This window comes from Rana temporaria, chromosome 1 (genome assembly GCF_905171775.1).
Source record: "Rana temporaria chromosome 1, aRanTem1.1, whole genome shotgun sequence".
NCBI lineage: Eukaryota > Metazoa > Chordata > Amphibia > Anura > Ranidae > Rana > Rana temporaria.
Window position 1 is genome coordinate 179,093,041 of NC_053489.1, and position 288,358 is coordinate 179,381,398.

The window sequence follows — 288,358 nt, forward strand, 5'->3', positions numbered from 1 at the left end:
ACCTCTAACAGCACCATTGTAAGCTGTCAGGTTCATGGCAGTTGGCTCTAATCCTTTAGGGATTAATGGAGTGGATAAAAAACCACCACCCTGGATTGAGCCTTGCTCAGGCCCTTATATGAGATTATTCTAGGGACTTCTATAAGGTCCTCAGAGGCCGATTTTCCCTGCAGAAGTCCCCCCAGATCCACTAGGGTGAATGGGGCGTCCTATTCTGCTCGGCTCCCCCTTATCCTCCCTGTCTTCCTTAGTTTCCTTTACTGGACTAGAGGGAATGACTGTGAAAGCGGGGGGAAGGGCACTAGATCCCATTCAGACAAGGCCTTTCTGGGAGGATGTGTCCTCTCTAGGGATAAGCTCCTCTATGTCAGACCTTAAGTTACTGGCTGCCTGGTGGCTTCACGGAAAGTTTTTTAAAATATTCTTAGCAAAGAATTGCCCTGTAGCGGCAGGAGATTGTTTATTTGGGTCTCCTGGGCTCCGCTGGGGAGATTAAAGACAAGAGATATACACTTTACTCTGTCCTCCCCTAGGACTGCAGGTTTGTACTGGGGAGGGGAAAGGGTGTTGAGAAGTAAACTCCAGCCTGTTCTGGCTGGCTCCGGGATCTCAGACCCCTGCAAGCCAGGAGCTCTCACTCCCTTTCCTCCTCCCTTTCCAAGGGGGATTAGTACTCACCACACCCCGACCTGGATCTGCCTGCAGTCACATTTGCCTTCCTCTCCTCCTGTTCCATGAGGAGGTTGGCTGGGTCCTTGGCTTGCCGGTACCTGTGTTAGGGTTTATCCGCCGCCGACCCCCACCGCTCCACGCTGCTCTCCACGCCGAAGCGTCACTTCCGGGTTGCCCTGTAAGGAAACGCCCACGCTCCGGTGGCGCGGTTCCCGTTTCTCTCAGAGAGAGGCTTGGAGCGCAATGCTCCTTAGTGGCAACCCCCCCAGGAAGGAGAGAGCAGTATCGTGGCGGCTTTTTTGCAGAGGGACGATGGCTTTTTCACCACAGCTCAGAGCGCCCATGCATATCTTTGTGGCGACCTGTGAGCGACCGAAGCCAACAGGTTAGTTCAGCTCTCCCCGGCCTCCCTGAACCTGCCTCAACAGGGGTACCCTTCGACCTCACCGTCTCCAGGTAATATAAAACAATAAACGTGCCGCTGTGTTCGGGAGAAACACAATCAAAATACTGAGGAGCAAGGGGGTGGGTGGGAACTTATAACAAACTTGTCAATTGATTGTGTTTCCTGTGGGAGGAGCCCTTATCTCTCTGGTGTGCCGTCCTGGAAGGCGTAGGAGAAACATTATTTGTAAAATAATAATGCCATTTAATATAGTTATATATATTTATTGTATTTTGATCAATTTACTATGCAAAATAAAAAGGAATCAGACTTTAACTAGATATAAGTCACACAAAAGAAATGGTCATTTAAACTTGTACTGACATATATTTTAGAACAAATGCTTTGGAGATTCTACAGACCTGAAACACTTTTCAAGCAACAGCCCTTGTAGTAATGCAAGTTTACCTTTTATTATTCATTTGTTTGACAGCTAAAGTGTATAAGTGACAGGATGGATTAATTAGATGAGTGTACTGGGCAGTTATACCACTGCCAAAACCTAGCTAAAATATATTTTATATAAATATAAATTCATTAGGTGCACACATATTTCTTCCTACAGTTTGCAGAACATCTATAAGATGAGGCGATCTTCTCCTGCTTCTTGAATCACTCGCTCAGTTAACACTTGATTTTGCAGTTTCAGAAAACCAGTTTTCTTACATTCCATCAGCTTCTCAAAATCTTTCCACATCTTCACTTGTTTCATGTTTGGTCCGTGACTTTCTCTAACTGACTTTTGCTGCTCTCTTAATTTCTGCGATAAAAAAAAAAAAGATATTGACTTGTGCTTTTATTTTCTGATCATGAAAAGATGGGTAATTAAAAGAAACCATTTCTTTAAAGCTGAACTCCAGGCAAAAACATTTAATGTTGCGATTTCCTTTAAAAATAAGTACATTTAAATTTATAAACAACTAGCATAAATACCTGCGGTTGTAAACCTTCCTTCAAAAATAAAAAACATGCCTATACTTACCTGCTCTGTGCAACGGTTTTGCACAGAGTAGCCCTGATCCTCTTTTTCTGGGGTCCTGTCGCCCCCCCTCCCCCCCCGGCAAACTGCTTTCCCTCTTTACCTGGGGGCACCCGTGCAGGCTCACTCCTAAATCCTGCTGCTGTGTCCATTGACTAGGCCCCGCCCCCCACAGCACAGGATTTGATTGACAGCAGTGGGAGCCAATGGCTTCCGCTGTTATCAATCTGTCCAAAGTGGAGAGAGACAGCGGCTAGAGCTGCTGCGCTCATGCACATCGCTGTATTGGAACAGGCTCAGGTAAGAAAGGGGGTGGGGTCTAGGGGGCAGCTGCAGCAGAGAAGGCTTTTCACCTGAAGGCATAGAGTGCATTCAGTTGAAAAACCTTAAGGCTTTAGAACCACTTTAATCTGTTGTGGTATCGGCTACCTGTCAGCCTTTGAACAGCAACATAGAGACTGGGAGAAGGAGGGGCAGCACTAGGAGCTAATCAGGTTGTGTCGCATGCACATCTGCAGACAGGGACAATGATGGTGATTGGATGAACCCCAGATAATATCTTTATGAAAAAATGCATAGAGAGAAGTGGAAGAAGAGGGACAGGAAGAAGTGAAGTCATCATGCACACCAGAGTCTGCTATTGACTGTGTAACATTGGGGTCGCTTTACTAAAACTGCGGAGTGCAAAATCTGGTGCAGCTGTGCATAGAAGCCAATCAGCTCCTACCTTCAGATTGTTAAATTAAGCTTTGACAAAAAAAAAAAAATGGAAGCTGAACTGATTTCTATGCAGAGCTGCACCACGTTTTGCACTGTCCAGTTTTAGTAAATTAACACCATTATGTAGGAGCACTTTTATCAAATGCTTTTAACATCAATACATGTGAATGTTCTTTTTTTTATAACTGGTTTTGACTACCTGAGTACATTCAATGTAGGTGATACACCCTTCAACAAAATTTCTAGGTTATCTCCTACATTCCACCTCTGCCATCATTTTTATTGGCAATTACTGACTGGCACATCCAATCTGGACTGCCACAACGAGAGTCCTCTTCCAATTATTAGTTTTGAGTGTGTGAAGCGAGGCAAGAATGCTAGGCACTGGATTTTATTTTTTCAAACTTTAATTTTTTAACATGTTACTATGAACTTTTTGACTTGACCTAAAAATATATAGACAATGTTTTGTAGCCTGCTATTATGTACATGGAGGCTGATGGAAATACAAGACTGCACTATTCTTGATACACCAATTTGGGGGATTTTTACAGGTGTAGCAGCTTAATTTTAATTATTCATTTATTAGGTTTGTATTTGTGTACTTCTAGCATATCATTTTTGAACAATAACATAAATGTATATACATACAAGCAGCTATGGCACATGTAGATGATACCCTACTGTACATCAAAAACTTCTTTGTCGGGTAAGTGAATTACAGCCATGGTACTGGAAAATGTCTAATCTCTTGAAATCCAAAATATGCACACTTGTTTATTGACCATACAGCACTGATGTGTATATCGAAAACCTAATGCAAAACATGTTGCACATTAAAAAAAACTTAATAGAAGCACCTACCTTATCTCACTGGTTTGTTTTATGGGATGGTTTGCGAACCAACCCATTACTAACTTCTGCATTCACCCCATTGGCACATATATTTGAAAATCCTGCCTTTTCCTCCCAGGTATGGACGTAGGGGCATTTAAATGGTGGACAGACAAGGGCTTATATTGTATAAGCCACTTCTTCACTCATAGAGGCCCCTTCACCCTTTCCCATTGTTCCTCGGTCCCTCCTAAAAATGCCTGTTTCACAAAAATTCTTCTCTTTTTAATTTCTCACTTTCTATGTTCGATTTGGCCGGCATGAGAACACCCTACACTGACCACATACAAACAATGGGGCACTTGAGGGGGCATCTCTATGATGTATGAATCGCTCCTAACCCCACCTCAGAAACAGCTATAAATGCTGGCCTGGGAGAGGGATCTCAATTGTGATGATGACCTGGATTCCTGGTCGGCCAGGCTTCAGGTCGCCTATAAGGGAAAAATAAATGTATCTCTTGTAGAGGCTGGACTTAAGGTGCTCACCAAATGGTACTTGGACCTGACTCACCTGGCCAGGATGTATGCTACGGCAACATCGGAATGTTTCAGGGGCTGTTTATTGCGGGGTTCGATGTTGCATATATGGTGGGAGTGCTCTAAAATTAGGGTATTCTAGAATAGGGTTTTCTCGATGCAACGCAAGGTGACAGGGCTCTCTATTGATCAACAATCAAGCTTGGCCCTGCTTAATGTTTTACCGAATGAGTGGCCACGTCCGTTGAAACATCCGATTTATTTTATACTGCTGGCAGCTAAGATCACTATTGCGGGAGCATGGAAGACACCCCTAGTATTTTACAGTCGATTTAAATAAAAAATATCATGGATTATGATACATGAAAAAAAAAGCTTGTATCATCAATGACCGAAGTGCTTTGTTTGAACGAACATGGGAACCCTGGGCATCATATATTCATGTACCTTTGTTGTGACCATAGGTACTGTGCAGACACCAAGCTCCTCTCCCCCTAATATTTCTAAATCTCTGTCCTAGTTCATCTCCTGTCCCAAAGCTCATAAAATAAACAACTTCTTATTTCCCCCTCCCCTCTCCTTTTCTCCTTCTTTTGTCTCTATCCTTTTCTCTTTCCCCTTTTTCTTTACAACGCTGAGAAATTCTCTCTCAATGTTCAGTTATGAGATTTACGGTTGTATTATAGTAGGTGACAGATGGCATTAACTGTGATTTAAGACGAATAAGAGAAATCACCTTCTTGGTTCTGTTATTCGCTACACATGTCAGATTATCTAAAGAGTCAGTGAGTTCTGCTACTATGACTTGATATCACCACTTCGTTGGTTCTATTTTTATTGGTCTTAGCACTTGCCTGACTAAACTACAGTCCTGAAACTCTCAACAGTGTAAACTAGGACAAAATGTATAACGTTAAACAATTCCACCTGAAGTTTGGTGGCGTTATCCTGCCCCCATCATAGCTTGCTCAAATATGGGGTAGCGGGGGATACGGAGTGACACCTTTTACTTTAGGCTTAGCATTACATAGTGTTAACTTTGTTCTTTCCTGATTGTTACATGATTATAGCATAAGAGTTCATCCACGTGAATTTCTTTATAACGTCCAAATATATGACAGATGCCGTCCATCTTATTTGTTCATTACGATAAAAGTCAATAAAAATATTGAAACAAAAAAAAAAAATGCATTTCTTTCACACTTATTTATCTACTTATAAAATATAGGCCTATGTATTTTGAAAACAAATTAAAGACCTCATATCTGCTAAAAAAAAAAATCATTTGAAAATCGGTTAAACAGATACTGAGTAAACTAGCACAGCAAAAAAGAAAACTCATATCTAAAGTGATAATTCTCCTACTCTACAAGACTCTGGTCCGGCCTCACCTGGAATATGCTGTCCAGTTCTGGGCACCGGTCCTCAGGAAGGATGTACTGGAAATGGAGCGAGTACAGAGAAGGGCAACAAAGCTAATAAAGGGACTGGAGGATATTAGTTATGAAGAAAGATTGCGAGCACTGAACTTATTCTCTCTGGGGAAGAGACGCTTGAGAGAGGATAAGATTTAAATTGACAAATACCGTACTCGTTACCCCACAATAGGGATACTTTCCATGGAAGGGAGTTTAATAAGACACATGGCCGCTCATTAATATTAGAAGAAAAGAGGTTTAACCTTAAACTGCATAGAGGGTTCTTTACAATTAGAGTGGCAAGGATGTGGAATTCCCTTCCACAGACAGTGGTTTCAGCAGGGAGCATCGGTAGTTTCACAAAAACTATTAGATAAGCACCTGAACAACCACAACATACAGGGATATGCAATGTAATACTGACATATAATCACACACATAGGTTGGACTTGATGGACTTGCGTCTTTTCAACCTCACCTACTATGTAACTCCCCTTGTTAGTTTGTACCTATAGGCAAGCATATAATTAGGCTGTATTGTAATATGTATTGTAAATATCTCCTATACTTGCACCGTCTAGGAGATATTTACTGTATACTGCACTGATTATGTCATCGGGGGATGCGCTCTGAAGAAAACGGCCACCCGTGCCGTTTCTTCAGGGCCCTGTGCCGTGACCGGCGGCTCCCGTGTGCATCAGCGGAAGTGATGTCATTGCGGCTCCGGTCAATCACATCACTGGAGGCCGCAAACCCAGAAGAAACACCGGGGAAGATATCAGCCGAGCTTCGTTCTAAGGTGAGTACTTCATATTGAGCTCATTATGCCTTTGTCTTACAGGTTTGTTTTTTGGGGGGTTTACAACCTCTTTAAGACTGCAGGAACGTGACATTCTCTAAAGCCTTGTACACAATGAGATAATTGGACGAATGATCATCAGCATTTTTTTGCATGCTAGTCTCATATCGAAAATCAAGAGGTTACTAAAGTTAAGAAAATTCTCATACAACAGAATAAAATTTTGGAAGTGATGTAATGTGTTGTATTGTATTTTTGGACGAAAACGGTTTTGATTAAATGAAAATCATACAATCTGGTATCGTACAGAAAAAAAAAATTGTGTTTGTCCTTTAGAATGATTTCGGATGAACTGTCGTGATTGGCTCTTGAAAGCTGTGAACCAACAAGCAGATTATCGTATAAATCGCTTTTTCGGACGATTTTCTGATGTGTGTACTAGGCTTAAGGGCCCACACACATCATGGTTTTGCAGCAATGTGTGTGAAGTGCATTCACTCTAAATGCCACCAAATGCACTTTCTAATGGATTTGCATTGCATCGCAGTACAATGCATGCAACATACTAACATGCACTGTAGTGCAGGATGCTGTCAAAAAGTAGTGTGTGCACGATTTCTAGTCCCTGCCACACACACGACGGTCAGAATAATGTGTTGGGGTACCACTGAGAATGAATGGCACAGCATCGCAACAGCGCACGTGACACATCAGTGTGTTGTGATAAAGTGCAGTAACGCATGCATTATGTCAAAAGCATGGTGTGAATGGCCTTAATAGGATTACAGTTCATTCCAAAAAACAGGTGTAACGTATAATTGGGATGATGAAAAAGGTGGTGTGTGTGCACAACATCTCCATGGAGAGTGACTTTCCATTATTTATATGAAATGCAATCGAGTAAGCTCACATTACAGTTGATGAATCATTGTAGGAACCTCTGCTGACGTCACTCCCCCGTGCCTCTTCTCAAAAGCGTGCAGAGTGCCTGTTTCTCACAGTCTGCACACAAGAGCCAGGGATGTTTCATACAACAATAATATGACTTTGCAAATAGAAAAAAAAAAGATGGTTTAACCAACAGAGGGCATGGGAAACAGTCATTATCTTATGAGTACAGCAAGTACTGCTTTCCTGGAGCAATAAAAAGTTAGGATACAGACCCAGCTGCTATAATTAGAGATACAAAAAAAATAAAAAAATATAGTCTCGCACATTATTTTAAATAACTGGTCTAAGGAAAACACATGCACTTAATGAGCTGTAAACACTTATTTACCAATAGACTTTATTTGATATATATGGTTGCATTTTTTTATGTTTAGTCATGAAACATTGTCACAGATTAGTGCAATGACATGCTATAAATATTTAAAGCGGAACTAAAAACTTTAAGGCTTTTTATAGCAGAAGAGACATGCTATGTCTTTTCTGCAATAAAAAAAATTTACCTGCCTATTTGCAATGTACATTTTCAGCAAGCCACAGTGCTGGAATAAATGAACTCCCACATGCATGTGTGGGAGTTATGACATTCTGGCCAGGCTAATCAATACGGCCAAATATCTTGTACCTGGAAAAAGACCAGGTAAAAATGTTAGCACCAGCGAGGTAAATATCTGGCAGAATAAAGGGAAAAGCTATGGTACTATGTTAAAATACAGAGGAGTTTAGGGTTAGGATGGAAAGTTGGAGTAGAGGTCACTTTAAAAAGCACTGTAGATGTGTACAGCTACTTAGGGAAGGTCTTGAACAACCTGGGCCACATGTGAGAACAAATAAGCAGACAAGGGCACCAGCATCCAAGTGTAGAAAGTGAAAGGAATGCAGATAAGGAAGAGATAAAAATGCACAGGATGGAGAGTGTTAAGCAGCATGTGTTCCAATACGAGTGGAGTCCACTGCGGAGCCATGTGGTGTTGCAGACATTGGCAGAGATGCAGAGCTGTGTCGGGAAGCGGACATCACAGCCTAACTCATCCGATCCCAGCCAATGAAAGTAGAGCCCAGCGTGGCCAGGGGAGACATACTGGAATGCCTGCATTGCACTGCCACCTGTTTACAATCCAAGGTGGACAACAGCGACCACATGTTGGCAGCTTCCTGGCGCAGGTCTGCATCCCTCCAGCACCATTCCCTGCCAATCTCTGCAACACATATTAACCCTCTCCATCCTGTGAGTGCCTTCCTATCACCCTCTACACTTAGATGATGGCACCCTTGTCTACTTGTTTGTTTTTAAATGAATATCTGCCTGTGAAATTGAGTAAAAAATACAATGTTATTAAATTTCTAACAAGTAAAATGATGCAATATTCAGTCCTTGAACGAAGACACAATGCTGTAATAAAGAAATATATACAGAAGTTAATTTAATTTAAAGTATTGTAGTGAAGTGCACACTTACTCACCATGCTCAAGTGCAGGAACCAGTTCTTTACCACACATTTGCTACACCTCACTGGGTTCGGGACATGCAAAGGGAAAATAAGTTCCTCAGCTCCCCACCCTCATCAGCTCCGAGAGGCCACACCTGATAAGGTTGAGGAAGCTGAGCAAGTGGTCTTTAGCCAGAAGATAGGCCCTCTACTGTCAGTGTGCGGGAAGCCTGGTAGGGGCCTAATAGCACACAACTTCTACTGAAGAGACAACTACTGTGAAGAGCCCCTTCCCAATTACTACCAAAGCACTCCAGTTCTAGTCAGATGTTTCCCTGAGTCCTTAGGCTTTGGCTCCTTCCAGTTGTTCACTTGTGTTACCAGAGCTACCTTGGATTTTACTAAGAGGGACTGTGTTTATAAGGATAAGTAGCTGTTTGTCACCCGTACTTTTATACTGAAGTAGTGATTGTGAGGTTTTTATAGAGTCTTAGAGACTATGCTATGAAATCTATTCACGCAGCTTTCATAATCTCTTTTATAATATTGTGCAGTGTATGAATGCCCTTTGCTATTCTGAACCTGTTTTGCATTATTGCTTCTAACTTTGCACATGTTTAGTAAACATCTCTTTACAATTACTCCCTAATTAACCATTCAGAAGATTTTCTTTTCTGTTAAAGTATATCTAAAGGCACTGTTTGGCAGTCTAAACAGGTCTCAAATCCAGTTGCTATGTGATCAAGAGCTTTGCGAGTTAAAAAAAATAATTATTTTACCACTCCTGAGTCAGCCAAACCCTTAATTTTGTCTCACATGCTTTACACACCTAGACACTGAGCTTACAGTGGGAGGGTTTCATCAGCACAGTCAGTTCTGCAGTGTGCAGGACTAGTTGGCCAGCTACTAACTGACAATCAACAAAGATAATGCCAATAGCCACATGTACCTATTAAACGGTGGCATAAACAGGCACAGCCTATGTGAGGGACAACCAGGGCTGTCTTTAATATTGATTGGACCCTGGGCCAAAAAAAAAAATCACTCTTTCGCTCTACACCTGCTCTGCGACAATAGCAGCCAGACTCAAAATCAGTTTACTGTATCAGATCAGACTGCGGTTGGTTGCCAGAGGTTACAGCATATCATCACCACTTACTGACAGGTTGCTAGAGATTACAGCACACATTATGGCTCACTGATTAGTTGCTAGAGGTTTTTTTTTTTTTTTTTTTTTTTTTTTTTTTTTTCACTTTAATGTTTTATTTTATTGATGAAGAAATAAATTAATACAATGTACAACATGAAGCTCTCAGTACATTCCATGTCAAAAAGTCAACGACAAATAAATAGTGAAGATACAATACAAACTTCAATTTTCATTTTAGATTAATCTAGCACCATAAAGGGGGAGCAATTAAAATATAAATCGATGTCCCCGTAGGAGATCCCCTACTCAACTATATGTAGGCTGGGCTAAAGAGGGGCGGGGAACCCAATCAACGCTTTCCGTACAGAGTCTCATCCGACACCCCGTAAAGGGAGCAAACTGTGTCGGATAAATGGGTAGCATAACTAAGTATTGGTAAGAGACTTCTGTGACCCCAGATAACCTAGGACCCCGCCCAAAATGTGGAAAAGAGCGCTAGACAGCCCATCCCTTCCCAAGGGACCTGTGAAGAAAAAGACCTCCCACTCCCCACCATACTCTCCCCCTCTCCCAGGGCGCTCCCATGAAAGTATTGCCTATTAACAGACTAGTATGATAACTAAATCAAAGATCTCGAGGAGGAGAATGTACCAAGGTTAGCATAAAAGAAGGAGGGAAAGAGAAAGAGAGGAAAAAAGAAAGATAGAGCAAATGAGAAAGAATGATTGCCAGTAGGCTAGTTAAGTGCCCGAAGGGGACGGCGCATGACCCGGCGATAGAGATACGCCAACATGTCTGGCCCAAGGCTCCCATGTGGCCTCAAAATTATCGCTTGTATTAGAGATGCTTGTTGATTGGTTTCTAGAGATTACTGTACAGTAATACTACTCACTAATTGGTTGCTAGATGTTACAGCACATCATCTCCTCACTGCCTGCACACCATGGACTGTGAAGGTGAGCAGACCCATCAATAGACAGAAAATTCTTAGGGTTTCTAGGACTCCTGGGATCAGTGGCAGTGCTGGGGGGAGGGTGTGATCAATGGCAATGCTGATTTTTTTGTTTTTTACTGACTACCAATATAAAGAGGAGTTTCAAAACTGGCCACCAAGGTAATAGGGGTTTACACTCACCACGAATGTAATAGAAGCATTCACAATAACCACCAATGTAAGGAGGGATTTACACTGACCACTAATGTAATGTAAGGGGAACATTCACACTGGCCACTAGTGGTTTGGGACTTTCTTCCGCATTTGTAGCGCATAGAGCAGCCCATTGAAATTAATGGGCTGCCCGACACGCTACCTACATCTGTATCCACCCTGTCAGTGCACCTTTGTATCCTAAACCCGTGCTAGCCTCTGCATCCCAAACCTCCCCCATCCTTTCTACTCCAACCATCCACCCCTTTAACTCTACCTGCCTCCTCTGCTTATGTTTACACCCACCTTCCTTACCTCTACATATCCCCTCCTTGCTCACCTGTGCACCCCAAACTATAATTCCTTCTCTGCCTGCCTCTGCCCACCCCCCCAGCCCCACCAATTTGCTTTCCTGTGCAGAACAGGCTGATGTTATGCTTTATGACCACAGTTGCAGGCAGTACTTTCAAGCATGCCCCTTTACCTCACTAGTGGGCAGCATTCAGTATAGGTGATGATGATATGACCTCAGAGGGGCATGATATACATATGAATGCCACCTTTATTTACATATCAATGCAGCCGGCTGCCATTTTTTACATATGAATTTATTTACATGTAAACACAGGGTCTGCAGGTGAGTCATCTGTACACAATAGGGCACAGCTGGGCAGCATTAGGAGCAGCACTTCACACTGAGATATCAGGACACGGGACTGAAACTTCAAGGGACAAGGGAATTTAAACTAGGATAGTTGGCAAGTATGAGGCAGCTGCTTTGGGCCCAACAACAATGACAGGGGTCCAGAACAGCTGCCCCTTTTGCCCTGCCTTAACCACTTGTCCACCGGGCCTATTTTGGCACTTCTCTCCTTCACGTAAAAAATTAAAAAAAATTTGCTAGAAAATTAATCAGAACCCCCAAACATTATATATTTTATTTTAGCAGACACCCTAGGGAATAAAATGGCGGTCATTGCAACTTTTTTTCTCGCACTGTATTTGCGCAATAATTTTTCAAAAGCCTTTTTTGGGGAAAAAAAACAGTTTCATGAATTAAAAAATAACAAAACAGTAAAGTTAGCCCAATTTTGTATAATGTGAAAGATGATGTTACGCCGAGTAATTAGATACCTAACATGTCACGCTTTAAAATTGCGCACACTCATGGAATGGCGCCAAACTTCGGTACTTAAAAATCTCCATAGGTGACACTTTAACATTTTTTTCAGGTTACTATTTTCGAGAGGAAGTCTAGTGCTAGAATTGTTGCACACGCTCTAACGCACGCGACGATACCTCACATGTGGGGTTTGAATGGCGTTTACATATGTGGGCGGGACTTGCATGCGTGTTCTCTTCTGCGCGCGAGATAACGGGGACAGGGGCGTTTTGAAAAAAAAATATTTTTTAATTTTATTTTTTATTTTACTTAATTTTTTTTATTTTTACACTTTTTTTTACATCTTTTTTTTTTTTATCACTTTTATTCCTATTACAAGGAATGTAAATATCCCTTGTAATAGGAATCAGTGTGACAGGTCCTCTTTATGGAGAGATGTAGGGTCAATAAGACCCCACATCTCTCCTTCAGGCTTACAAACATGAAATCTGTGAAAAAAAAAATCACTGATCACATGCCGACAGCCGACTTTGTTTACTTCAGGGTACCGGCATGACGTCATAATGTCACGCCCGGGCCTCCGACAGACAGAGATGACTGGTGACCATCTGGTCACCAGTCATCTCTATGCTTTCCAGGCAGCGCCAAACGATTCGCTCTCCGGGCCCCTGATGGCACGGAAGAGCCCGGAGAAGCACTGGATGGCGGCGGGAGGGGGGGGGGACAAATATAGTTAAAGGGTTCAAAGCCATGGCTGTTTCTAACAGTGGACATGACATGCACATTACTAGAGATACTTGGCCATCTTAAATGATATATTCTGCATGCATAAATCAGCTTCTTAATTACAATTCATGTGTGAATATTTCATTTTAATTCATTCCTGACCATTACACCAGACAAAATCAGAAAATAGACTGCAAATAGAAACATGGACATCTAAGTATGCAGTGCAGACATCTGGTTAATGGAAATTCTTTGAGTAAAATAACTTCATCAAATAGTGAAAGTTTAAATGAACAGATGAATTTGGGGCAGGGTTGAGACCACAGCATTTTATAAAGTTTTGATCATTGTCTTAGTGAAGGCTGTCAGGACAACATAAGACAGTGGCTTTGAGTGGATATCAAAAAGGAGTATCTTGGTGCACAAAATCCACCCACAACTACATTTTTTGCCTTGGGTGCTGTGACATTCATTGACTCTGGATAGTTATGTGTATAACAAAATCTGTCTGGAACTGCAGTATTTGGGTATGAGCACCTTTACCCAGAGATAATAATAGCAGCTGAGAAGTAAAGAAAAAAAAAAAAAATCGAGGTTAGGGTACAACAAATACATAAACTAGCCCAACGCGGCATTAGAACTATTTTACAAGCATCTGCAATTTTCTAAAATAATATGCAAAATCCTTTTACTTCTCGGGTGCTTTGAAAATAAGCTTTTTTTTAAGACAGTCATGTATGTCTCATTATGAATTCACTGTGCTCTAACAATAGGGGAATCTCACAACATAAATGAGGTCAATTAAAATTGCGCTTATATCACGAGTTGCAATTACCAGCAGCTACTAATCATGGAAGCCGAGTTCTTTCCTCATCAACATATTCAGCGGATGGAAACATGCACATGTGATTTTTGAGAGAAGATGACCGTCACAACCACAGACCCCAAATATACAATATAGCCTGTGTTTTAATTCAACATGGGATGCCACGTGAAAGCATATCAGAATGTAAAGGCTTTGTGTTTCAGAGACAGGCAGTTTACTATGTTTGACACACTTTACCTTATAGCTACAGTATGTATGACAATATTGGTGACTTTCATTCTATTTGGGAGGTTTAAAAAATGATAAAAACAAATGTAAAACAAAAGAATGCATTAGCATTTCTCTTGAAGTCCTTCTTTTAATAAACATGAAAAAGGCTGGAAAAAAGGTATATTCTTTAAAACGACCTTAGTTAGCAAAAAAATTTAAAAAATCAAGCAGAGTTCCTCCTGACTAGTAGAACAAAAATGATACATATAATTGTGGAATAAAGCAGCCACAATTTTCCTTTAAAATGGCGTCTGTGGCTGTATAAATAGTGCTGTCAATCAGCAAGCATCTGCTTAAATAATCCCTGAAAAAAACAAGTAGGAACAGGAAATGCAAGCAGTTTATGGCTTTACTGTATAAGGCAATGTTTGATAGCTATTTCAGTCATCTGCAGTAATTATTGAAAACATTGAACGTCGAGAAGGAGAGTCTGCATTGTCTGGAATGAGACACTGAACCCAGCAAAAATGATATAAAAGATGGGCCCTTTAATAAAAAAATAATAACTGAAAACTATAAGCTGTCTTGCCCAGCCTTTCACCCTACAACATCTCCTAAAAGACCAACTCCTATTCATCCGAATTTTTTATACAAGTAGTAATGTAAACATCCTGTATTCCTTGCTGTGCACTGGTCATACTACAGGCTATTTCAGTCAGAATTCCTTTTACTCAGAATGCATTTTCTGTGACCGTTCCTGTCCCTTTGAAGAAACAGATCCCAGGAATAAATCAAATTCAACGGAGATGAAATATTCTCACTATTCAGTAAGCTGGGGGTTCAGCATCATTAATCAGAATTAAACAAACACAGTGATTACTGTCAAGTCCTGAATTCATTTTGTGTTGGTGGTTAGAGCAGAGATCAACAATTCTAAAAGAAACACATGCATGAATTCTTACCTTTCCCAGATTTTCCTGCTCTTGGATGTTCTTTGAATATTGGTCTCTAAAGATTATAGAAAAAAAAAAAAAAAGAGAGAGAGAGAAGTTATTTACTGTGTTTTTTTTAAGCTTTGATCCAAATGTAAATTAATTCTATTGACACAATTAAAATGCTAAATTGTGCTACTATAACTACAGTCTAGGACGGTTGATTAAAGCCAAAAAAGTGAGTGAAACCAAATATGTAGGCAGTAAGAATTCTGAAACAACCACATTACACTACAATAAAAAAATATAGTAGATAGGAAATATTTTTCTTTTGCTTGTCTTCTGACCAGCCTCTTCATCACAGAGGTTGGTCATTTAGTTGTGGTAGTCTTGGCTGTCTTTTCAGAAAATATGTATACAAAAAAACAAAGGCGTATAAAAGAGGAAAAAAAAGGTAACTTTGTATAATATGAAACCCTTCTTGTTGTTTTGGACATCAAAGTCCTTCTGTTCAAATTCTGTTTCAAGATTGTCCATTCCATTTTGTACATCACTTTAGTGCTGATGTGGTACTTCTTTTTACTCCCACAAAGTACTCAGCACAATGTAGTTAGCTGTCTCTCTCTTTGTATGTCAGGGTCGGGAAAAGGACGAAACATTTTGGTTTACTATAACTACAACTTTAAGCTCCTCTATAGATCTAGAGTTCCGTGTGCATGCATGAGAGGGACGTCATCGTGACCTGGCCATTTAAGCAGCGAAACCAGAAGGAAGACTGGGAGCTGACAGCCCAGTGCCAGGGGGCTTAATTTGCCAAGCATGTCATAATGTGCTAATATACTGTGCATACTAGCACAGTATAGCTAACACTTCCTGGGGGGGCAATTATTTGGAGTTTAAAGTGGTTCTACAGGCTGAAGATTTTTTACCTTCTATGCATGAAGGTAAAAAACCTTCAGTGTGCAGCAGCCCTCCTAATACTTACCCAAGCTTCCTCTCGATCCAGCTATGTGCACAAGAGTATCAGTTCTCCGGATACTCTCCCTCCCTATTGGCAGCAGCGATAGCCATTGGCTGTCAATCACAGCCAGTGATCCAATGAGGAGAGAGAGGGAGCAGAGCCAAGCTGAAGCTAGCTGCTTGCTCTGGGGGCACTCGACAAGAGGGAGGGACCAGGAGCCCCAGCGGGGGACCCTAGAAGGGGATCGGGCTGATCCATGCACAGAGCAGTTTAGTATGACATTGAAAACAATTTGTTTAGCCTTTAATATCACTGTAATTCTGGTTTAAATGCTTATTAACTGTTGCACTAGTACCTGATAAATTTCCAATTTTTGAGTATAGGTGTTCTTTGAGGATGGAAACATAGAAGGGATAGATACAGCAAACATAATATGTGGTTATAATGTAGGTAATTTTTTCAGGTTTAAAGTAAAAACAGTGATTCAAATCTAGGTTCGAATTGTTGAAGATTTACAATGAATTCATGAAAGACAGCCAACTTTAACTGCAATCTTCATGTGGGCAAACTTCTCTGTAGAATGTTGTCATGGCAACCTTCCTGTCATTTTCCTTACTGAGCAGCAGTTCACTTAAGTCCACTATGAAATTCACTGAAATGACCATACTGTTGTACATAATTATTTCAATGTGTTAATGTTCTAAAATCTCTAGATGTTTGGACAATGACTTTTTAAGTAGAAAAATATAACAATGTATTCTCCACATAGGTCACATAGCAACACAAGTGGCTAATTACGCACTAAATAATCCCAAAATGCAAACATAAACACACATAATTATTGCATGTACAAAAATAAAACAACAAAAAATAGGAAATAAATGTGCAACACACAAAATGAAATAGTTATGTTTAATCAACCTTTCAAACGTGACACGGGGCATGCGTACACCCTTTTTCTTTAATCAGGTATGAAGTCAATGCTGATTGAGATCTCTGTGTGCACAGTACAGGAAAGGTGTGGCTTGCAATTTTCCCAAAGACACACTCATTGTTGTAACTTACAATTTTTCATGCATGTCAGTATTCCACTGCTTTAAAAAATCAAAACCTAACATAGTGAAACTATTTTACTTGACAAATTTGAAACATTAGTCATCATTTTCCACATGTGCCAATGCTGCAGTGTCAAAAAGTCCTGTTTCTTTCATCACAATGTTGCTCGGAGACCAAACATTGTCCCATCACAACATACTTCAGCGCATGAACTGGCATCCCTACCACCCGTTACCTGTTAAACCACATATCAGGTCCCAAGAAACGTCTTTAAAGAGGTTGGGATATCTTTTGTTATTAAAAAAAAAAAAAACTTTCCAGTAATCTAATTAAAACTGGAAAACAGGTAGTCAGAGTATGGAATGGAGCCCCAATTGCCAAAGAGATAGAAAGTGGGGTTGACATATCTAGAATACTTTTTCATTCTAATTGGACAGCCATATAATGAAATACTGTAAGTACTGTCTACAGTTCTAAAAATTGCCATAAAGATGTTTCCCAGAGCAAAAAGATTCCAGCTGTCATATTTCTAGTGGGAATAAAACAAATCCAAAAGTGACTGGATGCACTTTAGCAACAGACTGTATACCTTTAATCTAGCTTTTGGAAGGGAAATCTCTTATCTATCTTCTCAACTAGTAGTGGCAGTGGAAATGTACGAGACAAGGATATCCAGGAACAGTCCAAGCAGGTTTGCCCTGCATTTTATTTCACAAGACGGCAAAAAAAAAAAAAAAAAGGTTCACTGGAGTGTGGGCTTTACAGTAAGTCCATAGCATAGAACAAACAAAAACAAACTTCTGCTCATCTAAGCGACTAACTAAACTCAGGTCAGTTCCTGAATATTAGGGTGTCCCTCAAACCATACAGGTGGCTTTTTTTGTGTTTTATTGATAGTCAGCCTTTTCACCCAGCAGCAGGCTCTCAATGTACAGGGGGGGAGACCTAAGCATTAGTCAGTTTAAGAGAGAAGTATGGGCTTAAAACATATATTTTATATATATATATACTGTATATATATATATATATATATATATATATATATATATATATATATATATATATATATATACACACACACACACACACACACACACAGTATCTCACAAAGGTGAGTACATCCCTCACATTTTTGTAAATATTTTATTATATCTTTTCATGTGACAACACTGAAAAAATGACACTTTGCTACAATGTAAAGTAGTGAGTGTACAGCTTGTATTACAGTGTACTAGTGCTGGAAAATAATGGTGTCCACACAAAATATTGACACTTTGGGCCCAATTTGGACATTTTCACTTAGGGGTGTACTCACTTTCGTTGCCAGTGGTTTGTACAATTAATGTGTTGAGTTATTTTGAGGGGACAGCAAATTTACACTGTTATACAAGCGGTACACACACTACTTTACATTGTAGCAAAGTGTAATTTCTTCAGTGTTGTCAAATGAAAAGATATATATATTGTGAGGGGTTAGCTCGGTAACGGGGTGTGTGACCCCTTGGTTGGGTTCACCACACACTGAACTTATACAGACTGGCAGTCGAAGACGGTTGAAAACAAAGTTTCTGGTTTATTTTTCCATCTTGCTGGAAAACAATTGCAAGCATCCAAACAGCATGAACAAAATCAAAACATAAAATAAACTCTAGCCACTCTGGGTGTCTACCTTCCACACAGGAACCTATCTATGAAGTCTACCACAGCATACTGCTGGGTAGACAGTGCTGGTCATACAGCACAACACAATAGTCTTTGGACTTTTTATCACACAGAAAATTTAATGGTCTCCTCACCTCTCTCCTGTTCACACAGCCTTAGGAGTGACGCAGCCAATTAGTGGTAATCCTTGGGGCTACTTTATAGAGGCCTTTAATTGCCTCACTCTGAACAGCTGGAGTCTTCCAACGGCCCTTAGCCTTCCTGGCCACATTTGTAGCCGACGCCGGATAACCATCTGTGTATCGTCTAAACAAGGCAGAAATGTATGTTCCGTCTGTGACAACACCCACAGATTTACCTGACTTCCTGTCATCACAATATATATATATATATCTCATGGCATGCAGGAATTTTCTCCTGGTTTGGCCATTCTGAAAATAAATTATGCCATGCATTTTGTATCCCCTTCAAGCCCTGCTGATCTATATCCAACCTCTTTTACTAAGGCACTGAACAGACAATATTTGCAATTCCTCTGGGCCAACAAACCGCCAGACCCCCCCTACAGGATTTCAACAGGGGCCCAACATAAGCCTCATCTTTTCATTTGCCCCATCTGTCAAGGAATTCTTCCAATACCCTTTAAAGGGGTTGTAAAGGTAAAAGTTTTTTCACCTTAATGCATTCTATGCATTAAGGTGAAAAAACATCTGTGGATTAGCGGCCCCCCAATTACTTACCTGACCCCTCGAAAGTCCCGCGCCGTTTAACGCGCAGGTTTCTTGGCAGGCTTATCAGGTAATTCATTGGTTGATTGAAAGCAGCGCAGCCATTGGCACGCGCTGCTGTCAATTACATCCAATGACGCGGTGCGCCGGGGGGTGGGGCAGAGTGATACAGAGTGATACAGTGAGTGGCTATAGCCGCCAGCTGTATCACTGGAGCGTGCCTGCAAGAACTCACCATTATGCAAGCTCGCTCGCATTAAGGTGGTGAATTCTTGCGGGGAGGAGCCGAGACAGCCGTTAAGACCAGGTTCGGGGCCACTCTGTGCAAAACGAGCTGCACAGTGGAGGTAAGTTTGTTTGTTTTTGTTTTTTTATCTTTAGTGTTCCTTTAACAAGATGGAGAGTGGTAATTCACAGTATCTAGGATAAGTATCTAATTTGGATATTTCATTTAGTTTTCTGAAGTCACTGCGGAACCTTAGGCTGCCAACCAGCTTAGGGGTGACCAATATAAAACTTGACCACTTAATGTCAGATTCCTCTAACGCAAAGGCTAGCATTTTCTGTACCTCTTCAGAAATTACTTTTTTATCAGCTTTACTTGTTAAGATTTTAATTTAACTTTTATGCAAGACTCATTTATAATATCATGGTAAAGAATACTAGCTTGGTAAGGCTATTCTGAAAAACCTCTCAAGTTTTTCACAATAAATCTTTCACTTTCTGAATTTGAATGTGCAAACAGGGTCTTTGACACCCTAAACTCTGGTATATCTTTAGCTGGTGATACTGTATGGCTACTTTCTGTTGAAGAAGACTTCAGATCCTTCCAGAGTTTGATTAGGTTAACAAGGTATATTTGGAGGTATTTTCTCTTTGATCTCATAGGGTTCCTGATACTTTGACAGAAATGTACTCTCTACAATGTGCAGCAAGACTCTTTTTGGTTAAAGGTTCTGGTTTTAGCAAAGTAGTTGTACACTCTGGCCGGCACCTATTGGGCTTGCTGTATATGTTCCCAAACTATGGGCATGAGTGCTGCTATCCTATCCTACATCTGAGCAATCTGCTGTCCTATCCTACACTCCACAAACATTCTTGTGAAGTATAGCCTCTTCCTCACATATTTCACGGACCATATACAGGGGTACAAAAGTTAGAAAGGGGACAACCCTGCGGCCCTTCCCCTCAGTTTTCCCTTACTTAAAAAATGATTTATTAAAGCAGTTAAGAATGTTCACACAATCAGTTGTGTGAATATTCACTTTGATTATCCAAATTAAATAAGTAAAGAAGCATTTGTCTTTTAAACAGTGGCAGGCCGTGCATTGTGGGAGCACAGGTGCCGCCCCCCCCCCCTATTCATGTGCCCGGCCCCTTTCAGGGCGCCTCACACATGACATACTATGGGGGGGGGATAGGCGGCGTGTATGTATTTTGAAGAACGTGATTAGAGCCAAAGGTTCTAATAGGCTTCAAAATAGGGTGGGCTCAGGGCGCAGAGCACTAAGTGAGACCTGTCTCCCGATTGGCCAAAGCATAAGGCGATTCTATTGAATGCCTAGCACTTTGGCTGAAGAGGAGACACGGCGGAGGAAGCCTGAGGAGCCGAGCGGACACTGGTCCCGCTGCCACTGCAGAAGAGGAGGAGGAGGAGAGCCCCGTCACTCCAGGAGAGGAGCAGAGCCCCGCCACACAAGCAATAAGTGTTGCCGTACCGGCTGCGAGGGAAGGGGGGAGGGGATCTGGTGAAGTCACAGCTGGGGGATGCGCATGGCTGCATTTGCTAGCACAGTGGCTGCATTTGATGCGCACAGTGAGACTGCAATTGATTTTTTTTGTTTGTTTTTTTAAGTATTTTTAAGTTTGCGCACACCCAAAGATTTTGAACACCAGCCGCCACTGCTTTGAAAGAATTAGATAACTGAAGTGAATGTTCACACAATTTATCTTTAGCAACAATCTACATGGATCTTTGGTTACCTTTGACATGAGAGGTTCTTTAATCCTTCAAAATAGGAGTACCTGTACAGGACAACAGGTGGATCAATTATTTTGCTATAGAGGACATATTTCTAAAAGGGACTGGCATTGGACAATGATTGGCATAGTCAAGGACGACCAATATGTGAAAGTTCCCCTCTGTCCAATTTCGGCAGTGGCCTGGCCAAATTCATACAACCCTTGCAAAATAGACCTCAACTATAGACAAGAATATTAGCAGACTTTGAAAAAAATGTGGTTGGGTTGCAATACTCTGAAACTCAGGGCAAGATTTGTAATAGTTCTCAATTGCATTGCAAATACCAGTCCAGAAAAAACACTGCACAATCCACTTTTGTTTTTCAATCTCTAAATGACTACACAATACCTCAGAATGGGGAAAATCCAACAGCATCCTTGCTTATGTTCCTTCTTTACATGATACAGCAAGTCATGGCACACAGCAAGAAGGCAAAAAATCTGGTTCTTAGGGTACCCTTGCTTATTACTTTACATTATTTCATGCATTTGTCAAATTGGGATCCCACAACTGTGTGCTCCCAAAATCTTCTCTGGCCACCGATATTTCTGTTATTTCTGGCACTAAAGGAAAGTTTCATCTGACTCCCCAACCATGACTAACAGAGGAAAGTGGTCAGGTACTTCTGATGTATAATTATAAACCACCCATTCAAGTTCAAAACAGCAACATTAGGAAACACAAGGGGAACACAAAGACACTGAATTTCAAAAGAGCCAACTTCCCAAAACTACGAACCTTGCTAGAAGATATAAATTGGGATAACATCTTAAAAACAAAGAACACGGAGGAGAGATGGGTTTGCTTTAAGAGCATATTAAATAATGGCATTAGCCAGTGCATCCCAATGGGAAATAAATGTAAAAGAGCGAACAAAAGTCCTGGATGGCTTAACTCTAATGTAAAAATGCATATAAAAGCAAAGTAGAAGGCCTTCAAAAAATACAAGGCTGAGGGATCATCATCAGCATTCAGACATTACAAAAAATGAAACAAGATATGTAAGGGTGCAAATAGAGTGGCTAAGATAAAACACGAAAGATACATAGCAGAGAAGAGCAAAAAAAATCCCAAGAAATTCTTTAAATATATAAACAGTAATACAGGGAGGACAGACCATATTGGCACAATAAAGAATGAGAAGGGACATGGTAAAGGTATTGAATTTATTCTTCTCCTCATTCACAATGGAATCGGGGGGCTTCACTAACCAAAACTGCAGTGTTTGTTCTCGTGACACATCCCAGGAAGCACCATCATGGCTAACAGAGGACAAAATTAGAAATAGACTTGGGAAACCTAACATTAATAAATCTCCAAAACTAGATGGTTTGAACCAGACAGGAGATTGGGACCAGCTGATTGGAGAAAAGCCAATGTAGCACCAATATTTTAAAAAGGGCCCTGGGAATTACAGACCAGTTAGCATAACATCAATAGTATGCAAGCTCTTGGAGGGGATGATAAGGGACTAAATACAAGATTTTAGTAATGGAAACGGTATCATTAGCAGTAATCAGCATGGATTCATGAAGAATTGATCTTGCCAAACCAATCTATTAACATTCTATGAGGAGGTGAGCTACCATCTAGATAAAGGAAGGCCCGTAAATGTGGTGTATCTGGATTTTGAAAAAGCATTTGACACAGTTCCCCATAAACGTTTACTGTACAAAGTAAAGTCCGTTGGCATGGACCATAGGGTGAGTACATGGATTGAAAACTAGCTATAAGGGCAAGTTCAGAGGGTGGTGATAAATGGGGAATACTCGGAATGGTCAGGGGTGGGAAGTGGGGTCCCCCAGGGTTCTGTGCTGGGACAAATCCTGTTTAATTTGTTCATAAACGACCTAGAGGATGGGGTAAAACAGCTCAATCTCTGTATTTGTGAACGACACTAAGCTAAGCAGGGCAATAACTTCTCCGCAGGATTTGGAAACCTCTCAAGAAGATTTGAACAAATTAATAGGGGGGGGGGGGGGCGAGCAATTGCATGGCAAATTAGGTTTAATGTAGACAAATTTAAAAAAATGCATTTGGGTGGCAAAAATATGAATGCAATCTACTCACTAGGGGTTGAACCTCTGGGGGAATCTAGAATGGAAAAGGACTTGGGGGGTCCTAGTAGATTATAGGCTCAGCAATGGCATGCAATGCCAAGCTGCTGCTAACAAAGCAAACAGAATATTGGCATGCATTAAAAAGGGGAATAACTTCAGGGATAAAGCGATAATTCTCCCACTCTACAAGACTTTGGTCCGGCCTCACCTAGAGTATGCCGTCCAGTTCTGGGCACCAGTCCTTAGGAAGGATGTACTGGAAATGGAGTACAAAGAAGGGCAACAAAGCTAATAAAGTGTCTGGAGGATATTAGTTATGAGGAAAGGTTGCAAGCACTGAACTAAAACTAAATTTACAAATACCATACTGGTGACCCCACAATAGGGCTAAAACTTTTTCGCTGAAGAGAGTTTAATAACATACGTGGCCACTCACTAAAATGAGAAGAAAAAAGAGGTTTAACCTTAACCACTTCCCGCCCGGTTTATAGGGGATTTACGTCCGGGAAGTGGTTTTGAAATCCTGACTGGACGTCCATGGACGTCCTGCAGGATTTCATGCCGGGCGCGCAGCGCGGCAAACGGTGATGCGGGGTGTCAGTCTGACACCCTGCATCTCCGATCTCGGTAAAGAGCCTCCGGCGGAGGCTCTTTACCACGTGATCAACCTTGTCCAATCACGGCTGATCACAGACGCGAGTAGAGGAGAGCCGATCGGCGGCTCTCCTGACAGGGGGGGTTCGTGCTGATTGTTTATCAGCGCAGCCCCTCCTCGGATCGCCATACTGGACCACCAGGGAAGCCCACCCTGGATCACCAGGGAAGGGCAAACAATAAAAAATAAAAGTCTGGGGGAAAAAAAGAAAAAAGCATTAAAAAATAAAAAAGATGCCAATCAGTGCCCACAAATGGGCACTGACTGGCAACATGGGTAAATCAGTGCTGCCCCACCCCACAGTGTCCATCAGTGCCACTGCACAGTGCCCATCCATGCCGAGTGCCCACCTATCAGTGCCCATCTGTGCCACCCATAAGTATCCATCAGTGCCACCCATAAGTGCCGCCCATGAGTGCCCATCTGTGCCGCCTATGAGTGCCCAGTGCCGCCCATGAGTGCCCAGTGCCGCCCATGAGTGCCCATCAGTGCTGCCTATGTGTGCCCATCAGTGCCGCCTATGTGTGCCCATCAGTGCCGCATACCAGCGCCACCAATCAGTGCCACCTCATCTGTGCCTGTCAGTACTACCTCATCGATGTCCATCAGTGCCATCTCATCGGTGCCCATCAGTGCCGCCATATCAGTGCCCGTAATTGAAAGAGAAAACTTACTTATTTACAAAAAAATTAACAGAAAAAAAAAAAACATTTTTTTTTCAAAATTTTCAGTCTTTTTTAGTTGTTGCGCAAAAAAAAAAAAAAATCGCAGAGGTGATCAAATACCACCAAAAGAAAGCTCTATTTGTGGGGAAAAAAGGACGCCAATTTTGTTTGGGTACAGTGTAGCATGACCGCGCAATTGCCATTCAAAGTGCGACAGTGCTGAAAGCTGAAAATCGGCTTGGGCGGGAAGGTGCGTAAGTGCCTGGTATGGAAGTGGTTAAACTGCGTAGAGGGTTCTTTACTGTGAAAGCGGTAAGGATGTGGAATTCAGCGGGGGCATCGACAGTTTCAAAAAACTATTAGATAAGCACCTGAATGACCACAACATACAGGGATATACAATGTAATACTGACATATAATCGCACACATAGGTTGGACTTGATGGACTTGTGTCTTTTTTTCAACCTCACCTACTATGTAACATTAACTAATTTCAGACACATTTTCGGAAATGATTACAGGGTTCTCAACCCCCGGGGCTCCAAAATGGGAAAAATCACAGCCCAGTATAAAACACATTTGCCACTGTCAAGTCAACATCACAAAATAGACAAAACATCTGCTCGCTCAAGCTACAAACTAAATTCAGATTAGTTTCTCACTAACAGGTTGTCCTCTTTTTGGTGTTCAATCAGCAGTAAACCTTTCCACCCAGCAGTAGGCTCACACAGCAGACAGAAGAGGAGAACTGAGCATTAATCAGCTAACACATGGAAAAAACTCTGTACTACTGAGACTAAATTCATGAGGTCTGGCTACCAGGTAAGATGTGGACCTAAGCAATGGAAGCTCTATCCCAACCAAAGCCTTTGCACTCTAGAACCCAGAACAGAAACTTAAGATTGAAGAAAACAAAATGTTGTTCTCTCCATATCAATCACAAACCTCTGGAGTCCCTTAGCATGTGTAGGTGACACATAGACACCACCCACAATCCAGTCAGTGCCCCACTACATTATAGTAGAGATGTGACCCCGTGTAATGGTGTATTTTGGCAGGTTACACCTGATTTTGATAGGCTTGCTTATTGCACACCTGTGGGTTGGCTTCATAATCCTCCCAGGAAGAGAGCTCAGGGCTCAAACTTGGAGACAGCTCCGCCCGGCAGACAGGAAGTCTAGCCTAGGAGGTCGGTAGGGTCCCAGTAGGAGATAGCTCCAGGAGAAAGACAGGAGGTCCTGGAGTCTAAGGCTGCAGATGGCAGCCTGTGTGTGCACGTCTGTAGCAGGCAGATGTGGCCCTAGACCAAACAGCGCAAAGCTGACAGTAAGTAAGCCAGGAGGCTGGAAAACTGCATGCACCACTTGAACCTAATCACCCCAATATCTTAATAGTATATATATATATATATATATATATATATATATATATACACAGGGCTCAAAATTTCAAGTCCTGAGCTACTAGCCAGGCCTCAAGAGTTACTCGCCACCAGTTGCCCCACCTAATTCATACACTGCCCTGCGCCTAATTGCACCCGTAAACACGCCCTTGTAGATTATCTCGTGGAATGACAATGTTTTATGCAGAATCAAGTTACAAAATTAAATATTACCAACAACAACTTTAACAAAATGGGACAGGGCACTGGGGGCAGACCAGAGGGACAGGGCACTGGGGGCAGACCAGAGGGACGGGGCACTAGAACTGGGTCTCTTCCCCATTCTCTTGCTGTCTCCTCTGCAACTCCCATCCATCCTCTCTCTCTCCCATTCATCTCATCATCAGGAGCCTGTGTGTGTGGCTCCACGCTTGCATGTCCCCACTTCCCCCTTTTATTCAGGCTGGCAGAGAGGAGAGGAGCTGCAGCACAGTGGGAGGGAGTACAATCCAGCGCTGAGATCCACACAACTGCACAGCCATTGACACCATAGCACAGCGCACACTGACAGCGCACAGCACACATGGAGACCTGTCTGTTCACAGTGCTCAGGCTAAACTGTTGGACACTTACATAGAGCACAAGGAGAAGAAAACTGTACAAACTGGAAGACTGTCGCTCTCATGTCAGGGCAACTTTCAGTGAGTGCTGCACCGAAGTGGTAATTTTTGCAATCCTCCACCTCACTCATTACTTTCTGCTCTCCAGCTACATTGGTCAGGGGCCCAGGGGAGGGGGGCAGGCTCAGAGAGGTCATACTGTTGGGTCCCATGGCTTAATGAGAATTGTAAGGAGAGCACCTGTGTACTGCTCTGCCTGTGCGTGGCTCAACAGACTACTTTTCCAGAGCATGCACCTTTCCTCTTCGGCCGCCAATCTCATCGGGACTCTAAGTGTAGGCACAGATTGGAGGGAGATTGGTCATGCAGCCCTGTCATCACTCGCCCCCAGCTTAAATCCACTCGCCAAATGCTAGTAGGCGAGTGGAAATTTTGAGGGCTGTGTGTGTGTATATATATATATATATATATATATATATATATATATATATATATATATATATATATAGTAAAGTTGGGGGTTGTTAGCTCTTGTGGTAGATGCATTTTTTCAGTGATTTAAGCCAGTCAGGAACTATATTTAAGGGCATGGTAGCCCATTTTTATTAAAAGGAAACAAAATAAAAGTCCAAACAAAGGTTTCCCATGCAGGGGGTTCTTCTCCATCAAATACACAGAACAGAAAATGCTAGCCCACCTGGCTCTCTGTAGCAGTATCTGTAGCCGTACTTCTGCACTTTATCCTGGTCACCCAGACCAGCGGACGTCTCAAAGTCGACAGCTTCCCTTTAGCGTCTACAGCTCTGCCTCTTGCAGTCACCAACATTCTGGCTGCCTCTTGCAATCACCAACATTCTGGCTATCTCCTACAGCCTCTCTGACTTCTGGAGACCTCCTGTCTCTTAGTGTGGAGCTGTCTCCAACTGGGAGCCATGAGGTCTTCCCACACTCTCATTATAAGGGCTGTGCTCACCTGAGCACACAGCCTGCTGATCATCCACAAAATCTGGATACAGGGTTGGAGATCCCGTTCCACCCCAGACACTGTGGAACCTCCAAACTACAGAGTCCCATATCAAAATACCAAAACCTGGAGAAAGCTGCAAAAGCAGTCTTCTCCAGTCCACATCTACGCTCTGTAGTCTTGCACCTCGCAAATGTGCATACCCTGTGTCCAGCAAACTGTCCATTTTACCTTGACAGTAGCTCCTACTGCCACAATATATATAAATATATATATATATATATATATACACATACACACACACACACACACACACACACACAATAACAAATGCAAAACATGTAGTTGGTTAGTAACAATATTATAAGGCTAGGTGCTTAAAGCTGTTCTGCAGATGAAAATATTAACAGTATTTTAACTGTTATTAGCAGGGCTGTTAAGCTGCCTGCCAATTTTATACCAGTGGTTGAGGTTGTTTACAGTACTCAGGATAGTTTTATGTAAATATTAATTTTAGTTTTTCTTCTGACTGGCTGCCTAGTTAACACATTTAATATCAGTTCAAGGTCCATTCTACTATACAGAATAAATCATTAGAATTAATAAATACACAGCCAACATTTTATCCCTGCTTTTCCTAATTTTTAATAATGAGATTGGGGACAGGGATATAGGCATCTGTAAAGTTGTTCTCACAATGTTTTTTTCATTACTCATGATGCAACAGCAGAGGTTGTATTATTGGTGTGTAAAAAAACAATAGTAAAGGTTATTTAACCACTTAAGCCCCGGACCATATTGCTGCCTAAAGACCCAAGGGGTTTTTACAGTTCGGGACTGTGTCGCTTTAACAGACAATTGCGCGGTCATGCGACGTGGCTCCCAAACAAAATTGGCGTCCTTTTTTCCCCACAAATAGAGCTTTCTTTTGGTGGTATTTGATCACCTCTGCGGTTTTTATTTTTTGCGCTATAAACAAAAATAGAGCGACAATTTTGAAAAAAATGCAATATTTTTTACTTTTTGCTGTAATAAATATCCCCCAAAAACATATATAAAAAATTTTTTTTTCCTCAGTTTAGGCCGATACGTATTCTTCTACCTATTTTTAGTAAAAAAAATCGCAATAAGCGTTTATCGATTGGTTTGCGCAAAATTTATAGCGTTTACAAAATAGGGGATAGTTTTATTGCATTTTTATTAATTTTTTTTTTTTTACTACTAATGGCGGCGATCAGCGATTTTTTTCGTGACTGCGACATTATGGCGGACACTTCGGACAATTTTGACACATTTTTGGGACCATTGTCATTTTCACAGCAAAAAATGCATTTAAATTGCATTCTTTATTGTGAAAATGACAGTTGCAGTTTGGGAGTTAACCACAGGGGGCGCTGTAGGAGTTAGGGTGCACCTAGTATGTGTTTACAACTGTTGGGGGGTGTGGCTGTAGGAATGACGTCATCGATCGTGTCTTCCCTATAAAGGGAATGACGCGATCGATGCGCCGACACAGTGAAGCACGGGGAAGCCGTGTTTACACACGGCTCTCCTCGTTCTTCAGCTCCGGGGAGCGATCGCGACGGAGCGGCTATAAACAAATAGCCGCGCCGTGGTCCCGGATCGCTCCCCGAGCGAACCCGACCGCCGCATGTAGCGGGGGGGGTCCCGATCGGACCCCCCACCCGCTAATAGGCGAGGACGTACCTATACGCCCATGTGCCTGTACGTGCCATATTGTGGACGTATATGTACATGCGGTGGTCGGGAAGTGGTTAAAGCACTCTGCTTGGGTGACTGGCACATCATCTGCAATAGGCGTTTCCTTTTTTGATGAGATACTTTCTAACACTGAACTGAATATAGCGACCAGCTGGGCTTGTTTAACATCCCCCCAGCTGTGCTCTCTTTCAACTACAATAAGGGCTCTTTCACACAGGCGGACCGTTTAGGTCCGCCTGCCAGTTTTTTAGGCGGACCTGAATGGGCGCTCCGTGCTCCTCTATGGAGCCACGGATGTCAGCGGTGACATGCCCGCTGACATCCGACCCACTCCGATCCGCCAAAGTGTGACGGAGGAAAACCCTATTTTCCATCCGCCGATCGGATGACAACGGGCTCTACGGTCCGTCGTCATCCGATCCCCATAGGGGAGAGTGGCGTTCTGACAGGTCGGTCCCTGCACAGTGTGCAGAGACAGACCTGTCATCTGCCGGCTCAGCGGGGATCGACGGAGCAATCCCTGCTGAGCAAAGCAGAGCCCGAAAACGGTCTGCCCGTGTGAAAGAGCCCTTAATCTTTAGCTCTTCCAGTCTAGGGCAGCGCAGAGAGATAGAGGGCCCAGAATGGACTCTGATTGTTGTCCCAGCTAGGACTGGACTCATAGCTGACAGTGGGGCAAAGAGAACATCTGACTGGCTGAGTGAGCCAGGAGAACTATAATTGGCTACCAACCACTGGTTAAGCCCAGCTCACTGTGCCTGCTGTGTCCAAGTTGGGGTGAATGTGTCAGAGATTTTCCGATGCTGCATATTAATAACTGTGGGCTGCTGAACATTCTAGAGTTTGTGAGAGACTTCCAAATGCTTTGAGCAGGGATCAGTGGGGACAGCCTTGAAATGCTGCTAGCTTTAGAGGGAACCACTGGTCAGAGGGGTAGGACCTTTAACTTGTCATTGTGGGACTGTAAGGGACCAAGGAATGAATCTGTGGTTGGAGGCCTTTGGCCATTTTGTCTGCATGTTTGCTGGGTCTTTGGAAGTAAAATACTCTCAGAGGGGAGGGGCGATCACTCCATCAGAGTATGAACAACAGAAGGACTGACTTACCATTTCACTGGCCAGTTCTACTGGCATGGCTAGTGGAACAGAAGTAGAGTGGCTTGCTTGTAGTCAGAGCTTATGCTCATAGATAAGCTATCTTAATGTCAAGTGTGTTGTTGTACTATAAACTGTTTGACATTGCTTTCGTTAGCCTCATCCCTTTTTCAGGGTTTGTACTGCCTTAAACGCGGCATGTAAATGCAGCAAAATGGACGTTTCAAACGTTGGTTACTATCTGTCAAGTTAAATCATTCAGAGGAGGTTGTAAAAGTATTTAGTGTACATGAAGCCTAAAACTGTTCAGGTGTGTCAGTGTCATTCCAGTCCAAGTGGGGGTCAGCCATCACTGGTGCAAGGCAAATGGGACCCAAATGCAACATGAATAACACTGAACGTATGCAGGTAGTTATGACACTGACATTTAAAAATCATTCTGGAAAAGAGAAGTTTACTAAAACCACTGTAGTGCATATAGTTCTCTTGGATGTGTTTTTTTTTTCCACAACATAAATGACGTTTCAATTAAAAGATAAATGGCACAATTTAGCTGCAAACAGAAAAACGAGGGGGGGTGCCAGGCAGAGTATAGTGTAGTGGTAAGATTTATTGATAATTATAAAATTAAAACAAGTGTTAGTAGCACTCACAAAGAGTTGAAAAAGCATGACTTTGTGATGTCGGCTGGAGGGAACGATGGAGGTGGATGTCCGGATCCTAGATCCTCATTTAATGGCACCATTTGTCTAAGCAATACACACTTACCATGGCAGATTTAGGAAAGCTGAACCAAAGATAAGTAGAGCTAGATTAACCTATTAGAATATTTTTTTCTGCTCGATACTGGTGTAGAGAGGGCTGTCATGACGCGGCGTACGTGAGGTCCGCACGCTGAGGGAGGAGCAGCCCACGCCACGGACCTAGCCAGCTGACGGGAGATGGAGGACGCCGGAGGATCCAAGGGTGTCCCAGCGGTGGTGGCTACGAAGCAGGGTGTGAGACTGCTGAGCCGCTAGACCGCTGACGGTACACCCCATGCGTGTCTTTCTCCTGTCTTCCTCCTGCTGTCCAGTCGAGGCCCCCCCTCGCTCTCTCTTACCCCCGCTCACCAGCTGATTGGGAAGCCATAGCGAGGAAGCGCCGCTCAGTGCGGACGTGTTTGAGGGTGCCCTGTCCCTCGCCCCCCCCGCGGATGCCGACACCCCCCCTCTGTTCTCAGGAAGCACGGCCTCAGTCAGGTAATATTCATGCCTTATTAGCTCCAGCTGCGGGGAAGGCGTATATCCAGAACGATCAACAAGGTAAACAACATGGGACCGGTAAGAACTTTTTCTGTTGTATAAATCATCGCTTACTGTATAGTGCTCCTCCTAAATACTTTGGAATTGAAATACACCACAGATCGGGTATTTGAAATGGGATTGTGATACACTGATACAATGATGACGGGTTAATATTGAGAAGGGAGCAACTGATGGATGGAATACATCGCGGGATTTGTTTATGACCCCCTATCTTTGTACTGTGCCTACCCCTGTGGATCGCAACGCTCCCCCCGGTCACCCCGGTCCCTGAACAGCACTCAGCAATCGGCCTACTGCTGTGAATATTGCTTTGAGACTGGATTTCGGGCTTATGGTAAGAGGGTAAGCATCCCAACCCCGCAACTAGCACAGCGATACCTCGCAAGTACAAATTAAATAGGAAAATAAACATATCAGAATATCAGAGAATACCAGAGTATTACTTCCAATAAACTGGCACAGATGACAAGCCCCCAAGCAAAGGCATAAAATTGATTCTACCTTTTTATGCTCTCTGGCAGTGTTGGTCTTTCGCGGCCTGGGGGTTATTGTCCAGTGCGCGCGGAGGGCGCTGGTCTGGGGAGGCTTGGCCTACCGTGGGGAATTTCGGACTTTAATAGAGATACTACACCTACCCTTAACCTACCCTTGACCATCGCATGCGGTTTGTCTGGGCATGTACTTTTGGGCAAGTTCATTGTAACACGATAGCTGTATTTGGGGTGACTAGAGAGCCCGGCAATAGAACGCAGCAAGGGAGGTCAATTTGTGATTTGGTGGCGGTGCCCCTGCAGAGAAACTAGCGGAGGGTAATCGCACACAAAACACCCACCATTTTATATGATACATCACAATCACTGGAGGCTCATAAATTATACCCCAGTATACTTAATACGGTGGGTTACGGTCGGACATTAAAAACCAAAAGGGGTAATACCCGCCGTCCAAACTGGGGAAACGTATCAGAGTAACAAAAAAATACAATATGAATAAGTCAACAAGGGGAAACGCCCCGAAAATTCCCAAAGACAACCCTCCTACTTCCACCATTAGACACTACATGACCCCGGACGGGAGCTCCAAAAGCCCAGCATTGGGAAAAAAAGTAGAAAAAACGGGTGGAATTAAAAAGGGCGTGGGGGGGGGGATCCCTCCAATAGTAGATACGTCAACTGAGGGTGAACAGGAAGTCAGCCAAATCGAGGACCCCCGTACAGACACCCATATCCCCACAAAGGTAGAATTGGAGGGGATGTTAAAGAGACTGGAAAATGTAATACGAGAAGAAATTAGCGCATTAAGAACGGACATAACTTATATGTTGGAGCGAGTGGAGAAAGCTGAGGCAAAAATTGAACAACAGGACTCAGAATTAAATGAATTAAAAAATCAATACCATACACTGAAACAAAATCAGAGGCAACTACAATACCGAATCGAAATAGAAGGAAAAATTTAAGAATACGATCTATCAAGGAGGAGAAAGGTGAAGATCTGAGAAAAATTCTCAACAATCTGTTCCTCCCCCTGCTGGAAAACGGTGCGGAGGAACCCCTAAAAATTGAACGGGTCCACCGCATAGGAAGAATTAGAGAGGGGGGAGGGAAATGGCCTAGGGATATTATAGTAAGGTTCAGATATTTTGAAGACAAAGCTGAGGTATGGTCAAAACTGAGAAGGAAGCCACCCCTGAGCCATGATGGAGCGGAGATCCAGATTTTTACTGATCTAGCCTGGGAAACTTTAGCCAGAAGAAGACACCTGAAACCCCTTCTTGAACAGATGCGCCAGTTTAATATTAACTATCAATGGGGGTTCCCGGCATGTCTGATTGGCTACAAAGATGGGGTATCAGCAAAATTAACATTCCCAGAGGACTTGCCATCTTTCTGCCGCAAATTTGATATGCCCGCTCTGGAATTACCCGGTTGGGTGGAATAGCCTCGGATTGCTCTGGCTTTCCTCCCTCTATTTCGTCCTCTGTTTTGTTTTTTCTTTTTGTTTCTTATTCTTTTCTCCATTTTTCTTTTTCTCCTTCCAGTTCTCATCAGGGGTGGGTAGGAGAGGTGGGATCTGTGGGAAGTGGGGGAGGTTAGAGGGGGGGGGACTAGAGAGGAGGGTTAGGAGAGCAGGTCCGCAACCCCACCCAGATAAGAACAACCCCTAGGGATTATTCCTAGGGGGTAAATGGGAGGGTTGGGCGCTGGGAGGCCTCACCTCATTCCTGAAGAACCGACGGGTAGTGGGGTGTGAAAACCCCTACGGTTCAGAGGCAATGTTTAGGCCTGGGCAGGGGGGAGGGGAGATGGGAGGGGAGGGGAGATGGGAGGGTGGGGGAGGGGAGATGGGAGGGTTGGGGAGGGGAGGTTTGGAAGGAGAGAGGGCACTCTCCCCTTTCAAAAAGGGGTTGGGACAGGGAACGTGGCTCCCAGTAGATCTCTTAGAAAGTTTAGGGAAAGGACTCAGTGGTAGGAAATGACAGAAATAAATTTTTTATCTTACAATGTGAAGGGATTGAACTCGCCTACTAAAAGATTGAAGGTGCTAGCAGAGATTGAACTATACAGAGCGGATGTAGTCTTTCTCCAGGAATCTCACCTGTCGATAAATTCAAACGTAAAGTTATACTCACCTAGGTATCCTTCCTGGTTCTATGGGGATTCCATCTCTAAGCGTTCTAGGGGCGTAGCAATTGGTTTCGCAAAAGAGACTGCGTTTACTCTGGAGGCGAGGCTGACAGACCCGGAAGGGAGATTTTTATTCTTAAAAGGAAGATTTGGTGACACCGCCTACACTTTAGCAAACATCTATACCCCGAATGTACATCCAACCCATTATTTAAGTAGAATCTTGGGCAAATTGAAAAATTTTGCAGAGGGGTACACAATCATGATGGGGGATGTTAATTTTGCCATGAACCCGAAAGAAGATAGTACGTCCCGGGGGAAGGAGACAACGAACGTGCAGTTACAAAAAATTAAGCACAAGATCCATGACAGTCAATTAGTGGATGCTTGGAGGATATTCCATCCAAATACAAAGGATTACACGTTCTTTTCTCCTCCCCACGGAACGTATACCAGAATAGACTACATTTTGGTAGATCACAGGCTGCTTGACATGATTACTGAGACGGACATTGGAATTATGACTGTCTCAGACCATGCGCCAGTGACCATGAAAATTAAACTCTCCATACAAAAGAGCCAACGGTCAGTGTGGCACCTAAATGATAGTCTGATTCGCGATGAAGAAGGGGCAAGTAGGGTGGAGGCGGAATTAAAACAATTTTTCCTTTTTAATGATACTGATGGGATTTCAAGTGCAACTCTTTGGGAGACACACAAAGCATACATTAGAGGGATACTAATCGCTGAGGGTGCCAGGGTAAAAAAAGAGAGAAAACGCAAATCTGACACCCTGATCAAAGAGATAGTGATATTAGAACGTAAACACAAGGAACAGGGGCAAAAAGAGAATTACCATAATCTAATTGTGAAAAGAGATGTGCTCAAGGAGATTATGGAACAAGAAGCAAGGAACAAACTAAACTGCATTGCCAGAGAGAGGTATCTATGGGGTAACAAACCCAGTAAGCATTTAGCCAAAATGGCCCAAAAAAAGAAAACCAGAAACTACATTGAAAAAATTAAAAGGAAAGATGGGAAATTGGTACATACAACTAGAGAAATTGCAGATACCTTTAAAAACTACTATGAGGAATTATATACAATAAAACAGTCAGGGTGGCAGGCAGGTGAAAAAGAGGCTAAAACTCACGATTTTCTGGAGAAAGCAGGTCTTCCTAGATTGGAGAGGGCAGAAAGTTTAAATATGGACCTTCCAATAACTGAAGAAGAAATTAAAATTGCTCTGAAAAACACGACGAGCGGGAAAAGTCCCGGTCCGGACGGATTTTCGGTCCTATACTATAAGAGATTCAGCAACATCTTAATACCGAAGATGTGTAAATATTTCAATGGTCTAGGGTCCGAATTCGAAGCCAGTAGGGAAGCAATAGCGGCCACGGTGGCGATAATTCTGAAGGAGGGGAAAGATAGCTTGCTCTGTTCGGGATATAGACCAATCTCGTTGCTCAATGCAGACACCAAGCTTTTTGCCAAAATCCTTGCAGAACGCCTGAAAGGGGTGATGCACTTCTTGGTGCACCCCGATCAGGTAGGTTTTATCCCCAACAGAGAGGGCAAAGATAACAGCATAAGAGCGATTCTCCTGCTCCAGAACATAAGGCAGAATGCGCCCCCAGGTCTATTCCTATCAGTGGATGCCAAAAAAGCATTCGATAGGGTAGACTGGGGGCTTATGATGGAGATTCTTACAGCTATGGGAATAGGGAATAGGATGACCCGCTGGATTAACACACTATATTATCATCCCTCTGCTAAAATTAAAATAAACGGCACGCTATCAGATTCCTTCGAGATGAAAAATGGGACAAGACAGGGCTGCCCTTTGTCCCCCCTTTTGTTTATCCTGTCCTTGGAGCCTCTTCTGGCCACCATTCGAAACGACCCAGAAATCAACGGCGTTAGAATAAAAGAGGAGGAACATAAGCTCTCGGCATTCGCCGACGATATTTTATTTTATTTAACCAATCCGGTTAAATCCATCCCCAAGCTCTCTAAGATATTACAACAATATGGCGCTATCTCCAACTTTAAAGTCAATGCTACAAAATCTGAAATCTTAAACATAAACCTAAGTAAAAGCGAAGAAGCTCGAGTCAAAGAAATTTGTATTTATCCATGGAAAAAAGAATTAAAATACCTTGGTATTAAACTTGCCAACACAGTACAGAAGATATATAAAATAAATTATGTGCCACTATTAAATGAGATTAAAAATGAATTAAAAAGAACGGAAAATAAACTTATATCATGGATCGGACGCATTAATATGCTGAAGATGGTTGTAGTTCCAAAAATACTATATAAATTTCTATTAATTCCAATTGCCCTGCCTCAGCAATTTTTGAGAATTCTCAATTCCCTCTTACTAAACTATGTATGGAAAAAGAAAAAGCACAGAATATCTCTATCTATCCTAAAACAGGGTAAGCTTCAGGGAGGGCTGGCACTGCCGGATATTAAAAGTTATCATAAGGCGGCGGTTCTGTCTCGTGCGGTGGAATGGGCGCGTGATAGGAAAGAAAAAAGATGGGTGCAAATTGAAAACGCACAAGCTAACACACAGCTGAGCAACTCTATCTCGATTCCTGCACAATACAGAGCACTGGATCACAAAGCATATGACATAACATGGGACACTTTACGAATGTGGGATCGGACCCAGACACTAATCGAAAGGGAATTCAATTCTCCACTAATGAATTTGAAAGAAAACGCTTACTTTGCACCTGGGGAAAAAAAAATAGGAGGGAACTGGATTAGGAAGGACACGGTTCACATAGGGGATATTATAAAAGACGGGGAGATAATGACCTATGAAGATCTTAAATCTAGAACAGATTTTTGGGATCTTGATAGGTGGCATTACTCCCAGCTGTCTCACTTTACACGGAGCCTCCCCCGCCCTCTGCGGACGGTGGCGGAGCTGACACAACTGGAGAAGATATGTAAATCTAAGATTTCTAAGGGCACGATCACGAAATTATACGGGATACTGGTCAAGATAGGGTCACGGGGGGAAGCACCGTTTCTGGAAAAATGGGAAAGGGAGCTAAAAATCACGAGAGGGACTAACACTTTTCAGAGGACTATGCAATTAATACATTCCTCAGCAATAGACATACAAACTGCCGAGGCAAACTATAAGTGCATTTCGGGGTGGTATATCACACCCGATAAAGCTAACAAAATTAATGCCGACCAGCCCGCTGAGTGCTGGCGTGGATGCCCTGATAGAGGAACTATGGCCCATCTATGGTGGACATGCCCTAAAATACAAATTTTCTGGGACACGATTTTAAAGCAAATAAAGGAGATCACAGGCAAGGAGATAAAGAAAGACCCTTGGGTAGTGCTCTTTCATGGGAGTCAAGAGGGTATAAAAAAATACAAGCAATCCCTTATTCCTCATCTGCTGAACGCAGCCAAGAGACTGATCCCAAAAAGGTGGCACGAAACGGAAAGTCCACATTTGTGGAATTGGGTTGACGCAGTGGAGGAAACCTATAGGTTAGAAGAGCTAAAGGACAGCCTCTTGGAGACAAATAGTGACATTAAGGTCAAATGGGAAAAGTGGAAGGAATACAAAAAAACATGGAGCTATGTAGAGAGATTAAGAGGTCCCTAATTTATATATTCCGGATAACATAGTACATATATGCTGCCCCGAAACGAAGTTCGATTTCCCGACTGCCATTTTCAAAATTCTACTTACTTTGGTGAAATTTTTTTTTTGTTTAGGATATATCCTTTCCTTGGATAAGCATTAGACTCCTGGGAGCCACGGGGCGGGGGGGGGGGGGGGGGGGGGGGGGGGCCGGGGGGAATGTATTACGGGAAAGTATGTCTCAGCCATCCCTGTTGGGTGGGAGAATATAAAGGTGTGCGGACAAGTTTTTAGTACCCTAGCGGGAAGGCGACACATACAAACTTTTTCCATATGTATACATAAAAAAAAAAAAAAAAATAATATATATATATATATATATATATATATATATATATATATATATATATAAATCCATCATTTGCAGCAGTTAAAAAGCCAGTGATAACTCTCGATCTCTTCTGGCCTTATAAAAAAAAAAAAAAAAAACACCACATATGATGCAAACTGCAAACAGAGACGTAAGAAGCATCAAATCATGAGCTGGTCTCTAGAATTTGGCAAAAGCTGAGGTGGTAAAAAAAAAAAAAAAAAAAAGAATATTTTTTTCTGCGATTGTGAATGCTGAGCTTAATTTTTTGTTTAAGTGTAGTATACAGTTTTATGAATTGTAGAATCATGTGCATGCTAGAATAGGAAAATCTGAAATCCATTGGTGACTGGCATGATGCTGAATTTAATGTCAAGGAAAGCAGTGTTTCAGCATAATGTAAGACTACATAATCACTACAGAGTAAGTAATTTTAATGTATTTATTGTATTAAAATTTTTCCAAGAACTGAATACCTTTAGATTTGTCTTTTGCTTGTAGTCAAACATTGCATGTTTTTTATTTAGGTAAGTTAATGTTGAATTGTGTGTCTGGAAATTAAATATATCGGTTTCATTCTGCCTCTTAACATTTGAGATAAATCAGTTCTTGAAAAAAAATAGGCACCTGCTTATTTCATCACAGCTTCAATAGATGTTTGTACTCATGTGTGTTTGTTTTATGCGTTTACTAAACATGTATTTGTAGAAAAACAGGTAATGGCAGTTTGAGCAATTCATGTGTGATGCTTGCCACATTCCCACCTATGTTTAAACCATGTCTGACCATTGCCATAGTTATTGCAAGCTTGGACCAGTACTTAAAGTGATTTATAACCCACTCTGCTAACTTTCTATTATCTGAAATTCCTCCCCTGGCGTCAGGAGGAGAGGAGAGGAGAGGAGAGGAGGAGAGAGTCGGCAGGTCATGTGATTACCGATCTGAAAACAGGTAAAGACGGCATTTTTTTTTAAAAAATCGCAGAGACAGGATCATCAGGCATAAGGAGACAAAGAGGATTATACATAGATTTGAAATGTTATGTCAGCAGCAGGAGCGGAGGGGGCAGGCACTTGACACAGAGCAGACAGGCAGGGACGGGGGAGAGAACACAAAGGAGGACAGAGGAGAGCTGAAGCTGACGGAGGCACATAACCTGACCAGTGTCAGGGCTTAGTAGCCATGATAAACTGTGGTCAGTTGACAAAGGAGGGGGGGAGTAGAAACTGGCAGGATCCGCCAGGTATTTCAGGTGTCACAGGGGGCCAAATTACCAATTTTTCGGTTAACAAACACTTTAATTACTGCATGCATTTATTTATTATGCAGTATTTAACGATCTTTTCTGGTGTTTCCATTAAATACCACATGCAAGCGATAGTGAATTGACATTTTCATTATCGCATGCGTTAAGTGGTCACGTGAGTGGATCCCTCCCTCCCCTAAAATGGGTGTCCAAGTTAACTTACCTTGGAGTCCAGATTACTGCACACATTAAAGATTATAGGACTCTAAATCGGACACCGCTGATCCCATTTTTAAAGCAAAGAATCCAAGTCTGGAAAAATCTTCCCCTGTCTGTGAAAATTAACCTCATCAAAATGAGTTATCCTTTTATTTTTTAAGACACATGCCAGTGTGGATCCCTAAATCTTATTTTAATAAATTAGAAGGTCTGGTTAGTACTTTCCTTTAGTCCCCTTTGTGTAAAGCGTGATACACACTATATAATTTTCTGAATTTTTTTTCCTTTAGGATTTACCAAAACCATATAATAGGAGGTCAAACCTAAACACTTTCAATTTGTGTGCAATCAAGTAGGCCCTAGCAATCCAACAACAAAAGTTGTATAGTGTGTATCCAGCTTAAGTCTCAAGGTGCTGCAGAAACCCTGGGGCCAAGGGGGGCTGGCTTTGCCAGATTGGCACAAGTATTATACAAGATTTAAAATGTTAGGGAGGAGCCGGGCGACGTCACTCCCGGTCATGGCCGAGACGGAAGACTTTGTGTTTGACAAGTTTTTTCATGTATGCTGCTGGCTTTGCCATTTTTAGATGTTATTTTGTCTATTTTAACCACTTAAAGACCGCCTCCTGCACATATGCGTCGGCAGAATGGCACGGCTGGGCACATGTACGTACAGGTACGTCCTGTGCTAGTACCCAGAGTCCCGCGACCGGTCCCCGGAGCTGAAAAACGGGGACAGCTATGTGTAAACACAGCTTTCCGGTTCTTCACTGTGGCGGCATCATCGATCGTGTGATCCCTTTTATAGGGGGACACAATCGATGTCACACCTACAGCCACACCCCCCTACAGTTGTAAACACACTTCAAGTCACACATAACCCCATCAGCACCCCCTGTGGTTAATTCTCAAACTGCAATTGTCATTTTCACAATAAACAATGCATTTTAAATGGTCTCAAAAATGTGTCAAAATTGTCCGAAGTGTCCGCTATAATGTCGCAGTCACAAAACAAAAAAAAAACGCTTATCCCGCTGGGGTATTTCCATTGAAGAGGAAGACAGCACAGTTTACCAGGATCCAACATCTTGATGCATGACTAGACCCATTGGGGTCTATTCCTGAGGTGAGAGGCTAGAACACACTAGGTGAGGATTGTTGAAGGTTATCAACAGGCTATCAACACATCCTTTTTTCCCTCCCTCCCCCCTCCTGTTTTTGCATCTTTTTTTTGCACAGTTGAAAAGACTTTCAATCAGTGTGATATGTGATGCACATTATTTCTATTGTCATTGGACAATTTTTTATGATATACGATTTCACTTTTGCACATTGACACAGCATCAGTTTATTGCATTTTCAGTTTATCTGTATATTTGGGGATTAGTGAATTCCATGATCCCCTTTTATAGAGACACACATATATCTCCAGAGGTTGTGAAAATACATTTACAGAGGTCTGGCAGGCGTGGATGGACTCATCCTTCACTGTGGTGTAAGGGATGGATGAGAATAGAAACTCCCAGAGGTGTGACTTTTCTGGCTATGCAGCGTGGTAAGGGTGGGTAAATGACAATAGATGCTACACAAATACGTTGGCCCGTATATCAGTTTGTGTATATGCATTTAAATAATAAAATAACATAATTCAAGGCTACTTACATATTTGCAGATGTAATAATTAGGTGTATGACAAACTACATTTATTTAAAAGAAAAGTATGGCCAAAGCTTTTTTGGTCATACTTCTCTTCTGGCTCAAAGGAGTACACTTACTTGCTTTCTTTTCTGTGACCCAGAATCAGCCAACAGTGGGCTAAAGCCCGCGGTCAGATGACGTCAAAGAGCCACTCCAGGTTCTATAAGGATCCCAGCAAATTGTCGGGATACACCAAGATGCCTGATTGACAGCTGGCTCAGCCTCCCAGCTCTTGATTGAGTGCCAGACCAAGCTGCTCCCACCTCTTCTTAAGCTGGAGTTCCAGTAAGCACTGGAGGGGGCACAGCAGAGAGCAGCGACTGACCGTCTCCCTTTCTCTACTCCGGGAAGACTGAAAATGGAGTGATTTCTTAATTTTTGGTAATCCAAAGCTTCTCCTAAAGGACATAACATGCACTTATTCCTGCTCAGTCTCCTAACCTACAGTAACCCATCCATCAATGTCCAAGTTGCATAATTACCTTAATCCTAAAATTTATAGTCCAGGTTGATAGCTGTGTATGTGCAGTCTATCCCCAAATATTTTTATGAGGCCATTGCCTGGGGTTTGAGGTGCCTTAAGAGACAGTCTAAAAATTCTGAACAAAAGATTACAGTGCACACATACAAAAATTACTTTTAAATTCTGCAAGGCTATTTAAAGCACCCAAACATATTAAGCAAATAAGCAAAAATATTTGGTCACACCACATGGCCATACAGTGCTTAAGCCCACTGTGTCAAAGTACCCCATTATCAGTGGGTCCTGCACTATTCATAGAATGAAAGATCCTGCTTCCCAACCATGGGAAAAATACATTCCTCTTTATGGGAGAACTAAAAGGACTCCTCCTATCTCCCAAGTCTTTGTTTGTCTGTTATATGGGTCCTGACCAGATCACTTGGGCTAGAGCACCTCATCCCCTCATCATTACTATTACCTCTAATTAGTGTCCACCTGAGTTATAGGAGGAGTTCTTTTCGTTCTCCCATAAAGAGGAGTGCGTTTTTCCCATGGTTGAGAAGCAGGATTTTTCATTCTATGAATAGTGTGCGCTTGTATAGTCTTATAGCAGCACCATCTTTAATGGAATGCATTTTTTAGGGTGTGGCCCCCCCCAAGTCTTTGTTCGTCTAAAAATACTGCCGTGGGGCGTGGCCTAGCGCATGGAGGAGTAGGACGTGTGTGCAGAGAGCTCCCGCACACTCTGCCTAACGAATGGCTAGAATCACCGCACGGACACACCAGACAGGTCGGTGATGGGTCGCAAGGGAGGGGGAGACAGTCACCACCACACCGACTCGAGCAGGGACGGGGAAATCGACCGCTTCTTCCCCAAGTTGCTCCCGGGACAGCGCGGCACCCCTTCCTCCAAGATGGCGGCGGCCCGCTCGGCGGGGACACACAAGGCCCCGATGGGAACCCCGTCCCAGCGCTCTTCCTCTGCCATGAGGACCAGACAAAGGGCAGTCTCTCCCCCGGAATCGGATGCAGGCTCGGTCCACTCTGGCAGCCGCTCACCTGACTCCCGCCGCTCCTACGTTAGCTGGGACTTAGAGGCCTACATCAAGGCCTTGCCCACCAGGCATGATTTTGAGGCCTGCGTTCAGCGAATGGAACGCTCATACAAACAGGAGATCTCAGAGCTGCGCAGGGATGTCACAACCAGGCTGGAGGAGGTGGAACGCAGCGTGGAGGAAAATGTTTCCACTTTACAAGCCCATGATGCCATACTGAATGACCACACTATACAAATCCAAAAACTCATGCTATCCCAGGACGAACAGGAGAATAGGGCCAGACGAAATAATATTCGTGTCCGCGGCCTACCTGAAGCGGTGGAAACGAAAGACCTGGCCTCGGTGGTCATTGCCATCTTTAATGGTCTCCTCCAGAAAGACAAAGAGGAGGCAATAGAACTGGATCGGGTCCACAGAGCCCTGGGTCCCAGAAACCCCAACGCGAACTACCCCAGAGATGTGATATGCAGGGTCCATTTTTACGCCGTCAAGGACGCTATAATGCAAGCAGCACGCACCCAGGACCCCATCCTTTTTGAGGAGACCCGCATACAACTGTTGCCTGATGTCTCCAAGCTCACGCTAGATCTCCGCCGGGCCCTGAAGCCCCTCACGGGGGCACTCCAGGCCAAACAGATCAAATACCACTGGGGCTTCCCTTTCCAGCTGTCGGCCTCACATGATGGTAAATCCGCAGTATTTCGCACCCTGGGTGACCTCCCAAAATTTCTGGGGACTTTCGAACTCCCGATGACATCTCTACCCGACTGGCCATTACAGGCGGCTACCCCTGGATTCCAACCCTCCGCCGGTTGGAAGAAGCAGAGCAAGAAACCTAAACCCAAACGCTCCAGATCGGAGGCCTCTGCGACCACCTCAGCGGGCTGATGGGACCAGGCCTGACCACTACCAAATTGCCCTTTCTTTTTTCTCTTGTTTATGGGACTGGGCCCGTGGACGTTCTCCCATGTTGGGAGATTCGGGTATGAGGGGACGCTATGCTGTGAACTATTAATGGGGAGGGTGCATTGGGGAGGTCTGGACACCCTGTGTTCCAGGGATCTGGGATTCCCCGTACATTTCAATTCTATTATTTCTACATGTGCACTTTTTTTTTTTTTTTTTTTTTCCCTGGTTGCCGCCTGGGGCTCCCCTCATCAAGGTGGCCATTTTCTTTTTTTTCTTTTTGTTCAGCACCCACAGGTGGTGCGTAGATCCAACATACACCCACCCACCCGACGGGCGTCCCTTCCAGGCCTCCCCATTCTGCACATTTTTCTTTGGGTTTGTTCTCCCTATGATGGTTGACCAAGTTATTCAACTGTTTTATTTTCTCTTTTTTGTTTAAATCGCCGACTGTTATGTTCTGGTGTGTCCACCCGTCGTGGCTGGGACGCTGTGGGATGCTGACCTATGTAGTGCTCGGTGGTGGACTACTTCCCCGCTTTGCACGAACAAATGTATGACTTCATAGTCCCATGGGGTCCCACCACGACATGTAATGACTGTTTATTTTGCCGTTATTTTCTTGATGTGTATTGTATTGGTGTGTTGTGCGCGGGGCTCTCCCCGTGAACTACCCACGACCCCTAACCTAGGCCTTTCAGCTGCCTTTACGGCGATGGCTGAACCGTTGCTTGCAACGCTATTAGTGTGGCCAGTTTGGCCCGTCTTTTCTTCTGCTCTCTTTCTCTCTCCTCTTTCCCCTGTCCCCCCCTTCCCACAACCCTCTCTCTCCCACCCCCCTCCTCCGGAAGCGGTGTGCTCCCCACTGGTAGGTACTTGTCCCCTTGTGCTGCGCTACCCTAATGGCTAATTCTGATTGCTTGACGGTTTCGTCCCTGAACTGTAGGGGGTTTAATACACCTGAAAAGAGGAGACAGATTGTATTTCATTTCCATAAGCTCCGTACCCAAATCCTCCTCCTTCAGGAGACCCATTTTAGGTCTGATTCTATTCCACAGCTTTCCCATAAACATTACCCTATATGGTACCATAGTACTAACCCATCAGCAAAATCGAGGGGGGTCTCTATTGCATTCCATGCCTCCTTTACACCAAATGTTGTGGACTCCTATGTGGACCCAGCCGGGAGATTTATTTTTCTCAAAATGTCTTATAAGAATGTGATTTACACAGTTGCTAACGTTTATTCTCCTAATCAGGACCAACTGCAGTTCTTCTCCTCCATGACCTCCCGTCTCAGAAGGTTCGGCACGACTAACATGATCCTGGGCGGTGACTTCAACGTTGCCCTGCTGCCTCGTTTGGACTCGTCGACCGGTAAGTCCTCACACTCCTTAGCTAGTCTGACCAAGCTACGCTCTATCTTTACAGATCTCTCCCTTGTTGATGTATGGAGGGTCTTGCATCCCACAGATAGGGACTACACATACTACTCCCCTGCACACTCCTCCTATAGCAGACTGGACTATATCCTCATTTCCCAATCCCTACTGGACCTCTCCCCTAGTGCGTCTATAGGTCTCACTCTTTGGTCAGATCATGCACCTGTGCATGTCGCACTAGGTAAGACCCCCACGCGAAAACCTAGATCCTCCTGGCGGCTTAACGACAACCTACTTTCGGACCTGGCGTGCACTGAGGACATTATCCAGACCATCTCGCATTTTGTTTCTGACCATGCCCGGGACGATACGAACCAACTGACGAAATGGGAGGCCCTTAAATGTGTCCTCCGGGGCAAGTTCATACAACACGGGTCTAGGCTAAAAAAAGCTAGGTCGGCGGACATTACCCGTCTCCTCACTACTATCACGTCCCTCGAGGACTCACACAAGCGCTCCCCGGATCCGACCATGTTGGTTGATCTGGCTAACGCCAGGCGAGATCTGTTGCAGATTTTTGCTGAACGCTCTTTGGTGGCCAGGGATAAGGGGCGCTTTACGCATTACTCCCAGGCAAACAAATGTGGACGGCTGCTAGCGAACACCCTGCAACCACGCCTAAGCAGAAAACACATCCCCCTGATTGTTTCTCCTGACAAAGGCAAACTGCAGACTAACACAGCTATTGCCGAAGAATTTCGACAGTTCTACGCAGCCCTTTATGACCTTCCCTCTTCAACGCCCATGCCCTCTGCGCACCCCCCTGACGCCCCGAGCGACTTGCTCACATATATTACAGAAACGGCCCTCCCGACGGTCCCCGACTCTTCCGCTGAGGAACTGGAATCCCCTATTTTGGTGGAGGACTTCCTTTCAGCAATTAAAAAGCTCAAAAACGGTAAAAGCCCTGGCCCCGATGGGTTCACCCCACGTTTCTACAAAACGTTTGCACCTCAACTGGCCCCCCTCATGACGAAAGCCTTCAACGCCATAGATGATGGCGCTTCCCCTTCTCCTGCCCTCCTTCTGGCCCAAATAGCAGTCCTGCCCAAACCCGGTAAAGACCCATCCTCTTGCGCAAATTACAGGCCCATATCCCTCCTAAACGTAGACCTGAAACTTTTCGCTAAACTATTGGCCGACCGAATATCTCCGTTGCTCCCAGATATCATCCATGGAGACCAAGTGGGGTTTGTCCCTGGCCGCGAGGCCAGGGACAACACCACCAAAACGATACACCTCATAGCTTATGCCCAAAACCATAAAATCCCTGCGTGTCTCCTTTCCTGTGATGCCGAGAAGGCATTCGATCGGGTCAGTTGGCAGTTCTTGTATTCCACCCTGGCTCAAATAGGCCTAGGCCCTAAGATGCTGGCCCGCATCAAATCCTTGTACTCCTCCCCCACTGCCACCGTCTTGGTCAATGGAATACAATCCAATACGCTATCCATCAAAAACGGCACCAGGCAAGGTTGCCCCCTTTCCCCCCTTCTCTTTGCCCTCGTGATTGAGCACTTAGCTCAGGCAATTAGAGCAAACCCGAAAATCCAAGGGATCCAAACGCCCTCTTCCCACTGTAAGCTCTCTCTATATGCAGATGATTTACTCCTGTATGTCACCCAACCCCACACCAGCATCCCCTCAATTTTGGCTGAAATTGAAAGGTTTGGCGCGCTGAGTAACTACAAATTGAACCTGTCCAAAACAGAGGCTCTGAACCTCTCCCTCCCGCCTTCCACTTTAGCCACCCTCAAGCCCAATTTCTCCTTCCATTGGAAGGAGAAATCAATTTCTTATCTCGGGACGGCAGTCCCGCACCAATTATCAGACATCTTTGCCCTAAACTACAGCCCGCTCCTCGCCAAACTTCGACACCTCATGGAGGCCCGTATGGATCTGCCGGTGTCGTGGTTTGGACGTATGAGTACGCTTAAGATGGATATATTGCCCAAACTTCTGTATCTGTTCCAGGCCCTTCCAATAGCCCTCCCTTCAACTTTTTTTCGTACGGTACGATCCATGGCCATTCAGTTTGCATGGAGACGTAGCCGACCTAGGCTGAAACATAAACTCCTGTGCTGCCCAATGTTGAACGGGGGAGCAGGTCTCCCAGATTTTGAACTCTATCACGCTTCGGCGGTACTCTCCCGGATTCTTGAGTGGTTCCCTCACCCGCTGGGTAAGGTGGCAGTGCGTGTGGAACAGGATATGTCCTCGTCGGACCTGAGAGCCCTTCTTTGGGGCCATGCCTCGTCCCACCGAGCCTTGGCGGGGATATCCCCCCTAACTAGGGATGCCCTGGCTTTATGGTACCGCAGGAGGGAAACATATGCCCTTTCTACGGACCCTAGCCCATTGACCCCTATTTTTGATAATCCAGACCTACCGGAGGGTGGAGGCCTCCACTCCCTGGCTGGCCACCGCAGGCAAGACTGGCCCACGGCACGAAGCTTCGTTAACCCTGCCACAGGTTCCCTTGTGTCGACCCCGACGTCAGCTTCCCCGAGAACGACTTGGCTCACCCAACTACACCTGACGGCCTATTGCAAGACACTTCACAGGTCGAGACAAGCCCACAGACCACTGACAGAATTTGAACAACTTTGCTCCTTTTCCTCCCCACAGAGACATACCCTCTCTTTGATCTACAAATTGGTGCTAGGTCACACACACAGTGCCCCCCCTTCATTCACGTTGGCTTGGTCGGAGGAGCTGGGGAGAGTCATTAGTGAGGCAGAGTGGCGTAAGGCCTTCTTTTTCACGCATAAGTCATCCATATCGAGTTATGCGCAGGAAAAAAATTACAAAGTACTTTCACGATGGTACCGGGTCCCGACCACCCTCAGGATCATGTTTCCCTCGACCCCGGACTCGTGCTGGAGATGCACTGCAGCCAAAGGTACGTACAGCCACATTTGGTGGGAATGCGATAAGATACGCCCGTTTTGGGCCCAAATTTTCTCAATCTACTCGGACCTTTATGGAAAACCGCTTGCTCCCTCCCCGTTCATAGCCCTTCTCTCCATTCTACCGGGTACCATCAAGTTCCAGAAAAATTCCCTCCTGAGGTTTTGTTTGAGCGCTGGGAGACAGCTGATTTCCAGGCACTGGAGGTCGTCGTCCTCCCCCTCCATCATAGAATGGATAAACGAAATGAACGGTATCATGCTTATGGAGGAAATGCAGGCTAGGTCTCTGGATAGATATGCTAAATTTTCCTTTACTTGGAGTGTCTGGAGACAATACTCCACCTCGAATAAACTCAAAGACAGGGTCGCCCCTGTAGGGTCCACCTGAGGACCAAGGGCTAGCTATGGAAACAACACGGGGGGCTCCCTTCCAACTTAGGTAATAGGCTTTACACTCTTCCCTGGACATCTACCAGGAGAGTCGGTCAGGGACATATTGTCGTACTCCTGCTGGAGGCCGAGCACATCGCTTCCCACACCCCTTCCCCATCTCCCCTTCCTTTTCTTTTTACTTCTTTCCTTTCTTTTGTTTCTTTTTCTGGCTGACTCTTCAGCTATCTCATGGTGACACCTTAGCACAATCCTACTGATGCACACGGTCATTTACTTGTACTCTAGCATTCTCGCATTGTTCGAGTTTTGTATCAGTGTATTTGGCAGTTTTGGCCACTTCACTACATTGGTCGATTTGAACCCTCCCACCCCCCTGGGCCTGGACGCAGATGGATCCCATGGGGGCGCCCAGGACGGAGGGGGGCCTTACATAGACTGGGGCCACACCCTTTAAGTAGTGAGATTTGCGATGCATGTATTCTACTGCAATGACTGCCTGTTTTGTTTCATGCCTTATGTAATAAGGATTAAATATGTTGCACGTTTTATGTTTTCGGACCTGGGCCACCCTGTGTCGGGCCCTCGACCGCACCATGTTCTGTTTCTTTTATACTATCTAAAAACCTCAATAAATCTTTATTGAACCTTAAAAATACTGCCGTGATTAACTGTGCAGGCATGGCCAGTAGTAGGGAGATTTCAGGGCTGTCAACATTACAGCATGCCATGGCTCTAACATCAAGTTAAGCATGCATTCGGGGGGATAAATAAAATAAAGAAAGCCTGAAAAAGAAAACAAATGCAGCCACCACATCTAATAACTGGTAAGTTGCAATACATTTTTGCTTTTGGGTTTAATACCACTTTAATTGTAGGTCAAGGATGCGGGGTAGGAGGATCACAGAAAGTGTACTTATTTTTCAAAAAATATTAAGGCCGGATTCACACTAGTGCGTTGCGTTTTTGAGCTCCGTTGTTTTTGCAAAGTTCTCTATCAGCTGTTCAGCGGATCCACTGCGTTTTAGCTGCAGATTAGCTGCGAATTTGGAGACCTGGGAGAGGGGAGGGGGAAAGTGTATTGAGGAGAATGAGAGAAATCCTGATGAGAAATGAACACATGTGCGAATCAGATGCGTGCCCATAGAAGATAATGGGCCTGAATTTGCACCTGAGCCACACCGCAATGCCTAAAAAACGCACACGTTTTTTCAGCAGTGCGAATGCATCGCACATACGTGAACCAGCTTCATTGAAATCAATGTATTTTATAATGTTATGCGAATTGGATGCGGATTTAAGCCACAACCAATTCGCATAGGTGTGAACCCGGCCTCAAAGAATATGAAATACACAGTAATCTCAATGTTTAAAACCTGGAACAAAAAACATAGTGCTGGCCAATACTTCAAATCATCCAAATTTATCTATGACTAAGCGCTGATAGCCCAGTGCGAAACGTGCTGTTTCCATTTTTTACAATTAAAAGCAACTTTTTAAGAAATTTCGTGGAAGTGCGGCTGTCCAGTCTTTTCTCTGGTCTTCATCCAAATTTAGACTTCTTGATAATATCATTACAATGGCAAATGGCAAATGGAATTGTACAGGTTGCTAATGGCAATTTTTTCACTTTTTGTACTTCTTACACTTGAGTTACACAGTATTTTGGTACAGAGATCAAGGCTTCCAGCCATTGCCCCATTCATGTTTCCCATATGAATTCTTAGTTTCATTTACAACTGTGAATCATGCCATATACTGTCCGTTATATCTACAACCCCTTCACATCTTTAGCCACTCTATACAGTAAAACTAGGAAGATCCATGTTGTATAATATGACTGTGGAACAAGTAGTTGGGACAATCTGTTGTGGTATTATTTAGATTTCTTGTATTACTATTTATAATTCTGACCACGGAAAGAATGCCTCATAGATTCAAAAATGTTCTAAATTTAGATACCAAAATACACAGTTCACAGTCTGTCAGTGCTCACATGATGGATGCATTTTTATAATGGAAAATTTGAAGTCACATTAGAAATGAGATCAATTTTAATCTTGATAACTATATGAAATTGTCTTTTATGTGGTCTTAAGTGAACCCTTAACATAAATAAAGGGAACGCAAATCGGGATGAACATTTTTTAGAAAATGAGACGCAAAATAAAAAATAAATACTTCTATAGATGCGCTCCATAGTTTAAATATCCAGTGCACTCACAACTGAACTTCTTTGAATTTTTGTAGACGCTAAAACCACCTGATGATTTCAGACATCTCCCAGGGACTCTAATGGTGTATTTCTCTGTGCTTGGTTTCCTAGAACTGCATCCCTGCTGTGGACATTATGAGGGGTTTCCACATTTTTTATTTATTATAACATAAAGGAGAATGCAGCAGGAGCAGTTGGAACACACAAAGATTGAGGTGAACCCCAATCACTCAGGTGGACAGAAACAGAAGAATAATTGTGATAGGGAGATCTTCTTGGTGGAGACATCTCAAAGGTCTGGGGCTAACTTAACCCATCAGGCTCCACAGATAAATATCACTTTTGGATGAACTGTCCCTTTAACATAATCAATTTAACTCGAAAAACGACCAAGTAAAGCTTGTTAAAAATATATGGGAATTTATTAGGCTTGATGTACAGTATATGAACCCTATCCACCAGTACTTGTTCAGAAGAGGTTAATCCTACGTATTGTTACAATATTCTTTTGTGCAGACAGATATAAAGGGTAGGGTGGGTTCTATGTTTCAGTAGGACCTTCTCATGACTTGTCCCCTCAGTCTATGTTCATCTGTATCACGATATAGATTCCACAGACCCTGTTAAACCCCTTAGTTATCTTTCTGCTTGAACCAATTAGGCCATGATGTGCATATGATTACTGTATATCATTTGAGAGCACTTATTATTTAGAAATGACAGTTCAGCTTTTTGTAAAATATATTATTTTAATTAAAGAGTTCAACTTTTTCTACATACTCATATGCTGAACCACTATTCTCATGCTAATGAGGTCTTAAGCCCTGTACACACTATAGGTTAACCAGATGACAACGGTTTGAAGGACCGTTGTCTTAGGTTAACCGATGAAGCTGACTGATGGTACGTCACGCCTACACACCACAGGTTAAAATAACCGATCGTGTCAGAACGTGGTGACGTAAAACACAACGACGTGCTGAAAAAAACTAAGTTCAATGCTTCCAAGCATGCGTCGACTTGATTCTGAGCATGCGCAGGTTTTTAACCGATAGTCGTGCCTACCAACGATGGGTTTTGACCTATCGGTTAGCAATGCATAGGTTAATTTTAAAGCAAGTTGGCTTTTTTTTTAACCTATGGGGCCCACACACGATCGGTTTTGACCGATGAAAACGGTCCTTCAGACCGTTGTTCTCTGGTTAACCTATCGTGTGTACAAGGCCTAAAAGACCTAAAAGGAATGTTCTTGGATTAGTGTTCGCATTGAGAATAGTCTATGTGCTGGTATATTTACATAAAGTGAAATGAGTATCGTGTGCAATATATCATACAGTGCGCATAAAGTCATAAAACCTGTTTTATGACTTATAGGCACTTTATGATATATTGCACACGATGCTCATTGTATTGTTATTATTTTAGCGCTACACTATGTTTCACATTTTGCTCCAATTTTGTCCATGTTGGCTGCTTTTTACATTTTACATTATTCTGGTAAGCGCAGTAATCTCACCCACATTTTCATATTTACATAAGGGACTTCCAATGCAGAAAAATGCTATTATACAGAGAAAAATATATTACAGCTAAAAAAATATATAAAAGAATCCTACTGTAAATGATGGCTCCTTTATTTCTAACTTAGGAATTTATATTTGAACCTGTTTAGGGTTTTTCCGCTATAGAATAAATCCCATTAATTAATGTACAAAGGGACCTGATCACAGTAAAGATTTACACTATTAAACCAGAAGATTCAATTTAAACATGTTAGGGAAAACAGTATCTAATGCACATTAAGTGCATAACCATGTATACGATGCCCAATCCATTTATGTATCTAAAACCAAAATATGAAGAGGGTTGATTAAACAAACCTGAGAGCTTTCTTCCTTTCCTGAGCATCTGGAGAGACATAGGCCTTCATCTCATCGGCTGCCCGTTGTATCTGTACTTCAGCAATCTAATAAATAATACAGGGTAACTACATGTGTCCATAATCACAGAAAATCATTTTAACAAGCAGCCACTTTCTAACCTTTATTATCAAGTTTATGTAATGATATTGACTCTCTCCTTGACTGCATTCCTCCTGAAGACCTCGGACTTCCTATGATAGAATAGCGAGGGTTAGAAAAACAAAATACAGTACAATGGTCCACAGAAGTAAACCACTACTTCATGAATAAAGTTCAGTTGGTGACATGCTAATGCCAACCAGGATCTGCGCTAAAGTCCTTCATTTTAATCTGAGTGATTGCTGGGAAATTTAGCAGGCCTTTCCTGAATTTAGCCTTCTGATACAAAGTTCTGTGAAAACCTACTCTCCGTACGCCAGGCAATATTTAGTATGCAGGGTAGCTTTAGGCTAGGTTCACACATGTCCAGTGCAAATTGTATGTCCGTTCTTTCTCGCTGTGAATAGAAAAAACATTCATTCAGGGGTTCAGGTGAATTTTTGATGCAGTTCTGATGCAAATTTTCAAGACTTTAGGACCAGATTTTTGTCAAAACTGTTTTTAGTGCTGGCCAATACATATTAGATAAAGGGTGTCGACTCCTGTTGTAGGAGAGCAATCCGCGCCTAAACCGGACCCAAAATAACAAAGGACCCTTTTTAGAAGTGGAACGGGGGCGCCCTGGACACGTGAGAACCAGCCTAATTAAAAGACGGTCTAAATTCACATGTTATGCAAATCGAATGTGGTTAAAAATTGCATCAAATTCACATATATGTGACTCAAGCCTAAAGTTTTATAACACACAGTAGATGCAAACTAGTAAGTTATTTTTATTTAAAATCATACAAGTACAATGGATACAGATGATTTTCCCTTATGCCTTGACCTTGCATACATGATAATACAGTACCTGAACATTTTTTTTTTCAACTTCTGAATTTTAGAAACGAAAACAATTCACAGGTGGGAGCTAGAGTCTTTAGATATAAGAAAGAAACTAATATGATGTGTGCATTAATCAATTCTATCCAATAACTTTTTTTTAGGGTGACTATACTGCCACCATCTGTTCTTTTATTGGCTTCACTGGGTTAGTGTGCAACCAAGCTTTTTCTGCTTTATTTTTTAGGCCCCTTTCACACGGGCGCCTCCATTATATGGATTCCGCTTGCTCAGTTGGGGGTAGCTTTGCTGATACCCGCTGAGCAGGCAGATAACAGGTCTGTCTCTGCTCACTGTGCACAGTGGAGACGGACCCAGTTCCACTCTCCTCTATGGGGAAATCAGGTGAAAACAGACCACCTGTCCGTTTTCATTCGCTCATATCCAATCCAATCTGCCAGACGGATGGAAAATAGGACCACCATCTATCTGGATCTTGCAGACAGGATCGGATCAGGTAGTGGTGGGTGTCAGCGGACATGTCACCGCTGACATCCACCGCTCCATATGGGAGACTGGAGGGTCCCATCAGGTCTGCCTGAAAAACTGACCAGATCAGACAGCTTGTGTGAAAGGGGCCTTAACCTATTAAATAAAGATATATATTATCTAAAAATATATTTTAGTTTTGGGTAGAAAACTAAGTTCAGTCATCTAATGTGTTACAATATCTCTGAAGTACTCAATGCGGTAAGCTTGCATCTAGGTCAGATTGTGATGTTGCACAGTCACAATTGATTTCTCCATTATTCTACATTCTGAACAAAGCCAGGCACTAATATTTTCATTAGTAATGGCCCTTTGTGGACAAGCAGAGCTGGGATCTCTGGTGGAAAGATGTTGACAGTGGAGTTCTCAGGATAAATTAAAAACTAGCGAGAGATTCAATTCACAACCAATCCACTCAAAGCTAGATTTTTCTCAGCTTTAAAAAAAGCCAGGGACTATAAAGAATGTTATGATCCACACAATCAGCCGTTAAATATTTCACCAATGGGATACTCAAATCACATCTTTATGCACAATTTAAAAGGGCTGCACATGCTTTCAGGGCAAAGAGGGACCCTGTTTATTGTAATTAGTTAAAGAAAATGTTACCTGCTCTAGCTTGGAGCAGTTACTTTCCAGGCCAGCCGCACAGCTGTCGTATTGTGCTTTCTTTTCATCATGCTCTTGGGTCAGCTCCTAATGTGAAAAGGGCAAAGATTCATGTCAGCAAGTAGTGCGATACATCAGCACATGGCACAGAGAGTTCCTGTCAGTCAGCGGCTTGAGCTTGTCATCTTGGCACACAGAGTGTCGCATACTTAAACTTAGCAGATGTGTATCATTCCACTTTCACACATGGCTGGAGAAGGGGGGGGGGGGGGGGACATGGGTTCTGTCTGATGCCTCAGACTGACATATGGCTAAAAACCCACAGTACAGTATAATAAACCATTGCACCAGTTTTCTGCAAAACAGTGATTATTGCTGAGAAGTCCAATATGTTGAGTTCCAAATGAATAGCATCGCTCTATCTGCCAAACACACAAGCTGTGATTACACTTTTTATAGATGTGTCACCTAATTGCAAGATTTTAATTGCGATTAATGACTATTTATTATAGAGTACTTATTCATCAACCCAAAATGGAGGCAGCGGAGGCACTTGGAGTACTGACACAGGATAATCCCTGTATACATCTGCACAATTCTGATTATTGGGGTTTATCTGTGGTACGGAGGTAGAATTTTTTTTTTCGTTTTACCTTAACAATCCGGTCTCTTCTTTTATTTTCTAAATTGGTCCAGATAGCAACAGCTTAAACCTGATTATTGTGGGCAGAGTAGACTTGCGTTTCCTCAAGTAACTTAAAGCGGTAGTAAACCCAAAAATTTAATATAATGCAGCTTACCATTCGTTTTCATTTTAGGATTTTTTCGCCTGGTGATCTGACCAGCACCACACCTCCTGTATTGGAGTGCTTCTAACTTTGGACAGCAACATTGTTAATCTGGGGGGCAGCGAGTGTTGGATGTACTATCAGATTTAGATAGACTAACAAATTGAGGCCAAACTCCAGCTTACACTTTATAAGCAGTTACAGAAACATTTTTTTGTTTACTTTTAGGATAAAGGTTTTACACAAATAAATAAAAGCCAATCATTGTAAGCATCCCTGGTCAGTGGTAAATGGTTTGTCTCATCCCTCTAACTTTAAAATCTGCAAGGGAGCTTGTTAACTTACTGGGCGGATCACCAGGTAAAAAAGGAGAGAAAGCCTTAAAAAAAAAAAAAAAGAAGAAGAAAGAAAGAAATAATGCAGCCACCACTTCTAAGAATTGGTAAGCTGCAATACAATAAATTTGCTTTTGGGTTGAATACCTCTTTAAGGGCTTGTTCACACCATACCTGCATGGAAACTGATGGGAAAACAGCGCAGATTTCATTTGCAGGGACATGAGTTTACATCAGTTTACATGCACGTTAACATCAATTTTCATGCACATCAGTTATGTGCCCTATTCACACCAATGTTGAAGTCACAATTTTTTTTTTCCTGTGCAGAAAACTGCATACACATTGCATATTCCTTCACAGAAAAAATCTGCACGTTGTGGTGTAAACAGGGCAAATAGAGAAACATTGATTTTTTTTTGTGCGCTTGCAGAACGCACGCAGAAAAACTTACCATGGTGTGAACGAGGCCGGTAGAAAAGTGTAATATTCTAATCTTAAACTCCTGGTGTCCCATGATAATTTTCAAAACAGCAGAGAGGCCTCTGACAACGGAAATGAGTATGAACCTTAAAGTGGACCTGAATTTTTAAAAGCAAAGATCGCAACAGTTTCAGGTACATCCAGGCACTTCGGGGAAGGGGGGGGGGGGAATTAATCTCTCACTGCATGGGTTAACTTCTCATTTTTGTCTAGGGGACTGCAGAGCAGAGATATACTTACCTAATCCGCCAATCCTCCTGGCGCAAGATCAGTTTCCGCCACTTCTGTCCCCCTGCAAGCTAGCAGTCTTGTGAATAGACTGTTGCTGACATCATCACACCCATAGGCCTGCTCTGGACGTGAGGATGGTAGGAATAGTCCTAGATGTGGGAGAGTGGTTTTCCAGGGGATCAAAGGATCGGGAAAGTATAGCCAATCTTTAAACCAAGCAGTGCGGGCATAACCCCACGGCATGGGAGAGACATTTTTTTTCATGGAGCTCTGCTTTAAAGGGAAACTATAATGGATTTAAGTCAGTTCTTATTTGGTTGTTTTGTTTCAGGTTTATACGGTTTTTAAACTGTTATTTTATATATGTTTTATATATGTTTTTACGAAATATTTAATACACAACAAAAGATTCTCAGAGTACTATGGCTTAACTAAAAATATTTGGCAGATACTGCTTGCTTTGCAGCTCCTTAATTTATGTTCTGACAACTCATTGACTTCTGAGTAAATCAATAAAGCCAACAAAACAGAGCTCCACCTGTTCGCTGAAAAGCAGAACTTAATATATTTATTTGAAAAAAGGGAAAGAGGAAAAATGTATTTTTTTACAGTGCAATGAATACTCGTGTAGTGATGACAAAGAGATCGTATGGATCCACAAATATAAAAATATACATTTTATTTAAGGTATAAACCAATTAAAAACTGATCCTCATAAATTTGTACATGAACTGGCATATAACAAAGATAATCAATACATGGTGGTCACAGTTTAGCAGGTTATAAACAAGCCAAGATGGAAAAAAATCGCATGATCCCGACATGTTTCGCTAACAAAGCTTCTTCAGGGGTATGCAATGGCAGTCCATGCTAAATATTTACAACTGTACAAATGAAAAAAACATACAATTATTATTGCATATCTATAATTAGAGAATACAATAAAACTAGAAAATTTATACAATAAGTGGTCAAATGTACTACTAAAGCACGCCAGGAAAATCATGCTTACCCAGCTGCTCATTAAGTCCACCAACAACTAATGCCTTGGATCAGAACATGAAACCCCGGTACAGGGAAGAGTGTCCCGAGAGAACCACAGAGGACACTACACTATTTTTCCATCTCTTACCCAGTCAGTCCCTTGTAGTGTCCTCTGTGGTTATCTTGGGACACTCTTCCCAGTACCGGGGGATTCATGTTCTGATCCAAGGCATTAGTTGTTAGTCGACGGTGGACTTAATGAGCAGCTGGGTAAGCATGATTTTCCTGGCTGGCTTTAGTAGTACCTATAGACCACTTACTGTATCAATTTTCTACTTTTATTGTATTCTCGAATTATAGCAATGCAATAATATTGGTATGGTTTTTTTATTTGTACAGTTGTAAATATTAGCATGGACTGCCATTGCATACCCCTGAAGAAGCTTTGTTAGCGAAACATGTCGGGATCATGCAAATTTTTCCATCTTGGCTTGATTATAACCTGCTAAACTGTGACCACCATTTATTCATTATCTTTGTTATATGCTAGTTCATGTACAAATTTATGACGATCAGTTTTTAATTGGTTTATACCTTAAATAAAATTAATATTTTTATATATTTGTGGATCCATACGATCTCTTTCTCATCACTACACAAGTATTCATTGCACCGTAAAAAAAAATCCCTTTTTCCTCTTTCCCTTTTTTCAAATATCTTTGTATGGGATGTAGTGCCTAAATGTTTGGGTGTTTCACCTCTGATTGGACTAAATAAGTAAATATATTTATGTGTTATCCATAAAAAAAAAAAACATTGAAAAATTAGATAATTCACAGTTTCTAAAAAAAAAAAAAACAGCTTAAATTAAACACATTCAATTCATTTAGGAATCCCTTTAAGCTGCCACCACTTTAAATGCAAAAAATCCTATACAGTTCATGTAAAACTGTAGCAAAAATGTAATTCATATCAGAAAGGCACTGCATTAAGAATGCCTTTCAATAATTATGTAAAAATGCCATTCATTCATGCTTTTTTACATATTTATTTAAATATTTTATTAACTACAATAATTTATAATAATGAGAAGACATTAGTTATGTTTAAATCTATTAAGTAACTTACAAATGTGTATTTTCAAAATGTATATAAACCATTCTGCCTTCACTTAGATAGAGCTAGATATGCCCCAAAGTAACTAATAGAACTGGTGTTCTTTTAAAAACTAAACAGATGCCAAAAACTGCATTGTAAGTGCTGACAAATTTGTGTTGCAACTGTGTCTAGTTTACATAAAGGTAGATAATGTTTTCTTAAAAAAAGAAATACAGGGTAGGTCCCTCCAGCTGTATTTGTAAGGGAAAAAAGCATTGCTTTATACACCTGCCATACTGCTTTAGATTTCAAATAATCAATATTTTTTTTTCGTTTACATCTAACTGTTCTGGCTACCGCTATTGCCCACAGGTTTTGTGTAAGGCCATTATAATGAAACTTTATTATCTGGCAATATTTATATGCAATATTTAACCACTTCCAATTCTGGCAGTTCGCTCCTACATGTAAAAATTCTAGAAAATTACTCAAAACCCCCAAACACTATATATGTTTTTTTTTTAGCAGAGACCCTAGGGAATAAAATGGTGGTCATTGCAACTTTATATGTCACACGATATTTGAGCAGCGATTTTTCAAAAGTTTCATGAATTAAAAATAAAATAAAAAACAGTAAGGTTAGTCCAATTCTTTTGTATAATGTGAAAGATGATTTTAAACCAAGTAAATAGACACCTAACATGTCACGCTTTAAAATTGTGCAAACTCATGGAATGGCGCCAAACTTTGGTACTTAAAAATCTCCAAAGGATACGCTTTAAATATTTTTACAGGTTACCAGTAACCTATTAGATTTACAGAGGAGGTCTTGGGCTAGAATTGTTGCTCTTGCTCCATCACATGCGGCGATACCTCACGTATGATTTGAATGCCGTATACATATGTGGGCGTGACTTACGTATGCGTTTGCTTCTGTGCGTGAGCATGCAGGAACAGGGGGTGCTTTAAACAAAAAAAAGTATTCTTTATTTTACTTTATTTTTTACACGTTGTCTTTAAAAAAAAAAAAAACTTTGATTAGTTTTATTCCTATTACAAGGAATGTACACATCACTTGATCACTTGTAATAGGAATAGTGCGTGCCAGGCTCTTTTTATGGAGAGATGTGGGGTCTAAAAAGACCCCACATCTCTCCTTCAGGCAGGAAAGGCTGAGATAAAAAAAGATGAACTGTCTCGGCCTTTCCAGCCACATCCCCCACATTTCCGTGGGCCCGGGGGTGACATCATAATGTCGCACCTGGGCCTCCGAGGGTGATAGAGATGACTGGGCACCATCTGGTCACCAGAAATCTCTATGCTCAACTTCCGGTTGCGACCGATTCGTTCTCCGATTCGCCAAAATGCATGGGCGAGCCGATAGAGGCACTGGAGGACGGCAGGAGGGGGGGGGGGACATCTTCTCAAACTGCCTGTAAGAATGATCAAGCGGCTGAACTGCTGCTATGATTGTTCTTACGGGGCACAGAATTGGCAGCGGAAAAAGATGGAGGGCTAGATTCACATAGATCAGCGGATCTTTAGATCCACGAGATCTATGTGATTTAAAGCGGTGGTTCACCCTAATAAAACATTTTTTTTTTATAGCATTAAATTAGGCATAGTAGCACGAGCTACAGTATGCCTCCTGTATTGATTTTTTTAGCCCGGTACTCACTGTGCAATGCTATATAGAAGATTCCGACTCCCCGCGGGGAATGGGCATTTCTATCAAGAGGGAGGATGATTGACGGCCGGCTATGGCACGTCACGCTTCTCCGTAAATAGCCGAAATAGGACTTGGCGCTTCACGGCGCCTGCGCATAGTCTGTGCGCAGGCGCCGTATAGCGCCGTGAAGAGCCGAGACCTGTTCCGGCTATCTTCGGGGAGCGTGACGTGCCATAGCCGGCCGTCAATCATCCTCCCTCTTGTTAGGAACGCCCATTCCCCGCGGGGAGTCGGAATCTTCTATACAGGATTGCACAGTGAATACCGGGCTAAAAAAATCAATACAGGCATACTGTAGCTCGCGCTACTATGCCTAATTTAATGCTAAAATGTTGTTAGTGTGGGTGAACCACCGCTTTAAGATCCACTGCCGCAAGTTTGAGAGGCAAGTGGGTAATTCACAAAACACTTACCTCCAAACTTGCGGCGACGGATCGTAAATTCCCCCGGCGGAATTCAAATTCCGCGGCTAGGGGGAGTGTACTATTTAAATCAGGCGCGTCCCCGCGCCAATTTAAATGCGCATGCGCTGTCCGCGATTTTTCCCGGCGTGCATTGCTCCCACTGACGTCGCTAGGACGTCAGTGGTTTCGGCGTGAGCGTAACTTGCGACGAGCCGGTTTGAGAATCAGCGTACGCAAACGACGTAAAAAAAATAAATTTGACGCGGGAACGACGGCTATACTCAACATTGGCTGCGCCTCATAGAAGCATAAATCAGCGAGAACGCCCCCCGCGGCCATTTTTAAATTGCAGTTAAAATCCGACGGTGTAACACAGTTACACCTGTCGGATCTTAGGCATATCTATGCGTAACTGATTCTATGAATCAGGCGCATAGATACGACCGGCCTAAGTCAGAGATACAACGGCGTATCAGGAGATACACCGTTGTATCTCTCTGTGAATCTGGCCCGATATCTGGATGATGCCTGTAGCTGCAGGCATCATTCAGATATCCCCACTCAAAGTCCATGATGTCATATGACGTACCTTGGGCGGGAAGTGGTTAAATTCCTTTTTAATTTTGCATGTCTACACTATCGGGATTGGGACAAACCATACAATGGGGGAAATAATTATGTGTTCCCCTGCAGATTTTGTACGTTTGCCCACTTACAAAGAAAGGGTCTTTATCATGGTTTATTTTTAATGATAGAGACAGAATATCAACCAAAAATCCAGAAAAAAAAACACACCATACAATTGTTATAAATTAAGTTGCAGTTCAGTGAGTAAAATAAGCATTTGATCCCCAAGCAAAACATGACTTCGTACTTGGAGAAACCCTTGCTGACAAGCACAGGGGTAAGACGTTTCTTGTAGTTGGTGACCAGGTTTGCACACATCTCAAAAGGCATTTTGGTCCACTCTTCTTTACAGATCTTCACTAAATCCTGAAGGTTTCTTGGCTGTCTCTTGGCAACTCGAATTTTCAGTTCCCTCCAAAAATGTCTATAGAATTAATGTCTGAAGACTGACAAGGCCACTCCATGACCTTAAACTGCTTCTTCTTGAGCCACTCCTTTGTTGCCTTGGTGGTATATTTAGGGTTATTGTCATGCAAGAAGACCCATCCACAACCCATCTTTAGTGTTCTGGCTGAGGGAAGCATAATGTTTCCACCTCCTTGCTTGATTTTAGGGATTGTGGGCCAGATTCACGTAGAAGTGCGTCGGCGTAACGTATCGTAGATACATTACACCGCCACAAGTTTTCAGCGCAAGTGCCTGATTCACCAAGCACTTGTGTAAGCCCGCGTAATTCAAAGGGGCGTGTGCTATTTAAATTAGGCGCGCTCCCGCGCCGGACCTACTGCGCATGCTCCCTTTTGAATTTCCCATTTTTTCAACGGCGACGTGCGTAGCGTACTTCCGTATTCCCGGACGTCTTACGCAAGAAGGAAAATTTTTTACATTTCGACGCGGGAACGACGGCCATACATTATACAGCACATACGTGTGCTGTGTAAAGTTAGGGCACCTAAAACGACGACTAACTTTGCGACGGGAAACTAGACTAGTAGCGATGTAGCGAACGCGAAAAACCGTTGTGGATCGCAGTAACTACTAATTTGCATACCCGACGCTGGTTTACGACGCAAACTCCCCCAGCGGCGGCCGCGGTATTGCATCCAACAATTACACCTGTCGGATCTTAGGGCTATCTATGCGTAACTGATTCTATGAATCAGTCGCATAGATACTCTGAGAGATACGATGGAGTATCTGAGATACTCCGTCGTATCTCGGCTGTGAATATGGCCCTGTGTTCTTAGGGACATAGTCAGCATTTTCCTTTCTTCAAACACGGCGAGCTAAATAATGCCAAAGAGCACAATTTTGGTCTTAACAGACAGCACTTTCACCCAATCCTTCCCTGAATCATTTACATGTTCATTGGCATGACCATATATGTGCCTTCTTGAGGAAAAGGACTCGCTGTGTTTGGAGGAAGAAAAATGCTGACTATGACCCTAAGAACACCATCCCTACAGTCAAACACAGAGGTGGAAACATTATGGTTTGGTGCTGTTTCTCTGCTAAAGATACAGACTGACTTTTCTGCATTGCAGGGTCAATAGATGGAGCCATGTATTGTAAAATGTTGGATGAGAACCTTCTTCCCTCAGCCAGAACACTGAAGATGGGTCATGGATGGGTTTTTCACATGACAATGACCCAAAACATACTGTCAAAGCAACACAGGAGTGGCTCAAGAAGAAGCACATTAAGGTCATGGAGTGACCTAGCCAGACTTTAATCCTATAGAAAATTTATGGAGGGAGCTGAAACTTTGAGTGACATCCAAGAAACCTTAATGACAGAGAAGATCTGTGAAAAAAGAGTGGACCAAAATCCCTCCTGAGATGTGTGCAAACCTTGTCACCAACTACAAGAAACGTCTTACTTCTGTGCTTGCCAACAAGGGTTTCTCCACCAAGTACTACTGTAAGTCATGTTTCCTTGGGGATCAAATACTTATTTTACTCACTGAACTGCAACTCAATTTAAAACATTTGTTTTATGTGGGGTTTTTTTCTTGATTTTTGGTTGATATTCTGTCTCCATCATTTAAAATACACATATGATAAAAATTATAGACCCTTAATTTCTGTGTAATCTGCAGGGGGATAAAAAAAAATATTTTCCCACTGTACAACACTGCTGGAGGTGTGCATAACAGTCAGCTTTTAATCATGTGGATTAACCCTTTGACAGCCAAGAAATTGTCCCATACCTCAGGGCTGTGAGTTTTGTTGTAGAAGTGGTTTGGGTGACTTCTACAGGCCTCCAATTTCCAAAAAAAAAAAAAATAAGATTATATTGTGATTGTGTGCACAGTTTCATGTGCATTTTTAATCCACTGAGGCTTGTTAAGAGATATTTAGGGTGATGAATTTCTTGCCAGTGCTAACATCTTCTCCTGGTCTTTTTCCAACTGGCATCTTTGGCCATCTTAAGTGAAAAAATTGCAAATTAATTTTTTTAAAGCAAAGTTCCACTTTGGTGGTACAATAAAAGAATTTCAATTGTACTGGAAATTAATGTACCATGTCATCAAAACATGTCTATACTTTTCTACAGAAAATAGGAAAAAGTCCAGAAACTCTTCAGGTCACTTGAGCAGGATTATTAAAACTCAAGGAAACAAGTGTTTACACTTCCCACTTAGACTCAAGCTATTTTATTTTATGTAGCAGGTTTTTAAAATGATACCTTAATGGTAAGTAAGCATTGTCAACAGGTATTTATACACTTTATACAAGTCATTATTTAGATTTGTGAGGTTCTATGTGTAAAAATAATAATAGTATTAACAATAATAATATGATCGGTTGTAATAGTTAGGCATATGAAAAACCATTGGTGGTAAAAATAAAAAAATAAAAAAAAATTGTGAATATTTGATAGTATACCATGCAGACAAAAAAAAAAAAAAAACACATTCATATCACAACAGTAACAGAAACCTATTCAAATCATTAAAGTTATGCAAACACTAGAAATACTGACATTCCATTTTAAATTATTTACATTTAATACAAAAAAATGGTACTTTGAGTGCATTTCAGCATTGTTGCTGCTGTAGGCAAATTTTTTGGACCAGTTCCGATTAATGTAGATCCCTGCGTCTCTGTTGAACCCCTTGAATCCTGGGCCAGGATGTACACATGGCCTTGACTTCCCTCCAAGTTGAAATTAAGCATGCCCCTTCCTGCAACCAAGCTGTGCTACTGTCACTCAACTGTCAAATACCAGTGAAAACTAAGTTTAGTATCAGAAGGGGCAGGGTTTAAGATTTAAAAGGATAGACGAAGATCTTCTGTGTACAGCTTGGCCTAAAGATCACAGATATATAAGAAATACATACACTGTGAATACTCTGCATGTGCTTGTGCTTCCAATACAAATTAGAAAACACCATGCAGGGGTTGTGAGACTGGTTCTCTGTCCCCAGAACATCTAGTCTCCCTTTATTACCATTTGCATCAGAATTAACAAAACATAACGAAGCAAGCAAGTGGCTTTGGGCCAGAACAGAGTCCATTGATTCTCCCCAACTTAGGTTCTGTGCTCATTTAACAGAGAAAAAGGGGCCCACTGCAGAGTAGGTGAAAGGCCCCCGTGATTAGTGGGTAGGGCCCTGGGGAACCCTTTATGGCTTCTTGCAACTGGGCCCTGAAGGTTCTAGTTATGTCTCTGGGTGGTAGCATAACCTGACTGTAATAGAATCCTTGTGACTTCTTGCCTCATTTCTGCTTTCTTAGGACCCCCCATGGTGGCAGAATGCCAGGGCCTGGTCGCAAGCGAGACCCTGGTAGTTCCGCCACTGCCCCACCGCCCCTATAAAAACCCACATCCTATAACTGGGGATGTAGCTGTGTTCAGAATTAAGCAATTACATTCAAACTCATGTTAAATAGAAGTCAATACACACCTCCCATCATTTAAAGTGCCTCTGATAAACCCCAAATAAAATTCAGCTCTTCTAGTTGGTCTTTCCTGAAATTTTCTTAGTCGCATCCTATGGCAAATGCCATGGTTGGTCCGCAGAGAGCTTCCAAAGCATCAGAGGGATCTCATTGTTAAAGGTATCAGTCAGGAGAAGGGTACAAAAGAATTCCCAAGGCATTAGATAAACCATGGAACACAGTGAAGAGAGTCATCAAGTGGAGAAAATATGGCACAACAGTGACATTACAAAGAACTGGACGTTCCTTTCAAAATTTATGAAAAGATGAGAAAAAAATGGTCAGGGAGGCTGCCAAAAGGCCCCCAAGTACTGGCTGTGTGGTACATGTGACAACAATCTCTTGTATTCTTTATATGTCTGGGCTATGGGGTAAAGTGGCAAGACGGAAGCTTTTTCTTACGAAGAAAAACATCCAAGCCTAGCTAAATTTTGCAAAAAAAAATAAAACATATCTGAAGTCTCCCAAAAGCATGTGGGAAAATGTGTTCTAGTCTGATGAAACCAAGCTTGACCTTTTTGCCATAATTCCAAAAGATATGTTTGGTGCAAAAACAACATTGCACATCAAAGGAACACCATACCCACAATGAAGAATTGTGGTGGCAGCATCATGCTTTGGGGGTGTTTTCCTTCAGCTAGAACAAGGGCCTTAGCCCAGATAGAGGGAATTATGAACAGTTCCAAATACCAGTCAATATTGAACATGAAGAGAAACTTCATCTTTCAGCATGACAACGACCCAAAGCATACTGTACATCTAAGTCAACAAAGCAATGGCTTTACCAGAAGAAAATTAACGTTTTGGAATGGCTCAGCCAGACCCCAGGCCTGAATCCAATTAAAAATCTGTCGGGTGATCTGAAGAGGGCTGTGCACAGGAGATCCCCCCGCAATCTGACAGATTTGGAGTGTTTTTGTAAAGAAGAGTGGGCAAATATTGCCAAGTCAAAATGTGCCAAGCTGATAGACTCCTACCTAAAAAGACTGAGTGCTGGAATAAAACCAAAATGTGCTTCAACAAAGTATTAGTTTAAGTATGTGCACATTTACACACCCATATTATTTTATTTTTTCATTTTTATCCCCCCCCCCCTTAAAAGATTTCAGTTTGTTGTTCAACTGAATTGTACAGTTTATAGGTCACAATAAAAAGGGGGGAAAAGTTCTAAAATGATTTATTTTTGTCTCATATTTTTACATTTCAGAAAACTGACATTTTAACAGGGGTGTGCAGAGTTTTTATATCCATTAAATAATAAAAGGTCAGCGCCTATGACATTTAACTTGTAAGCAAAGTGCATCTAGTATTGTAGACTCAATGTAAATACTAGGATTTAGCAAAATATGAAAGTGGCATGCTGATGTAAGAACTGCCTAGGATAATGTCCACTCTATACAGAAAAAGATGGATATACTGCTTTCCAGCTTGTAATAGATCCTCAATGTAATAGTTAGTTGCTGGACCCAATCCACCAGATGCTACTATTACAGCCCCAAGCCTGTGTAGACAGATGGTGAACTGCGTGCACAAGGTATGCAGCTGGATGGATTGTTCGGCTACATTCCCTTACTGCTCTGTGCAGGGGACTCACCTGGTTTTCACCCCAACCTGTCGATGTAGAAGCCAGTTCCCATGCACTCCTGCTGCATCTTCAACCCTTTTCCCGGGGCTGTCAGTGTTGGATATGAGCTTGCTGTATGCACATATAGCAAAGGAAGGGCTCAGCCACCCTGCTAAGTAGAGACCTGTGCCTAAAGCGGCTCCCAGTATCTTTCTCCTATGTCGGGGTTGTGCAGCTGGACAGTCCAAGTGCACAGAGGTAAGAAGATGCTGTTCAAGGGCCATGTAGGAGGGAGGTCTTATGACCTGAATGTCTTGTCATCTTGGGACCCCCCCCCCCACAGTGGCGGAACACCAGGGACCAGTCGCAAGTGCAACTTTTGAAATTCAGCTTCCATCTAGCCACCCCTCTAGCCGGAATCCTCAGTTTTGTGAGCAAGCAGTACATAGGGCCAATTATTTCGAAGGGCAAGGGACCGGTGTCCCTAAATGGACTTGATGAAAAAGATTTTATATTTCATTAGGTGAACCAGGAATTGAGGAATTCTATTACAGTCAAAACACCCCAAAACAGTCCCAACTGAGGGGTGGTCACCATCCATTAGACTTATTACATTTTATAGAGCTATTGCATTTCAGAGCGATCTTGAGGAACCAACTCTTGAAACAAGCTAGATGGGGAGAAAACCTCTGCAACAGGCATATGGACAGACACCTGACTGGCAATAGGAGGAAGAAAACAAATAATTTTCCTCAAGAATCTGCAGATCATCTGTAAATGAAAGACCCAAGTACTGGTGGTCAGGTCTCATAATATATAATATTCCATCTTCCACATGGGGTACTTGTAGCAGGATCCTAGCTTGATCCACTTCCTGACAGATATTGAGCCATCGAACAATGGATACTTCTTGCCAAACAGAAAAGGAAAAATAAAACAGGGCTAAATTCTCATGCCTCAGCTAAGGATATCCAGAAGACAAAGAATTGTAAGTAAGAGTAAAATGTCCTGTAGCACTCCGAAAATATCCAACAGAGTTCTAGTCAGCACACAAATTTACAGAAAAAATCCTCTAAAAAGCGTCGGGAAGTGCCTGTTCTGGGGAAGTAAATAGAAGCCCAGAGTGTGTAGTGTAAAACTACCATATAATTAGGCACCTCCCGGGTGATTCGAAGGCACTGCCCCATGCCCTTGCAGATACAGAGAAGCAATATCCAGGATCCAAAGTGATCATCTGGATGTCTTTCCTTGAATCTAGACACCCTGAGATTGTTATGATAGAAAGGTCACTACCAGATACACTACATACTTTAAATTACACATTTCTGCGCAGTAAAAAAAAAAAAGTCCAACAGAAGAAGGGACCTATTTAATGAGGGTCCAATTCAAATCCCTTGGCCCTGGGTGAAACAAATGTACCAGTGGAAGACCCAGGAGAGGCCAACTCTGCATGAGGCCCATAGGAATAGGGTCCAGCAGAAGGACTTTGATTGTGAGAGTCCACCAGCTAATATACTGTACACTTCTTTTAAGCTAAAATATATATATATATATATATACATAAACATATATAAATGAGAGATAGAAAATACATAAAACATTAGCTGCCAGTACACAAAATAATGAAAACAAACAATATACAAAAAGGTAAATAATACATAAATTTCCTTTGTGATGTGCAGCCCTATCCCCCATTCACAAATCACATACAAATAAAACACTAAGCACATCAACCAATAATTTAAAATCCATAAAAAATATCAATATACAAAAATATCCATATTGTATATACATATAATGTGCAACACTTTGTGCAATGATAAATAATTTACAATCCACAATAAATATCTGTATATAAAAAGATATCTATGCTGTGTGTATATTGTACAATTACTCAAAATCCCATGATGATTAACACATGTAAAGTCCTCTCCGTTAAGAATGTCAACTCTGCCATTGTCAGTTAAGTGGAACTAAACTCATGAATTTTAATGGTTTGCCGAAAACTGTTACATTCAAGGCATGCCATAAATAATAATTGCCACATTTGCTTCTGCTCTGAAGCAAACCGTCAAGCCATCAAATGGCTGGTATCATAACTGATCACATGTGCAGCACCATGGCAAATGCAGGTCAACAGAGGCCAAGACAGTAACTTCCTTGATCATAAAGGATAGACGGGTTTAGTTCTGCTTTAAGAATGTAGACTCCGTTTACCTGGAGTATATAGCCCACCAAAAAATAGGAGTTTTTGTACTCACTTTAAAATCCTTTTCTCTGTCGTCCATGGATGGACACAGCCTTCTCAAGTCTTGACAAGTGGGTTATGTTCCTGTTCACAGGAGAGGACTAGGCAGAAACATGTTAGATATTTAAATACATGTTACTTTAACAGAGTTGAACAGCCCCGCCCAGGGGGCAGTCCCTCCGGACATAATCCACCTCCCTGCAGAATGCAGCCTCAGTTCGTAACAAGCAGTACAAACCTAAAAAGGAGGGGTGGGGGCTGTGTCCACCCATGAACGACAGAGAAAAGGATTTTACAGTGAGTACAAAAAATCCTATTTTCTCTTATCGTCCATGGACGGACACAGCCTTCTCAAGTCTTGACAAATGGGAAGTCCCCAAGCAGTGTCAAAAAAATGAGGGGTGGGAACAATATCAGTAAAAAACACACAACTTCACCCCAAACAAGCAGAGCTCCTCAACGGAGGAGGTGCAACTTTAAACAGCCGCCTGCAAAACCTTGCGGCTGAAGGAAGCATCTGAAGATGCACTCACATCAACCTTGTAAAATTTGGAAAAGGTGTGAACAGACGACCAAGTCGCCGCTTTGCACACCTGTGAGACAGACGCTTGATGTCGGAAAGCCCAGGAAGCACCAATTGCCCTGGTCGAATGTGCCGTGACCGGAAAGGGGGGCGCTCGCCCCTTAAGAGCATAGGCCTGTATGACGGTCTGCCTGATCCACGAGAAATGGTGGCCAACGAGACCGCCAGGCCCTTTTGTGGACCGGATACCGACACAAAAAGTGAGTCAGACCTCCGAAACGGAGCCGTAGCAGACAGGTACACTCGCAAAGCGCGTACCACATCCAACGCATGCAGCACAACCTCCTTAGGATGCGCTGGCCGAGGACACAAGGATGGAAGTACAATGTCCTCGTTGAGGTAAAAATGACAAAACCACCTTCGGAGGAAAGGAAGGTTGCGGGCACAACACCGCCTTATCCTTATGGAGGACCAAGTATGGCGACTTGCAGAACAAGGCCGCCAACTCAGAAACCCATCTGACATAAGTAATGGCCACCAAAAAGGCCACCTTCTGAGATAGTGTCAAGAGAGGAATCTCTCCGATGTCTTCAAATGAAGGTTTCTGACGAACCGGGAGCACCAGATTCAAATCCCAAGGGGGAAGAGGTGGTTTAAGAGGGGGAAGAATATGACGAACCCCCTGCACAAAGGTACCCACCAGAGAATGGGCCGCCAAAGGCCGCTGAAAGAACACAGCCAAGGCTGAAATCTGTCCCTTGATGGTGCTTAAGGCAAGTTTTTGATCAACTCTACGCTGTAAAAACAGCAGGATCCTGGACATCAAATACGTCCATGGACGCCACCCCATCTCTTCGCACATAGAGAGGGAGGCCTTCCAGGTGCGATGGTAGATCTTCCTGGAAGAAGACTTCCGTGCCCCAACATAGTTGAAATGACCGAGTCGGAAAGACCTTGGTCCCTTAGTACCTGGCTTTCAATAGCCATGCCATTAAAGCCAGTGACTGTAAAGCAGGATGAAGTATGGGACCTTGAGACAGAAGGTCCTCCCGCATTGGCAGCTGCCAGGGCACATCCACCACCAGGCACACGAGATTTGCGTACCACTGACGCCAAGGCCAATCTGGAGCGATTAGAATCATCGGGATCCCCTCTGAGAAACCGAGGAAGTAAATTCAACGGGGGATAGGCATAAAGTAGCCGATACTGACCCCACAGGGCTACCAACGCACCTGATGCGTCTGTCCAGGGATCTCTGGACCAGGCCACGAACCTCGACACCTTGAGGTTGAGACAAGAGGCCAGGAGATCCACATCCGGTGTGCCCCACCTCCTGCAAAGGAATTTAAACACCTCCAGATGCAATGACCATTCTCCCTGGTCCAGCATCTGGCGGATGCCAACACTCGCACTGCAGACTGAAGAGTCTGTCATTTCTCCAGAGGTAGAAAGACCCTCGCTTCCGAGAAGTCCAGAATCAACCCCAGATACTCCAAGCGCTGAGTCGGAACCAAGACCGACTTTTGAATGTTTAACACCCACCCGAATTCTCAGAGGGTCTGGCTGGCTATAAACGCATCCTCAAATTCTGAGCCAGAAACTGCTCTCAGAAGAAGATCCAAAAGGAAGGGCCACAAACCGATAGTGGTCCTCCCCGATCGCAAAGCGCAGAAACCTCTGGTGACTTGCGCAAATTGGGACATGCAAGTATCCGTCCTTGATGTCCAAGGATGCCAGAAAGTCCCTGGGATGCAGCGCAGCTACCACCGAACAAATGGATTCCATGCGGAACTTCCTTACCTTCACAAAGGCATTTAGGGCTTTGAGGTCCAAAATTGGACAGACCCCGTCCTTCTTCGGGATCACAAACAGATTCGAATAAAATCCCTGAAACCTCTCGTCCTGCGGGACAGGTAAAATTATCGCGCAACTTAGCAAGTCTTGCACTGCCCTAACAGGGCAGCCCGACGAGCCGGAAGAAGAGGGAGACTTGACAGAAAGAATCTGTTCGGGCGATAGGAAAAACTATTTTGTACCCCGAAGAGACCACCTCACAGACCCATTGGTCGGAGAGCAGGGAGGTCCACCGAGCTGTGAACCTGCAAAGCCGTCCCCCCACCCATGAGTCGTGCGGGGGCAAGACTTCATGCAGTGGCGGGTTTGGAGGCCGGCTTGTTCGGCTTACGCATATCAGGGAAGTTTCTGTCCCCCCAGCAGAGCTCTTGTCGGTCTGGGAGGGTTTACCATGTGGTATGTCTGACGAAAATACCACTTCTGCGTGGGAAAAGAAGGACCCGGGTTACAGCGGGGCTCCTTCCCCTTAGTGGACTGAGGGAGAAGAGCGCTCTTACCCCCAGTGACATCTTTGATAATGTCGTCCAGTGAGGAACCAAAAAGCCTCCCACCTTTGAAGGGTAAATCCGCCAGGGCTTTTTTAGAAGCTTGGTCAGCAGACCAGCATTTCAACCAAAGGAGGCGGTGCAAAACCACCGCCGAAACTGAAGCCCTGGATATCAAGGGTGCTGCATCCAGTGAAGCATCACAGATATTTACAAAGCCCTGGACCAGCTGGTCCGCCAGCCTAATAACCTCGGGAGGGAGTTGGTGCTCCTCCACAGTCTGGTGCAATATCATTGCCCATTCAGTGAGTGTCTGAGGCACCAGGGTAGTGGCCACAATAGGCCGCAAGGCAGACCCCAGCATGGTAAACATGGAGCGGGTCAGAGCCTAAGACCTCCTATCAGTCTGGTCCTTAAAGGCAGGGGTCCCTTCTATAGGGAGAGTGGTCTTTTTATTTAACCGGGCAAACGGAGGGTCCACTACCGCAGCAGAAGCCCACTTTTTTAAGAGGCTCTCCTCAAAAGTGGTACCGAACCGCCAGGCCTTCTGCGGCTTTTTCCATTCCGTATCAATGAATTTGTCAAAGAAGGGTACATAAGGAAAAACCTTCACAGAGCGGTCTGAATTGTGTGACCCAAAAAATACCGAGCCCTCAGCTGAAGCCTCAGCAGCACTATCCAGCTTAAGGGAGTCCCTTACAGCATTGATAAGTGCACTGACAAGTGCCCTGTCATGTACTGAGCCAAGTGAGGGGTCTTCCTCACAAGGAAGGTCCTGGTCCACATCTTCAGACAAAAACAGAACAGAAGCAGGGACCTGGTCCTGGTCTGAGTCAGAGCATTCCCCAGGGGATAGCGAGGGGAGGGGGCGCTTTTTACCCCCCCTTATGCCCGCACATCGATTCTACCCTGGCAAATGTTTCCAGGACTGCCAACAAAGTGTCCATGGGAACCGCAGGTGCAGGAGCACCAGCTGCCACCTCTGGCATGTTTGGGGAAGAAGAACCTGATACTGACTCCATTACAGACAGCTCACAGGGCCCTATTTAGACTTGAATAAACAACCCACCCTTCTGCTACGCTGACCATGGGGGTTACCCAGGGGACTCACCACCACAGGAGGAGACTGTACAGCGCCACCGCCCGCCCTCAGTACACAGTGTGTGTGAGAGGAAGAAAAACCGTGAGGTGTAGCTGTGAGGTAAAGCTGAGGAGACCTGTGCTGCGCGCCGTAGGAACCAGCACCACAGGCCAAAATCTCTTCCAAAATGGCCGCCGGACGCCTCAGATAGAGCAGGACATGGCCACAGTAAAATGGCTGACCGCAATAGTAAGCTGCGTCATAGCGCGGCCACAACAAAATGGCCGCCAATGGGAGATTACAATAGAAACTGAAAAACCACCTGAAAATGGCTCCTGCGCCGCCAAAACGGTGGGCGAAACGCCGCAACTAAGAAGAGAAAGCCCATTAGGGCTTAAACAGCTGCAAAAAGCTCTCTTTTGGAGCCGAGCTATGTGAACCTTGTGGAACAGGAGATCCATTGGTAGAGGGGTAAGTGTCATGGCTAGTAAAAAACAAAAAAAGGCTTAACAGTACCAAAAAATATGAATCTCATCTTTAAGGAGGGTTGTGAGCTCAAGAGGAAAACCACTCTTGAAATTCTTGCTATAAAACGTAGCAAAGGAGTGGGGGGAACCTAAACAAGATGGATGTATCCTTAGGAAAAGGATGATCCGAAAACTGAGTGCCTAAAAGTGAGGATGACTCGAGTGCCTAAATGCTGGGGGGTACATTGCACTGGAAACCAGCTGAATGAAAAAAAAAAAACTACTTAAACAAGTGGGGGCTCACCTTTATACAGAAGGCTAAGGAGTTAAAGGACCTATGACTTTGAGCCCTATAACTTGAGTGGGAGGTAGTCTCAGACTACCTATGATCTACTACTAACATAATAGATTAAGGAAAAAGGGGTCATTCCTTCCCTTCCACTGACCAATTGTATTGAGGCACTCTGACCATCAGTGACATTGCCAATACAAGTATCAAGAGCAAGTCCCAGGAGGGGACATCCCTTGTAGGCAAACTTAGTTTGGATGTTCCTTGGATGCATCATTAGCATTCTAGTCACTTAGCCAAAGTGCCATATGTGAATAGACATTAGCAGCAGAGTGCTTCTTCTAGGTTAAAGGGCAACTCCCCTTTCATGGAGAAAAAAAGACATGCAGACCCAGCAATTTTCCTCATTAGAGACCTGCAGGTGCAGCAGCTGGTTAAAAGTTATGAAACCACTCCCATTAGGGTCACTTGCCACATGGACACAGAAAAACACACAGGTATTTCTTCAGATTAACAAAAGGTAGGAATCTGCAACAACGTTTGTTAAAATCCTTGTAATGTACATAGATCACCCAGAGGAGAATATTTTTTTCTCAAGAAAAGTGAAATTACTCTTTAACCAGTTCCCTACCGAGCCATAGTAATATGACGTCGGCAGGAACCGTCTCTCCCTCAGGGTGGACGTCATATGACGTCCTGTGCATCGCAGCCGCTAGGGGGCACACGCGCATGTGGAATCGCTTGCGACCCGGTGCGCGTGCCCGGTCACATTTACACAGTAATCAGTGCAGTTTTATAGCACTAATCGCTGTATAAATGTGAATGGTCCCAAAAACATGTCAAAAGTGTCCGATATGTCCGCCGCAATGTCACGGTCACAATAAAAAAATCGCAGATTTACATTACTAGTAAAAAAAAAAAATAATAAACAAAAATGCCATAAATCTATGCCCTATTTTGTAGACACTATAATTTTTGCGCAAACCAATCAATATACGCTTATTGCGATTTTTTTTTACAAAAATATGTAGAAGAATACGTATCGGTCTAAACTGAGGAAAAAAATTGTTATTTTTTTTTTAATTGATATTTATTAAATCAAAAAATATGGTGTTTTTTCAAAATTGTTGCTTTTTTTTTGTTTATGGCGCAAAAAATAAAAACAGCAGAGATGATCAAATACCACCAAACTAAAGCTCTATTTGTGGGGGGGGGGGGGGGGGGGGGAACAAAGATTTCATTTGGGTACAGTGTTGCATTTGTCAAAGTGCAACAGCGCTGAACACGAAAAATTGGTCTGGGTAGGAAGGGGTAAAAATGCCCTGTATGGAAGTAGTTAAATGGTGGGACAAAAGTGCTTAGAGAATGCAACATTCTACCATGCCAATAGTATTAAAAATGTATGTTACCCAGCATGTCATGTTTATTTTATGTGTCTGTGTATTTGTATTAAAAAGTATCCTGTTCTCTTTGCATTGCTTCCATTGTGTGAAATACATGATGATCCCGTCTCTCTGCTTCCTTATTTCAATCCACAAAAATACATTTTTTGTGTATATATATATATATATATATATATATATATATATATATATATATATATATATATATATATATATATAAAATCACACACGCGCACACACACAAAAAGGCATTGCCTTGCATTTCTATTTTAATTGAGTGGGCTGTTTTACAAGGTACAGTAGGAGTTCACATATACTTTAGGATGACATTGAAGGGAATTTTAAAATTGTGCCATCCCATGCTTCAGTCTAAGCAGCCTTATTCATTGCACTAGTCTTCAGAGGCTGTGCCATGACACTGGACCCTGAAAGTGATCTACGGCTGGCCAACACAGTACACACAGGTTTGGGAATGAAAAGCCCAGTGCTTAAATGTCACATGTCTTCAGTTCAGCAGGGTCCAGGTACAGCCTCCAAAGCTGTTGTTCAGGATACGCCAATCTTGATAGCTGGATGTAGACACTAGCTCAAGCAGTGTTTGAAATTTTATATATATATGAGGCTTTCTCAGGCAGAGCCCAACATCCCAGGACACTAGCAAAAACAGAGGCATGCTGAGTAGAGAAGGGGTTAAATGTAGACCTGTTTTCGACTTCCTGTGGGTGGCAGTGTAACCTGATTGTATTAGAACTCCTGGTCCCCCAATGATAAAGAAAAAAAAAAAACCCACAGATGACAGAATGGGGATGGATGATTATGTGAGTATGAGGAAACTGCAGAGATGTATATGCCACTGTGATAAGCACAGTTATGCTGGGTACACAAGATCGGAAATTCCGACAAGAAAAAAGTTTGATGTGAGCTTTTGGTCGTAAATTCTGTCCCTGTGTAGGCTCCATCTGACTTTTTCTGTTGAAACCCCCGACAGATAAAATTTGAGAGCTGGATTTCCGACAAAAAAAAATTATGGTCAGAAATTCAGATCGTCTGTATGCAATTCCGACACGCAAAAAAAACATGCATACTCGGAATCAATTTGACGCATTGCTCGGAATCATTGAACTTAATTTTTCTTGGCTCGTTATAGTGTTGTACGTCACTGCGTTCTTGACAGTCGGAATTTCGTGTGACCGTGTGTATGCAACACAAGTTTGAGCCAACATTCCGTCGAAAAAAAAAAAGTTTCTTGTCAGAATTTCCAATCGTGTGTACGCGCCATTAGAGTGTGCATGGAAGGGCTTCCACTGCTGTTCATTAAAAAAGAAAATAATAATCACTTCCGCTGTAGCCCCTGTTTTTGCCTACTACAAGTGTGGTTTAATCCTCTTGTTTGTTTCTTGATTTGTAAAATAAACATATGTAGCAGGGACTTTCATGGGCAAAAAATTGTGTTAATGTGAAAATGGTACATTTAAAAAATTACATCTTCTTTAAAAAAAAAAAAAAAAAATCTTGCATTTTTATACGATATATTAGTCCCTTGGCTCATATGTAATTTATAGATGACAGAATTCATATGAAAAGACTCAACAGGTTTCAAACACCTGTCTTCTTCAGGATTACATGTGGACATATATATATATATATATATATATATATATATATATATATATATATATATATATATATATATATATATATATATGTTGTTCCCATTATAGCCAAATGTACTATATATATATGTAGATTACAAGCACACAGTCAGGGCTCATATAGTTTAATCAAGTGACCCACTTCTCCTTCATCCACAACAAAAGGTCCACAAGGTCACATGTTTTTTATCCATATTTAATAAAGAAATGCACTGTTTTTAACTGTACCATTTTCTCATTATCATGTAGTCCCTGCTACATATGCATTTAATCTATGGATATTAGGATGTTGGCACATTACCATAGAATTCTCTTCTGCTACATACAATTTGTTTCTTGATTTGATCACTGGGTTTTAGAACTCATTTAATGGTACTACTGGCTTTACATAATTAACACAGTACTTCATATTTGCATGACATGACATGCATTTCCACAAGATAAAGGAGTTTCACAATAAAGACATAACCAAACAGATACTTTACAAACCTGACACTGCTGACGTAAAGGCCTTAGTTCTTTTATAACAGGGGCCAATGCCGACTTTTTATCCGCTATCATGGTATTCAACTTCTTTACCTAAAATAGTAAAAAAAACACACACACGTGTTAAAAAAAATATTCATATTAATTTGGTTTCCCTAGCCTGTGAAGATCAGCAATCTCAGTTAAAATGCATGTCCAGACTTTCTTGAACAGAAATGGGAAGTGTTAGAACACTGTTGGGTTTTTACTGCTATCAAAAGGTTCCACTAGAAAGATTTACCCTAACTTTTTAGACAAGAAGTGAGAGAAACTCTTTAAGAGCATCATAGACAAAAATTAAAATGCTTTTCTATAGTAGAATTTCCAAAGGCTTTCATTTCTTATGCAGGCCATAGACACATCGAAAACTGAACAAAATTCTAGTTGATCACCAGATCGCTAGTTTTTCACACCATTAGTGTGCCAGCTGCAACACACAATTTTCATGATGCAATCGAACGTGCCTGATCCAACATGCTGTTTTTTTTTTTTCTTTAGAAAACCGAAACAAATGATGGCACAATCGTATGTGCCATTTCCATTTTTCGATTGCCAGAACATTCAGTTTTTGACTTGTCTATGGCTGGCCTTAGGCCAGAATGCCTGTTAGATTTTTTTGCCTTTGTTCCTGTTACAGATTTTCATTAATGTTCTGTCTGGTGAAACCATTACCAGCAAGACAGAAAGTGAGGGTAAATCTCTAACCCTGGATAGCAGTAAAAACACATCAGGAGTCAAAAATTTCCAAAACTAGAAATACATATTTTTGCTTGAAAATCATGTTACCACAAAAACATTATATGAGTTGTCGTCATCCCCTCCTATGTACTATGCAAGCACACAGAACATGGATACAGAGCAGACTGGCTCTCTACTGCCTACTAAACTGAGCAACTGTGCTGCAATGCACAGGATTGACAACAGGTTTTATACATATGAATAGGAGATTTGTCTCTTCTAAAACATGGGAACAGGATTCTGTGGATGGCTCAGAACCACAGATTAAGTAAGCATGGAAATAGGAATTTTGGGCCAAATCCTCAAAAGAGATACGACAGAATAACTGCTGTTACTCCGTCGTATCCCTGGTCCTAACTATGGAACTGATCCACAGAATCAGTTTTCCATAGTTAGGGAGAAGATCCGGCATGTGTAATTGAATTACACTGCCGGATCTTAGGATGCAGTACCGCATCCGCCGCTGGGGGCATTTCGTGTCGAAATGCCGCCTCGGGTATGCAAATTAGCACTTACGGAGATCCACGAAGCTTTTCTGCTTTGTTTTTTCTCCGTAAGTATTAAGTTGCATACGCAAAATTAGGGCTGCTTTTACATGGTGTAAAGTTAGTACACCATGTAAAAGCAGACCCTTCTGTCTAGCGACGCGTTTTTTTTTTCGAAATTGAATTTTTTTTCGCGCCGTATTTTTTTTTTTCCCGACGCAACTTTATTGACCCGTCGCAATCCACAAAGCCCGGCGTAACGTAATTTCGCGCTATGCACGTCGGGAAAATGACGTCACGAGCATGCGCAGTACGGCCGGCGCGGGAGCGCGCCTCATTTAAATGGGAATCGCCCCCATGAAATGAGGAACGCCTTGCGCCGGCGGAATTTAAGCTACACGGCCAGAAATTTCTAGGTAAGTGCTTTGTGGATCGGGCACTTAGGTAGAAATTTGAAGGCAGTGTAACTTAAATTAGAATTTCGCCGTTACACCGGGTCTTTGTGGATTTGGCCCTTTGGACTTAAGTGAACATTCTTTATCTTGGAGTACAGTACAGGACACAGAACTTGTATTTATGGACCATGGGTTATGTGCAGGCAACCTTTGGGTGATTGAACACTGGCAACAAATCTAGAGCTGTCCCTAGAGTGCCCTCTCCTGAAGGCCCCAGTTTTAAGCAATGAATAATGAGCAATGTAGACACAGAAGAGAGGGGCTTGTGTCCTGTACAGTAGAACTAATCGGCAAAACTTTTATTTTTTTTCATTTTGAAAAGAACAAGGGAGGATTATAATCAGATTTGTTTAGCCATATGTGTCCCTTTGCAGAGATTTCCCTTTACTTTCTGTCCCATAGCCAAAAAAGAAAGTGAGTGAAAATTCCTGCAAATTAAGGGATATTCCTTGGGGACCCACCCCCAGGTCAGCAGAACTAGTGTCCCCATTGGAAATTTCCCCTCAATTACTTTACTGGGGACAATGTAAATTTTGAGATTTCCTTAATGGAAACAGCCATACAAACTGACATGAGTTCTCATCCACCTCCACTGCATCCAAAACAAAAACTTCCAAAACCCACTTCCTAATGGTCGATGTTATAGATTCCACTGGTCCCAAACCTGGCACTCAAGTAGGTGGCTATTGTACTTCCAACTTCATAATTTTTTAACTCATTAAAAACAAGAGGTGACTTTCCATTACTGTTTTTGAATTTCTATGTACACAACCTGGCCCCCTATTTCCTATCTGAGATTTTTCCCCCGACAAACCTTCCTACTTTGTGAAATGGGAAAGGAAGCTAGGAGTCATTTTTACTGAGGAAGAAGTTCGTAAATCCTGTATGTGGACCCATAAAGCCTCTGTTTTGAATAAAATACAGGAACAAATTTTAAAAAGTCATCATGAGATGGTATAGCTGTCCTTGGATATTACACAAAATATTCCCAAATACATCAGACCAATGTCGGTGATGCCTATCTCATGTAGGCACTATGCAACATATTTGAGCGCTGGCCAGTGCATTACCTCAAACATCATTCAATAAATGGTGATTGAGGTGGTGCACTGGGCTGGTGCACCCTTCTTGTTGGTTTTTGTTTAGAATTAAAGGTGTTTGACAGTTGAGTGAGAGGGGTTCCATGTTACTTATGAATTAAGATGCTCCACAGGGACACAGTAATTGAGCAGAAAACTAACACAGATACTTACAGGCACCATATGATGCCCACACTTCATCAATATTGTAACCTTAGAAAAATGTATAATGGTCCCAACAAATTCTTAAAAAAAACATAAAAAATGTTGCCTTTAGTTATACTTTAACCACTTCCTTCCCCGCCCATAGTCAAATGACGTCATCACACCACTCGTGGTGAGGGCACGGGTGTTCCAGCCATACCACAAACCATCACCATCCATCCATAATCTCCCCTCCGCCCGAGCCTTTTTCGGGAAGCCGCGGCAGATCACTGTGCATAGTTCGCACGGCCTGCAAACTGTTCTAACATTGCTATATTGAGACTATACCAAATGGATACAACTCATGCCTTTTGAAGTGAAGATCTTGACCTTGTTACACTGAACAGCTTGTTTGCACGCTACAACACTGAGGTAACTGTGTCTCATGTGCATGGACTGCTTTAAAGGGGAATAAGGACATGAAACAGGATGTCAAATGGTGAGCTGTATTAACCCCCACATGAAGGAAGAGGATGTCTATTCAGATTTAAACCCATTTGTTTCCTTAGTATTGTCATCCCCATATCTGTCAGCCTGTGACTACGGATCCTCTGTATCAATTAATTACTCAGTGTATCCATTTAGATTATACTAGCAATGAATTCCATCTTACTGCCCTTTTTCCGTGTGGGAAGTCTGCCATATTAAAAACAACATAAGTGCACTTTATCTTATCGAAAAGAAACTATGAACTCTCAACACAGATATTATACATATATTTTCTGGCGATTTTTGAATTTAAACTTTTTTGACAATCATATATCCAGTTCATGAGACGGTCTTGAGTAGAGTTCATTGAATAGGATGGATGATAACACCTATCATCCATCCTATTCAAAATTAAGACTATGGTCTTAATGGGACACAGGTGGCCACCACAACCAATCATACACACCGTATGATTGGTTGTGGTGGCCACCTGTGTCCCATTAAGACCATAGTCTTAATTTTCATTTAATGTGTTGGAGGTGGGTGTATATCTTTCTACTTTTTCTATATTTTGTTTCCCTTGATCGCCCCCTAGTTTTAACTTCTTCCCTACCAGTGACAGGTATACAGTAATCAGTGCATTTTTATAGCACTGGTCGCTGTATAAAAGTGAATGGTCCCAAAATAAAGTCAAAAGTGTTCAATATGTCCGCCGCAATGTCACCATCACGATAAAAATTGCAGATCGCCGCCATTACTATTAAAAAAAACAATCAATATACGCTTATTGCTATTTTATTACAAAAATATGTAGAATACATAGCGACATAAACTGAGGAAAATGTAAAAAATAAAAAAATAAAAATAGGATATTATAGCAAAATTTAAAAAAATGTGTGTTTTTTTCAATCTCGTCACTCTTCTTTTGTTTATAGCGCAAGAAATAAAAACCGCAGAGGTGATCAAATACCACCAAAATTAAGCTCTATTTGTGGGGAAAAAAATCATTTGGGTACAGTGTTGCATGACCACGCAATTGTCATTCAAAGTGTGACAGCGCTGAAAACTGAAAATTGGCCTGGGTAGGAAGAGGGTGAAAATGCCCTGTATTGAAGTGGTTAATTTACAGGTAAGCCAAAATTCCTATTATCTTAAAATCATACAGTGCAGGGCACAGGACTTGTATTTATAGACCATGGAATATACCCAAGCAATAATATGAGGGGTTGGTAAGAACATAAAAAACAGAACTGCCAACAGTCCCACAAGAAAACACTTGTTAAAGAACTCAAACACAACAACAGATAGCAACTTGAAGCACCTTGGGGCCAAAGCTTGTATCTTCCAGGTCCTGAACATCTACCAGGCAGAATTTGAACAATGTGACCAATTGGAGACTTGCAAATCTTGGTAGCAGATGTTTGATGCTGAAAAGCCAAAAGTGACACAAACAACCCTGGTGGAATGAGTTCTGATAGAGAAAGGAGGAACTTTGTCCCAAATCATGTAAATCCTGGAGATAAGTTGCCCGATTCACCTGGCAATGGTAGATCAGGAAGCAGGATGCCCTCTACGAGGGCCCACAGGCAGGACTGAGAGGGACTTAGTCTTGTGAACAGGGGCTGTGGCTACCAGGTAGACCCTGACAGCCCAGGCAATGCAGGGCTACATCCAGGCAATGTAGGGCCATTTCCTTGGATGTTTAGGAAAGGAAAAGGAAAGAAAGAATAATGTCTTCATTGAAGTGGAAAGAAGAGATCACTTTAAAAATGAAGGAAGATTTTGGTCTCAAAAACACCTTATCCTTGTGAAAAACAAGAAAGTACTCTTTACAAAAAAGAGCTGCCAGTGATAGAGGTCTTTTCGCTCTCCCCAAGAATCAACCTCAAATCCAAGACTTAAAAATTCCTTTCGTCACAAGCCCTGTACTTCCAACTTCACCAATCCTACCCAGAAGCCCTCCTCACTGCTCAGAGCCGGTGGATGTCTGTAGGCATTTGCACCAGTGTGGATCCAAGATGTCCAGGACCCAGTCTGCATTTCAAATAGGTACAAAATAAGAATTTCTATCTCTGCCCCAACATTGTTTTTTGCCTTCTAATCTGCCAGTTCCAGACCATAAGAAGGCCGCTTTTAATGACTGCCTTGCACCAACTTCAGGCACAAGGAGTGGTTGTACTAATTTCTTTAGAAGAAGAATGTCAAGGTTTCTATTCAAACCTTGTCATCCAAAAATCAAATAAAGCCATCTGCTTATGATTTGTTAAACGGATTTCTTTGTGGACAAAATTCTGGATGGAATCAACAAGATCTGTAATTGCACCTCTCAGGCAAGAGAAATTTCAGTCTTCAGTAGACATCCAAGGTGCCTATCTACACATTCCCATCCTCCCCTCTTTTTGCTGTGGGAGACCAACACGTCCAATTTGTATCATTACCATTTGGGCTCTTCTCTGCACCCTGAGTGGTCACAATAGTGCTTGTGTCAGGGCCAAAGCGATGTACTTCCTCCTTTAACACACCAGCGTAGTAGATTGGCTTCCCGGCGGCTAACTGGGCACTTTAGGCGTGTGCGCATACGCATGTGACCTCTCGGGGCCAATCACCAGGGTGACCGCCCTATTAAAACCAGCTCCTGTCAGTAGACAGGTTGCTGGTTTATCATCAGCTACTTCCTGAACCTGTGTCTCTGGAAACCATTTCCTGTTGGAATTCCGTTCGACTCACCTCTCACCTGGAACCTGACCTCGGATTGCTTCACCACTCTATTGAACTCTTCTGACCCCGACCTCGGCTTGTGACCTGGACTCTGTTGTTGTTTCTCCTGCCCTTGAACCTCTTGGCTTGTGACCCGGATCTGCTGTCTTCTCTGCTCCCCGAACCTTGGCTTGCACCCCGGACTTTCCAGTTTGTTTCTTGGACTCTTTCAGTACCGGTTATCCGGCTTCAGTATCGTTTGTTCCTGTTTCCGTCTGCAGTCACCCAGAAGCACCTGTCATCTACAACCGTCACCGGTCAACGCTTCTCCACTGGCACCGGTACCGCCTCGTGCTTCCGCCACCTGTTCCAAAACTCAGTGGGCGGGCGCGCTTGGTCGTAAAGGTAAACCACCCTCGGCAGTTTGGTCTCGGTGAGTACTTGATTCCTGATAGCTTGTCTTACTTATAGCTCCTCTGCAGACCCAGGGCATTCATGTCACAGGTTACTTGGATGACCACTTGCTGAAGGACTCCTTAACCACAACCTTGTCTGACATTGTCGGGTGGACAATTCTGTAGCTTCAAACTTTTGGCTGGATGAGCAACATTCCAAAGTCTGCTTGCCAGCCCTGACACTGTTTGAAATATCTGTGCATAATCTTAGAAAAATCCCAAGCCAGAATATTCCTTCCTCAAGTTGCTTTCGTAAGGTCCCACACACTGCTTCTGCATAAGGGTTTTGGGCTTGACCCCTTCAATCCAACATCCTTTACAATGTGCAAAAATCATATCCATTCCCTGAATTCTCCAATACCTTCTGTGCAGCAAAAAAAAGCTCTCCCTGACCAAGTGAATTTCCAATCCTAACCTGGAAATATGAAAGTTAACTTGTTCTTTCACACGTCCTGGAAGGTGGAGACAACCGATGCCAGCATTACAGGCTGAGTTGGAGTTTACAACTCCCTGACTGTCATGTGAATATGGTCCCCACAGCAGTCAAAGCGTCCTATCAACATTCTGAAACTAAAAGCTATCACAATATTTCTACAGAACTGGATTGTCAGGGTTCGGTCAGTCAGGGTGAAATCATACAATGCCACAACAATGGGATGTCTAAACCATCAGGGGGCACCAGACTTCAAGCTGCACTAAAAGAAACAAGTCTGATACTCTACTAGGGAGAAACTTACATTCCAGCACTCTCAGCCTTCCACATCCCCGAGGTGGACAATTGACAGGTGAACTTGCCTAGACCCAGGGGAGTGGTCTCTGCACCCAGAGGTCTTTCAAAATCATTGTGAAAGGAAGGCATGTCAACATAAAAGCAATAAAGATGAGGGTAACAGCTGCAACTGTTCTAAGAGAGCAAGGTCATCAAAAACAGGTTCATTGTCTCCATTCATTTGTCCTGTACATTTGGCAATAGTCTGGCAAATGGACATCGCATCAATTGCTGGCTGCAGGGCTGGACATGAAAGGGCAAATAAGGCCTTTAAGAAGGCTTCCAGGTGCCTATCAACAGAATCCTTTAAAAGAAGGAATATCCTCAAAAGGAACTGTAAGGCATTTATTGAGAACTGAAATAGCAGGATCCACTACCAAAGCAGCCCATTTCTTGTTAAAATCATTCTTCATAGAATAAAATACAACAAAAAGCGTAGGAGTGGGTATTCACTCCTCCTAAGCTGTTTTCAGATTTTTTTCAGGATTATGTCAGTCCTCAAAGTGCACAATCAATCTGTGTGTATGGGAGAAATCTTTTGTTACTTACCAGCCTCTTAGCACTATAGGGGTTTGCATAGTTGTGGAGAGTCCGGTACTGCAAGGAAAAAAGTAATGGGCACCACCTCAATCGATGTGTTCACAGTAGAGAGTATCTGGCGAGAAGCCATAGCTTGTGGTTTATAAAATGCAGGGAAAGGAAAAATCCTCTGTGGTCTCTGCTATCCTCCAGTAAAAAAGGCTAGACTCTGATTCCTGAACAGGGTCAGGGGGAATAGAGCATGTGTAGTGTTTCAGGCCTTTGGAAAACAAAGGTTCTAGAAGTGCCAAAAGTTTTCCAAAGAATTCAAACATAGTGGCAAAGAAGTCTGCATTTGTCCAACAGTACGCACGATGCATGCCTGGGAGAGAGCTCGAGTCAGAGGAGGGGAGCTGTGTATTAATAGGTCATTCCTCTGAAACAAAGAAACAGCTATCACCCTGAGTGGTCTTTTGAGGTTTCATAGGCCGTCTCCATAACGCACACTATTAGGCCCTTTTGTCCCAGCTCCCCTGCACTTGTCAAAGTTGGAGGACCCCCAGTGGGGTACTCACAGAATAAAGGTCAGACTGGATGGGGTTTTGCAGGTCTGGATACAGTAGTTGCTATCTTCAAGGTGCTGACTGTGTTCCTGTGGCTGTGTCTCTGTAAACGATGGCAGCAGGAGTGCAGTGCTGTGTGCATTTTCAGCAGAAAAGATGAGTGGGAACGCATCATTTGTGAGGTGTGATGCAGTTACCTCATACTCCCAACACTAATGCCCTGTACACACGATTGGTTCATTTGATGAAAACGGTCCGATCGACCAATCATGAGTGGGCCCCATCGGTGAAAAAAAAATAGAACCTGTTATAAAATTTTCTGATGGTTAAAAAAACGTCAGAAAAATAAACGATCGTCTGTGGGGAAATCCACCGGTCAAAAATCCACGCATGCTCAGAATCAAGTCGACGCATGCTCGGAAGCATTGAACTTAATTTTTCTCTTCTCTGAACAGGGGCACCTTCGCCTGTGTAGACAAAAATCCTTGCACCATCCCTGAACAGGGTCTCATGGAGTTGGCCAGGTGAGTGCGGCGTAAGCAGAGCCCTAGCAAATTCTTTTGCTAATGTCCAATCACCTGAAAGCAGCCCACATTCTATGAATAAAAGTCCTGTGTCATGCACTATACAATGAAGATAATCTATTCTGGCAACAGGTTTAGAAGCAATGATAAAAAGGCAGTAAAAATTAAATAAGACCAATTAAAGTCAGCAGGAACCAATCTGCATAGACCATTATCAGCAGAAAGATGTGAGTAGTCTTGTCTTTTCAGAAATTCCTATTACCACTGTACTCTAAATTGTTCGTGCCTTGAGATCATCAATTCAGACAGAGGAGAGGATTACAGAAGTGCCTAGTCCAAATAAGCAAACCTACTAGTCTCTGACATCTACCCATAGTTTAGAGCAGAAAAAAAGACTTTCATACATATAGGTCAAACAGACATACAGTATGTTAGAAAGATCCCCGCTTAAGGACATTCAGCAAAAAAAGAAAACATTTTTGACTTCGCCTTACAGGCCTCTCGTTAACGACAAGCTAAATGAGAAATGTATTATTATCCCATATTTATAAAGCATATTTATAAAGCACCAAAAAATGATACAGCACTGTGTATTAAATAGCAAATGGTTAAAATTACAGACTCCAGACAAAAGGAGAACAGGACCCTGCCTGTATGAGCTTACAATGTAAGTAGCTAGAAATTAATAACAAAAAAAAAAGCAAGAGAGATGGCAATGGAAGCAGGTAATTTGAGTTAGGTGCACAGTAATAATAGATTGGGGTAGAGAAGAATTTTTATTTTTTAAGAGATGGATTTTAGGGACTGTTTAAGCAGTACAGTAATGTCAAAATTCTGGTGGGGGGTTTTTTTTTGGGCCACATACAGCCCTCTTGCTCCTGCTTTGCAGTCCTTAATTAATTGAAAGCTTGCCCAGTTGTTTTTTTACGTCCCAAACGCTACACTTACATTTGTGATTAGCAGTTACAAAAATGATAATATGTAAATGCAGTGCTCTAAATAATAAAATACATTTCATATATCTTAAATAAACATTGAATCAAAGTGAATATTTACAATCGATAATGTACAAAACTGAAGTGACGTGGTATTATACTGCATACATGGTGCCAAAAAAAATAGTCCTTTATAGCATAAACAAATAGTAAAGTTTATATGAAAACAAAGATAATCGACTGTGTGGGAACCTCCACCTTGGTGTTCTTGCCTCCACCAAACATACAGGGCTAGATTCATAAAGCCCGCCGTAAGTTTGTGCGGGCGTAGCGTATCTGAGATACGCTACGCCGCCGTAACTTAGTGAGGCTGGGGCTGGATTCACAAAGAACCTGCGCCCTAAGTTACGGTGGCGTAGCGTAAATCTCTCGGCGTAAGTGCGCCAAATTCAAATTGAGAATAGGTGGGCGTGTTTTATGTAAATAAAACATGACCCCACGTAAATGACGTCTCTAACGAACGACGCATGCGCCGTCTGTGAACGTATCCCTAATCCTAATCACGTCGCAAATAGTCAATGCTTCCCACGTGAACGTAATTTACGCAAAGCCCTATTCGCGAACGACTTACGCAAACAGCGTAACATTTTCAAAATTCGATGCGGGAACGACGTCCATACTTAACATTGGCTATGCCTCATATAGCAGGAGTAACGTTACGCCGGAAAAAGCCTTACGCAAACAACGTAAAAAAATATGCCGGGCGCACGTACGTTTCTGAATCGGCGTATCCAGCTCATTTACATATTCTACGCTGAAATCGACGGATGCACCACCTAGCGGCCAGCGTAAATATGCAACTAAGATACGACGGCGTAAGAGACTTACGCCAGTCGGATCTTAGCCTAATTTCAGCGTATCTTGCTTTCTGAATACAGAAAGAAGATACGCCGGCGCAGCTTTGAATTTACGCAGCATATCAATAGATACGCCAGCGTAAATTCTTGCTGAATCTAGCACACAGAGTGCAAACTCACCAGAACCAACTGCTTTCTTGCATATAGAGCAGCAAAACTTGTTCATTATTCTCTGTTTCTTCTTCACAAGGGGTGCATGCAGCATTCACTGGATATGAATGTTCCTCCAATATTGTACATGGACATCAAAGGGAGAACTCACTTGCATCCATCCGAGCAGTGAATCACCAATGCCAGAGAGAAAAATGCTTTATAGTGTAGTATTTATTTTGAACAAAAGATTAAAAGTATAAAATAAAATGTTAAAAATTAACATAGTAATTTACAAATTAATCACTTCAGCCCCAAAAGAATTGGCTGCTCAATGACCAGGCCATTTTTTGCGATTCGACACTGCGTCGCTTTAACTGACAATTGTGCAATGTTGCACCCAGACAAAATTTACATCCTTTTTTTTCCCCACAAATAGAGCTTTATTTTGGTGGTCATCTCAGCGATTTAAATTTTTTGCGGTATTAAACAAAAAATAAAGCGTCAATTTTGAAAAGAAAAAACACATTTTGTACTTTTTTTCTATAAAAAATATCCCAAATTTTTTCTTAGTTTAGGTCGATATTTATTCTTCTACATATTTTTGGTAATGAAAATCGCAATAAGCGTATATTGATTGCTTTGCACAAAAGTTATAGCCTCTACAAAATAAGGGATAGATTTATACAATTTTTATTATTATTTTTTTTTACTAGTAATGGCGGCAATCTACGATTTTTATTGTGACTGCGACATTATGGCGGATACATCGGACACTTTTGACACATTTTTGGGACCATTGTCATTTATACAGCGATCAGTGCTAAAAAAATGCACTGACTACTGTAAAAATGTCACTGGCAGGGAAGGGGTTAACATTAGGCGTTAATTGTGTTCCCTCTCTGTGTTTCTAACTGTAGGGAGATGGGACTGACCTAGAGGAAATTACAGATTGTGGTTCCTAGCTATTAGGAACTTCCGATCTGCTTTTCCTCACAGAACTGGGATTTGTGTGTTTACACACACGCGTCCCTGTTCTGCCTCTAGTGCCCACAATCGCTTGCGGCCGGCAGTCATCGCAAGCGCTGGTTATGAGCATCGGACCCCCTGCGCCTGCTAGCCCACTTAAAGCGACCGACTTACAGCTACAACCTGCCACAGTATAACTGTGCAGCTGGTCCGTAAGCGGTTAAAGTGCTATGACAAATACTGCTGGGTCACACCGCTTACATCTGGTGGACCTCAAGCGTATCACAGTTATAACATTCACATACAGTATGTACGTTCAGAATAAAAGCTGGTAGTAGATAACTTACACGCTGTGTCATCACCCTGAAAAGAGAATGGTGGCTGGACCTCAGGCATGCAAGATAAAGCTCCCCTTGTAAAGAAGGAACAGAGAGTAATGAACGAGTTTTGCGGCTCTATATGTTAGACAGAAATTGATTCTGGTGAGTTCGCACTCTGTATGTTTTGTGGAGGCAAGAACATTAAGGTGGAGGTTCCCACACATTCGATTATCTTTGTTTTAAAATTAACTTTACTATTTGTTTATGCTTTCAGTTAAAGGACTATTATTTTTTTGGCACCATGTATAATACCATGCAGTGTAATACCATATCACTTAAATTTTTTCTACATTATTGATTGTCATATACATAGAGTTGACAGGCATGACCCCACACCCCTGATTACATCTCCTCCAAAATGTGGGTGCTGGATGTGCGCCCCCTTGGCTACAGGGTTATATGACCACCTCAGCTCCTGAGATGGACCACCTTTCTGGCCCTGGTCCTACATACACCACACATCATCGCTACCTGTAGCATATATCCTATAGCATCCTCTCCTGAAGAAGTGTTTTACACAGAAAAATGTTGTGTAGCTATGTGCCTCAGGATTTATATCTAGATATAAAATGTATTTTAAACCTATTGAACCCTAAATTATGCTGCCAAATTGATACATGAATCAACAATGTTATTCATTATTGCTATGTGCCGATTATGTATATATTTATGAATATGATGTTATTATCAATATGCATAGGTACAAATATGATATTATTTATCTATTGACTTTTCCACATGGGTTGTATTATTGCTATGCTGTTACAATTTTACTCAATTATTAAAACGTGATCTCACATATTTACCTATACGAGTCAACTACCTAATTTAAAGTCCCAACTTTCCTTTCTTTTGTCCATTATTGATTGTCAATACTCACTTTAATTCAATGTTTATTTGGGATGTATGAAATTATTTAGAGCGCTGCATTTACCTATACAGTACTTATTGTTTTGTATTTGTATATCTATACACATGTTGCACGCTGCCACACATTGACCAACCTAGCCCTGACGCACAATCTATTCACAGTTTAAAAATTATGTATGGAAAAAAAAAAAAAAAAATATGTATGGGCTTTTCTCGGGTACAGCATAAATTGCATTTTTTTTACTATAATCTTAATTTACCAAAGTGCTATAATCTTTTTTTTCAGAAATAAAGTGGTTTGGATCCTAATAGGTATTATCAGCCCCTTCAGTGTTGCCAACTGTCCATATTTTTATGGACACTTTTTTCCCCTGTCCGTAAATGTCCGTGGTTGTGAGAATGTGCCAGTAAAAATATCCGAGATCGGTTTGGCTTGGAACTGCATCCAGGCAATACAAAGTTCACAGGGGAGTCGGGGACAGACAGAGTGACAGACAGCCCAGCTGACAGTGACATAAGGTGATGGTGGCAGAGGGGGATCCGATGGAGGCAGGGGGTGATGTTGGCACCGCAGAGGGGGACGATAGAGGCAGGGGGTTAATGGAGGTAGGGGGTAATGGTGGCTGCGGTGGCACCGTAGAGGGGGATGGAGGCAGGGGGAGATTGGAGGCAGGGGGTGATTGGAGGCACCGCAGAGGGGGATGGAGGCAGGGGTGATTGGAGACAGGGGGCCTGGAGGAGATTGGAGGCAGGGGGAGATTGTGGCACCGCAGATGGGGGTGAATGCAGGGGGTGTTGGTGTCAGAGAGGGATGGAGGCAGGGGGTGATGTGACTAAATAATTTGCCCTTATTATATCGAAAATAACAAAAATATGTTTTTTTACCTTAATATCTACCTTAAATCACATTGCTATTTGCCTAGCGTACTTGTTTGTAGCCTAAATACTGAAAGTTGCACCTAAAAATGTAATTTAGTAACTTTTGTGAAATGCCAGTAAAAAGGTGCTTGCGCCAGTAAATTTCGGGTGTCGTGCCAGTAAATTTCAATCTGGTAGGTTGGCAACACTGAGCCCCTTGATGTTTTATTCCACTCCAGTTTAATCCACTGTTTAATTTGAGTCTGACAGGCCTTGTGTAAAGTTTTAAATGTGGCAGCCAATCTAATAGGGCTAGGTAGAGAATTCCAGAAAATGGAGGCTGCTCTATACAAATCCTGTAGGTGTTCATAGGAAGAGGTTATGAATCAAGAGAACACTACTAGATAAGCTGAGAAATTGGTTTGGAGAGAATTTGTGTATGAGGTCAGTAATATTAGTGGATGAGTGGTGAAGTGATTGAAGGCAGCGGACATGGAGGTGTTATGAATGTGGGAGGTGATAAAGGGAGAGTCAAAAGTGGCCCTAAGACAGTAAATGTGTGAGGTAGGTAGGGTGGCAGTGCCATTTACTGTAATAAACAAGTGATCTGGAAAGCAGAGCAGGGAAGATGATTGGCTTACCTCTTTATTTGTATCTTTAATGAACATATTGCTCAAAATTTAAATGCACTAGTTATCAGAGGCAAATGGAGTCCAATATCCATGAGTATCGTTAATTCTGTCCGATTTACGTTTTTTGGGTCATTGGTGGAAGCTTTCTTTTATTGACACTATCTGGCACATTTACAATAATTATTTGTGCTAAATTCAGAAACTGTTTGGTTTAGCTGCAAATCCATGGTAAAAGTTAACAAAATTTGTCTTAGTCCATTTGATTCCAGGTATTGAAACTACATTTTTATACCTTATTTTCCATATGGCGTGCATGCTGGGTCAAATTATCATTAGGCACGAGTAGAGTGTTTAGCTCTGAACGCCTCATCTCATAATGTCTCAGGCACTGTAGGAGGCCACAGACCAGGGGAGTATACTCAGTGCTCAGAAGGAAACTGCTATCTATGGTTAGGACACAGAGGCATGTGGGGTTGCTTCATAGTCACAGCTCAGTTGCTGCTAGGCAATAAATACAATTCTAAATCTTCGATCAAGAGGAACACAGTTCAGGCATATAAACACTCCACTTAAGTTCTGCCGCTGTGTACTGTAACTAAAATATTTAGAATAAAATTACCATTTCAGACATGTCATCCAGAGTTCGTCCTTTCATTTCATCTACTTCATTTTTCAAAACAGACAATCTCTCCAACTCTTCCTGGGTGTCAGTGTACCCAGATATCCCTCTTTTTTGCTCTATGGCTTGCTGGAAAAAAATGATAAATATAATGGAAGAATTTTCTACACAACTCATATAAAATTATGTAAAATGTACTAACAGAAAGGAGTAATAGTGCTTGTACAATGTACAGTACTTAAAGCGGATGTGCCACTAAAAAAAAAAAAAAATATTAAAAGCCAGCAGCTACAAATACTGCAGCTGCTGACTTTTAATATTAGGACACTTACCTGTCCTGGAGTCCAGCGCCGTCCGCAGCAGAGGACGAGCGATCGCTCGTCATTCTGCTGCTCCCCCCGCCATCCTCGGTAAGGTAACCAGGAAGTGAAGCGCTCAGGCTTCACTACCCGGTTCCCTACGGCGCATGTACGAGTTGCGCTACGCCGCTGATTGGCTCCCGCTGTGCTCTGGGAGCCGAGTGTTCCCAGAGCACAACGGGGGGGAGGACGAGAGGTGACGTTCTGCCCGCAGAAAACCCAAAACCGTGTGGCCGGAAGTGGGTGCAAATTTAGACAGGTATCTGCACCCCCCTCCCCCCTGAAAGATGTCAAATGTGACACCGGAGGGGGGGAGGGTTCCGATCAGCACGAGTTCCACTTTAGGGTGGAGCTCCGCTTTAAAGTGGTTGTAAAGGTTTTTTTCTCTTCTTAAAAAAAAAATAAAAAATGTCATACTCACCAGCTCTGCACAATGATTTTGCACAGAGCAGCCCCAACCCTCCTTTTCTGGGGTCCCCTGCCAGCAAGTTGCTTGCTATGGGGGCACTCGTGTGGGCTCGATCTCGAGCAGTACTGTGTGCATCTACTGACACACACAGCACAGCTCAGCTCCACCCCCCACTCTCTGCTCATAGGATTTGATTGACAGAAACAGGAGCCAATGGCTCCTGCTGCTGCTGAGCCTCCTGTGAGAAGAGGGGAGAAAAGAGCAGTGCTTCTGCAGACAGGCACAGCACTGAATCAGGCTCAGGTAAATGTTTAGCGAGGGCTAGGGGTAGCTGACATTAAATGGTTTTTACTGTAATGCTTAAAATGCATTACATTAAGTTAAAAAAAATGTTATCTTTAAAACCACTTTATGTTTGCAGTGGCTTCCAATGACAAGTACTGTATATTTGTACAATCTCTACAAACTCCAAATTTTTAAATCACTAGCAAAAGGTACATAACTGCAACACACCTGTAATCTGCATTATGTAGGAGAATATAGAATACTGAAATCAATTATGCAATATTATTTACCACCAGTTGTATATTTTTGGTTACTTAAATTCTTAGGCCCATTTCACATGATAGGCCTGCTCGGATCCACCTGTCCATTTTTCAGGTGGATCCGAGCAGGCCACCCATTGACTTGTATGGGCAAGCGGATGTCAGCGGAGATGTGTCCGCTGACACCTGCCTGCCATCCGATCCGATAAGATCCGCTTAAAACAGACGGGTGCCGATACATTTGCCATCCGTCAAGTGGATCGGATGGGATCGGATGACGCTCAAAAAACAACATATTTACATATATACAAAATAAATAAAATAAATATAAATACATAAAGTAACAAACAAAAATCAGCTTACTTCTATCATTAACAGAAAACTGCTTTTTTGCCAGAAAACAGAACTAAATATTAGTATTTTGCCGGATTCACACTTGTGCGGTGCAAATTTCAGCTCTATTATCTCTGCAGAGAGATAAGACAACTGTTTAGCAGATCAGCTATGTTTTAGATGCGAATTTGGAGACCTGGGTGAGGGGAGGGGGAGGGGGGGAAGTGCATTGAGCTGAATGAGAGAAATCCTGAAGAGAAATGAACACATGTGCGAATTAGATGCGTACCCATAGAAGATAATGGGCCTGAATTCGCACCTAAGCCGCACCGCAATGCCTAGAAAACGCACACGTTTTTTCGGCAATGCGCAGTGCAAATGCATCGCACATATGTGAACCAGCCTCATTGAAATCAATGTATTTTATAATGTTATGCGAATTGGATGCGGTTTAAGCCGCAACCAATTTGCATAGGTGTGAACCCGGCCTCAATCTCATTATAATGCTCCTCGACAAACTCCCTACTTCCACATAAATACACCCTCAGGCTAATGCCCCGTACACACGATTGGAAATTCCGACAGCAAAAGTCCGATGTGAGCTTTTGAACGGAAATTCCGACCGTGTGTATGCTCCATCGGACTTTTGCTGTTGGAATTTCCGCCAACAAAAGATTGAGAGCTGGTTCTCAAATTTTCCGACCGTCTGTAGCAATTTCCGACGCGCAAAATTCCGACGAGTGCTCGGAAACAATTAGATGCATGCTCGGAAGCATTGAACTTAATTTTCTCGGCTCGTCATAGTGTTGTACGCCACGCGTTCTTGACGGTCGAAAGTTTAGAGAACTTTTGTGTGACCATGTGTATGCTAGCCAAGCTTCAGCAGAATTCCGTTGGAAAAACCATCCAAGGTTTTTCCGACGAAAAATCTGATCGTGTGTATGCGGCATTAGAAACTATTAAATACATTAAATGATTTTCAAAAATCTCATCAAAATCTAGGGGAAAAAAGGACAGAAAAAAAATCTGCACACCCAGAAACTGACAGACAGAAGCAACAGGGACTTGACATGCCTTTGTCCAGGCCTCCCACCGCCACCACCTGTCCTTCTCAAGAACCCAAATCTTTCCAACTTCACCCAGAATGTTGCGCACCACCACATCGATAGGAAAGGGACACCAAAGCAAGAAATGGTCCATCATTTCCTCCACCCCACCACATTCCACTCTTGGACAACCATGATTCTCCATAGTGCTTTAGGTTACCCTCAACATAGAGTCTGCTATGGAACGAATGCAAGACCATATCACAAAACTTTAAAACAGAAGTATGGGCTTAAAAAAAATGTATATTCACCTAGATGGATACAGCTTCGATACGGTTTCAAGGACCGCTAATCACTCGTTTCTCAGCCTTCAGTGATGAGAATGCCTGTGACTGTCAGTCACCGACTCTCTGCTCTGCCCCGAGTGCTTAATGGAGTGCTGAGCTGTGGAGGAGGTGGGAGCAGCTGGCTCAGGGTCTCAGCAGTTCACTGAGAGGCTGAGCCAGCTGCCAGTCCAGACCAAATGTTAGGGATCTTTTCAGAGCCTGGCTCTGTGAGGTCGGCCAACAGTGGGCTTTAGCTCCCTCATAATAGGGCCTGGGCAATCCCACAAGACCAGTGGCTCACTAAAAGGCAGATTCAACAATCCTCCTCTCCATGGCCTTCCTTGGAAGAGAAATTCCACTGCCATCACTCGCCACTGTCAAAAGATTTTCAGGCATGGAGCAATGTAAGCCAGGAGATTACCATGTCTGGCCCTCAGGCTTTTCACTGGCCCACCATTCTCCCAGCTTCACAGAAAAGGTCTAAACCACTCAGGCAGCTCCTCTGCCAGCATATTATCAAAATTATGTTTCAAAAACATCACAGAAAAGATTACCATACCTAGGCCACCCATCTGCCTAAAAGGGTAGGTTACACACCTCTTAACGAGGTTCACTCAGTTCCTCCATGACAGTTGGAAGAAACAGCTGCAGATCCTCATATAGAGAGACACTGGCAAAACACAGACAAATTGGTCCTGAATTTTACAAGCCCTGCCTGACAGCACTGCAAGTATGGAGACCTGACCTGACATAAATGAGGAGGGTGCAGATCAGCTGTGACTAATGATGGACAAAAAGTTAGAGGGGTTTTTAAACTAGGCGACAGGGGGAGGGCACAGAGGTAGAGAAAGTCAGCATGGAACATATTCCAGAGGGTAGTATTGGGGGCATTAGTGGTAGGTTGACTAAAGCACATAAAACCAAGGGAAGTATATGAACAAGTCGTAGTTGCAATCTCGAAACACCCAATAAGAGGATAGTATGCGACCAGTCTAAATTACGTGGCAAGTTCACCAATGCCAGGAGTCTGGTGGACAAGTTGGGTAAACTAGAGATACTGTTGTACAACAGCTCTCATGATTGGCTGGCAATCATTTAAGGGTATACCCTTTATTGCAGGGATAGAGAGGGTAAAAAAGGGGGAGGGGTATGCCTATATATCAAGAATAATGTACAAGTGAATGTGAGAGATGACATCACTAAGGGAGCTAGGGAAGAGGTGGAATCCCTATGGGTAGAGCTGCAAAAGGATGAAGCTAAGGGGAAAATGATACTGGGAGTATGCTATAGGCCTCCTAACCTGAGGGAGGAGGGGGAGACGGATCTCCTATCACAAGTTGGATTAGCAGCAAGGATGGGAAGTGTTATAATGGGGGATTTTAATTATCTGGACATAGAATGGGCAGAGGGAACCACGCATTAATCTAAGGCTCGTCAGTTCCTAAATGTCTTGCAGGACAATTTCTTGTTTCAGATTGTAGACGCACCAACTAAAAATAAAGTGTTACTAGATCTACCAATTACCAACAATACAGACCTGATCACGGATGTGGAAATACGGAGCAATTTAGCAAACAGCGATCACGGGTCAACTGGCTTCAGTATGAATCACACAAATAGGAAACATAAGTGGAATACAAAGACACTGAATTTCAAAAGAGCCCACTTCCCTAAGCTATGAACCTTGCTAGAAGGCATGAATTGGGATAAAATCTTGGGAACAAAGAACACGAAGGAGAGATGGGTTTGCTTTAAGAGTATATTAAATAAGGTCATTAGCCAATGCATCCCATTGGGTAATAAATTTAAAAGAGCGAACAAAAGTCCCGGATGGCTTAAAGTGGAGGTTCACCCTAAAAACAAGTATATACCATTTAATCCAGCATACTGCTGACATGTACCAGTTTCCGAAAGAAGCCGGGAACTGGTGACGCGCATTATGCGCAGGGAGTGAAGCTTTTGTCATACGTCAATCACTAGTCTCTGAATAGGAACGCCCACTCCCGCGGGATTCACTACCCGGAAGCCGGGGGCGGGGAAATACCTATACTACGGTATGTAAACCGAAAAAAAAAAAACAGCATACTGTACATGTCGGCAGTATGCTGGATTGAATGGTATATACTTGTTTTTAGGGTGAACCTCGGCTTTAACTCCAATGTAAAAATGCATATAACGGCAAAGGAGAAGGCATTCAAAAAATACAAGGTTGAGGGATCATCATCAGCATTCAGTCTTTATAAAGAATGCAACAAGAAATGTAAGGGTGCAATTAGGGCGGCTAAGATAGAACACGAAACACACACAAGCAAAAAAACACACACAAGCAAAAAAAATCCCAAGAAATTCTTCAAGTATGTAAACAGTAAAAAAGGGAAGACAGACCATATTGGCCCCATAAAGAATGAGGAAGGACATCTGGTTACAAAGGATGGGGAGATGGTGAAGATATTTAGCTGGATTCAGGTAGGGGCGTATCTTTGCAGCGGCGTAGCGTATTTACGCTACGCCGCCTTAAGTTAGATAGGCAAGTACTGTATTCACAAAATACTTGCCTCCTAACTTACGGCGGCGTAGCGTAAATGGGGCCGGCGTAAGCGCGCCTAATTCAAATTAGGCTGAGGGGGCGTGTTTTATGTTAATGGGGGTGACCTGAAGTGATTGAAGTTTTTTACGAACGCGCATGCGCCGTCCGTGTACATATCCCAGTGTGCATTGCCGCAAGGACGTATTGGTTTCGACGTGGACGTAAATTATGTCCAGCCCTATTCACGGACGACTTACGCAAACGACGTAAAATTTTCAAATTTCGACGCGGGAACGACGGCCATACTTAACATTGACTAGTCCAACTATTTGATGGAATAACTTTACGCCTGAAAATGCCTTACGTAAACGGCGTATCTTTACTGCGACAGGCGGACGTATGTTTGTGAATTGGCGTATCTATGCATTTACATATTTTACGCCAAACTCAACGGAAGCGCCACCTAGCGGCCAGCTTAAATATTGCACCCTAAGATACGACGGCGCAAGCCGTCATATCTTAGATAGGTTTAAGTGTATCTCAGTTTGAGAATACACTTAAACTTAGGACGGTGCAGATTCCGAGTTAGGTCGGCGTATCTACTGATACGCCGGCCTAACTCTTTCTGAATCCACCTAATTGAATTTTTTCTTCTCCTCAGTCTTCACAAGGGAATCGGGGGGCTTTAGTAACCAAAACTGCAGTGTTTATCCTTATGACACATCACAGGAAGCACCTCCATGGTTAACAGAGGACAGAATTAAAATTAGACTTGGGAAACTTAACATTAATAAATCACCAGAACCAGATGGCTTGCATCCGAGGGTACTTAGGGAACTCAGTTGAGTAATTGCCAGACCATAGTTCCTATTTTTTACTGACAGTCTACTGACTGGAATGGTACCAGCTGATTGGAGAAAAGCCAATGTAGCACCAATTTTTAAAAAGGGTACAAAATACATCCCTAGTAATTACAGACAAGTGAGCCTAACATTATTAGTATGCAAGCTCTTGGAGGGGAGGATAAGGGACTATATACAAGATTTTAGTAATGAGAAAGGTATCATTAGCAGTAATCAGCATGGATTCATGAAGAATAAATGACCCGTAGGTTGGGGTAAACAGTATAATCTCTGTATTTGCGGACGATACTAAGCTAAGCAGGGCAATATCTTCTCCGCAGGATGTGGAAACCTTGCAAAAAGATCTGAACAAATGAATGGGGTGGGCAACTACATGGCAAATTAGGTTTAATGTAAAAAACTTTAAAATAATGCATTTGGGTGGCAAAAATATGAATGCAAGCTATATTCTTGGGGAAGAATCTCTGGGGGAATCTAGGATGGAAAAGGACCTGGGCATCATAGTAGATGATAGGCTCAACAATGGCATGCAATTCCAAGCTGCTGCTAACAAAGCAAACAGAGTATTGGCATGCATTAAAATGGAGATCAACTCCAGAGATAAAACAATCCTCAGGAAGGATGTACTGGAAATGGAGCGAGTACAAAGAAGGGCAACAAAGCTAATAAAGGGTCTGGATATTAGTTATGAGGAAAGGTTGCAAGCACTGAACTTATTCTCTCTGGAGAAGTGGCGCTTAAGAGGGGATATGATTTCAATTTACAAATACCGTTCTTGTGACCCCACAATAGGGATAAAACTTTCTTGTGGAAAAAAAAATTAGAAGAAAAGAGGTTTAACCTTAAACTACGTAGAGAGTTTTTAACTGTAAGAGCGGCAAGGATGTGGGATTCCCTTCCACAGGCGGTGGTCTCAGCAGGGAGCATCGATAGTTTCAAAAAACTATTAGATACAATGTAATACTGATGTATAATTACACACATAGGTTGGACTTGATGAACTTGTGTCTTTTTTCAACCTCACCTACTATGCAACTATGCAACTATGACCTCAGCATGAGGAATTCTCTTTCACTCTCCTGGTTTGAGAGGTGTAATGTCTTAAAAATGATGCCAGACTACTGTACCAGCTCCAAAGGTTACCCATACATGTCTCTCAGGCATTCTTCTGTTCGCCTAGCGTGGAATTTATCCAATTTATTTGGAGGGGCAAGGCTCCAGGAATCTGCAGAGACATACTGATCAGGCAGAAAGCTAGAAGTGGCATAGGATTGGCAGATCTTGAAAGCTACTACACTACCATACATATAGCACAGGTAATAGACTGGTGCAAGCACGGCAAGTTCAAACAGAGTGTCACTATAACTAGATTGCTTGACGTGCCATTAATAGGTCAGACACAGGCAGGGAAGCATATCCCTATCCCCTTACAGATACATCCGTTTATTGAAATTATGCTATGTGAAATGGTCAGATCCTTTTCCCTTTTAAACATCCAATGCTTTCCCTCTCCTATGACCTCTATGCTAGCACAATCCAAGTTCCTCCCAGGTCAATCAGATAACATTTTCTGCATCTGGACTGTAAGAGTTCTTATGAGGGCAACAAAATTCTTATCCAGGTACGGATGGAGTAAATTCTTGGCCCATTCCGCAGCTCATAAAGGCCCCTGAACTCAACACCTGGTGTCGGCAACAATTTTCCCCATTCATACACTCTTCCTAAACCACTACATTTCCTCAGTGAACTGACAGCCAGAGGAGACTTGTCTAATCATGGGGATGCCAAGAGGATCCGGTCTCTCTCATACCAGTTCCTTATGAACATACATTCACACGTTGGCCCAGAGTTTCTCAATAAATGGAAAAAAGACCTATGGCTCACTTTCATGCAGGATCAAAAGAGAAGGATACTGTTTCCAATAAAGCCTCAATTTGTAATAAATATCTGGAAATCTCTTACAATATTGTGACCAGATGGTACAGGATGCCATTAGTCATCGACAAGCTCTTTCCACAACAAATTGGCATATGTTGGCACACATAATGGGTAATTTTTACACATTTTTTGGAACTGCCCTCCACCTCAAACCCTACTGAAAACCAGTAAAGGGGATAATTCAGATACTCACAAAATGTTCCCTGTTTTATAGAGCTATGAGAAATCCCTGCTAATTCATCCATTAAATGTTGCCAGGGCTTGTATCCCTAGTGCCTGGAAAAGTCCACCAATATTATAACAGTGGTTTGCCGGTGTAAATTGCATCCAAAACATGGAAGATTTTACAACGGCCCTCCGAGACAAGATTTCCGATCAGACCAAACAATGGTATTATTGGGAAGAATATGTTGTCTAAATATAAACGAATACCTAAGGAGTCTAGTTTCATCACGTACATCTGCTTGCACCTCCTTTACCAAAGCTCAAGTCCTGCGGGAACGGAGTTCCTGCACTTTTTTCACAGCAGGAACGCAGTTCCCTTTGCAGGACTAGAGCAGCCGAGCCGCCCAAGCCAATCCTTCACTAAGCGGCGATGCGCAGCTCGAGTCACTTGCTTAAAGTTCTTTCTAAATCCCGCGTTAATTTGCGGAAGACCTCCTCAATGTCTCCTGGGAACAATGACAAAAGCTCCCAGGAGACATTGCGGCATCGAGGAAGTGACGGAATACTTGCACACTAACTGATGAATCCATATACAGGAAGCGGCCAGTAACATAAAGGATTGCGAAGGTACAGTGGATCGAAAAAAAAAAAAATGCGGTTTAGTAATTATGCATATGAGCGTATCATTTATTTTTTTGGTGGGGGAGTGGATCTTGGGTGGGAGTTCCCACACTTTTTTCCCCAAAGGACTTGACCCCTGTCCTTTACCATATCTCAGATTAAAAGATGCAGGTACAGGCAGATGCAAAATGCATAGGGCAGCAATAATACATACAGGCGCAGATTCTCAAAGGACTTACGACGGCGTAGCGCCATGTACGCCGTCGTAAGTCCGAATGAGAGCAGTCGTATCTATGCGGCTGATTCTTAGAATCAGTTATGCATAAATTTGGCTAAGATACGAGCGGCCTAAGTCTCTTACACCGTCGTATCTTAGGGTGCATATTTACGCTGGCCGCAAGGTGGCGCTTTCGTAGATTTCCGCGTTGAATATGCTAATGAGCTAGATACGCCGATTCACGAACGTACGTGCGCCTGGCGTAGCAAGATATGTCGTTTACGTAAGACATACGCCTGCGTAAAGTTACCCCTCATAAAGCAGGGGTAAGTCATGTTAGGTATGGACGTCGGAAACGTCGGAACAGCGTCGTATTTTACGTCGTTTGCGTAAGTCGTCCGTGAATGGGGCTGGACGTAAGTTACGTTCACGTCGAATAGGCATTGAGCGGGCGTAATTTAATTTGAAAATTTGACGTGATACTGAGCATGCGCGCGCATGCGCCGTTCGAAAAAAAGCGTAATTTACGTGGGGTCATGATTAGTTTACATAAAACACGCCCCCCTGTTCCTCATTTGATTTAGGTGCGCTTACGCCGGCACATTTACACTACGCCGCCGTAACTTTAGACGCAAGTGCTTTGTGAATACAGCACTTGCCTCTCTAAGTTGCGGCGGCGTAGCACAACTACGATACGCTACGCCAGCCTACATTTACGCCGCTGACTGTGAATCTGGCCCACAGTACCTTATATGTCTTCTAGCCCTCCACCCTCTAAGTTCTTAATCCACTAAGCTCCCTTGGGTTTGAGCTCACACTTCTCCTCTACTTCTTCCTGTTTCCTAGCCTTCCCATCCCAGTGCCCTGGGTACCCCATAAAATCTCTAAACTCGTCCGCTTTCTGATCACAACTCTGCCTCCTAAACTGCCCACCGTTTGTCCCCATGGTTGGCAAATTCAGATTTTTCTTTGACTACTTCCCCATCTGCCACACTGCTCCTGTGTTTCTATCAGCGGCTCATCTAATCTGTATCCTGTCTCGTGCTGTGACTACTCTACAGCCCTGCTCTTCCTCACCTACAAAAAAACCTACATCTGTCTTCCTCACCTGCCTTTAACAGCACCTGCCAGCAAAGCCATCCTCAAGTCTTCTACAGAAGTGTGAATCTCCAGATTGACGATTCAGCACTCATGCCACTCTACGTGCCCTCTGATCCCATTTTCAACTTCCCAAGGGTTTTTAGACCAGAGGTATAAGGGAAGTCCTATTCGCACTTCAGTTTTAAAACAGGTAAGCAATAACTAGTTACATTTAATAATATATTTAAAGAGTAACTCCACTTTTGTTTAGAGGAAACACATTCCGTGTACAGAACACCTCCAGGTAGCCATATTGCATTGCATTTAACAGACAATTACAGAGCTGCAGATTGAAGAAGAAAGTGGTTGTAAAGGCAGAAGGTTTTTTATCTTAATGCATGCATTAAGCTTAAAAAACTTTCTGTGTGCAGCAGCTCCCTTCAGCTGCCCTAATACTTACCTGAGCCCATCTCTATCCAGCAATGTTTCACAAGGGACTCAGCTGTCCAGGACTCCCCTCCTCTTTGGCTGAGACAGCGTGGTGCCATTTGCTCCCGCTGCTGTCAATCAAAGTCAGTGAGCCAATGAGGAGAAAAAGTAGGTGGGACCGGGCCACAGCTCTGCGTCTGAATGGAGGTAGGTGCGGCTCAGGTGCCCTCATAGCAAGCTGCTTCCTGTGAGGGCACTCAACAGGAAGGAGTGGCCAAGGGAACCAAAGCGGGACCCGAGAAGAGGAGGATCTAGGCTGCGCTGTGCAAAACCACTGCACAGAGCAGGAAAATATAACACATTTGTTATTTTTAACGGGAAAAAAAATGAGACTTTAGTATCACTTTAATAGCATTCAATTACAATATGACTTGTGTCGCAATTGTATATTTGAAAAAAATATATTATTTTCCTTTTTTTTCCACGCCAACCGCAGTGGGTAAAAAACAACTTGTGGTAATGAAATACAAACCTTTAACCACTTAAGGAAAGATTTGGCTGCTCAATGACCAGGCCATTTTTTGCGAACTGGCACTGCGTCGCTTTAACTGACAAATGCGCAGTCGTGCAATGTTGCACCCAAACAAAATGTACGTCCTTTTTTTCCCACAAATAGAGCTTTCTTTTGGTGGTACTTGATCACCTCTGAGGTCTATATTTTTGGCGCTATAAACAAAAAAGGAGCAACTATTTTGAAAAAAAAACACACTGGGGGTTATTTACTAAAGGCAAATCCACTTTGCACTACAAGTGCAAACTACAAGTGCAAAGTGCACTTGAAATTGCACTGAACGTGCACTTAGAAGTGCAGTTGCTGTAGATCCGAGGGGAACATGCAAACAAAATAAAAAACAGCATTTTAGCTTGAACATTATTGGATAATAAAATCAGTAGAGCTTCCCCTCATTCCAGATCTACCCCTCAGATTTACAGCAACTGCACTTCCAAGCGGAATTTCAAGTGCACTTTCCACTTAAAGTGCAAAGTGGATTTGCCTTTCGTAAACACCCTCTAGCTTTTACTTTTTGCCATAGTAAATATCCCAATTAAAGAAAAAAAAATCCTCAGTTTAGGCCGATATGTATTCTTCTACATATATTTGGTAAAAAAAAAAAAAAATCGCAATAAGAGTATATTGATTGGCTTGCGCAAAAGTTATAGCGTCTACAAACTATGGGAAAGATTTGTGGCATTTATATGGAGTTTTTTTTTTTACTAGTAATGGCAGTGATCTGCGATTTTTGGCGTTATTGCGACGGACAGGTCGGACACTTGACACATTTTTGGGACCATTGACATTTACAGAGCGATCAGTGCTATAAATATGCACTGATTACTATGTAAATGTCACTGGCAGGGAAGGGGTTAACACTAGGGGGCGATCAAGGGGTAACTGTGTTCCCTATTGTGCGTTCTAACTGTGGGGGGATGGAACTAACTAGGAGAGATGACAGATTGCAGTTTCAACTTTGAAGAAAGACACAATCTGTTTTCTCTCCTCAGACAGCACAGCCACTCGTGCACATGATCGCACGTGGCTGGTGGCGATCGAGCCCGCCAGCCACGCACATCGGGTTCCCCGCTGTGCAGTGGGGGGGGCGCCTCGGGCGGCGCACGCGCACCCTCTGGTGGCCCTCCTGGGCGAAGCCGTACATGTATGGGATTTCGCCCAGAAGAGCCATTCTGCCGCAGTTTATCTGCGTGATCTGGTCAGGAACTGGTTAAAGTGGTTGTAAACCCTTACAAACCACTTTTTACTACAGGTAAGCCTATAATTAGGCTTACCTGTAGCTACCGTGGATATCTCCTAAACCTACACGGTTTAGGAGATATCCCCTGTATAAGCATGTGCCGACGTCATCGGCACATGCGCACTGAGGCAACGGCTCGTTCTTGCCGTTGCTTCAGCTGAGGTGCCTCTAGCGGCGGCTTCTGCGTGCATGCACAGGAGTGACGTCATCGCGGCTCCGTTCAATCACAGCGCCGGAGCCCGCGATACCCGAAAATAACTCCGGGAGACATGTAGCAGGGGAAGAGCAGTGTGTCGGGACCGCTGTTGGGGCTTCAATCTAAGGTAGTATTTCATAAGATAGTATGCCTTTTTTGTAAGCTGCCTGCTGGTAAAACAAAAAAGGAGTCTGATCCTCGGATCTCCGCAGATCTAGACAAATAAACTCTGACTGCCCGAACGACGTCCAAGGAATGCAGTCGCCTCTTTTCCGCCTAACAAGGTTGAGAGAAAAGAGAAGGTAAAACAATGTCCTGATTTAAATGAAAGGCTGAAACCACCTTTGGCAAGAACGATGGAATAGGATGCAACACCACCTTGTTGTGGTGAAAAATTAGGTATGGTTGCCTACATGAAAAGGCTGTCAATTTCGACTCCCTTCTAGCCGAGGTGAAGGCCATCAGGAAGGCTAGCTTGCATGACAGCCAGACTAATGGAATTTATTTGATAAGCTCAAATGGTTGTTTCTGTAACACAGACAGCACCAAATTTAAGTGCCAAGGACACATAGCTGACATAATTGGGGGGGGGGGATCAAATGAGTTGCCCCCTGCATAAAGGTTCGGACCAGCCAATGGGAGGCTAAAAGCCTTTGGAAGAATATTGACAAGGCCAAAATAGGACCTCTGATTGTACTCAAAGCCAACTATAGAAAAAAGAGAGAATTATAATAGATATTCCTAGCATTCACTAGGTTAGAAACCTTATGATAGATCTTTCCTAGCATTCACTAGGGTAGACACCACTGGTCAAGAGATGCCACGATCCTTCAGCACCCTGGCTTCAATAGCTATGCTGTCAAATTTAGAGACTGTAAATTGGGATGGAATATAGGACCCTGAGACAGAAGATCGGAGTGGCGTGGAAGCGTCCATGGTCAGTCTACTGCCAATCTCAATCTCAGAGAACCAATGCCTTCTGGGCCTGGCTGGAGCCACCAGAATGACTGGAACCCCCTTTCTCTGAATCCTGCACAACAAATGTGGAAGGAGAGGGATTGGGGGGAAAGCATAAACCAGGAAGTATTGGCTCCATGGAACTACCAGAGCATCTGTTCCTTGTTCAGGACACAAACTGATGTAAGCTTGTTTTTTAACCTGGATGGCAATAGATCAACATCTGGACATACCCAATGCTGGCAAATTTCCTGGATCACCCTCGGTTGTACAAACCATACCCCTGGGCAGATTAGCTGGCGGCTGAGATAATCTGCCTTCTAGTTCTCTACCCCCGGAATTTCTGAGCTGAACGACTGCTGGTACCGCCCTAATGGTTTATATAGGACACTGCAGTGGCATTGTCAGGCTGAAGCCTAATAGGGCAGTCCTGAAGCTCCACCGTCCAGGACCATAGGGCCAGACATACAGCCCACAACTCTGGGATGTTGATAGGCAGGCTCTGTTCTGCCTGTGACCATCTCCACTGAGCTGTGAGCCCCTCTAGGGTCGTTTCCCAGCCCAAAAGACTGGCGTCTGTGGTCAGTACTCTTCAAGACACTGGGAGGAAGGATCTTCCCTTTCGTAAGTTCTGATCCTGCCCTTAAAAGACCCAGTACTGGTGCTAGTACCTTTGTGAACACCCGGGGTGCTGTGGCAAGCCCAAAGGGCAGGGCCACAAACTGAAAAATTACGTTCTACTGCAAATTACAGGAACCTCTAATGAGGTTGAAAGATAGGTACATGTAAATACGCGTCCTTGATATTGATGAAGGCTAAGAAGTCTCCCATCTGGAGCAAGGCTACTACTGAGCGGACAGACTTTATCTGAAACGGACTGGATTAATAGATACTGGTTCAGGGATCTTAGATCCAAAATATGCCTTGTGTTCCCGTTTGGTTTTTGAATCGTGAACCGGTCAGAATAAAACCCTGTTCCCCTTTTGGATACAGGAACCTGTATAAATCAGTCCCGGATGCACTAAATGACCTAGTTCCCGAAACAATGAGTTTCTCTTTGGAGGGTTCGAGGGAATGCTGGATCTTAGAAACCTCTGAGGGGAATATACACAAAAGCACACCCTCGTCGTGTGCGGACCATCCATAAGAAAAAACAGCTAAGACAACAGGAAAAAGGGTACTCTTTGCAAACACCCACAGCTAGCCCAAAATTCCCCCTGTGGTCACCGCCCACACAGGTGTCCAGCCTCTAGCTAGCTTGACTGATTGTTAAAATCACTGGGGCAAGCCACAATAAGCAAATAAGGGGGTTTCACTTGCTCATCCAGGCGCAGGGCAGCCTTAGAAACTAAGAGCTCAATCTTCACCCATCATGGCAGGTTTCGTCACTTGGAGACCTTCAAGGACTGAGTACCCTTTCATGTTTTAGGGTCCACTCCCTTGGACCTGTACAGCACCCTGCAGGAATGCCTTAGATCTGTGGTGTCCAGGTTTCCACTATGCAGGGTTTAGCGTCCGAAGGTCGCATTACAGGAAAAATCCCACAGGATCCTTGCAGCTTCTTTGTGAGGCTCGGGTACCATTTATTTAGGCATAAAAGCTTTTCCTCAAATGGATCCGACCGGTCAATCTCTTGATTCATTTAAAAACCGTATTTTGGGACTAAAGACCTCAAGCTCAACATAGGTGCCCATCCACCTTGCAGACACTGGTAAAAAAAAAACTGAAGTACTTCCTGTATGGGAGGGGTTTTATAGGGGCGGACTTCCTGTCCAAGACTTTGTATACCAGTGTCCATTCACCTAGAGATAACGTATAACCCAGTAGGTAATGAATATTAGCCTAACTCTGTGTCCCGTGATGTATGATAAAGAAATGTATAGCAAAAAATTATATTATATAAATTATCATACCTTATAAAATAAACAGATACTGAGTTCTATAATAACTGACAATTAAAATACACAAGTGGCTTTAACAAAATATCTATAACTAAAACTCAAGATTCTTAAACACAAAACAGGGCCAATGTAACTTTGCCAAAGCCCTAATAGACATCGGAAATACATGTGCTGTTACACAGTCTGAGGGGTTATTTTGGCTTCTTATCAACTTTTGAGTGTTGCACTTTGTCTAACCCACTCCACAAGCTACCAAGTAATCACACTATGTAAATTCTCTTCAACATTTTCCAGAGTATCTCTCACTTTGTTAATCAGCACTTGTCTACAGAATCAGTTTCTTAGTTGCATCATACAAATTAAAGCATGTAATGTACCAAAAAATATACTCACCGTAAAATCTTTTTCTCTGAGTTCATGGACGGACACAGCCTTAATCTTGACATGGTGGGTATTAGCCTTCCTTTAGGAGTGACTAGGCAGAAACTTGTAGTAAATGTTAAACTTATCATACACACCCTACAGCCCCGCCCGGGGAGCGGGCCCTCTTGGTATAACCCCTCTCTCTGCATCGCACAGATCAGTTAGTCAAAAAGCAGTACAAACATAAAAAGGAGGGGTGGGTGCTGTGTCCGTCCATGAACTCAGAGAAAAAGATTTTACAGTGAGTATAAAATCCTATTTTCTCTTTCATTCATGGACGGACACAGCCTTAATCTCGACGTCCCAAAGCAGTGTCAAAAAACGAGGGGTGGGAACAGCATAAACTTAAACTTCACCCCAAAAACAAAATAGAGCTCCTCCACTGGGGAGTTGCAACTCTAAACAGCCTGCCTGCAAAACTTTGGGGCCGAAAGAAGCATCCGAAGATGCACTCACATCAACCTTGTAGAATTTAGTGAAAGTGTGAATGGAAAACCAGGTCGCCGCCTTACACACCTGGGAAACAGACGCTTCATGTTAGAAAGTCCAAGAGGTACCTATTGCCCTGGTTGAATGCGCCGTGAGAGGAAAGGGGGGCGCCCGACCCTTTATGGCGCAAGACTGAATCACTATCGGTCAGATCCACCTTGAGATGATGGCCGACGAGACCGCTAGGCCCTTCTTGGGACCAGCCACCGAAACAAACAGCGAGTCTGACCTCCGGAACGGAGCAGTAGCAGATAAGTATACTCTCAGAGCTTAGACAACGTTCAAGGACAACGTCCAAGGAATGTAACGCCGCCTCTCTAGGGTGCAACAGATGAGGACACAAGGATGGAAGTACAATGTCTTCATTGAGATGAAAGGCCGAGACGACCTTAGGTAGAAAGGAAAGCTGCGGGCGCAGCACCACCTTTTCCTTGTGGAAGATCAGATAAGGAGCCTTGCAAGACAAGGCTGCCAGCTCAGAAACTCGTCTTACTGACGTAACAGCCACCAAAAAGACCACCTTCTGAGAAAGTGTCAACAAGGGAATCTCCCTAATCTCTTCGAACGGTGGTTTCTGAAGCACCGAGAGAACCAGGTTTAAGGTTTAAGTCCCACGGAGGTAGCGGAGGACGGACCAGAGGGGCCACATGTCGAACCCCCTGTACCCCCTCACTAGAGAGTGAGCCACCAGGGGTCGCTGAAAGAAAACAGCCAGGGCAGAAATCTGTCCTTTAATCGTATTTAACCCAAGCCTTTGGTCCACTACACGCTGTAAGAACAGCAGGACTCTGGACACCAAATAAGTCAGTGGATTCCAGCTCATTTCCTCGCAAAGGGCCAAGTAAGCTTTCCAAGTGCGATGGTAAATCCTCCTAGAGGATAACTTCCTAGCCTTCCTCATGGTAGGAATCACAGAATCCGATAGGCCCCGGTCTCCTAGTACCTGGCTTTCAATAGCCATGCCATTAAAGCCAGCGACTGTAAAGCAGGATGCAGTATGGGACCTTGTGACAGCAGGGTCTCTCTTAGCGGTAGACGCCATGGGATGTCTGCTACTAGACGCACTAGATCGGCGTACCAAGGACGTCGAGGCCAATCCGGAGCAATTAGGATCATTGGAATCCCCTCTGCCTCCACTCTGCGAAGCAGATGAGGAAGGAGCTTTAAAGGGGGGAAGGCATAGATTAGCCGGTACTGACTCCACGGAGTCCGACTGGATCCTGACTGGACGCCCTTGTAGCCTCTGAGACCATGTGGAGAGGCACAGCCTGATCGCCCGAAGTTCCAGGACATTAATCGGCAAGTGGGAATCCTCCGGAGACCAGCGACCCTGGGTCGACTGAACCCCCCAGACTCCCCCCCCAACCGGTAAGGCTGGTGTCTTTCGTGATGACTATCCAGTGATAAGGAAGGAACAACTTCCCAGACAGAAGTGCCGGTGAGGTCAGCCACCAAACAAGGTATGTCCTGACCTGGCGGCTCACCCGGATTTGATAATCCAGGGATGATGGGCAATTTCCTTCTGTAGCACTCGCGTGTGAGATTGCGCATATGGTACTGCCTCGAAGAAGGCCACCATGATTGTGGGAGCAGCATGCTCTTACCTCCTGTGGCATCTTTAATAATGTCATCCAGGGAAGCTCCAAAGAGTCTGTCGCCCTTAAAGGGCAGGTCTATCAGGGCCTTCTTGGAAGATTGGTCCGCAGACCAATTCTTTAACCACAGTAGACGGCGTAACACCACCGCATGGTTTTAAGCCCTGGCCAGCAGAGGAATCGTGTCCAAGGCTGATTCGCAAATGAATTTTAGGCCCTGTACTAGCTGGTCAGCTAGGGCTATCTCGTCCGGGGAAGCCTGACGTGCCTCTAACCCATTGAGCAGCATCTTTGCCCATTCCGAGAGACACCAGGGCCCCAACTATGGTTGGGCATAGCGCCGAGCCTACTACCGTGTATAGGTTGCGGGTGATCGCCTCAGCCTTCTTGTCCGCAGGTTCTTTGAAGGCAGGAGCCCCCTCCTTGTTTAGTCTGGACACAGGAGGGTCCACTATCGGGGGCAAGGTCCTTTTCTTCAAGAAACTCTCCTCAAGAGGGTAATGCACCACCAGATTTTTAGGTACTGAAAAAGTCTTTTGTGGTTTGTCCCACTCTTTGTATAACAGTTTGTCTAAGTAAGACACACAAGGGAACACCTTAGCAGTGCGGGTCGCCTTACGGAACCCAAAGAGGACCGGCGCTTCTGTTGCTTCTACAGACCCCTCAATCTTAAGGGTATCTTGCACTGATATCTTGATAAGGTCACTCACCAGAGCCCTCTCGCGTGCTGACCTGGGTCCGGAATCATCCTGTCTGGCCGATCTAGGTCCGCATCGCCAGATACCTCAGAGCCAGGGTCCTGAGCCGTAGCCGTAGGTGTCTTAGAGAAAAAAAACGTCTGCTTCTGACGCCATGCTGCCCACATGCCTGACACAGGGACTCCCAAGCAAGGTAGTAACCCACCCTCCTAGCTGCAGCAGAGACAAGGGTTTCCCCCCCCCAGAGGACTCACCACCCAGGAACCAGTAGTACGGTTCCGTTTTTTAGCTGAGCTGCTTCTTGTCCGCTGAACACTAGCAGAGATTGTGTCTGTCGATCTGTGCTGTTTTAGCGATAGCTGCTACTTAATAGGGCTGCTGCTTTTGTCAGCTCCTTAGTTTGATTAGTCAGCAGCGTGTCTCTGTCTGACTGTCCTTTAAATAATAAAGATGGCCGTCGCTCTGACACTAGAGGCCAACAGCGCTGAGGCCACAAAAGCATGGTCGCCAGTGTTATGTATAATACATAGTGAGGCTACAAGAAAATGGCCGCCGAACGGCAGCTAGAGGCCCCGACCTTGTGAATTACCGAGGCAAAAAGGCTGCAAGCAATGCCACTGCTATAGCGCCATATTGGAGCATATTGTGCAGGCCGCCGAGCGGCCAATAGACGCGGTTACGGTCCTACAAACCATGGGCGCCGAGCGTGGATGTAACATCGCCGGGATCCTATGAAAAATGAACGCTGAAGTGGCCGCTAGAGGCAAAATACAGTGCGGCCACAAGAACATGGCCGCCAGTGCAAGTGTAACACCCCAGAAAGTAAACATGCAGAAAACAACAAAAGTATGGCCGCCGAGCGTCAATAGAGGCCAATACAATGCGGCTACAAGAATATGGCCGCCAGTGCAAGTACAAACAATACAGCATGGATCACAGGGAAAATGGTTGCCAATAGTATGGAGCAGGACACAGGTAAGCAATCTCTCTTGGCACTTATACACTGATTTAGTAAACGTACATGGTTCCCCCCAGGTGAAGCTCCCCAGGGGAACCCCCACCCCAGCAGCTAGCTCAGAGAGCCTAGGGAGGAGGGAAGGAAGGGAGGGGAGAAGGGAAGCATAGAGCCCTTTACTCACCTCTCCAGGGATGCCCAGCTCTGTCTTCCTGCCGAAGCAAGGTGGTAACTACTTACCCTTCCTGTGGGTTTATTCTGGAAGCATCCTAGACAGAGCATCTCCCGCATGGTAACGGAGGTGACTGTCGGCCCGGCTGCTGCGGCTCGGCCCTCTAGACAGGTCATATGCATGCCCTAGAGCGTATAGCTCACCGGCCACCGGTAGAGCGACGGGCATGTCGTGGACGACACAGTGTGTAGCTATGGTCTGCACACGCTTGATGGCCAAAACTGGGGGGACTACAAGGATCTGGGATCCAGCCTGTCACCCAGTCGGCAGTTGATTGAAGATCACAGGAACGATTAAAAACTTAAATAAAGCAAAAAAATAAAAAATAAAAAATTTGAACTAAAAGCCTCCAGGCCTATGGGCCCGCAGGGAGACATGTCTTCTCCTTAACTAGGCAGAAAAAAACTGGTCTGCGAGATGCAGAGAGAGGGGTTATACCCAGAGGGCCTGCCCCCCAGGCGGAGATGTAGGGTGTGTATGATAAGTTTAACATTTACTATAAGTTTCTGCCTAGTCACTCCTAAAGGAAGGCTAATACCCACTATGTCAAGATTAAGGCTGTGTCCGTCCATGAACGAAAGAGAAATGGTAGCTATACCAAGTATATAAGCTTTTGTAAATATTCATTGTCTTTAAATTTAGCTATCATTACCTGTGCTATATAATGAGGCAGTCTTATGTTCAAATCAAATCAATTCTGCACACTATATGAACACCTCAACAGACCAGACTTTTTCTCCAGTCATAGAGCATGTTATTTGGATAGACAGTTTCCACACTGGTGATCATTTTGCACAATAGAAACACGGCTTGCACAGCCCTGGCCAATTTCTCTTTACAAAATAGCTCCAGCCTCTAAAACAGTAAACTAGAATATTTATGCGACGCCGAGGCCCTTATTTTTAAAGTGTAAGGCAGCCTATAGATGCATCTTTTTTTTTTTTTGTTCACCCAGTGGTTGAAAAAATAAATAAAAAAAGACACAATTACCCCATTCACATATATGAGGTGGATGAGGGAATCCTCTGGCTGTATCTTTGCATTCTGAAAGAAGGAAGAGTTCCCTGCCATCAGAATAAACTGATCAGAGCCACTGGCTATAGCTGGCAGCACTGATCGACTAGAAATATTCCAAGGGAGATGTTGTACAGAAGGAGAATGGTCGATCAACTTCTGTACAACTGCTCTGCACATACATGGCCAAATTTCAATCCATGTATGGCTGGTTTAACTACATTTATACCAGTTTCAGACTTACTGAATAAAGAGTGCCAATATGTGCTAATAAGAGTGCTAATGACAAATTCATAAGAGCACTAATCCACCTCCAATACATCCAGACAACAAGCTCTTACTTCTTCCTTCTACCCCCAGTGTTTTAAGGGGTGCTATGACAGGTCCAAAGCATGTAAACATAGTAACCTGGAAACTTACCAATTGTTGCTGAAAACTATCATGGCGTTGCTTCAGGATTTGCTCGGTTCTTTGAAGAACACCACATTCTGCTGCAAGATCGGCCAGTTCTTGACGCTTCTTTTTAAAGACTAAGCTTTTTCCTCTAAGCTTGCTCAAATAACGTTTAAACTATAAGAAAAAAAAATTCAGTTAACTGTGAGGGTGAGAAAAGATAAGTGGTGATGAAACAAAGACCACAAATTATGCTAAAGAGGTTATTGGTTGGTGTAAAAAAAAAAAAAAATCAGGTGAAGAGGTTGCTGGTATGGTAGGAAGTGCAAAAGGGGTGTCCTTAGCGCCACATAATTTGTTAAGCATAATTTTAGAAAAAGGTTTGAGATATTAATACTGTAAAAATTAAATAAATACATATTTTTTGTCTGGAAATCAGCTCCAGTAAGAGCACAAAGTCTTCTTGTCGGTCTCTTAGGCCTCGTACACACGACCATTTTCCTCGACAAAATCCATCAAGAAACTTGGTGGCAGAGCTTTTTTGCTGAGGATAACGGTCGTGTGTCTGTTTTTCGTTGCGCGCATGCTTAGAATAAAAGTATGAGATGGGAGCGCGCCTTCGGTAAAAGTAGCGTTCGTAATGGAGATAGCACGTTCGTCACGCTGTAACAGACAGAAAAGCGCGAATCGTCTCTCACTAAACTTTTACTAACACGCAGTAACATGAGATTAGAAAAGCAGCCCCAAGGGTGGCGCCAGTGGAATCGAACTTCCCCTTTATAGTGCCGTCGTACCTGTTGTACGTCACCACGTTTGAGAACAACGAGATTTTGTCTTGACAGTGTGTATGCAAAGAAAGCTTGACAAGATTCTCGACAAGCCTGACAAGGAACTCGTCGAGGAAAACAATGTTTATTTTACAACGAGTTTCTCGGTCGTATGTACGAGGCCTCACACAGACAACAGCAAATCCTAGTGGCAAAATTATGCTTTGGGAAAGGACTTTGTGATTTTGCTTAAGGTCCATATACACTATCTGGCTGAAAATAACCTCTGGCAGAAAAAGCAGCTTAAAAAAAATGCTCATATTGGCTGATACTGCACAAAAGTTTATGTGCGTTAATGGCATTCGCTTCAATAAATGTTTTTTCCAAAACATTCTCCTCCTCTTATTTTTCACTATAATCAATGTACACTTGAAAATGCTAAATGTGCCTAAATGCAGTGTTTCCACGCGTGAAGCATCTTTTATTCCCCGGAAGTGTCCATTACCTGAAAACACTGTTCTGCAAATATGCCTGTAAAATGCCCAAATGTATATGGTCTAATAGGCTAATATAACATCATTCAGACAAAAAAAAAAAACTTGTATAAGCAGACTTTTTTATGCCCAGTGTGCATGAATTCTAAAGCTGATTTTGAGACAAAAAAAATTGATTTTAAAAATGTACTTTTTACTGCACTCTCAATGTATCAATTTACTGTTAAACTAAACTACACCTTGGGGTTTATTTACTAAAGCTGGAGAGTGCAAAAATCAGGCTCACTTCTGCATAGAAACCAATTAGCTTCTAAGCTCAGCTTGTTCAATTAATCCTTGGCAATAAAACCTGGAAGCTAGGTTTCTATGTAGTAGTGAGCCTGATTTTGCACTCTCCAGCTTTAGTAAATCAACCCCTTTGTCTTCAATAAAACAAAGATTAAACTTGAAACACAGTATTGTAAGCAGGAGTATCTGGGAAAAGTAACAAAAGCAGTGGCGGCCCGTCATGCAGGGTGCAGGGGCGCCGCCCCCTATATATGCGTCCAGCCTCCTAATCTACTTGAGGGGCAAATAAATTCCAATGGTGCTTTTTTTAAGCACTTGATTAGAGCCCGAGGCTCTAATTGGAATAAAAAAAAGTGTGGGCTCTGGGCACAGAGCACTGTGTTCCCAGCCCACCCAGTTGTGTGACAAAAGTGAATGAATATTAGCTTTTGTCACACCGATTCTCCTCCCAGCCAATCATGAAGCGAGTCCTGAGACCCATTTCCCGACTGTCTGAAAAGGAGAAGCCAGCTTATTGGCCTAGAAGGAGGAGAAGGGAGGAGACGCATGACCGCTGTGATGCAGGGGAAGACACCACCTGTAGCCCAGGAGGGAAGCGCTGCCCATGCCATAAATGGGGTAAATACGGGGCTGGTAACTGACCGACTGCTGCCACTGAACAAAAGGCATGGCAAACAGAAAGTAATAAAGCAGTGAAAGGCAAGAGAAGATAGTTCGAAGGGACTCCGTTCAAGAAAAGACAAAACAAGGGACTGCAAGCATGGAAAAGCAGGCCTATTATCAACTCTTCAGTTAATACAAGGTTTAGACATAAATATGCAAGAAAATGCAAATTATTTTTAGTCTTAACCATAATATGACAGTCAGGCGCCCCAGTCCCTACAAGATATGGGCACAAAGATGAAAGAAAACTGCATATTTTTCTATAACTTTTCTTTAGGCTGGGTTCACACTAGTGCAAATTTGATGTGCATTTCTCTGCATCCAATTCGTATGGCAGGAGATTGTGACCGGCTCTCAATGGAGCCAGGTTCACACATCTCCATGGCAGCTGCAGAGCGAATTGCACAGGGGTCCTGTGCATCTTTGGCTCCATTTCAGGTTCGAATTCAGGCAAAAATTGGGGGCCGATTCGTCCCTGAAACAGAGAACAGGGACGCACCGGACCCCTGCAGTGAGCCGCATCAAGTATAGATGTGAACCCAGTCAAAGCCATAATCAAACAACAAAGGCCTCATATGAAAACCTGCTACTCATTACTGGCAGCACTGCTTATACAGGTTTCATTCTTACAGATGACATGATAATATCAGGGTATATAAATAGTACCACAGATTGTCCCAATAAAAAAGATGTAATCTACGGAAATTATAAACAAACATGTCTCATAGAGAAACTGTATGTTCTATTAATGTTCCATTAAAGTAGCCCCGGCAGTTTGCCTAAAATAAAACTTAACCTCTTTGTTATCATGAGCTATATTTAGACCATGTTTTCAATGGTTCTGTTCCAGAATATTTTAGGATCTTAGCTGGGTATAAACATTTTTGATCAAAGAACTTATTAGATTTGTAAATGGACAAAACTCACAGCACAAGACTATATGTACATGCTGTTTTCTAATGGCTTATTTCCAATACATAGGGGGTTATTTACGAAAGGCAAATCCACTTTGCACCACAAGTGCACTTTCAAGTGCAGTCACTGTAGATCTGAGGGGCAAATGCAAGGAAAATAAAAAAACAGCATTTTAGCTTGTACATGATTGGATGATAAAATCACCAAAGCTTCTGCTCATTTCAGAGTTTCCCCTCAGATGTACAGCGATCTAAAGTGATTACACTTTCAAGTGTACTTGCTATGCACTTGCAGTGCAAAGTGGATTTGCCTTTTGTAAATACCCCCCATAGTCTTGTCCTTCATGCTGTGGTTCAGATCAACTATATTTTGTGGGGCATTCATTAAACAGATTTCCTTTCCAACAAGGCCCCCCTCAATTTCTGGGAACTGCCCCAATGACAATGATTTGCATGACAGCTTGTGGAAGTGTCTAAACAGAAGTAGTGATGTGAGAGGTAACAACAAATAAAGTTTGTGCACCTCTTTGTAATAAGTTTGAGAATAATTCATGATGACTTTCTTCAAAATATTGCTGTTCAAAAAAGATGTCTCACCATAACCTAATTTCCTTCATCATTTCCTCAAGGGTACAAAGTGCATGTAGCACTTTGCCCTGTTTTGATAGGTGCTTGTATCCAGAGAGATATTGTGGTCAGCAGCACACTCTACCTCCCCTCAATGATGTCCAAACATGTAGCTCTGTAGGAGATGAATACCTAATTACTTGGGATTAACAGCACTGGTCTCCATCTCAAGGTGACTGCCCAAGACCAACGCTGTCACATATCATGCAGGGCCATGGGAGCATGTCAGCACACAAACAGTACTAAGCTCAGAGGCATGATCACAACAAAGGAATTGGATCCTGCAAATGACAGTGCTGAAAAATCAATTTGACCACAGACCTGTATGCATTCTCAATAGAGGGAGCAGTGCTCATTGGGGGAAGGGGGTGGTAGCAACTAGGCTTGACAACTAGGAACGCCCAACAATCCAGCTTCATGAAAGGACGGAGCTCACAGGCAACAACAGCACAGATAAAGAGCGGATTTCATAAAGACTTGTGCAGCCCTTCTTTTTTAAAGCAGAGAAGATTATTTACAGGTAAAATCATGGGACCATCTTTTATACCTCATGAGATTTCATCTTTAATATCAAGTTAAAAGACGCCGTGTAGCAGTAGCACATTAAAGTAAGAAAATCTTTTTTTGAATTTAATAAAAAAATAATAATCAAAAGTTGAACAGCACAGGGGCTATTTCAGCAATGCCACCATTCAAATAACACCCTCTATTTTTTCATGAATCCAAGGCATTTTCTGATAAGACAAGGTGGAGAGGGGCTGTGACGTCATGATCTCCACATCTTGCAATCAGAGAATGCCTTGTAATAGTTGAAAAAGGTGTTCTGTGAATGGCAGCAGTGTTGAGTGACCCCTGTTGTCAGTGTGCAGAGGGGAAGCTGCCTGGTTCAGAACCTGGAAGATCACCGCCATCACTGTAGCAGTGCTGACTACTACAGTGAATTTAGCATTCCCAGCTGCCCTTCGGGTATAAGATATGCATAGTTGCATTGGTCCAATGTAATTATGCAATAAAGATCATACCTGGAGTTCAGCTTTAATCTACATCTGACCCAGGAATAACATATGAAAACACACTTGAAATTCTCTGACAAAAATGCAAGAAAAAAACTATAAAATAATTTCACAATGGTATAGGACTCCAGAGAGGCTGCATAGGTACTTCCCAAATATAAAAAGTGAGTGCTGGAGATGTCAGGTAGAACAAGGAACGATGGTGCATATTTTCTGGACTTGCTTAAGAATTAAAGGGTACTGGGGTGAAGTTCGGAAGATTGTTCAAAAATTTAGTCAGACGGTTATACCAGATGATCCGACCTTCTTTCTCCTGCATATGTCAAATATCCCGGGGGGAACAAATGGGAACCCGATAATACATCATCTATTGAATGCTGCTAAAGCGTTTATACCACTTAAGTGGAAACAAGTACAACCTCCCACTCTGAATATGTGGATTAGGAAGGTAGAAGAAGTGAATAGAATGGAAGATCTGATATGGACAAGTAGGGGAAAAAAAAGAGAAAGACATCTTAAAATATGGTCACCGTGGAATGACCTAATTCAGTCTGAGGAGGGTGAGGGACTAACAAAGGGGGACTAGGGGGGAGAGGGAGGGGGGAGGAGCTATTTGGACTATTTTTTTTTTTTTTTGCTGGTTTGTATGTTGGTTTGTTAGGGCGGGAGGGGGGTTGAACAATGGAATGAAGATAGGGGGGAAGGTATTAGAGGTATAGAGGTTGGAGAGTACCAATGATAAAATGTTTTGCCGTGGGTAAGCGTCACGCCACGGCAGGACACTGGGATGGGTGATGATGTCTTACAAACCTCATTCTCATTTGTCCTCCTCCCTCTTCTTTCTCTTTCTATGACCAGAGGTTGGGATGAACTGTCCCACTGCTTAATTTTCTGCTTTGAAGGGAAGGAGGGGAAGATGGGAGATAATGGGCCTCAGTAGTTGGAATTTTCACCTTATTTTTGAAGTTTAGTGTCTTCTTTTCTTATTATTCTGCGTGTTGAGAAGTATGGAAAAGAAGTTATGTTTAAGTAACTGACCATATATCGATCTCCAGGGCCGCCATCAGGAATTATGGGGCCCCTTACACAGCTTCAGGCATGGGCCCTCCTGGAGCAGAGAACCGGGGGGGGGGTTTCTGTCGCCTGAAATTGAGAAGCGGGGGGGGGCTGCCGCGGTTTTAGCGGGGGGGGGGGGGCCTTTACAAAAAAAAGAAGAAATAAAGAAAAATATATATAAAAAAAGGGGGTTAGCCATCCGGGGCCCTGAGGACCTCTGGGCCCTTTAATAAAAAAAATATATATATATATATTTTTTAAAAGTGGAGTTGCAATCTGGGGCCCTTTAATAAAAACAAGAAACCTCTGGGCCCTTTAGTAAAAAAAAATAAAGAAAAAATATAAAAAAAATAAACATTTATAAATATATATATATATATATATATATATATATATATATATATATATATATATATATATATATATATATATATATATATATATATATATATATATATATATATATATATATATATAAAAAAAGATTGTTTTTATAAAAAAGGGGGGTTGTCATCCGGGGCCCTGGAAATCTCCAGGCCCCTGGGGACCTCCGGACCCCTAAAAAAAAAAAATGGCCCTTTAATAAAAAATAAAATACAAATATATTAAAAAATATATATATTTTTTTATAAAAAATAAATAAAAAAATGGGGGGTTGTCATCTGGGGCCCTGTGGGCCTCCGGGCCCCTTACAGGTGTAATGCCTGTACCCCCCTGATGGCGGCCCTGTCGATCTCTTATGTTAAGATTAATGTCATTCCATATGTTTCGTGTAAATGTTGGAAAAAATGTTGAAAAATAAAGAAATTAAAAAAAAAAAAAAAATTCTCTGACAAATATGGATAGCCTGGGCAGGTATTGGCTGTCCATGTGATATATAGTGACAATGGAAGCTGTTTTTTTTTTTTAAAGTGACCCCGACATAAAAAATGTACAGTAAATCTTTGTTTTAAACATACAGTTGCCTCAATTCACCTTACCTAATTTATTATCCTTACTACGTCAATTCTCCCAAATCTCAGGTTTTCCCTGACCTCTCAGTTGCATCAACTCTTCAACTGCTCCTTAATAACTATATAATTGGGAAAACCATAATAAGAAACCATATATTCACTGCTGTATTGTTTTACCTGCAATTACTGGAGGTTTTGAAACCTAAAAGATATTTGTAACCTATTTATTTCTGATGTCCCACTACATTTACCAGGAGACAAATCCTTTATTCTTGGAGACTTTGTTTCAACTGATCATGATGGATAATTTATTCCTGGAAACAATTTAAAGTATCTCCAGTCTACGAATAGCCACATTATGGAATGAGAGTTGCAACGCCTAGTATGCAACTCCACGCTGTGTTTTATGTCACATGTGCCCATCCTTCTCTTTTCCTGTCATCATCACATATATATTCCTAATAGGAGGATGCAAATCCTCATCAGATAGCTAAATGGCAATACGATAAAAAGCCTTCTGTGTGGAGTAGCCTCCCTAGCACCCCCTAATACTTACCTCTAATACAAATACTTACTTACCCATCCCTGTCCAGCAATTTTTATGAGTCACAGTGGTGTAGTGGCTATCACTTTTGTCTAGCAGTAAAAAGGGTCGCTGATTCGAATCCCAACCACGACACTACCTCCCTGGAGTTTCCATGTTCTCTATGTGCCTGCGTGGGTTTCCTCCCACACTCCAAAGACAGGCTGGTAGGTTAATTGGATCCTGTCTAAATTGTCCCTAGTATGGTGTGTGTATGTATGAATGTGAGTTAGGGACTTTAGAGTGTAATCTCCTTGAGGGTAGGGACTGATGTGAATGCACAATGTAGATGTAAAGTGCTGCGTAAATTGACAGCGCTATATAAGTACTTGAAATAATAATAATAATAATAATAATAATAATAATGAGTCCCTCTGCCATCCACTGATACATAGCAGTGGCGCCATTGGCTCCCACGGCTATTAATCAAAGTCAGTTAGCCAATCACGAGAGGGAGAGGTGGGGCCAAACGGCAGCTCTGTGTCTGAATGGACACATGGAGCTGCAGCACGGCTCAGGTGCCCCCATAGCAAGCTGCTGGCTATAGGGGCACTCAACCTAAGAGGGGGGGGGCAAAGAGCAGCGAGGAGGGACGCAAAAAGAGGAGGATCTAGGCTGTTCTGTGCAAAACCAACTGCACAGAGGAGTAGAACATGTTTGTTATTTATTTTTAAACAAGACTTTACAATCACTTTAAACAGGGAATTGAAGGTGAATCACAAAATTCTGCACTCATGTTTGTTTTTATTTTGGAAAACAGAAAAATCCTTATAAAGTTTTGCACCTGTTCCAAGAACGAAAGAAAAAACGTTGTCATGACACAAAGGGGGTTATTTACTAAAGGCAAATCCACTTTGCACTACAAGTGCAAATTGCACTTGAAAGTGCACTGAAAGTGCACTTGGAAATGAGGTCGCTGTAAATCTGATCATGTGCAAGCTAAAATGCTGTTTTTTATTTCCCTTGTAAGTCCCTCTCGGATCTACTGCGACTGCACTTCCAAGTGCAATTTGCACTTGTAGTGCAAAGTAGATTTACCTTTCGTAAATAACCCCCAAAGTCCCATGACAAGTCGCAGCCCATTGATTTCAATGGCACCCATGCCAATCTATGCAACTTAAAGTTGCAGTTACTTTGAAAAGAGTTCTACACTACTATGATGTGACTTTCTTGCGACTTGAGTATCAGAGAGTGTAAAGTTGTTGCAAAGTTGCATAAAATTCACGCCCAATATTGTGCAACTTTGCAACTGTTGTGCACTAGTGTGAACAGAGCCTTAAGCCCATCTTTGACACAAGGCTGATCCTCCTTAGAACTAGTATTAAAAAAAGCTGTGAGGTTTTGAAAGTCATAAATCTTCAAGTTTACCTTTAACTATTATCCTCACTGCTGTTAGCTTTACAGCATCTACTAATGCTATATCATGACATTTTTTAATAAATGCGAATACCAGTCAAAAAACAGCAGCTATTGAACATACATTATGCATAATGGTAAGCCTAACTTGAGCAATAATAGTAACTTGTTTTTAAGAGTACAATCAGTTGCTAGCTAATGCTTAGTTTGTAATCTGCAGAACTGCAACTGCATCCATTACAGAAATAAATCAACTTATGAAATAAATAAAAAAAGAGGCATTTGGTCATACAACCAATCAACTGCTTGTTGTGTGTTTGGCTATATATGCTGTGCCAATTAAATGGGTCTGATATGACACTCACAGAAAATCTAGTTCTGCAGGGATTCCCTAATCAATCATACACACTTTTGGAAAATATCTGTATAACTGATCTGAATCTTCCTTTCTCTCATTGAAAAAGGAAATTGTGTTTAACCAAGCATCACCCATAGTCTGCCCATCTACAGTCTGTCCATAACCCGTTTGGGAAAATTACAGCTGGAATGTGATTCGCTGTAACAGCAACACAAGATATCTTCTCCGTTTTAGGTTTTATGAATTGCGGTATAAACAAAAAACTATTTCCCTACTGTAATAAAACATGAAAAGACAGTGGTGAACCTTACTAAACAGGAGTTGACAGAATCTGGAGCATCTGTGCTCAAACTTCTGTAAAGGCAGAAGGTTTTTAACCCCTAAGTCAGGGCTTGAGTACTGCAGGAACGAATGGAAACATTGTTCCTGTACTTTTTCTACAGCAGGAATGATGTTCCCTTTGCGCTGTGGCTGCAGAGTCGTCCCCTCCCTCCTCCTCTTGTGTAAAATATGATGTCCTGGTCAGTGGCGGAGTGTAGCCACAGCCGGGCACCCACAGTAACAATGCCGGCGACATGGAGGAGAGGGGCTTTGTGCGCCCGCATCGCTGGACCGTAGGACAGGCGAGTGTCTGATTATTAAAAGTTAGTAGCTACACTTTAACGCAAGACTAAACATTGCAGGCTTTTTATTGCAGAAGAGAGGAGCAGCAATTCTTGACTCTGCCTCCTGGAAATTAATATATACTCTTAAATTTTGACCAGCCCTCCTGTACCTGGCCCGCCCCGGCTCTGCCAACTCAGCATTGTGGGCCCGGAGCATAAAGAGGACTAGGACTCCCAAATTATGTGCACCAATGTGCCAATCCCTGCTGTGCAACTATTAAAAAAAAACAAAAAAAACACTCCTGGTCCCCTGTGTTCCGGGCCTGGGGACAGGTTTCCCTGTATTTTCCTGCATTTATTTTATCCTGTTGCCTCAAAAGCCATCCAAGGCTTGCTGCAGAAAAAGCAGCCCAAATATGATGTGGCTGCCACCATAGTTCAAGGAGGGCATTATGTATTTACAATGATATGCAGTGGTTGCTCAGGGTGCTTGTTCTGATGTCAAGAAAAATTGTATTTTTATCTTACTAGAAGTTAGTGGAAACAAAAAGGTGGGGGCGGAAATATAGCAGTGTGATTTATAAGAAGGGACATGCCCTACATGTGCTCAATATATACAGTAAACTTACAAAACTAATAGAAAAAAGAAAAACAAGCACGATTAGAAACAAGTAACGACCCTTACTTGTCGGAAGCACAATCGGGTGTTTTTTTTTAAATCAATGCAGTACTTACCGTTTTAGAGATAGATGTTCTCCGCGGCTTCCGGGTATGGGCTGCGGGACTGGGCGTTCCTATTTGATTGACAGCCTTCTGACGGTCGCATACATGGCGTCACGAGTTCCCGAAAGTAGCCGAACGTCGGTGCGCAGGCGCCGTATAGAGCCGCACCGATGTTCGGCAACTCGTGACGCGCTGTATGTGACCGTCGGAAGGCTGTCAATCAAATAGGAACGCCCAGTCCCGGAGATCATACCCGGAAGCCACGGTAAGTACTGCTTTGATTTAAAAAAAAAAACACCCGATTGTGCTTCCGACAATTAGCGTCAATCTAATGTTAAAAAATGTTTTTCGGGTGAACCTCCACTTGAAGTGTTTGTTATTTTCTGTACTGCTTTATTTAGTTTTCCCTTGAGGTTTCAGTGCTATAAGGGGATTTTTAATACAGCTTACCTGTAAAATCCTTTTCTTGGAGTACATCACGGGACACAGAGCGGCATATTCATTACTATGTGGGTTATATGGAGTACCTTCAGGTGATGGACACTGGCAATCTCAAACAGGAAGTCCCCTCCCTATATAACCCCCTCCCATAGGAGGAGTCCCTCAGTTTTGTAGCAAGCAGTATGCCACCCAAAATGTTCCCCATAAGAGGGGTGGGAGCTCTGTGTCCCGTGATGTACTCCAAGAAAAGGATTTTACAGGTAAGCTGTATTAAAAATCCCCTTTTCTTTTCCGTACATCACGGGACACAGAGCGGCATATTCATTACTATGTGGGATGTCCGAAAGCAATGCTTCCAATGAGGGGAGGGAGACATCTCAGCCAGGAGATTTAATTCAGAAAGTATTCTTTAAATCATAAAAAATCCAAATTAAATCCAACAAAAAATAATTATTCTGATTAATTTAATTAATTCATTAATCAATCAAGGGTGCCCCGAGTCTAGAGGATCTCAAATCGCAGCCTGCAGCACTGCCTGTCCAAAGGCTGCATCGGCCCTTCGTCTCACGTCCAACTGGTAGAATTTTGTGAACGTGTGGACCGACGACCAGGTTGCCGCCTTGCAAACCTGAGCCATAGAGATCTGGTGGTGTGCTGCCCAGGAGGCGCTCATGGCCCTAGTAGAATGGGCCTTAACTGATAAAGGAGGGGGCAACCCTTTCAAGCCATAGGCCTGACCGATTACTTGCTTAATCCATCTAGAGATGGTAGCCTTAGCTGCTGCCTGACCTCTCTTAGGCCCTTCCGGCAGAATGAACAATGTATCTGTTTCTCGAACCTCTTCTGTAGCTTTGAGATAGGCCTTCATGGCTCTGACAACATCCAAGGTGTGCAGTAACCCTTCCTTTCTAGAAGAGGGTTTTGGAAAAAAGGATGGTAGGACCAAATCCTGGTTCAAGTGAAAACTGGACACCACCTTGGGCAGAAAAGACGGATGTGGACGGAGAACCACCCTATCTTTATGTAGAATGAGGTAAGGTTCTCTACAAGACAAGGCTGCCAGCTCTGAAACTCTTCTAGCGGAAGCCATAGCGACCAAAAATACCAACTTCCGAGTCAGTAAAACTAACGGAACCTCTGCCAGAGGCTCAAATGGCTGTTTTTGCAGTGCTGACAACACAAGGTTCAAATCCCACGGACAAACCGGAGACTTGATGGGGGGATTAATGCGTAAGACCCCCTGTAAAAAGGTTTTAACCAAAGAGTGCGTGGCTAACGGCCTCTGAAACCATACAGATAAGGCAGAAATCTGTCCTTTAATAGTACTTAAGGCCAAACCTTTATCTACTCCTATCTGGAGGAAACGCAATACCCTGTCAATGGTGTATTTGCGTGGAAGCCATCTCTGGGACTCACACCAGCTTACGTAGGCCCTCCAGACCCTGTAATAAATTACTCTGGAGACTGGTTTTCTAGCCTTAATCAGAGTAGAAATAACTTGGCTAGATAGGCCCCTACCCCGGAGGATCAGGGATTCAGCCGCCAGGCCGTCAAATTTAGATGCCGTAAGGCAGGGTGGAGTATCGGGCCTTGAGAGAGTAGGTCTGGCCGAAGTGGAAGGGTCCATGGTTCGCCCACTGACATTCTCACGATCAGTGAGTACCACGACCTCCGGGGCCATGCGGGGGCTATCAGAATGACTGGTTTGTACTCCACCCTGATCCTGCGCAGCAGGCGGGGCAGCATCTGTAACGGGGGGAAGGCGTACAGCAGATTGAACGGATGCCAAGGGCAAACCAACGCATCGGTTCCACAGGCCAGAGGGTCCCTTGATCGGGACATGAACTTGCTCAGTTTCCTGTTGAACCTTGATGCCATGATGTCCACATCCGGAGATCCCCACTTCTGGCAGATCTCCTGAAAGACTTGGGGATGGAGGGACCACTCCCCTGAAACTAGCTGCTGGCGACTTAAGAAGTCCGCCTGTAAATTGTCCACCCCTGGGATAAAGATTGCCGAGATGCATGGTACATGCGACTCTGCCCATAGGAAAATTAAGCTCACTTCCCTTTGGGCGGCTCGACTCTTCGTGCCCCCTTGGTGATTTATATATGCCACTGCTGTGGCATTGTCGGACTGCACTCTCACTGGAAACCCTAGAAGTTTGGACGTCCAGGCCTTTAAGGCTAAACGGGCCGCCCTGATCTCCAGGACATTGATTGGCAGCCCTCTTTCCGACTCTGTCCAAACTCCCTGCTGGACTTGCCCATCCAGGACTGCTCCCCAGCCCTTCAGGCTGGCATCTGTGGTTACCAGTTTCCAGATGATGGGACTGAATGACTTCCCCTTTAGGAGGTTCTGAGGCTTTAGCCACCAGTAGAGGCTTTGCCGGACCCTTGATGGAAGGATCAATGGAAGATCCAGGCGTTGCGGATCTTTGTTCCATGCAGACAGGATGGTTGCCTGCAGGATTCGAGTGTGTGCCTGAGCGTATGGTACTGCCTCGAAGGTGGCCACCATTTTTCCCAGTAATTTCATGCACAATCGTATAGTTGGCTGCCTTTTGCTTAACACCAACTGGATCAATTCTTTGATCCCTTTGAACTTCTCTAAAGGAAGAAACACTCTTTGCTGCTCCGTGTCTAGCAGCATGCCGAGGTATTCCAATCGTTTTGTGGGTTGTAAAGCCGACTTTTCTTGGTTTAAAACCCAACCGAATACCTCGAGGTACTGAACTGAAAGGGCTACCGCTCGACACAGGCCCGGAGCAGAGTGATCTATGATCAGGAGGTCGTCCAAATAGGCCAGGATCAAGATTCCCTGGGTCCTTAGATTGGCCAAGATGGGGGCCAGGACCTTCGTAAACACACGGGGGGCAGTAGCCAACCCGAAAGGAAGAGCCACAAATTGATAGTGGCGCCCTGCGATAGCAAAGCGTAGGAATTTTTGATGACCCTGAAAAATTGGAACATGAAGATACGCGTCTCTTATGTCTATTGAGGCCAAGAAATCGTTTCGCTGCAAGGCTGCGGCAGCAGACCGTATGGATTCCATCCGAAAGGACCGAATCCTCAGGTAAGAGTTTAGAATCTTTAGATCCAGGATGGGCCTTACATCGCCGCTGGGCTTTGGCACAATGAACAGATTGGAGTAAAAGCCTAGCTTGTGCTCCTGAACTGGTACCTCTACGATTACCCCTTGGTTTAGAAGACGATCCAAGGCTGTTAGCAAGGCAGCCCTCTTTTCCGGCTCGCTTGGAATTCTTGATTCCTGAAAATGCGGAGGGGGAAACTCCCGAAATTCTATTTTGTAACCAGTCGCCACCAGGGAAAGAACCCATTTGTCGGGGATCTTGGCTTCCCAAACTCTTGCAAAGAATCGAAGCCTGCCCCCCACCCGATTGAGTGGGGGCGCCCCTTCATAACGCTGACTTTGGAGCAGGTTTAACTGGCTTGCGGACCCATGGTCGCTTGCCACCCGCGGCCTGCCCTTGCGACTTATTACCAAAGTTTGACCGTGCGGGAGGCCGTCGATACTGCCTGAGGGCCCTGGGGCTGGGGATTGCTGCCGCTTAAATGCTGGACCCCTAAATCTCCTTTTGACTGGTAAAAGAGTACTCTTGCCACTAGATATCGTCTGTATGTACTTATCCAGATCTTCCCCAAAGAGCCTCCCTCCGTGGAAGGGAAAACCCGCCAACAGTTTTTTACACGGAGTCTCTGCCGACCAATTCTTTAGCCACAGGAGCCTTCGCATATGCACCAAAAATAGCGACAGACGGGAAGCTTGTTGGATGGAGTCCTTTATGGCATCCACCGCGAAACATAGAGCCCTGGGAAGGTCGGCCAGATCCTGTGCCTGCTGAGCCGGGAGCTCTTTTAGCATCTGCTTAGTCTGGTCTTTTAACGCCTGACAAACGCCAATTGCAGCCACGGCCGGTTGCACCACTGCCCCTGCAGTAGAAAAGGATGCCTTCAAAAGGGTTTCCAACCGCTTATCAACCGGATCCTTGAACATCTGTATGTTTTCTACTGGGCAAGTTAAAGATTTGTTTACGCAGGAAACCGCTGCATCCACAGCGGGAAGCACCCATTTCTTTGAAAATTTTTCCTCCATAGGGTACAAAACAGAAAACCTTTTAGGAGGAACAAAAATTTTATCGGGCCGGGCCCAATCTTGAAAGATCAGGTCTTCCAACAATGGGTGAACCGGAAATACTGCGTTACTTAATGGTGCCTTTAAGGAGCCCAAAGAAGACACGGCAGGAATCTGAGGCCCTGGCGAGGGCAGCTTAAAAGCCGAGCGGACCATGTCTGTTAAAGACTGTACCCACAGATTCTCAGCTTGAGAGACCGAAAAGGGTTCCTCAATAGTGGACTCCTCAATGTCTGAACCTTCTAGGCCCTGCTCCGTTTGGTCCTCCTGGGATTCTAAATCCTCTGGGGAGAGAATCTCAGCATCAGAGGACACCAACTTAGGGGACGGAGATCTAGTCCGCTTTTTGGCTGCCAGAGAATTAGTAAGAAAAGTAGTCAGCCTCTGTTCTAACCCCTGCAGGGAGACAGATAACATATCCTGCGTGACAAACACTGGGTCGGGCAGAATGGGGCCAGCCACAGCACCCACCACACCTAATGGCTCCTCAAAGGCGGCATCTTCTAGCTTTTTAGGAGAGGACAGAACTTGATTAAGATCCTCCGAGCTAGAGGGGGAACCCTTCTGTTTCTTTGCATTTTTAGCACCTTTAGGGCCCATGATACAATACCGAGGGACTCCGCTACTAACAACTGACTGTTGTAGCAAGGAGAACAAAAAAATATAGGTAGCTTAAGGTAGAAAACCTTATAAGCCAATGGGAAGGTAGTGCAGACCTTTCCCTGAAAGAAAAACTTTTTTTTTTTTTTTTTTTTTTTTTTTATTTTTTTTTTTTTTTTTTTTTTTTTTTTTTTTTTTTTTTTTTCAAATATTAAAATTTTTGCACTTTAAAAGGTACTGTGTGAATGCCAGACTGCTGTCAAAAAACCTTTGGCTTAATAGAGAAAATCAGGGGAACATCTCCTATCTTCTCCCTTTAGTCAGTGAGGAGCTTAGCTCCAGACCTAAACAGGTCTCTTTTACCGCCACTAGGTGTCACCCTGCTCCGCTCTGTGTCCCGCTCTGAGCTCCTCCAGTCAGCAGACGAATCCTACACTGACCGGAGGACAGAGCTGCTCAAGATAACAGCGAGGGGGGAACGCCCCTCTCACCCTGCCGACGTCACGACGCTCCCCGCCCCCTCCGCGCGCATCTACATCATGCGCGCGCACGCGCGCGCGCGCGCGCGTCCCAGAGGGAAGCATGAAGGAGAGGAGCAGCACGCCGGCGGCCAACACAGTCCGTGGGGGTGGGGGAGTATGCTAGTAATGGGAGGTGACCATCCTGTCTAGCAGACATAGTGGTAAAGTTTGCCAATGCAGAGCATCCCAGGCTAACCCAACTAGACTTCCCCCTGAGAGACCTGCCGACGAACCAAGTTCCGCAGGCCCCCCTCTTACCTGCTCCACGCTGCAGGGTATTGCAGAAAGCAAGAGGCCCAATCTTCCCCCATCTCCGTGGGTTCTGTACTAGACCTTCAGGGACCCGGGTCCTGCTGGAACACCACTGCCCTGGACCTATACAGCATCCTGGCAACAGTACCTTTTGGACTTTAGAAAGCTCAAAGTTCTGGGCCCAGGATCCAGCCCCTTAAAAAGAGGCATTATAGGCGAAACCCCACGACTTGGGGCCCGGGTACTGTCCACTTTGGCTCTGAGGCACTTTGGACAGATCCGGTATAGTCTGCCTAGTCTCAAGGACCTGGAGGCAAACTTCTTGTGACCAACACCTAAGACACTGGCGAAAAAACTGAGGGACTCCTCCTATGGGAGGGGGTTATATAGGGAGGGGACTTCCTGTTTGAGATTGCCAGTGTCCATCACCTGAAGGTACTCCATATAACCCACATAGTAATGAATATGCCGCTCTGTGTCCCGTGATGTACGGAAAAGAAAGTTTCAGTGCTATAAATATGCATTGATTACTGTATAAATGTGACTGGCAGGGAAAAGGTTAACACTAGGGGGCGAGGAAGGGGTTAAATGTGTAGCCTAGTGAATGTTCCAACTGTCGGGGGAGGGGACTGACTGGGGGAGGTGACCGATCTGTGTCCCTATGTACAAGGGACACAGCATCGGTCTCCTCTCTCCCTGACAGGACGTGGATCTGTGTGTTTACACACACAGATCCACGTCCTTGTCTGTGTAACTGCCGATCGCCAGTGATTGGCGGACATCGCGGCTGCCAGGCATGCGCATCAGCATTTCAGTGATGCGGCGGGCTCGCACGCCCCCCAGTGGCTGGAGACCGGAGGCCGTATATAGATTGCCTCCCGGCAATTGGAATCCATACTGCGGCCGTACAAAGTCGTACGGCCGCAGTGAAGGAAGTGGTTAATGTGGAACTACACTGCATCTGAGCACCACAAACCAAAACACTTTCAATTGTATATTTTTAACAGACCAAAAAGGGAAAATATATGAGTTTTGTATATAAAACTCAAAACAAGACATGGATTCTAAACCATGAAACAAATACATAAATCATTATTTTTAGGCCCAAGAGACTGGTCCATTTTTATAACTTAACTCTTACCTCATCTCCTCTTAGCATTTCAGAGCCATCAGAATCTCGGACCTGACTAGATTTCTGTGCTATTTCTCTTTCTAAATTGGCAATTTCTTCCTTAGCATCCTGTAATTCTTCAGCTTTGGTTTCTTTCTTGCGTGAAATTATGGCTGCCTGTGAAATCAGAATTTGTGTACATATAAATACAGTATATTTGTGTTATAAACACACACACATTCCTAATTCCAAGAACTCTGTCTTTTTGTAGTCAAAGTAAGAAAACACAAAACCTTTTATTATATTTAAATAGTTCGATAACGTAAAATAGCAATCAGCGCAGTCGGAAAAAATAAAAATGTTTACAAACCATATGAGTGGGTTGCAAGCTTATACACCATTAGATTGATTTCACTACACCCCCAACATCAAACAAGTATACAAAATAGGTGTAGCACAACCTATGCTATATTAATCACAAATATCATAAAATGTGCAAATAATAAACATAAATTCCATTGGTAGTGCTTCCACCACACAAAAAAATTAAATACTCACCTCCAGGTTTGACCTCTAAATAAATAATAAGGTCAACAAGCGTTTCATGTCCCCCTAGGGTTATCCCCCGGGTTAGATGCACAGCGTTCAGCTTCTCTCCACTGCATGCATCGCACCTCACATAAAACTTGTATTATTAACATAAACACACACCACAGGTTGAACTGGATGAACTGGTAGCTTTTCAACCTTTCTGACTATGTTTGAACACGCGAACACCGTTAAAGTCTTTGGCACACGAACGTGAAAAATCAAAAGTGCTAATTTTAAAGGTTAATATGCAAGTTATTGTCATAACAAGTGTTTGGGGACCTGGGTCCTGCCCCAGGGGACATGTATCAATTAAAAAAAAAAAGTTTTGAAAACTGACGTTTTTTCCAGGAGCAGTACGGTAGTTTTAATAATTCTTAAAGTGAAACAATCAAAGTGAAATATTCCTTTAAATTTTGTACCTGGGGGGTGTCTATAGCATGCCTGTAAAGTGGCGCATTTTTCCTATGTTTAGAACAGTCCCTGCAAATGACATTTCTAAAGGAAAAAAGTAATTTAAAACTACTCGCGGCTATTCATGAATTGTCGGGTACCGGCAATACAGATAAAAGTAATTGAAAAAAATGGCATGGGTTTACCCCCGGTCCATTACCAGGCCCTTTGGGTCTGGTATGAATAATAAGGGGAACCCTGAACCAAATAAAAAAAAAACTGCATGGGGGAACCCCTAAATTACATACCAGGCCCTTCAGGTCTGGTATGGATATTAAGAGGAACCCGGCGCCAATTTTTTTTTTTTAATGGTGTAGGGGTGTCCCTCAAAATCCATACCAAACCCTTCAGGTCTGGTATGGATTTTAAGGGGAACCCAGGGCTAAAATACAAAAAAAAATGGCGTGGGGTCCCCCCAAAAATCCATATCAGACCCTTATCCGAGCACGCAACATGGCAGGCCGCAGGAAAAGGGGGGGGGGACGAGAGAGTGCCTCCCTCCTGAACTGTATCAGGCCACCTGCCCTGTTGATGGGGACAAGGGCCTTATCCCCACAACCCTTGCCCGGTGGTTGTGGGGGTCTGCAGGCGGGGGGCATATTGGAATCTGGAAGCCCCCTTCAACAAAGGGGACCCTCAGATCCCAGCCCCCCCTATGTGAATTGGTAACGGGGTACCATTTCACAAAAAAAGGGTCAAAAATTGTAAAAAACACAGACACAGCTTGGGAAAAGTCCTTTATTAAAAAAGAAAAAACAATTCCAGCGAAGTAATCCATTCTCGACCCAGAATATGGAAAAATATGCCGCCGCGATCCGATTCCACCTCCATGGGAGGCGCCCGCCGAATGACGCTACTCCTGCCGTGACAGTTCTTAAACAGCTGAGGGCGGGGCCACCCATGGCGTGTGCGGGTGACCCCGCCCCCTCTGACGCAACAGGAAACCCCTGTTACGTCAAAGGGGGTGGGATCACCCGCGCATGTCGCGGGTGGCCCCGCCCTCAAATATTTAAGAGCTGTCACGGTGGGTGTAGCGTCATTCGGCGGGCTCCTCCCATGGAGGCGGAATCGGATCATGGTGGCGTGTTTTTCTCTATCCCGGGTCGAGAATGGATTACATCGCAGGAAATTTTTTCTTTCCTTTTTTAACCAGTTCCCGACCCCCGCATGTACATATACGTCCACAATATGGCACGTACAGGCACATGGGCGTACACGTACGTCCTCGCCTATTAGCGGGTGGGGGGTCCGATCGGGACCCCCCCCGCTACATGCGGAGGTCGGGTCCGCTCGGGGAGCGATCCGGGACCACGGCGCGGCTATTTGTTTATAGCCGCTCCGTCGCGATCGCTCCCCGGAGCTGAAGAACGGGGAGAGCCGTGTGTAAACACGGCTTCCCCGTCCTTCACTATGGCGGCGCATCGATCGCGTCATTCCCTTTATAGGGAAGACACGATCAATGACGTCATTCCTACAGCCACACCCCCAAACAGTTGTAAACACATACTAGGTGCACCCTAACTCCTACAGCGCCACCTGTGGTTAACTCCCAAACTGCAACTGTCATTTTCACAATAAAGAATGCAATTTAAATGCATTTTTTGCTGTGAAAATGACAATGGTCCCAAAAATGTGTCAAAATTGTCCGAAGTGTCCGCCATAATGTCGCAGTCACGAAAAAAATTGCTGATCGCCGCCATTAGTAGTAAAAAAAAAAAAAATTTATAAAAATGCAATAAAACTATCCCCTATTTTGTAAACACTATAAATTTTGCGCAAACCAATCGATAAACGCTTATTGCGATTTACTTTACTAAAAATAGGTAGAAGAATACGTATCGGCCTAAACTGAGGAAAAAAAATGTTTTTATATATGTTTTTGGGGGATATTTATTACAGCAAAAAGTAAAAAATATTGCATTTTTTTCAAAATTGTCGCTCTATTTTTGTTTATAGCGCAAAAACTAAAAACCGCAGATGTGATCAAATACCACCAAAAGAAAGCTCTATTTGTGGGGAAAAAAGGACGCCAATTTTGTTTGGGAGCCACGTCGCACGACCGCGCAATTGTCTGTTAAAGCGACGCAGTCCCGAACTGTAAAAACACCTTGGGTCTTTAGGCTGCATATTGGTCCGGGGCTTAAGTGGTTAATAAAGGACTTTGTGTTTTTTACAATTTTTGACACTTTTTTTGTGGAATGGTAGGGGTTACCAATTCACATAGGGGGGGCGGGATCTGGGGGGTCCCCTTTGTTGAAGGGGGCTTCCAGATTCCATTAAGCCCCCAGCCTGCAGACCCCCACAACCACCGGGCAAGGGTTGTGGGGATGAGGCCCTTGTCCCCATCAACATGGGGACATCCTCCCTATGTTGAGGGCATGTGGCCTGGTACGGTTCAGGAGGGGGGACGCCTGCAAGGTTGCGTGGTTAGATAAGGGCCTGGTATGGAATTTGGGGGGAGGGACCCATGTCTTTTTTAAAAAAATTTCCAATGACTTTTATCTGTATTGCCGGGACACGACAATTCATTATAGCCGCAAGTAGTTTAAAATTACTTTTTTCCTTTAGAAATGTCATTTTGTGCAGGGACTGTTCTAAACATGGGAAAAATGCGCCACTTTACAGGCATACTATAGACACCCCCCAGGTACGAAATTTAAACCAATATTTCACTTTTATTGTTTCACTTTAAAGGGTCACTAAAGGAATTTTTTTTTTAGCTAAATAGCTTCCTTTACCTTACTGCAGTCCTGGTTTCATGTCCTCATTGTTCGTTTTTGCTCTGATGTTGCTTTAATCCTTCTCTGTTCTTAACAGTCTGTTTCCTGATGAAAAAAGTCATGGGAGCTTTCTCTCTGTGGTCACTAATCAAGGAGGTGTGATTACTGTGTGTTTAAAACCTCTGAACAACAATCAGTTTCGTTTTCCAAACCATCACTGCCCTGTATTGGCCCTTTGACTCTGTTCATCACAGAAGCATGAAACAGCATGCAAAAACGAAACTGAAACTGTAGGTACATTATATGGATTGATTATCTATTTTTAATCATTTTTAAAAGGAATCAGTTAACTATTATGTCTCTATATGTAAACAGTAATTTCAGCAAAAAAAATGTTTTCCTTTACAACTCCTTTAAGCATTATTAAAATCACTTTTTTTTTCATTGATACATGTCCCCTGGGGGTAGGACCCAGGTCCCCAAACACTTTTTAAGACAATAACTTGCATATTAACCTTTAAAATGAGCACTTTTGATTTCTCCCATAGACTTTTAAAGGGTGTTCAGTGACTTTCGAATTTGCAGAGAACACCCCAAATTGTTCACTATTTGGCGAACACCCAATGTTCGAGTTGAACTTATATTTAACTCGAACATCGGGCTCATCCCCAATATATATCTATCTATATATCCCATTAATTTCAATGGCCCCAGTTCACATCTGAGCGCTCTGTCACCTTAAGCAAAACGCCCCTCCATTTAAAAAAAGTACATGTGCTTCTTTTTTGGCAGATTACATTGGCGACTTGTCAACTTCAAAAACGCCTGTACAAAAATGCAAGAAAAAAACTCCAGAAAAATGCCTGTAAACTAGCAACGCCTAGATGTGAACGGAGTCTTAGCGGTGTTTGACCTAATTATTTAGAGGTCAAACCTGGAGGTGAGCATTTAATTGTTTCACATGGTGGTGGCACGCCTGGCAAAATTAGTTGTGTAATATTTTGAAGATTTTGAAACATCCGACGCAGTGGTGATTGATGGCACTACCAATGTACTTTAGGTTTATTATCTGAACATTTGTATAGTATAGATTGCACTACACCTATTTTGTATACATATATTTATATAGTTACTTGCAGAGCTTTTTTTCTCAGAAAATAGGTGCAGGAACCCAACCACGACCCCGGTCAGATTCCACAAATAGTAGGAGGGTCTTAAAGGGTGCAGAGTTCAAGGGGTTACACACAAAGTGCAGAGCTGTCACTTGTAAACACAAAAACTAGACTTCTGTGTTTACAAGTGATTGTGGTGAGTAGGCACCAAAGGGTCTGAGCCAGAGGTGGTGGAACTGAGTTCCCCCAAGTTCCCCCTGAAAAAAAGCCCTGGTTACTTGTAAAACAATCTATAAAATTATTGTGAATATGTTTCCCTCATTCTGACAAGAAGCTAAGGCACCATTCACACCCAAGCTATTTTCTAGCTTGTAGCTCTAAAATGCTCAACAAGCCAAATCCTATTCATTTCAATGGCCTCTTTTCACATCCGAGTGTTCTGTTCCTGAAGCTCAAGCTTTTTTTTTTGTCAGATTACAAGCGTTTTTGGCCCCATAGACTTCAATAGAAATGCCTGACTTGGGCAAAAAAACGCTTGTAAAATGCTCAGATAGCAACTCTCCTCCCCCTTTAGTGCTTTCTATTGGCTAAACAAAACACCTGAAGCTGTAAAAACACTTATAATACACTTCTAAAATACTTTAAAAAAAAGCTTGTAATAAGCTGCAAAAAAGCTTTAAAAAATGTCTGAAAAACATTGGGTAAATCGATACGCTCAGGTGTGAATGGAGCCTAATGCCGCGTACACACGGCCATTTTTCATGACGTGAAAAATGAAATTTTTTAAAATGGCCATTAAATATTTAGAACATGCTTTAATTTTTCTTGTTGTTTTTCACGTCGTGAAAAGCGGTCGTGTGTAGGCTTTAAGGACGGGAAAAAACGCGCATGCTCAGAAGCAAGTTATGAGCCAGGAGCACTCATTCTGGTAAAACTAGCGTTTGTAATGGAGATAGCACATTCGTCACGCTGTAACAGACTGAAAAGCATGAAGACTGAAAAGCACAATCGTCTCTCACCAAACTTTTACTAACACTAAATCAGCAAAAGCAGCCGAAAGGGTGGCGCCATCTGAATGCAACTTCCCTTTTATAGTGCCGTCCTACGTGTTGTACGTCACCGCGCTTTGCTCAAGCATTTTTTTTCCATGATTGTGTGTATGCAAGGCAGGCTTGACAAGAATCACGTCGAGAAAAACATAGTTTTTTCTAGGACATTAAAAACGGTCGTGTGTACGAGGCATAAGTGAAGGGAAGATTTTCTCTATTGTAGAGAATGTTTGGCAATCATGGTATCCCTGAGTTGTTGTGCTAAATACAAAGAAAGACAAAAGAAACAGGAATTCTAGTACACTGTAAATATAAATAAACTATTTATCTTATGAAAGCATTTGTAACAAACCATTCCCTGGCACTGTAAACCTTATTGTTTCCCAGAAAGTTATAGATCACACTTATCTGACTTACTTTCTTACATTTCTACAACTTTTCTATTAATATCTACCCAGTACAGTATGAGAAATGAAAGTGTCTCAGACAAAAAAAGAAAAAAAAACCACCACAATCTATTATAAAACAACATGTTTAGAGAATTATTTGAATATATACTTGCTGCCGAAAAAGGGACAGTTTGTCATCGGTCGGGTCATTTCTCATTCTCTTTTCAGTGAGCTGATTGATTTCTGAATTGACTTCTTGGATCTAAAAAAATAAATAAAAAAAAGCACCACTGTTTTGATTGGCAATGACGAAATAAAAAATGCTACTTTGAATGAAGTACCCATTTAGTAAATATCTTCAATCTACAAATTTATCAATGTGTAAACATAAAACATATGATTTAATATGATTTCTTTCTGACAATAAACCCTCCAGCACCTATTTTGTGGTCCTCAGGCTGGGTTCACACTGGTACTACATGACAGTTGTCCTACTTTGGACCCGACTTTGCCCTGCGACTTGTAGTCAGACTGGCGTCCGACTTCAATGAACAGGGATCCAATTTTGATCTCCGACAATGCCAGGCACTGTTTGGTACGATACTTGAGGGGGAACTCCACGCCAAATTTTAAATAAAAAAACGGCATGGGTTCCCCCTGCAAGAGCATACCAGGCCCTTCGGTCTGGTATGGATTTTAGGGATTCCCCCTACGCTGAAAAAACGTCAATGGGGGTCCCCCAAAATCCATACCAGACCCTTATCTGAGCATGCAGCCCGGCGGGTCAGAAAAATGGGTGGGAACGAGCAAGGGCCACCCTCCTGAACCGCACCAGGCCGCATGCCCTCAACATGGGGGGTAGGTGCTTTGAGGCAGGGGGGGCCTTGTGCCCCCACACCCTAAAGCACCTTGTTCCCATGTTGATGAGGACAAGGGCCTCTTCCTGACAGCCCTGGCTGTTGGTTGTCGGGGTCTACGGGCAAGTGGGCTTATCGAAATCTGGGAGCCCCCTTAATAAGGGGGCCCCCAGATCCCACCCCCCACCCTATGTGAATGAGTATGGGGTACATTGTACCCCTACCCATTCACCTGGAAAAAAAAGTGTCAAAAATAAAACAAACATACTACACAGGATTTTAAATTAAATGTATTATTATGCAGCTCCGGGGGTTTCTTCCGGCCTCTTCTCCGCACTCTCTGGTTCTTCTCCCGCTGCCCGGTGTCTTCTGCCGGGCTCCTCCGCTATGATCTGCTCTTTTGCTAGCGTTGCCCGGCCTTCTCCATCGTCTTCTTCCCTCCGCTCTTCTTCCGATGTTGAAGCAACGCTCTCTCCCGCTGTAATGCCATGTGCGCAGTGCGCAACGACTTATATTGGCATGGGGCCGGTGACCCCACCCCCTTGTGACGTCACCGTCCCATCATGCCCCGGGTGGTGACATCATAAGGCACCCACCACCCTGCCCTAAAGCACCCACCACCCCATGCTCGCTCGTCCCCACCCCCTTTCCTGACCAGCCGGGCTGCGTGCTGGGATAAGGGTCTGGTATGGATTTTGGGGGAACCCCCACAATGTTTTCTCAGCATAGGGGGTTCCCCCTAAAATCCATACCAGACCAAAGGGCCTGGTATGCTTTTGCGGGGGGGAACTCATGCCGGTTTTTTATTTACAATTTGGCGTGGAGTTCCCCCTCAAGATCATCAGAGCACAAGTCGCATGCCAAAGTCGGATCATGCAAGACGGCGATCCGACTTTAGTGATATTTAATGGGCTGGATCAAGGTCGGACCAAAGTAGTGAAGGCCAGGGAGCATTTTCAAAGTCGGACCGACTTGTGTCGGACCAGTTAAGACGGCTCCCATAGGGAAACACTGATTTTCACACGTCATGCTATCTTACTTTTTTCTGTACTGTGAATACCTTAACTTTTTTTATTTTATTTTTTTCATCTGATATTTTATAATGGGAAACTAAGGAAAGTATCAAACTTCACACAAGTAATTTTAAGAGGGAGGTGTAGAGAGCTTAAATGTGAATGCACTGATTTACAAAAGGCACTGTAATAGCTGTGATCTCTAAGGCTACTTTCACACTGAGGCGCTATAAATAGCACCTGCAAATCGCCCTGAAAGAGCAGCTCCTTTCACTCCAGTGTGAAAGCTCGAGGGCTTTCACACTGGAGCGGTGTGCTGGCAGGACGCTCAAAAAAGTCCTGCCAGCCGCATGTTTGAGGCACTGTAGGAGCGGTGAATACACTGCTGCTACAGTGCCCCGGCCCATTAAAAACAATGGGCAGCGCCTCCAAACCACCGGCAAAGCTGTAGCGGTGCTTTGCCGACGGTTTTAACCCTTTTTTGGCCGCTAGCGAGGCTTAAAAGCGCTCCGCTATCGGCCGAAAATCGCCACAAAAACGACGGCCCAATGTGAAAGTAGTCTAATGCCGCGTACACACGATCATTTTTCGGCATGAATTAAAACAACGTTTTTAAAAACGTCATTTAAAATGATCGTGTGTGGGCTACACATCATTTTTCGGCTTCTGAAAATGGACAAAAAAAAAATTCGAGAATTTTTTAACATCGTTTAAAAAAAAAAAAAAAAAAATTCGGGTTGTAAAAAATGATCGTGTGTGGGCTAAAACGACGCTTTAAACCCGCGCATGCTCAGAAGCAAGTTATGAGATGGGAGCACTCGTTCTGGTAAAACTACTGTTCATAATGGAGTAAGCACATTCATCACGCTGTAACAGACAGAAAAGCGCGAATCGTCTTTTACTAACACGGAATCAGCTAAAGCAGCCAAAAGGCAAATAGAACTTCCCCTTTAGAGTGCCGTCGTACGTGTTGTACGTCACCGCGCTTTGTTCATCATTTTTTTTAAACGATGGTGTGTGAGCAACATCGTTTTTAATGATGAAGTTGGAAAAACTTCGTTTTTTGGACATGCTGAAAAACAAAGTTTTTTTTATGGATACCTGATAAACATCACACCCTATGATATAAGTAAACTAAAGGAAAATTGGAAGAAGGAAGCCCCTGGTTTGAAAAATTGGGAGGAAGTATGGAGGTTCCCACTGCAGATTTTAGTATCACTCCGTGATAAACTGATACAATATAAAATCATACACAGAAGCCACTATACACCATACAAGTTGCATAGGATTTCACCAAGCAATTCTCAGAATTGCTGGAGGTGTGTAGTGGAGTCAGGGGACTTCATACATATATTCTGGCTTTGTCCAAAAATAGTAGCGTTCTGGAGCGAGATCTTGACAATGATAGCAAGGGTGACATCTGTAAGGTTGGAACAAGAAGTAGAGATCTGTCTCTTGGGACTAATAGAGGGTAATGCTATTTCAAAAGAAAGGAAAACGCAGATAGGCCTGCTACTATTCTATGCCAGGAAAGTAATAGTGCTAAATTGGAAAAAAACAGAGGCCCCATCAATAGCACAGTGGAAAAATTTAGTAAATAGCAACCTGATATTATATAGAGAGACATATTGTAATAGAGGACATGGGGAGAAATATAGAAGAATATGGGCAAACTGGATAGAGAACCCTATAACAGCGTCAGGATGAGGGGAGAATTGGGGAGATAATCACACCATTGGGAGAGGGGGGGGAGGGAGGAAGAAGAATGAATGGCATTGGATGAAAGGATATTGTATGAATGTTTTGGGAATAAGGTCAATGTTAATGTCATTAGAGTTTTAGCAAAGTAAAATATGAATGTAATAAATGTGTATGATCTTATTTTTTTGTATGGATAAAAAAAAGAAAATTTAAATAAAGAGATTTATAAAAAAAAAATGGTTACAAACTAATCTGGCAGGCAAATTCCTGAAATTGTTCTCCAGGAAGGTGAACCTTGAATGCACGGGAATTGTCTCAAACTCACTGTAGACATGGTAGCCCAATCCCTAGAGCTCACCTTGGATTTGTCTCAGCTAATTCACATTGCTTCTATTCTCTACTGGATCTTCCACATTATTGAGTAATTCCCTTTGTAAAATTATTTCCTGTTATCAACCTTTAAATTGCAGTCTTAGTACATTAAACACAATTAGATTCTGCAAAGTCAAAATAAATTAGAGACAGATGTGACATGTCAAGATCAGATATCTCTATCTGCAATAGTTGTATTTTTTTTTTCTAAGTTTATATTGATATGCCTATAATTACCAAATACTTTACCATCAATTCTCTGATGTGTCTTTTTATGTTTTTATTTATCCGTTACCAACAGTTACGTGCCTGAAGAGGTTAAACTGAGGGACAAGATGGTGATGAGTTTGATATATCGTAGATTTCTGTTTAAATTAATTATGTATCTCAAAGCCCCTTGGCAACTTTATTAAGTATCTACTACATAATTATGTTTTGCTGCATTAGGTAAATTGCAGAAAGACAATAAATTGAGGTTTTATCAGGTAAAAAAAAAAAAAAAACAACGTTTTTTTTCAAGCCGAAAAATGATCGTGTGTACGCGGCATAAGAGTCCCATGGAATGTCTCTAGTGTAAAGGCTCATACACACAGATTGTTGGCAGGGGAGTGTCTGTTGACAGACTGTTGGTCTAAAATCTGACCGTTAGTACGCTCCTTCAGACAACCGTTTCCAAATGTTGGATGACATGCTAGTAAATTTTCTGCAGACAACGGTCTGTTGTCAGATTTTCTGATACAATCAATGCTCACCAAACATGAAATTAGCAGAAGGGGCCCAAAGGGTGGTGCTCAAGAGATGAAAATCCTTGTAGTATGTCACTACATTCGTGTTGGCCGATAGATAATGTAGGCGTTGAAACAGATAAGCCCCTAGATGACAGCCTGTTGCTGTGCACCAAGGTACACAGCAACAGGCTGTCTCCCAGGGGCTTATGCGTTCGTTCCAACGCCTACACTATCTCTCTATTTGCACTATATGCTAGGTGGGCTGTACAACACCCCGCCAGCTCTTGTGAGCTCCACCTATGTATCCCTTCTAAGGCCGCGTACACACGGTCGGTCCATCCGATAAGAACGGTCCGAAGGACCGTTTTCATCAGTTAACCGATGAAGCAGACTGATGGTCTGATGTGCCTACACACCATCAGTTCAAAAACCGATCGAGTCCAACGCGGTGACGTAAAACACAACGACGTGCAGAGAAAAATGAAGTTCAATGCTTCCAAGCATGCTTCGACTTGATTCTGAGCAGGTTTGGAACTTATATTCACATAAAAAATAAATAAATAAATAAAAGTAGCCACATAGCCTCATGTAAAGTTTATGCATTTATATTTTAAATATGTAGAATATGCAGTAGTAAATTTGTTTTATTGCTGCTTAATACATCAACTTTACCATCTTTCTTTACGCTATGCCCAGAGTATTATAAATCACTATAAAAAGGTAAAAATTCGATTTTTGTGTTTCCCTGTAAAATCCATTTCTTGGAAGACATAACAGGACACAGAGCAGGCTATAAATCATGACTACCTGGGTTATGTGCTATCTATAGGTGAATGGACATCAGTAGGAAAAACTTACAGAAAGTCCCCTTATATAACCCCTCCCACTGCGTAAGCTCTTCAGCTTAGTAACAAGCAATGAACCCCCAAAAAGATGGGAGGGACCTCTGTGTCCCGTGATGTACTCCAAGAAATGGATTTCACAGGTAAGTGCAAAAATCCAAAATTGTATTTTTCGTACTTCATGGGACACAGAGAAAACTATAAATCATGACTCCCTGCGATGTCACAAAGCAATGCACGTGAGGGGAGGGACACACAGCAACCACTGACAGCCCCAAGAATTACAGTGCCGCCTGCAAACACTGCAGCCAAAAGCAGTATCCTCAGCAGACTTCACATCCACCAGGTAAAACCTTGTAAAGGTGTGTACTGACGACCGGAACTGCTCAAAGCTCCAAAATGTTGAAGTGTAAAACCCTTTCTTGGGGAGACCACATCCTTTGAACTGAAAGGGACCCTATCACAGCTCCACATCCTGTCAAACTGGCCTTCCGTAGTTACTACCTTCCAGGCAACTTGCAACTTCCTGCCTCCAGCTTTGAAAGATCCATCCACCAGTTCAACAACCGAAGCGCACTGGGACGTAGGGACATATGATATTTCTCTGCAATAGCCAAAATGGAACGGTGTGTCTGTGTGACTGCCTCGAGCGTGACAACCATCCTATCTAGCAATCTCATATGTGACTTCATAGCACGGACACCTGATTTTTCTGAGAAAAAGGTCCACTTCCAGAGCCAAAAACACCTTTGTCTGTATAGTGTCCAAGATTAGGCAAAGCTACTCCAGGCTCTGCGCAAGTTCCAACCCTGATTTTTGCATATTGAAAACCTGGTCCTGACCTTCCAGTGTATGAATCATTACGGACACATTTTGCCTCAAATGATGCGCCAACCGATCTCTGAGCGATAGGTCATCCAGATACCCCAGGATGCTCCTTGAACCCTTAACAAGTCCAGCACTGGGATTAACACTTTTCTAAACCTCTGAGGAGATATGGCCAGTCCAAATGGTAGGACCACAAACTGAAAATGCCAGTCCTCTACCGCAAATTGTAAGAATCTGTGGAAAATTAGAACATGGAGACATTGGAACATGAAGATATGCATCCCTTATGTCTACTGACAAAAGAAAGTCTCCCTGCTGGAGGCTATAAATAAACAAAACGACGGCATATGAAATGTCTGAACTTTGAGAAACTTACTCAGACCTTTGAGGTCCAAAATCAGCCACACATCCCCATTCAGCTTTAGGACCATGAAGAGATTAAAGTAAAAATCTGAGAAATCTTTCGGTCACTGGAACCAATCTGATTACACACACACACACACACACACACACCCTCCCGGGCCAAAAGATGCTTAAGTGCCCGAAACAACAGTGGCCACTTCTGCCGATCTACAGGTACATTTGACCTCATAAATCGTGGAGGAGGAAAGGTCCGAAACTGCAACATGTGCCCATGAGAGACTGTTGCGTGGTAGAAAGCCTACCACGCCCAGGTGGTCTCTAACTGTAGCACACAATTTCTGCATTAATGTTAAGGTAGGATACTCCATTGAGATACTAGAAAACCGTGCCTCTAGTTGAAACAGGGGTGCTTGTTCTGACATCCCTCCTAGTAGCAGTCTGCCTATTGGGTCATTAGGATTATGTAGCCCCCAACCTCCCAGGTGCTGAAGCTGGAAGGCTAACAAGTATAATTAAGGGTTAGGAACTGCCAGACTCCCTTGGTCTTTGCTATATTGAAGCGTGGTCAATTTTGTGCTAGCCAATTTTTTCCACCATTTAAGATCTCTAAATAGCGCTTCGATAAACTCAAACCAGCGGCGAGGTATCCATTGTGGGCCCATGACATTTTTATCTAATTCACTCTACCGATCACAGTAAGAGGAAGCTTACACCAAGTGGTACATTTGAGTTGAAGTTGTTTCAGAAGGGGAAGTGGATTTAACTGTAGATAGTCTGTAGGATCAGCTGTGATTTGGACCTCAAGGTATTTAAAAAATGTAACTATGTTTAGCTCTTGGGCACCAGGTGGTAGCGGTTGAGTAAATATGTCAAGAGAGGACGGACGGACTTAGTCCAATTAATAGAGAAGCCGGGCAGAGCACCAAATTGTTCAATCAAGGACATAATGCGATTAAGATAGGGACCGGTATCACCAAGATGTAGGAGAGAGTCTTTAGCATACATGGATACTTTGTCCTCACCGGAAACATGCATGAACCCAGTTATATGTGGTGAAGCACTTATTAAAGAAGTCAGGGGATCTATGGGTAACACAAACAGGGGTGACAAAGCACATCCTTGCAGTGTGCATCTATTAAGTGCAAAGAGATCCATAAGATTTCCGTAAATTTTCAAGCGTTCAGCAAGCTCCCATCAGATGGACTCATTTGGGGTAGTGGGCATTCTGAAAAAAAGGTGTGAGTTTTTACCAGAGTGGGCAAGGCTTTGAAGGAGTATAAATCAGTGTAATAATCCCTGAAGCTATGCAAGCTATCAGCATGTGATGTAGTGATGTCTTTTATGGGCAAAGTGAGTGCGGATACAAATGAAGAGTTCCTATGAGCTTTCGTCATCATGACTAATGCGATCCTTAAAGTGGTTGTAAATAAACCCTTTACAACAACTTTATGCTACAGGTAAGCCTATAATAAGGTTTAGGAGATGTCATCAGCACATGCGCACTAAAGTGAACTGAACATGTGTGCCGTTGCTTCAGTCCAAGTTCCGTTACCGGCGGGAGTGACGTCATTGCGGCTCCGGCCAATCACAGCACCGGAGCCAGAAGTAACCCCTGGGAGAAATGTCGCCAGTCAGAGGGGGGTACAAGGACCACTGCGGGGGCTTTGTCTTGCAGGTTTTTTTTTTTCTCCAGGGTTTACAACCACTTTAAGGCTTTGACAAACGCTGATGGCTGCCAACATTGCCTGCATAGCAGAGCTCGCAAAGGAAGCTTTTAACAGCATCTTCAGTCTCTTCTCCGGCAGGTCTTTAAAGATATGGACATTAGCAACCAGGCAAGTCAAAATTTTATTGCGATAAAAAACTGCTGCTTCAACTGTGGACATGCTCCACTTTTTAAATATTTTTCTTCCATTGGATAAAGTTGAGAAAATCTCTTTGGCAGTACAAACACCCTATCTGGGTGATCCCATTCAGCATACAACAACTCTTCTAAGAGAGGTGCATTCTGTGGCAGCTATAATGATCCAAAAGGAGAGGAATATTTAACAGATGAGGATTCGGCAAGAGGCAATCTGAAATCAGAACAAACAATTTCAGAAATGGATTCTACCAAACACCCTCTGTGCTTAAGAGACAGATAGCCCTTAAATTTCTTCAGGTTCAGAGTCCTCAGATATGGATTCCACCGTCTGATCCTCTTAACTACCCCTACCACCTCCCCATCTATATCTACCCACCGATCCTCCTCAACTGAAGGAGGACCTGGTGAAGGGGAATGTTCTTGTTTCGTGGCACAGCCTTGTTCCATGGTGTCTAGGATGGCAGCAATCTTTCCCTCTAGGCCAGCCAAAGCGGCAGCTAAGTCATCCTCAGCGACATATGCTGGCCTCTCGGGAGACACAAACACAGAGTGACTACAACCAGTCCGCACTATTTGATCTGAAACGCGTCGGGAAACTCCCCCGCTGCCATTTTGTACATTTGAAAGCGCTGTTTATCCTTTAGTAATGTAAGTGTTTCTACCTACATTAAACATTGGTACCTTTCAGTATTACGCTATGTGCCCTTCTCTTCTTCTTCCACATCTCTACATATTGGTTTAAACTTCTGACCCACATTGGGTACCCTTGGAAGCGTCCATTTACCTGAAATCTATCTCTTGGTTTCCTCTCTGACTGACGTGTGAGTCGTCTTCGTGAGCATTACAGCGGATGATCCAGGTCTGAGAGTGGTTCACATTCTGCTTTACTGACCCTCTGGACATATGTCCATTAGGGTACAGTATTTCTGGCAAGCTTCCCCTTCAATGATCGGTGGTGGATTTCTTTATTTGCACTTCATCTCGAGGCATTGGGATTAATATCACTAGTTTTTCCACATTGGACTTTTTTGAGTATTTATTTTCACTGAGGACTTTATGTACCTACTATATAGTGCTTATATCTTTTATAGTTAAAATTTTTATCATCTTATTTTTTCACTATCTATTTTTTTGGTGCACTGTTTATTCATCCATTTATTTGGGTGATCTTTATTTATTTTTTATGCGCTACACTTTCTATGTTTATATGTCAGATGAAACCAAAGGACTGTTTGATAGAAACACAACTCGTCGTGTTTGGAGGAGAGAGAATGCTGAGTTGCAACCAAAGAACACCATACCTACTGTGAAGCATGGGGGTGGCAACATCATGCTTTGGGGCTGTTTCTCTGCAAAGAGAACAGGACAACTGATCCGTGTACATAGAAGAATGAATGGGGCCATGTATCGTGAGATTTTGAGTGCAAACCTCTTCCCATCAGCAAGGGCATTGAAGATGAAACGTGGCTGGGTCTTTCAGCATGACAATGATCCCAAACACACCGCCCGGGAAACAAAAGAGTGGCTTCGTAAGAAGCAATTTAAGGTCCTGGAGTGGCCTAGCCAGTCTCCAGATCTCAACCTCATAGAAAACCTTTGGAGGGAGTTGAAAGTCTGTGTTGCCCAGCGACAGCCCCAGAACATCACTGCTCTAGAGGAGATCTGCATGGAGGAATGAGCCAACATACCAGCAACAGTGTGTGACAACCTTGTGAAGACTTACAGAAAACGTTTGACCTCTGTCATTGCCAACAAAGGATATATAACAAAGTATTGACATGAACTTTTGATATTGACCAAATACTTATTTTCCACCATAATTTGCAAATAAATTCTTTCCAAATCAGACAATGTGATTGTCTGGATTTGTTTCCCATATTTTGTCTCTCATAGTTGAGGTAGACCTACGATGACAATTACATGCCTCTCATCTTTTTAAGTGGGAGAACTTGCACAATTGGTGGCTGACTAAATACTTTTTTGCCCCACTGTATTTTTGGTAAAAAAAAAAAAACGCAATAAGCGTATATTGATTGGGTTGCGCAAAAGTTATAGCGTCTACAAAATAGAGGAAAGTTTTATTGCATTTTAATTGACTTTTTTTACTAGTAATGGCGGCAATCTGTGATTTTCATTGTGACCGTGACATTGCGACGGACATATCGGACACTTTTGACACATTTTTGGGACCATTCACATTTATACAGCGATTAGTGCTATAAAAATGCACTGATTACTGTATAAATGTGACTGGCAGGGAGGAGGTTAACACTAGGGGTTAAATAACATCCCTAGTGTGTGATTCTAACTGTAGGGGGAGGGGTCTCACAAGGGAAGGAGACCGATGTGTGTTCCTCTGTACACACACTGATCCACGGTCCTGCCATGATTGCGGGTGCCCGGCTGCGCGCACCAGATCCCACGCGGCCGGGAAGCCCAGGACGTCATATGACGTCCACCCAGGATGGAAGATCCCATCTGTGGACGTCATATGACTATGGGAGGGTAGGGAAGTGGTTAATTATATTTTTTCATTCTGTCACAGAGGGAACACACCCAGTCAGCAGCTCTAAACCACTCTCGGGAACACAGGAGACACACACTGAGCACCAATGCTCCTAGTGGCATATCACTGGGAGGACAGCCTAGGCAGCCCAAAGTGTAATCCCTATTTAAAGAGCCCTAAACTGCAGGGACACTCACTATCCCAGCTAGCAAGCAACTGAGCTGCAAGTTTGAAAATTACTTGCTAAGGTATTGCTAGACTAGCCAGGCTTCACAAGTTTGTTGCACAATTGTAGCAAGTCCTCATTGACTCCAGATCAACTTTCTTTGCAAACATTCCACGAGTCTGCTGCAAGTTCTGGTTCAGTTATGTTGTGCAATAGTCATTCCACCACAGGGGTCACCGTGACTTGCAGAGCTCTTGCTGTAGACTCACCACTCCAACTTTGCTCTTGCTAGAGACTTGCCGCACAAATTTTCTACAAATTGGAAAAGTGTCAACTGGAACTTGTGCTTCAAGTGCTCTGCAAGTGTACAGCTTGCCAGTGAAAATGCGTAGCAAGTTAACAAGACTTACAATTCAACACTGCCACAAATTTGTGGCAAGTTATCCTTGCTATCTGGGATCTCACCACAGTATCCTGCCGACCAAAGCAGGGAACAAATCATCACCCATCATGATAGGCTATTTCCCACTGGACGCTCAGAGATTTGATCCCCTATTTCTATAGGGTCCACTGCCCTGGACCTGTACAGCACCACACCGGAAAAACCCTTGGCCACTTATTACTGCACAGGGTTCCGCTTCTGCAGGGTCCAGCGCCAACTGGCTGTATTACAGGCAATCTCTGCTTAACCATCCACTTCCATCGTAGTAGGGGCCGGGTACCATCTATCTTAGCTGCCAGCTATAGGAATAAATTCGGCTGGCCAATCTTATGATCTCTGCTGGAACCATTTAAGAATCTGGTATTACCATAAAGAGAGTTGTACTTCAGGGCCCATCACCTTTCAGACACTGGCAAAAAAAAAATGAGGACGGTCCAGATTGGGAGGAGTATAGGGGGACTCATTGCCTGTTTTTTTTGCCAGTGTCCACTCACCTATAGGTGGCATATAACCCAGGTAGTCATGATTTATAATCTGATGTGTGTCTTGTGATGTACAAAAAAAATATATATATATATTTTAGGCATACCTTAGCTTCCAGTTCTGTCAGATCAGATTGGTCCATCACTTGTTCACTGACAACTCTTTGCATGAGGCTCTGGGTCCGTTGCTTGCTCTCCAGTTCTTTAGGAAGCTTTTCAGAAACCATATATGAATTAAATTTAATTTCTTCTTCAAGTCTTTTTATTAAACCTGCATGTGACAGTGTAAAGAAAAAAAATATATACAAATATGAACTTTCCTGTTGAGAAAAAAAAACGTCTCTCTAGGTCAACTAATACTATATTAGGAAATGTTATTGCAGTTATGTTGGTAGTTTTGTTCTGTAGATATTTAATGTAGGCCTGACACTTTCTAAATGTGGCTGCCAAATGTGAGGTTCTGCATCCTGGCCATCTCTTTATGCATCCAAGCTTTTTGAGAGTACTTATGGTAACTAAAAGGTGAACCTTCTACTACAAAGGAATGCAAGTAATTTGACCACAATTTCTGGAAAAACATGTGAAGATGGGTATCGAACCAGTCACATGAACAAAGGGATAGTAATTTATATACATAAAGAACTGTTGCAAGGATCAGAAAGTAGTGTTTTTAAGCACTTTTTGAAAATCATAACTGGCTATAGTCCTAATGGGTATAGTAACATTAAATTACAAAATATGTAATCTAGACAGCATGTTCTAGAATGGACACATAAAATCTGATTGAGACTTTGATGCAAGAAAACATTAGGGCAACATTTCTAGACAGAATGGACAAACTTTGTCAAAGTCTGCACCCCCTGGGTCAAACATTTTCTACCACCTACTTTTGATAGGCACCCTTTACCATTATTATACTGGGGCCATCTCCCAGTGAGACCCGGGAATCTACCAATTATCCCCCATCTCCTTTTTTCCCCTCTTCCGTCCTTCCCCAATCCCCATTTTCTCAAATGATTTTTTCCTTACAGGTCTTCCAAGTTCTTTCACTAGACAAATATAGCAAGGTCTAAGTCAGATTGTATCACATGCCACTGACTCTATTCAGGCATTATATGATATATTTGTGTGTATATATATATATATATATATATATATATATATATATATATATATATATATATATATATATATATATATATATATATATATATATATATATATATATATATATATATATATATATATATATATATACACATATACATATACATATACACACACACACACACACACACATACATACATACATATACACACACACACACACACACACACACAAATACACATATATATTAGATTTTTTGTAAAATCCATGGACGGACACAGCTCCTTAAATCTTGACAAAGTAGGTTATGTTCTGTCTATTAGGAGAGGACTAGGCAGACATGTTAGATATTTAAATACATGTAAACTTTAACAGAGTTGAACAGCCCCACCCAGGGGGCAGTCCCTCCGGTCATAACCCCTCACCCTGTAGCCAGCAGCTCAGTCCGTCAAAAAGCAGTACAACCTTAAAAAGGAGGGGGGTGCTGTGTCCGTCCATGGACGACAGAGAAAAGGATTTTACGGCGAGTACAAAAAAATCCTATTTTCCTTAAATCTTGACAAAGTGGGATGTCCCCAAGCAGTGTCAGAAAAAACGAGGGGTGGGAACAGCAATCAAAAAACGAACTTCACCCTAAACAGAGCTCCTCAATGGAGGAGTTGCAACCCCAAGAAGCCGCCTGCAAAACCTTGTGGCCAAGGCAAGTATCCGAAGATGCACTCACATCAACCTTGTAAAATCTGGAGAAAATGTGAACGGACGACCAGGTCGCCGCCTTACACACCTGTGAAACAGATGCTTGAAGTCGGAAAACCCACGAGGCACCAATTGCCCTGGTCAAAAGCGCTGTGACAAGAAAAGGGAGGCACCCGCCCCTCAAGGGAATAGGCCTGAATGACAGTCTGCCTGATCCACGAGAAATGGTGGCCGACGAGACCGCCAGACCCTTCTGTGGACCAGTCACCAACACAAACAGAGTCTGACCACCAAAGTCGCAGCCATTATTGGCCACAATGCTGTCCACAGCAAGGTGAACATGGAACGGCTCACTGCTTCGGACATCCTATCAGTAGGGTCCTTAAAAGCAGGGGTCTCCTCTGCCGGGATAGTGGTTATTCAACATAGATACCGGGGGGGTCAACGACCAGGGGAGAAGCCCATTTTTTTTTAAAAAGGCTCTCTTTAAATGGGTAACAAACTGCCATGCCCTGAGGGACCACAAAGAAACTCTCCTGCCATTCCCAGTCCTCATCTACGAACTTGTCAAAGTAAGATACATAAGGAAAAACCTTAACAGAGCGGGTCGGTTTGTGAGACCCAAAAAAAGTACTGACATCTCAGCAGTATCCTCCAGCTTAAGTGTCCCTCACTGCGGTTAAAAGGGTTACCACAAGTCCGCATCCTCTGACACCTCAGAACTGGGGTATTGTGCGGCAGCCAGGTCCGAGTCTGAGTCAGAGCATTTCCCAGGAGATGGCGGGGGGAGGGGGCGCTTTTTTACCCCCCATATGCCCACACATCGCTTCCACCCGTTTTGGCAACAAATGATACCAGGACCGCTGACAAAGTGTTGCTGCCACTGGAACGTCTGGGGAAAAGGCTCCGGCTTCTGACTCCATGCACACACTGACAGTCTATAGGGACTAGTGAAGTTAATGGCACAGAAAAATGTCCACCCTCCTTGCTGTTCTGACTGGGGGGTTACCCAGGGAACTCACCACCCAAGTAAGAGGCTGCTCAGCACTGCTGTCCGCTCTCCCTTGTATCTGAGGTGTTCTGTGATGTGAACAGCACTATTCGCGCAAGTTCAGGCAGTCTATCCAGCACTAGAGAATAAATCAGTAAGAGAAAAACACCCCCAAAATGGCCGAACGCCTCAGAGAAAAAAGGGCGTGGACCACAAGAAAATGGCCACCCGCAATGAAGACCTGCGTCACAGCGCGGCCACAACAAAATGGGCACCAATGTAAATTTCAATGATAACCACAGGCCCCAACAAAATGGCGCTGGTGCTACAAAAAAATTGCACCCAAGCACCTGAGGTGGACGAGAAGGCCGTAGAGATGCTGAATGGAGACTTCCCAGAAGCAGACCACCCCCCACATAGAGCAGCCACAGACGCCCCCACAGCCCCAAACCAGGATACGGAATCCCCCTCGGGTATACCCCGGCCGACGCAGCAGGCCCCGCAAGGGGAGGAGGAAAGAAGGGGGGGAGCAGAGGGAGAGGAAAGGGAGGACAGGAGACCCTGTGACAGATCTCGGATACCCCAGGTGGGCACATCCGCCAGACCTGTGTCTCCTGTCCTCCAAACGCACCTGCAGCCTGAAGATTCGCCATAACCAGCCCTTAACCCCTCAATCACGAGACAATCCACACAGGTGTTGAGGGTTAAACATGCAGAGCATAAACTGTTTATTAAATACAAAACATACACTTTTACACACAGTTAGGGACACTCCGCCTTGCCATAGAGGGGAGGGGGTAGGGGACAAGGAACAACCAATGCTAACTGAACACTTGTACATTGAAACAGAAACTACAGATAAACAGAGGAATTATGGTAAGCAGGCAGCCTCTCAATACACATCCCCTGCGGAGAGACGTCTCCAGTCCAGACCATTGTCTATGTGACATGAATCAACAAAATTAGACACAGCAAAAAGAGGGGGGGGGGGGGAGAAGGGATGTAGCATTACATTACATTATCTCAATGCCAGCTTTCCCCCAGGTCTCCATTCTCTTCTGGGCCATAATCTGTTGTTAAGAGGCCCACCCACAGTCCCTTCCAAAACACACAGTGACAGTGGGTTCTGTCACAGACCCCTAATCGACCCCCCAGGAATGCCAAGCTGCTCCATCCTCCCAAGGCAGGAGGAACCGTACTTACCTGTCCCTGCGAGGACCTGCTGGCGCATTCCCGACAGACCTACAACCAAGCAATATGGAGTAGCGGTCGGCCCGATCCACTGTGAATGAGACAGCAAGCAGCCCAGTCATATGTAAACCCTGGAGCATATAGCTCACCGGCCACCCTTGGAGCCATGGGGTATTTCGTGGCCGACCCAGCGCGTAGCTAAGGTCTGCTCACACTCGATGGCCGGACTGGGGGGACTACAAAGATCTATAATATCCAGCCTGTCACCCAGCCGACAGATGACAAAAGATTTCTCAAAATTAAAATCCTAAAACAATAAAAATTTCTTCAGGACCCTGGGCCCAAAGGGAGCCAGGTCCTACTCCTCTACTAGGCAGGGAAAAAAAAACGAGCTGCTGGCTGCAGGGTGAGGGGTTATGACCGGAGGGACCGCCCCCCTGGGCGGGGCTGTTCAACTTTGTTAAAGTTACATGTATTTAAATATCTAACATGTCTGAACTGACCTCTCCTAATAGACAGAACATAACCCACTTTGTCAAGATTTAAGAAAGCTGTGTCCGTCCATGGACGAAAAGAGAAATATATTTTTTAATGACTTCTTTTTATAAATTAATAAAATGCAAAGTGAGCAAACAGAAGAAAAATCTAAATCAAATCAATGTGGTGTGACTACCCTTTGACTCCAAACCAGAATCATTTCTTATACTTGCACACTTTGTACACTTGCACAAAATCAGGGATATTGTAGGATTGGAGTCAGGCGTATGATTAACCAATTTTACCAAGCAGATTCTAATAATCAGCAATTTCAAATGTTGGTGCAAACAGTCATTAACCAGTTGCCGACCGGGCCAAAGCCAAATGATGGCTACAGTGCGGTCGGATAACTCTGGGAGGGTGTACTATGACGTGCTCCCAGAATCACGTGCACCTAGGAATGTCTGGACCCGATGCGTCACAGAACGGGTTAAAGGGCCAATGACAATGACACATCATGCTTACTTTCCTTAGACATCAAAAGATATCCAACAGTGACATTAGCACAGAACTGGTGGAACCCAATTGGGTTCAGGTACATCCATCTACAGTCCAGAGAAATCTGTCCAGAAGTGGGCTTCATGGAAAAATTGCAGCCAAAATGCCATACCTCCGACGTTTAAACAAGGCTAAGTGACTCACCAATGCACAAAAACATAGGAACTGGGGTGCACAAAAATGGCAGCAGGTGCTCTGGACTGATGAGTCAAAAGCGGAAATGTTTGGCTGTAGCAGGAGGCAGTTTGTTTGCCGAATGGCTGGAGAGTGGGACAATAAAGAGTTTCTGCAGGCAACAGTAAAGCATGGTGGAGGTTCCTTGCAAGTTTGAGGCTGCATCTCTGCAAACAGTTTGGTCAGGGACAATGGTGTCCTCAGAGCTGCAAAATACATACCTGACCCCGATTTCCATCCAGAGATATACAGTGCCTTGAAAAAGTATTCATACCCCCTTGACATTTTTTAACATTTTGTCATGTTACAACCAAAACTCTAAATGTATTTTATTGGGATTTCATGTGATAGATCAAAACAAAGTGTCACATACCGTAATTGTGAAGTGGAAGGAAAATGATAAATGGTTTTCTATTTTTTTTACAAATAAATATGTAAAAAGTGTGGGGTGCATTTGTATTCAGCTCCCCTGAGTCAATACTTTGTAGAACCACCTTTCGCTGCAAGTACAGCTGCAAGTCTTTTGGGAATGTCTCTACCAGCTTTGCACATTTAGAGAGTGACATTTTTGCCCATTCTTCTTTGCAAAATAACTCAAGCTCAGTCAGATTGGATGGAGAGCGTCTGTGAACAGCAATTGTCAAGTCTTGCCACAGATTCTCAATTGGATTTAGGTCTGGGCTTTGACTGGGCCATCCTAACACATGAATATGCTTTGATCAAAACCATTCCATTTTAGCTCTGGCTGTATGTTTAAGGTCGTTGTCCTGCTGGAAGGTGAACCTCCACTCCAGTCTCAAGTCTCAAGTCTTTTGCAGACTCTAACAAGTTTTCTTCTAAGATTGCCCTGTATTTGGCTCCATCCATCTTCCCATCAACTCTGACCAGCTTCACTGTCCCTGCTAAAGAAAAGCATCCCCACAACATGATGCTGCCACCACCATGTTTAACGGTGGTGATGGTATGTCCAGTGTGATGTGCAATGTTTTCCACCATACATTGGCCCGGATTCACAAAGCACTTACGCCAACGCATCTCGATATACGCCGCATAAGTGTAAATATGCGCCGTCGTATCTGTGCGCGGTGCCCACAAAACTAGATACGCCTGAAAATAGGCTTCATCCGACCAACATAACTTTCCTACGCCGGCGTATCGTGGGCGCATATTTACGCTGGACGCATCTGGCGCTCCCATTGATTTCCTATTTAAATCTGCAAATGAGGGAGATGCGGCGATTCACGAAATGTACATGCGCCTGACGCAGGCTACGCGATGTGCGCATAAGTTGTACGTCCGGCCTAAAGTTATTCCTCATAAAGCAGGTGTAACTCAGCACCAGACGTGCACAAGTCAGCTGGAGAGCAGCTGCAGCAGCACCGTTACGGACGAGCTGAGCAACCACACTTGCAGGACAACACACCTGTATGCCAACATGCCAGGCAGGGCCGCCATCAGGAATTATGGGGCCCCTTACACAGCTTCAGGCATGGGCCTGGGGGGTGCTGCTGCGAATTGAGAAAGACGAACAGAAAATTAAAAAAAAAAGGGGGCTTGCCATCTGGGGTCCTGTGCTCACACACACACCACATCCACCTCACATTGGATTAGCCCAAGTCCACCATGCAGGACTTGGGAGCAGCAACGCCACGCCAAGGCCCCAATGCTGTTACTGTCCATTCATACCACATTCACACAGTCATGGGGATAACCTCTCCCTGACGACCCAGGGTGACACGCCTTGCTGGCAGGTATGTCACCCACATTTACACACCAGTCACACTGTAGCCTGCACTACTGACCGTGTGCAGTAAAAAAAAAGAAAAAAAAAAAAGAAAAAAAGGGTTCATGCCATTGGCCGACATGGCATGCTCTTACTGGAGGCCGGCACATCCTGTGCACCACACTCCAAAATAAAAAAGCTCATAACCTGAGCAAAAAAAAAAAAAGGCACTAATTTGCCCTGTCGTGGGCCAGGCATGATGCCATGGCTCCGGCTCCTCAGTTGTCTGGGGGGAGCCTCGGGTGGGGCATCAGGAGGAGGATCATCCCCAGGACTGCCACTCCTGGCAGGTGCTGGCTGCCTGCCCTCCAACGCCAGGGCAATGCGGGTGAGGACCGCGTTAGTCTGCGCCTGCATCCGCAGCTGGTGGGTGGTGGTGTGCCGCTGGTGGCGCCTCGTCTGCCTCCCCTCCACCTTGATGGCAGCAGTATTGGCCTGTACAGCCACTGCCAGGCTCTTTACCTCTGACACGAGGCCTGCTGTTGTGGCCTGCAGCTCCCCAACGCAGGTGACCAGAGCAGCGCAGTTACCACTCACATCCTGCACGCTGTCAGTTATCTGGGCCGAGGAGGCCAGGCTGTCTGCCACACGGCGGAGGTCCCCGGCTATAGCACCCATATGGCGGGTCTGGCGGACCTGTTCCCTCGCAAGATTTTCCACGAGGGATTCAGGAACACCCCGTCTTCCCCGTAGCCTTCCTGGGGGCAGGAGAGGCTTGGGGCCGTCTGTATGGGGATGCCCTTGAGGGGCTTCCCCTGATGGGGGTGGACCCTGAGGGGCTTCCCCTGATAAGGGAGGAGGTTTGGGAGGGTCCAGGGATGATGTTCTCCTCCTGGAGGTAGATACCTTCTTCAAGCTCCACTTGCTCTTCCTCAACTTCCTCTAGAGGAGAGGTGTGGGCACACTCCTCCGAGGATGGCATGGGTCGTCCAGCAGCTGACGGCGGGCCCGCTCCCTCCAGCACATCTGTGGATGACACAAAGCATTCACATGTTGGTGGACCCACACACTTGTCACATGTTCCCTTCCACCCCCTCACATGCTACACAACGGATGGAGGATAAAAAACACTTACCTGTCCTCAAGGCTTTCCTGGCCCTGCTGGTCTGGGCGCCATGGAGGAAAACATCCAATTCCAGGAAGTTGCGCCGGCGTAGTTGTGAGCATGTGCACAGGGGTGCAGTCATACGTCCGCGTCACTGCGCATGCTCCGTTCATGATACGCCGGGCGTAAAACATTGCTCCACGCTCGGACCATCATTTGCATGGGGTCACACCCACTTCCACCTACGCCGGCTTACGCCTACGAATTTACGTTACGCCGGCGCAACGTTGGGAGCATTTGCTTTGTGAATTCCATGCTTGCCTCTCTGCGTTGCGTCAGCGTAGCGTAAAAGAGATACGCTACGATGTATGTGAATCCGGGCCATAGTGTTTTTCTTTTAATCCAAAAAGTTACATTTTGGTCTCATCTGACCAGAGCACCTTCTTACACATTTGCTGTGTCTTCCACATGGCTTCTCGCAAACTGCAAACAGGACTTCTTATGGCTTTCTTTCAACAATGTTTTTTTTCTTGCCACTCTTCCATAAAGGCCAGATTTGTGGAGTGCACAACTAACAGTTGTCCTGTAGACAGATTCTCCCACCTGAGCTGTGGATCTCTGCAGCTCCTCCAGAGATACCATGGGCCTCTTGGCTGCTTCTTTGATTAATGCTGGCCTGTCAGTTTAGGTGGATGGCAATGTTATGATAGGCTTGAAGTTGTGCCATACTCTTTCTATTCGCGGATGATGGATCAAGCAGTGCTCCATGAGATATTGAAAGCTTGGGATATGTTTTTAATACTGTAACCCTGCTTTAAACATCTCCATAACTTTATACCAGACCTGTCTGGTGTATTTCTTGGCCTTCATGACGCTGTTTGTTCACAAAGGTTCTCTAACAAACCTCTGAGGGCTTCACAGAACAGCCGTATTTATACTGAGATTTAATTGCATGCAGGTGGACTCTATTTACTAATTTGGTGACTTCTGAAGGCAATTGACTAGCCATGACAAAGGACTAAATGTCTGAAATGCGTAGATCATTTTACAGATCTGTACATGTATTTAATAAAGGAATGCTATTTTGGAGGTCATCCTGAGTGCCGACCATCTCTTTCCTTATCAGAGTCAAAATGGCTGAATGCAAATGCACAACACACTTTTCAGATATTTATTTGTAAAAACAAAAATTAAAAAACATTTATCATTTTTCTTCCACTTCACAACTATGTGCCACTTTGTGTTGGTCTCACATAAAATCCCAATAAAATACAATTACGTTTTTGGATGTAACATGACAAAATGTGGAAAATTTCAAGGGGTATGAATACTTTTTCAAGGCACTATGCATAAGAGCTGAGGCTCTCCCCCCAACCTTCCAACAAGACTAATGCCGCGTACACACGATAATTTTTCGTCATGAAAAAAAAACGAAGTTTTTCCAACTTCATCATTAAAACGATGTTGCCCACGCACCATTGTTTTTTAAAAATGCTCTAGCAAAGCGCGGTGACGTACAACACGTACGACGGCACTATAAAGGGGAAGTTCCATGCGGATGACGCCACCCTTGGGGCTGCTTTAGCTGATTCCGTGTTAGTAAAAGACGATTCGCGCTTTTCTGTCTGTTACAGCGTGATGAATGTGCTTACTCCATTATGAACGGTAGTTTTACTAGAACGAGCGCTCACGTCTCATAACTTGCTTCTGAGCATGCGCAGGTTTTTAACATCGTTTTAGCCCACACACGATAATTTTTTACAACCCGAAAAACGACATTGTTTAAAACGTCGTTAAAAAATGCAGTATATTTGAAAAAAAATGTTGTCGTTTTTCAGAACCCGAAAAATTATGTGAAGCCCACACACGATCATTTTAAATGACATTTTTTTAAAACAACGTTTTTTTTCATGCCGAAAAATGATCGTGTGTACGCGGCATTAAGAATTGCTACCTCTACTACAAAAACAAGATTTTGAGCCTAAGTTCACACTAACAGTGGGAATGAAATTGCGCGAGTTCAGCTGAACTCGCACGACTTCATACCCGCATGTCAGTCCGACTTCGGAAGCGATTTCAGAGACATCTGTGCAGGTTCCTGCACAGATGTCTATACAAATTAAACCAGAAGTCGCCAAAAGGAGTACAGAAACACTTTTTGGGAATCGGCGTGGCGATTCAAATTCGGTGTCGCACCGATGCGGACGGTGCCATTGCCAGCAATAGCCGCAGATTTGGCATGCCAAATCGCTTCAATGTGAACCTAGGCTGAATATAAAAATATGTTTTACTGTGTATATGAGAAAATTAGGCAAATAATGTAAAAACAGTTGGAAAAATGCCACTGAAGTATAAAATCTGTGGATATAAAGCCACAACAGGGAAGTCACAGTATAATGGCACCTTACGTTTCCTTTTTGTACAGGCATCAATAAAATTAAATTTTTTATATGTTAAAACACTACAAATACAATAAGGACATATTAATCTGCTGAAAAAAGGACATTTTCAAGAATGTTTGAAACTGTTAAATAATTGTTACCAAATGTATTACAAGTGTGGGTTTCACGATTCTCTTTTGTTTTCAGACAGCATAGGGCAAATTAAGTGTTTCCATGACATATTAGAGGTTTGTTTTCCATTTGTAGATAACCATGGTTTTCAGAATGTGCAGACATAGAGCACACTGTAATGACTTTGGCCAGATGCCCTGAGATTTGCTTCCAAGTATTATCTTCCCAACCAAGTGCTTACATGTACATGGGTGTAGCATGGATTAGACTGGAATAAAGGAACTACTGCTGCTTAATTTAGAAACAATCATTCTAAAGAGTATGGGAATGATGGCAAGTTTCACATTTAACAAATTAAATTTAGCTTCATACAGAAAATTCTGGTTTGTATCTCTAGGAAAAGCAAATGTATTTCCTGCGGGTGTCCTAAAGCTGTAAAAGGTTTAGAAGTATAAAAAACATTTTTTGTATTGATTATGGCAGGTAAGGCTTGGAACCTGCCATGTTAAAATATAATTAATAATTCTGAAGCTTGATACATAGTAATACAGGAGATCACCGCACACCAAACAAACCCTGTTGTCATGCAAATGAGAGCAGTCTAAGCCTACCTCTGTACAGGCCACCCCTGATGCGTTTTACCCGCTCTTGGGGCTTAGTCATGGAGGTAAAAATTCTGTGTGGCGGGTGGAGATTTTTTTAGAATGATAGAAAGAAAATTAGACAACGGGTGAATACAGCGAAGAGGAAAAAAGGTCACAGCGAAGAGGGAAAAAGGATCAAAAACCCACTTCCAATTAACACATACATGGACATAAAAGTGCATCAAAATGAGGGGACTAGGGCATGATGATCAAAGTCCCTAGAAGTTGTAAGATTCAAAAGAAGCCCCAGAAAAAAAAAACTCAGTATCCACCGGAAGATGTTAAGAGAAAAAAAAAAAAGAGAGAGAGAGAAGGAGAAAAAGCAGCAAGAAATTCAAATAAGCAAAATTAGATCCCAAAAAGAAAAGAATCCCTAGAGCAAGGGTCTCAAACTGGTGGCCCTCCAGCTGTTGTAAAACTACAAGTCCCATCATGCCTCTGCCTGTGGGAGTCATGCTGGTAACTGTCATTCTTGCAATGCCTCATTGGACTTGTAGTTTTGCAACAGCTGGAGGGCCGCCAGTTTGAGACGCCTGCGGCCTAGAGAAACCCTCTCATCCATTAACAAGCAACCGTTTATTAGAGTTAGGCCGGGTACACACGGACAAACATGTATGGTGAAAGCGGTCCGTCGGACCGTTTCCACCATACATGTCTGCCAGAGGGCTTCTGTACGATGGTTGTACACACCATCGTACAGAAGTCCGCGCGTAAACAATACGCGGGGCGTGTCCGCGGTGTCGCCGCGTCGATGACGCGGTGTCGCCGCGACAATGACGCGGCGACGTGGGCGGCCCGCCTTTAAAATGCTTCCACGCATGCGTCGAAGTCATTCGACGCATGCGAGGGACGGCGGGCGCCTGGACATGTACGGTAGGTCTGTACTGACGACCGTACATGTCCGAGCGGGCTGAATTCCAGCGGACTGTTTTAAAACAAGTCCAGGAATATTTGTCTGCTGGGAAAAGGCCCGGCGGGCAAATGTTTGCTGGAATTCGGCCCGCTCGCGCCCACACACGACCAAACATGTCTGCTGAAACTGGCCTGCGGGCCAGTTTCAGCAGACATGTTTGCTCGTGAGTATGGGGCCTTAGATTAAGATAAAAAAAAAAAAAAAACTGAGGGCCAGATTCACGTACGATCGCGTATCTTTGTGTGGGCGTAACGTATCTGATTTACGTTACGCCTCCGCAACTTAGACGGGCAAGTGCTGTATTTTCAAAGCACTTGCTCCGTAAGTTGCGGCGGCGTAGCGTAAATCGGCCAGCATAAGCCCGCCTAATTCAAATTTGGAACAGGGGGGCATGTTTTATGTAAATGTTGTGTGACCCGACGTGATTGACGTTTTTCACGAACGGCGCATGCGCCGTCCGTGGAAATCTCCCAGTGTGCATTGCTCCTAATACGCCGCAAGTACGTATTGGTTTTGACGTGAACGTAAATTACGTCCAGCCCCATTCACGGACGAATTACGCAAACGACGTAAAAGTTTCAAATTTCGTCGCGGGAACGACGGCCATACTTAACATTGCTACGCCGCACTTACGCCACCATATAGCAGGGGTAACTATACGCCGGGAAAAGCCTAACGTAAACGGCGTAAATGTACTGCGTCGGCCGGGCGTACGTTTGTGACTTCGCGTATCTAGCTAATTTGCATGCTCGCCACGGAATTCGACGGAAGCACCACCTAGTGGCCAGCGTAAATATGCATTTACGATACCACGGTGTAACACAATTACGCCAGTCGGATCTATGGGAAATCTATGCGTAACTGATTCTAAGAATCAGGCGCATAGATACGACCGCGCAACTCAGAGATATGACGGCGTATCTGGAGATACGCCGTCGTATCTAGTTTAAGAATCTGGCCCAGAAAATGAAAGCACTTTCTGTATTGGTCATGGCAGGTAAGGCTTGGAACCTGCCGGGTTAAAAATAAGGGGGCAACCATTCAGACCTGTTTCTGAAGCTCCAATAATAGCAAGTCACTGAACTTCAACCCGCAGGCGCATGACATGTGTTCTGACGCCTGAGGACACTTTCATGAATAGGAAAAAAAAGATACAGTAAAGTTAGCCCAATTTTTTTGTATATTGTGAAAGATGATGTTACAACGAGCAAATAGATGCTGAACAGGTCTTGCTTTGAAATTGTGCACACTCGTGGAATGGCGGCAAACTACGGTACCTAGAAATCTCCATAGCTGAAATTGAAGATTTGATACAACAGGCAAATGATTCCCCATTTAAATTTCACAAGACATGGGCTAGTTGGATCCATTTTACTAATTCATCAGAATATCAAACCCTAATTTCTATTGTTCCTTAACTTGACCTGGGGATATCGGGCCAGATCCACAGCCAGCGGGCTTAACTTAAATCTTAATTTAATTTAATCTCAGTAGATACGCCGGCGTATCCCTTTTGTGGATCTGGCCCATCTTTACTAAAAAATCGAGTTAGCATTATTGTTATAATCCTAATGACTATTGACCACATGCTACCTTTATTAACCCTTTTTCCCCTTATATTTCCTTTTATGTTTTGTTTAATGATATATAATAGACTCAGGGCCATATTCTTAAAGAATTACGCCGACGTATCAGCAGATACGCCAACGTAAGTCCGAATCTAAGGCCGTCGTATGTTTAAGTGTATTCTCAAACTGAGATACACTTAAACATGCCTAAGATACGACGGGCAGCGCCATTGTATCTTAGGCTGCAATATCTACGTTGACCGCTAGGTGGCGTTTCCATAGCGGTCAGCGTAGAATATGCAAAAGACTAGTTACGCGGATCCACGAACGTACGCTTGCCCGTCGTAGTGATTTTACGTCGTTTCCGTAAGAGATACGCGGCGTAAAGATAAACATGCCCCCTAGGTGGCGTACTCAATGTTAAGTATGGCCGTCGTTCCCGCGTCTCAATTTTAAAATTTTACATTGTTTGCGCAAGTCGTCCGTGAATGGAGCTGGACGCCATTTACGTTAACATCAAAACAAATGACGTCCGTGCGACGTCATTTAGCGCAATGCACGTCGGGTAATTTACCCGACGGAGCATGAGCAGTACGATCGGCGCGGGAGCGCGCCTAATTTAAATGATCCACGCCCCCTACCAGTATCATTTGAATTAGGAGGGCTTGCGCGGGTGGACTTTACGCGACGCCGCCGCAAGTTTACAGGTTTGTGAATCAGCCACTTGCCCGTAAAACTTGCGGCGGAGTAACGTAAAGGAGATACGTTACGCCGCCGGAGATCTACGAGAATCTGGCCCTCTGTTTATATCATCTCGTCTATAATACTAAATTTTGTTTATATATTTAAGAACTGTAGATATTTTACTTGATCAAAATGTATATAAATGTACATTTGCTTTATGTACTTTGCCTAGAATACTAAATACCATATACTATTAATATGTATATTCTGATGTTTATTATTGCATTTGCATCTTTTCTCCTTCTATACATAATTATCAATAAAAATATTGAAACATAGAAATCTCCATAGGCGATATTTAAAAAAAATGTAACCAGATTACAGTTATAGAGGAGGTATTATGCTAGAATTATTGCTCTCACTCCGACGATCACGGCAATACCTCACATGTGTGATTTGAACACCGTTTACATTTGCAGGCGTGACTTACGTATGCATTTTATTTGTTGCGCGAGCACGCGGGGATGGGGCTCTTAAACCACTTCAATACAGAGCACTTATACACCCTTCCTGCCCAGACCAATTTTCAGTCTTCAGCACTCTCACACTTTGAATGCCAATTACTCATTCATGCAACACTGTACCCAAATACATTTTAAATTTTTTTTCACACAAATAGAACTTTCTTTTGGTAGTATTTAATTACACTTTTTTTTTTTTTTTTTTTTCTTTTTAAATTGTGAAGAAAAAAAAACACTTTTTTTTAGTTTCTATGATAAAATGTATACTGCTACATGTCTTTGGTAAAAAATAACCCAAATTAGTGCGTATTATTTACATCATCTCATTTCTTGAGGCTCCGAGATGTCAAAACAGTACAATTACCCCCCAAATTACCTCTTTTTGAAAAGTAGACAGTCCAAGTTATTTATTAAAGTGGGAGTTCACCCGAAAAACAATTAACATTAGATTGAGGCTCATTTTGTGAAGCAGAATCAGGTGTTTTTTTTAAAATCAAAGCAGTACTTACCGTTTTAGAGATAGATCTTCTCCGACACTTCCGGGTATGGTCTTCGGGACTGGGCATTCTTATTTGATTGACAGGCTTCCGACGGTCGCATACATCGCGTCACGAGTAGCTGAAAGAAGCCGAACGTCGGTGCGGCTCTATACCGCGCCTGCGCACCGACATTCGGCTACTTTCGGAAAATCGTGACGCGCTGTATGCGACCGTCGGAAGCCTGTCAATCAAATAGGAACGCCCAGTCCTATTTTCTAGGTTGAGAATCCAACCTAGGTGATCCAAGTACTTGACCATATTGGATACACTCTGGTCTAGCCATGCAACAGACTGATCTATCAGCAGCAGGTTGTCTAGGTATGCCATTACTGCTATACCCTGGCCCCTTAGTCTTGCTAGTACAGGGGCCAGCACATTTGTAAACACCCGGGGCGCGGTAACTAACCCGAAGAGCAAGGCCACCAACTGAAGGTAGAGCTGTTCTACCGCAAAACACAGAAACTTCTGGTGAGCGGGAAAAATTGGCACATGCAGATATACACCTTTGATGTCTATTGATGCCAGAAATTCTCCTCCCTGCAGGGTGGTTATGACTAACCAGATTGACTCCCTGAGAATAGAGCGGGCGGTTAGGAACCGATGCAGGAACAAAAATTGTCTCTGGACAGCCGCACTCTGAACAAATTGTAGCCTTTATTAAAAGAAGGACAGCACTACAAGTCACAGCAAAAGAAAATAAAACCCGACTGCTGATGCGTTTCGCACTATAACTAGTGCTTAGTCATAGCTCAGGAACCGATCTTTGAGATCTAGAATGGGTCAGACATCAGGGGAATCTCTATGATTACTCCCTGAGATGTCAATTGCTCCAGAGGCCTTCTTTTCACTGGGTCTTTGGGAACTTTCGACCTGAGAAAACGAAAAGGTGGAAACTCTCTAAAATCTATTTTGTACCCTAGAGATACGGTGGAGATGACCCATCTCTCTCGGATCTCTTCCTGACAAGCCTATGAAAACTGCAGAAGCCTTCCCCCCACTCGAATTAGCAGTGGCGCCCCTTCATAAGAAGGCCTTGGGACTCTGCTTTGCAGATTTCTGCCCCCATGGCTTCTTCTGGTCTTGTGGCTTACCTCTCGCACCCGACAGCGGAGGCCGTCGCGACTGCCTGGAGGGTGTCGCGGCTGGAATCAGGGAAGAACATTTAAATAAAGGACATGTACTCCTTTTCACTGGTAAAAGGGCACTCTTACCACCGATTTTTTTGGATATATTTATCCAAATCATCCCCAACCGTTTCCTATGAAAGGAAAAACCTGCCAAAAGCTTTTTGCATGGCAATTCAGCTGACCAATGCTTCAACCAGAGAATTCTATGCATATGCACCGATAAAAGAGCGTGACAAGCTTCAATTTTTTATGTCATTTTTGAAAATGTAATTTTTCGTGTTGTAAAAAATGATCGTGTGTGGGCAAAAACAACGTTTTAAACCCGCACATGCCCAGAAACAAGTTACGAGACGGGAGTGCTCGTTCTGGTAAAACTACCATTTATAATGGAGTAAGCACATTCATCACGCTGTAACAGACAAAAAAGCACGAATTGTCTTTTACCAACAAGTAACCAGCTAAAAGCAGCCTCAAGGCGAATAGAACTTCCCCTTTAGAGTGCCGTCCCTTTGTTCATCATTTTTCAAAAACGATGGTGTGTGGGCAACATCATTTTTAAATAATGAAGTTGGAAAAACTGCGGTTTTTTTTCCATGATAAAAAATTAAATTTTTTTTCATGCCGAAAAGTGATCGTGTGTACGGGGCATTATTCACAGAAGAGATAGCAGTGTCTACTGCTGGCAAACTCCACTTCTTAATGAATATTTCCTCCATAGGATAGAGAAGAGAAAATCTTCTAGGAGGAGAAAATATCTATCTGGGTAATCAAAGTCAGCATATATCAGCTGCTCCAGCAATGGGCATACAGGAAATGAATGTAGACCCTGTGGAGGCCTTAGGGAACCCAAAGAGGAAAAGGGGGCATAAGCCACCTGTGCTGGAGGCAACTTGTATCCAGAACAGACCAATTCTGTAAGGGATTGTACTAGCAATTTCTGAGATTACGAGGCTGAGAAGGGCTCTTCTGAGAGTGAATCCTCAGAGGGGGAGTCATCCGCCTGCCCTTCTTCCTGGTCACCCAATGGCATCGCAACAGAATCAGCCCATTCCTGTTCCAACACTGGAAGGTCAGGCGAAGGAGAAGGGGACCTATCGCGTTTTTTCCCTGACTGGGAGGAAGACGCAAACACATCAGCTATTTTTCCTTCTAAACCAGCTAACGCTGAAGCCAAATCGTCCTTGGTGACGTATGCAGAGGCTGAAGTATTGGAAGTGGCTACTATGCCTGAGAGTCTGTATGACTCAGACTGGCCAGTTGCTTCTGGTCCTTCAGGTGAAGATAGAACTGTGGTAGCAGGACTAGGATCCTCAGCCCCCGACCGCGGCCCCTTTGCGATCCTCCCCTTTAAATGTTTCTCACCCCTCTTCCGGGAAGACATAGTCCTAAGCACAAAAGGCAGAGGTACTTACAATGTGCATTTACTGCTGAGCTTTAATCCAGCAATGGAAAACATGCCGCTATCACTGCTCAGTCTGATGCTGAGAAGACATGCCCTTAGGAATGCCTTTAATGCCATACAGCGCTTACATGCCCTTATATGCTCTGTGTCCCTCTATCAGCCACCTGACTCTTTCCAGAGTAAAAGCTTTATAGGCAGTGAGCCTTGTGCCTGTGCCGTGTTACAAGAACGTTTGTTTCCACGTGCACGCCGGCCATGCCAAGCCACAGCCCCCTGCTTCCTAGGACAGCTTATGTAAAAAGAGCTATTCCCGCGCGCGAACCTATGAACGAATGGTCCTGCAAACAGAGCACTCAGGGGGAGAAGGGCTGTATCCCTAGGGAAAGCCAACCATGTGTTTCAGGGGGCGGAGATCTCCCAGCCCCTTCGGTAGCCATAACAGAGCAGAGTAAGGAGGCAACGCTGTTCAACAGGAGCGCAGGCAGACACTAAGCACACTGCAGGGGAAGCATGCTAATGTTGAACACCACGTATGTTATAATTACACATTTTAGTGGTAAAAAAACAGGCAAGGCAACGTTTACTCATAAGAAGTCCAAAGGTCTCCCTTGCATACTGGGGTCACTTCCTTGAACCCGTACAGCACCCTGCCAGGACAACCTTTGATTTGGGTATGCGACCAAGGTGCCAGATCCCAGGGTCCAGCCCTCAACGTACGAGCAGTACAGACAAGTGGCCTCATTTTCCAAGAGGCTCGGGTACCATCCATTTTGGCCATTGCTGATAGATCCCACTGCATAGCCCCTTGATCCTGCTTAAGGATTTCTGAACAAGCCTTTTTCTTTAGCATAACACTTCAACAACCGTGACCAACACCTTCAGACACTGGTGAAAAAAACTAAGGTACTTCCTGTGTGGGAGGAGTTATATAGAGGGGGACTTCCTGTCTTGGGTTGCCAGTGTCCAATCACCTAGAGGTGGCATATAACCCACATAGTAATTACTATGGCTGCTCTGTGTCCGGTGATGTACGATAAAGAAATAGAAATTGTTTTCATATGTGTATAGCTATGACTAAGCACTAGTTTCAGTGCGAAACGCGTCAGCAGTCAGGTTTTATTTTATTTTGCTGCGACTTGTAGTGCTGTCCTCCTTTTAATAAAATGCTACAATTTGTTCAGAGTGCGGCTGTCCAGAGACAATCTTTGTTCCTGCTTTGCTAAGTGCATTGCCTGCACCTGAGTTGTCTGCAATGGAGGATATTCATCTGTGTTCCCACCTGGAGCGGCTATTCCCTTTTCCCCTAAATGTGAATAAACATGTGCAGCTGCCCCTTTAATTGGATGACCCACCTTTAAGGCACATTACATAGTAATATACTGTTCACATGGTTTAAAATAGTAGTACAACTGATATTTCAAGGCACATTGTATCAGAGTATCATTATCTTGCTATTGCTGCTTTATGTTTTAAAGATATATTGGTAATTCGAAACAAAGTGGTTGTGCCGTCTTACAGAAAAAAAGAGAACATAGCTCATTTTGAAGCTACTACCTGTAAGCCTATGTAGCTAGGATAGAAGAGACGTTATGAAAGTTACAAACAGGCAGAAACCTAACTAATGACATCCAACAGTCTGGCCAACAACCTAGCAAACTAGCTCCCTGAATAAATATAAAATCAGTTTCTAGTTTTTATAATTTGTACATACTTGTTAATTACTATCCCACCTTATACTTCATTACTCCATTTTAAAAGCACAGGGAATTGTCTCCTGTGTGTATGCACAACACACACACATACATACACACACACACGCGCATGCATACTCACGCACAGTACCTCACAAAAAAAGTGAGTACACTTCTCACATTTTTGTACATATTTTATTGTATCTTTTCAACACTGAAGAAATGACACTTTGCTACAATGTAAAGTAGTGAGTGTACAGCTTGTATAACAGTGTAAATTTGCTGTCCCCTCAAAATAACTCAACACACAGCCATTAATGTCTAAACTGCTGGCAACAAAAGTGAGTACACCCCTAAGGCCTTGTACACACGAGGAGACATATCCGATGAAAACGGTCCGCGGACCGTTTTCATCGGACATGTCTCCTGGGAGATTTTGGTCTGATGTGTGTACACACCATCAGACCAAAATCCCAGCGGACAGAGAACGCGGTGACGTAGAAGACACCGACGTTCTCAAACACGGAAGTTCAATGCTTCTACGCATGCGTACTAACCAGCGGACATGTCTGACGGACAGGTTTCCAGCGGACAAGTGGAAGCGGGCAAGCATGCTAAGAAACTTTTGTCCGCTGGATAACGGTCCGATAGGCCGTACACACGACCGAACATGTCCGCGGACCAGTTTCAGCGGACATGTTCGGTCGTGTGTACGGGGCCTAAGTGAGAATGTCCAAATTGGGCCCAAAGTGTCAATATTTTGTGTGGCCACCATTATTTTCCAGCACTGCATTAACCCTCTTGGGCATGGAGTTCGCCAGAGCTTCACAGTCCTCTTTCACTTCTCCATGACGACATCACGGAGCTGCCATAATTCAATTCAGATTTAAAAAAAGGGCATAGATAACAACTGTTGAAGTGTGTATAAATATCTTGGGCCCCTCTGTGTGTGTGTGTGTGTGTGTGTGTGTGCACGTGTGTGTGTGTGTATGTGTGTGTGTGTATACACACACACACATACATACATACACACATACATACATATACACATACACACACACACACACAGGGCTTTTTTTCTCAGAAAATAGGTGTAGGAACTCACCCTCCCCATCCAAATCCCCGCCCACAACCACCCCCAGACACACCTTCCTTAGAGGAGAGAAGTAGAGTGGCGCCAAATAATTGTAATAAGTGAAGGCTTAGAACTGCGCATCACACATGATTCAGGAATGTGTAACACACAAGGTACAGTTGTGAGCAGTGCATATCACACAAGGCGAAAAAAAAAAATCAGCCAACAAGATAGTACTTACATTTAATGCAAAGTGTCCCTTGTTCTCAGAAATATGGAGCATATAGCCCTCTGTACAGAGTGCAGGGGTCAGGAATATGTAACATAGAGCCCAGCACACAGAGAGCAGTGGTAACACATATGCAATATGTAGTCCAGCATACAGCATTGCTCAAGGGTATGTAATGCAAAACCCATAGTGCAGAGTACAGCATTCATAAGGAGTACCATCCAGAGGCCTTTAATGTGTAACATACAGCACAGCATACAGAGCATAGAAGTTCTGAGTATGTAATGTACAAGGGGTTACAAAATTCTCACCACTGCACCCTGCATGCTGTGCCATACATTACGCACTCTTGGTCACCAACTCCGTATGCTTTACTGTCCCCTAGCAAATTTCCCTGGTCTTTCCCCTCAAGTATCACCACAAAAGCAACCATCAAATACTCACTTCTGCTCATCTCTTTGCTTACCTCTTTGTCCCCCACCCACACCTAACCTCTGCAACCCTTATCCACAGCTCACCTTTTCTTTCCCTGTCCACAGCTCCACTCTGCACCCCTATCCTTATCTCACCTTTGCCGCGCCAACCCCCTTAACACCTCACTTCTGCACCCCTCCAACTACAGCTTACCCCTTCAGTCCACAACTAGCCTTTGCACCCCCATCCATATTATCTCTGCTCCCCTTCTGCACCCCATCCATATTATCTGTGCACCCCCATCCATATTATCGCTGCTCCCCTTTTGCACCTCCATCTAAAGCTCAGCCCAATCCACAACTCTCACCTTTTCCACCCCCATGTTTGACCTCTACACTCCAGCTTTCCCTACAGCTCCCACCTCTGCACAACCTCCCCCACCCTCCACAGATCTCATTTTGCACAACCTGCCCTCCCCTCCACAACTCTTACTTTGCACAACCTGCCTTCTGCAGCTCTTACCTCTGTACAAAGCTCCCCCTTCCCAGTTCATCTCTCTGGACAAATTGTGTCAGTAGGACAGTGTCAGGAGGGCAGTGGACAGGGTCAGGAGGGCAGTGGACGGGGTCAGGAGGGGAGTGGACGGGGTCAGGAGGGGAGTGGACGGGGTCAGGAGGGGAGTGGACGGGGTCAGGAGGGGAGTGGACGGGGTCAGGAGGGGAGTGGACGGTGTGAGTTGGGGGGGTTAACGGTGTCAGTAGAGCAGTGTAGCTCCATCCAAAAAAAGCTTTACTGAACCCAACCTTATACAAACTGTTCACAAAGTAGTATTTTACAGCCCTTTCAAGCACCCTTTAAATACAAAAAAAAGCCCCAAATATCCAAAGCAATCCACAGGCACCCCACAAATAGAGAATATCAAATACAGGCTACTGAGTGAGTACAGACAATATAGTACATATGCAAGGATGGGACTGCAGGGGGAACTAGACTGTGATCTTCAATCAGCAGCAATTTCCCTGGAAAGACCACCTTGACAAGTCCCACGCTGGAAAGCTTGTGGACTGTGAACTTCAGGAAAGTAAAGCAATGAGGAGGAAAGAAAGGACCCTCAGTTCTGCACTCACCCAGCGGTCGTGTCCCTTAGCTTGCGCGGCAAGTCCTGCCCGCACTCCAAACCAGTCACATACTCGGCTTGCAGAGGGGGAAGAGCCTGGGGCTATGTGTCTGCAGACTCTGCACTGAGCAGGCACTGGCACGCTTCTCCCCCCTCACAGCACACAACACGGCACGACTCACACAGCGCCGGGGACGCGGGCAGATCGCCGAACAGTGCAGGCAGGGGAGGGAGACACCTGCACAGAAAATCCCATTCAAAACCTGTACTGTCCTTGTGAAAAGGGATGCCATAAGTGCCGGAACGGCGTTCCCCACGTTTCGATATGCTATATCTTAATTATAGCATAAAAAGGGAGATCTAAACTACACTGTCTTCGGTAAAAAACAGACGTTTTTCTTGCATACATTTACAAATACATGTTGAAGTCACACAGCTGTGTCAAGGCTCTCCTGAGGAGTGTGGTCCCAGACTCAAAACTTTCCAGAGTTCCCAATTATGAGGCATTATTCTTGTTATTATACAGGATTTATATAGTGCCAACTGTTTATGCAGCGCTTTACAACTTGATGGTAGATCGTACAAATACAATACACTTTAATACAGTGGAAATCAGAGGGCGCTGCTCCTTAGAGCTTACAATCTAAGAGGGAAGGTCAAGAGATACAAGAGGTAAGAACTGTGGGAGGTGTGCTGATGGAGAAAAATGTACAGTTGTTAGGTGGGGGCCAGATAGGCTTCTCTGAAAAGATGAGTTTTCAGCGATTGTCTGAAAGTGGACAAAGTAGGAGAAAGTCGGACAGATTGGGGTAGGCTCTGGAGAAGTCCTGTAGGCGAGCATGGATGAGGTGACAAGGAGCGAAGAGAACAATTAGGTTGGTATTTTGAGACTAGGTTAGTTATGTAGCTGGGGGCCAGATTGTGGATGGCTTTATAAGTTATAGTTAGTATCTTGAATTTAATTTGTTGGCTGAGTAGAAGCCAATAGAGGGATTGGCAGGGGGGTATAGCAGACGCCGAGTAGTATTGTGAGGGGGATGAGCCTGGCAGTAGCATTCATGATGGACTGAAGTGGGGATAACCTATTTAGAGGTAAGCCAATGAGGAGGGAGTTGCAGGCATATACAATCAGTGCACAAACTAAGGGCAAACTCACCTGGATGCAACCCCTTGCTCCTTAACCACTTCAGACCCGCGCTATAGCCGAATGACGGCTACAGCGCGGACCTGAAAATCCAACTGGACGTCAATTGACGTCCGCCCCTTTGCGCGTTACGTGCGCGCGCGCGCTCCAGAGCGCACAGCGGGGAAACTCTGTGTTGGCCGTGTTCCTTGGACACAGCCAATTACAGATCGCCGCGAACGGCCAATCAGAGTGGCCGTTTGCGATGCGATCTGTGCGGCCAATGAGAGATGATTTCATATGTAAACATATGAGATCATCTCTCATTGCCGTTTTACACAGAGACAGCATCCTGTCTCTGGAGAGGAGACCGATCTGTGTCCCTTGTACATAGGGACATAGATCGGTCACCCCCCCCAGTCACCCCCCCTCCACCTACAGTTAGAACACAATGCAGGGAATACATTTAGCCCCTTCCTCACCCCCTAGTGTTAACCCCTTCAATGCCAGTCACATTTATACTGTAATTAGTGCATATTTATAGCACTGGTCGCAGTATAAATGTGAATGGCGTCAAAAGTGTCCGATGTGTCCGCCATAACGTCGCAGTCCCAATAAAAATCGCAGATCGCCGCCATTTCTAGTAAAAAAAATAAATAATAAAAAATAATAATTCTGTCCCCTATTTTGTAGGCGCTATAACTTTTGCGAAAACCAGTCGCTTATTGCGATTTTTTTTTTTGTTTACCAAAAATATGTAGAAGAATACGTATCGGCCTAAACTGAGGAAAAAAAAAAGTGTTTTTGTTTTTTTTAATTCGGATATTTATTATAGCAACAAGAAAAAAATATTGTATTTTTTTCAAAATTGTCGCTCTTTTTTGTTTATAGCGCAAAAAATAAAAACCGCACAGGCGATCAAATACCACCAATAGAAAGATCTACTTGTGGGGAAAAAAGGACGTCAATTTTGTTTGGGAGCCACGTCGCACGACTGCGCAATTGTTAGTTAAACCGTTGCAGTGCCGAAAGCTGAAATTTCACCTGGGCAGGAGGGGGGTATATGTGCCCAGTAAGCAAGTGGTTAAAAATACAGCAACAGAAGTTATTGCATCAGCATTGCAAGGCAACTAAAGACTTCCAATGTGCGTCTCCACCACAAAACTGGCAGCAACTCAAATCGGTTTGGAACTAGCAAAAAGGTGAAAGGTGCACATGGGCAGGGTGGAATACAAAGCAATACAAAGGGGGTCTCCAGCATACTTTCACACCAGTAAAAAGCCTAAATACTCAGGTTAAAAAAAAAACTAAAAAAAAAACATTATATATATATATATATATATATATATATATATATATATATATATATATATATATATATATATATATATATATATATATAGCGATAGATAGAGAAAGGTATAGGTAGATCTATCCATCTATAGATAGAGATATACATGTATACACACACACACACACACACACACACACACACACACACATATATATATACAGCCATCTATATATATTGCATATAGTTATATTTATATGTTTATAAGTATTACTACTGCACAAGGATTGTATGTCATTGCTTTTCCTCTAGGGTTTCTTCTAGGGTATTTACTATAAGCTAGAACTGCTATAAGATCTGACCAAAATGTAAATTAATAACAGAAAAAACTGGAGAGGAAATTAATCTTTTTTCACACATGTCCAACAATTGCAACTAAAGATAGCTACACAAATTTACATTTACCTTCAGGTTTTGCATCTGACGCAGCATGTCGCATGTTTTTTAAGTGAAGTTGTGCTCTTTGTAGTTTCTGTTCTGCATTAAAAAGCTTTAAAACAAAATAAAGGCCCTGTCAGTCACCTGCTGTGCATTAACAGATAGCAAGGAAAACATCAAGTAACTCTACTTAACTGTCTTTGCAATTAAACTTTTCATATAAAAGTCCTGAAGCAAGTTTCAGATACTTTCTGTAAAAATAAATAAAAAAAATGCTCATGATATCCCTTTGCCATGCAGGGCCGTCTTTACTGTTGATTAGAGCCCTGGCAAAAAAAATTCTTGGGGCCCCCCATGCAATTTTGCTCTCCACCTGCTCTGAGACATATAATAAATATCAGCTAATTTTAAAATCAGTTTACTGTATCAGATCAGGCAGTGATTGCGATTGGTTGCCAAAGGTTACAGCATATCATTACCACTTACTGACTGGTTGCTAGAGGTTACAGCACACATTACGGCTCACTGATTAGTTGCTAGAGGTTACAGCACATGATTTCTTCTTGTTGATTGGTTGCTAGAGATTACTTTACAGTAATACTGCTCACTGATTGGTTGGTATTACTTCACCTCTTCACTGCAGAGGGGAATGATATACATATGAATGCTGCCGGCCTCAGGTATTTACATATGCATGCCACCGGTATTTACATATGAATAACGGTTATTTATATGTAAACACAGGGTCTGCAGGTGAGTCATCTATACACAACAATAGAGCAGAGCTGGGCAGGATTAGTAGCACTTCACACTGAGATATCAGGACACAGCACAGGACTAAAACTTCAAGGGACAAGGGAATTTAAACTGGGATAGTTGGCAAGTATGATGCAGCTGCTTTGGGCCCCACAACAAAGACAGGGCTCAGGGCAGCTGCCGCGTTTGCCCTGCCTTAAAGACGGCCCTGAGGCCATGGTCAGGTACATGAGAAAGATTGAAAAACAAACACTTGCGTGTGGGCTTCTTCCAAAAACAATAGCAGCCTCCGCTTTTTTTTTCTTTTCTTATGTAAGGTGTGCCGTCAGTTAGTATGAAGCAATACAGGGAGTGGACACACACAATATATTGTCAGATACTAAAGGCCAATGTGGACAACATTTTGAGATTGGAGACAGATCTCTATCCTTTTCCGATTGTAGGGGGTCTGTTGTCTTTAAAGTGGTAGTGAAGTCCGCTTTGTGATTTTTACCTACAAGTAAGCCTATAAAAAGGCTTACCTGTAAGTAAAATGAAAATCTCTAGTTTAGGAGATGTTCACACTGGATGCAGACAGTGACGTCACCGGCGTATGCGCACGGTATGCCAGACCTTCAGAGCACCGTGCCAGAACCGAGGGCTCCCGTGCGAATGCGCTGGAGTGACGTCATCACGGCTCCAGCCACTTACAGAGCCAGAGTGTGCCAAACCCAAAAGGAAGAATAGGGGAAGATGGAAGCCCTGTCAGTGGTGACAGCGCTCCATTGGGGGGGCTTTGATTTAGGCCAAGTATACTACCACATTAAGCCATCGTCTTGAAGGGGAAAGGGTTTTTTTTTTTTTGGTTTTTTTTTTACTGCAGTGGTTTACAACCGCTTTAAGAATGTTATTTTGCTAATGCACTCCTAGATTTAACCGTTTTTTAACAAGGCTCCAAAGAAACATCTCCCCCCATTAAAAGCTAAATTCACCTTTTCAGGGAGAATTTCACTTCTGACATAAATAGAAGTCTTTTCTAATATTTTTCAGCCCAAGCTATCCCAGTGTACTTATCTCTCAACTTTAAAGCGCACCTCAAAAAATGCATTCTCACTTTCTGTAGCATCATGTGACCATCCAGGAAACTTCATATCCCATATTCTGAATCGGCTGCAAAGGCTATGAATGTATTTTTCTGTAGCACATGGAGCTCATTGCCCTGAAGAGATTATCCATCCCAAATCACCTTTCCAGATAGCTTACTCAGTCACAACTCACATGAAAGAAGATCTGGCGATGTTTATTCGTCGTATGATCCGTAGAATGCAAGTTACAACAGGTAAAAGAACGATTCTTCCATGCAGGTAGAAGAAACATACAGGTCACATGAATTACAGCATTAAAATGACTGATACAGAAAAGAGGGGGAGGAGACTGAGCAGCATGCAAACTAAGGAATGCCACAAGAGTCAAACTAGATAGGGATTAAAGAGACAGTACATAATAAAAATAATATCATGTAACATGACACTCCCCGCCTGAAATCTTTAGATTTCAAAGTCTATTACATATATAAAGATAAGTCCAACTTGAACCTGTAGGGAAAGAAACGTTAAAGGTAAAACTGGTGTGTAAACCATAGATACGAGATACCCGCAAACACAAGAAGGTATGCAGTAAATGAACAATGAAACATGACGTCCAAAAAACAGATGGCTTGAGTCCTGCAGTCTATCGTTTGTAATCGTGGGACTTCAACAGTAGCACAGTCAATAGTGATAGTGATATTCTCCCCGCCATAGCAGGTATAGCCGGTACTCCTGCCTAAGTCACTCATTATGACTTCAGCTATTTCCACTGCTAGCACAGCTGCACAAAGTTCAAGTCTGGGTATGGTATGTGCGGGTTTTGGTGTTAGCTTTGTCTTGCCTAGAACAAAGTTGCAGTGTATGTCTCCATTAACTCCTGAGGTCTTCAAATAGGCCACTGCAGCTATAGCTTCAACTGATGCATCTGAGAAAATATGGATTTCCCTCTGGACAGCGGCTGAGATGGAGACTGGGGCATAGCAACGTGGAATTTGGAGCTGTTCTAATGTCTTCAGAGAACCTCTCCATTTCTCCCATCTTTGTTGTTTCTCAATAGGTAACGGAGTGTCCCAATCTATGTTATCAGTAGTAAGCTGTCTTAATAACATCTTACCTTGGGTGGTGACTGGGGCTATAAATCCCAGTGGGTCGTAGATGCTGTTCACTACGGACAAGACTCCTCTCTTGGTGAAGGGTTTGTCACAGGTTGACACCTGGAAGGTGAATGTGTCTGCCTTGATGTTCCACAGCAGACCTAGACTTCTCTGTATAGGGGGTGTGTCTGACCCAAGGTCAAGGTCTTTCACACTGGCAGCATAGTCCTCAGGGTGAAATGCATTCATTAGCTCTTGGCTGTTAAATATAATTTTGTGAAGTCTCAAGTTTGCTACAGCTAGCATCTCCTTTGTTCTGGTAAGAAGATTAATTGCTTCTTTAGCAGTAGGAAAGGATTTGAGCCCGTCGTCTACGTAAAAGTTCCTTTCAACAAATTGACGAGCATCGGATCCATACTCAGCTTCTCCAAGCTGAGCTGTCTTTTTTAGTCCATAGATTGCTACAGCTGGGGAAGGGCTGTTCCCAAAGACGTGTACCCTCATTCGGTAATCAATTACCTCTTTGTTGATGTCGTTGTCCTTGTGCCATAGAAACCTGAGGTAATTCCTGTTATCTTCCTTGACGATGAAGCAGTGGAACATTTGTTGAATGTCGGCCATCACCGCTACAGGTTCTTGACGAAAGCGAATTAGGACTCCAATGAGGTTGTTGTTCAAGTTGGGCCCTGTGAGGAGCATGTCGTTAAGTGAGAAGCCTTCATGTTGGGCACTGGAGTCAAAGACAACTCTGATTTGGTCTGGCTTTCGTGGGTGATACACACCGAAGGAAGGGAGGTACCAGCATTCTTCACCTTCTTTCATTGGGGGTGCGGGTACGGCATGACCCCTGTCAAAGATATTCTGTATGAAGTCCACAAAATGTCTTTCCATCTCTGGCTTCCTGCTTAAGGTACGCTTTAAGGAGGAGAATCTTTTGACTGCTTGATGTAGATTGTTTGGTAGCTTCTCTCTCGGGAGGCGAAAGGGTAGGGGTGCTACCCAGCTATTGGAATCTTCCTGAAAGAACTCATTGTCCATTACTTTAAGGAATTCTTTGTCTTCTGCCGAAGGAGCCAACTTGTCGTCTTCACTGCTTACATTGAAAACTGTAGAACCAAAGCTGTCATCGTAGGTGCGGGAAAGGTTTGTGTTGCCATGTTGCAACTTGCAGCTAGTTACCTTCTCCTTTACCCAGTAGTGATGTGGGCATGGCTCAAAGTGAGTATTACGACCATTTGGCAATACATTTGTCTTGAATGAAGAAATGTTAGTAGGCCTTTTCATTTTGCCTATACAGACGTTGCCTATGATGACCCAGCCTAAGTCCAGGTACTGGGCGAATGGGGCCTCTGGAGGTCCGCTGACCTGCCTGTGTACCTTGTGGATCCTTAGAATATCTCTTCCCAGCAGAAGAAGGATTTTAGCATCTTTGTCAAGTGGTGGGATTTCACTGGCTATTGACCTTAGATGAGGGTGGTAGAAGGCAACTTCTGGTGTAGGTATTTCTTCTTTGTTGGCTGGTATCTGGTTACACTCTACAAGTGTAGGTAAGGGTAATTGTAGGTTATTTTCTAGGGAGGACACAATAAATCCATGAGCCCTTCTTCCAAAAACCTCTGTAGTTCCACTACAAGTGCCTAAGGTGTAAGGGTGAACCTCTCCTTTTGTGCAAAATAGATCGAACAGTTCGGATCGTGCAAGCGATCGATTGCTTTGATCGTCTAAGATAGCATACACCCTTAAAGTCTTTTCTGGCTGATCCTTGTGATGAATATTCACTAGGCATATTTTAGCGCAAGATTTGTCACAGTGGTCTTCCCCACAGACTTCAGTGCACGAAGAAAATACCATGGTGGAATTAGGTACGTGATCTGTACTCTTCCCGCTGTGGTTCTGCCCAGGAGGAAGGTCTGCATGTTGTGAAGGATTGGACTCAAGGGGATGGAGTGCTTGCACATGGTCCTCGGAACCGCACTCTATGCACTTGATAGGAGTTTTACATTCCTTGGCAAAGTGATCGGTGGAAGCACAGCATCTATAACATACCCCAAAAGTCTTTAGGAGTTCCTTTCGTTCGTGTAGGGGCTTCTTTCTGAAACCGATACATTTTTTGAGGGGATGAGGCTTCTTGTGGATGGGACATAATCGGTTTGGGTTTTCGATCTTGCCGCTCTTGTTTGGGGCGGGAGTGGGAATAATGTCTGTCTTCCTAACAGACACGGGACCTCTGCGGTTCCTGTAGCTAGTATGTAGGTTGTCACCTTTAGGTGAGGGAGTATTGAACTCGCTGAATGCAAAACTAGGATCGTTCTTGGTGTCAGCAATGTTCCTGACGAAATTGCAGAAGTAGGAGAACGGGGGAAAGGAAACCTTGTTTTCCCCGTTTGTATGATGACCCAACTTGGATCCACTTTTCTTGTAGGCCATGCGGAAGCTTGCAAACGATAGGGTTAACTCCTCGAGCAGTGTCCAGGTAACTGAGGCCAGGTAGCTTAGGGTCAGTTTTGGCAAGCTGGACTTCGAGAAGAAGGTCGCTGAGTCTCTGGAACTCTATATTGTCCTTACCAGATATCCTTGGGAAATTTTCCAATCGTTTGAGCAATGCATTCTCTATGGCTTCAGGACTACCGTAAGTCTGTTCTAGACGCTCCCATGCTGCGGTGAGACCTGCAGTTGGATTGTCGATGTAAACTGACCTGAGGCTCTTGACACGTTCTGTTGACTGTGGGCCAAGCAACCCGATCAGCAGATCCAGCTCACGATCGGCAGTAAAACCGATACCGCCTAATGTAGTTTTGAAAGCGGCTTTCCAGCTTCTATAATTTTCAGGATGGTCGTCGAAGTTTACTAGGCCTGACTTGGCGAGCTCATGTCGAAGTAAGTACTTTACTACCTCTGTTGTATCGGTTGCCTCTGACTTTACATAGGAGGTTGCTGGTTGATTGTTGTGGATAGCATTGTTTATGGTATCGTTGCAAAGAGACGTGGGAAGATATGGTGCAGCAAGGGCATTCAGCTGAATTGTTGGGTGAAGGTCTGGAACAGTACTGTTAGCAGGAGGCTGGCGACTTGCTTGCGGATTAGTGTGCCGTTTTGTGACATATGCGGGATCAGCATGACAGTCGGGAGCTGCACTGGGGTGGGTTTGCATGTAGGAAGTGGCTGGAACAGCTTTTACCTGATGATGTGGTGAAGTCCTTGCGTTGCCGTGAAACGTGGAGGTAATTGAGTGTTCACTGCTGTGGTTTAGAACATAGTTCTTAGTGCGTTCAAAAGGATCTTCTACATCTGCCTTGACGCTGACCCTTTCGCTAGCATCTTCATCTGCACCGATAGCTTGTTCCAAAACCTTTAGTTTTGCTGCAGCTGCCTCGTAGTTGCTCTGTTCCTTTAAAGCTTCAATTGCTGCCCTTTGACGTGCCGTTTGAGCTTCTATTGCTGCCTTTTGATGCGCTGCCTCGGCTTCCATTACTGCCTTTTGATGCGCTGCCTCGGTTTCCATTACTGCCTTTTGATGCGCTGCCTCGGTTTCCATTTCTGCTCTCTTTTTTGCATATGCGGCCCGTACCTTGATAGCCTCTGCTTCGGCGCGGGCATTCATTAGCTGTTCACTAAGCGTTGAGTGCCTTGAACTTCGGGATCTAGAGGAACCTTTAGAACGTCTGGTGGATACAGATTTGTGAGATACAGTGTCCCGTGGCAGCATTAATTTTGCTTCTGCCTTTGCTTTAGTTCGCTGGATAAAGCTTTCTCTTTCCTCATTAAGAAGCTGGGCATTGTTAAGTTGCTCTAAGGACTCCTCAGTGTTGATGCTTTGCAGAATAGTTTTATACTTGTTGCTTGTAGTCTGGTACAGTTCGTATGAAGCAGAGAGATGCTTTATGGCGCCCTCTAGTTGCAGTACCTCATGGCTGGGACATGAAATCACATCAATGTGGGTGAGGATTTTATCCCAAATCTGCTTCAAACTGGTTGCTAGTTCAGTTCTCATGGATTCATAGTTCTCTTTAACCTTCCAAGTGGGTTTCACAGAGCGTTTGGTCAATGCAGTGGACTCTGGGTCCTCATCCTGGCTTTCTCTGTGTGGTGCATGCTGTGGTGTTTCATCACACACTGAGCCCTTTCCACTCATGATGGCCTGCAGTAAACAGGCTTGACTGTAGCAGTGAAGAGTGTCTGTATACTGTGAGGAGCTGTAACAAGCTGTGCTGGGGTTGTATGCAGAATTCTCATGCAATACACACAGTTACACTTCACTATGATCTGTCCTGTGACGCAGTTATCTCTGTGCAGGCTGCTGGATACGTTCTTTTACTATTCTGAATCGGCTGCAAAGGCTATGAATGTATTTTTCAGTAGCACATGGAGCTCATTGCCCTGAAGAGATTATCCATCCCAAATCACCTTTCCAGATAGCTTACTCAGTCACAACTCACATGAAAGAAGATCTGGCGATGTTTATTCGTCGTATGATCCGTAGAATGCAAGTTACAACAGGTAAAAGAACGATTCTTCCATGCAGGTAGAAGAAACATACAGGTCACATGAATTACAGCATTAAAATGACTGATACAGAAAAGAGGGGGAGGAGACTGAGCAGCATGCAAACTAAGGAATGCCACAAGAGTCAAACTAGATAGGGATTAAAGAGACAGTACATAATAAAAATAATATCATGTAACATGACATCCCATGATGCACTGCCTTACTGCATCACAAAATAGGGTGAGTTTTACTACGCTGGACCACACCTCTTATTACTATACCATTTTTTTTTCCCCCACCTATCTTCCTACTTTTTCCTTTATGGTGGACAAACATTGTACAATCTGAGAGCTATATCTCCTTTAGATCTACCATCAACTATGTAGTGCAAGGGCCTGTCCGATTTTATACAAATCAAATGAATTGTTCAGGTGGGTCCCCCTATTACATAGTTTTCATAGATCCAAATTAAATTGTACATAGATTGTAAAAATCTGATTACATTGAGTATGGCCAGCTTGATACTAGAGTACATGGGAGTAAGACATTCAGCGATCAAGGTTTTTGTAATCCAGCTCTAGCTTAGGGAGGAGGGTACAAGTACACCAATTTCACTTTCAGGCACCATTCACACCTTGCGTAGTGGGAACATATGCTTTTTTGGCGTGTTTTTCCCCACGACATGCAAGGGGGGACCCATTGAGTTCAGTGGGCTGCCCCACGTAGACAAATGCAGCAAAGTAACCCATGGGCATTTTGACTCGTTGCATTTTTTACTGCACCCTTTTACACGGGCCAAAATGTGCATTTGCTTCCGCATTTGGGGTGCGGTTATTAATTAATGGCACCGAAAGCACAATTGTTAATTTTGGGTCTATAAAAGGTACCCATACACTAATACACTATACAATCTGATTGCACAATCTTTATATTTACCAAAACTATATAATAAGAGGACACACCTATCTTTCTAAACACTCTGGGGCAGATCCACATACATCTGTGCCGGGCGCAGCGTATGTAAGATACGCTATGCCGCTGTAACTTACTTTGCTTTGATTTGAATCCTCAACGAATTTGCACCGTAAGTTACGGCGGCGTAGTGTATCTCTCGCGGCGTAAGGGCGCGGAATTCAAATGGATCTAATGGGGGCGTGTTTTATGTTAATATGTCGTGACCCGACGTAAACAACGTTTTTTTAACTGTGCATGCGCCGTCTCTGGGGGTATCCCAGTGTGCATGCTCGAAATTAAACCGGAACCCGCCAATGCTTACAAGGGTGACGTCATTCTACGCAAATTCCTATTCGCGAACGACTTAGGCAAACGACGTAAAAAATTCAAAATTGTATGCGGGAAGGACAGCCATACTTAACATTGAGTACGCCTCAGTATAGCAGCTTTAACTATACACCGGAAAAAGCCGAATGCAAACGACGAAAAAAAAAGCGTTAGGCCGACGTACGTTCGTGGATCGCCGTAAATAGCCAATTTGCATACTCGACGCGGATTACGACGGGAACACCACCTAGCGGCCGCCGAAAAATTGCATCTTAGATCCGACGGTGTACGAAGACGTACGCCTGTCGGATCTAGCCGAGATGCCGTTGTATCTTTAACTATGATCTTCCCTCTGAAGAGTCCTCATGATATTTGCAGCTATAGACAGTCTATTATTCCCAAGCCTTATATGAAAGATGTTCACCGATTGTTCAACCTAACGCAGTTTTTTTTATATGCCAACACATAATGACAAAGCAATGTTATGCTTTCATAGTACCACTAAAATGTAATTTTAAAGGATAAGTTCACCTTTTGGGAAAAAAATAATAAATGCACATATTTTTCAGGAAAAATATAGTGCATTTATTATTTGTTCCCTAAGAAGCCTGGAAAGCATTGCACCCGTGATCAGTGGATCAGGAGTACAATGCAAGACTCCTGCAGACAAGCTGTAGGGTCCGTTTTCATCCGATCTCCCATAGAGGAGAGCAGGGCTCTGACGGTTATCTGCCTGCTCAGTGGGGATCGATCCCCTGCTGAGAAAAAGGAAGTCTGTCAGGCGGAAAGCCTGTGTAAAAGGACCCTTAATCTGCATTACTTTGTTTAGTTCATACTGTTTGTAAAGCAAGCCATAGGGTATGCAATTTTCTTTCTTTCAACCAGACCACCACAAAAGAATTACCTAAGGGTTTTAGCAGTTTCAAGTAAGGCTGCGCTGGTACCTACTTGCTGACTGAGACCTTAAGGTCCCAGCAGAAGTGTGCTTGAGAGATGGTAGAAGATCTGCTAAAATATATAAAATGCTGTGAAGGCTTAAATGACATCTCGCAGGACGTTTATAAAACATAGCAGGTCAAGTAATTAACACTGGACCAGAGCTATTTGAAATGAATTCTAAATGCTTGCACATTTAAGCATACACCTTTCTAGGCTATGAAATAATTTTTACTTGAGCAGAAAGTAATTACAGAATGTCCTTCTAAGATGGCATTAATGCAACAAATTATTCCAAGTGTTGCAGTTATTACTGAGTTTTTATATAATTGCAGTTGAATGTATACATTTGTAATGAAGGATTTGGCAGATCAAACCTGCTGCAATAGAGTTAGAGCGCTGGCTTTAATCATACTCAGAAAGAGATGGTAATGTTTGCTTCAACTACAAATTTGTTTTTATATTTCCTGCAAATGAGGTAGACAAACAGCGGTTTTACGAAGGTCAAACTGTAAAATGATGTTGTTTTTTCTTTATAGACTTTGACATTCTTATAGATAGTAAAAAGGAGGATGGAGGAAATATACCTGATTTCTTTGTTCTTGCTTCTGTTGAGCCAGAGACTCTTCCCTTTCTTTTTCTACTCTCAATTGACTTGCCATCTCAAGCATCCTCCGATGATTCTGAACTGTCTCCACCTGCAACAAGTGATGGTGTAGTTCAAGTTATTCAAGTTACTGTCACATTCTACAGAAAATAAGTAGACAGTATTATGTGTAACCATGTCTTAGCATTTCCTCTTCATATCCATTTCTCCCAGCAGCTGACAGAGAGGTATTGGATTCAAGATGTCTAAAAGCTTTGGCCTTCGGCCTAAGGAGATTCCCTTTCCGTCACTTGCATTTTCAGCTACCTTATTACAAGTGCAACATGCTGCTCTTAATCCTTGTTTGCATTCCCTCAGCCAACAGCTTTGACATTGAAATGTTACAGTATCAGATTTCTCCTTACCCTTTTTTTAAGGCGCTCAACTCTCTTCATCAGCTGATCCTTTTCCTCTTCCATAGCTGTGATGTCCTAAGAATTGGATGAGCTTTAATTATTGGGAATGTTTTGACAAATTGCTAAGTAATTTATTAAAAAATACATTAAAATATAAATTAAATAAAAAGTATGAAAGGCTACTTTAAATGCTTAAAAAATCTGACAAAATTGCAATGACATGTGTGAGTATATTAACATTTTCAGTATCACATGAAACGTTTTTACAACTATTATAACTCCATTTGTGGTTATTCAAACATAAAACTAACTAAACTATACAGTGAAACAGGATTTTTGGCTTACCTGTAGATTCCTTTCCTTAGAGTAGAGAACAGAACACAGGCATAGAATAAGGGTTCATGCACACTGCAGCTCAAGAAAAAAAGGCTGCTTTTACAGGCATTTGAGATTTTTTTTCTCTGCCTCCAAGACAACTTGGTTGTATGCAGTTATCTTCAGGTGATTGGGCACCACCAGCAAAGCAGAGCAAGTAAGGATCCATATATAACCCTCCCACTCCAAAAAATCATCAGGTTGTTTAGCAAGCAATAAGAGGATACACAAACAGAGGATTTTACAGGTAAGTTAAAAGTCCTGTTTTTATCGTCATACAGAACAGGACATAGACAGTCTTAGATGACTGGAAGGTCCACAAGCCATACAAAAAATTAAGTATGGACAATATAGCAAACAAACCCTAAAGCTTGCTATAGATGGATCGAAATTCATTTTCCTGCTGAACTGTCCAAATTTTAGTCCATCCATGGGCAGGCTGGTTGTTCAGAAATCTATCGAACCATCAATGAGCTTCAGTACAACAAGTCTGTCAGGTTTTTGCATTTGAATGCTGCCGACGGCGATAGGATTCAGTGGCAGAGGGACTCTGTGTTGATGGGGGAAATAAAGCAATTTTCTTTAACCCCCTGATTGAAGAAAAGAACATTGCATAATGTATGGCCTGCCTAACTCAAACAGCAGCCTGTAGCACCTTGCCAAAATCGGACATCGGTACAGACCTGAGCAGCAACCTGGTAAAACTTTGCAAACATGTGAGCAGAGGCTCAGGTGGCGGTCTTGCAAATCTGTGAAATGAATGTCTAAAGCTAAAAACCCAAGAGGCACTCGCAGATCTGGTGGATTGTACCCTAATGAGGAAGGGTGGACCCTTATCCCGCAAAAAATATGCTAGAACAATGATCTGAGAATTCTTAGTAAGAACAAAGCTTATCTGGCTGCCTAAAGCTGGCCATAGATGGATCGAATCTGCCCATCTATGGGCAGGCTGGTTGTATCCAAGTCAATCGGATCGACTTGGGTACAATGATGGTAAATTATCTTTCCTTCTACTTATGGTGGAAGGAAAAAAAACAAAATCATCTATGGCTTGCCCCGGGAAGCCATTACAGAGAGAAAATCTTGTGCTGCATGGACAATGCCCAAACCTTGGGAAAAAACTTATTTGGGGCATTTTTAGAGCTAGACAAATAAAAAAATAAAAAAGCAGGTCAATGTTCTGGTGGAGGTGGAGGGAAGGGACAACCACAGGCAAAGAAGGCCTTAGGACCCAAGACAACCTTATCCTTGTGTAACACCGGAATTCGTTTGTTATACAAGAAGGCTGACAACTATTTCACTCACCCAGCATGGGAGATTTCAACTAGAAAACCAACCAATCGGCTAATGACAGCCAAGGGAAAATCCATGATGGATTTAAATAAAGGAAGGCCCCTGGAGTGTCCAAAAGGACAAGGCTGAGATTCCTCAGTGTCACCAGAAAGCATGCGAGGGGAGCTATGTGATCGACTTCCTGCCCAAAGGCCTAGAATGGAACTTACTCTGTTGGCATCAAGCAAAGTAAGCTTTCCAGGCATGATGGTAAATCTAGCAAGAAGTGGACTTTTCAGCATGGAGTAGCATAGGGATGGCCAATCCATAAACCTCTATCCCTGAATGCCTGGTCTTTAACAGCCAAAACATTAAGGCCAGTGATCAAGAAGCGGGATGGAGGACCATTCATACAGAAGGTCAAGGTTGTCTGAAAGCAGCCACAGAGTGTCCACCATGGGTATGTCCAAATACCATTATTTACTGGGTCATTATGGTGTCAAAAGCATCAGCAATATTCCCCCCATCTTGATCTTGCTGGATCCTCCTGCATTCTGGGGATGGGTGTTTATGATGAGGAGGAACTGTTAATGACAAGGCTGGTAGATGGAGAGAACTGGTCCCACATTGTCATCAGAGCATGCGCAGCGAATGCCAGAGGATCCCTGGACCTGAAAACAAACCTGCACACAAGAAGATCCACTTATGGCATCTCCTCTGGGGGTGTGCACAGCAGTTATGACCAGAACATGCTGTTGCATCCAAGACAGAATCAAGTCTTCTTGAACTGTGAGGCTTCTGGTGCCTCCTTGGTAGTTAATGTAGTCCACAAATGTGTCGACTGACTGTACCATCATTGGAAGCCTCTGAAGCTGAGGAGACCAACTCTAAAGGAATAGGTAATTGGCCTTGAGTTCCAGAATATTAATGAAAATTTCTGGATTCCTTTTCCAACCAGCTTTCCTGGACTGTCAATATCACAAGGATTCCTGCCCCCAGCAAGACAGGTTAGAATCGCGAGCATCTTCCAAGTCATTGGAAAAAATTACTTTCCTGACTCTGAGAGGTTGGGGATTCACAATGCCACGGAGAGCCTGGTTCTGGTGGTAAAGGTCTGGGGTAAAAGTGGACATGGCCTCAAAAGATGCTACCATCAGCCCCTGTATCCTAATGCAAAAGTGACTTAAGGGAAAGCTCCAGGACTGATAAGTCTGTATTTGAAATTGGGGGGAAAGAACTTAGTTTAATGTCCAAAACCAAATCCAGGTATTTCAGGCAGTGAATCTGATCCCATGCAGACTTTTGAAAGTTGAGGATCTACCCAAAGCTCTGCAGAGTTCGCAATGCCCATTGCAAAAAACACCAATTGCCTGGGCAGACAAGCTCTTTAACAGCTGGTTATCTTGAATGTGGTCACCCAAGAGCAAAACAAGCCAGGTGCTTTATGAGGACCTAAGGAGCTGTGAACAGATCAAGGAGACAAGAAACACACTGATAGGCGTCCCAGATATCCACAGAAGCCAGAAAATCCTTCAGATGGAGGAAGCCAATGATCGACCTGGCTCATTTCATGCAAAACTTTTGTACCTGAAGGAAAAATTGTATGGACTTCAGGTCAAGGATAGTACAAATGCTGCCCTTGGCCTCGGGAACCACAAAAAAGTTGGAATTGAAACCCAGAAACCGCTTCTCTTCAGGTATAGGGACAATGACCCCCATAGCAAGCAATTGTTATTTCACAGTCTGCAGGTGCCCCAGGCTTTGCCAGAAGAGGGCAGAATGGAGATCGGGGAGGGCAGTGGGACAGAAGAAGGATAATGAAACTTAAGCCTGTACTCTCAGGAGACGACATTCTGGACCCACAAGTGGGGGTGCCCCATCACAGCTAGGTGGGCTTAGAGCCAGACTTGAGGCAAACTTGGCCCTGGACTAGGAGGCCTGGAAGGGATGAAAGGATTTCTTCCAAAAGCTGAAAGAAGAAAAATGACCCTTGCCCGCCCTTTGTATTGGTGCAGCTGTAGGCTGAGGAATGCCCCCCATACCAGATTATTGTCCACTTTTACAGGCGACTGCCCTCTGGCAGACTTGGGTACTTACGTTCAGAACAGCATCCAAACACACCAGTGTCCAATAACCTGAAGGTAACAACATAGGACCCAGTCATCTAAGACTATGCCTGTGTCCTGTATGACTGAGAACAAGATTGTAGGTTGTAGCCAGAGACAACTGTCACTTGAGCCAGGCAATGACTTAAGGTGTATAAAAGATTTTTTCCTAGGGAAAAAAACACTGCGCTAACACGTGAATAAATGTATATAAATTAACCTAATTAATTAAAGAAGCCGCCAGTACCTATTACTCAAGATACCCAAAGTAAAAAAACATAAAATACAAAAAAGGTACAGCGCTAAAATATTGAGTGATAATAACCAAGATAAGTGAAAAATGTGACAAATTTAAAGTAAACCAATATTATATCAATGTAAAAGTCCCAAGTAGTGAAGTGGTTAATGATTTTAAAAAGAGAAGAGAGGTGCACTGAAAAAATCTTCTTCCACCAAAAAGGGACACCCAGGTAGTGAGATGTAGTCTCCTTATCGAATCCACTGACCGTTAAGAGCGGTCAGTAAGGCACAGGGATGATTATAGTCTTCCCAATCAGACTTTCTCCAGCAGGTGGATGAAAAGGGCAGATCCTCAGCAACAGTCCCCAACACATGGAATAATATGGCTCATATGTAGTGGAAAGATGAACAAAAACACTCCATAGTGAAGTACTGCAAAATCGCGGGTTTAATAAAAGTTTGGTTTGCACTTACAATTAAAGTGGAGTTCCACCCATAAATATAACATTACATCAGTAGTTTTAAAAAAATGTCATTAGTCCTTTACGAAACGTTTGTTTTATATCATCTTATTCATTTTTTACTTTGAATTTGTCACATTTTTCACTTATCTTGGTTATTATCACTCAATATTTTAGCGCTGTACCTTTTTTGTATTTTATTTTGTATTTAATGACTTAAAGTGGTAGTAAAGCCAGCTTGATGATTTTTACCTACAGGTAAGCCTATAATAAGGCTTACCTGTAGGTAAAATGAATATCTCCTAAACGTGCACCGTTTAAGAGATATTCATCCTAGACCCAGGCAGTTACGTCACCAGCACATGCGCTCTGAAGGTCCGGCATCCCTTCCGAGACCTTCATGCTGTAACCGAGGGCTCCCGCGCACATGTGTGAGAGTGTCTCCATCGCTGCTCCGGCTAATCACAGAGCACGTGAACCCAGAAGAAAGACCAGGGAAAGAATGCCAGGCCTCTCAGGGGTGACATGCTTTGTTTCAAGGTAAGTATTTCATAACGTGCTAGTATAAGATGCATAATTATGCAATTGCCTTACAGTTTTTTTTTTTTTTTTTTTTTAAGACAGCCATGGTTTACTATTGCTTTAATGTCTACTCGAGACACCGTGGGTCGAGACTTGTCAAGAGAAATAGTAACAAGACACAACAATTTTTTTTTTTTATTATATACATAAATGCAGACATTACCCGTCTAATCTCTGCAGTGGAGAAGCCAGATGATTTAAGCTGCTCACACTCTTTATGAAGGGTTTTGAAGTTTTCCATGAGCTCTTCATACTACAAAGGAAACACACATTGTTTATAATAAACTGAACCACAACAAAACATTCTGTAAAAGGAACAGATTCAACTGGTAATGACAACAGTAAACCAAGCAGGTTTGTCCTGCTACTTTTATTCAGTAAGGCAGTACACAAATACAGTGTGTGTACCTTTTCTGAAATATCGTTTCTCTGAGCCTCAGATGCCCGATTATAAAGTTTTAACTTTACATTAGAGGAGTTGGAAAGGCAGAAGTTTTTTTAGATCTTAATGCATTATGATTAACAAACACTTCTGTGTGCAGCAGCTTCCCCAGCACCAGCACCCCCTAATACTTACCTGAGCTCCATCTCTTTCCAGTGATGTCCATGAAGGTCTCGGCCATGTGAGACTCTCCTTCCTGATTGGCTGAGACACAGCAGCATAATTTTTGGCTCCCACTGCTGTCAAAGTTAGTCAGTCAGTCAGTCAATCAGGAGAGAGAGGGGCAGTGCCAAGCCACAGCTCTGTGTCTGAATGGACCCAGGGAGCTGTGACTTGGCTTGGGTGCCCCCATAGCGAGCTGCTTGCTGTGGGGGCACTCGACAGGAGGGGCCAGGTGCAGCAAAGAGGGACCTCCAAAAGAGGAGGATCTAAGCTGCTCTGTGCAAAACCACTGCACATGGCAGGCAAGTATTACATATTTGTTATTTTTATTGAAAAAAAAAAAAAAACGAGACTTTACAATTACTTTAATGTAAGGCTCTGTAAATTAGATCAGTTCAGCCAGGTAAGAAGCAGACAGAGTTTCTGAGATCCTAACTTTGTTTTCATATTTTTATCTTTTTCTTTAGGCACACTTTCTGCTTAGAGAGCTCTTAGGCCGCGTACAGACGAGCGGACCTGTCCGATGAAAACGGTCCGTGGACCGTTTTCATCGGACATGTCCGCTCTGAGATTTTGGTCTGATGGTTGTACACACCATCAAACCAAAATCCCAGCGGACAGAATACGCGGTGACCTGACGGCGACGATGACGCGGCGACGTGCGGGAACCCGGAAGTTCAATGGTTCCACGCATGCGTCGAATCACTTCGACGTCATGCGTGGGTTCTCGGGCCAGCGGACATGGTTCCAGCGGACATGTTTCTTAGCATGCCAAGAAACAGTTGTCCGCTGGAAACCTGTCCGGTTGGCCGGAAAATTGTCCGGTCGGCCCTACACACGACCGAACATGTCCGCGGGAACTGGTCAGACGGACTAGTTTCAGCGGACATGTTCGGTCGTGTGTACGAGGCCTCAGGGGCCCTGACATCTTGCCAGAAATGTACTCTATAGTGGGCACCAAACTAAGGCTCCATCTTCCCGAAAGAGCAGTGTTAAACTCTGGCCTGTGCCTCTTTAGCTTGCAGCTTATGTTTGGGCATAACTGCTGCTATCATATATCTAAAAAATGTGTTCAATTAAAATTTTGTGAAGTGTGGCCACTGTGACAGGAAGTCAGGTAAATCTGTGGGTGTTGTCACAGTCGGGACATACATTTCTGCCTTGTTAGACAATACACCAATCATTATTAGGCGTCGGCTGCCAGAAATAGCCAGGAAGGCTAAGGGCCGTTGGAAGACTCCAGCTGTTCAGAGTGAGGCAATTAAAGGCCTCTATAAAGTAGCCCAGAGGATAACCGCTAATGAGCAGCATGCCGAGGCTTTCTGTGTGAAAAAGCCCCGTGCTGAAGGTCTCCTGGAGAGGTGAGGAGACCATTGACTTTTCTGTGTGAAAAAGCCCAGTGCTGAAGGTCTCCTGGAGAGGTGAGTAGACCATTGACTTTTCTGTGTGATAAAAAGTCCAAATACTATTGTGTTGTGCTGTATGACCAGCACTGTCTACCCAGCAGTAGGCTGTGGTAGACTTCATAGATAGGTTCCTGTGTGGAAGGTAGACGCCCAGAGTGGCAAGAGTTTATTTTATGTTTTGATTTTGTTTATGCTGTTTGGATGCTTGCAATTGTTTTCCAGCAAGATGGAAAAATAAACCAGAAACTTTGTTTTCAACCGTCTTCGACTGCCAGTCTGTATAAGTTCAGTGTGTGGTGAACCCAACCAAGGGGTCACACACCCCGCTACCGAGCCAACCCCTCACACCACTCACTCCCATGTTTCCTGGGCCATAGCTAGAACTCCCAGGGATATCTACAGTACAAATTTTCAAAATGAAGAAAAACCCTGTAAAGGACTGTGGCAATTCTCTTAATGAAAAATTAACAATGGTAACAGAAAGTCCTAGTCTTTTCTATCCTTAACAGCCATTTATTTTAAAATAGCTTTCAGATCTCTATTGAACCGTTTCACCAGTCCTTCAGTTTGGGGTGGAAGCACTGGGATGCAAGGTAAGCCTTTTACAGCAAGAAACACAACTATTCAATTACTTTTGGCATGAAAAGGTTTATTGACCTGTCAAAAGACACTTATGCCCCGTACACACGATCGGATTTTCCTTCAGAGAAACATTGGATGGTTTTTCCGACAGAATTCCGCTCAAGCTTAGCGTGCATACACACAGTCACACAAAAGTTCTCACGACGAGCCGAGAAAAGTTCAATGCTTCCGAGCATGTGTCAATTTGTTTCTGAGCATGCGTAGGAATTTTGCGCGTCTGAATTGCTACAGACGATCGGATTTTCCAACTGTAAATTTGAGAACCAGCGCTCAATCTTTTGCTGGCGGAAATTCCGACAGCAAAAGTCCGATGGAGCATACACACGGTCAGAATTTCTGTTCAAAAGCTCACATCGGAATTTTACTGTCGGAAATTTCCGAGAGTGTGTACGGGGCATTAGGAATACCCATTTCTGACTTAGACCGCTTCTGGCTATAGAGTAACAAAGTCAAGGACTACCAGTATGTGCTGGTACATTCTGGTGGACTTTGGCATTGACTTGACCCGCACATCTATAGCGACCTCTCAAAGGGGACCCAAGTTATAGCCAAGGGTACTAGCAGACTTTAAAATGTGAATGGAGTGCAATCATTTGGGCAAGATTTACAATTCTCAACAGAATTCCCAGAACAGACATTTTTTATTTTATGTCACAATGTAGATAATAAGATTTCCCATCATCTGTGCCCAGTCTTGCCATACAGAGTTAATCCAGCTCTGAGCAATCCTCTTTATTGTTCAGTGAAATAAAACGGACTTACGGAGAAAAACAAATGTCACCTGACTGCTCCCACCAAGGCTCGGTTCACACTGGCGAGATTCGGTAACCCTGCAAATCCACTGCGGGTTCCCACATCGCATCCGACTCGCACGGCAGTTCACACTGCCATATGCAAACCGCTGGGTAGTGTTATACAATGGTAATGACACCCACATTTCAGCTTGCATATCGCACTGCAAACTGACAGTTTGGACATGAATTCGGATCGCATAGGTGTGAACACCCATGCGATTCTGGTGCGGACCAAAAAAAGGGTCCTCTGCGTGTTTGGTCCGAATGTGATGCGATTTCAGCCATACAGTTTGTATCCTATGTGATCTGAACAGCAATGCAGTGCGAATCACAGGACTGCGGAGTGTACAGTGGTGGGTAGTACGTGCAGGATGGTGTCAGGATAGTGGACAGTGTCAGATTATTTTTTTATTTTACAATTTAGTTTTTTTTTTCCCCAAAAGTTTTTTGGGGACCAGTGGATTTTTTTTATTTCTATACATTTTTACAATACATTTTTGTACTACTGATGGGAGGGTGGGGTTTTATTTTTTAAATATATTTTTTCACAGTGCTTTTGGGAAAGGGGGTGGGGGGATGGGGCAGTGGTTGGTGTCAGTAGGGCAATGGTCGGTGGCAGTGGTCAGTGGGGTAGTGGTCGGTGTCAGTGGACCGTGTCAGTGGGGTAGTGGTCGGTGTCAGTGGACCGTGTCAGTGGGGTAGTGGTCGGTGTCAGTGGACCGTGTCAGTGGGGTAGTGGTCGGTGTCAGTGGACCGCGTCAGTGGGGTAGTGGTCGGTGTCAGTGGACCGTGTCAGTGGGGTAGTGGTCGGTGTCAGTGGACCGTGTCAGTGGGGTAGTGGTCGGTGACAGTGGGGTAGTGGTCGGTGTCAGTGGACGATGTCAGTGGGGTAGTGGTCTGTATCAGTGGTCGGTGTCAGTGGGGTAGCGGTCGGTGTCAGTGGGGTAGTGGTCTGTGTCAGTGGGCGGTGTCAGTTTTTTTTTTATTATATCAGACGTACGTCGAGGCGGTACCTGGTCACGCACAGCTACACAACTTCCGGTCCCGCTGGTTCTCCAGTCTAGGAGGTGGAACGCACGCCAGCCTCCCCAGCGAAGGGACCATCTCTCCACAACATTTGACACACTCTCCAGCCTCAGTGCCGGGTCCGGGGCATCGACAAAAGTAAGCAGCCACTTGGCGTCCTGTTTTTAACAATTTTTAAATAAAACGGAATTATACTATTGCGGCTTTCTCTTCATTCCGTATATTGCTATTGGAGCCTGGTCTGATCCAAGGAGTCTGAGTCTGATATGCAGTTATACACCTGCGGTTTGAGCCTATATTGACCTATTTTTTGGCTAAAAGGGTCAACAACATTTGGTAAGGCGCCATCCTTATTCAGAGCACTTTTTTTGGGTGATCTCTCATGGTCAGTGAAGGTGGAGCTATTCACATCGATTTTGAAGGCTAACTACCATGCACTAAAGGACTTTGTTATAGCTATTTCTACACTAGTGGTATCTACCACATTCATGGATTGCACTGTTGCACATTGGCTACAGTCGTTTTTGACATAATTGTAATAACTTTGTTGGGGATATAATTTTTGTCACTTTCACACCATTAATTTACACAGCACGTGATTGATTTATTGGTGCAGTATTTTCATTTAATTTATTTACCGGTATATACACTGTATGTGTATTACCTTATTCAATATTTATAATTTGTATTCAACTTAGTGCCCCCACCCTCTTTTTCATCACTTATCTCAGTATTGCACTGTTATTGGGGTGCAGCTTAAATTATTTTTTTTATTAATTATCACTTAAATTTGGCGCAAGATATTTACCCTTTTTACTATTCGGCAACTGATAAAATCAGGAAACACACCAAAATTTATTTATTGGGAAACAAAAGTCATCAAGGGGGTGTTATTCAAAGAAAATAATAACCAATGCACAATGAAAGGAAATATGTACCGGTGAGTGTAATAGACCTACGATCACTCATCTTTCATATAAAAGTAACACATGCTGAGCATGTAGTGAATTCATTTTCACCTACAAAATTATTATCTGCTTGTTAGTGTCAGTTTTGTGGCAGACTGTACGCTTCCTCAACTGCTGTAAAATCTGCTCTGTAACCTTTAAGTGAGCAGAAAAACATTTTGCACTGCACAGGCTGTTATTGAAGCAGCATGCTTGAAATGGTATTAAGACAAACAGATACAGGACCCTTGTGGTGGAATGTAGGCGTAAAAAGGCTGGCAAGTTATAGGATTTCACACCAATTGCAACGGGTACTTTTTGTCCACTGTAGAACATATTCCTGTTGTTTTTAAATATCTGATGTATTAAATAGGAAAAGATTTCAGTTAACTGTTCTCCAACTGTGCTTTCAATGGTTTGCGACTAGTTTTATTGCATTTTTCATACCTTTTTACCCTCTAAAGCAATCTATATGATGGAAGAGGTTTACTGAACATTATAAATACAGGACAAAAACAAAGTTTTCATAACTGATCCGCGGATCAATTCCAGCGGATAGATCCGGTGGTGTGTACGAGGCCTAAGAGTATATATAATCGGCCTAAACTCAGGAAAAAAAATTGTTTAAAAAAAAATGTTATATTTATTAAATCAAAAACTAAAAGATAATGTTTTTTCAAAATTTTTGCTCTTTTTTTGTTTATAGCGCAAAAAATAAAAACCGCAGAGGGGATCAAATACCACCAAATGAAAGCTCTATTTGTGGGGGAAAAAAACAAAGATTTCATTTGGGTACAGTGTTGGATGACCGCGCAATTGTCATTCAAAGTGCGACAGCGCTGAAAACTAAAAATTGGTCTGGGCAGGAAGGGGGTGAAAATGCCCTGTATTGAAGTGATACTAAAGCTTTGGAGTTTTTTTTTTTTTTTTTTAAATAACAAACATGTCATACTTAACTCCACTGTGCAGTTTGTTTTGCGCAGAGTGGCTCCGATCTGCCTCTTTTGGGGTCCCACGGCGGCCTTTGCGGCTCCTCCCCAGATTAGGTAACCCCCCCTCTGGAAAGCTCTCTCCCGAGGGGGTTACCTTGTGGATGCTCTCCTGTGTCATACACTCGGCGTCCATAGACACCGAGTGTATGACTCGGCCCCATCCCCCGCGTCATTGGATTTGATTGACAGCAGCGGGAGCCAATGGCTGCGCTGCTATTAATCTATCCAATAAAGAGCCGAGAATCCGTGGAGAGAGCGACGCGGGATCGTGCCCACGGAAATTAGGTACATAAAAACGGGGAGGCTGGGGGGCCGGACACAAGGTGTTTTTTCACCTTAATGCATAGGATGCATTAAGGTGAAAAAACACATACGTTTACAACCCCTTTAAGGTAAAAAAACATGAGGGCTTTCAACCCTTTTATTGAACAAGCTGAAGTGAGAAGCTTATTGGATACCATGCACCAGATTTAGCACTTTCCAGTTTTAGTAAATGAACCCGAATGTGTTGCTGCTCTTTCAGCTTTCTTACATTGGTCTTTCCCTATGGTCTTGAACCTTTTCCTTTCTGCTTCCCCCTTCCATTAAATTTTCTATTTTACTTTTGAGTTTCCCTTAAATTTATCTTAGTTTTCATTCTTCTCTTGTTTTATTTTTCTTCTTCTTGTGCTTCTCAAACGCTTCAATTCATTTGGCCATTTCTTACCCTTTAACTCCATTTCAAAGTGTACTCAGCTTACACGTTTACAAATCCTGTATGCTGTTCTTTGGCCACCACTGTAGGTGGTGGAGAAAGAATTCTGTGACTGACCAGACTTTCCTCCATTTACAGGTCATTTTACACTGAACATTGAAGGGTTTTTTCCCTCCCTTAAATAAATATACTACTAATAACACCACAACATAGCGGTTGCTCTGGGAGGAAGGGGGAGAGAGAGAAATTATCTTCCCTCCCTTCTCTCGAATATTTTTTGAAGGGCTGACGATAAATTGACTAAAAATTTTGTTGACAAAGTGGATGTATTTGCTTAAAAAAAAAAAAATCTATGTTATGTTTTTCTTTTTTTCAATCATGTTATAAAATCTGAATGAATAAATAAAAGATTTTTCCAGGATTTTTTAGCTAAACTTCAGCTCTAAAGGGAGAACTGTAATTTCATATAAAGTACACTTATGCTGCTTGCATAGTCCCATTGATAACAAGAATTCCACCTTCCCCTGTCCCAGATTTTTAAAGTGGTGTTAAACCCAAAATACACATTCTTATGTGCTGGCTGCATTAATTTTCTTTTTTTAAGCTTTGCTCTATTTTATGATGATCCCATAAAAGTCTATGGGAACACAATGCACAGGTACTGCCAGCAGCAATGGCATTTTGGCCATGGGCTTTAAACATTGAAGCCACCATATTCAAGTAAGTATGAGTAAGTCATCAAATACAATGTCAGATACATTGGAAACACGTTGTGCAAACAGAATAGGCAATGAATAACACAATGGCCAAATACACAATAACTAGAGATTTAATATACTATAGAATTATATAAAAAAAAAAAAAAAAAATGAATGATATATGATAAATAATAAAAAAAAAAAAAAAGAAAAAGAATTATGTAAAGCCCATACCTGCTTGTTGGTGTCAAACACTACATCATCTTGTAAGAACTCAGTAGGAACATCTAATTTTACCAAATAACGGGCTAAATACGCTCTCTTCTTCAACTCATTTGTTTTCTGGAGTAGCCAGTATAATACTGGATGAATTACAGGTTTACTTCCAACAACCAAACCTTGGCGAAATGTACTCCTATAAAAATATTAAGAATGAAAAATATATCCAAATGAAGCAATTTTATAGGCATCAGCATGACAGTGTTAAAGTGTACCTACAGTCCATTTTAAATCTTTAAAAGCAATAGGTCGCGTTATGTCTACCTTTTGAACCTATGTGCCTTACCTACTGTTTAATCACTACTCCTGTCAAATGATATGACTTGCATCAGCAATTGTACATTACCCTCTTTCAATAATTGATTAAAAGCAATAGTTCCGTAGACAATGCAGAATATCTGCCATTAGCCTCAAACACCATTAAAGGGGTTGTAAAGGTACAATTCCCCCCCCCCCCCCTAAATAGCTTCCTTTACCTTAGTGCAGTCCTCCTTCACTTACCTCATCCTTCCATTTTGCTTTTAAATGTCCTTATTTCTTCTGAGAAATCCTCATTTCCTGTCCTTCTGTCTGTAACTCCACACAGTAATGCAAGGCTTTCTCCCTGGTGTGGAGTGTCGTGCTCGCCCCCTCCCTTGGACTACAGGAGAGTCAGGACGCTCTCTACGTTGCAGATAGAGAAAAGAAGCTGTGTGTTAGTGGGTGTCTTGATTCTCCTGTAGTCCAAGGGAGGGGGCGAGCACGACACTCCACACCAGGGAGGAAGAAAGCCTTGCATTACTGTGTGTAGTTACAGACAGAAGAACAGGAAGTGAGGATTTCTCAGAAGAAATAAGGACATTTAAAAGCAAAATCGAAGGATGAGGTAAGTGAAGGAGGACTGCACTAAGGTAAAGGAAGCTATTTAGGAAAAAAAAATTGTACCTTTACATCCCCTTTAACTGTCCAATAAGACTGCCCTCACTATCCACCGAGACACTTTCAAATGGGACAATGACAGGGGTTTGTCATGTACAGCCTAGTACACACAGAGTGGATGTTGCACGGCACTGGCCTGTTTAATAGAAACTGGCCAGCATTTGGTCCATGTGTACAGCAGCAGTCGAAGGGTCATGACCAAAAAAGGTCTGCCTACTGGCTCTCGATCAGTGCTCTCAGCCAATGGTTGAGAGTGCTGACCAGAATGTTCTGGCAAAAGGGGCCATCCTCCTGTCAGAACACAATAGAACATTGGTGGAAGTCACTGCTCTAACTTCAGATTGTTAGTACAGCGGCTCAAACCTGAGCTGTCAGTTTTTATTTCATTCAAACCAAAACTAATAGTATGTATGAGGCTTTTAGGCATCAGTAACAAAGTGAAATTAAAAAATCACAGAAGAATCTGCTCTGGCAATTAAAAATAATGGCTAGCATCTTATGGTATAATTCTTGGGTAGGCATTTCAGTTTTAAAATATACCTATAGCAGCCTGAAGCCAACCCGCACCTGCTACATCTGAATCTCTGGTCAACATTCAACAGTGTTCGTTAGTGTTAAGTTAAAGTGAATCACTTTAAAAAAGGGTAAAATGGAGATTGCTTTCCATAAGAGATTGTAATTTTTTTCCTGACAAAATTATGAAACACAGCAAATAATAGAACATAAAATGTGAATCTGACTGCCTTATTTACGAATATTCTAAGAGTCTGAATCCAAGAATCCTTATACTACATAGTCATTTCAAGATACAGTAAAACCTTGGTCTGCAAGCATAATTCGTTCTAGAAACATGCTTGTAATCCAAAGCACTTGTATACCAAAGCATTTTTTTACAGGGTATAAAAGAGTAAAAAGAGGCACCAAGTGTAGCAATAAGTTGCTAAATGTTGTACCTTGATTAAATGTACACTAATGCCTTGTACACATGATCGGAATTTCCGATGAAAAAAGTCAGACAGAATTTTTTCATCGTATATTCCGACCGTGTGTGTGCCCCATCTGAGTTTTTCCTTCGGAAATTCCGACGGACTTAAAAAATAGAACATGTTCTCTTTTCCCCCCCCCCCCCCCCCCCGACGGAAAAATTCTATTGGAAATTCCGTCCGTCTGTATGGAACTTCGACGGAGAAAAAAACATGCATGCTCAGAATCGAGTCGATGCATGCTCGGAAGCATTGAACTTTTTCCTTGGCTTGTCGTAGTGTTATAAGTCACCGTGTTCTCGACGGTCGAAATTTGTTGTGACAGTGTGTATGCAAGACAGCTTGAACGGAATTCCGTCAGAAAAATACATTGGAGTTTATACCGACGGAAATTCCGATCGTGTGTACAGGGCATAAGAGGCTCCTCTCTTTTTTATACTCAGTTGTGACATGACGCTACTCTTTTATCGCTTGTATATCAAGGCAAAATTTATTATAACATTTTGCTTGTCTTGCAAAACGCTCACAAACCAAGTTACTCTCAAACCAAGGCTTTACTGTAATGTGAAAAGAACATTACAAAGCAAAATCGGAATATGGATGACAAATAAAACAGGGTCAAACTAAACTCACAGGTCATCATCAGCACTTTATTTTGACACAGCATGGCAGATATTTGCAACGTGTATTTATATCCAAAGGTATTTTTAAAATAAAATATGAAAAAGCAGGAATTTTGACTGTAAATTCCATTTCTTTGGAGTACATTACAGCACACAGGACTTGTAATCATAGATCATGGGTTATATACAGGTTACTGGACACTGGGAAAAAAAAACTTGCTAGGGACACCGTAGGGCATGCTCATTATAACCCTGCCCCCTTATCGAGACAATTTTTTTAAAACAAGAAAAATGAGTGACCAGGACACAAAGGGGAGGAGCTTATGTCCTGTATTAGCCAGCTAATTAAGGAATTTACAGAGAAGTGAAAATTCCTATTATCTTAAATCACACAGTAAAACACCATGGAACATCTCCAAGCAATAAACTGCAGGGTGGGCAACAACATGGCAAACTGAACTGCCAACAGGTATACAAAACAAAAATTAATCCAGGAACAGTGAGATAACAACTTGAAGCACCTTGTGGCTGAGTTTGCATGCGCCTAGGCTTAAAAAAATCATCCTGAAAGAACTTGGAGAACCTGTTAACAGAGGACCAGGTGGCAGCCTTGCAAATGTGGAATAGAGATTCCTAAAGTGGATGTAACCCCGATTCATGAAATTTGAGCTGGGCACATATACCTGCATATTTTGTTCTCTCTTTTCAATGAGCTATGTCTTATAGCTCTCTTCTGAACAGTTTCTCTGTTATCAGCCTGAGAACTCCTGACATGTTTTTGTACTTTTTAGACAAAAGCAGCCTGAATCTTTTGTCAAAGGAGGTTGCTAAAATAGATTAGCAGAGAGCAGCTCCTATTACAAAACAGCTCTAGTGAAATGAGCTTTGATGGGAAAGGCGGGACCCTTCCCTTCAGGGTGTAGGCCCTAGAAATAAATTGCCTGATTCACCTAGAAAATATGGATTGGGAAGTAGAATGTCCTTTATATCCAGAGAGAACAATGGGGGATTCAGTCTTGTGAACAGAAGCTGTGGCTGACAAGAAGACCCTGATGGTCCTGACAGCATACAGGCAGTGTAAGACAATTTCATTGTCATGCTTTGGAGCAGGAAAAATGGAAGGGAACACAATGTCCTCAATGAGGTAGAAAAAAAAAAAAAATCGATCACATAGAAAGGATTTTGTCTCAAAACTACCTTGTTCCTGCGAAAATCAAGAAAAGGCTCTTTAGAAGAAAGAGCTGTCAACTCAGAAACACCTCGAAATGTAAAGACCATGAAAAGGCTTCCTTATAAGTGAGCACTGCAGTTTAGTGTATAGGAAGTGTGAACCTGTGAGCTCAGGTCAATGGCACACCCTTTGGTGTGGCATCATCATGCAGCCTGGGCTCACAAAATCATGCTGCATGGGACCCCGCTAAGAGGACTGCTAACAACTGACACTGAAGAAAAGGAATTAAAATATGTATGCGGGACATTTTTCAAAGTATAGGGTCTAGGGCAGGGGTCTTCAAACTACGGCCCTCCAGTTGTTCAGGAACTACAATTCCCATCATGCCTAGTCATGTCTGTGAATGTCAGAGTCTTACAATGCCTCATGGGACATGTAGTTATACAACAGCTGGAGGGCCGTAGTTTGAGGATGCCTGGTCTAGGGGGTGTTTGAAAGCTGGAACTGGCCCTTAACAACATGAGTTTTTATAAAAATATAAATTTTAAGGGGCTACAGATTGAACAACCGCCCAGTGCCCAATGGCTTAATATCACATTTAATAAAATTGCCTTAAGAAAGATATATTTGGATAATTATAGAACATTTTATCTTTCTCAAGTCGTCGAACCATAAATTCAAAAGGGTCAGTTCATTAAAGTACATGTAAAATTATAGATTTAACTTTTTTCACCCTTTGGGTTATCTCAGTGTTGCCAATTTGCTGCACTATCTATGCATTCACTCCCAGTCCCATGTAGGGAGCACTCCAGAGATGACTGCATGATATTTCTCAGGACAGGTTTCCTGATGGTGACAAAAGTGGACCATGTCTGAGTAATATGGGCGAAAACAGCTACTTCAGCCCCTATGAACTCTCTGGAGAATGCAAGGCAGGAGGGAATTCAGGCTTGGAGAACAATCTTTTTCAGCATGGCATAGGGCAGATAATACTAGAATTATCGAAACATTGCTCAAGGGTAATCCCCCCCCCCATCATCCTTACCGTATATGGTATTTGATAAGTCGATCGATCAAATTGGGTACAACCAGCATGCTGGGTTTTACCTGTGATTATCCATAGCAGCTGCTATAGCCGCTAGCAATAATCACTGTCTTCCCCCGGCGGGGGAGGGCAGGGGAAGCCTTCCCTACCAGAAGACAATGGCACGGCAGGAGGGATAACGCTTTACAAACCCCTCTTCTGTTGCAGCTTCAATTCTCTCCAGTTGTAAGTATTCTTAAAAATGCTGTGGCCCCCCCCTCCTCCTACCTATGCTGCATAGCCTGTATTAAATATATATTTCTATCTAAGAATTGTTAAGCTGCAGTTTTTCAAATGTTCGCCTTTAGGTTTCATACCACTATAAAAGTCTAGGCAAAAAAAAAAAAAAAAAAGTAAGTATCAAAATTTCAAATCTTATGCAACAATCAAAAACACTGCTAAGCTGACAAATTGCTGATTTTTTATTTTTTTTTAAAGCCAAAAATATGGTGCCAGACCCACCATTTTCCCTTTTCAGCTGGTTGACCATAACCCATGGTTTCTCTAGGTCATTTTCACTCTAGCCCATAATTCTCTCCTGGCTGCCTGCATAACGCAACTAAGCATTACGATGTTGTCATGGATATGCAGTAATTTTTGTCTGTCAGCTTACCTCCTCCATGTGTTCACCTTAGAGGCCAGCCACTCTCACCTGGCTGCTTAAGTAATCTCTCCTCTAGCATGGATCCACCCCAGGCCCTATCAGGGAACTCTATATTAACCTGTGCACTACAAGCCAGCCGTGCTGATCAACAGTGTTTGTGTGTTTGAGTTCCTGCTTGCCATGTGCTACGTCTGTCTCTGTTTTACCAATCTTGGCTTGTTCTCCACTATCCCTGTCTGCTTGTGACCTTGACCTTTGGTGTGTCCTTTGTTTATCCTTGTCTGCTAGTCGCCCCGAACCTTTGGCTTATCCCCTCACCATCTCTTGTATCCTGAGCTGCTGCTTCCCCTCTATCCTCTATAGCCTACTGTGAGCATGAGCTGGGGGACTCTGGGGGCCACGACCGGGATCCAGTTGCAGCCCAGTCCATCCTCACCACTAGAGGCTCAGGTGAACTCCTGCTGGATCTTAGACACTGCGCCCTGGGGAATCTTAGGCTCTAGTGCTCCAGTGGACCTGCCTTCCTTAGCCACCCAGTGTTCCATCCGCAGCAGTCAGCCGTAGGGTCCACTACCTTAGCGGTGAACTCCTGACCCCAATGGTGTGCATCTGTCACCTGACCGCAGGTGACCCGACAGATGTATCCTGTACTGCTGGAGGGATGAGCCAAATGCTATGTACACAAGGATTCTGGGTATTTACATGGCAGTGCTGTTCTTCATGGTTCTGCCCACAACAGAAAGCCCATCTATACAAGGGCAGCAAGGGCAGCTGGTACAACTAGTCCAGAAGATAACACAAACAGGGACTATTTGCTACACACTCATGGATTGTCAAGTTTCTGCATTTTGCATATGATGCTTGGCATCATGTGGCTCAAACTTGGAAAAGGTAAATAAAATATTAAACTACATTTTAAATAAGATAAAATACATTGTATCTAAAGCCAAATCCCTTTTTTTCTATTTTAGACAGAAAAAGGACTAGTCAAACACCTTGTTGGGTTTTTTCTGCCATCCTATTTGAGAGATTTTCCTTCACTTCCTGTAGATTCAAAAAGGAAGGGAGAGGAAATCTCCTCTAATGAACTGTACACACGATCGGTTTGTCTGATAAAAACAGACAGATGGACCGTTTTCATCGGACGAACCAATCGTGCGTGGGCCCCATCAGTTTTTTTCCCCCCCCATCGGTGAAAAAAAAAATAGAACCCGTTTTAAAATTTTCGTATGATTAAAAAAAACGATCGTCTGTGGGGAAATCCATCAGTCAAAAATCCACGCATGCTCAGAATCAAGACGACGCATGCTCGGAAGCATTGATCTTCATTTTTCTCAGCACGTCGTGTTTCATGTCACCGAGTTGGACACGATCAGATTTTTAACTGATGGTGTGTAGGCAAGACATTAATTAAAGTCAGCTTCATCGGATATCTGATGAAAAAATCAATCGTGTGTATAGGGCATTACAGTTGTCACCAGAACATTGGTCTACATTGAAAAATTTTCCCTGTATTCTGCTGCTGGCGACAATCCAAATTTTGGATTTTCCGTCACTTTAAATCTCAGTGATGAAGGTTAGGGGAAAGCAAAGAGAGAACGAATCTCCCTAGTGGGGACATACACAGCAATAAACACCTGACAGGAATTCTAATCCCTCACAGCTACAAAAAAATAAATAATGTTTTGCCTTTAGATACGCTAAATTCTCTACATGTTTTTCTTTTTCTACTGTTGCCCAAAGAATATACCTTATGACCGAATACTGCAGACCATGCTTTGGAACACTGACATCAACAGATGCTGAGTGAAATAAATAAAGATTGGTGCTTGCAATGAAGAGCTACAACGTTGTCTAATGCTGCATTTAGAACTTTGAATTTAGGATGGACCCTGTATTCTCTACAAATAATATATCCATTCTGGATTCTGCCAAAATTCCAAAATGGTTCTAGCATAAAATAGTGTGCAAGGACACATAGAATAACACTTTTAGCTTCTAGTGTGCAAGGAGTGGACACTATTTTGCTAAAAAAAAAAAAATGATTATTAAAAAAAGCCTGCTAATTAACCTACAAAAACAACAACTCAAAGTTTTAAAGTACATCTTCTATAACACATTAAACAAGTAAATTAGGTGCACAACTTTTGATCAAAACATAAGCACAGATCAACAGAAAAATCATATAATCAAGACGGAATCTGTATTCTGTGGTGACTGGATAAATACGGTAATAGGAGAAATAGACAGAATGAAAATAAATTTCAGTGTACATGAAGATCATCATAAATTATGCATTAAAATGTAATAAACATGTAATGCCTGATTAACTACTTAAGCCCCAGACCATTTTGCAGCTAAAGGACCAGGCCCCTTTTTGCGATTTGGCACTGTGTCGCTTTAACTGACAATTGCGCGGTCGTGTGATGTGGCTCCCAAACAAAATTGGCATCCTTTTTTCCCCCCACAGATAGAGCTTTCATTTGGTGGTATTTGATCACCTCTGCGGTTTTTATTTTTTGCGCTATAAACAAAAATAGAGCGACAATTTTGGAAAAAAAAAACAATTTTTTAACTTTTTACTATAAAAATAATCCCCAAAAAAATATAAAAAATAAAAAAAATCGCAATAAGCGTTTATTGATTGGTTTGCGCAAAAGTTATAGCATCTACAAAATAGGGGATAGTTTTATGGCATTTTTATTAATATTTTTTTTTACTACCAATGGCGGCGATCAGCAATTGTTATTGTGACTGAAACATTATGGCGGACACATCGGACACTTTTGACACATTTTTGGGACCAGTGCTATAAAAATGCACCGATTACTGTGAAAACGACAATGGCAGTGAAGGGGTTAACCTCTAGGGGGTGCTGTAGGGGTTAAGTGTGCCCTAGTGTGCGATTCTTACTGTAGGGGGAGCGTGGCTGGGAGTGTGATGTCACTGATCGTCGTTCCCTATGACAGGGAACAGATGATCACTGACAAGCCACTAGGAAGAATGGGGAAAGGTTTGTTCATACTCTCCCTGTTCCTCAGCTCTGTGACCCGATCACGGGACACCGATGGCGATCGGGTCTGCGGGTCCCGCGGGCGGCCATGGAGCTTCGGACCTGGTCGCGAGCGCAAAAGCCGGTGGCGCGCTCAAGACCCAAAGCTGGGTTCTTAAAAGGGGACGTACCTGTACGCCTTGTGCTCAGCCGTGCCTATCTGCCGACGTATATCGTCGTGCGGCGGTCCTTAAGTGGTTAAGGAAACGTATTTTCTTGGCGATCGGAATTTCCAACAACATTTGTTTGACCGTGTGTATGCAAGACAAGTTTGAGCCAACATTCCGTCGGGAAAAAAAATCCATGGTTTTGTTGTCGGAATGTCCGATCGTGTGTATGCGGCTTTAGGCTAACAAGATGAATGATGAGAGATCAGACTGGAAAATTATCATGCATCTATGGGAGATCAATCCTGCATGATTCTGCACTTTTCAGTAGTGTCTTCCCAAGTGATTTGGGATACTTAGTAGCCCCTTTCAAAGAACTAGACAAACATGTGGGAAACTGAGCACAAGGATTTTTTTTTTTTTTTTTTAATAGTTTTTTCTTATAGGTCAATTTATTATGGTGGTAGTGGTAGCAGGGCCATCTTAATAGCATCATGGGCCCCTGTGCAATGTAATGCACTGGGGCCCCACCAGCTTGCCACAATTTACACATCTACTTTCAAGAAATAAAGTATAAATAGTTGATAGAATTAAACATATATTCATTAGTACTTTCAATAAAATCAATTTTACAAAAGGAAAAAGACTAGTCAACACAAAGGGCACAGTACAGGGGGGAATGCAGAAGGGCACAACACTGGGATCAGGAGGGCACCGTATAGGTTGCGGGACGCTTCCCGGGACAAAGCCATATCGGGACAGTTTAGTAAAAAGCATGACTGTCCCAGCAAATTCGGGGCAGTTGGCAAGTATGATGTAATGCAAGATTATTGTGGGGCCCCCCCATGTACTTGGGGCCCCTGGGGAGTGCCCTTGCATTAAGATGGCCCTGGGTGGTAGTAGTGATGAGGGTGGTAGTGGTGGTGGGGGTGGTAGTGGTGGTGGTGGCCGATGTTAAGCTGCTGTGGACTGTAAGATGTGCTTCAATGCTTGTTCTGTAATATCACTGCAATATTTGAAAGTGCATACATTTTCTTTATTAACAATGTCTTTTTTTTTTTTATTATTCTTACTAGAGCCCTTTTACACTTTACATTATTTCGGTTCAGTCTGCAGCCACTATGATTTTTTTTATAACTGCCAAAAGGTCTATTTAGTGTAACCATGGTAACTAGGATGTTGAGCATACTGTCTTTTTTTTTTTCCTTCACATGGATTGGCTCAGTATTTTTCACAGCAATCTGCTCTTATTACAACTTTGACTGATAGCATGACGATCGCACTAAGACCCCTTTCACACTGGGGCCGCCCGTGCGTTAGCGGTAAAGCGATGCACTTTTTAGAGGTACATTACCGCTGTTTAAGCAGAGCTTTTTAAATGCTAGTGGGGCGCTTTTAACCCCAAAGAAGGGATTCAAAAACTCCTGTGCTGCGTCGCTTTCTGAAGCGCTTTTTAGGAGTTTTGGAAGTGTTGCCCATTCATTGCAATGGGCAGGGCATTTTGGGAACACTGTATACAGCGCTCTCAAACCCCTCTTTTTTTAACGTCCCGCAAGCACACCGCCCCAGTGTGAAAGCACCCATTACAATGGCTCTATTTCCAGCGCTAGAACGCCTGAAAACTGCCTCAGTGTGAAAGGGGCCTTAGGGGGAGGCATGCATCAGTATCAACAGAGCAGGAACACTTAACGTCTGCAATTTTGTTATAATTTTTGCAATGTACACAAATCCACTAGACCATTTTTTGTTTTTCCCAATTAAAAGTTGAGTATTACTTTGACTGGAGTGAATCCACACTATTAATTTCTGACATAGTGCTTCAGACCATATCTATGGCTGGCCTTAATCAAATGAAAGGTGATGAAAGAGTTTCACTAAAAGGCAAATCTTTGTTTTTCTTTTCATTTTGGATAGAGTGAAGGAGGGTTACAACCACTGAGGCCGCGTACACACTGAAGGACCGTTTCATCGGTTAACCGATGAAGCTGACTGATGGTCTCATGTGCCTACACACCATCGGTTAAAAAAACGATTGTGTCAGAACGCGGTGACGTAAAACACACGACGTGCTGAAAAAAACGAAGTTCAATGCTTCCAAGCATGCGTCTACTTGATTCTGAGCATGTGCGGCCTTTTGACAGATGCTTTTGCATACTAACGATTGGTTTTGACCCATCGGTTAGGCGTCCATCGGTCAAATTTTAAAGCAAGTTCTCTTTTTTTTGACCGAAGGATAACTGACCGATGGGGCCCACACACAATCGGTTTGGACCGATGAAGCGGTCCTTCAGTCCATTTTCATCGGTTTTGACTGATCGTGTGTACGCGGCCTGACAGTTTTAATTTACCTTCTGTGTCCCATTGGGGGCGATTCCCTTTCCTTCTTGTGCCATAGCCAAAACAAGGAGTGAGAGGAAATGCCTCCAAAAGTGAGGGAAACCCAGGGTGTCACTAGGGTCCCCAATGGAAGATTCTCTCCTATATTCCTGTTCTCATGTCATTAAGCTTCACTTTCAATAACAGTAATCAGGATAAATAGCGAGGATGAATCTCCCTGATGGGGGTACAGACAGCAATAAAACCTTGGCAAGAGTGCTAATCCCGTTCCACTCTATACAAAACTGAAAGAAAAAAAAAGGTTTTGCCTTTAGCGACACTTTAAAAAATAAAAAAATGGGTCACTATGTAGAACAGTAGAATTGGCTGAAATTTAACCACTGCAAGTTAATTTCTCCAGCTTCCTCAGTGTGAGTTATTTATAAAATATGAATTTCTGACTGGTTACTATAGGTTAATTTGCTTTTGCATAACTAAAGCCATTTGGGACTTTGGCAGGGAGGTTGTCCGGAAATATTCTAACAGAGACAAGGAAAAAACAAAAATTCGATGATCACAATAGCAAAGATCACAAGGACTTTTACGAGTGCATTAATGAAAAAAGAGGTAGAAGAGCATTTAACCAAGAACTGCATACTTTCTGGCGTTTTAGGACATCTTCAATGAATATAGGTAACATTCAAAAGATAGTATATTATTGGGTTAATATAAATTTGAAGGTGTATAAGCTCACACCGACATGTCTTGCAAAATGGCAGTTCCAAATCATAGAAGTCGCACTCCATTGCCGGCGATGGAACTATTCATATCGCCGCGACTCATGTCACAGCGATTATGAAAAATGTTCCTGCACTACTTTTTACCAATTTCATTGCGATTTGCATAAACTTCTGTTAAATGAAGTCACAAGCCGCAATGAAATCGGCAGTGCAAATCGTGCAAAGTAGCACAATTTCAAAGCGGCACCGGTGTGAACCAGGGCTTAGTGTGCTATTATAGTAGCCTTTTACCAGACTTGCTAATGGTACTACAAAGAGAATTAAAGGCCAGTGTGAGCAGTCATGGGTTTTCTCCGAGAAGGATGACTCTTTCACCAATCAAATACTACACTCTTCTGGTTGACTTGTGGAATAACAGACATGTGTGTCTCCATGGAGTTAACTGGCAAATAATGATAGAATATAGAGCAGCCAAAATTAAAAAAGGTATTTTAGTTCACAAGAGATTTAAATCATTATTCAATTACTCCAGATTTAGCCAACCAAGAGAAACTTGACTGGTCTGAAATCTTTGCTCTACATTTCAGTCCCTTAGCCAATTACAATATTATTATATTTAACAAAACAGGCCTGCCAGACCAGATTCCAGAGGTTATGAAGGTACAAGTAACATGTAGTAGGACATTCATTAGATAACAGTGGAGATATCTTTGTTTGGTAACAAGGGCTGTAGCACTGTGGCCCCCAGCCAACTCTAGGAGCAACTACAAATATGCTATATTTCTCGGTTTCTTTTTCTGGACTAGTTCCACAAACGTAATGAGAAATATAATTGCACTATGGGACACTTTATAATCAGCATCCTCAGATCTCTTCTTTGTTATATGCATTTTGAACTATATGTACAGTATATGGGATCTGTTATCCACAATGCTTATAATTGCTGAAGGATTACATAAACAGGACATTGACAATATTTAATCCTTATGCTGCTAGCATTAGTAAATGGATAGGAAAGTATACTATATATTTACTTGTTTTAAACTTTTTTTTTTTTTTTTACACACATTTCTTCATTTAGGTTTTGGTTTTAATGCCTAGGTAAATGATATCATACATCCCAGGCATTTTCAGTAGGGGAGGAGGGGTCTTCTCAGCTTAGCACAGCCTCCTCTGCTTGCATGCTTGAGCTGAGGGCAGGTGGATCCCAGGAAGTATCTGCCCTTACTCCAGATGGCCACAGACAGAAATGCTAGGGGGTGTTTTTCAAATGATTTCTCAACAAAACAACAGCATGGATGTATGGATGGATGGGTTTGCTTTGAATATTAAAAATTTATTAAATAGCGATTTTGGTGCTCAGATGAAGTGAAGCGTAGTTTCACTTTAAAATTTCCGCACGGGTACCACTTTTTGTAAATAGATTGAGTGCGGTTTATAAATTTCCACCCAGGTACAACTTAACTATTACGATTCTATTGTTAATGTTTAATAAGTGACAACTGCTCATGAATAGTGGAAACAGTGAAATATTGATAGTACTAAAATATAACCAATTGCATCGTTTGAGTCTTCATTAGAGATTTCCACTATGTCTTGTGGATGGTTTAGACAGAAAAATAAAAATGCCATCTGAACCGCTAGAAATAATGTACTGTATAAAGCATGTAAAACCACAACCACTTTATAACCCTTGCTTAAAGCGGATCTCCACCCAAAATTAAACATGATCGCATAAATAATACTTCTCCTAAAGAATGCTGAAACCGATATTTTTAATTAAAATAATATTTACTGTACCATGAAACTGCATGGGCTTCCGGTCTGCCTCCCTCGGGTTTTTTGTCGGGTTTCTCTTAGTTTTCTGTCCCGCGTAGTGTCTTCTGGGAGCTTGTGTCATAGCTCCCTTGATATCGTATTCTACCCTGTTAGACAAGATATCGTGCGATTTCGAGGAAGAGGCATGGCAACACAGACGCCAAAGCCGCTGCTCCCCGTTGCTCGCGCGCATGCGCGAGATCGAGCGGTGGATGCTGGGAGATCAGCATCCACCGCAACAAGGAAGTGCCGGGCTGTGGGCTTCTGCCCACAGTTAAAATGGAGAGGAAACCAGAAGGATGAATAAAAGTTATTTTTTGAGACTGGATACCAGCGGAGCGGCCGGGGGAGACAGGACACGTGAGTTTGGCAAATTAGTGTAATTTAAATTTTAAATAGCCATTACTAAAAAAACGTTTTTGGAGTGGGAGATCCGCTTTAAGTAGATATGTACTATTGTAAACATGCAAAGGTGATGCGATATACACATAAGCAATTTCTTCATTGATACAAATAATTTAACTGAAGCAGGTTAACTAAATTTAATAGTATGAATCTTAGTTTTGATGTATGTTTAAGTTTTTCATTGATTTCATTTTTTATAGTTTGGTAATGTTCATTTGCTATCAAGTTATTTCCACTAGCGATTTATTGGATAAAACATAAACTAAAGGCTTTACTCATTTAAAAAAATAAATCTATTGTATAGAGATTTTTGAATATATTTTGTGTATTTATTGGCAAGTATGAACTGCTGCATGTGCAGTATAAGGATATAAAAAATTGCTATTAAAAAAGTAAAACATATTTTTTATGACAAAGGGCATTCTAGCAATTAAAACGTAAAGCACTGGCATTCCTAGCAACAGAATAGAGCAACACCACTTCATATATGGGTCTGAGGCACTCTGGAGCAGGTTTTTATCAAGGATGTCTCTGTACATTGCTGCATTCATCTTTCCCGTCATCCTGACTAGTCTCCCAGTTTGTTGCTGAAAAACATGCCCACGGCATAATGCTGCCACCACCATGCTTCACTGTAGGGATGGTATTGGCCAGGTGATGAGTGGTGCCTGGTTTCCTCCAGACATGACGCTTGTCATTCAGGCCAAAGAGTTCAATCTTGGTTTCATCAGACCAGAGAATTTTGTTTCTCATGGTCTCAGAGTCCTTCAGGTGTCTTTTGGCAAACACCAGGTGGGCGGTCATGCGCCTTTAACGGAGGAGTGGCTTCTGTCTGGCCAATCTCCAATACAGGCCTGATTGGTGGAGTGATGCATAAATGGTTGTTCTTCTGCACAGAGAAACGCTGGAGCTCTGTCAGAGTGATCATTGGGTTCTTGGTCACCTCCCTAAATAAGGCCTTTCTCCCCTGATCGCTCAGTTTGGCCGGGCGGCCCGCTCTAGGAAGAGTCCTGGTGGTTCCAGGCTCATTTTGAGGCTCATTTTGTGAAGGGGAATCGGGTGTTTTTTTTTTAAATCGAAGCAGTACTTACCGTTTTAGAGATAGATCTTCTCTGCCGCTTCCGGGTATGGGCATTCCTATTTGATTAACAGGCTTCCGACGGTCGCATACAGCACGTCACAATTTTCCGAAAGTAGCCGAACGTCGGTGCGCAGGCGCCGTATAGAGCCGCACCGATGTTCGGCTTCTTTCGGCTACTCGTGACGCAATGTATGCGACCGTCGGAAGCCTGTCAAATAGGAACGCCCAGTCCCGAAGACCACACCCGGAAGCGGCAGAGAAGATCTCTCTCTAAAGCGGTAAGTACTGCTTCGATTTAAAAAAAAACACCCGATTCCCCTTCACAAAATGAGCCTCAATCTAATGTTAAAAATTGTTTTTCGGATGAACTCCCGCTTTAAAGCGGAGCTCCACCCTTTTTCAAAACATTAGCTTAATACTATTGTGCACTCGAATCAAGTTAAAAACTGAAAGTTTTTTTTGTGTACAGAACCTTTTGTTATCTGCATTTGTCACTCAGCTTCCTGTCTGTGTGATGTGCGGGTAGTCTGCAGGTAGTGTGTCATGTCCTGTACCCGCAATGTCTGCTGGGAGCTTTTCTCATTGCTCCCAGGATTCATTGCGGAGGCTTCCTCTGAGTTTTTGCGGGATTTCCTAAAGCGCGACGCCGCTGTCTCGTCACATCAGGCTCCCCATCACAGATTGCTCCGGAAGTGACTGTGACGGTATCGGTATGATATCCCCGTCAACATTCCCTTCTTCCCATAACGAAAATCACCCCAATATTCCACGAGGAGGGATATCCCTGGAATCGCCCAGAAAGCCACACATGAGACCAGCTTACTGCTAGAACAACACAGACTTTAATGTTATAACACACAGCTTATATGTCATTTCCAAAACTGTTACAATGACAAATCCCCGCCCCCCTCACACTGGGGCTTCCATACAGATGACTAGGTAGACACGACGGGGCCGATGCTGAAACACATTTTCTTTAGACAATGACATCAATGACGCTGAGCACTAGCTGTACTGAATACATCAACCAGACCGCTCGACCCCGCATATAGAGAGATAATTACCACAATGAAGCAATCAGAATAATTAACACAAGCCACTTAAACCCAGCTCTCCTTCACACAACACAATAGATCAATTAACCTTTAGAAATAGTGAGGGGACATTAGCACATCAATAACCTGGCTAGCAGGGAGCAGTAAACTGAGACATATAGGCAAATGTATCACAGTGACGTTCCGTCGCAAGCCATCTTGCTACTCCCCACACTCCTGCACAGTAATGATAGAGTGAGAAGGGGGCAAGCGGTGTAGCAAAATGGCGGCGACGGGACGTCACTTCCGTAGCAATCTGTGAGGAGAGCCGAATGTGACGAGACACCGCCCGTTTTGATGGAAACCCGGAAGTTGACGTCCCTGCTCGCAAAAAGGAAATGAGTGCTTGTGGGCTTCACAGTGCCCACAAGCAAAATGGAAACCTTGTTACACTGATAATATAAGTTACAATTTCAAACGGAATCGAACAGCGGATGATTTGAAACAGTGGAATAGTGAGTACTATTTTAAAATGGCATAAACAAATTCAATGACAGAAAAAAAAAAAAAACACGAATGGCCGCTTAAATTTGCAACAATTCAAACAACCTTCTTTGAAATACGGCTGTAACATAACAAAATGTGGAAAGAGTGCTGTGAATACTTTCTAGATGTATGGTACGCGTATAAGAACACACATTTACAGAGCAGAGCAACACCACTTCATATTTGGGTATATGAACACACATATACAGAGCATAGTAACGACACTCATGTGTATATGAGCAGAGCAACGACACTTCCCATCTGTGTCCATTCCTGATTGTACCATAAAACAAAGAAACATCCTACATTTGTATATATATATATATATATATATATATATATATATATATACACACACACACACACACACACATACATACATATATACACACACACACACATACATACATACATATATATATATATATATATATATATATATACACACATATACACATATACACACACACACACATAATGCAACTACAGGGATACTGAGCAACCTTTGTGTTACTACAAAGAAGGGCCTCAATATATTTAATCAAAAACAATATAGAGGACTTCTACAGCAGACAAAAGAAAAGGAAAACAAATAAAGATAGACTACACTGAGGAAGCAAAAATTGTTGAAGGAAGAAAATTACAAATTAATAATTGTGCAATTCTGACAACTAGATCTGCAGTACAAAAGGAATTGTGTATTTAACAGATCTTTACAGGTTTCTTACAATGCACAAATCTCAGTCTTTGATGATTATCGGTACCTACATGTCTGCTGCATTTCCTGGAGGTTTATATTTAAGGATACCAAGAATATTTAACATTCTCTTTGCCGTTTGATCAGGCGTTTCCTCGCGAATGTCGACAGAATGCTTCAAAGACAAAAAAAACAAAACAAAAAGGACAAAAATATTAATATTATGACACATATCTCACACTATTATTATTGCACAAAGTGAAAAAATAAATAAATACATTCTTGTGGACTGCATTACATTCTTGCGATATACGTCATAATTGCATAAGTGTATTCATCATTCTTAACACTCTTCCACATTTAAATGTAAACAATTCAGAAAAGCCATACCACAAGTTTTTTTTATGTTTGAGGCCCAGTCTTTCTTCCTGTTTGAGGGTATCTGCATTTTCAGGACCAAGATTATTCCATACATTTGCCACAGAAGTAAAAGAGCGATTTCTAAATTGCCTAAAACATAGGACCTGATTTCTGCTGCTGACTCTCATGATTCCACATTTAAATTTTATAAAAACCTGTCCATGTGCTGAGAACCCAGAATGCAAATATATTAAATTGGCAATCATACATACTGATTATATCAGTTTCTAAGCATGTGATATGTGCTCCTAAACAGCTACTTCCAAGAGGAACAGAGCATTCTTCAGGCAGAAGCTGAACTTCAGGCAGATGTTAAAGACACACATTTATACAGCTCTGTATTTAATAAGAATGTATTTTTTTTTTAATGCAAGCACCCAGTTTTGTATTGTATCAGCCTCTTGAAAATCTCCTTTACAACATAGCTGGAAGAGAGAGAAGTAGAAGGAACCATTAAGTTGTATTACAGGAGAGAGAGGGCTAGAGAGAGGGGGAGCGAGAATCTCATTTATGTGCCACTTAAAGTGTTATTGAAGGCAATTATTTTAATTGAAATAACAAACATGTTATACTCTCCTGCTCTGTGCAATAGTATTTCACAGAGCGCCCCCGAACCTCCTCTTCTAGGGTTCTCCACTGGCGATCTTGGCTCCTCCTCTTCAATGGACTTCCCTTCAAGCAAGGTCTTGCTATGGGATCCGACAAGTGGGCTCATTCCGTAGGTTCAATCACGACCCCCCCCCCTCCTCACAGGATTTGACTAAAGGCAGAAGGAACCAATGGCTCTCACTGTGAAGAAACCTTTCTTTCTGTATTTGGAGATTAAATCTCTTTCACTCTAGGCATAAAGAGTGCCCCCTTGTGCTCTTTGTTGACCGTAAAGTGAATAACTCAACACCAAGTTCACTATATGGATACCTTAAATATTTGTACATGTTGATCATATCCCCCCTTAATCTCCTCCTCTAAAGAGAGAGAAAAAAATTCTCCAGTTCCCCAATATCCTTTTTAAGAAATGGTGCCCAAAACTGAACTGCATATTCCAGATGAGGTTTGTACAGGGGCAAAATGATATCTCTCTCTCTCTCTGGAGTCCATACCTCTCTTAATACAAGAAAGGACTTTGCTCGCTTTGGAACCTGCAGCTTGGTATTGCATGTTATTATTGAGTTTATGATCTACCAAAACCCCCAGATCCTTCTCCACTACAGATCCCCCCAGTTGTACTCCCCCTAGTATGTATGATGCATGCATATTCTTATTCCCCAAGTGCATAATTTTACATTTATCAACATTAAACCTCATTTGCCACATACAGGTAGTTGCCCAATTAGACAGAGCATTGAGGTCGGCTTGTAAATTGGAGACATCCTGTAAGGACGTTATTCCACTGCACAGCCTAGACCCCTTTCACACTGGGGCGTTTTTCAGGTGCTTTCGCGTAAAAAAAATGCCTGTAAAGCGCCTGAAAGAAGCTGCATCTGCAATCCCAATGTGAAAGCCTGAGTGCCTTTACACTGAGGCGCTGCGCTGGCAGGGCATCAAAAAAAGTCCTGCAAGCAGCTTCTTTGCAGAGCTTTAGGAGTGTTGAATACACCGCTCCTAAAGCCCCCTTCCCATTGAGGGAGCTTTTTTTTAACGCCAAAGCGCTTGAAAAACACCCCAGTGATTGAAAGGGCTCTGAAAGCACTCAGGCTTTCACATTGGGATTGCAGATGAGGCTTTTTTCAGGCGCTTTACAGGCTTTTTTTTTTTTTTTTTTTACGTCAAAGCGCCTGAAAAACGCCACAGTGTGAAAGGGGTCTAAGTGTCATCTGCAAAGACTAAACTGGTACTTTTAATGCCAGACCCTATATCATTTATAAAGATATTAAAAAGTAAGGGTCCCAACACTGAACCTTGGGGTACACCACAGATAACCTTAGACCAGGGGTGCCCAACCTTTTGAAGAGGGAGGGCCACTTAAGCGACTTGGTAACCGGCCGCGGGCCACAATGTGAGGAGCGCGTGGATGGCAGCCCACTCTACTCTATAGAGCCCACTCTACAATTCTTTTTTTAGCGGCTCGGATTGGAGGTAGGCGTTTGCAAACGGACACAAGTCCATTTACATCTGCCACTCCTTAGAGGTGAATAAAGGGTCCGATTGGGTCGGACTGACCGTGTGAAAGACTTGTGCCGTAGACTTCTATTACATCCTGCAGGTGTTGTGCATTTTCAGAAAGCTCACCAAGAAGGATGAGCTCTGGCGTGTTCGCATAGTACATGTGCAGAGCCCGCCAGGAAGTGTGCACGGCGCTGCGCTAATCACAGCCAGGGAGACATTTCACGATTTCTGCAGCCGAGCAATCGGGACAATGTCTCCCTGACTCCGATTAGCGCAGCACCGTGCACACTTCCTGACGGGCTCTGCACGTGTACTATGCGAACACGCCAGAGCTCATCCTTACTCACCAAACTTGCAGGTAATAGAAGTCTATGGCTCAGTGCAGATAACCCACAGGTGCACCAGTGCACCGCTCTGCCCCTGCTGGTCAGTTTGAAAGCAGCCCAGTAACCACTGCAGAACAGATATGCCCAAATATACACTGTGGGCCAGATTCAGGTATGGAGCGCGTATTTGTGTGCGGGCGTAGCGTATCCTATTTACGCCACGCCTCCGCAACTTTGACAGGCAAGTGCAGTATTCACAAAGCACTTGCTCCGTAAGTTGCGGCGGCGTAGCGTAAATATTCACGGACGACTTAAAACGTGAAAAATTTGACGCGGTCCCGATGTCCATACTTAGCATTGGCTGCGCCTCCTGTAGCAGGGGTAACTATACGCTGGCCCTGCGATTTTAGTAATAATCTGACCTTTAATAACAGTATTCTATTCTCTCCCAGAGCAGGAGGTTGCAGGCCACATCAGAGGGCTCAGCGGGCCACTGGTTGGGACCCCCTGCCTTAGACCATTCCGTGTAAGAATAACCACTGAATTTTGTCTTTTAGCCAGTTTTCTAGCCATTTACAAACTGATATTTCCAAGCCTGTAGACTTTACCTTACACATGAGTCGTGTGTGGGGAACTGTGTCAAACACTTTTGCAAAATCCAAGTATACCACGTCCACAGCCACGCCTCTGTCCAAGGTTTTGCTTACCACTTCATAAAAAGAAATCAAATTTGTTTGACAACTTTTGTCTTTTGTGAACCCCTGCTGTCTGTTGCTTAAAATATTTTTTCCAGCGAGAACTCATCTATGTGGTCTTTTATTAAACTCTCCAGTTTCTTCCCGATGATACAAGTTAAACTAACAGATCTATAGCTACTTGGTTAAGACTTTGGCCCTGCGCCAATCCAGTGGTACTATTCCCATCATTATTGAGTTCCTAAAAATTAGAAAACAATGGCTTTGAAATGACAGAGCTCAATTCTTTTAGGATCCGTGGGTGGATGCCATCTGGTCCAGGTGCTTTATCCACCTTTATTCTGTCTAAATATTTAAATACCTGGGCTCTCAGGTTGCTCAGCTGTTGGTTAATCGCTGATAGCTATCAGTAATCGGTATCAGCGAGCACTTGGGAAAAAAAAAAAAAAAAAAAAAAAGTATCTGTACTCGTACTCTGTGTTAAAAAAATGGTATCGGTGTGTCCCTAATAAAAAAACTGGTACCATGTACCTTTTGGCATTTAAGCATTGTCTTCTGTGCAGCCAGCATTAGCTGTCATATTCTTACCTGACCTTGGCTCCGACTTTAGAATTATGGCAAGTATCGATTGCCTAGATGTTTTTAGTAACTTCTGTAAACAATCGATCTTCTGTTACAGATACTTGACTTGCATTTACAAATAGCTATTCAATAAATCTTGCTTTACCCATGTAATTTCACACTATAATGCCATCTCCGTTCTTACTTTACATTTGGGGTGCAATGTTTTCACAAGATGTATGGATACTTCATGTTTCCGCTTCGTTTATGTACCACTTACCTCAATAAAATTCAGTAAAAAAATCATGGCAAGGGTTCCCTTTTGTTGCACCTTATAGGGTCACAAAGGGGCACTTTTGTATAAATGGATAGCAGTTAACTATCCCAAAGCTGAAGCTATCATTTGCTTGAAACAGCTGGATCTGGAGGATCTTAAGTCACTTAGAAAAGATTTTTACATAGGTGACCTTGTAGTGCATGTTTTTATGATCTGCTCTTAGGGCCAGATCCTCAAAACGAATTACGCTGGCGTATCTATGGATACGCAACGTAATTTCAAAGTTCCCGCGTCATATCTCTGTTTTGTATCCACAAAACAAGATACGACAGAATCTGGGCTCGATCCAACAGGCGTACATCTTAGTACACCGTCGGATCGTAGGTGCATATTTACGCTGGCCGCTAGGTGGCGTTTCCGCCGAATTCTGCGTTGAGTATGCAAATTAGCTGAATACGGCGATCCACGAACGTACGTCCGGCGCATTTTTTTACATCGTTTGCGTTCGGCTTTTTCCGGCGTATAGTTACCCCTGCTAGGTGTATCCTATGTTAAGTATGGCCGTCGTTCCCGCGTCGAATTTTGAAAATGTTACGTCGTTTGTGTAAGTCGCTCGCGAAAAGAGATTTGCGTAGAATGACGTTACCGTCGTAAGCATTGGCTTGTTCCGGTTTAATTTCGAGCATGCGCACTGGGATACCCCCCACGGACGGCGCATGCGCCGTTAAAAAAAAACGTAATTTACGTCAGGTCACGACGTATTAACATAAAACACACCCCCATCACATAGATTTGAATTGCGCACCCTTACGCCGGGAGAATTATGCTACGCCGCCGTAACTTTAGAGGCAAATGCTTTGTGAATACAGCATTTGCCTCTCAAAGTTGCGGCGGTGTAGCCAGGGCTGTGGAGTCGGTAGATAAATGTTCCGACTCCGACTCCTCAGTTTTATGTACTTCCGACTCAGACTCCTCTGTATTAATATGCGAATGTATTTTATACATTCCTTGAGGGAAAGAAACGCAACCTACCACAGGACTACTGGCTGGGAAGCCAACAGTCTACTGTATTGCACAGTTTAAGCAAAAGACAAACACAATGAAAACAAAGTTTTATTTTTTTATTAAAGCGGGGGTTCACCCGTACATAACACTTTTTACCCTTAGATGGATGCTCGTTTTGTCTAGGGGAATCGGCTAGTTGTTTTAAAATATGAGCTGTACTTACCGTTTACGAGATGCATCTTCTCCGCCGCTTCCGAGAGGCTTCCGACGGTCTCATCCATCGCGTCACGATTTTCCGAAAGAAGCCGAACGTCGGTGCGCAGGCGCAGTATAGAGCCGCACCGACGTTCGGCTTCTTTCGGCTACTAGTGACGCGATGGATGCGACCATCGAAAGCCTCTCAGAAGACTGTCAATCAAGAAGGAACGCCCGCTCCCGAAGACCCATACCCGGAAGCGACGGAGAAGATGCATCTCGAAAACGGTAAGTACGGCTCATATTTTAAAACAACTAGCCGATTCCCCTAGACAAAACGAGCATCCAAGGGGAAAAATTGTTTTATGGGTGAACTCCCGCTTTAATCAATCAAGTGGCTGGATAGTAGCAGCAGGCATAAACATCAGGAACAGGATCTTTACCAGTTCAAAAATACAAACCACATTATTTGGTTGTTTTAGAACAAAAACAAAAAACATAGGGCAGTGGGAGGATCCAGGAAGGGGCATTTATTCTAAAACATGATTTTCCTAGGAGAATCCCATAGTCATGTTTAAAGTTTAAGCTAACAATCGGAGTTTACAAGTTTTTATAGCCTTAGCTGAATGACAGCAGTTTTTCCAATGGTTTACAGCTTCAGTCTTGAACTATTGGCCCTCCATTCCCTTCACTTATACAAGTGTCTCACTCTCTAGTCCTGCAAAAAACATATTTATTTAATCCCTTATCAGTGAGAGGCTAGGTTACACATGGACGCTGCGTTCCCTGTAAAAGCAGAACACAACACTATGGAAAGTATAAGTATTGCAGCTCCTAATTGTGCGTTGCGTGCCATATAGTGAAGCACATGAAAAGCATGCTTCTTCACGGTCACTTAACGTGTTCGTTTTGCGGTTCCGTGAGGCACTGCATGCATTGGTCTTTATTCTTACAGTAGAGAAGTCATTAATTATAACTTTTTGTGAATTGGGACATTTAAACTTGCTTTTTTTTTTTTATTCCAATCTAAATTTAGTAGGAGTCGGAGTCGGTGCATTGTTTGCCGACTCCGACTCCAGGTACCCAAAATTTCCCCCGACTCCAACTCCACAGCCCTGGGTGTAGCGTTACTAGGATACGCTACGCCTGCATAAAAATACGATCCGCTACGTGGATCTGGCCTATTACCTGTTTAGTTACATTTATTAACAGCTTTGCTTTATATGTAATGCACAATCTTTTCAAACTTTTTTTCAAACCTATACTGTATAGGAGACCAACTTGATATAAACAATGTTATCATGGACTTGTTTTAATAAAAAAAAAAAAAAATGCATATGTAGTATAAAATAATACAATATATAGGCTCATTACACAAGTTTTCTGTTTTGCATTGCTACTGTTCAGAAGTTACACTGCAGAGCAAGTCTTAGAATTGGCCAGGAGGAACGCCATACACCCAAGGTACTTAGAAGTATTTTAGGGACTATGTCAAGGTCCTCCATTGGTTGTTGAATACATGGGGGAGGGGGGCTTTTATATTTGTTTACACATACAATAAAAACTCAGGCCCACAGACACAAAATATACAGAATCATGAATACAGAATATCATAGAATACAGGACCATGAAAAACAACCAACTACAGTGCCTTGAAAAAAGTATTCATACCCCTTGAAATTTTACACATTTTGTCATGTTACAACAAAAAACAAATGTATTTTATTGGGATTGTATGGGATGATTGTATGTGATAGACTCTATCACATACAATCCCAATAAAATACATTTATGTTTTTTTCTATCAGATAGACCAACACAAAGTGGCACATAATTGTGAAGTGGAAGGAAAAAGATAAATGGTTTTCAATTTTTTCTTTTTTTTCTTTAGAAATAAATATTTGTATTCAGCCCCCCTGAGCCGATAATTTGTAGAACCACCTTTTGCTGCAATTACAGCTGCAAGTCTTTTTGGGTATTGCCCGGTAGACACGATCAGATTATCGGACGAATGATCGTCCGTTTTTTTTTGTATGCTAATCTCACGTCGAATCTGTTGAGTTTACTAAAGTCACGAAAATTCTCGTACGGCAGAATAAAGAAATCGGAAGTGATGTCATGTGTTGTTGTAATGCATTTGTATTGCATTTTCGAACGACAGCTGTACTGATTAAAGGAAAATCGTACGATCTGGCATCGTACGAAAAAAAATTCCGTGCAATCGGATGAACTGTCCTGATCGGCTCTCGAAAGCTCTGTACTAACGATCCGATTATCATACGATCGCTTCGAAAGCGGCATTTTTCGTACGATTTCCGGATCGTGTGTATGGGGCATAAGTCTCTAACAGCTTTACACATCTAGAGAGAGTAATGCCGCGTTCACACGACCGTTTTTTTCATGACGAGAAAAATGCAATTTTTTTAATTGGTCATTAAAAACGGTTGTGTGTAGGCTCCAGAGCATTTTTCCCATCGTCGTTTTTCTCGTCATGAAAAGCGCTCGTGTGCACGCTTTAACGACAGGGGAAAAAAACACGCATGCTCAGAAGCAAGTTATAAGATGGGAAATTTGCATAATCAGCCCAAAGGGTGGTGCCATTCTAATAGAACTTCCCCTTTATAGTGCCGTCGTACGTCACCGCGCTTTGCTCGAGCATTTTTTATCACGATCGTGTGTATGCAAGGCAGGCTTGAGAGGAATTACGTCGAGTAAAACTTATTTTTTTTTCCCCACGACATGAAAAATGGTCGTGTGTATGCGGCTTAACATTTTTGCCCATTCTACTTTGCAAAATAGCTGAAGCTCTTTCTGATTAGATGGGGGGGGTCTGTGATTTTCAATTGTTTTGCCACAGATTCTTAAATAGATTTAGGTCTGGACTTTGACTGGGCCATTCTAACCACTCCATTATAGCTCTGGCTGTATGTTTAGGGACGTGTGTCCTGCTGGAAGGTGGACCCCTGCCCCAGTCAAGTCTTTTGCAGATAGGGCAATCTTAGAAGAAAATCCATTGTGTTTGGCTCCATCCATCTTCCCATTGAATCTGCCACCACCATGTTTCACGTGGGGATGATGTGTTCAGGGTGATGTGCAGTGTTAGTTTTCTGCCATACATAGTGTTTTGCTTTTAGGCCAAAAAGTTATATTTTGGTCTAATCTGACCAGAGCGCCTTCTTCCACATGTTTGCTGTGTCCCCCACATGGCATCTTGAAAACTGCAAATGAGACTTTTTATGTCTTTCTTTCAACAGTGGCTTAATTATTGCTACTCCTCCATAAAAGGCCAGATTTGTGGAATGCACAACTAATATTTGTCCTGTGGACAGATTCTCCCACCTGAGCTGTGGATCTCTGCAGCTCTTCCGCAGTTCCCATGGGCCTCTTGGCTGCTTCTCTGATTAATGCTCTCCTTGCCCAGCCTGTTAGTTTAGGTGGATGGCCATGTCTTGGTAGGTTTGCAGTTGTGCCATACTCTTTCCATTTTGGGATGATGGATTGAACAGTGCTCCCTCCGTGAGATGTTCAAAGCTTGGAATATTTTTTTATAACTTAACCCTGCTTTAAACGTCTCCACAACTTTATCCCTGACCTGTCTGGTGTGTTTTTTGGCCTTAATGATGCTGCTGGTTCACTATTTTATTGGGATTTCATGCGATAGATCAACACAAAGTGGCAGGTAATTTTGAAGTGGAAGGAAAATGATAAATGGTTTTCCAAATTTTTTACAAATATATATCTGATGAGTGTGGCGTGCATTTGTATTCAGCCCCCTTTACTCTGACACCCCTAACTAAAATCTAGTGGAACCAATTGCCTTCAGAAGTCACCTAATTGGTAAATAGAGTCCACCTGTGTGCAATTTAATCTCAGTATAAATACAGCTGTTATGTAAAGCCCTCAGAGGTTTGTTAGAGAACCTTAGTGAACAAACAGCATCATGAAGGCCAAATAAACAGCAGACAGGTCATGGATAAAGTTGTGGAAAAGTTTAAAGCTGGTTTAGGTTATAAAAAAATATCCCAAGCTTTGAACGTCTCACAGAGCATCGTTCAATCCTTCGTCCGAAAATGGAAAGAGTATGGCACATCTGCAAACCTACCATGACATGACCGTCCACCTAAACTGACAGGCCAGGCAATTAGAGCATTAATCAGAGATGCCAAGAGGCCCATGGTAACTCTGGAGGTGCTGCAGAGATCCACAGCTCAGGTGGGAGAATCTGCCCACAGGACAACTATTAGTCATGTATTCCACAAATTTGGTCTTTATGGAAGAGTGGCAAGAAGAAAGCCATAAAGCCATTGTTGAAAGAAAGCCATAAGAAGTTCCGTTTGCAGCAAACATGTGGAAGAAGGTGCTCTGGTCAGATGAGCCCAAAATTGAACTTTTTGGCTTAAAAGCAAAATGCTATGTGTGGCGGAAAAATAACACTGCACATCACCCTGAAGACACCACCCTCAACCTCATGGTGGTGGCAGCATCATGTTGTGGGGATGATTTTTTTCAGCAGGGACAGGGAAGCTGGTCAAAGTTGATGGGAAAATGGTTGGAGCCAAATACAGGGCAATCTTAGAAAAAAAACAGTTAGAGTCTGCAAAAGAATGGAGACTGGGGTGGAGGTTCACCTTCCAGCAGGACACCGACCCTAAACATACAGCCAGAGCTACAATGGAATGGTTTTGGTTCAAAGCATATTCATGTGTTAGAATGGTCCAAAGTCCAGACCTAAATCCGATGGAGAATTTGTGGCAAAACTTGAAAATTGCTGTTCACAGACGCTCTACATCCAATCTGACAGAGCTGTGAGCTATTTTGCAAAGAAGAATGGGCAAAATGTCACTCTAGCTGTGCAAAGCTGGTAGAGACATCTCCAAAATGCAGCTGTAATTGCTGTGAAATCTGGTTCTACAAAAGTAATGACTCAGGGAGGCTGAATACAAATGCACATGACACGTTTTACATATTGATTTGTAAAACCCCAATAAAATACATTTACAACATGACAAAATGTGTAAAATTTCAAGGGGTATGAATACTTTTTCAAGTCACGGTATATTATATTTATAAGTGGACCTTGCCAAAATGTGCATCAGCACAGGGTGACTAATTAATTGTACCAACGTCCCGGTATTATGGAAATGGAAACTAATCTAGACTAGAAAAATTGGACTTTTGGCGGTACAGGCAATCAATAAAAAAATCTATAAAATATTGATTTTGTAGGAGATACATATAAAAAAAGTATACAAGCTTATAAGACGGTATTGCATCAGCATAGATCCCCAGTGGATATTTCAGTAACACTTCAAAAACCTTATGATAATACAAGTACGCTCATAGCGTGAGAATACAGACATCAGAAAATACACGCAGAGTTTGTGTTTTTAAAACTGGGTCCAATATGCGAGGTAGTAGTTCTTGCTTTACTCAACATGTTTCGCGTAAAAACGCTTCATCAGGAGCATAAAGGTCTAATAAGAGACATACAGAAACAACATTAAAAGGTGTCAATCACACAAGTTTATACATAAAACAGTTACATAAAACAAATAAAAACCAGCATATTAAAACTGTCACTAATTGTTGCCCGTATATAGCGATGTCTGCCGCACACGTCTAACACTCTCAAACCCAAATGAACTGCACCCACACTATGGGGACGTGCATAGATCAATTATTATATATAGAGCGTATAAACAGAGGACATCACCAAAGTGTGTCACTAATAAAACAAAGGTAGCCCAGGATCACCCACATTCAACCCCCCCCCCCCCCCCCATCATAAAGGCTGCCTATACCTGTCAGTATTAAAATATCAAAATGAGTGACTTTAGATGACATAAAAATCATTGTTTTTACTTAAAAACAAGTCGAATTTGGGAGATGAAACACCGAACCGACTGCCACCGTTAAGGCTGTATATGTATAATTAACCCAGCCAGCCAGCTGGGCATTAAATATATACTCTAAAAAGAGAAGGGTGATATACATAATGTAATTTGTGGAAAGCAAACATTGTTTGGTAACCACAAAGGTGTCAAGAGGGTGTCCAGCCCCAGAAACATAAGGAATTTATATTATATGCAAATAAGGCTCACCGTTATATATGGTAGTAGGGGGTTAAGCCTTAACACAAACTGCTGATAAGCAGAAAAGAGTGCACGAGGGGAGAACCCTCCGATGTATTTGACTTTCTCAGTAGCCTAATAGGGCTCCACGTAAATCGCCACAAAGGACTAGGCATCAAAGGAGAGATAGCCACCTCTGCCTAAACATAAGTCCAAAGAGAAAGGAAATCTTTTCCAGGAATAGGCCGTTTTTTAAGAAGAAATCACAGACCCTGGTTACTGAATAAATCAGGCGGTATCTATCTGCATGACATGGTCACGGAGTGTCCAAGGTTAAAGATTGCCTTGCCATTCACTGTGTGGAGCCACCAAGGGGAGGAGAAGAGGAACGACGGGGACCATCCTACATAGAGGCACTCCTGTGTGCTTCACCAGGAGAGCGGTGTGTGCCGATCTTATGGACGTCCCCACGGGAAGTGCTTCATTCCGGCCGGAAGTGACGTCATCCCGCGAGGTCAGGGGCTGCCGCGCATGCGCCGGTGGCGTCATAATGACGGCATACACCGTCTAATGCATTGGCAGCAGGGCGTGATGCACGGGCCAGGATGACTCGGGCGACATAACAGCAGGAACAGCATACAAAAAAGTAGTAATTAAAAACAAGTAAATAACATAGGTGCCAGAGGTCCACCTATGTCCTCTGTTTATACGCTCTATAAATACTGATTGATCTATGCACGTCCCCATAGTGTGGGTGCAGTTCATTTGGGTTTGAGAGTGTTAAACGGGTGCAGCAGACATCGCTATATACGGACAACAATTAGTGACAGTTTTAATATGCTGTTTTTATTTGTTTTATGCAACTGTTTTATGTATAAACTTGTGTGATTAATTGACATCTTTTGACGTTGTTTCTGTATGTCTCTTATTAGACCTTTATGCTCCTGATGAAGCGTTTTTACGCGAAACAAGTTGAGTAAAGCAAGAACTACTACCTCGCATATTGGACCCAGTTTCAAGAACACAAACCCTACGTGTATTTTCTGATGTCTATGTATTCTAAAACTATGAGTGTACTTGTATTATCATAAGGTTTTTGAAGTGTTACTGAAATACCCACTGGGGATCTATGCTGATGCAATACTGTTTTATAAGCTTGTATACTCTTTTATATGTATCTCCCACAAATAAATATTTATAGATTTTTATATTGATTACCTGTACCGCCAAAAGTCCAATTATTTTAGTCTAGATTAGTTTCCATTTCCACTGTATATTATATGACTATAATTTATTTCCCTAGGTTTATTGAACAACATTCATTTTGCAAGGCATGGTAATTATATTAAAGATAAAAAGCATGTATTACCTTTGGGTCAATTTCAGCAAGAGCATCATTTAGGACCTGCAGCAGCTGCATGGGCTCCAGGGAATCAAATGTTATCAGGTTAAAGTTCTTCTTAAATGGCTCCTTATTGAGCTTTTCAACGATGAATTTAAGCTGGTCACTCATTTTGGATTTTATAAAGTTGACCTTTAAATACATAAAAGCTGCTGGTTAATTGCAGATATAAAACAATGTGAAAGTACAAATAAAATACAAAAGGTAAAATACATTTTAATGGGAGAAAATGTCTCTATATATGCATATTAACATTGAAAGAAATCATTATTTTACTTTAAAAACGATTATATTTCCTGATGCCGTGTTTCCTCTAAATATGACGTTAAAAGAGATGTACAGGCTTTACAAAAAAAAAAAAAACATTTATACTCACCTCAGTGGATGCAGCACCTGTCCCGCGCTGGCTCTGCAGTGCAAACTGAGCAAACACAGCTGTTTACTCAAATCACCCCCTCTGCTCTGAGCAGAGACCTGTAAATGTCAGTCATTGGCTCTATGCTCTCCCCTCTAGCGCTCTCCGCGTTCGCGCGCGGTCGGTGGAGTGGCGCGGGGTGACCTGCTTGACACACATACCCTGCGTGCGTGTATACACACAGACATAACCTACATACACTGACCTCAGTGACCTGTCCTACATACACTGACAAGACCTGCATACACCGACAAGACCTGACCTGCATACACTGACAAGATCTGACCTACACACACTAACTTGCCCTACATACACCGACCTGTCCTGACCTACATACACTGACCTGACCTGCATACATACACTGACCTGACCTGCATACACTAACCTACCTCAGCCATGGTAGAGATGCAGCCAGGACCTGCATACATACACTGACCTGACCTGCATACACTGACCTGACCTACATACAGTGACATACATAGTAAAAAAGGGAAGTCGCGCTAATTGAAATTAATATAAATGAAGTGAAACACCAGTGATTAGTGAAAATAAACAATTCTATGTATGGTGATAAACACCCTCAATAGGGTAGGTGCATATTGTGAATAACTACTAAATGTCTCTTCAGTTTAGTATGGGCAAATTGACAGTCCAGACAAGCCAAGCGGTTATAAAGCAGTCCACAGGTGTAGTGATGAAAGGAATCCTTAGGTAACAGTGATAACGACCACGCTGTGTTCAGAACAAACCAGGAGACCTCTACCACAAATAATACTGACTCTTACCAGAATTCAGTAAATGATAAGCATAAAAAGAAATCCAGCAGCAGCCCACAAGATTGTCTTCAACCAGCGGTATCCATACACTAGTAATCACCATTGGAATCCAGACATGATTGGACCAGGTAGCCGGAGTCACCGAAGCAGCAATGAGGGGCATCAAATTCCCGACACCAGGGTCCAGAGGAATCTCGGGCAAGGCAGGCTTTCCTGATCCGCACCCGGGCAAAGAGTCCGGAACTCCTGTCCTAGTCGCCAGAGATGTCAGCCCCCACCGAGGCCGATCCTCGATCCTGGCAGCTCCCTGCGGCTTCACTGCCCGTTTCCTACTGCGCATGTGCGAGCAGCGCGCGCTTTGTGAATGGGCCGGCTGCTTTCTGGGATACACACAGTTCCCAGAACCTTACTATCTGCCACACGCAAGGGCTGTTACACTTCCCTCTATCAACCTGGGATTCTACAACCATCCACTGGGAGTTGGATGGTTGTAGAACTCCCAGTGGATGGTTGTAGGGGCTGACATCTCTGGCGACCCTGGTGTCGGGAATTTGATGCCCCTCATTGCTGCTTCGGTGACTCCGGCTACCTGGTCCAATCATGTCTGGATTCCAATGGTGATTACTAGTGTATGGATACCGCTGGTTGAAGATAATCTTGTGGGCTGCTGCTGGATTTCTTTTTATGCTTATCATTTACTGAATTCTGGTAAGAGTCAGTATTATTTGTGGTGGAGGTCTCCTGTTTGTTCTGAACACAGAGTGGTCGTTATCACTGTTACCTAAGGATTCCTTTCATCACTACACCTGTGGACTGCTTTATAACCGCTTGGCTTGTCTGGACTGTCAATTTGCCCATACTAAACTGAAGAGACATTTATGCCATTTAGTAGTTATTCACAATATGCACCTACCCTATTGAGGGTGTTTATCACCATACATAGAATTGTTTATTTTCACTAATCACTGGTGTTTCACTTCATTTATATTAATTTCAATTAGCGCGACTTCCTTTTTTTACTATGTTTGTTTGTGCTGTATGGCACACTTAAGACGCGGCTGAGAACACATGTTTGCAGTATATGTTGGGTCTGCGCAACAATATTTTCCTTTTTCTAGTGACATACATACACAATCACTGACCTACATACACAATCACTGACCTACATACACTAACCTACCTCAGCCATGGTAGAGATGCAGCCAGGACTCGAGGAGGCTCAGGAGCCGAGGAGGACAGCCGAGCCGCTGATAAGAGCAGGGAGCTGGGATGTGAGGTACGGCGCTGGCTTGCCGCATCTGCCTGACCCTGTCATGAGATGCAGCCAGGCTCAGGAGGAGCCGAGAAGGAGTGAAGACCCGCTGAACCGAGCGGGGATGGATGTGACATCGCGGCGTGCCGGGCGGCTTTGTAATTCCCGCCCTTCTGAGCTTGCAGCGCCTTTGATGGACGTCACACGTCCCGCAATCCCGGATTGGACCAGTGGGATGTCCATCATAGGCGCTGCAGGTTCCGGAAGGCGGGATCTGCTGTGTCTCTACGCCACACTCTCGGCCACACAACGCTCGCTCGGGGCTCATAATTATATATGGCATGCCTGAGACTCTGGGCTTTACAGCTACCCATTCGGGGCTCCAGCCTCCCCAGCCCACCCCTGACGACGCCCCTGCTCTGCCCTATTGCAACACAAACTTGCCCATGACGAGAACTGAGTTATATGTGCTGCTTGCTGGATATGGCTGCTGGGTCATGCTTTCAAGTGTTTCTGAGCATTTTTGTTATTAAAAAAAAAAAACCCGTAAGACAAAAGTGTCAGGGACTCTGCAGCCGATTCGCGCATGCGTGCATCTGCGTTCCAGCGTGGATCTATTCTACGGCGCGTGCGCGCGCACCCGCACACGCATCCACCAATCAGGGTGCAACCCGGCCTATTTAAACCAGCACCACACTCATGGTGGTTGCTGGTTTGTTGTCCGCTTTACCTTGTTTGGAAAAACCTTGAAGAAACCTGAACCTTGACCTGTTTGACCCGGATTTGGACTTTGACTACTCTCTGCCTTCTCCTGCACTTGACCCCTGGATTGTTTATTGGACCCGCTGCCATCTCTATTCCCTTTTGACCACTGGCTTGCTGATTTGGACTTTCTGCCTTCCGGAACCCCTGACCACTTGGCTTGTTTCCTGGATCTCCTGTTATTCTGACCTGAACGGGCTCCCAGCCCCGTGGACTTTGTTTTGCACCTGCACCTCTGCTACATCTGCCACAGCTTCCCTGGGGTCTCCGCATCACATCTCCAGTGACTTTCATCAAACCATCTTCCGCTGCTGGCAGCCGGTGCCTCTTTGTGCCCCTCCTCGCTGTCTCCACCTCCAGGGGGTGAGGTGCACAGAGTCACAAAGGTAGCCGCCCTCGGCATCTCGGTCTCGGTGAGTACTTACCTTTAACGTTTCTGACAAAAAGGCATAATGAGCTAGTATTACCTTAGAACGAACCCCTGCAGCAGCACCCACACACCGCTGAAACGCCTGACATCTTCCCCAGTGTTTCATCCGGGTTCACGGGGACCGGCGCTGGGATGACCGTTCCTTCAATTACGTAATTGGCATAGAATACAGTAAATATCTCCTAACGGTGCAAGTTTAGGAGATATTTACAGTACCTACAGGTAAGCCTTATTATAGGTTTACGTCCTCTTTAACTGGTCTGACTTGTGTCCATCAAACTTTGAAAAATATTCCTGTACTACCCTGGTCTGACTTGGGTAGGATTTCAGCCTATTGATTTGAATGTAAGTCACATCCAAGTTGGATCATCATCTGAACTGATTCCACTTGTGGCAAGCGACTTGTTTTGAGGATCTTGATGGGGAACCCCACGGCAAAAAAAATAAATAAAAAAAATTGTGTCATGAAAGGAGGTGAGCGAGCGTCCCCCCACCCCCTCTTCTGGACCATGCCAGGCCACATGCCCTCAACATAGTGTGGTGGGTGCTTTGGGGGGGGGGGGGCTCTGCGCCCCGCAAACCCAAAATAACCTAGTCCCCATGTTGATGGGGTAAAGGTCCTCTTCCCTAAAACCCTGGCGGTGGTTCTGGGGGTCTGCAGGCAGGGGACTTATCGTAATCTGGAAGCCTCCTTTACCGTTAAAGGGGGCCCCTAGATCCCATCCCCCCCATGTGAATGAGTATGGGGTCCTTTGTTTCTTCTCCCTCTGCTTCAAAGCATTTTGAAAGTGCTGCAAAACTGGAGTTTTTAACCCTTTTTTGGGTTAAAAGCACGCTGAAAAGTGCAGCAAAAGTGCTGATTAAACAGTGCTGATGTGCCGCTAAAACGAGCTTTAAAAACGCTTTAGTGCGAACGGACGGACGGCTCAGTGTGATAGTAGCCTTAAAGTGATATTAAAAGGCTTGTTCTTGGTTAAAAAACAGATGTTATACCTACTTGTTCTGTGGAATGACATTGCTCAAAGCAGTCCTTTACTTTCTCTTTGGTGGTCACTGGTTCGCTTCTTCTACCTCCGAGTGCCCCCTCAGCAAGTGCAGTGCTAAGGGGCACCAGCGTGGGTGCACTCCTGAATCAGGCTGTGTGCATCAATAGACTAAGGATGAGCTCTGGTGTGTTCGCATAGAACACGTGCAGAGCCCGCCAGGAAGTGAGCACGACGATGTGCTAATCACAGCCAGGGAGACATTGTCCCGATGCTCGGCTGCAGGGATCGTGAAATGTCTCCCTGACTGTTATTAGCGCAGCGCTGTGCACATTATGCGAACACGCCGGAGCTCATCCTTACAATAGACACACAGAGCATTCCTTTCTGATAAGCTCCTATTGCTGCCAGTCAAACTCCTATGGCTACCACTGGCCTCAGTGTCTCCTGTGAGACCAAGAAGAGAGGAGAGGCAGCGATACAGCTAGGATGGCACTGGATTGGTTAAAAATCCCACAGGAACCCCTTACATAACTAGAAACATGCTTTTTTTTTATGTCTAGGTTTACAACGACTTTACATTTTTGAAAATAAAATAAAAAACATGTCATACTTACCTGCTCTGTGTAATGATTTTGCACAGAGAGGCTGCGATCCTCCTCTTCTCGAGTTCCCCGTTGGCACTCCTTGGCTCCTTCCTCCCGTTGAGTCCCCCCATAACTTGCTATGAGGGCACTCGTACATGCTTGCTCCCAAGCTGTACTTTGTGTCCATTTACACACGGAGCGTGGCTTGGCCTTGCCTGCCGCTTAGGGTTACCACCTCATCCTTTTAAAACCGAACACATAATTATTACATAGGTTCTGTGGCTGATTAAGGAGGTAATTAAACTTACTAAGTGCCTACTCTGCATTAAATTAGCCTCAGAACCTGTGTAAATCATATGTGTACGGGTTTAAAGGGATGAGGTGGCAACCATACTGCCGCTCCTCCTCACTGGCTGTAATTGACAGTAGCGGGAATGGCTCCTGCTGCTGTCTCTAAGCCAACGAGGAGAAAGAGAGTAAGGAGAGCCACTGTTCTCGTGTTCATAGCTGGATCAAGACCAGGCACAAGTAAGTATGGGGGGGGCTACATGCAAAAGGTTATTTACCTTACACCAGAGAATGCATTTAGGCTTTAGAAACACTTTTTAGCTACTAAGGGCAGTCAGTGGGTCAGTCTCAGAGCCAAGCAATTACAGATACAGCAATGGCACCCCATATCCTTTCATAGAAGCTCCTATCTTCAACTATTTAAGAAAACTTGAATTCTCACTCGTATCAAGTATACCGTACACAAAGGAAAATTACATAATTGTAAAATATTACCTGACACAACAAACAGTCCTAGAAGAAGCGTGAGCCAGTTGTCAAGGAGACGCTATCTTCACTCCTAACGCCACTTCCTGTCATGAAAGGAAGTCTCAGGATCAACGAGTAGGACGGAAGGCTCGTGACCAGAGAGAACGAGAGCGAGCTGTAACTCTTCAGCTCTTGCACTAGGCTGACCTCTAGTGGCCGAGATCTAGAACGCTGTTGGAACGTTTCTAATTATGAATGACTGCAGAGAGGAGTCCAACAGGCAGTGACATGCAAAGTGTAGGCGGGCAGGGAGTGAAAGAACACTAATTATTGCTTTCATGAGCAGCAGTATTTCCAGTACAGATTAGAAGAGTGAGAAGAACAATATCTGAGACTGATTAGCCAGCTGTCATATAAAACAAACAGCATTTTTCATATAGTATATATTGAATAGAAAATACAATTTAAACACTATCAGGGGGATGGGTAATCCGTAGGTGTAGATGTTTGGTGTAAAGACCTGGACAGTATGATCTCACCTCTGGATGGTTCACAGTTCACACCCAACTTCCCCAAGAAGAGATGTTACTGTCTAGATCAGGTATAGGCAACCTTTGTAATTACAGTACTATGTAATAGGATAGGGTGACCAGACATCCCCGGTTTCTGGGGACAGTCCCTGGATTAAGGACACTGTCCCCGGACCAAGTCTGTCCCCAGTTTTGTCCCCGGATTGGATTTGAACAGGGGCTTGGGCAATTTCAAAGACAGTCAGTGCAGAATTAAAAATAAATCATCTGCATTACACACCCCCGCTCTGCCGCTCCTACTAGCTTAGGGGGGGGCGTATTTTTTTCCATTATCTGATTATCATGTGCTGGTCGGAACGGAGGTAATATTTTTTCAGTTTCGGGTGCATGCCCATTCAGTTCCGCTCGCATGTTCTTCTGCCTTGGCTCAAGTTCCGGCCAGCCACCTGCCTGCTTATCTCTTTGCCTTCCCTGGCAGAGTGATCTTCCTCCACTACCCACCGAGTAGTAGTCGGGGCCGGGAGAGTAAGACTTCACAGGCTGCGATGGGCAGAGAGTCGCTGATTGCCGCCATTACTTGTGTAGCGCCTGGTTACTTAAAAAAGTACCGGTGCTAGTCAAATGTAGAGGAGGATCAGAGTGTTAACTGACTCTGATCCAATTATTATGTTCTAAACTGATCTCTGTCTCAGCTTGGCTGTGCTGTGGGCTGTCTATTGTTACTGGAGTGTAGTTCCTACCCCAGGACAGTGGGTGGCAGCAGTGGAGTCGAGGTTTGGGTGCTCTTCCCCAGAAGCCAATCAGGAGGGTTGAGCCTCGCTGTGCATGCTGGGGGAAGTATTTATGGGGCAGACGCCATTAGTCTGGGTTCTTCTTCGGAGTGCGGCACCCACCTTTAGGGTGACTGCGCATCACGGCGCCCCGGCAAAGTGGCCTTCCAGGCCAGGGTGCGCGTGCCACGCTGTATTCCTGGTTCCGGGACCATGTTGGTCCAGAACATTTAAGCTGTGGCAGGGAGCCCAGTGGTCGACTGGGTTCCCAATCCTGAAGATCCCAAGCGGGATAGCTGTTCGGTGGGGAGTCAATCTGTGAAGAGCCAATGAGAGGCTGGTGATCCAATAGGGTCTCGACAAACCACCGGGAATCAAGGTAGCCGGACACTGAGAGACTGGTCACCTGTCAGTCGGTATCTGAAAATTATCTGAATGAGTTCCAGACACAATTCTATCAAGGAGGATCATCTCCGTAGGTACAATCACAGAGAGGGCCTGTGGCAGAAGCTTTTCTTACAAGTTTGAGCGATACTCTGGCTGCCAGATCAGTGAGAGTGGGCCTGTCCGGGTACGCTATACCCACTCTGGCTGGAGTGGTGAAGATGAAGAATACAAAGTATTGTTGGAAGCAGGACTGTTTCCCTATTGTTGCGCCTGAATCTGCTATTTCTACTTATACTTCACCTCTACTCTTCATCACAAGTTTTAATGTTTTTACCAGGCTGGGTAATAAAGAGCACAGAAAAAGACATCTGTCGTGGACATTCCGTTACTGCTATATGCACCATTCACCCCTAAGACGGCAGAGGAGCCACGAGGTAACATGCCACCCAAAACAAACCAGCAGCTCCTTCGGGGGAAGTTCTACACTAGTAAAAAAAAAATATGTCCCCGGATTTCATTTTAAATATCTGTTACCTAAACTATCCAATCAGTTTGTATATATTCAGGCAGGCTCCTGTACTAGGTACTTATTGGTAGATCTAAAGAAGAGTGTACAATCAAATTGTAAAGTTTGTGGTGAGCTATCAAAAAGAAGTATGGCCAAAGTTTTCTTGGCCATACTTCTCTTGTGGGTCACAGGAAGGCATGTACTGGCCATCAGGACTATCAGAAGTTTCCCGGTGGGCCGATGGCTCAGTGACCCGGTTTCAGTGATAGCTAGTGGCATCGCTAGGGGGTGGCTATAGCCCCAAGTCCCAGGGGTCCCCACTCCCCAACCACAGGGCCGTGGTCCACTACCGGGCCATGGCCTCTCTGCAGCCGTGCGGCAGGCAGCACAGGGGAGCGGGCAGGCAGCTTGGGAGAGTTGGGCAGGTGTGAGAGCAGAGAGATTACATCATCTCTCACCACCCAACCTGCATCATTGCTGTTCACGGTGCAGCCATGGGCAGCAGAGAGATTACATCATCTCTCACTGGTGACCCTAATTAAGGAGCAGCTCTCTGGGGACTCTGAGGTATGGAGGGGCTCTCTGGGGACCCTGATGTAAGTGGGGGGCAATCTGGGGATCCTGATGTAAGTGGGGGGGCTCTCTGGGGACCCTGATGTAAGTGGGGGGTTCTCTGTGGATCCTGATGTAAGTGGGGGGCTCTCTGGTGATCCTGATGTAAGGGGGGCTCTCTGGGGACCCTGATGTAAGTGGGGGGCTCCCTGAGGACTCTGATGTAAGGGGGGCTCTCTGGGGACCCTGATGTAAGGAGGGGTTCTCTGAGCACCCTGATGTAAGGAGGGGCTCTCTGAGGACCCTGATGTAAGGGGAGGCTCTCTGGGGACCCTGATTTAAGTGAGGGGGGCTCTCTGGGGACCCTGATGTAAGGAAGGGCTCTCTGGGGAACATGATGGAGGGTAGTTCTCTGGGGACCCTGATGTAAATGGGGGGCTCTCTGGGGACCTTGATGCAAGGCAGGGGCTCTCTGTGGACTCTGATGTAAGGGGGGCTCTCTGAGGACTCTGATGTAAGGGGGACCCTGATGCAAGGCAGAGGCTCTCTGGGGACTCTGATGTAAGCAGGGGCTCTCTGGGGACCCTGATTTAAGGAAGAGGCTCTCTCGGGACACTGATGTAAGGGGGTCTCTGGGAACCCTAATGTAAGTGGGGGTTCTCTAGGGAACTGGATGCAAGACTGAGGCTCTCTGGGGACTCTGATGTAAGGGGGGCTCTCTGGGGACTCTAATGTAAGGGGGCTTTCTGGGGACCACGATGTAAGAAGGGGCTCTCTGGGGAACCTGATGTAAGGGGTAGGCTCTCTGGGGACCCTGATGTAAGTTTGGGGCTCTCTGTGGACCCTGATGCTAGGCAGGGGCTCTCTGTGGACTCTGATGTAAGGGGGCTCTATGGGGACCCTGATGCAAGGCTGAGGCCCTCCGTTGTAAGGGGACTCTCTGGGGACCACAATGTAAGGAGGGGCTCTCTGGGGACCCTAATGTAAGGGGGATGCTCTTGTGGGACCCTGATGTAAGTTGGGGGCTCTCTGTGGACCCTGATGCTAAGCAGGGGCTCTCTGTGGACCCTGATTCTAAGCAGTGGCTCTCTGTGGACCCTGATGTAAGGGGGGGGCTCTCTGGGGACCCTCAGGGCTCAAGTCCTGCGGGAACGCGTGGGAACGGAGTTCCTGCTCTTTTTTCACAGCAGGAACTAGAGCACCCAAAAGCAGCAGAGCCAATCCTTCACTAAGCGGCGATGCCCAGCTTGAGTCACTGTCAGGGGCAGGCGAACCTTAGTAATCCTTTATGTTACTGGCTGCTGTGAGTTATCGCGGGATTTAGAAAGAACTTGCTTCTTTCTAAATCCCGCAATAACTCGCGGCAGCAATGTCTCCTGGGAACAATGACAAGAGCTCCCAGGACACATTGCGGCATCGAGGAAGTGACGGAATACCCGCACACTACCCGATGAATCCATATACAGGAAGCGGCCAGTAACATAAAGGATTACTAAGGTACAGTGGATCGAAAAATAAAAACATGCGGTTTAGTAATTATGCATACGAGCGTATAATTTTTTTTTTTTGGTGGGGGAGAGGATCTTGGGTGGGAGTTCTCACACTTTTTTCCCCAGGACTTGACCCCTGGGGACCCTGATGTAAGGGGGAGGCTCTCTGGGGACCCTGATGTAAGTGGGGGGCTCTCTGGGGAACCTGATGCAAGGCTGAGGCTCTCTGGGGAATCTGATGTAAGAGGGACTCTCTGGGGACCCTGACATAAGGGGGAGGCTCTCTTGGGATCCTGATGTTATAATGGGGGAGGCTCTCTGGGGACCCTGATGTAAGGAGCCTTGCTCACAGGAGTGCACTTTCTTTTGCTCTTCCGTGACCCATAGTCAGCTGAGCGCAAGCGCTTTCAGCTGATGTAGCACAGCTGCTCCAGCTTCTGGAAGGATCTCAACAATATTTTCAGGATCCACCTGGCTGCCTGATCGACAGCTGGCTCCACCTCTCAGCATGCAGTTAATTGTTAAAACCAGCTTCACCCATCTCCTCTCCAGCCCAGAGCTCCAGTGAGCACTGGAGGAACAGAGCTCTCCGCTCTGATCAGATCAAGAAATTAGCAATCGGAAGTCATGTGATTGCTCAGTACTCGTTCTTAGAGCTGATGCTGCAGGATAGAGGTGAATATGATTATTTTTTTTAAACACCTCAAACTTTTCCTTTAAAGGTATGTGTGCCAAGTGCGCATGCGCGCGGTGACCGGAGCAGACATGCTGTGACCGAGCTCCGCACACCGCCGACAAAACCACAGCGATATTTAGCGCAGGAGGACCGGGAGACATCCCACGATCGGCAGCGGGTCACAGCTAGACTGTCATGCTGCATCGGACCTCGGGGCAAACGAAAAAGCGGCAATACAAGCGCCGGAATCAGCAGGGATCGGTGCGGCCCCCTCCCCCCGGTCAGACTCCCTCACCCAAGATGGCGCCGGGTAAGCCAGAGACACGCGGCCAGCTCAGTAAGCAGACCCGCTCATCACAGGCTGCAGAAACGGCTGCCAGGGAGGACATACGAGATCCTTTTTCCTCACAGTCTTCAGGGGATCAGGTTGGGGACCCCCGAGGTGAGTGCCTCTCCCTGTCATTGTCCCCTAGGTCTCCCCAGGATCCATTAGAGCACGCTGGCTCCCCTGGTTCATCTATGGATAGGAACATGGCTGAGCTGGCTGATGCCATGTTCAGCCAGGCGGACCAGGCCAGCCCTGCTCAGGGCGAATCCTCGCCTCCATCTGTTCCTTATGCAGGGGATGCAGTGCTGCTGGCCCGTTTCTCCTCAATGCTACAGCAGGAACTTTCTAAAGCGTGCTTGATTATAACCACGGACATTAAGCAGGACATACAAAGTTTTGGGCTCAGACTGGACACTATAGAGAATAAGGTGGAGGGATCTGTAGCCAGGATCAATCAAAATACCAGGATGGTTACTGAACTTCAGGAGCGACTAAATGAGGCCCACTCAAAGATTGAAGACCTGGAAAACCGTTCTCGCCGCTATAATGTGCGGGTCCGTGGCCTACCGGAGAGTCACACGGATCTGGAGGACGCTATGCAGGCCCTCATGAGGGAACTCATTCCGGACGTTTCACCCCATCAGCTGGAGATTGACAGAGTCCATAGGGCCTTGACGGCCCCCAGGTCGGATGGGCTTCCACGTGACATAATAATGAAGCCGCATTATTATAAGATAAAGGAAAAAATGATGACGGCGTCCAGGAATCGCCAGGATTTGCTGCTGTTTGGGACTCCTATCCAGTTGTTTGCTGATCTGGCCCCCTCCACAGTGCAAAAGCGCCGTAATATGAAGCCCCTTTTGCAACAGTTGTTGAACCGCCAGATAAAATACCGATGGTCTTTTCCGTTTCGGTTGTCCTTTTCCTATAAGGGCAAGCCATACTCCTTCACGACCTTCCATGATGGAGAGGGTCTGCTGCGAGAGTTGGGCATCATCTCGAGGGACCAGCCTGCCCCTTCTTCTTCGAATCAGATGGACCGCCCCTTGTCCCCGATCTGGCATACTCAACACTCTGGTCGGAGAAAGAAGGCCACATCGCCACCTATTTGAACAGTCGCAGCCCCCCTTTCCTTTTTGTTATTTTTTTTTTTTTTTGGAAGGGGATTGCTCTCCCATTCTGGTTTTCCTCCCCCTTGAGTTCTGACAGTGGGACTTGTCTCTAGAAGGGTCGCGCAGAGGCCCGCACTGTGGGGGGGGGGTGGAGGGGCGGGGGGTCCTGACTGTTTCGGTTGTTGTAAATTTGCCAAGGTTCGGCTTAGCCGATATATCTATCCCCTTTTTTTTTTTTTTTTATTATTTATTTTATTTGTTTTGGTCAGTATTCCTGTTTTGTGCCTACTGTCCTATAGTTACCGGGTCAGCTGTACTGTTACCTGCTGTGATGGGGTGGCCCGGCTTGCCGACGACCCCCCCGGGACACCGGGGGGCGGCGGCGGCGCGGGCTAACCCTCTGTGAATTTTCTCACTAATGGGGATGTTACTATGCTTGTCAGGCCTCCTCTAGACTCAAAGCGAGCACGGTTTGAGTCGGGGTGGACCCGTGAGCCACTCGAGTGACCTTGCCCCTGTCTTAGGATGGGAGCAACCTCACGACTGATTCCCCGGGATCATTGCCCGGGAGGGGATTCGTCCCGTTGTTCACTTTGTTTAGCAAACATGTCGTTATCAAGTTTAGGCATTTGGCCTTTTTATTGTCTATTACTTCTCATTTTTCTTTTTTCTTTTTTGCTTTTCTTTCCTTTGCTCTTGACCTCGTGCTCTGACCCTGCCATGATCCTATGGATTCCTAGAGTGACCTCGCCCTTCCTCTACCGGAGCTGGGGAGCTCTGCATCAAAGCCAAGGTGAGTGTGCTCTGCCAAACCGCGATGGCGACTGATTTTTCCACAAAATACTCCATAATAACACACAATGTACAGGGTTTTAATTCTCCCCCTAAGCGAGCTAAGGCGTTTCACTACTATTATAAACAGAAGGTGGATATACTGCTGTTGCAGGAGACCCACTTCTCCAGGACCTCGACTCCGAGATATCTCAGTGCCCAATACCCCCAGTTCTACCTCTCTTCCGCTACGGAAAAGAAACGGGGAGTAGCTATCTGCTTTTCACGTAAGGTCCCCTTTACTCCCATCACGGTAGTTAAAGATAAAGAGGGTAGATACCTGATGACAGTGGGACGAATTAATGATCAACTGACCTCCATAATCTCCTACTATACTCCCAACTCGGGACAGCTAGAATTTTTTCGCGATATGTTGGCGTTACTTCTCCCAAAGGCACAGGGTCAAGTAATTATGGGAGGGGACAGCAACTTACCTCTAGACCAAACGCTAGATAAATCATCTCCCAGAAAGTCCCTATTTAAATATACACCTAAAAATAGTAGTAAATTTGCTCGACTGTTACATAGCAATGATCTAATTGACGCCTGGCGTGAGGATAATCCCTCTGTGCGCGATTACACCCATTATTCACATGTACATAAAACCTACTCCCGGATAGATCATGTTTTTATAACTTCCTCACTGATCCCTTTCGTGACCTCGGTTAAAATTTTGGTTACTCCATGGTCGGATCATGCGCCGGTGCGATTGTCCCTTTCGGACCTTTGGAAGAAACCATGTCCATCCCCAACTATTCTGACAGGGATAGAAAAGGAGTTGCGCATGTTTTTTCGCGAAAATTCGCCATCGGCCACGTCCCCTATTATCAATTGGGCAGCGCATAAGGCCACCGTCCGCGGGAAACTCATACAGGTAGCCGCAACATTGAAGCGCAACCGCGAACACACAATCACACAACTGGAAACTGATTTGACCACTCTCCTAGCGGAGCAAAGGGCATCGCCGCTGATTGACATTAGGCACAAAATTGATACGGCCAGGCTGTCATTGAACTTAAGCCTCACCACACAAGCTGAAAAGCGACTACGATGGTCACGACATAGATACTATACGTTGGGGGACAAGCCTACCACTCTTTTAGCAAGAAAACTAACCCCTCGCCCTAGTGCACCTGCCCTACCTAAACTTAGATTAAACGATGGGCGGTTGACCCAGAACCCGGAATCTATTGTAAGCGAGTTTACCAAATTTTACTCCAAATTATACGACGGCCCTGAACAGTGTAGCAAGACTAAAATGGACGACTTCTTTAGAGACTTACCCCTGCCCATGCTGACTAAGGACCATTCGGATCTCATGGACATGGAATTTACAGAGGCAGAGGTTAGACAGGCTATAAAAGGTTTGAATCCCTCTAAAGCTCCAGGCCCGGATGGGTTTCCTGGACAATATTACCATAAATACCAGGAGATCCTAACCCCACACCTTTGCGCGTTTTTTAATGCAATTCGGAGGGGCATTGGTCTCCCGGCTCAGGAGAACAGGGCCTATGTCCATGTTATCCCGAAACCGGGGAAAGATCACGGGCTTTGTGCAAATTACCGCCCCATATCGTTGATAAATACCGACCTCAAAATCATGACTAAAGTCCTGGCAGCCAGACTTAATTCGTTTCTCGCGCAGTATGTTCACCCAGATCAGGCAGGGTTTGTCCCCGGACGACAAGCTTCGGATCAGACTAGGAGAGTCATAGACGCTATTTCTGCGATACATTCGGACTGGGATAATGGGGGACCTAGGAGGGGGATGTTGTTGTCTTTGGACATGCACAAAGCCTTTGATTCCCTATCATGGGAATACCTCTTCTATGTCCTGACTAAGCTGGGGTTTGGGTCAAATTTTCTGTCCATATTACGGGTTCTCTATGAGTCCCCTTCTGCTTCACTGATGGTGAAGGGATACTCATCCGGCCCTTTCCCTATTCGTAGAGGGACTCGTCAAGGGTGCCCCCTGTCCCCGTTGCTTTTCGTTTTGGCTCTAGAGCCGCTCGCTATAAAAATACGTAATTCAACTGACGTACGGGGCATTACTTGTGGCGATCATGAGCATAAATGTATCCTCTTTGCGGATGATATCTTGATGATGGTCTCGACGCCGATCACCACCCTTCCTAACCTATACACTATACTTAAACTATTTACGGCGATTTCAGGTCTTAGTATAAATCATGATAAGTCCCAGGCTATGAACATCTCGCTATCAGATAATACGCTATTGACACTCAAACGCTCCTTTAAATTTGTTTGGCACGCGGAGTCGCTCCCTTATCTAGGAATAAATCTCACCCCGACATTACGCACTCTGTACTCAAAAAATTACCCAACATCATTTCAACGTCTGACGGCTGACTTGGCCAGGTGGATGCTTCGTCCCCCCTCGTGGTTTGGCAGACTACACTCCGTTAAGATGAATGTACTCCCGAGGGTATTGTATTTGTTTCGAACGTTGCCAATCTCGATTGTCCGTTCGGATCTGTTAGCATTCCAGAAAAAATTTTTGTCTTTTATCTGGGGGGATAAGAGGCCCAGGGTGAATAAGCGCACACTATTTACCCCTAAAAGGAGGGGTGGACTGGGTGCCCCAGATCTGCAAAAATATTATTACGCAGCTCAACTGGCTCAACTTGCCAGGTTTCATTCTGCCAAGCCCCATCCGATTTGGATGAAGATGGAGGAGTTTGCATGCACGGGAAGGCCGATGTCGCACCTTTTATGGTTGTCGCCTGGGGACCGGCCCCCAATCCTGTGTCCGGCATTGTCCTCATCCCTGGGTATTTGGGATAGGTTGAGGAAGACGTACAAGTTTTCTTCCCAACATACTCCATTGGCCCCGATTCTTGGAAATTCGGATTTCACCCCGGGCCTCACCCCCAGAACGTTTCTTTGGTGGACCAACAAAGGGCTACTACGGATAGCTGATCTGTGTAACCATAAGGGTATATTGACGAGACAGGCACTAATTGAGAAGTACCAAATGCCGCCCTCTGAGTTTTTCCGAGGGGCTCAGATTCTGCACTTCTTGGGGACTTTGTCGCGAGATTCTGACATGACAACTAGGTCCTCGATGGAGCACCTGTGTCAGAGCTTCGACAAAATCCGAGGGCATATCTCTGAAATATATACTATCTTGACTAACTCTGCCGACAAATTGGCTTATATGGTAAAATGGGAGGAAGACCTTCGGGAGACAATTGAACTAGGTGATTGGTACGCTATAACTCAAGGGGCCTCAAAGTCCATAATTAATACATCAATTATTGAAGCGAACTATAAAGTGCTCCTGCGATGGTATATGGTTCCAACCAGGCTGGCATCATTTGTAGCGGCTGCGTCCCCTCTGTGTTTTCGCGGATGTGGTCAGCAGGGAACCATGTACCATGTGTGGTGGCAGTGCCCCAAGGTACGGCGTTATTGGATCAGAGTATACAACTTCATTTACTCTCTTACCCAGGTCAATTTAGTGAAGTCCCCGAGACAGGCCCTGCTGGGTAGTGTGATAGAGACGGCATCAAAACCTCAGAGGCGTCTTATCTCATTCATATTTATTTCAGCCAGGATTATTATTGCAAAATCCTGGAAGAGGGCGGCTTTACCATTCGCGCATCTTAAGAACAAGCTTTCTTGGATTATGCTAAACGAACGTATGTCTGCACTATTGCAGGATAAAATGCAAATGTTTGACAAAGTTTGGGACCCCTGGGTGAAATACCTGACGAGGGATCCGAGATTCTTGCCTGAGTAGGGCAGTCTCGGGGTGGTGGGGTTGGAGCACGGGGTCACTCTCTTTTTCTTTTTCTATTTCTTCCTCTATTTTCTCTACTATCTCTTATCTTCTGTTTTCTTCTCCTTTTCACTTTTCTGTCCTTGTCTTGTTATTATGATGATGTGAGAGTCATCTAAATTTTTATTTATTTTTTTGCCTTTGCTCCCTAACCGCTGCGTAGCGAGCATTTCCATGGAGTGTGGTTCGATCTCAGGGAGTGAGGGGGAGATCTTGCCACACAGCCGTTTACACCGATTTGCTTATATATACAGCGGTTAGTTGATGTGTCTAACATATATGCTTATCTGAATAATTCTTTATGGATGACTTTTGTTTACCTTTAATGGTTGGAGGATTTAATACTAAAATGTCATAAGGTAGTAGATCCAGCCCATGTGTGGAACTTCAAGTGAGCTTTGAAGTCATTGTTGAGGATAATGATGTCTTACTTACTCCGCTTCATAATGATTCCAGTTTGTAATTTGTCTGTAATGGAGGTTCCCATGCATTGTTAGAATAACTAAGGACTTTACTTACATTTTGTATTTCTTTGTAAAAAATTCAATAAAAACATTGAAACCAAAGGTATGTGTGCCAGGGTGGGCACACAATGTAATTTTCAGTGGAACCTGGAAGATCATTGCCTGGCAGGCACACAGGCTTGGACAGCCTGTCTGAGGACCAGTGAATCCTAGGGTGATCCCTGCTCCCTAAAAATACAGCGCTGCTGCCACAGGCTTTAATTGACAGCTTACTAGGCTGACAATTTGAAAGGCTTCCACCTCAATGACATTTCAGAGAGGCTCGCCAGACATCACTGTTCAGATACCAGCTTACGCCTGGCTGCAGAGGTCATTGCATGAAATAGCCTGCCCACCTACACTGTTCTAGTGGAATCGCCAACTGCAGCAGGTGAGAAGGTAAAACTCCCGCTTTTCTGATGATGCAGAAACTGGGGCTGATCTGAGGTCTGATGGTGCAGGAACTGGGACTGATCCGAGGTCTGATGGTGCTAGGGTGACTACGTGTCCCGGATTGCCCGGGACAGTCCCGCATTTTGCAGGTCTGTACTGGGCACCTTCATTCCAGGACAATACAGTGTCCCGGAATGAAACTGACACAGCTACACCCCCGGACAAATCTGATGCCCCCAAAAAAGGCCTCCACATCACTGCTTTACTCACTGACAGTACTTGCCCTGGCCGGGAATTCCTGGAGGAGCACAATCCCTGCCCCCTGCTTGTGATTGGAGAAATCATAAATCCCGCCTCTTGTGTCCAATCACTGTGCTGTGATTCGTTACAGCACAAGCTGATTTTTGGGAAGGGGGGGTGTCCCTGAATGGTAGTTTGGAAATGTAGTCACCCTAGATGGTGCAGGACCTTGGGCTGGTCTGGGGTCTGAAGGAGCAGGCATTTGAGCTGATCTGATGGCCTGATGGCTGTGAGGGATACTAACTGACCCTGACGCTATTCGATGTCACAAGTGACGCTAATACCATGATCAGTGGTAACTACTGTAAACTGACACTGTACCAATGGCACTGGCTGGGTGACAGGGGTGATCAAATAGTTCACTGAGGATAATCTAAGGGTTAAATGTGCCTAATTAAGGTGTGTGGATATAAATGTGCTGCTTAAAACTCACCTGTGTCCTTCTCTCTTCTCTTCTTAAATTTAAAAGGATTCAGCCCAGGTTCACACTGGGCAGCGGGAGTGAAGTCCTAATCGGTGCGACGCTGCATCTGCGGCGCTGCACTGATTTAAAAAAGTAGTCGTTTCTGTACTACTTTTTGCATTTTCAGAAACCTGCAGCTGTATTGTCGGATTTTCTGATCGTGTGTACAGAAGTCCATCTGACAAAACTCCAAAGTACAAACATGCATGCTCAGAAGCAATGCTAACCATAAAACAACATTAGTAGAAGTTGCCCAAAGGATGGCGCTAAAGAGCTGAAAAACACATTGTTTCGTATTTGTTGGCCAACAATTCTTTGCTGTTTGTATGTAATACAAACCAACATAGCCAACGCCATTCGAACAGAAGTCTGATGCTTTGTCTGAGGAAAATCCGATCGTGTGTACCAGGCTTTAGTGTTACAAGGTCTCAGGTGTGAATGGGGAGCAGGTTTGTTAAATTTGGTGTTATCGCTCTCACTCTCTCATACTGGTCACTGGAAATTCAACATGGCATCTCATGGCAAAAAAACTCTTTGAGGATTTGAAAAAAAAATATTGTTGATCTACATAAAGATGGGCTAGGCTATAAGAAGATTGCCAAGACCCTGAAACTGAGCTGCAGCACGGTGGCCAAGACCATACAGCGGTTTAACAGAACAGGTCTTGCCATGGTCGACCAAAGAAGTTGAGTGCATATGCTCAGCGTCATATCCAGAGGTTGTCTTTGGGAAATAGACATATGATTGTTGCCAGCATTACTGCAGAGATTGAAGGGGTGGGGGGTCAGCCTGTCAGTGCTCAGACCAAAGCCGCACACTGCATCAAATTGGTCTGCATGGCTGTCGTCCCAGAAGGAAGCCTCTTCTAGAGATGATGCACAAGAAAGCCCACACACAGTTTGCTGAAGACAAGCAGACTAAGGACATAGATTTAATATAAACGTATTTGGTTCAGATGGTGTCAAGTGTGTGTGTGGCGGCAACCAGGTGAGAAGTACAAAGAAAAGTGTGTCTTGCCTACAGTCAAGCATGGTGGTGGGAGTGTCATGGTCTGGGGCTGCCGGCACTGGGGAGCTACAGTTCATTGAGGGAACCATGAATGCCAACATGTACTGTGACATTCTGAAGCAGAGCACGATCCCCTCTCTTTGGAGACTGGGCAGTATTCCAACATGATAACGACCCAAACAGACCTCCAAGATGACCACTGCCTTGCTAAAGAAGCTGAGGGTAAAGATGATGGACTGGGCAAGCAAGTCCCCAGACCTAAACCCTATTGAGCATCTGTGGGGAATCCTCAAACGGAAGGTGGAGGAGTGCAAGGTCTCTAACATCCACCAGCTCCATAATGTCATCATGGAGGTGTGGAAGAAGTGGCAGTGCATCCATTAGGGGTGCTGCCACCTCTGTCATGCCACCCCCTCTATGTAGAATGGATAGATTCATGCATTGCATGAATCTATCCATGGCCGCTGTAGCCACCCCCTTTTCAGGCACCTGGACCCTTTTTGCCTGAATTACAGCGGTGGGGGTGTTTTTTTGAAGCACCCGATTAGAACCATAGGCTCTAATAGGCTTTAAAAAAGGTGGACTTGGAGCACAGAGCATTGTGCTCACAGTCCACCCAGGTGTGTTAGAAAAGCAAATGAATATTCGATTTTCTTACACTGAACCACCTCTCAGCCAATCTAATACACGTCACCTGATTGGCTGAAGGCACATAGGCTCCGATTGGACACCTAGCAGGAAGGATGAAGAGACAAATGAAGGACACAGGAGCCGCTGCCTGACCCTCTGCTCATCCCATCATCCCACAGCTCACTGTCGTCACCCGCTGCCAGGCAGTGCCAGGCAGTCAACAAGCATCACAGTGGCTGCATTTGATGGGCACAGTGCATTAATGGGGCACAGTGGCTGCATTTGATGAGAACAAGTGGCTGTATTTGACGGGCACAGTGGCAGCATTTGATGGGGCACAGTGGTTGAATTTGATGGGCACAGTGGCTGCAATTGATGTGCACAGTGGCTGATTTTGAGCGGCACAGTGGCTGCAATTGATAGCACGGTGGCTGCATTTGATTGTTTTTTTCAGTATTTTTCTGAATTTTTTAGTTTGTTTGCGCCCCCCAAATGTTTTGAGCACCAGCCGCCACTTAGTGGAAGAGGACTCCCGTGACAACCTGTGAAGCTCTGGTGAACTCCATGCCCATGAGGGTTAAGGCAGTACTGGAAAATAATGGTGGCCACACACAATATTGACATTTGGACATTTTCACTTGGGGGTGTACTCATTTTTGTTGCCAGCGGTTTAGACATTAATGGCAGTGTGTGCAGGGCCGGATTAACAATGGGGCTGATGGAGCTGCAGCTCCAGGCCCCTTTCTCAAGATAGGCCCATTTGCCCAAAAAAAATATATATATATATATATATATTTTTTTTTAAGAATTTTTTTTTTCTAAGATCGAATTTGGGGGGTTGTAGCTCGATGACCAGAGGTCACAGAATCCCCACATTTGGGGGTAGGCATGGGAAGAGCTACCCCACAACTGGTTAAAATATGGGACGGCTATCATTTATGGTTCCGGAGATACGGGCCTGCTTGCACAGCCTGTCAGAAGCTACATTCAGAGCGGCCAATATAAATACAAGCTGACACACTGCAGCAGACTGATAGGATCACAGTGCTTATAATAATTATTTGTATATTACTCATGGTAATTAACCCCTTGCCAATTCTGACACTTCTCTACTACATGTAAAAATCATCATTTGTTTTTTGCTAGAAAATTACTCTATGGTGGTCTTTGCACTTTTTATGTTGCAGGGTACAGAGCTGCACGATTCTGGCTAAAATGAGAATTGCAATTTTTTTGCTTAGAAGATAGATCACGATTCTCTCACGATTGTTGCGGCGTAACATCATCTTTCACATTAAAAAAAAAAATGGGCTAACTTCACTGTTTTGTTTTTATGGTTTTTATTATTCATTGAAGTGGGGAAAATGCAGTGTGACATAACATATTGCAGCAATAGCCATTGTATTCCCTAGAGTCTCTGCTAAAATATATATAATGTTTGGCGGTTCCAAGTAATTTTCTAGTAAATAATATTGCTTTCTAACTTAAGAAACAAGTGTTGGACTTTAAGTGGTTAAATTTAGTTACAATGTTAGTTAGTTACAATGTTTCATTTTGTTTACAAACTTCGCAGACTGCCCAGATTTGTTCTTTACACACAGAAGTGTATCCCTTTGATCTAAGAAGGAAGTGTTAGTTACAATGTTTCCTGTTAAAAACTTGGCAGACTGCCCAGATATTTTCTTTTGACAGCTGAAAGTCTCTCCACTTGTTACATGAAAGAATCAGCAAACTCTGCATTGAAGATCGTCAGGGGGGTTGAATCGAGATCACGATTTTTTTAACGATTAATTGTGCAGCTCTAGCACGGTATTTGCGCAGCAATTTTTCAAACATGTTTTTTTGGAAAAAAATGTTTCATTCATTAAAAAAACAGTTAGTTAGTTAAGTTAGCACAATTTTTTTTGGTATCCTAAGCGATGCTTTACATTTTTTTAGGTTACATGTTTGGAGTTACAGAGGAGGTCTAGTACTAGAATTATTGTTCTCGCTCTAACGATCGTGGCGTATGTAACCTGTGTGTATCTGGCTCTGATACTACCAGTGCCTACCCAGCCACTGACTAGTATCTCTCCCCAGCCTGTCCCCACACACCCTCTCACCTGCTGACCTGTGGGTGGGGGAATCACTCCTGCAGTGTTATTGTGTTTTGCCAGTGCGTACAATGATCAGTGTTGCTAACTTTAGCTGGCAGCACTGATTGTTTTAAGAAAAAAAAACAGGCTGGTTGTACTCAAGTTGATTAATAGATTGACTTGTGTAAAACCAGCTAGCCCATACATAGATTTACTATGGCTGGTCTCTGCATAATTGGCGTAATTTCAATCCATGTATGACCCGCTTAACCACTACTCAGTCCCTAAATATCCTTCCACTCCTGTACATAGTGCTCACTGTCATACTCTCCACACTCCTCTCCTGTACATAGTGCCCACTGTCATACCCTCCGCACTCCTCTCCTATACAGAGTGCCCACTGTCATACCCTACACACTCCTCTCCTGTACATAGTGCCCACTGTCATACCCTCCACACTCCTCTCCTATACATAGCGCCCACTGTCATACCCTTCACACTCCTCTCCTGTACATAGTGCCTGCTGTCATACACTTCTCTCCTGTACTTAGTGCCCACTGTCGCACCCTCCACACTCCTCTCCTGTACATACTGCTCACTGTCATACCCTCCACACTCCTCTCCTATACATAGTGCCCACTGTCATACCCTCCACACTCCTCTCCAATACATAATGTTCACTGTCATACCCTCCACACTCCTCTCCTATACATAGAGCCCACTATCATACCGTCTACATTCCTCTCCTGTACATACTGCCCACTGTCATACCCTCCACACTCCTCTCCTGTACATACTGCCCCATCATACCCTCCACACTTCTCTCTGGTACGTACTACCCTCTGTCATACCCCCTCACTCTTCCTGTACATACTGCCCATTGTTATACCCTTCACACTCCTCTCCTGTACATAGTGCTTTTTTCCGTACCCTTTGTACTCCTCTCCTGTACATAGTGCCCACTGTTAGACCCTCCACATTCCTCTCCCTCACCTGCACATACTTCCCACTTATATACTGTCCATACTCCTCCCCTATGTCGCTTACCCACAAAAACAGTTCTTTAACATTATACTGAATATCCTCAATGTTACCAGCTCTAGAATGGGCACACTTTTGTTAGTTCAACTAAAGGAAATCTCAGTTCTCATATTTGTTCTGCCCCATTATTAGTACTCATTTAATTTTGTGATTACTACTATGATGTATAGAGGAACATCGGGGATCTCAGCTACTCTAAATATAGCACTTATATAAAAAAGTGGCCCTGAAAATATTTTTTAAATGTTGGCAACTGTGCACTTAGGCACTGCCCAAGGGCCACCGTCCACCGGGTCAGTAGGGGGCCCCATGAGAGGCTCCTGGGATCCTGTGATAATAAAGCGGTAGTAAACTTTCCTGACATTACTACTTTTTAGAGGCCCTGGGGTAGGTTATGCCACAATGTACAAGTATGCACAGCATATTAGCACATTAGGGTGCACTTACATTTTCAGACTGAGCCCTCCAGTGCTGCACTGTGATGAGTCAGGCGGGCCCGGGCTCTTCCATCTTCACCCGGTCTTCCTTCTGGGTTCTGTGCCTTTGGTCACTTGCCTTGGCTGGGCTGCGTTCATGTCATTCCCACGCATTTATTTATTATTTATTACACCCCATTCACACCTCCACGACAAAACGCCCGACGCCGGCGGCTCGTGCCGCTGGAGGGGAGAATTCCCATTGCTGTCTATGAGATGGTTCACATCTCATAGACGCCGTACACCTGCGGCATGAAAAAAAGTCCTGGACCCTTTTTTTCAGGCGGCATTGGCGTTCGGCCATACAAAGCAATAGGAAGGATTTGTAAAAAAAAAAGTTACACTATTCGCGGCAAAATACGCCACGTACGCAGCGTTACTTGTCGCGGAGGTGTGAATGCAGCCTAAAAGGCCCCACCAAAATCCTCAGCACCAGGCCCATGATGTTCTTAATCTGGCCCTGAGTGTGTGTTGAGTTATTTTGAGGGGACAGTGAATTTACACTGTTATACAAGCTGTACACTTGCTACTTTACATTGTAGAAAAGTGTAATTTCCTCAGCGTTGTCACATAAAAAGATATAATAAAATTTGATTTACAGAAATGTGAGGAGTGTACTCACTTTTGTGAGATACTGGATATATATATAATTATTTTAATAATTTATTTATTATTTTTTTTCGTCTTTTTTTTTTTTTTTCGTTTTTGTAGAAAGCACGTCCAACCTAGTGCAGTATGGAACAACCTAAACACCAGAGGCGTAACTGGAATCTTCAGGGCCCCAGTGCAAGAAACCATGAAGGGCCCCCACCAGGGGCGTTGCTAGGTCTACAAAAGATCTCAGGCTAGAGCCCATAGCAGTGAAGTAAAGAATGTCATACACTTGGGCGGGCATACACATGTATACATGTGTGTGTGTGTATGTATATATATATATATACAATATTGTTGCATATTTGAGTGCGGATCCCCCCCCTACATCAGGGTCTCCAGAGAGCCCCTTCCTTACATCAGGGTCCTAAGAGAGTCTCCCCCTTACATCAGGTTCCCCAGAGCCTCCTTTTTACATCAGGGTCCCCAGAGAGCCCTTTCCTTACATCAGGGCCCCTAGAGAGCCCCTTCCTTGCATCAGGGTCCCCAGAGAGCCCCTTCCTCACATAAGGGTCCCCAGAGAGCCCCTTCCTTACGCCAGGGTCCCCAGAGAGTCTCTCCTTACATCAGGGTCCCCAGAGCCACCCTCATTACATCAGGATCCCCAGAGAGCCAATTCCTTACATCAGGGTCCCCAAAGAGCCTCCCCCTTACATCAGGGCCCCCAGAAAGCCTCCCTACTTACACCAGGGTCCCCTTAGAGCCCCTTCCTTACATCAGGGTCCCCAGAAAGCCTCCCCTTACATCAGGGTCCCCAAAGAGCCTCCCCCTTACATCAGGGACCCCAAAGAGCCTCCCCCTTACATCCGGGTCCCCAGAGAGCCCCTTCCTTACATCAGGGTCCCCAGAGAGCCTCCCCTTACATCAGGGTCTCCAGACAGCCCTTCTTTGCATTGAGGTGAAAAACCTCCTGTAATGCTGCAGCCCCCGTTTTACTTACCTGTATCCTCTCTTTCTTGTGCCGGGGACGGGCACACCGGCAAAATCCGGTGTCTTGGGTCCTAATTGGCTCCCGCTGCTGTCAATTAAATTCAATGACGTGGGCATCGGGGGCGAGTCCTGCTTTCTGTGTCAATAGACGCAGAGGCAGGACTCAGGAGCACGCCCACACAGCTGTCACGAAGGAGAGCGCTTCTCCGACGAGGCACTCGGGAAGAGGAGGAGCTACTAGCGCCGCTGAGGGACCCCAGAAAAGGAGGATCGGGGCCTCTCTGTGCAAAACCAACTGCACAGAGGAGGTATGACATGTTTGTTTTTATTTAAACTGAAGCTTTACAACCCCTTTAAATACCCCTCCTGTCATAAATCTAATATATACATTATATATATATATATATATATATATATATATATATATATATATATATATTTCTGAAATATTGAAAATATTCTTTAATTTCCAGAAAAACAAAAGAACGCTCATTACACTCCAAGGAAACTCCCATCAATGTTGTAATGTGAATAATTATCTTTCATGCCTGAATTTATTAGTTCAGCAGCAGCATGACGAATCCTTATTCTCTGTATCTCACTGTGACAGATTGCCTTTCCAGAGACAATGGCTGCTCTCTGAAGACTGCTGTCTTCAAATAATAGCCCCAGAAACTTACAGAAAGACAGTGATTGCTTTGCACACGTCCAGTCCTAAGTGAGTCATATACAAGTCAGTTTCAGTTTAGCAGACACAAGAAGTAAGTGTTTACTAGAGCACTGGCAGTGTAACTTCACTCCATGCTGGCAGCCCAGCCCTAGACAAAATGTCTTTTTGTGAGTACACCACACAGAAGGATCTTCGCATAAGAAGCCGTCTACTTGGCACCTATAAATCGGTCATCTTTGCAGCCGTTTTACTTTATATGTGGTGAGTATAAATTAAGATTATGTGGTGAGTATAAATTAAGATATTTTTGTAGCACTAGCGTAAAATATTCTCATATTGTTAATGTGTTAATTTTTGGTTTTATGCACTAGCTGGAAATTGCAGTAAGTATATAGAGGATACAAGATATTGCGAATAGTAAATTCTTCACATTTTGGAGATATATTACTATGCAAAATATTAAAGAAGTTAATTGTCTAAAAGGGTTAGATGATGCAGACTCGTTATAAGATTTGTAATAAAGAGTTTGCAACTAGTGCATGGGCAGTTTTTCTTTTAATTCTTGTTTTACCAAGTGCCATCCAAATAAAAGCTGAGCGGCAAACATGTTTAGGATCCATAACTTTCTTAAAGACGACTAAATTGCAAAAGTTGATTTAAATGTTAAATGATCCCATTAGAGACATAACAGGTGCTTAAAAACCCTGAGAATCCAAACTCACATACAGTACTGTATGTACCAGTTATGTAATAAAGTAAGGCATCATTCTTGTGGACCGCGCAGAGTTTTGGTACGTACGTACGTACGTACGTACGTACGTACGTACATACATACATACATACATACCACTCACAGGGAGAGTGCTACATCTCCGTAGCCTACAGGCAGATAATTCTGCTCCCCTCCCCCTGTAAAATAAAAAAAAGATAGTAATGCCCTGTACATGAAAGAACATAAAGGGGGCGCTCTAATAATAATAAAGTGCAATAGTGCTAAATATACATTAACCGCTAAATTCATGAATCAATGTACATAATTGATAAAAAACAATAGTGAAACCATGCATAGAAAAACTTTGTGCAAATATAGCTCAGTGCAAGATGGCACACACTGTGTGTCAATAACTTAAACAAAAAAAGTCCATTCGTGATGATTGAAGTGTTTGATATGTGGATTCTTCTTACCAGATGTTGTTGACCTCTTTAATTAAAAAGTAGGTCAATTGCGCTTTAGCAAGGAGATTATTTGCTGTGTTAATGGAGACTCTTACGATGATAAATTCCCTCGGCCGACAGAGATCAATGATGGCATATGTGAAAGAAGATTTGGAACCAAATAGTGTAATCATGTTTATTTACAACATCGATAAAATAAAATTGCCAAATGGCTGCTTACATATCATTATGCCTTCGCCCGGCACTGAGGCTGGATGGCGTATCTGGAGATCAAATGTTACCCCACGGCTCTCAGTCGTGGTTTGGCTGCGCTCCACCGTCAAAGGGAGACAACCAGAGGGACCGGAAATAGCGTGACCGAGTACCGCCTCGACATACGTTTCGTGGGTTTCACGTCATCAGGAAGCTTGTGTAGTGATCGTAATGCCCCATACACACGATCCGAAAATCTGACAACAGACTGTCCAACTTTTTTCGCTAAATAGTCGCAAGTAGAAATTTAATAGGTTACCAAAGTCACGAAAATTCTCGTACGAGAAGTAATGTCATGTGTTGTAGTGTATTTGTATTGTATTTTCGGACGACAACTGTACTGACTAAACGAAAATTGGACAATCTGGTATCGTATGAGGAAAATTTTCATGCTTGTCCGATCGAATAATATCAGATGAATTGTTGTGATCGGCTCTCGAAAGCTCTGTACTAACGATCCGATTATTGTACAATTCTACCTCGGACGACAGTTTTAGTACGAAATTCGTATCGTGTGTACGGGTCATAAGACCGACTTTTTCTTGATACATTACTGCCAAGGTCTGGGAAATGCAAAATTTCAGTACAAAGCATACTAAAATGAACTTTAGGTTAAAGGAATGCAATAAACTACCAACATTTCTGATAAAATATGAGGTTGCACTGAGTAAATAGATACACAATATGTCAAAGCTTAAATTTGTGTGCACCCATGAAATGGCAACATAATTCAGTACCCTATATGTTCTATAGGCGTTGCTTCCAAGGCGCTGTATAGTCATTGGTGATACGGAAGGGATCTTGTGTACATTACATTGCAATACATTCCTTCCCAGCTATTCTAGCCTGGGAAAATAGTAGGGGTGACCCGGAAGTGACATCATACATGTCCCTTTGCGGGTCACAAACAAGAAGGGGAGGAGAGCGGATGTGTGTCTGCTGTTAGCCCTCCCCTCCACCAGCCAGCACCCACCTTGTCGGTCCTGGGTACGCAGATGGGCAAGCCGAGCCCAGGAATACTTGGCGGGGGCACGCGCTCTTGGGGGAGTAGTGCTGGTACCGAGGGTGTGTGGAACCAATCGGGCGGCAGCTTCCCAGTGCAGCCACTGGATTGTGTGTGAAACACCCCCGCTGTCAGCACTTTGCCACCTACGGACTTGACAGCGATCCTCACAAATTTACTTAATAAGCAAAAAATAAGCATTATGAAAAAAATACAGTGGATTCAAAATCATTTTTGCATGCGAATGTACAGTAGATACAAAAGTACAACCTGCTGCATCTGAATGGAACCTGCTGTAAATCTACTTTTAACCACAAGGTTACCATGTCAATAGACATTGTTTCTCCGCAATAGCTCAAATCTCAGTGAATCTCCCAAGGTTGCACCCTGTGATGATGGAGCTACATCCTGTGTCTGTCACAGAAAACAACTAGTATATCTCCCATTTGCGAGCACAGGATATTAAAAATAATTGCTATTTGGGGCTATCTCAGACAGTTCTGTTGCTTATTAATTTACTTAAAGCGAAGGTCCACCCAAATTTTTTTTTTTAAAAAAAAACAGCAGCTCCAAATACTGCAGCTGCTGACTTTTAAACGGACAGATGGATTTTTTCATCAGATATCCGATAAAGCTGACTTTCATCAGTCCTGCCTACACACCATCAGTTAAAAATCCGATTGTGTCCAACACAGTGACGTAAAACACAACGACGTGCAGAGAAAAATTAAGTTCAATGCTTCCGAGCATGCGTCGACTTGATTCTGAGCATGCGTGGATTTTTGACCAATGGATTTCCCCACAGACAATCGTTTTTTTCTATTGTTTTTTTAACCATCAGAGAATTTTAAAACAGGTTCTATTTTTTTTCACCGATGGGAAAAAAAACGATGGGGCCCACACACGATGGGTTCGTACGATGTGTGGATTTTTGACCAATGGATTTCCCCACAGACAATCGTTTTTTTCTATCGGTTTTTTAACCATCAGAGAATTTTAAAACAGGTTCTATTTTTTTTCACCGATGGGAAAAAAAACGATGGGGCCCACACACGATCGGTTCGTACGATGAAATCGGACCGTTTTCATCAGACGAACCGATCGTGTGTACAGGGCATAACCCAAAGGCGTATCTAGTGAAAATGGCGCCTATAGCAAGCACTGAAACTGCACCCCTGTCAAAACATTTGAAACCCATCTTTCAGATAACCAGGGATACGGAGGGGATAGAGAGGGACACTGGGGACCACTGGCAGCTGGTGTTGAAATTTTTTTGGGGGGTGCAAACAAACTAAAAAAACTGTCACTGGGCCATCAATTGCCATCAAGCGCAGCCACTGTGCCTATCAAGCGCAGCCACTGTGCCCATCAAATGCAGCCACTGTGCCCATCAAATGCAGCCACTGTGCCCATCAAACGCAGCCTCTGTGCCCATCAAACGCAGCCACTGTGCCAATCAAACGCAGCCACTGTGCCAATCAAATGCAGCTAATGTACCCATCAATATTCCCTGCTCATTAAACAGTCCACATTCAGTGAAAGTTCATGCACTGCAAAGTTTGCAGTACATGAACTTTCACTGAATGTACTGCACTTGCCTGTCCAGCACGCCCGCGATGTCGGCAGCTGTGACTGGCAAGTGTCAGCCTAATAAGTGGACTCCTGTGACCTAGGAGAGAAATATGGACAAAAAAAGAACTCTGCTTATGTTTAGATCACAAAGTTGAAGCGGCGTGAGCAGGCCCGGATTTACTCCCTATGCCGCCCCAAGGCCGGCCCACCGGGAAAGTCCCGATGGCCAGTCCCTCCCTGCCCCCTGTTGCTGCAGTGCCGCCCCTGCACCCACTGCCGCCCCGAGGCCTGGCCTCGATGGCTTTGTCTGGAATCCGGCCCTGGGCGTGAGTCAAAGGTAAGCAGAGCACTCTCTCTGTATCAGCAAAGAGAATGTTCCTCTTTCCATGAGTATAATTATTGTTTTCCATGGACATTGGAAATTTCTTACATTATTGTTATTTGGTTTCAGTGTTATACTGCTTACTGAAAAGCGCTATCAGAAAAAAGATTCTGTTATCAGTTCTGTACATACAAAGGTGAAAGGAGTTTCGGATGCTGATTCAAGAATATGGGACACAGCTGAATATACAATTCCTTCCCCAGTAAGTTACCATTTCATGTAACAGTTGTGTAACAGTTGTTTTCCATGTAGACAGCATGTCTGATTATGACCTATCCATAGGCATGAGATGACAGTCATTAGATTAAACCACTGAGCAACTGTCGGAATTTACTATCGTTTTTTTAGCCATAGGAAAAATGTAAAACATGTTTCATTTTTTTACACCGATGGAAAAAAGACCGATGGGGCCCACACACGATCGGTTTGTCCGATGAAAAAGGTCTATCCGGACTGTTTTCATCAGATAAACCGATTGTGTGTACACGGCATAAGAGTAGCAATAAGTTGCTAAATGTTGTACCTTCATTAAAGGAGTTCTCTGACCTAAAACTTTTAACCCCCACTGTGCCCGGGCTGTAAAACTATACAAAATAAACTTTCACTTACCTGCCTACGATCCCCCGTTGTTCCGATATCGCCGTCCCGTTCTCCGGTCCCGGTCTCTTCCACTTCCTGGGGGTCGGTGACTCACAGTGCGCTCAGCCTATCAGCGGCTGCGACGGGACATTGCTGCGGCCGCTGATAGGCTGAGCGCACTGTGAGTCACCGACCCCCAGGAAGTGGAAGAGACCGGGACCGGAGAACGGGACGGCGATATCGGAACAACGGGGGATCGTAGGCAGGTAAGTGAAGGTTTATTTTGTATAGTTTTACAGCCCGGGCACAGCGGGGGTTAAAAGTTTTAGCTCAGAGAACTCCTTTAAATGTAACCATATTGCTCCACTTAGAGGCTCCTCTCTTCTTTTTTTATATCAAGACATCGATTGTATATAAAGGCAAAATGTATTAAAACATTTTGCTTGTTTTGCAAAATGCTCTCAAACCTAAGTTTTACTGTATTGCTAATATTGTCTAGTCGTGATTGTTGATGTACTGATTTAGGCTTGTTAACCTGGCCATAGATGGATAGAATTTTGAACTAAAATTCTTAGGAAAAGTCTTATGCCCCGTACACACAACTGGTTTTCCCATCAGAAAAACTCAGATGAGAGCTTTTGGCCGGGAATCCCAACCGTGTGTATGCTCCATCAGACTTTTCTAGCGGGAAAACCATTTGTCTGTATGGAATTCCGACGGGAAAGAAAACATGCATGCTCGCAAACAATTCGACGCATGCTCGGAAGCATTGAACTTCTTTTTCTTGCTTCGTCGTAGTGTTTTACGTCACTGCGTTCTTAACGCTCGAGAGTTCAGAGAACTTTTGTGTGACCGTGTGTATGCAAGGCAGGCTTGAGAGGAATTCCGTCGGGAAAACCATCGTTTTTTTCCCGACAGGAAAACCGCTCGTGTGTACGGGGCATTAGGAAAACTCTCAGAACATTCTTAAAACATTTGAATGTTGTTCTAAAAATCTAGTTAGCTTTTAACATTTGATTTTGGAATGAACGGACTTTACCGAACACTGTTGGAAATGTATTTATTTAAGAAAAGTTTTCAATCCTACTCCTTTGAATTTTCTTGTCACTGTGGTCGAAAACAAACATCGATTTGACCCACTAATGATTGCAAAAATTTGTGAACTTTCTTAGAACATTCTATCCCTGAGGCCCGTACACACGACCGAGTTTCTCGGCAGAATTCAGCCAGAAACTCGGTTCAGAGCTGAATTCTGCCGAGAAACCCGGCCGTGTGTACACTTTCGGCCGAGGAAGCCGACGAGGACCTCGGCGAGTAAATAGAGAACATGTTCTCTATTTCCTCGTTGTTCAATGGCAAAAGTCGGCCCGCTTCCACCTCGGTCGTGTGTACGGGGCCTAAGAGTTTTAATTCTAAATTCTATCCATCTATGACCAGCTCAGATTCCACTGCTAGATTTTATCATTCCATGCTAAACAAAGTAACAGTACCTACCCATTTCCAAAAAATGCAGACCGCCACCTGTACATATATGTCGGCAGAATGGCACAGCTGCACAATGCAACGTACCTGTACCTGCCGCGTGCTCTGTGACCGTGCCTGCAGACTCGATGACCGCTGGTGTCCTGCGATCGCGTCACGGAGCTGCAGAACGGGGAGATGCCTATGTAAACAGGGCATTTTCCTGGTCTGCCTAGTGACAGGACAGAGATCTACTGCTCCATGTGATCAGGAGCAGTGATCACTGTCGTGACACTTGTAGTCCAGCCCCCACACAGTTAGAATCACTCCCTAGGACACACTTAACCCCTTCATCACCACCTAGTGTTTAACCCCTTCCCTTCCAGTGTCATTTACAGAGTAATCAGTGCATTTTTATAGCACTGATCGCTGTATAAATGACAATAGCGCCATAATAAAAAAAAGGACGTCAATTTTGTTTAGTTACCATGTCGCACGACCGCACAATTGTCAGTTAAAGTGACACAGTGCTGAATCACAAAAAGTGCTCTGATCAGGAAGGGGGTAAATTCTTCCGGTGCTGAAGTGGTTAAGGTATTACACTAAAAATAATTGCCACACGTAATATGTTGCCATATTCCCCAAACTCAGGGCCTTTTTGGAAGAGAAAATGTTCAGGTACTCCACTTAGGGATGGGTTGTGCACACGGTGTGCTGGGTTCAGGAGTGTGTTATGCACAGGGCTCAGGAGTGCCTTATGCACAGGGTGCAAAGTTCTGAAGTGCCATGCACACAGGGTGAAGGGGCTAGGAGTGCATTATACTCAAGGTTCAGGACTGCCTTACGCACAGGGTGCAGAGTTCTGAAGTGCCTTACACACAGGGTGCAGAGTTCTGGAGTGCTTAGCACACAGAGTACAGGGTTCAGGAGTGCATTGTGCATAGGTTGCAAAGTTCGGGAGTACATATCACACAGGCCAGTTTTCAATCACAAAATATTTAACCCCCTAAATCAGTACAGTAAAGTAGAGAGGGTGCAAGTGGGGAAAGTGTAGAACCTCTGTCAGGTTTTTATTGCTGGGTACAATGATGCTAGTGGTAGTATTTGATGTCACATACAGTTGTGTGAAAAAGTATTTGCCCCTTTTCAGATTTTTTTTTTTTTGCATATTTGTCACAATTAAACACTTCCCTACCGCTGGACGTCATATAGCGTCCTGGACTTTGAGTGGAGATATCTGAAAGATGCCTGCAGCTACAGGCATCATTCAGATATCCATCTCTTCAGCCGGAGATCCTGTGCACCTTAAGAATGATCATAGCGGCAGTTCCGCTGCTTGATTGTTCTTATAGGCGAAGGGAAGGGACGTCCCCCCCTCCCGCTGCCATCTGGTGCTTCTCCCGTGCCATCGGAGACCTGGAGAAACGATCTACCAGTGCCGGATGGGAGGCATAGAGATGACTGGTGACCAGATGGTCACCAGTCATCTCTATGATCGTCGGAGGCCCGGGCGCAATGTCACGCCTGGGTACCGGAATGTAAACAAAACCGCAATCGCAGCTGAAACCATGAGATCCGTGAATTTTTTTTCACGATCTCATGCTTTCCAGCCTGGAGGAGAGATGTAGGGTGTTATTGACCCCACATCTCTCCATAAAGAGTACCTGTCACAAACCATTCCTATTACAAGGGATGTTTACATTCCTTGTAATAGGAATAAAAGTGATCAATTTATTTTAAAAAAAAAGTGTAAAAATAAAAGAAATTAAGTAAAATAAAAAAATAAAATAATATCCCTGGTAGCTCGCACTCAGAAGCGAACACACGCGTAAGTCCCGCCCACATATGTAAACGCCGTTCAAACCACACATGTGAGGTATCGGCGTGTGGGTTAGAGCGCCAGCAACAATTCCAGTACTAGACCTTCTCTGTAACTCTAAACTGGTAACTTGTAAAAAAAAAAATAAGCGACGCCTATGGAGATTTTTAAGTACTGAAGTTTGGCACCATTCCATTAAAGTGCACAATTTTAAAACGTGACATGTTAGGTATCTATTTACTCGGCGTAACTTCATATTTCACACTATACAAAAAAATTTGGCTAACTTTACTGTTTTGTTATTTTTTTATTTTTTAATCCCCCAAAAAAATGCATTTGAAAAATGATTGCGCAAATACGAGATAAAAAGTTGCAATAACTGCCATTTTATTTCCTAGGGCAGGGATATGCAATTAGCGGACCTCCAGCTGTTGCAGAACTACAAGTCCCATGAGGCATTGCAAGATTCTGACAGCCACAAGCAGGACATCCAGAGGCAGAAGCATGATGGGACTTGTAGTTTTTCAACATCTGGAGGTCTGCTAATTGCATATGCCTGTCCTAGGGTGTCTGCTAAAAAAACATATATAGTGTTTGGGGGTTCTGAGTAATTTTCTAGCAAAAAAATTATGATTTTTGCATGTAGGAGAGAAGTGCCAAAATAGGCTTGGTATGGAAGTGGTTTTAAATGACTCAGATCATGAAACAAGTTTTAATATTACACAAAGATAACCCAAAATTACATTTTAAAAGATGGTTTCACTTATTAAGGCAAAAAAGCTGTCCAAACCTGCCTGGCTTTATGTGAAAAAGTAATTGCCCCCTAATAACTGGTTGTACCACCCTTGGCGGCAACAACTACAAACAAGTGTTTGTGATAATTGGCAATGCGTCTTTCACATTGCTGTGGAGTAATTTTGGCCCACTCTTCTTTGCAGAATTGTTTTAATTCAGCCACATCATTTTGATCTAAAGCCTAAATGTAATCTTTAAGGTCTGACAATTAATAGTTTGGTGGACACTTATGCAAATTGGACGCATAACAGGAGAGTGTGACCGCCTCTCAATGGAGTCAGTTCACACACCTCCGGGGGGGCCACCGTCCGCACTGGAAAAGGGTCCTGTGAGTCTTTGGGTTTGTTTCAGGTCTGAATTCAGGCAAAAATTTGGACCTAATTCGCCCCTGAAACGGAGAACAAGACTCCCTGCTGCGAGTCGTGGCCGCAGCTAGTGTGAACCTGGGCTGAATGAGAGAAATCAGTAGATACCTCAAACTAAACAGTGTCTGACAGCAGCTGAGTGTTTTTCCGTCTTTAACCCTTTGACAATCTTCTTATTTCACAGGGTGGATCTTCATTCTTTGTTCTAACAAACACAATAAAAACAGAAAATCAAAAAGAAGGCAATTGCCCAGAGGTAAATACAACTTATACTTTTATAAAAGTAGCCTTGTTTCAGTGCCAGTATTATAATAATAGTTTCATTTTGTGATAATACTGATTTATCAGGGGAAACACTTAATTTGTTAAGAATCTGTGATCATTTTCATTCTTAAACGCATTTTTAAAATATATTATTAACCACTTCCATACAGGGCATTTTCACCCCCTTCCTGCCCAGACCAATTTTTAGTTTCCAGCGCTGTCGCACTTTGAATGACAATTGCGCGGTCGTGCGACGTGGCTCCCAAACAAAATTGTCACCCTTTTTTTCCCCACAAATAGAGCTTTCTTTTGGCGGTATTTGATCACCTATGCGGTTTTTATTTTTTGCGCTATAAGCAAAAGAAGAGCGACAATTTTGAAAAAAAACACAATATCTTTAACTTTTTGATTCAATTAAATATCATAATTTTTTTTAAAAAAACTTTTTTTTTCCTCAGTTTAGACCGATACGTATTCTACATATTTTTGGTATAAAAAAACGCAATAAGCGTATTTGATCGGTTTGCGCAAAAGTTCTAGCGTCTACAAAATAGGAACTAGAATTATGGCATTTTTTTTTTTTTTTTACTAGTAATGGTGGCGATCTGCGATTTTTTTTTTTTATTGTAACCGTGACATTGCGGCGGACATATCGGACACTTTTGACACATTTTTGGGGCCATTCACATGTACACGGCGATTAGTGCTATAAAATGCACTAAATGTGACTGGCAGAGAAGGGGTTAACACTAGGGGGCGCTGAAGGGGTTAAATGTGTTCCCTAAAGTGTGTTCTAACTGTTAGAGGGAGGGGGACTCACAAGGGGAGGAGATCGATGTGTGTTCCTCTGTACTGGAAACACACATCAGTCTCCTCACCGCTGACAGGACATGGATCTGTGTGTTTACACACACAGATCCATAGTCCTGCAGTGATTGCGGGTAATTGCGGGTGCCCGGCGGACATCGCGGCCGCCGGGCATGCGCACCGGGTCCCGAGGAATGCAGCGCGCCCGTGCCGTCGGTGGCGCGCGCGCGCCCCCTAGCGGCCGGAAAAGACAGGACGTCATATGACGTCCAGTCTGAAAGACGAAAGGTCCCCGCCGACGTCATTTTACTATGGCTCGGTGGGGAAGTGGTTAAAAAATATATACCAGTATATACCGTTTCTGTCAAAGCAATGCATGCTTATACCAAATATGTGGGTTGGTGTATTTCTTCAGCTAGAATTCAGTTCTTTCCAATAAATGTTAAAGCTGAATTTTAGCTACATATAAAGACATACATTATTGCAGATTCAAAATCTTTAGCATGACATTAAACCTATTTTTAAATAAGGTTGTTAAAAAAAAAGAGCTTAAAGCTTGTAAGCGGGTTGAAACTAAGCCAGTTAGGTGAAGGTTAATGTCTTTCCCAGTTCTTTGATTTTGGTGTGTTTTCTTTGGGTCTGGCCCACTTATTCAGTGATATAGAGGAATAGAGGAAGTTCTTTGAGATCACATATGTATATAACTTCAGACTGCCAGGTATTTTTTTTTTCATTGTGTTGCATCACAAATTATGCTTGGGGAGATGTTCCCATGCCTTAAAGCAGAGGTGCCCAACCAGTGGCCCGCGGAGCCCTCTGATGTGGCCCACGACCTCCTGCTCTGGGATGGAATAGAATAGAATACTTTTTTTAAAGGTCAGTTTATTACTAAAACCTGCGGGTTACCTGCACTGAGCCATAGACTTCTGTTATTACCTGAGGGTTTAGTGAGCTTTCTGAAAGTGCACCAAACCTGCAGAATATAATAGAACTCTATTGCAAAGTGCAGGAAAGCCAAAGGTACACTGCGTTGCACACGCAGCGCGGGTAAACCACAGTACATCAGTGTGGAAGCGGCCTTGGGCCCCTTTCACACGGTCAGTCTGACAGTCCGACCAATTGGACCCTCCATTCACCTCTAAGGAGTGGCAGACATAAACCGACTTGTGTCCTACCTCCAATCCGATCAACTAAAAACAAGAGTATAGCAGAGTAGACACGGACATGCCATCCACCCACTCCACTCATTGTAGCCCACGACCAGTTACCAAGTTGCTTAAGTGTCCCTCGCTCTTCAAAAGGTTGGGCACCTCTGCCTTCAAGGAATACCCTACCATGCACTTTGAAGGTTTATACCTTTTTATTAGATGTAAGTTCATCCATGAATGTATTCTTGATACACGTTAGTTTGAAGAGAATACACTCCTAATGAAGTTGCTAGAGGTTGAGAAATACCTATATGTTTATTTCAGTTGTATTGTAAGTACCGTAATAGAATGCTTTTCTACTTTGTAGTTTCCAAGCCCCAAAACAATTTGTTCTCAAGATGATAGCTGCAAAAAAGGTCATGCTGACCCACAGAGTAATGGTATGTTCTCTCTTTCATATTCATGCTTTGTTGGAAATTCAGCTGTTTATATATGAGAAACCTAGCAGAGAAAGTTTACTAGGTCACAATGAACATGAATGTTTGAGTCGGCTGTGCTGAAATGTATAAAGAAGGCAAATGAAGTTAGTAAGAATAATAATACTCCGTGATTTGGCTGTAAACATAGTTGTTAGACGTTGGGGAACAGAGCAGGAACAGTTATTTGACTCAAGCCTCGTACACACGACCGGTTTTCTCGGCAAGAAAACTTTCTTGGAGGGCTTTTTGCCGAGAAAACCGATCGTGTGTATGGTTTCTCGTCGGGAAAACTGCCGGGAATCTTGAAGAGAAAAATAGAGAACCTGCTCTCTATTTTCCCGTCGGAATTCTCATCGGACTGTTTTCCGGCGATAAAACTGGTCGTGTGTATGCTTTTTCGAGTCTTAAAAAAAACGCGCATGCTCAGAATCAAATATGAGATGGGAGCGCTCCTTCTGGTAAAACTAGCATACATTCGTCACGCTGTAAATTATTGCATCGTTTAAATGCTGCGCATTAAAATCTTCTTTATAATGGTACAATAATGAACAATAATGAACTTGTTTTGCTACCGATATTCACACAGTTCTGACAAACTTTTTGCAAAATTTTTAATGCTGATCTCATGAATATTTATTTATATTTTATAGAGCAAGATCTCCTAAAAAAACATTTTTTTAACTAAATTTTGAATCCAGATCTGCATTTTAAATTATTATTTAATTTCTAGTGATCTCCATGATTTTTAATTTTGTTGTGTCAAGTTACCACAATTAAAACATTATTATCTTGTATTTTTTTTACCTTTAAGGAGATTGATTGTTGTTATCTGTCCCTTTTTAATTAGACCTTTTTTATTTTAAAGTTACCTGCCTACTCACAAGCTAAATTTTTTAGTTTAATAAAAACACATAGGCAAGTATTAACTGTAAAAATAAATTTAATTTATTCTAGTATATAAGAAAATGAATAGAAGGCAGCGCAGGCGAACCTGCTGCAATTGGCGCATCCTTGGGACCCCAGGGCACACAACTCTGTGTGGACACTAAAATTGGGACCTTGATAAGCACATACAGTTGGGAGCACAATCTGGTCCTGGACTCCCAGAGGCCAGGAACAGCAGCAGGTGACATATATGTCCCAAGTCTGTGGTACTACAACAGCCTGCCTTCTGTCAGACCCATTGAAGCAAGGCCATCACTTTCTAGTCTTCTTGGTAGCCTTCCCTGTAGTCTTCTTGGTATCCTTCCCTGCAGCCTTCTCTGCAGACTTCCTATGTGCTTGGTTGGAGCCTGTGTCTCTGGAGGTGTACTTGTGTCAGGAGGAGGAGGAGGTGGAGGAGAAGGAGAAGGAGGTGGAGGAGGATGGCCGACCTCACAAATGGCAGTATTTTGGGTAAGTGTCCCCATCAACCCCATTATTTAATAAGCTTAGAAGCAGGGGCTCATATAGGAGGCATTGGTCCATCGCCATCTGGTTCATCTTGGCACCAACTAGGGCGGCATAGCCCTCTTCAGGGGTGGTTGGCTGTTGGAGGGTGGCATGTGCCTCTCTAATCAGGGCCATTGCTCCCTCACTCACGCTGCTATCCCTGGGAGGCACCTGACATCTTGTTCTGCCACTTGGCCCTGCCTCCTCCTGGCTGCCCCTGGGCCCTGCCTCCTATTGCCTGACACTTTCCAGACCCTCATCCTGGCTGACCTCATCCTGTGTATAAAAAAGGGACATATAGTTTTAGTTTTTGGTTCATCAATCAGACACAATTTTCAGCTCATGACTGTTGCAAATTGAATGTTAATAAATAGAAAAGACTAACATTCTGTCCCCAGCATTTTTCCTTCTTCTCCCAAACTTTTTAGGCCACTACTGTCTACATTATATATTTTTTTCCATATTAACATCTATTTTACAGCATTCCTTTTATCACAATAAATCTTTTGAAAATACTATACCGGGCTCCAGATGTCCACATCAGGTTCTTCCAGGGTGGAAGGCTCTTCTTGCTCCAGGGGGAGGGAAGACTAGAGAGTGATGGCCTTGCTTCAAGGTGGTCATTTAGAAAGGACAATCTGTTGTAGTACCACTAATTCGGGACTTTAAATTAATTCATTATTTCTGCAAGACAAAACACAAGACAAAAATACTAATTTCAGTCTAAACTCTAGTAATCTTTATCCCCATATAGACCTTCAATCTCTATGCAGTATAGGCCACTAATGTCCCAAGTAAAAATCATACCTTCCGTCTGACGTTCGTCGCTTTTACTCCTATCTCCGCACACAGAACGTAGGTACGTCACATGTGTGTTAGCTTTATATACACTACGCATGCGTGAAACTCTGCACACGTCGCCTGCCCATGACGTTCTTTCTCGAATTGTCCCCGCCCCTTCTCTTTCGGCGCGCAGACGACATGGCGGAGTCTGAGCAGGTGTCTGCTAATTCCTCTAACGATGAGACAAGCCCAGAGCCTGATGAGGAAACGTCACGATCAAAGAGGAGATACAAGGCAGCTAACATGTCATTCGCGGAAATGGTGGACATATTGAGAAAGTCTGATTATGATGGCAAGCATGGGCCGTATACCCACCCTAATCTAACGAAGGCCAAAATCATGAAGGAAGTTGTCAAAAGTCTGAAGAGACATTTTGGGTTACGAAGATCGAAAGAACAACTTAGAAAGAGGTGGTCTGACCTCAAACTGAGGGAGCCGGAGCAGTTAAGGAGTATTAAGAGAATGCTAGAAAAAAGTAAGTACTTCTCCTGTGTTCCTATTATTGTATTTCTGAACTTGCATGTTGCTCCATGTTGTTGCTTTTTACTATTGGACTTTAGAAAATATAATCTTTAAAAATTTAGTGGGCACAGTAATCGGTGGTTACAGACACATCGTTCACCCACTACATACAATATTTTTGGAGGATACAGGGTAAAAAAATTTTTTGACATGCCTGTTTGTATTACATAAATGTTATTACATTGTTGTCTAGATGATGTGTTTGTAATAGGGATCAGGAGGAAAATACCAATTTTTAAAACCCCAAAAATTGTATGCATCTTCAAATGTTGGCTTGTTCAGGGGTGACAACACCCCATCTAATGAAGGGCAGATAGACATTTCTCTAAAACTAGAATGTCTGATATTGCCTAGAGGTTTACAATGTTGTATTTTGCCGTATGTTAATGAGAGTTGTGTATATTTGGAAAAAAAATACATGCCTGTTTATGCCCAAAAAAATAAAGAATTTATCTTTTATACCCCTAAAAATGTTATAAAGACCATGTGTGAATGTGCACAGAGTAAACATTTTGAAGAACAACAAAGTGTGGCATCTTTCTAAAATCCGCTATAACCTTTTTTGTGTTTAGTTTTGGTGTTACCAGTGAAATGGTTGTTATTTACTAAAGGAAAATACACTTGGCACTACAAGTACACTTGGAAAAACTAGGAGACAGCTAAAAGAAACACAAGCAATACATCAAAAAAAAAAATTAAGCAGATTTATTTATTTTTTAGAAAAGTATTAGACATTGCCTGGCATAGGAATGGACCCCCCTACCCATGAAATATTCAACATATTGCTGCCGAACTGCACGGGCGCTTTGGGGGGGCAAGCCAGGATGGCCAGATTCTTGGCCCGGCAGGCTATTCTCTGCTGAGGAAAGTCCGGCCTCACCAATTATGGCCATATAAGTTGGCGAAAGTCTACGCAAAAAATTGTGGAGAATGCAGCAGCAAAACACAATGTAGTTTATTTTATACTCCGCTATGTGTATGGAAGTAAGAAATAGGCAGAACCGACTGGCCTCTGTCCCAAAGGCATTCTCCACAACTCTTCGGGCTCTGGCCAGCCGGTAATTGAATACCCTCCTCTACTGGGTGAGGGTCCTCTGGGGGAATGGCCTCATAAGATGCGGTCCCAGTCCAAAGGCTTCATCAACCAGAAACACGAAGGGGAGTCCTTCCACATTCTCTGCATCCGGTGGCAATGCAAGGTCATCACTTTGGAGACAAAGAGAAAACTTCGTCTGGGTGAAGGCTCCCGACATCCAGCCATTCTTCCCCACATCCACATAGAGGAATTCATACTGTGCCGACACCACCGCCATCAACACAATGCTATAAATCCCCTTGTAGTTAAAGTAATAAGAACCCGAATGGGGTGGTGGCACGATGTGGACGTGCTCCCCGTCGATTGCCCCTCCGCAGTTGGGGAAGTCCCACCGCGTGGCAAACTCGGATGCCACAGTCCTGTGGCGTGGAAGGAAGCTGAGGAGTCAAACAAGATAAAAAAATATTAGTACTTTTGCACATAACATTGCAAGCAGATTATACAAAAAAACATTCTTGCCCAACATCATTATAACTTTTACTTTAAGCAGTATTTAAATACAAAAATAGTAGGCCCAATTTTCAGATTCCTCGCCCCCTCTGATGGCCCATTGGAAACATTTTAGGGGGGGGGGGGGGCTAGATGAGTTTGGGACCCAAAAAGAAACACTCAGAATTGAATGTGAAAATATACATTTGTAAACATTTTAGAGGGGGTTTAGGGTAAAGCACTACAATGAATCTGGCAAAATACATTGTTAAATGAATAGGCTAGGTGTGTTTGGGCCCAGGATAGCATGCTGAAGAGCTAAGTGAAGGGAAATATGCATGTAGGCCAAAAAAGGAGCATTACAAGCTTACAGCATGCATGGGGACAAAATGGACATTCACAACATATTACAATCATGGTAATTAGGGAATGATGAAAGAAATACAATACATTAGCAAACATTAAATACATAGAATGTGATGTTTTAAAGGAGAAAACTTACCTTCATATAGTCCTTCTACAGGACTTTGGATTATGGCAGAACAGGTGTCTGGGATAATGAGTCCCAGAGCCTGGGGGGATATGCCTGTCGTGAACTTTAGGTCCTGCAGACTTCTCCCAGTCGGCAGGTATCTCAACAAAGCGACTAGCCTCTGCTCAGCAGTGATGGCTTCCCGCATAACGGTGTCCTGCCTGGTGATATAGGGGATACCAAAGCCAAGAGATGCTGAAAAATGGGGTCCTTCATCCTGAGAAAATTCCTGTAGTCATCAGGATTTTTGTCCTGGATCTCCTGCAACAGAGACATGTGAGAGAATTCGTCCCGCTGGAGCAACCAATTATTGGTCCATGAACTCCTCAGCCTGTTTATGGACTGGTCTTGGTCCGAGACAAGAAGACCAACACCAAGCGCCCGCACAGCACGAACTCGACGACGAGAATATATCCGCAACATGGCTAGAAAACGGTCGGCTTATCAGAACTAACTAAACAGAACGCACTGAAGAACAACAAGGCCTATGAAGAGCGACCTGAAGATCAGAAACGAGCAGACAAGAACGCACTGAAAAACAGATACGACCTGACTACACGCCCTGAAAGACAAGATACGTACCCACAAGCACAAACTGAACCGCAGAAAACTAAATGAAAGCACGAAGACTGAAAAGCGTGAATCGTGTCTCACCAAACTTTTACTAACACGCAGTAACACAAGATCAGCAAAAGCAACCCAAGGGGTGGCGCTATTGTAATGGAACTTTCCCTTTATACTGCCATCGTACGCGTTGTACGTCACTGCGCTTTAGACCGATGAGATTTTGGATTGACAGTGTGTATGCAAGGAAAGCTTGGCAAGAATCCCGTCAAGCTTGACAAGAATGCTGCCGAGAAAACCGACGTACAGGGCTTCAGAGTTGTCTGGATGTACTTTTTCCCCCCATTTACTTTTAAACTTGCGCAACTGTAAGGCCCCGTACACACGACCGGATCTATCCGCTGGGATTGATCCGCGGATCAGTTCCAGCGGACAAATCCGGTCGTCTGTACGGCTTAGCGGATATTTATCCGCATGCTAAGAAATCTATCCGCTTGAATCGGCTCCAGCGGATTAATCCGGTGGTCTGTACAGACTCACCGGATCAATCCGTCCGCTCCCCTCCCTCGCAATGCGTCATAATGATTTGACGCATGCGTGGAAGTACTTACCTTCCAGCGTCGCGCACGTCGCCGCGTCATCGTCGCGGCGACGGCGCGACACATCACCGCGGATGAATTCCGCACGGATTTGGATCCGATGGTGTGTACACGCCATCGGATCCAAATCCGGAGGAGGAATCTCCGCTGGAAACGATCCGGCGGATCGTTTCCAGCGGAGATCCGGTGGTGTGTACGTGGCCTAAGAAGGTTGCTTCATGCCAAGCATCCTCATAGGTCTATAGCCATCATAGCGCATAAGTGCACTTTCATGTGTGCCAAACCGCATGTTGCTGCAGCAACGGAGAAAGGGTCAGAGATTTTCTCCGTATTTTTTGTGGGTAGTGCAGCCCATTAAAAATGAATGGGTTGACCTACCCACAATCTGTGCACCAAATGCACATGCACAGACCTGAACCCATTCTTAAATTAGTGTCTTTATGACCCCACTGCACATCACCGTGACACCGTCCCCTCCCCCTTCACATCAAGATCACCTCTTGATGAGTGTCTTCAGCTCCCCTTTACATCACCCACCCTCCACCCCTTTCACAGTAAACTTCCTTAACATCAACCCCCTGACAGTACTGTCCTCTGCCCCTACTTACATCACCTTCCCACACACACACACACACGTTTCTGTTCTTAGCCACCCCACATCACAGAGCTCTGCTCCTCCCCTTTCCTGTCCTCATTGCCCCCCAAAAAAGCCCTCCCACATCACAGTCCTTAGCCCCCCATATTACTGTCCTCAGCCCCCCACATTACTGTCCTTTACCCACCAGAATTGTAGTCCTCAGACTTCCCACTTAAATGTCCTCAGCCCTTCCACCACATTACAGTCCTCAGCCCCCTCATATTACTGTCCTCAGCCCCCCCACATTACTGTCCTCAGCCACCCCACATTACTGTCCTCAGCCACCCCACATTACTGTCCTTAGCCCCCCACATTAGAGCGGCGACCAATTTGAATGCTCCTAAACACACCTCCTGACGGGATACATTTTGAAGATTAAGCTGCATGGATTTTTAAGCCCCGGACCCGTAACATGGCTATAGCGGAGTTCAGAACAGGAGATTGCTAGGTCAGCTGGACTTTTATCAGGAAGGGGTCCGTGGAAGTTCACCTTAAAGATTTTTCTGTAAAGGTGAACTTACCCTTTAAGTTTACTTGGCACAATAGGCAAACAGTTGTGAGGTACTGATTGACATTAAAGTATTATCAAACCCACAACAGTAAAATCAGTCTGTATATGCAGTAAAGCATGCTTGTTATACTCACTGTGGAACCTAAGGGTTTAATCCTCTGCATTTTGATCCTGTCTTCTCTGATCCTCTCATTCTTCCACTTTCCCCAATCCATCTATTGCTTTTTTTTTTTCTTGGAAGAGTACACGTGGCAAATCAGCTCTGTCCAGACAGAGGGGCAGGGGCCCTGCAGCCTTATAGGACAGTCAGAGTAGAATTAAAACTCCTACAAGATTTAACAAGAAACTGATAGTCACAAGACTATATACTGCTGATGAGAAAAAGGTCTTTAGCAGTTTATAGTTACTAAAAAAATTGCATTTCCGTGTTCTGTGTACTGTTGGAGACCAAATATAGTGAATGCAGACAGTTTGGAGGGCAGGAGAAACAGCATGTCTGGATGAAGGGCGGGAGCTGCAAGATAGTGATCAGGGGCGTACCTAGAGCATTTGGCACCCAGGGCGGATCCAATATCTGGCCCCCCCCCCCCCCCCCCCACGTTAAAATGTAAAAACACCCCACTGTGCCCCCTGCATACCTCTGCATCCTTCAATATCTTTTTGTTACTACTGTGTACCTCTCTCCACAACTGCATCACTGGACCCCTTTACATTACACAGCACCCTGCATCACTGGACCCCTTTACATTACACAGCACCCTGCATCACTGGACCCCTTTACATTACACAGCCCCCTGCATCACTGGACCCCTTTACATTACACAGCCCCCTGCATCACTGGACCCCTTTACATTACACAGCCCCCTGCATCACTGGACCCATTTACATTACACAGCCCCCTGTATCACTGGACCCCTTCACATTACACAGCCCCCTGCATCACTGGACCCCTTTAAAATTACACAGTACCCTGCATCACTGGACCCCTTTAAAATTACACAGCACCCTGTATCACTGGACCCCTTTACATCTCACAGCCCCCTTCACCTCTGGACCCTTTTACATTACACAGCACCCTGCACCTCTGGGCCCCTTTACATTACACAGCACCCTGCACCTCTGGACCTCTTTACATTACACAGCCCTCTGCAGCACTGGACCCCTTTACATCACATAGCCCCCTGCACCTCTGGACCCCTTTACATTACACAGCACCCTGCACCTCTGGACCTCTTTACATTACACAGCCCACTGCATCACTGGACCCCTTTAAATTTACACAGTACCCTGCATCACTGCACCCCTTTACATTACACAGCACCCTGCATCACTGGACCCCTTTACATCTTATAGCCCCCTGCACCTCTGGACCCTTTTACATTACACAGCCCCCTGCACCACTGGACCCCTTTACATCACATAGCCCCTTGCACCTCTGGACCCCTTTACATTACACAGCACCCTGCATCACTGGACCCCTTTACATTACACAGCACCCTGCACCTCTTTACATTACACAGTACCCTGCATCACTGGACCCCTTTAAAATTACACAGCACCCTGCATCACTGGACCCCTTTACATCTCAAAGCCCCCTTCACCTCTGGACCCTTTTACATTACACAGCACCCTGCACCTCTGGGCCCCTTTACATTACACAGCACCCTGCACCTCTTTACATTACACAGCCCCTGCACCACTGGACCCCTTTACATCACATAGCCCCCTGCACCTCTGGACCCCTTTACATTACACAGCACCCTGCACCTCTGGACCCCTTTACATTACACAGCACCCTGCATCACTGGACCCCTTTACATTACACAGCACCCTGCATCACTGGACCCCTTTACATCGCATAGCACCCTGCATCTCTGGACCATTTTACATTACACAGCACCCTGCATCACTGCACCCCTTTTACATTACACAGCCGCCTGCACCTCTGCACCCTTTTACACTACACAGCCCTCTGCACCCCTTTACATTACACAGCATCCTGCACCTCTGGACCCTTTTACATTACACAGCACCCTGCACCTCTGGACCCCTTTACATTACACAGCACCCTGCATCACTGGACCCCTTTACATTACACAGCACCCTGAATCACTGGCCCCCTTTACATCTCATAGCCCCCTGCACCTCTGGACCCTTTTACATTACACAGCACCCTGCATCACTGCACCCCTTTTACATTACACAGCCACCTGCACCTCTGGACCCCTGCATGTTACACAGACCCCCTTCAGTGCAGACACCCCCCCTTTGTGCAACCCCCCCTCAGTGCAAATCCCCCCCTCAGTGCAAACCCCGCCAGTGCAAACACCCCCAGTGCAAACCCCCCCTTAGTACAACCCCCCCTTAGTGAAAACCCCCTCAGTGCAAACAACCCCTTAGTACAACCCCCCCCCCCTCAGTGCAAACACCCCCCCCCCCTTCAGTGAAATCCCCATAGGTGCAAACACCCCCCCTTCCCATTCAGTACCTCAGATCATCGCAGGCAACGCCACGCCACATGGACAGAAGGTCCCCTCGGCCCCTCCCCCTCTGTACACACAAACAGAGAGGAGGGGGCTGTGCCTGTGTGCCGACTGCCGAGCACCGCTAACAGCCCGTGGCTGTGAGAGGAGGGGATGGATGGTGCTGCGGTGTCACCCCGCAACCCCCCCTCCTCTTGTACCGTGGCGCTCGGCGCTCCGATTCCGCGGCGCTCATCGCTGCAGTCGCGGGGGGGCAGCCCCCCCCCCCACATGTCAGCTAAAAAAAAAAAGTGGGTGTCACCCGGTGGGGGCCGCACCCCCCGCACCCCCCTAGCAACGCCTCTGATAGTGATTAGTTGCTAGGGCCGCCCTTCATCCTAGAAACCAATCACTTGCTTGTTTACTTCAGGAAGCTGCCACCCTCCATCCAGAACTGTCCCTCCTCCCGCTGACGGCTCTGTGAGGATAACAGAGCAACAGCTGCGGAAAGAAAAGGCTCCTTAATGGTGGGACCGCTGCGGTCTGAATGGGACAATGACTTGGTCCGCATTAAGTGATGCCTGTAGTTTTTCTTTTAAATAATAGTTTTCATTTTTAATTATAACAGAGTTACATAATGTGGCTACTTTAGATGTAAATAGTACTTAAAGGGCTAAATATAAGTGGACCCTGAGAGACACATTACAGAACATTCATTGTCTGTGGCAGGTGTTACATTTTAATCCCTTCACTTGTATCTTACAGGCATTCAAACTGGAAGATGTATACAGTATAACTCCACTTTTAAAACTTGTGAAGTGAGGGCATGGTGTCCTGTGGAGTCCAAAAGTAATCCAGAGTAAGTAGTCTGCTTATATGTCTAGTCAATAGAAAAATAAATGGTCTGCCTCTTAAAATGACACACCTCCATCCCTAATTACATACAATAAAACAAGCTTAGCCCATAGGACTTTGAATGATTGAATGAGGTGATCATAGAGTCCATAACGAGTAAATAGAGTGAACTAATCTCAGGATTTATTTGAAATTGGAAAAACACTATAAATAAGCATGGGCATATAAACAACATGAACAAATAGCTTAGAACCATAAACATGTTTGATACAATGATGGAAATATAAAGTATGCATATACATCTGTATACTTGACGTGTTTCGTGAGCTCTGCTCGCTTCCTCAGGAGTTGATGCATGTGCAGGGTATCTATAACATAAATATTAATAAGATATAGCATACAGCGATGAGAGGAAGCAGGGGGCATAGGCAAGGAACCCCATACTTACAATTTGGTCAATTGGTCCCAAGAAATGATCCAAAATGGCGACAATGAAAGGTGCTCCAACTGGGAGCTGAAGGAGCAGGGCATGCAGCAGCCAAACGGAGGCCAGGCAAAGGACGAACATAGCAAAGAAAATGAGTGTGTCCCTTGATGTGCCCCATTGGCCATATATACCATGACAACTATAACAAAAATGTAAGTCCATTAAAAATTACAACAATAGTAACCTGAGAGTATAAGTATATAGAGAATATCAATGTCATATAATGAGGTCCATGGCAGTATGGGCAGTGGTGCAAGTAGGGGAGGAGAGAGTGAGAAAAGCAGCGAGTGTGAGAAAAGGTCAAAGAAGTAGAAAAATATTGGGAAACATCCTGCTGGATTATAAGAAACGTTGCAAAGTGTAGATATAAGACCTGTGTGAGAGGAAAAGCCAGCCATGTCGGCCCCTCGCCTAGATCCCCAGTCGGGTGCAGCAGGCTCTGCCCCTAATGCCATACAACATATGAGAGGAAGCAGGGGCATAGGTAAGGAACTCCATACTTACAATTTGGTCAGTTGGTACCAAGGACAGTTGGTCCCCTGTTTGCACCCCTGACTATACTTCCTCATTATATGACATTGATATTCTCTATATACTTATACTCTCAGATTACTATTGTAGTAATTTTCAGTGGACTTGGATACATACATTTTGTTATAGATGTCATGGTATAAATGGCCAATGGGGCACATCAAGGACACACTTATTTTCTTTGCCATGTTCGACCTCTGCCTAGCCTCCGTTTGGCTGCTGCGGGCCCTGCTCCTTCAGCTCCCGGTTGGAGCACCTTTCGTTGTCACCATTGGGGATCAGTCCTTGAGACCAATTGACCAAATTGTAAGTATAGGGTTACCTGCCTATGCCCTCTGCTTCCTCTTTAACCACAACCATCACTGTATGCTATATATTAGTGATATTTATCTTATAGGAAACCTGCACATGCATCAACTCCTGAGGAAGCGAGTAGAGCTCACGAAACGAGTTGAGTATACAGATGTGTATGCATACTTTGTATTTCCATCATTGTATCAAACATGTTTATGGTTGTACGCTATTTGCTTCATGTTTTTATGCCCATGTTTATTTATGATGATGTTTTTTTGCAATTTCAAATAAACCCTGAGATTAGTTCACTCTATTTACTCGTTATGGCCTCTATGATCATATAATTCAAAGTCCCATGGGCTTAGCTTGTTTTATTATATGTATAGTCAAAAACATTTATAAACCTGAGTACAAAGCAAGAACCGAAATGTCATTCAAAACTTTTTTATCAACTCCACTATTTAAATAGAGTATATTTAAATATGTACACTGGTCATTTAAATTTCCCTGAATTATGCTCTGGAAACTTTTTTTGTGAGGCAGGTGGCTGGAATCAAACACCCAAAACAATAGATCACTGCTCCATTCACTACAGTGAAGCAAAAAACTAAATTTAGGCTAACAGCCTAACTAGAGGAGGGTGAAATATATGTATACAAGGGTTCTTCAAAAAGTGTCTGCACTTTTTTAAACTCTATTTTATATATGTGCATAACATTTTTGAAGACCATGTATATGTATATGAATATATATATATATATATATATATATATATATATATATATATATATATAGTTAAATAGATAGATATAGATACAGTATATATATCTATATCTGTGTATATATATATATATATATATATATATATATATACACAGTATATTGAAGTTGTTTACTGCGTCCACTGCTGTCCTTGGTAATGGAAGAAATGTTTTATTACTAGCTGTGATGCATCCACAATAGTATATTGTGTGTACTGTACTGGTCAAACTGAAAGGATCCCTCTTCTCAACTTTACAATAGAATCTGTGTTCCTATGAAATATTAAAATTCCGGCATTGTTTTACTATGTTTCACATCATGGCTGAATGTATGTTCCTCAAGATGAATATGTAATCTACAACAGATATGTTTATTTAATGAAAACTCAAACAGTCTAAATAAAAAATTGAATGTTAAAAAAAAAAAACTCAAACAGTGCACTGATGATAATCTTATTTGCAAAATTATTCAACATTTGAAAAGCTGTGGAAAGATTAGACACCCTGCCATGTTTTACTGACATTTCTTCTCACCTACTTTCCTAGTGACCACAGTTTAACCAGACAGGAAGTTAGTGGAAATCGGAGACAGGGACTCCGACTGAATGTAAAAGCTCAAAAAGGGTTCTAGCTTTTTCTCTACTCACGGAAATACTGTATTTTTATTTCCTTCTGTGTTGCTGCTGAAGGTTTGACAAGGGATGTGTTTTTGGGGTTAAAGCGGTGGTTCACCCTAATATATAACATCAGCTCAAACACCCAGGCTCAGGCCGTTTTTGCACAACTCGCTAGTTAAAAAAAATAAAAACGATTCCATACCTTTGATCAGCTGCCACTTCCTGGTTGGTATCCCGCGGGAGTGGGCGTGTCCCTTCGTCGCCGCATTGTTTCCTGGGATTACTGTGCAGGGTCTCGTCACACTGCAGAGGATGAGAAATCTTTGGCTCCAGCATGGCAAATCTCGTGTGATTTTGCATGTCACATGACTCTGCAGCAGGTCAGGTGCCAAGGGCGGATCCAATTCCACCATTACAAGTGCTGGAAACCAGGTGTAAACAAGTCTATTGTTTATTACACACCTGAGAAACAGTTGGAGAAGTTACAGTGCAGCACTGTCCCGAGGAGAAAGGACGTTCAGACGATCGATAAATGTCATTTTAATATAAGGTAAGATTTTAAAACCTTTTTATAGTAATCAGCAGCATGATGATTTTTGCCCTTCTCTGTTTATAACACTGTGTTTAATGGTCACTATTAAAACATGTAATTATATCCATTAAATATATATTTTTTGTAATATTTGGGGATGCCTGGCTGGACAATACTCACGCCTCCTCAGCTGCTCAATTAGTTCTGAGCTATTGCTGAGAGAAAGTATTAGCTCAATTGTGTCAGCAGCACAACGGGGCGGGTCATTATGACGCCGGCCGTTGCGATGGCAACTGAGCAGTGTTGACGGCGCGGCTCGCCGTCAACACTGCACATGCGCGGGATACAGCGGTGAATGCTGGGACTGCAGCATTCACCGCATCACGGAAGAAAGTCCTGTGGGGCTTCACACTGCCAGGACATAAGATGGAAACGTCCATCTATAATTTATATAACATATCGTTTTATGGCAAATCGTTATGCAGCCACATAAAACAGCAGGACGGGTGAGTAGACTCTTGCATCTAGCAAAAGCGGGTGAAAGGGTTTTAAAAAAAAAAACGTAATTCGGGGGAACCACCGCTTTAAGGTGTTACTAAACCCAGGACCCTGCATTCACAATAACTGGTCTCCCACAGTACACAGAACATGGAAATGCAATAAGTTTAATAAATATAAACTGCTAAATACCTTTTCTCATCAGTAGTATATACAGTAGCAGTCTTGTGACTTCTATCAGTTCCTGGTAAAGCTTGTAGGAGGAGTTTTGATACTGCAATAAGCTGTCCTATCAGGATCCACGACCCCTGACCATCTGTCTGAACAGTGTTGATTAGCCCTGTGCTGATCACATGCACTCTCCCAAGAAAAAAAAATCTCTAGCAATACACACCAAACTGAGCATGTGCAGCTTGACTCCAAAAGGCTCTGTCTTATCCTGACATGTTCTGGAGTCAGTGGAAGAAGGGGAGGATCTGTGCATACAGGACAAAACTGCCTTTTTACACAATGCAGACGATTAACCCCTTAGGTTCCACAATAAGTATAACAAGCATGCTTTACTGCATATACAGTCTGATTTTACTATTGTGGATTTGGTAAAGCTTTAACTTACTTCTCCTTTATATTTACTACAATCTGATACTCCTGACCAAACATATCAACACTGCAAATCTGACACAAAATTAGCATTCAATGCTAATCTTGGTATATTTTATATTTAGCTGACTTTTAATTTTCAATAATGTTTATTACATTTTCCATATAGACATACAAAGGTAACGTCTTTCCATAAAAAAATAAGTTTTCAATCTGGTGCACATAACAATGAACCATTGCATTTTGAGGATACATCCTCCTAAAGCATAAGAAATTCCACAGCATGCAATAAGCAAAGTAGACGTTTCTTAATAATACTTTAAATATGTAGAGGAAAAGGAGGTAAAGCAGAAAAAAGGGAGAATCAAACCCATAGGGGAATGACGAGCAAGGAGACAGTGGAAAAGGAAAGAAGAAAGGGGGGGGAAGAGTTGAGGCTCCACGCTCCTTAACCACTTAAGCCCCGGACCATTTTGTTGCTAAATGCCCAGGCCAGGTTTTGCGATTCGGCACTGCGTCGATTTAACAGACAATTGCGCGGTCGTGCGATGTGGCTCCCAAACAAAATTGGCGTCCTTTTCTTCCCCACAAATAGAGCTTTCTTTTGGTGGTATTTGATCACCTCTGCGGTTTTTATTTTTTGCGCTATAAACAAAAATAGAGTGACAATTTTGAAAAAAATGCAATATTTTTTACTTTTTGCTGTAATAAATATCCCCCAAAAACATATATAAAAAAAAATTTCCTCAGTTTAGGCCGATACGTATTCTTCTACCTATTTTTGGTAAAAAAAAATTGCAATAAGCGGTTATCGATTGGTTTGCGCAAAATTTATAGCGTTTACAAAATAGGGGATAGTTTTATTGCATTTTTATTAATATTTTTTTTTACTACTAATGGCGGCGATCAGCGATTTTTTTCGTGACTGCGACATTATGGCAGGCACTTCAGACAATTTTGACACATTTTTGGGACCATTGTCATTTTCACAGCAAAAAATGCATTTAAATTGCATTGTTTATTGTGAAAATGACAGTTGCAGTTTGGGAGTTAACCACAGGGGGCGCTGTAGGAGTTAGGGTTCACCTAGTGTGTGTTTACAACTGATGGGGGGTGTGGCTGTAGGACTGACGTCATCGATCGAGTCTCCCTATAAAAGGGATGACTCGATCGATGCAGCCGCCACAGTGAAGCACGGGGAAGCCGTGTTTACATACGGCTCTCCCCGTTCTTCAGCTCCAGGGAGCGATCGCGATGGGGCGGCTATAAATAGCCGCGCTGTCGTCCCGTCTTGCTCCTCGCGGGTTACCGACCGCCGCATGTACCGGGGGGGGTCCCGATCGGACCCCCGACCCGCGGAAAGGCGGGGACGTACATGTACGCCCATATGCCTGTACGTGCCATTCTGTGGACGTACATGTACATGCGGTGGGCGTTAACCAGTTAAAGCAACCCACAAGACCACACCTAAGTTCCACTTGACCTAGAATCACCGGTCAAGTAGCCGATCCATGGGTCCCAGACTTTATAGAACTGCTTCATCTTATCCTGCGCGATTGCCGTTAGCCGCTCATTCAGCATAAGCCAAGACAGTTTATATTTAAGTTGATCGAATGGCAAGGCCGCAGACATCCAGTTCCTCGCTATATTTATTTTCGCTGAGGTAAATATGAATGCCACCAGCCGTCTCTGGGATCCAGATGCGTCAGGTACCCTACCCCCCAGGAGCGCGTGTTTGGCAGATTTAACTAAATTAATCTGGGTAAGGGAGTAGATGTAATTATACACCCTGATCCAGAACCTCCGGACCTTAGGACAGGTCCACCACACAGGGTAGGTGGAGCCCGTCTGGCCACATCCCCTAAAGCACTCCTGAGTGGCACCAGGCACAAAGGCGGCCAGTCTAGCCGGGACCATATACCACCTCAGCAAGACCTTGTAATTAGCTTCTATAATGGAAGTATTCATGATCGAATGAGATGCTGATTCCGACAGCCTATACCAGTGATGGCGAACCTTGGCACCCCAGATGTTTTGGAACTACATTTCCCATGATGCTCAGCTACTCTTCAGAGTGCATGAGCATCATGGGAAATGTAGTTCCAAAACATCTGGGGTGCCAAGGTTCGCCATCACTGGCCTATACCATTCCTCAATCTCAAATGTCTCCTGAAGATCCTGCTCCCATTGGAGCATATAGCTCAGCTTTTTCGAGATATATGATAGGATAGAATAAATAGCAGATATATGGCCTCTGACTTTATCATATTGCTTGAATACATACTCCATAGAAGTAATAGTAGTTAGATCGCCTTTATGAGCGACAGTTTGCAAAAAATGATATAATTGTGTATATCTGAAACCAGGGGTCAAGTCCTGGGGAAAAAAGTGTGGGAACTCCCACCCAAGATCCACTCCTCCACCAAAAAAAAAAAAAAAAATGATACGCTCATATGCATATACATTTCACACCCCTTTACATTACACAGCACCCTGCATCACTGGACCCCTTTACATTACACAGCACCCTGCATCACTGGACCCCTTTACATTACACAGCACCCTGCATCACTGGACCCCTTTACATTACACAGCACCCTGCATCACTGGACCCCTTTACATTACACAACACCCTGCATCACTGGACCCCCTTACATTACACAACACCCTGCATCACTGGACCCCTTTACATTACACAGCACCCTGCATCACTGGACCCCTTTACATTACACAGCACCCTGCATCACTGGACCCCCTTACATTACACAGCACCCTGCATCACTGGACCCCTTTACATTACACAGCACCCTGCATTGCTGGACCCCCTTACATTACACAGCACCCTGCATCACTGGACCCCTTTACATTACACAGCACCCTGCATCACTGGACCCCTTTACATTACACAGCACCCTGCATCGCTGGACCCCTTTTACATTACACTGCACCCTGCACCCCTTTACATTACACTGCACCTCTCGACCCCTTTTACATTACACTGCACCCTGCACCCCTTTTACATTACACTGCACCCTGCACCCCTTTACATTACACTACACCTCTGGACAGTACACATAGAAGAGCGCCCTGCTGGAGGGGGGCCGGGTGATTTCTGGAAACATGAAAGAGCCACAAGGTCAGATCGAACTAGTGACACAGGCAAGGTACGAAATAAATATAGGACCTTTGGTAGTACATTCATTTTTATTTAGTGCAATCTGCCGAACCACGAAGGGGGGTGAATCTGCCATCTGGCCAAATCATTGGTTAGGATCTTGAACAAGGCAGGGTAGTTCTGTCTATATAACGTTTGAATTGTGAACTCAAATTTATACCGAGATAAGGAAGAGCTTCTGACTCCCACTGGAATTTGTACGATCGCTCAATATCATTTAAAAAAAAAAGGCCTTTGGGATACAGAGTGATTTTTTTTTTTATATCAATAAACTCTTTTAAATTTTCATACAAACATATATTGAAATCAAATCTTTATTATTTTTGGCAATAACTTGGTGTGGGATGATTTCTGCCAGTTACGGCTGTGTCACACCCCTCCAACCTGTGTCTTAGAATAACAGGGAAGTGAAGCCTCCATCAATCAACATGTAATATCCAGCCCCCTTTGTGTTTAGCTGGATAGTGGGCATGGAGGAGGAGGGAGAGAGTGGGCTGTGCTTTACCACTGTGTATACATTCACATGACATCTGAGGCTGCTCAGATGTACTAGATAGGAAATGTTCAGGGTAGAAATACACTGTGAATTTTGAGCATGTGTACTAGCTGCTAACACTGCTCTGCAAAATCCCCAACTGCACTGGGGACATGTACAGAAGGGGGAGGTAAAAACAGCAGGATCAAACAGGTTTTTTGCATGATACAGAAAATTAATCTCATAGTGACTAAGTGTGTATGAACAGCATGTAATACAGCATTTATGCATACAGTAATTCGTAATGACGTGGGTTTAATGACACTTTAAGCACTTCAATACCAGGCACTTTCGCCCCTTCCTGCTCAGGACAATTTTCAGCGATGTCGCACTTTGAATGATAATTGTGCAGTCATGTAACACTGTACCCAAACTAAACTTTTATCATTTTGTTCCCACAAATAGAGCTTTCTTTTGGTGGTATTTGTTCACCACTGGGGTTTTTATTTTTTGCTAAACAAACTAAAATAGCCCGAAATTATAACATTTTATTTTCTCCTTCACTGACGGGTGCTGATGAGGTGGCACTGATGAGGCGGCACTGATGGGCACTGATGAGTTGGCACTGATAAGATGGCACTGATGGACACTGATAAGGAGGCACTGATAGGCGGCACTGATGGACAGCACTGATGGGCACTGATAGGGGGTACTGATGGGCACTGACAGGCAGTACAGATGGGCACTGATAGACACTAATAGATAGCAATGATGGGCAGCACTGATGATGAGGTACTGACAGATGTTACTGCTGGGCATTGATTGTCACTGTGATGGGCACTGATTGGCACTGTGGTGGGCACTGATTGGCACTGTGGTGGGCACTGAGAAATGTATTTGAGGGGGCACTGACTGGCAGCTGTTGAGCACTGATTGGCAGGTGATGGGCGCATCTGATGGGGGCTGTGCTGATAATCAATGTGCTGATTATCAGCACAGAACCCCCCCTCTGACAGAGAGAGATGCCGATCGGCTCTCCCTGTCAGCACAAATCGAGGAATGCTGTTTACTGGCACTTCCTGGTTCAGGCGATGATCAGCTGTGATTGGTCACAGCTGTCAGAGGCTCCTTACCACGATCGGAGATGCGGCCCACAGGCACGCACCGGCATGTTATTCTGCTGGACATCATATGACGCCCAATCAGGATAACAGAACCACTTTCCAGCCTTCAATCTACTAGAGGCCGGGCGGGAAGTGGTTAATTAAATATTTTTGTTAGATATTGCAATATATTTTCCACATGGCAGATGTTTCTGAGTGAGACCCACAGTTTTGAAATAATAACAGAAATTGCCATAGCCTATTTAACTGGGATGAGGTGCATTTTTTTCTCTTTGGTTTTTTTTTAAACTACAAGGATCCTTCCTACCTATTGAATGCCATGGCCTGGGCTGTTCTGATCCTAGATGCATTTCTTTTGAAGATCTTTTCTTAGTCTTTTCCTGCTCTTCCACTGGCCAGCATTTCTTGACCGCTGTATCCTTTATTTATACTAACTGATCTATGGAGACCGAAACTCTCCATTATTTCTTGCTCAATGAGGCTCTTGAGATCCTTGAGGTTTACTCCACCAATCTTAAAACCGCTCAACATAGTCAAAGTTTTTCCAGTAATCGGTGAAGCACATGTTGACTTTCCTCTTGTACGCCTTGACTTTTTTCAATTATCCAGCGTGCATCTGCAATAATATCTCTAATTTCTCTTTCTTTTCTAATTCCAGCTTGCACATCTGATAATTTTCTCTCAATGTAAGGTTCTTGTTGAAGTTATTATCGTGATGGCATCTGATACCAGGGAAATAGTTTCAGGTCTCTTTTCTTTGGTATTGAAAAAAAATGATCTCTTGCAATCTTTTGGCTATTGAGTGCTTTTGCATACTTGTTGGTGTACGTTTATCCTTATTTTAATTAATTATTTTTCAGTTGTTTGCAGACATTCTGGTGCAATGTTATCAGTTCCTGCAGCCTTTCTTTTTGACAGTGATCTCAGTGGCAGTCTGATTTTATCCTTCAAAACC

General features: G+C 43.6%; 2 protein-coding genes across 3 annotated transcripts in view; one reads left to right on the forward strand and one right to left on the reverse strand.

The window, feature by feature from the left end:
* Positions 1-1,511: 1,511 nt before the first annotated feature.
* IFT81 (intraflagellar transport 81) lies at positions 1,512-235,755 on the reverse strand. Of its 2 annotated transcripts, XM_040346783.1 has the most exons (19): positions 235,628-235,755; positions 229,607-229,771; positions 216,653-216,756; positions 199,358-199,538; positions 191,484-191,573; positions 186,295-186,360; positions 185,871-185,981; positions 175,692-175,776; positions 150,460-150,623; positions 138,358-138,450; positions 131,908-132,054; positions 114,425-114,574; positions 92,876-93,004; positions 77,653-77,742; positions 54,975-55,061; positions 53,012-53,083; positions 52,851-52,936; positions 14,929-14,974; positions 1,512-1,877 (listed from the first exon to the last, which is right to left on the reverse strand). In XM_040346783.1, the coding sequence occupies exons 2-19, from the start codon at positions 229,748-229,750 to the stop codon at positions 1,695-1,697; spliced, it is 2,028 nt and encodes a 675-aa protein (XP_040202717.1). In that variant the 5' UTR covers positions 229,751-229,771; positions 235,628-235,755; the 3' UTR covers positions 1,512-1,694. The 2 variants fall into 2 exon arrangements, with proteins under 2 accessions (XP_040202717.1, XP_040202726.1); XM_040346792.1 differs by lacking the exons at positions 186,295-186,360; positions 191,484-191,573; positions 199,358-199,538; ... (1 more) ...; positions 229,607-229,771; positions 235,628-235,755 and adding an exon at positions 186,065-186,196.
* A 19,798-nt stretch (positions 235,756-255,553) lies between these two features.
* The window catches only part of P2RX7 (purinergic receptor P2X 7), an 87,809-nt gene continuing 55,004 nt past the window's right edge, over positions 255,554-288,358 (forward strand). Inside the window, exons 1-5 of the mRNA XM_040346804.1 lie at positions 255,554-255,987; positions 260,181-260,313; positions 265,315-265,386; positions 267,717-267,789; positions 278,220-278,313. Coding sequence (XP_040202738.1) covers positions 255,884-255,987; positions 260,181-260,313; positions 265,315-265,386; positions 267,717-267,789; positions 278,220-278,313 — 476 coding nt within the window. The 5' untranslated portion in view covers positions 255,554-255,883. The remainder of the gene's footprint in view (positions 255,988-260,180; positions 260,314-265,314; positions 265,387-267,716; positions 267,790-278,219; positions 278,314-288,358) is intronic.

What these genes read in the sequence shown, in the direction of transcription:
- IFT81 (XM_040346783.1), bottom strand. Translation starts at nt 229,750, where the DNA reads ATGAGTGACCAGCTTAAATTCATCGTTGAAAAGCTCAATAAGGAGCCA. An exon ending in TGTCCCTTTTTCGGCAGCAA is followed by an intron (nt 132,055 to 138,357) that starts GTATATATTCAA and finishes CTGATTTCACAG; the next exon opens with GCAGCCATAATTTCACGCAA. An exon ending in GAAAGGAAGAAAGCTCTCAG is followed by an intron (nt 14,975 to 52,850) that starts GTTTGTTTAATC and finishes TATAATCTTTAG; the next exon opens with AGACCAATATTCAAAGAACA.